Source organism: Helicoverpa armigera, chromosome 24 (assembly GCF_030705265.1).
Source record: "Helicoverpa armigera isolate CAAS_96S chromosome 24, ASM3070526v1, whole genome shotgun sequence".
NCBI classification, from domain to species: domain Eukaryota; kingdom Metazoa; phylum Arthropoda; class Insecta; order Lepidoptera; family Noctuidae; genus Helicoverpa; species Helicoverpa armigera.
In genome coordinates, this window is record NC_087143.1 from 299,958 (window position 1) to 559,648 (window position 259,691).

The 259,691-nt window shown below is 36.2% G+C and overlaps 4 protein-coding genes, 1 long non-coding RNA gene and 1 other non-coding gene across 11 annotated transcripts; 2 read left to right on the plus strand and 4 right to left on the minus strand.

The window, feature by feature from the left end:
- Window positions 1–8,435: 8,435 nt before the first annotated feature.
- On the minus strand, window positions 8,436–171,959 carry LOC110380682 (uncharacterized). Of its 2 annotated transcripts, none has more exons than XM_064041068.1 (36): window positions 171,742–171,959; window positions 157,220–157,448; window positions 155,834–155,971; window positions 147,302–147,481; window positions 141,435–141,605; window positions 140,892–140,998; window positions 138,107–138,231; window positions 129,263–129,354; window positions 115,103–115,197; window positions 114,719–114,842; window positions 113,746–113,958; window positions 113,407–113,577; window positions 112,977–113,126; window positions 112,383–112,515; window positions 111,809–111,951; window positions 111,213–111,387; window positions 109,983–110,074; window positions 104,616–106,156; window positions 94,265–94,409; window positions 93,792–93,905; window positions 93,273–93,398; window positions 92,621–92,734; window positions 91,633–91,803; window positions 91,072–91,162; window positions 50,917–51,119; window positions 44,415–44,509; window positions 41,502–41,577; window positions 15,667–15,720; window positions 15,196–15,297; window positions 14,912–14,983; window positions 14,591–14,702; window positions 13,965–14,069; window positions 13,412–13,536; window positions 12,979–13,140; window positions 12,499–12,636; window positions 8,436–12,014 (listed from the first exon to the last, which is right to left on the minus strand). In XM_064041068.1, the coding sequence occupies exons 2-36, from the start codon at window positions 157,220–157,222 to the stop codon at window positions 11,844–11,846; spliced, it is 5,829 nt and encodes a 1,942-aa protein (XP_063897138.1). In that variant the 5' UTR covers window positions 157,223–157,448; window positions 171,742–171,959; the 3' UTR covers window positions 8,436–11,843. The 2 variants fall into 2 exon arrangements, with proteins under 2 accessions (XP_063897138.1, XP_063897137.1); XM_064041067.1 differs by having other exon boundaries at window positions 114,719–114,857.
- On the plus strand, window positions 138,771–140,394 carry LOC135118615 (uncharacterized). Its single transcript, XR_010277683.1, has 2 exons — window positions 138,771–139,199; window positions 139,284–140,394. It is a non-coding gene; the product is annotated as an uncharacterized LOC135118615 (long non-coding RNA).
- Window positions 171,960–173,158: 1,199 nt separating the features above from the next.
- LOC135116604 (homer protein homolog 2-like) lies at window positions 173,159–219,144 on the minus strand. 5 transcript variants are annotated; one of them, XM_064041073.1, is made up of 12 exons: window positions 219,017–219,144; window positions 212,064–212,220; window positions 209,429–209,560; window positions 208,772–208,966; window positions 208,327–208,392; window positions 206,912–207,054; window positions 206,291–206,437; window positions 181,167–181,327; window positions 180,457–180,572; window positions 179,088–179,204; window positions 178,619–178,715; window positions 173,159–178,263 (listed from the first exon to the last, which is right to left on the minus strand). In XM_064041073.1, exons 1-11 carry the CDS (start codon window positions 219,040–219,042, stop codon window positions 178,674–178,676), a joined length of 1,302 nt encoding a protein of 433 aa, XP_063897143.1. In that variant the 5' UTR covers window positions 219,043–219,144; the 3' UTR covers window positions 173,159–178,263; window positions 178,619–178,673. The 5 variants fall into 5 exon arrangements, with proteins under 5 accessions (XP_063897143.1, XP_063897141.1, XP_063897142.1 ...); XM_064041071.1 differs by having other exon boundaries at window positions 181,161–181,327; XM_064041072.1 differs by lacking the exon at window positions 219,017–219,144 and adding an exon at window positions 213,687–213,827 and having other exon boundaries at window positions 181,161–181,327.
- Window positions 192,426–205,885, plus strand: LOC126056562 (uncharacterized). Its single transcript, XM_064041076.1, has 4 exons — window positions 192,426–192,585; window positions 202,448–202,603; window positions 202,776–202,872; window positions 204,742–205,885. The coding sequence occupies exons 1-4, from the start codon at window positions 192,487–192,489 to the stop codon at window positions 204,978–204,980; spliced, it is 591 nt and encodes a 196-aa protein (XP_063897146.1). The 5' UTR covers window positions 192,426–192,486; the 3' UTR covers window positions 204,981–205,885.
- Window positions 219,145–232,209: 13,065 nt separating the features above from the next.
- Window positions 232,210–234,682, minus strand: LOC135118671 (la-related protein 6-like). Its single transcript, XM_064041269.1, is given in 2 exon segments — window positions 232,210–234,403; window positions 234,406–234,682. Coding segments are annotated over 2 exon segments (1,203 nt in total). The 5' UTR covers window positions 234,530–234,682; the 3' UTR covers window positions 232,210–233,324.
- A 6,503-nt stretch (window positions 234,683–241,185) lies between these two features.
- Window positions 241,186–241,258, minus strand: Trnam-cau (transfer RNA methionine (anticodon CAU)). Its single transcript has one exon. It is a non-coding gene; the product is annotated as a tRNA-Met (tRNA).
- Between the last annotated feature and the right edge of the window lie 18,433 nt (window positions 241,259–259,691).

The following is a 259,691-nucleotide window of genomic DNA, read 5'->3' on the forward strand; positions in this document are numbered from 1 at the left end:
TCTGTGTATGTTCGAATTTCAAATTGAGTCTTAATTTTGAGTCAACCCGCAAACATCACTACCACAAAAATAATTTTGTTACAAAAATGTCAAAGTGTAACTTATGTTTTGTATTGAATATAAAGAAAGCTATAAGCTGAAAAAACTATCAACATTTACTGGAGATCCTTGGAGTGTGAAAATAAAGGACATAAGTAGGGTTAAGGCTGCAACAGTGGCTATAGCGGGAACAGTGGCGCAGGCGCCATTAGAGCGAAAGTAGCACAGATATTTATACATCTCTCTCACTCCTCGGAAGCTCTCGGGATACGAACAAGTATAAACTAGTCAAGTTGCGGCTGCCGCGACCGTATGGCGTGATGTGAGACATTTTACGTTTTTACCGGAGAAAATTTGCAATTTAAGGTAAGATATACTTTGTTTTTACGCCCTACAGTTTTGTTGTATTAATAAAACAATGTTTCTGATCAAAACTATGTATAAATGAGATTGCTTTGACGCGTAATCCATCTCTCAACAAGCAATAACGTGGCATGTGGTGCGTCATCAATTAAAAATGGCGGCCAAGTACTAGGTGGATCAGACCGCTCGAGGACACAGTGAATCACGAGCCACTGTGTACTATATTGAAATCCATTTCAGATATGAAATATAAAAAATATTTATTTATTAGCGAAAAATTACAGATTACAGAAAAATTACAGATAAGTAGGCACAAAAAAATAAATAAAAATAATATGCAGTGTTCGTTACAATGCACACGGGTACAATATTATTGTTGTATTTTGCAAAATCTGTACAGGTATATTAACCCTGCCTCTTAAACTAGGGTGACCTGTATCTTAAGAGACAGTGTTCGGCTACGGGATAAACTTAAACTTAAAAAAGATTTACACACTACAACAAAAAATTGGGCAAGGGAAGTGCGTATGTGTGTGTGTGCGTATGTGCGTATGGCGCTTACATCTTTTGTTATTACTAACCAAAATGTATTAATACGAGGTTATAAGTTTGTCCGTTGAGCATGTATTATATTTTTTTCAGAATGCCACGTCCTGTAAAGCCCCGTAAAATCGGGAATCATACTGCTGAAGACATGAAAGAAGCTCGAAAAAATATAAAAAATGGAATGAGTGTGAGGAAATCTTCCCAAATTACGGGCAAGCTAATGCTATAAATAATAAATTATAATTTTATTTATAATTTAGCATTCTTTTGGTGAAATTACCTACCTAAATTATTAAGACTAAGAAAATTTTAAGTTATTTTAAGTTTATATTTTTCCAGAAGAAGGGAATTTATGTTTGATAGCAGTTGATTAATGTTAAGGTTTTAAAGACTGATGATTAAAATGTACATGGTACTAAGTTCCTATTGAGTAATTAAATTAAACTTAATAATAAACTTAAAATTGCATTTTATTTTAGATTTATATGTCGGAGACTGTCAATAGTACGGACACTAAACGTCACGCAAGCGCGCCCTCTAGCGGCGTTTCCGGTGAAACAACATTTTGGCGCGCTTGGCAGAGTCGTGGTGGTCGGCGTGGCGTCCGCGGAGCTCAGTCTTAGCTCAGTCTTGGTCGAAGCTTCGTCGAGTCTTCGTGGAGTTGTCGCGTTACTGCCTTTCGTTACGTGTAGTGTACCTGGTGTTATTGCCTAGCGTTGTAGTACCTAAACTTATTGTAAGTCTTGTGATTTTTGAATTGTAATGGTTCTTCTATGGTATGGTATGGCATGGCATGGTATTATGGTCTATGGTATGGTTCTTGTAGTATTTGTATGTTTTGTAATGGTTGGTATGTGTTGCTGGGGAGTTTGTTCCGCCACTTCTCCCCACTTAGAACACGTAGGAAGTGGCGAGGGGCGGGCGTTTTGGGGGCTGTCTTTTGTTCTGACTAATTTTAATAAACGTTTGAGTTTTTAGTTTGTTTGACTTTTGAGTTTCTTTGAGTTATCTCTTTGCTTGATTACCCTAACTGATGTCGGACGATAGTGCCATCCTGATGATGCCTCCGACATCAGAAGTGAGATGCAATCCAAATGCCCACATGCGTTTCGAATTCGCCATGCGAAGATAAATTTCTACCCACTAACAAAAAAAAAAGGAGGAATGTAACGTCGATAATTTGAAATGGAGTTTGTGGTGGAAGATTTATTAAGAATTTCAGCGAAGGTGCAAGTATGGTAACCACGGTTATGGTAATGGTATCGTTTTCCATTTTTACATGTCAAGCTGAATGTTGATGAGCTATTGTCGTGTAATTGAAGGTATGCTATAAAATTAACCGTATTTGTCTTTTTTTCATGTTTCAACGATGACGGTGGTTATTGTGCAATCTGGCGACAAAATTACTGCGGAGCATCCCAGCTGCCTGCCAGGAGCCTGACGTGTCATCGTGAGTTCGGAGTGTTGGTGCTCGCGCATCTACGTGGCTTCACGTCCGCGAAAGCCGCTGTACTGCGCGCCATAGCGATGTGCGCATCGTCACGCACGTTGATTGGAAACCCGGTGAGACCGATCCATTTTTGGTTTATTTTTGTGGTAATTTGTCATATGACATTTATAAACTTGAGAGGTAGTCTCAGTCTCGCTGATTAGTGTTGGTTATGAACTGCCTGGGTTTAAGGAGCATTCATTGCCACAAGCTTCCTTATAAAGCTGCTGTTAGGTTTGTTTTGATCCGAATGTGTCCAGGACCTGACATAATGTTGACGTGACCTTCATGAATTTCGTGGTTGGGAAAATCGTCAATCAGTGAAATTAGATTTATGCCATGATAGTAATATTGTCATAGTTGTTATGAAAATGTTGTGATAAAATTAACCGATTTCCGATTTCTTTTGCATGTGATAATCCCGCGAGCCATATTGCCTCTTGTAAGAGGCAGTGATCAGTTTTACTTAGAAATTCCTAATTTTGATTCTGAATTATTGTAATGAAACAATGTTTTGTTGTTTGTGAGAGTTTAGTACTCGGTTGCTCAGGGTAAAGCTTTTGAGAACTAGTTGTCACCTAAATTGTTTGTTAAAGACCTAATTGAGGCCATTTGAAGTTTTTCAATTTCCTTGAGAGAAGTAAGAGAGTAACGCCGGCTCCACACGTTGGCCCCAACGCTCTATGTTATGGTATGGTATGGTACGGTACGGTACGGTACGGTGTGGTGTGGTGTGGTGTGGTGTGGTGTGGTATGGTATGGTATGGTGTGGTTCTTGTGGTATGGTGTGGTGTGGTATGGTATGGTGTGGTGTGGTATGGTATGGTATGGTGTGGTTCTTGTGGTATGGTGTGGTGTGGTATGGTATGGTGTGGTGTGGTGTGGTATGGTATGGTATGGTGTGGTTCTTGTGGTATGGTATGGTATGGTGTGGTTCTTGTGGTATGGTATGGTGTGGTTCTTGTGGTATGGTATGGTATGGTTCTTGTGGTATGGTGTGGTTCTTGTGGTATGGTATGGTGTGGTGTGGTTCTTGTGGTATGGTATGGTGTGGTATGGTATGGTATGGTTCTTGTGGTATGGTATGGTATGGTGTGGTTCTTGTGGTATGGTATGGTGTGGTTCTTGTGGTATGGTATGGTATGGTGTGGTTCTTGTGGTATGGTATGGTGTGGTATGGTATGGTGTGGTATGGTATTGTATGGTTCTTGTGGTATGGTATGGTATGGTGTGGTTCTTGTGGTATGGTATGGTGTGGTTCTTGTGGTATGGTATGGTGTGGTTCTTGTGGTATGGTATGGTATGGTGTGGTTCTTGTGGTATGGTATGGTGTGGTGTGGTTCTTGTGGTATGGTATGGTGTGGTATGGTTCTTGTGGTATGGTATGGTGTGGTGTGGTTCTTGTGGTATGGTATGGTGTGGTGTGGTTCTTGTGGTATGATATGGTGTGGTATGGTTCTTGTGGTGTGGTGTGGTGTGGTTCTTGTGGTGTGGTGTGGTGTGGTGTGGTGTGGTGTGGTGTGGTTCTTGTGGTATGGTGTGGTTCTTGTGGTATGGTATGGTATGGTTCTTGTGGTATGGTATGGTATGGTGTGGTTCTTGTGGTATGGTATGGTATGGTGTGGTTCTTGTGGTATGGTATGGTGTGGTTCTTGTGGTATGGTATGGTATAGTATGGTTCTTGTGGTATGGTATGGTTCTTGTGGTATGGTATGGTGTGGTGTGGTTCTTGTGGTATGGTATGGTATGGTGTGGTGTGGTGTGGTTCTTGTGGTATGGTATGGTGTGGTATGGTATGGTTCTTGTGGTATGGTATGGTGTGGTATGGTGTGGTGTGGTTCTTGTGGTATGGTGTGGTTCTTGTGGTATGGTATGGTATGGTGTGGTTCTTGTGGTATGGTATGGTGTGGTTCTTGTGGTATGGTATGGTTCTTGTGGTATGGTGTGGTGTGGTGTGGTTCTTGTGGTATGGTTCTTGTGGTATGGTATGGTGTGGTATGGTATGGTTCTTGTGGTATGGTATGGTGTGGTATGGTGTGGTGTGGTTCTTGTGGTATGGTGTGGTTCTTGTGGTATGGTATGGTATGGTGTGGTTCTTGTGGTATGGTATGGTGTGGTTCTTGTGGTATGGTATGGTATGGTATGGTGTGGTTCTTGTGGTATGGTATGGTGTGGTGTGGTTCTTGTGGTATGGTATGGTATGGTGTGGTTCTTGTGGTATGGTATGGTGTGGTGTGGTTCTTGTGGTGTGGTGTGGTTCTTGTGGTGTGGTGTGGTGTGGTGTGGTGTGGTGTGGTGTGGTGTGGTGTGGTGTGGTGTGGTGTGGTGTGGTATGGTTCTTGTGGTATGGTGTGGTGTGGTATGGTATGGTATGGTGTGGTTCTTGTGGTATGGTATGGTATGGTTCTTGTGGTATGGTATGGTATGGTGTGGTTCTTGTGGTATGGTATGGTATGGTGTGGTTCTTGTGGTATGGTGTGGTATGGTATGGTATGGTATGGTATGGTGTGGTTCTTGTGGTATGGTATGGTATGGTGTGGTTCTTGTGGTATGGTATGGTATGGTATGGTTCTTGTGGTATGGTGTGGTATGGTATGGTATGGTTCTTGTGGTATGGTATGGTGTGGTTCTTGTGGTATGGTATGGTATGGTTCTTGTGGTATGGTGTGGTATGGTATGGTATGGTATGGTATGGTTCTCGTGGTATGGTATGGTGTGGTATGGTATGGTATGGTATAGTTCTTGTGGTATGGTATGGTATAGTTCTTGTGGTATGGTATGGTATGGTGTGGTTCTTGTGGTATGGTATGGTATGGTATGGTTCTTGTGGTATGGTGTGGTGTGGTTCTTGTGGTATGGTGTGGTATGGTATGGTTCTTGTGGTATGGTATGGTATGGTGTGGTTCTTGTGGTATGGTATGGTGTGGTATGGTTCTTGTGGTATGGTGTGGTTCTTGTGGTATGGTGTGGTATGGTATGGTTCTTGTGGTATGGTATGGTGTGGTTCTTGTGGTATGGTATGGTATGGTATGGTTCTTGTGGTATGGTGTGGTATGGTATGGTATGGTATGGTGTGGTTCTTGTGGTATGGTATGGTGTGGTTCTTGTGGTATGGTGTGGTGTAGTTCTTGTGGTATGGTATGGTATGGTATGGTTCTTGTGGTATGGTATGGTATGGTTCTTGTGGTATGGTATGGTATGGTGTGGTTCTTGTGGTATGGTATGGTATGGTGTGGTTCTTGTGGTATGGTGTGGTATGGTATGGTTCTTGTGGTATGGTATGGTATGGTGTGGTTCTTGTGGTATGGTATGGTGTGGTATGGTTCTTGTGGTATGGTGTGGTTCTTGTGGTATGGTATGGTATGGTATGGTGTGGTTCTTGTGGTATGGTATGGTGTGGTTCTTGTGGTATGGTGTGGTGTGGTTCTTGTGGTATGGTATGGTATGGTATGGTTCTTGTGGTATGGTATGGTATGGTGTGGTTCTTGTGGTATGGTATGGTGTGGTATGGTGTGGTATGGTTCTTGTGGTATGGTATGGTTCTTGTGGTATGGTGTGGTGTGGTGTGGTTCTTGTGGTATGGTTCTTGTGGTATGGTATGGTGTGGTATGGTGTGGTGTGGTTCTTGTGGTATGGTGTGGTTCTTGTGGTATGGTATGGTATGGTGTGGTTCTTGTGGTATGGTATGGTATGGTGTGGTTCTTGTGGTATGGTATGGTATGGTGTGGTTCTTGTGGTATGGTGTGGTTCTTGTGGTATGGTATGGTGTGGTGTGGTTCTTGTGGTATGGTATGGTGTGGTGTGGTTCTTGTGGTGTGGTATGGTATGGTATGGTTCTTGTGGTATGGTGTGGTATGGTATGGTATAGTTCTTGTGGTATGGTATGGTGTGGTTCTTGTGGTATGGTATGGTATAGTATGGTTCTTGTGGTATGGTGTGGTATGGTTCTTGTGGTATGGTGTGGTTCTTGTGGTATGGTATGGTATGGTGTGGTTCTTGTGGTATGGTATGGTGTGGTTCTTGTGGTATGGTATGGTGTGGTTCTTGTGGTATGGTATGGTATGGTGTGGTTCTTGTGGTATGGTATGGTGTGGTATGGTTCTTGTGGTATGGTGTGGTTCTTGTGGTATGGTATGGTATGGTATGGTTCTTGTGGTATGGTGTGGTTCTTGTGGTATGGTATGGTATGGTATGGTATGGTATGGTATGGTATGGTATGGTATGGTATGGTATGGTATGGTATGGTATGGTATGGTATGGTATGGTATGGTATGGTATGGTATGGTATGGTATGGTATGGTATGGTATGGTATGGTATGGTATGGTATGGTATGGTATGGTATGGTATGGTATGGTATGGTATGGTATGGTATGGTATGGTATGGTATGGTATGGTATGGTATGGTATGGTATGGTATGGTATGGTATGGTATGGTATGGTATGGTATGGTATGGTATGGTATGGTATGGTATGGTATGGTATGGTATGGTATGGTATGGTATGGTATGGTATGGTATGGTATGGTATGGTATGGTATGGTATGGTATGGTATGGTATGGTATGGTATGGTATGGTATGGTATGGTATGGTATGGTATGGTATGGTATGGTATGGTATGGTATGGTATGGTATGGTATGGTATGGTATGGTATGGTATGGTATGGTATGGTATGGTATGGTATGGTATGGTATGGTATGGTATGGTATGGTATGGTATGGTATGGTATGGTATGGTATGGTATGGTATGGTATGGTATGGTATGGTATGGTATGGTATGGTATGGTATGGTATGGTATGGTATGGTATGGTATGGTATGGTATGGTATGGTATGGTATGGTATGGTATGGTATGGTATGGTATGGTATGGTATGGTATGGTATGGTATGGTATGGTATGGTATGGTATGGTATGGTATGGTATGGTATGGTATGGTATGGTATGGTATGGTATGGTATGGTATGGTATGGTATGGTATGGTATGGTATGGTATGGTATGGTATGGTATGGTATGGTATGGTATGGTATGGTATGGTATGGTATGGTATGGTATGGTATGGTATGGTATGGTATGGTATGGTATGGTATGGTATGGTATGGTATGGTATGGTATGGTATGGTATGGTATGGTATGGTATGGTATGGTATGGTATGGTATGGTATGGTATGGTATGGTATGGTATGGTATGGTATGGTATGGTATGGTATGGTATGGTATGGTATGGTATGGTATGGTATGGTATGGTATGGTATGGTATGGTATGGTATGGTATGGTATGGTATGGTATGGTATGGTATGGTATGGTATGGTATGGTATGGTATGGTATGGTATGGTATGGTATGGTATGGTATGGTATGGTATGGTATGGTATGGTATGGTATGGTATGGTATGGTATGGTATGGTATGGTATGGTATGGTATGGTATGGTATGGTATGGTATGGTATGGTATGGTATGGTATGGTATGGTATGGTATGTGTTGCTGGGGAGTTTGTTCCGCCACTTCTTCTCCCCACCTAGAACACATAGGAAGTGGCGAAGGGCGGGCGTTTTGGGGGCTGTCTTTTGTTCTGACTAATTTGAATAAACGTTTGAGTTTTGAGTTTCTTTGAGTTATCCCTTTGCTTGATTACCCTAACTGATGTCGGACGATAGTGCCATCCTGAGGACGCCTCCGACATATATTTAAAGATCCACTGTGTACCTACCCGCCCGACCCCCGGTACACAGTGGCTCAGTGTCTCCTTTTTCATTTATCGGTTGGACAAAATACAAGAAAAAATTTAAAATAGATGAAATACACTACGTACGAGTCCTATTTGTGACTTCCTAACACTACTACAAATAAAGAGAGAGCTGTCTAAAAAAAATTGAGCCACTGTTGCCGCCTTCACCCTAATTATTATTACTTCTCTTTTACAAGCGTTTAGTTCTTAGGCTCCACTCATAGATGGCGTTGTCACAAACTTAAGGGCAGGAGCAAAATAAAACAAATGTTTAAAAAAGCGCACGTTTTATTACAGACCGCTATCTCATACAGTTTCCGTTTATATTATATATTAGGTAAACCTCAACAATAAAATTTTATTAAAATCTTAAGTCCCTACACTAGAACGCGTCTAGTAAAACTGAAACTATTCTAATATACACCTAAACTTCATTACAATAGAGTTTAAATTACTTTATCAAGGCGAATCTTAGACGACAAGGAAAAAGGGTACATAACTAAATAAGTACTGAAAGAGTTACATTTTATATTCTAAAGTTATATCATTTACAATAACTGTAAGGAGTTTATAATTATTTATAATAATGAAGATCACAAATTTCTACTTATTCTAACTATTTAAATAGTTTTATAAATAGCACACCGCCAATCCAGGGTTTGTCCAAAAATGTTCCAATTCCACACTCAATTTGTTTTCTCAAATCTGTAAACTAAGTTTATTTCCAAAAGAAATAATACTTTTTTTATAACGGTAGTTACAAGCAAGCCTATTTAAAAAAGCCCTGTAGATAAACGTAAGATGAAATTGGAACTCTAATGGGGTACCCATGATTTTGGACTTAAATTGGAGATTTCATTTTATTCGCATGGAAAATGTACCTACTTAGGTAAATAGGTTCACAAATAATTATTTTTGGAATTGAAGAATCTTAAAGAGAATAAACAGTTTATTTATTGAATAGCTCACTAAGTAGGTTTGTAGGTTAATAAAAAAACAATACATGTCATTAAAAAAATACTCTTGTTCCTAATTTTTGTTGATAAAAAAACGGTTAAGGTATTTTATTTGTGGCACAGGTTATACAACATTTGAGGATATTAAAAATATAATGCTATTTATACAAGGTTTAGCTACAAGTGAGGCCGTGCTACGAATCTAATGTTTCTAGTACAAAATGACCAACTAAAGCTTTTCAAAATACATTGATGTTTGTTCAATGTCCTTCAAGAATATTGGTCATGTATGTACTAAAACAAGAATGAAAACCTACAATTTTAAGCCTAACAGTACATTTTTCTAAATATAAGGTAATTATGAAAAGGGATAAGATTCTTTATACACTTTACAATGTTTTAGAATTATGCTACGCAATCCATTCATTTATTTAAATGCATTATTTCAAAATTTTATTTATAATTTTATTAAAAAACTTGCAAGTTTGCTTTTTAATATTTAGCTATCAGCAAGATTAAGATAAATAGATTTTTTACATAATTATTTACGAATAAAACTCTTTGAACACCGTCCTATATCTTTATGTTTATCTACACCATCATTAAAAAAACCTTTCGTTAATGTGTTTACAAAAAAAAAACAGAAACAAGTATCTCATACAGAATGTGTTTTTTCACACCCATAATTTAAGCTTTTCTGTCTTTTATTGATCGTTAAATCCCACTTAATTGACAGTTTCCATGATAAAAATTAAACAAAATCTACAAAAATAATATTAAAAATAAAACTGTCCTTCTTGATGTGTAGACACCCTTGCATTTTTTTACATAATGTTTGTGGTCACAATTTTATAAAGTTTCGCTTAGTTTTCGCTGTTGTCTAGGACAAGGGATATTTTCTTTTTGCTAAATTATTAATATTGTTATTATTTCCTATTAGGGACTAGCGCTAGCGACGTTAGTATTGAAGCCTATACTAAAAGGCAACTTACACATACATTATATCTACGTAAATACGACTAGATTTAAATGTACTCTTATTTAGCTTTATTTCAGTATTGGTAGGTGTGTTCTGAAATTATTGCGGTTTACTGGCACAATTTAATTTGGGTAGTAAATGAAAAAAAAAATGGTAAATAATAAATGAAAACGTTATGGCCAAAAATAAATATTTTGTACTTGATAATGCAGAAGTGCAAAAATAATCAATTTTTATTTTACATAAATAAAAAACATAGAACGATTTTATACAAAAAAAAACTTGAAATTTCAAAATAAATACATAGGCTAAAGTTGAAGTGAAATCCGTGTAATATTAATTAACTCTTGTAAATTAAGGTGTACTTTAAGATTGCAAATCTAAAATACTGAGGTGTTCTCTAAGCTAAAATGTGGCTAAAAACCAAGGGTTATATCGGCCTTAAACCAAAGCTAAATCTCAAATCATCTTACAACTAAATTCTAAACTTGGCAAATAATTTTGATCTAATTTAACTCTAAAGCTATTTTTTACAATTTATTTTTAGCTAAATTAACGTAAAAAATGAATGAACAAAATATTTTACACGAATCAGAAATAAATTATTTGAAAAACAAAATGGCGTTTGAAATAAGCTATTTTCAAAATTGAGGTTTAACTTAACGGTTCAGAGTTGAAAGTGACATAACAGTTTAGTAACAAAACAATAGTTTCTTTTTTAAAATTTTCAAAAAGTTTTTGATATTAGTTAAACAAGGAATCGAATGAGTGTAAGTTATTGTCTAATCACGTTGACACCCGATGTCAACTACTGAGTAACTAGGTAAGTATTAATATATTTGGCCTAGAGTTTAATCTAAATTATTTTACGATATATTTGCAGATCAAAAAAATATTCAAGATAATATACGAAATTTAGTAATGAACCAATTTTTTTGGTCTTTTGAATGTCGAGAAAACAGATTTTTTATCTCTTTGCAATATTATTTCCATCTGCAAGCTATCGTATCTATAGTAATCCTAGTTTTGGTGTCACAGTTTACTTTAAACTATTGTTTATAGGTACTTCACATTGTTATATTCGAGTACTGGTTAAATAATTGTATTATTCTTAAACTATTCATTTAATTCGAGTAATCTCATTCTCCAAACACATTGCAACAAAGAAATAAACATAAATGTTTGATCTGCATCTTAAATTATGTTTTACAAAATATATTCAGCGGTTAATTTATCATTCACCAATAACTAAAGAAAACAAGTGCCTAATTACCTTCAGGTAAAACCTTTTACCAATGGTGTTAGATACCTTATCTTCAGCTTTGATTTTCTAATTGATCTTTATAATTCCTCCTAATTCATATTTACAACACCAACCAACATTATCACTTTTACTCATCTTTCGTTCAATACCAAAAGAGTGAATACGATACTCTGACAGTCGCCATAACCTTGCTTAGACGCAAAGAGGGTAATGCACATTTCTGCATACGTTTTAACATCTTCAACAAACTATAGTCTGACCGTTTTTTGGTACAGTTGACAAATACTGTCAGTCAGTACAAAAAAACTGACATCTGTCAACTGCTCAAACGTCAACTGTCAAAATTTCAAAATGGCGAAGTCAAGCTATCGCAATTCCTCTGATCCTCATCCAAAACAGTGACACCAAAACGTTTAACATAAGGCTAGGAAACACCATTTGCGAAATTGCAAATTTCCGCATATCGTCCACGTAGGGTCTTACCTCAGGGTCTTGAACCTTCGGACCTTGATGGTGGCCTTATTGGCGCAGAGCTTGAGTGCGGTGGCGGCTGCGATCAGGTCTGCTGAGGAAACGTCTTTGCCATCCACGGCGAGGAGGAAATCTCCGCGTTGGATCCGACCGTCTAACTCTGCTGGTGTGCCTGGCAGCTGGGAATGTGATAGAACTTTTTAGAAAGAGTTTTTACAAGAGAAGGGAGAGGTAATATTGTAATTTACTACGGTTGTTATTTTAATATTATAACTGAATTAAATTTTGGTCTAATAGGTTGATTTTAAGAAGACTTCCAAGAAACTGGCGATTTTGAAAAAAAATATTTTAAAAAAATCCCCAATGGTGTTACGTCTAAATGATAATAAACACAGACTGCATAGCTTTCTTCTAGTGAAAATAGAATGATATAGATTAAGGCAATTATTACACAGCAAAGTGAAAAATTCCAGACGATGACATTTGCTTCACTGCGGTGCCACCTGTGAATTACCTATGTATTTCTACAACCTATCCGTTGTTTTGCGATAAGGGATTTTTGATACAATTTTTGGAGTTAATATCGAAATTCACCGAACAGATAACTCATGACAAACCCCTCGTATGCAGCAAAGAAGTCACAATGTACGCTGTGCAACTCACCAGGTTCCCTATATAGACCCCTGGTGCCTGTACCGGAGCTACACACGCGAGTCCGAGCGGGCGCCCCGCCTTGCGCGCGAGGTCGATCTCCACCTCCTCCCAACGGATCGGCTCTGGTCGGTGCACTGTTAGCTTTAACTGGAATGGTACGATATGAGTCAAAATCTTTGTTATTTCTAAGTGGTGGATTGTGAGATTGTAATAATATTTTCTTATAAACTCCCTTAAATACTCTCTTACATACGCGTCATTTACTCCCTTATAAACTTCTTTATCTCCTCCCTTCATGTATTCCGTAATGTACCTACTTCACCTAGATGCTCGCCCTATGTATTTCTTTATCTCCTCTCTCTTTGTATTGCGCTTTGTTCTCATATACATATGATATGAACTCACTTACATCCTTTATTATGTACCTGCTTCTCTCAAACACTCCCCAAAAATCACACCATCAACTCACTAATCCCCATCACTACTTACCTTAGCAGTCTTCTGCTTAATGGTAAGACAGAGTCTCTCGTGCGCCATCTCCTTGGTGAGGTGCACGCCGTTACACTCGAGGATGTGGTCGCCGGGCTTCAGACGACCGTCCTTCGCTATCGCACCGTCCTTGTAGATGTCCAGGATTATTGCTGATGCACCCTGCGAGAGGAATATTTAAAATCAAATCATGTCATAGTCAACAAAAGGTTCAAGAACAAATATGTGATAAATTGAAAGCTAAATAAACTTTTCAACCCGGCTAATCAAGTTTTATTGCCACCAGTTGGTCGCCAGAGTTTACATGTCAGTTCACCGGTTGGTTATTACGACTGAACTCTTAGTCTCTCCTCCAGTACAATATTTTTATTTTGGAATTCTAGTTTTTTCTGCAGTTGAGTAAAAAGAAGAAGTATAATGTGTCTATACTCACATTAATAAGCGTATCACTGCCTCCTAGCAGCTGTAACCCTAACACTTGGTTATTGGAGTTGATCTCTATGACGGTGTCCACGTTTGGCAGTATTGGTGCCGTCGCAGGGTCTGCGGGTGGTTCCACTGGAATCACAGAAAGGTGATAATGAATATGTTAGATCTTTTAATACATTCGTAAAAGATACTTAACTTACACTTGTAAAACATTTTCGTCCAAAAGACATTTGATCGATCTATGATCTAAAAGACGACTTTATCAAAGGTAATGGCAACAATGAGATTTTTGCAGTTTCGTAAACATTAAAGAAAAGACAGCGTAACCAAACACATAAGGTTAAATAATAAGCCACTGCTCAACGTATTGAAATAGTGTCGCTTTATTGGCTTATTATCTGGTATCAAGCAAAAATGTTTTAGTTTTTGAAAATTATTATTTTTGTCTTTAGACACCTTTTGATTTTGATCAATGATGCTGACCAGAAACTATCGTTAATCATTAGACCAGCTTGCTATACCAAAAGCAGCCTTATTCTCTAAGCAACAAGGTATACCTTTAACCGGCGAGGGTGCAGGTCGTGGTGTCTGCGGGCGGCTGGCAGCGAGAGCGTCCGCGTTCCTGCTGGCGGGACGAGATGTACCGCCTACTGAACCACTGCCTGGAAGGGACAAACGACTTTATGTTAATGAGTGTCAGGTGTATAATTGAAGAACTTTTTGGTGGTCTGTTAAGGCATATAGAGAACATAAAGAATTCTACATCACATTTAATTTTCTATCATTGGGTAAGATTTGCATTCTCTACAATGAGACTATTCTTGCATATAGCAGTATTTTTAAACAATTGTAAATAGCACATGAGCTCGCTTTTAATGTGACCCCTTAGCTGTCTCCCTGCCTCAAATTAATGAGAAAAACTGAATGTCTTTTACAGGAACTAAAAAAAAGAGTCAACGAATCTGGTAATAAAGTTAAAGATGTCAGACAGACAACATTCCCACTGAACAACTACAACAGCAAAGGATTGTCAGACTTTAATTGACTTTGTTGACTTTTGACTAGGGCCGTTGTTGTTGTTCGAAAAATCTCGCAGCCTAAGTATGAGTCACCGTTCCCTTAAAACATATTTTCACAGTAGACGACGACCCCAACATAAAGCAAAGCTTAGGCAGTTACTTACCAGCTCCAGGAGTGGCGGGCGCGCCAGGCGACTCGTCTCCGGGCTCCTTGAGGTTGGGCGTGCACACCGTCAGCACCACCACGCCTTCTGTCTGCTTTAACTTCGCTGCAGCCTGGAATAACAAGGTATATTGGTTAGCAAAGTAATTCATCTCAAGTCTTCTGAAAGACTTGCCAAGAAGAAGAAGTACAGTTACGTTACAATCTTTTTATCGTCTCAATGCTAAGCAGGCCTCCTCTCACATGGAGAAGGATTGAGCGTTAATCAGTAGAAGAATAATTTGAACTAAGTATATTTTATTTATCATGGTGTTATACTTACAGCATCGTAACTGCAGTTCAGTAAGGAATCTCTGTTTACTGCTAACAGCATGTCACCAATCTGTAGTCCTCCCTGAAAATAGAATACCAACAACGTTAAGCAACTATACGGATAAAATATTCCACAGAAAAGCAGCTTTTTCAGGCCCTTGAAATAACGGAGTTCTAAAAGAAATACAAAGGCTGAATAATGGCCAAGTAAAATGTAAAGCAATGCTTAGTGTAATCAGTCTTTAAGGTTCTAGTTAAAGATGGTGGTAGTTAGATCAGAAGATAATTTCATACCTGTTCTGCGGCGCTGCCTTCCTGCAGGTCTGACACGAAGATGCCTCGACCTGCCTCCGTGTGGCGACCCTCGATGATCATGATGCCCAGACCAGATGGACCCTGGAACATTACGTCAGTTTGTTAGTCAAAAGGCACATTCAATTGACGAGTCCCGTCTTCGATTGAAAATCGATGACAGTGGTGACTGGTCGTTACATTAAACTGAGAAAACATAGATAACTTTCGCATGATGATGTCCTCCTAGCCGATTATCGGCTACGGCGGCTGTTCTGCGCAGGACATATTATAGTGCACAAACATTTGCTTGTACACAGGTGCACTCACTATTTCTTCACTCTCATAGCCCGATGGGACGGCAACCCGACACCACCAGAGAGAGATCAGACTTTAACATATTATGTAACTGTGTTTTTCAGTTTTGATGTTAGTGTATTTTTTCATGAACTGTAGTGATGTTGAGAACCTTACCTTCTTGATGGTGATATCTCGTACTCCTTTGTAGCCAGCGAACCGGTCTTCCGACTGAAACAAACATAATAAACGTTAATAAGAAACACACCAACAGCAGACTTAGTAATAAACACTTGTTTTAGCAGAACAATTAAAACTTCGAAGTAATAACTTATAACAAAGTAGATTACTGTTTCAGTTTTGCCACTGATTGCAAAACTGTTATCATGTAACCACGTTTGTCAACACAGACAAACACAGTTTCCGAATAGGTTCGTCCGTTTAAGAGCAACGCTGCCACAGACAGACATGCAGACTTAGGTACATAAGCTGTCACTTATAACACCACACTTTTTTCGGCGTTGATTAAAAATGACTTTGTTAATGTTTTACAAATGACGATTAAAATTCTTTTTCATCCCACCATCTCGGAAAGAGTAGTTTTACCCTTTGATATCTGAGCGCAAAAGCCGTTTTTATCCTCTAGAGCGGCAAAGTGATTTGAATTTAGAACATCGTGTGCAATACTCCATTTGTGACAATCTTGATAAGACTATTCATACAAATACATATTAAACAAATAAAATACTGCCTAAAATAATTATTCAATTAATCAAGTAATTTTTTATTATTGTTTTTACATAGATTTTTAACCTCGTTTCATTTTTAAACTGAGTTTTCAAATAAATGAACTTTAATAGGTACATCTTTTTAATTTGACACTCATATGTGCGCGCCATTTTGTTTTAGTAAGTTCCTCGATGAGGTGGGATGAAAAGTTACGTGTTGCACTCGAGTGCAAAGATTTTTCACCTTGTGCTCTTTTGATTCCCTCGCTATCGCTCAGGATTCTAATTATTGAAACATTTTAGAATCCTTCGCTTGCTCGGTCATCAAAATTGAGCCCGCGGTTAAAAATCAACTTTGCACTCTTGTATAACAAATAACTATTTGTTACCACACTAACAATCGTCAACTTTATTATCATTGTTCGTGCGACGGAACGCCGCCGTCGGGCGAGCCAATGTTGAGACCAGAAGTTATGCATAGACAACGCACACGCCGTGATTCGTTTGGACAAGAAAATTTTCGGCAGAAATGTCAAGATGGCCGCGGCCAATTTGCTCTCTCCTCGGCACGTCTCAATTAAAATATTATAAATGTGTAAGTACGCTTAATATCGCAGTGATTTCCAAAAAAGTTCAAGTCATAACGCCGTCGCAACATAATAAGTGGACCTTCTTCGTCGGATCGTACGCGAAAGAACAATATTTACGAAAAGTGTTGTATGGACGCACGTGGTGTGGTGGCTTGGCGTAACGTGTGCTGCGAAGTGAGACGTGCCAACTTATCCTATTCCTTTTGCATTTAATCCCTATCCCTTTTCCAATCTGATTTTCGGTTCTTCTTCCATTGTGTTTATAAAATTTTCGCATGTCAAGCTTGCACGGTGTGGGGTGATGCGCATACGCTTCAGCTCGCCCGCATAAGGAACGCCTGTTAGCTAAGTAACCGCTGGATACCGTGAGTACCGAATACATTTATTTATCAAGCTAAAATGGAATCATCAGATAAAATGGATAAAATGCTAAAAGATTTAAAAAAGAAGCGTGCATCGACAAGATGTCGGCTTACTAATTTCAAAAAATATGTGTCTTCGTTTCAAAACGTGAACTTGTCATTTCAACAGCAAGAAGAGCTAAAATTACGCGTCACATGTGCTCAAAATATCTTGTTAGATTTTAATGAAGTTCAAGGTAAGATAGAAGATATCTGTTCTGAGTCAGAAATTGACATGCAGCTCGAATCGCGCGAAGAGTTTGAGCAAGAATACTACAAGGTTCTTGCCCTTGTCAAAAGCATGGCAGGCTCTGATGAGGGATCTCTGCAAGATTTGCCGAGTAACAGTACTGCTAAAATAAAGTTACCAACCATCACAATTCCTAACTTTGATGGAGCTTATGAGCAGTGGCTAGAGTTCAGGGACACATTTTTGTCACTAGTTCACAACTGTCGCAGTATAACACAAATTCAAAAGTTTCACTACCTGAAATCCGCACTTAAAGGAAGCGCTAAAGCTGTAATAGAATCATTGGAGTTCTCCGCTGACAATTATAACATTGCATGGGAATTGTTAATCAATAGGTTTGATAATACTAGGCAATTGGTTCACAATCATGTAAAGTCCATGTTCACAATTCAAGCGTTAACAAAAGAATCTCCGATGTTATTAAGAAAACTAATTGACAATATTTTGAAAAATCTCCGTGCATTAAAACTATTAGGTGAACCAACTGAGCACTGGGATACATTAATTATATATATTGTAGTTTCCAAATTAGACCCCATCACGGAGCGTGACTGGGAGGAACATAGAATTAATTTAAACACTGGTAATAATTCAAAGTCAATAATTAAATTGGAAGATTTATTACAGTTTCTTAGGAATAAAGCTGAAATATTAGAGACTCTCATAGTATCACATAGCAAAATAAATACAACCAGTGGATTTGAAAATAAAAAACAAACAAATAATATTTCCACATCTAAAGTTCATTGTAATGTAGTTACTAATAAATCTAACAATAAATCACAATCTAAGTCTACAAAGTTCTATAAAAATTGTTTAATGTGTAATGAAAAACACCCTTTGTATTCTTGTCAAAGTTTTCTTGATTTAAGTGCGGAAGATAGATTAAAAATAATTAAAGACAAGAATTTGTGTATAAACTGTATGCGTTCCGGCCATTCTGTAGGTACTTGTGTCTTTGGTCCGTGTAGAAAGTGTGATAAAAAACACAATTCATTAATTTGTGAGGTTGCCAACTGTAAGGATAAAAGGTCAATGACATCTAGTGAGCAATCAGCTGTTAGCAATTCAGAACTTGACACTAGTAATATAACACATAGTAACTCGTTACAAGTACACAATATTCAGGCGGGCTGTAACAACGTGACTAAAGTTGTCTTATTATCAACTGCCATTGTTGATGTACGTGGCCAATCGGGTGAATACCATAAAGCGCGCGTTATACTGGATAGCGGAAGTGAACGTTCATTTGTTTCGCAATTTTTCATAAAGAAATTAAAACCTAAAATTATACAGTCCACTCAAAATATACATGGTGTCGGAAACTTAATAACACAGTGTTCGCAATCCTGTACTATTGAGTTTCGGTCACGAAATGGAAGTTTCACTTCGCGTGTTCAGTGTTTAATTCTCCCGCAAATATCATCAAAGTTACCTACAACAACTTTGAATATAAATCATTTCAGTATACCGGACAATATCACTTTAGCTGATCCAAAGTTTTACGATAGTCAACAGATAGATATGTTGATAGGTGCGGATTTGTTTTGGGAGGTTATTTGTGAAGGTAAAATGCGACTTACAAAAGGCCCTTACCTTCAAAATACAAAGTTAGGTTGGGTCGTGTCTGGTTCAATTCAATGTTTAAATAATACACCTATTAAAAATGTTTCATGTAATTTTACACAGTCATCAATATCTGATGATGATTGTTCATTAGATCAATCTTTACGTAAATTTTGGGAAATAGAGGAGGTGACCGTGAATAATAATAATAATATCGGCACCGACGAGGAACTCGCATGCGAAGAACATTTTACCAAAACAACAAAGCGACTTGCTGACGGGCGCTTCTGTGTGCGAGTGCCATTCAAGCGTTCGCCTGATTGCTTGGGCGACACTCGTACTCAGGCCGAAAACCGGTTTTACTCGTTAGAAAAGAAATTACTACGTAATGCCAAGTATAAACAAATGTATAGTGATTTCATACACGAATACATTGACTTGGGTCACATGAGTCTTGTTCAAACGTATAGTACACCGCATTATTTTTTACCTCACCACGGAGTGTTTCGTGAAAACGCTACTACTACTAAATTGCGTGTCGTTTTTGATGCAGGAATGGTATCGAGTTCAGGTATTTCTTTAAATCAAATACAGATGGTTGGTTCCGCCATTCAAGGTGATTTAATTTCAATTTTACTTAAATTTCGCGAAAATAAATACGTGGCCTGTGCAGACGTCGAAAAAATGTACCGCCAGGTCTTAATAGATAATAATCAACGTGATTTGCAGCTTATCGTGTGGCGCGACGATCCGTCAGAACCGTTAAAATATATAAATTAAATACCGTAACTTATGGCACCGCGTCGGCACCATTTCTTAGTTGTCGATGTTTAAAACAATTAGCCGAAGACTGCGAGCTTCCGTATGTTGCAGAGACGATTAAAATAACTTTTACGTAGATGACTTAATTTGCGGAGCGAACAATATCCATGATTTAAACGCAATTTGCGAGGGCACTAGTCACGTGTTACAGTCTGCATGTTTTATTTTACGTAAATGGGTTTTTAACTTTGACCGCGCGAACCCTAATGATGTGCAGAATGTTACTAAGCGACTCGCAACTGGCGATAACACTCAGAACAAAACTTTAGGTATTGGTTGGAATAATGCGTCAGACGAATTGAACTACTATTCGCAAATAAAATCAGACTCAATTATTATTAGTAAACGCATTATTTTATCGCACGCAGCCCAGATTTTTGATCCGTTAGGGTTAATAAGCCCGTTCATAACAATAGCCAAGACATTGTTACAAAAATGTTGGTTATTAAAACTAGATTGGGACGAATCTGTTCCTAGTGACGTAGCTTATGTCTGGAACCGGTTTACTAGCAACTTATCTTCGCTTGGCAATCTACGTATACCGCGATATGTTATGTGTTGTGACCCAATACATACTGAACTACATATATTTACTGACGCCTCGCAGGTAGCGTATGGTGCCTGTGTTTACGTCCGCACTATTAATAGTGAATCTGTCGTTACGGTGCGCTTGTTATGCGCTAAGGGTAAGGTCGCACCTACGAAACCCACAACTATACCTAGGTTGGAGTTGTGTGGCGCGTTATTAGGAGCGCGATTATATTCCAAAGTCATTGGCTCTCTACGTTCTACAGTCAATAATGTCGTTTTCTGGACTGATTCCACCGTTGTTCTAGGATGGTTGGGTATGCCTCCTAATTTACTAAAAACATACGTCCAGAATAGAACGGCAGAGATCCATGACCTAACCAAGGAGCACCCATGGAGACATGTATCTGGCAAGGATAATCCTGCGGACTTAGTGTCGCGAGGAGTATACTTAGATACACTTAGTTCTTCATCATTATGGTGGGACGGCCCACAATTTTTACACAATATAGACTTTGAAATAAAAAATACATCAAGTAATAATAACGTAAATTGCGACTCAGAGTTGCCCGAGTTAAAGTCTAATGTTCTTTGTCACATAGTTAATCAGTCAATTGATGACAGTTTATTTCCATTTTCCAAGTTTTCTCAATATTTAAGATTGAAGCGTTCTGCTGCTTATTTATTTCGATTTATTTATAATACGCGCAATAGAAATAATAGGCGAACGGGCTTATTAACCGTCACGGAGCTCGAATATGCAGAACTTGCTTTGGCTAAATTGAGTCAACAAGAATCTTTTCCCGATGTTTGCGAGTCGCTTAGTAACAAAAGGGTTATAAAGAAAAATGCGCAATTGCTTAAGTTAAATTTATTTCTTGACAAAAACAATTTGATAAGAGTAGGTGGACGAATACAAAATTCTGAAAATTTTAATTTTAACAAAAAACATCCAATTTTATTATCTGCGAAACATTGGTTTACCGTGCTCCTCTTTCGGCATGAACATCTCCGTACCATGCATGCTGCGCCTCAGCTATTGTTATTTACAATAAGGGAATCTTGGTGGCCGATTGCCGGTCGCAATCTCGCAAAATGTGTAGTGCACAAATGCGTGAAGTGTGCACGTTTACGCGCGACCACGGTTACTCCGATCATGGGTAATTTGCCTCAAGAACGTCTCGACCCTGGTTATCCATTTATACGGTGCGGCGTGGATTATGCGGGACCGGTGTTCACGTTGAACCGTAAGGGTAGAGGAGCAAGGGTTCAAAAATCCTACATTTGTTTATTTATATGCTTCGTTACGCGTGCTGTCCATCTGGAACTTGTAAGCGATCTCTCATCCGATGGTTACATGTTGGCTCTCAAGCGGTTTATCTCGCGGCGTGGTAAGCCGATTGAGATCTTTTCTGACAATGGCAAGAACTTTGTAGGTTTAATGAACGAATTTTCAAAATTCTTAAATGATTGTTCTGATGACATTAAAGAATACGCAACTTCGCAGACTATTAAATTTAAAATGATTCCATTTTATGCTAGCCACTTTGGAGGCTTATGGGAAGCTGGCGTTAAGAGTTGTAAGCATCACCTCCGTCGTGTAGTTGGCAATGCACATCTCACGTTTGAAGAGTACACTACGGTTTTAACGCAAATTGAAGCTATTTTAAACTCACGTCCTTTAACTCCCATGTCCACCGATCCTCTTGACCTTCTCCCCCTTACTCCTGCTCATTTTTTGGTTGGCCGTCCACTGACTGCGCCTGTGCCTGCCGACGTCCACGATGTTCCTGAACACCGACTCACCCGATATCAGAGGGTTGAGCAAATACGGCAGCACTTTTGGAGGCGTTGGTCCAAAGAATATGTGTCAGAGCTGCAGACCAGGAGCAAGTGGCAGGAACATAAAAATGACCTAAAAGAGAACACGCTTGTCCTTCTTAAGGATGACAATCTGCCACCGTTGAAGTGGAGCTTAGGAAGAATACTGAAAACCTACCCTGGGAAGGACGGTATATCTCGTGTTGCCGATATACGCAAACAAGACGGCGTAGTAAGGCGGGCATTTTCCAAGATCTGCCCGCTTCCTCTAACCGACAATTAATACTACAAATCAAGCCAAGGAGAGAGGCGTCATTCAACTTTGAAACCTGACGCTTTCAAGGCCGGGAGTATGTTACCACACTAACAATCGTCAACTTTATTATCATTGTTCGTGCGACGGAACGCCGCCGTCGGGCGAGCCAATGTTGAGACCAGAAGTTATGCATAGACAACGCACACGCCGTGATTCGTTTGGACAAGAAAATTTTCGGCAGAAATGTCAAGATGGCCGCGGCCAATTTGCTCTCTCCTCGGCACGTCTCAATTAAAATATTATAAATGTGTAAGTACGCTTAATATCGCAGTGATTTCCAAAAAAGTTCAAGTCATAACGCCGTCGCAACACTATTACATGTCGTCCTCGGGTAAAATCTCCACAATTATAAATCAGTTCAGTAGTTTCACTCTAGTAGTAAACAAACACACAGACAAAGGTATTCGCATTACACCAGTAAGCATGGAACGTGCCACTGTTTACACAGTTGTCCAACTTGTATTACTATTTACATTATATACTTGGACTATGTATACATAAGGTAAAGTAAGTGTACAATATGTAAGCCTGTATATAAGTGTTTGTTGTGGCTATCGGTGAATTGGTACAAAAATGTGTCTTGGATCTCGTGGATACTCATTCGATGCTTAAGTTCTAAATAAATACATTGAGTTACAGTAAAATAAATCACCTATTTCTACAAAAACTTTTCTGTACCTACATAATGCCTATTAAGAGTGAGTTGCACCATTGACTATCTAAAAATCAAATCATAATCAGCCGTATATTTGACGCCCATTGATTAAATCGGACAACTGAAAATTGTTCAGTTATCGTTACAGTTAAATGATGCAACTAACCGTAAGTCAGCGATTATATTTAGGTTCCTAAAAGTATTTTTAAAAGTATAATATCGACTCAGTCAATCTCTAGTTCAAGGAAGCTAAAACTGCTATGTAAGTACACAAAACTAGGTATATAAAATAGTATTTCCATGAAATTTTCCTTCACGAGTTCACAAGCATTAGTTACGGAAGAATGCTATTTGTTTACGTTAATCACAATTAGTTCTAACAGTAGAATTGTTAACTGCTCAGCCTTTTCCTAACAATGTTAAGGTAGCCTTTTGACTAAAAATAACTGTCTATATTTATCATCTATACATTGTAAAGCTGAAGAGTTTGTTTGTTTACTTAAACGCGCTAATCTCACGAACTACCGGTCCGATTGGAATAAAAATTCAGTGTTGTAATAATCCATTTATCGATGAAGGCTATAGGCTACTTTATACCTAGGTGGTTGAAGTAGTTTCCACAAGACGCGGGTGAAACCGAGGGCAGAAGCTAGTGAGTTATAATTTTATATGTTTCTGTTGTTTAGTCGTCCTGCTACTTTGTAAATATGAATAAAATCACAAAATATCAGATGTGAAACATATCACTAGCTAATGAGCAAATCTCGTCGGTGGAGCATAAATTACGCATAAATAATGTTTTTATTAACACGTTTACATAACGCTCTGGGTGCCATGACTCATTGCAATACAGGTACAATACAGAAAACCCACTTCGTACAAAAAATCTAATATTGACGCATAATTACCTAAAATAATTTGAGAAACATTTTTTTTGGCTGACTTCGTTAGAAAATCTTGTTTGAGAAAATAAATTCTTCATCACGATATTGGACATTGTCACCCGAATTGATAAGCAATTTAACTAATTAATTAGTGGAAGTATACAATAGCATTTTAATTGTATTGCTAAGGTCATGAACTTTACTATATAGTAAACACTAGCTTTCCGCCCGCGGCTTCGCCCGCGTGGAATTCGGTTATATTGCGGTATAAATCACAACTATAAGAAAACTTCTCATTCCCACGGAAAAATCAGAAGCGCGATGTAACGCTGGATACGATTAGTTGTTAAACCAAAACTGAATCATACACTATATTATACGTTTTCCCTTGTGATGAGTGTTAAACACTGCTTCCAGAGCGAGTACAAAAAAAAATATTTATTTCAAAACACCTTTTTTTTTTAGCGACGTAAAATCATCAAATGACCCCTCCCGCTGCGGGTTAGCAGCGGTGATGGAGTGTCAGACTCTTACTGACTATAAACTTAAATTATAAATTTAAAAAAACCCCCGACCCAAAAAAAAGTACGCAATAATTATGACAAAATGTTAAAAATGCTAAATCCTATAAAAAGCAAAAAATAACTTTTAACACTACGTAAACTAAATTTTGTCGTGTCGGGGGACCGCTCTAATTCATTACTTTAGATACGTGTTTTTTTTTTTTTAATGAATGTTGTAATAAGAGGTAGGTATCATTTTTATTTATGTAAGTATTTATGAAGGTAAAAAGCGGTCCCCCGACACGTCAAAATTTAGTTTACGTAGTGTTAAAAGTTATTTTTTGCTTTTTATAGGATTTAGCATTTTTAACATTTTGTCATAATTATTGCGTACTTTTTTTTGGGTCGGGGGTTTTTTTAAATTTATAATTTAAGTTTATTTCATGCTTTTTAAAGGAGCTCCTTAATTTTTCCTTCTTTCATTTAATTTATTTTATCTTAAGATGGGGTTGCTATATGCGATCTCGGCCAAAGGAAGCTGTTTAACAATCCCCATGACAAACTGGCTCTGGGAGAATGGCACAGATTGAGAAACAATAAAGATTAACCTTTGGACATTCTAGATTTTCAGCAAAAATATAAATCGGTTTATCCGTTTCATCCGGCATTCCAGGGTTTCATCCGCCACATCCCATTTCCAGCATCAGGTTCTCGTCAATCAGAAACATGAAGAGAACTCGTCAAGACAAATTCAACGAGCCCAAACTCGATGGGTTTACTAAAAGGCAGTTCAGGGTTACGTCTCCTACCTTCGTGCCCTAACAGCAGACCAGCTCAGTGGTACCAAAAGACATTAGTGTTTCAAATTTCAGATCCCACATATACTTGCAAGTAAACTGAGCGTGTAACATTCCTATCACATCTAGCAAACGAGCTGATGACCTTGAAGACCTGAACCGATTTCCACCAAACATAGCTAAGAACACTCCCGACTGACATACCTTTTAAACAAAAAAAACCGCATTACAATCGGATCGTCTGTTTGGGAGCTACGATGCCACATACACACACACACACACACACACACACACACACACAGACACGTCAAACTTATAACACCCCGTCGTTTTTGCGTCGGGGGTTAAAAATCGTAGTGTTCCGTCCTAGGCGTTTTATATACCAGGGCCGCGGTATCTCATTCGAACAACCCGCAGCCCCGGCTGGCCCTGGCCCTACTGGGCCCCACTGATTTCAAAACACCTTAAGACTAATTCACGGCGAACCTTAACACCGCGATACAGAAAAGCACAACGCCATCTATCGAGCTATCGGGAAGCTCGCGATTGAACAATGAGCTACAGGTTAAAGCGCGAGATATCATTGCACTTCTTACGTATCTTAAAAAAAACAACGTCACCACGTTTTAAAAAGCTATCATTCCACTTCATTTTAAAAACACATCGTTACCACGTTTTAAAAACACCCAGCGCCATCTACAATCCATCCATCAAGCAAACAATATTTTTGTTTTCCCTCGGGAATATCTATTTTTTTTGGGATAAAAAGTACCCTATTATTTAATCCGGACTTCTAACTTTACGTCTGCAAAATTTCAAAGCAATCGGTTCAGTAGTTACGGCGTGAAAGCGGAACAAACAAACAAACAAACAAACAAACAAACAAACAAACAAACAAACTCACTTTCCGATTTATAATATTAGTAAGGATTTACCAGTAGTACAAGACTACATAATATTACAGATATTCTAAAACAGACTGGCAATAAAAATATCATCACCTCGGAAATGCATTTCAGACTCAGATGCAATCAATAACATAACAAACCACGTTAAGAACGAATTGATTTAATATTTTATGTATCATTCGGTTGTACTAAATCGATATGCAGTGATAGATTGATTGATAACTCTGAATCAATACGCAATGACAGACAAATTAGCTTCTGAGCGATTATTGGGTCAAAATTCTTTTTAGGGTTTTTGAGGAGTTTCTTATAATACTTTTTTATAGGTGTTTCAGAGTTCAACTTGAAGGCTTGGTCATCCCTTTTTGATTTTAATTATTAGCCCATTATTTATTATTTGCTGTTTGACTGTTGGGTAAAGACCGAGATGAGACTGGTATATCCGATATGGACAATAAGTCAGGACATACTTATGCAGAAAAAACATTCCATAATCTATCTGATTTCGATTTATTAACTACGCAAATAAATTCGAAATTGGAAAAAATCTATCTGATTTATGCAATGAAAACTTCTTTCATTAGATGAAAACTTCGGTACTAATATTGAAGTAAGCCTTCTGCAATATACCTGTGCAGTGACTCTCTGAGTTCCGGGTTATATTCCCGGCTCGGTAATGCTTTGTTTTTGTGTTCACGTCTGTGTTTGTGGTACATGTGTTCACAACCAAACAGTTATGCTTTTATGAATTGTAACATCACGATATTTGAAGGTTGAGATTTAAAATTATGTGAGCATCTTGATTTTTACTTTATCACAGAAAGATTGAAAATTTTATTAATTGTCAGAATGTATTTACAAAAGGTGTTTTTAAGTAAGTAGAGTCTCAAACATTGTACCGAATCGGTATATTAATTATTAGCCTTGTTATCATATTAATTACTATATACAGCTATGAAGTGAAACTCCCTGCTTGAGTCTGTGTTTTCTGATAACTACCTACAACCTGGAAGTCAAGAGTGGAGAGGATACTTCTGGGCCAGCTCTATTACGTCGTCGCTTACCATAAGGGCCTTGTGACATTACTTTCTTGAAAAGTCAACTCTTCTCCATGAGACCAACTTTTTGGAACCTCAAAGGCTTATTTGAAATAAATACATTTGACTTTGACTGAGATATCGTAGTAGTCAAACGCGTGCCTATATGCATTAAAATATAAGTTGTACTAGATGAAGATACATAATTATGCACTCGCTTTAGTAAATATACAGCAAGTGCACTCTATCCACTGATATCACTGATAAAGTTGCATCATTAATTAAGAGACTATTTTAAAACTACATTCGTGCGGCCAACAAGATTAATTTTATTATTGAATTTATTCAAAAAGGTGATTTTACTTTATTTTTGTTAAAACCAGTAGATCAAATGATTTATAGCTGGTTTTTAAAGTGAGAATCAAAGTAATAAAAAAGCGACTATGTTTTGCATGCATAGGTATAATAAAACAGACATTAAATATTTTTGTTTTCCTCAAAAATTAAAAATAAGTGGAAAAAATACATTCATGAATATTTTAATTTGTACCTAAATTCAAGAACTGGTTGGTGAATGACATAAGTATCTGACAGATAAATATACTTCAGTATTATCTCACTGCGGAAAAAATCACTATCGCACCAGATAGTGATATTTGTAATACCATCATATATGATATACCTACAACTTGCAAATTCCGAAAGATGTTTCACATTTTAGGAAGTATTTTTTTTTCAAACCTTGCTAGGAGGTTATAAGCCTAGTGCATAACTGCATACATTTGAAAAATACATTATATATTTTTTTCAATATGTATTGGTGTAATTAATCCTACCACGATTTTTGACCTCGAAACATCTAACCAAGTGGGGTATAGAAAAAAGGAAAAAAAATCTGGTCTTCATCAACCACCTCTAAGGGATTGTTCACACCAAACGTATTGTCCGCCGCTGACTGTGAGTATACTCACTGTCTGCCCCAGTGTGAACGTCGACTCAATTTGCAGTACACGTACTCACCAAGCCGACAATAGGCTATAGCGTATGATGCGCTACATGTGTGAACAAAAGAATAGGTAGGCTCTTGTAGGTTCACACTAGATGCGTACGCTGAGCGGCTGACTATTCTACACATAAAAGGGCTCAGTATTTGAAGTTGCTCGTAGTATTTTATAAACGATAAAACTAGCGTAATTTATTTTTTTCAAATCAGACGTTTTACTGATATTTCAATTAAATGATGCGCATTCAGATAGTTGCCATTTGCGAAGCTCTAGAGGAAGACGAAAATAATAAAAAGAAGAGATTGTGGGTACATCCCTTAAATTTGAAGAGATGTTTTCTTGGTCAATTTCATACTTTATATTTCGAATATAGACTTTATCCAAATAAGTTCAAGAAATATTTTCGTATGACAGTAAAACATTCGATGAGTTACTCTCTTTAATACGTTTAAGTTTATATAAAAGGGACACTAATTATCGACGTGCTGAACCGAGGCGCGGCGGTGCGTACGCGGCGGAGCGGCGCTATTCGGCAACTGCGTCCGCGTAGCCAATCCGCGTCCGCCGTGCATAGTCGCGTAGTAAAATAATCGGCCACTGAGAGTCAGCTACAACAGACGACGTAACAGCGTATAGTCGGTTCGGTGTGAACGAAAATTTCAATATATATGGAAAAGCAATAAACTGCGTAACGCGCGCTCACAGTCAGCGGCCGACAATACGTTTGGTCTGAACGATGCCTCAAGAACCGCTCTGATAGAAATTACATAAGTCTAAATATGTAGTAGGAAAACAGATAGAAAAATATTATGCAAATTATTATTCAAAACTAAAAACAGCTGACATAATCACTCTAACAGGTTATTTGACTTTTGCAAACATAAAATAACAATAAAAAACTTTAGTATTAACTTGAAATATAATACCTAAGAACTGGTCATCTGCCTAGACTTTTTTGTTCTGTGTTGCAATCAGCTTCCAGTCTAGCTGGTTGCAGTTTAATAGTTGTTTTACATGGATCTGTCCATCTAATCAATAAAAAGAGTAGTAGAAGCTAAAGCTAGCATACGGATAAAAATAGGATAAAAAGGCAAATGATATGACCATCTCTTGTTTCTAAACCATCCCTGACTCACAATGATCAGCAAAATTGGTTTAGACGTTTTGAGTTTTTTAGGAAATATTTTTTTAGAAAATACAATCGTGTTATTTCTACGTATTTATTATTCAAACTCAAACTCATTTTTTTTATTTCAAATAGGCCTATGAAAGCTCTTTCGAAACGTCAAAGTTAGGTGCACGGTTCCAAAGAGTTGGTCTCATGGAGAAGAACCGGCAAGAAACTCCATGGACGGACACTCTTTTTAAAAGAAAATAAAATTTACATATTTCATACAGTTTTCTATCTAGTCCTGAGAATGTTATACAATCCAAATTGAGCTAAAGCTATTGATTAGTAGGTTGGTATGTAGATAGGTATAGGCAATTTACCTCTGTTTCGAAAAAAGGTTACTTAGTTATTTCCTTTTGTAGGACAAAACTTAACTCTTGCGGTCATGGACCCTTAATTTATCATCCTGTCTGTGAAAACATATAATTAACATAATTTTTTTGTAAACCTTACAAGGAGAGTAACCGAACAATGACCTGGAAATACCAAATTAAGATGTTTTTGGAAAAAAAAAATACCAATTTAACAATATTTCCTTTAGCTAGGAGCTAGTATACCTAATACTTAATAGCATAAACCAACTTCAATATTATTCCTAACACATTTTCCAATCATTTTTTTCTGACAAATATTATACTCAAAATCGGTTCAGCCAAATGAGATATTTGCCCACAAACATACATACATAAAGGTCAAACTGAGAACCTAATTTTTTTGAAGTCGTTTTAAAAGTGCATGCTTAGTGCACGTGAAGTACATAACGGTACATAACATCTATATACACGAGATGCGTAAGTATATATGTATGTATGTACGTCACGCCGAGTAAATAGGGGTAAACTTTACTTAGTGATACTCTGATAATAGAAGCCTTTTATCTGGTGAATAAATATGCATAATACAGAGATAGGAATGTTTAGCAATATTGTTAACTAAAGAGCTTGTTTGTTTAGTATTAGAATTGTCTGTTGCTGAGAGTGGGCAGTTTATTGAAACATTTCTTTCAAAAAACAAAACATTTAATATATCCGGCATTTTTTTCGGTTTTTTTAACTCTGAAAGGTGGAGTGGCACTATCAATTATTTAATATTTTGAGTCTATTCCTAGTCCAATTTTCCAAGCACTTTTGCTGACAAAGAGCTACTTAAGTTTACTTTAAAATTAACAATCAATTTAAACATTAAATATTGACTGCCTTTATTATCATCTCATTATACTCAGCATGACACATCCACCTTTTGCCAGTAGTCTTTTGGTGATGAAGTCCCGCTGGCTAAATTCTTGTCATTTAGGTATGATGTATATTTTATCGAGGTCAATTTTAGCTATTCGATATTCTGTTTACATAATTTGGCGAATACCTACTCTATTACACTATATTGTAAATTATTATATAAAACGGTTTTCCTCAAAAACCAACGCTATTAAGGAAAACCAATCATCATTTAGTATTTTAATGTTTTAATATTCTATATCAAAACCTAAATGTCATCTAAATATCGTGTTACATAAAACAAGTTTGTCAAAACCATGGACAAAAAAAATTACTAGCGGAGGTGCCATAACAGAAAATCGCCTAAGAAAGTAGCGCGCCAAAGTGCGGGGGACGGGGAACATTACTGTCTTCGCCCTTATATTAATTCTTTGGACCCAAACACTTTTTTGTAATACCAAAAATCGTTGATAGATCTCTTGAAAAACCCAAACGCCTCGTTAGTTCACTCGTAACTGGTCTTTTTTGTCATGCCCACTGTACGAATATACGATCTAGATTAAGGCGATAGACATTACGGCATCTCCGCTTATCTTTCTTTAATCCGTGCTCAAAACTCACCTTCCTCTTCTTGAAGGATAGTGTTCGCCGCCATATTGTCCTGAGAAACGTCGAAGGTATACATTGTTCCGACAGGGGGCGCCTGGAGCGCACCTCAGTCATTACAGTCATCACTTTGTTACACCATCACCTTTTGTCAGACGGTATTGTCACACTTTCGACTTTGACAGTGTCAAACTTTCAACTTTGACAAAGTCACACTTTCGACTTTAACGGTGTCACACTTTCAACTTTGACAATGTCTCACTTTGGACTTTGGTAATGTCACACTTTGGACTTTGACAATGTCACACGTTCAACTTTGACAATGTCACACTTTGAATTTGTCAGTATTACACTTTTGGACTTTGGCGTGACTTCGGTAATGTCACTCTATTAATTTGGGGTCACACTTTTTGATATTGGTCAATCCTTTTGACTTTCACAAAGTCTTAAATAATAATAATTCACTATTTGTTGTAGAATATTGTCACTAAAATAAGACGAAGATTGTTTTTAATTAAGAATGATTGTGCTCGTATATAATGTTATGTTAAGTAGCCTTGAGGTTTTCAGTTTTATTGTGTACCTAGATCAATAAGGAAATATTTTTGGGTTTCTACAGACCTTCCCAATTAATTAAAGTTATTAAATAAAAAACAACATAATATTTTTGCTAAATGCTTTTGCTACCTACTTATTATTGTCTGCCGTCGTAATTAAGAAAGGCACAACTAACATTTTACAAATGTTGAGAAAATCGAGTTTAAAATATTTTTTGAATTTTGTAAAAAAAAACGCGTTTAAAATGTGTTTTTCGAAATTGTGAAAATGTAAAATAAATGTGTTTTTTTGGTATGTACACAACGATAGCAATATTATATTTTATTTTAAATGGATATATTTAATAATTAGCATAATTCTTTTTAACTTAACATAAAAAATAACAAGAAAGGAGCAATATTATGTTGAAAAGGCACATATAACCAAAATGCCTTTTCAATGTTAAATTTTTAGTAAAAATTTAAAATTTTACGATGAAAAGGTAATTTTTTAAAATGAATATATAGGTACAGAAAATATTAGAATTAATTCATAACGCCGATGTCCCTTTTTTATATAACATAAATTTATTAGCGTAGGGGTAAATAGAAAGAGCATAACTGCCAGTTGTGACTTTTCTTTCTACATTAATTGCCAAAATGTTCGTTCCATTAAAATATATCGATAGTAAAAAGGTAAAATAAAAGTCACATCATACAATATGCCTTTTTATTGTAATAATATTGTAATAAAACTTAAAAGGTGATGTAGTTGTGCCCTTTAAGCTTATGCTATCTCTGTTTATTTTGCAGCTAAAAATCCACAAAAAATCAGGCAGATAGGCCTTTTTTTCCTGATTCCGAATATATATATAACTCATTTTGACAAAAAATGTTAGTTGTGCCCTTTTTCGGTAGCACGGCAGTGTTAAGGTACATATGTTTTTTGTAGTTATTTGTTAGCAAACAAGTCCGGGAGACGACGAGTTGTATTACAATTTACTGAACAAAGTCTGAAGCTGTGAGTTAGCGAGGCCAAATATTGTTTGAACAGCAATATTTTTCTCACGTGATTTGTAGAACTGCTGTGATATAGTAGCAAAATACTATAAATAGAATTATCTATTCCATATTTATACTAATATTATAAAGCTAGAGATTTTTTTGTAAACTTTTTTGAACGCGCTAACCTCATGAAGTACTGGTTCAATTTGAAAAATAATTTCAGTGTTAAAATTATCCCATTATCGAGAAACGCTATGAGCTACTTTTTATGCGGAAGCGTAGATTCTACGGGATACGAGTGAAACCGCTGGTATAAGCTAATACATACCAATATAAACGCAAAATAATTATTTAAAATTCCTAAGCTATATTATTTTCCTTCTCGTCTCAATTCATCCTAAGGTTGTTTAGTAAAATAAGTGTTTTAGTTAATTTTAACGTTAAAAAATTTAATATAGATGTAGGTACCAAATAAATTATATCTATCTATATTCGGGCATTAAAAGCTAAAAGCACTGAACAAAACACATTTATCTCAGGCCACAAAGGATGCGATTAGGTCGCCCACGCGGCTGATAAGGCACGCGATAGAGGACACACGAACGGACATAATCCACTGAGCTAATTATATTCAGCGTTAAGTGTAGGTGTTATTGTTTTGTGTTATTTAGTGGTTTTTTTAGACTGATTTTTAACTGTGGTTTTGCCTGAATCGAACCAAATCTCAAAAACCGTTTTAGGATTTCATGTCCAAAGGGAAAACCGGGACCATGCTACTAAGAATTTGCTATCCGTCCATGTCTAATGTCCTTCTACTTATACGACATCTGATGAGCCGTAATAATTAGACATTTGAAACTTTAACTGATGATTGTTGTCGCTGTATATTTTAGGCGGTTCTAAGAAACGTGATTTTTTGTCCATTTTGTTAATCGTACATCACTTTGTGCGCGAGTCCGTTTCGCACTTGACTTTTTTATTTTTCACTTTTTTCGCCTTTTACGTCAACCAATGGGCGAAGTGACCTAGATATTTCCTATGTAATCAGATGGCAACATTGCATAGCACCTGTTGCTAAGCGGTTATCGTGTTTAGTAAACACAAACAAACAGATATCAAAGCCATTTGTATGTTTGGTCTGAGACACGAAAATTCCCATCATTTTTGTTAGGTACTAATTGTTTTAGCAATAGCAGACAAAGTAATCTCTGCCGTAGGTAACATATACTTTGATGTATTTAACATAACCTAACATTTTCATTAAACATGGTATATGAAACAATTAGCATACATACCTATCTTTGAAAAAAATATGCGTTTTTATTTAAATGCAAGTGAACATCCCGGTCGAATCTTTATAGAATAAGACCATCGCCAGTAGTGTATTCTACATAGTTAGACCAAAATCTTACTCAAATGAAAAAAAAACAACGTTAAAGGCATTACTTACATTATTATTACACAGACATTATCAATAACCGATTGATACCAAAATAACCCAGGACTTTCCCACTCAAGTCCTTTTACACCATCCAGTCCTGATACAGTGTGTATTCAGGTTTTTACCATGGCTTGTTATTTAGAGGTATATCAATTAGTTTGTTACGTAGGTGATAGTATCTGAAACTACTGGACTGATTCCCAATAAAATTCACTGATAGAAAACTACATTGAGTTCGAGTACGATAAGTTACTTTTATATGCATTTACGTGTGATTTTGTGAGCACTTTTATAGGTATTTGCTCTACCTTTATAGAAATTCATAGTCTAGAGTTTGTTTGTTTGTTACACTTACTCGTGAAAATGACTGAACCAATTGTCATTGAATTTGGCGTGGTAATTGTTTGTATTCTAGAAACGCAAATTTGTCTATTTTTTAATCTTATAAAAATTTAAAGTCAAGCTATTAAAGATTGTACTGTTGTCTGACGTCATTTACAAGTTTTTTAAGCAAGTTAAGGTAATAATAAATCTTGTTTTTATCTGTGAAGATGAGCAACAACGGTTTACCGTAACCAAGTCTGGTAACGGTTTAACTGAAAACGAAACTAGGCTTTGGTAACTGTTGTCTATTTGGAGTACCGTACCCAAGTATTCAAAAGGTAAAATGGTACTATATTACTAAGATATCCCTATTTGTCTATCTGTCTCTCTGTCTGTCTATCCGTCTGTAGATCTATCTACATGCTTTATAGCATGGTATCATATGAACCGTGAGATTTAAGTTTTTTGCTCAATATTGATAAAGTCAGTTGAGTTTTTTATTATTTACACTAGAGTGATTTATGGTGCGGTTAAAGTATAAAAAAATATACAACAAATGTATATGGGCGACCCGGGGCAGGTCACACTAAATAGAGGTTTTTTCTCAATATTATAGGTACCTACATTCATGTAGTTTTATATTTTATTTTCTTTTTTGATACATAACCGATACCTGAGTTAATACCACTTTGGTTTAATAAACTTTAGATAGTTTACAGTCCCACGGTGGAAATCGATATGTTTGTAATCGATACGAATCGAATGATATTATTACAAATATTATGTAACTGCTGTATCGATTGGGAAGTATGAACATAGGCTGTATGGAAATTCATTGATTTTGATATTCTAATGTTAAATAAAGTATTTTCGCAAAGGACAATGGGCACTTTGTATGGGATTTGGTACCCGCTCCAACAGTAACGTATGATATATCATTAGAAAGGTATTTACGTGAAGAATAATAAAAACTATGGGGCTTGCCTCAATTAGCTGTCCGATCCGAGTAATGATAAAAATTGAATCGACATAGCAACAAGTATGTCATCCATATATGCAAATTCATTAAGAGGCATATGTTGTCAGTGTAACAATTTTAAACTCAGTTAATAGACATCTTACATTGTTTGAGATACACTCTGTTATAATCTGAAGGTTGTAATAGTCTATGGAGTCATACTACGGAAACACAATCGTCATCTGATTTGACAAAAGTTCAAAACATTTCTATTAATCTTTTTTTAAGAAGAAATTCATCATTATCTCAGTACCTCTTGAGGAGCAAGATTGAGTCGTAGTATGTACTATGTAAACATCGTCTCCTGACTTTTCAACTTTTTGATTGTAGATACTGAAAGACTTTCATCAAATACATAAGCTAGTTCTGCGTGAACTGCAAAGGTTTGCTAGGTCTTTTTTTAAAGCAGTCAGCAGACAAACATTCTAAGAAGGCCAAATTCCTGTTTTTTTGTTACTATACCAGTTTTTATTCAATACAGTTGGATTTCAGAACTACATCTACATCGATGATTTTTGAACATTACACAGTCTATTAGTCGATGTCACGCGAAATGGACAAGGATTTGGGACTAGTCGTCATAGTAAACATTTTTTGCCTTGCCAAGACCTACGCAATGGTACTAGAATCAACACTGTTGGACAGGGTACCAAAACGCCCGTCGTCCTTTATCCTGAAACTAAAATTCTCTTTCCTGCCTATAAATTCACGTAAATAGGAAGGAGTTGCATCATTTGATAAGGTCTACTATTATGTAATTATAAAATGACAAGTTATTTTCAGTTGCTTTTTGTTATTCCAATAAAATTGGCAAGGCACCCCGAAGGAATATATTTTTCAAAGGTAGATATAACTGATTGGTAACGGCACACTTCTGTTATAAAAAGAGGGAAGAGTATGGGGGAGGCCTTTACCCAGCCGTGTCACTACATAGGCTAAGTAAGTAAACTTGAACAGCCTTACCATAAAAACTTTAAACACTTGTCTTAAAAAAAGTGTGGCTTTAAAACGGACCTTATTTCAAAGTCATAATTTGTAAGACAAGTGTTCAACAGACGTTTAAAAGTGTTTGTGGTACGACGGAAAGTCTCCAATATCAAATCATCTTTATGTGACAAATGAAACCACCTCAAATCAAACAAACATTAAATATATAACAGACTAACCTTTGAAATTATTAAACAAAGAAGGAATTAGGAAAACCCGTTCCTCGCTTTATTATTAATAACATTATTAATATTAAAGTAAACGTCTACAGATGTGACAGAAAATCACCATAGTTACAAAATAACTAATCATATGGCGATGTGATTCACGGCTAAGAATAGCTTGACCTCAGTGATGGTGTTGTTTCAGGTTATCCCCATTATTCAGGTGTTTTTGCTCAGAGGTGATGAATATATTAATGGATATCTCGTATAATAGATAGATATGAATCATTGTAAGTGAGGAACTTTTCATATGCTTTTAGAGAGGAGTGAAGATAGAAAAAAATTGGCTTTTAGACGAAAGGGAGTTTATTTAAAGTCATTTTATATATTGTGTAGCTATCCAGCATCCGGGATTTAACATTAAAATAATCTTGCAAAACCGAACCAGCAGTTCCGGAGATTAAAGCGTTCCAACAAACAAACTGTTCAAGTTTCAGAATATACTCGTGAGTATAGATTCAGTTTTAGATTTATAACTTATTAAGTTCTAAAGATCTTAAAAAACTAGACTGACAGGTCTATTAGTGGATTAACTGAACAACTTTTTGATGCATAGGTACGTATTATATCAAAAGGCATTCATTATGGTCATGCTTAATTTGCGGTGTCGATGTGAATTTACGACTTATTTTGGACAACGTCATTATTTAAGCATTAAGTTTAATACAGTCAGATAAAAAATATAATACCTACTTCCACTATTACATTGTAAACTTTAATCATTTTGATTGTTACTAATGTATCAAGAAGTATGTCTATTGAGAAAAATTGTTAAGAAACTTTAAGGAATAGAACCTCCCAAAGATGATGTCTATTTTGCGTATGCGAATGCAATAAATTCTTACATAAGAATATAAGAATCTAATACTATAAGTCAAAAGCTGAAGAGTATGTTTGTTCATGAACGAGCAAATCTCAGGAACTACTGGGCCGATTTGACATATTATTTCATTGTTATATAACCTATTTATCGAGATAGGCTATAGACTACTCTTTACCTCGGTACACAGACTAGTTCCCACGGGACGCGGGTGAGGCCACTAACAGAAGCTAGAATGCTATAAACAACTACATACCTACTTAGTCAGGTTTTTTATGTTACCTGTACGAGAAATCTTACTGTTCATTAATTTGCATTTTACAACCGTGTCTCCTTTTCTGGTTTTTAGGTTCACAAACTGGATTCTTGAACACTTCCTAAAAATATACGAATCGAGGCGATTTATAAGATCGAGATGGATCGATTTGTGCTTTTGCTAATTGTTTTTGTGTGGTTTTGTCAGCATTTTGAGGGAATTCTTTTATGAATCTGGTTAATAAGAAGCCTGGATGATCCAATGTCCTATTAAGTCTTTAAGTTTTATCTCAATCGGCTCAGAGTTTTAATGGTTAATGTGTGACAAACAACATTAAAATATTAGTTTAAATATTAGTCCTGATTTGTTAATATGATCAAAGTCTAACAGGAGTTTAAGTCTTAAATAATGGGTAGTGTAGGTGTATCTGTTCACCTGTATTTCTCTTAAACGTAATGGGCCACTTTGGATCTACTTATCACTAAAACAGTTCTTTCAAATCACCTATATGAAGCCAAAAGCCAAGATTTTTTTACTAATTAGTGCTACATCGTGACTTTGCTCATGTACCTACATAAACCTTAACTACATACACACATTACTTTGTAATATTTAATGAGTTTGATAAAACCGGCGCGAGCGCATACTCCATGGTGTAAAGAAGAAAAACAAGCCTACATAATACATATATTTTCTTGGTATTTTATTATTCTAAGTTATCTATCAAGTTAGAGTATATATTAACTGTAAATACATAAATATAGAAGATAAACTGATATAAGTAAATAAGTTTCAGTAACATATTTCTCTACAAAAATACCATAATTGAAAATGGCGCAGTTTAAAGTTAGACTTATCATCCAGGATAATACTGAAAATAAATCTAAAATAAACCTATCTACCTAGTATTTATTTATATATTGATTACATACGAGCACAATCCTCCGGTTTGCAAATTACCTGTTATTATTTATATTTAACTAGTTTTTATATCACTGGTTGTTTTAATTAGCATATCACAACACTATCACTAAGTTATATCACTATAAGTTATAACTAAGTATAGTTCACTAAGTTATTGAGTTAAGTACGCCACGCGATACTTCGCTCCGAAATCGTACTAAATACTAACACTGTTTTCAATATGACACTGCTAAAATGCCAGATAATACGTTTCGTATACACCCACTGAAAAATACCGTAACTCCACTAAACAATTCATTCGAATATCAATCATATTTCTAAGACTATAAAGTTCAAATTGCTTCCGCTACAGAATTGTACTTGCGTCATTCTCGAATCGCAACAAAAGATAAACACTGAAAAATATAACAGGCAATCGATAATAAATTTTATACGCAATATATTAGAGTTTAAATTTGTCCGTGAGAGGCACTTAGGAAAACGCGTCGAAAATCTCCGGGGCATGTATGTAGCGAGTGTGAGAGAGACGGAACATACCCAACAAGGTCAGACTCATAACACATATTATAATATAAAGTTTGAGAATTGTTTCTCATATATTAAAGACTGGTTTAATAAAATATGTAAATGTTGTTCATAAATAATTGGGAATTTTTCAATTGCAAATGTGGTTTGGAACGAAAGAGGTATGTTTTAATGAGTTTGTTGTTATTATTGAAGTGCATAGGTTTGAGATAACACGTGCTAGTTACACGTGGCCTGGCTCTCGGAGGAGAAAACTGAGAATTATGATAGCATCGGCTGTTTGTTTACCACTCTATATTGTGCCGAGACTATCGGCTTACTGGCCGTGGGCGCCGAGTCAAGCAAAATAGTCAGAATTTCCAGTGAAGTACCATACATAACAATCAAAGGCTGCAAGATATCTCGATGATTAATTAAATCTTGCCCCTGCCATTACACTTCTTGTCAATGATCTGGCAAGTGCATAAAATCGATCATGTTTTCAAACGTATGACTTCTTTTATATAGGCAAATTTCAGTTGGGAGTTTAACGTCTGTGACAGATCAATTACATAACAATATACATATAATGTAACTTTCTGAGCATTCCATAGGCTACCCCAAAAAATTGTTATAACGAACATTATATATTATGTACCCAAATACTTAGGTCTTTACATAAGGTAAAGAATATATTCGAAATAGAAAAGACTAAGACGCATCTGTTGACAAAATAATAAAACCCTATTATCTCATCATCAACAGCATTATATGGAAAATAATAGCAAGTTTAGTTGGCGCCCACTCTTTAAGGATTTTATGAGTTTTCACCATTTGAGGGGCAAAGATTCATAAAATACTTATGGAGCTCTAACCTAGACTACTAAGAATGAAGACAAAGATGGCCTCACCATAACAGGATATAGTCTTTCATGGCAAAATTCGGACATAATAAGCTGTTGAAAAATCACTCTAAACATGATTTCGATAAAAACTGTATAGTATGTGGGTATAAATCAATTTACATAAAGTTAGTAGATCCCTTCCATTTGTTCGTTATTCGATCTAAAATCCGCAAATCCTATATAAATTGACTAGGTAAGTATTTCATTTTTAAGTAAAACGTACTGCATGCAAATTTAGGCAAATTGAATATGTGTTAGTTTTTTCTCAAATAAAGCAATTCGATCATTCCTAATGACTTATATCAAAGTGGTCGTTTAGGTACCAGATCGTTAAATCTGATATAAAAGCTAGAATTTTAGTAATATTCTAAAAACCTGTCTTACTAGATTAAAGTTTATATGAGCTAATACCTTATTCTAATCTTAATTGTTTATGTGTGAGTCCTTTACATTGTTACAATAAATAAATATGAGTATGTTCAATATATTGACAAAGAGAGGAAAACCATTTGTGCTTATTAACATTGCAATCTAATGTTTGCAGCATCCCATTATTTGTTAGTTTATAAATAACTTCACATTTGTAGTAATAATATTATTTTTGGCTTCATGTATATAAACTTATTTTTCTTTAAACTCAACTTTTAATCTTTCTATATTGTTGAGAAAGGGTTAGGCAGGAGTCTTAATAACTTTGGTAGACTTGGTTCAGATATTTTATCTCACGGAAGCGTTACCCGCCATACTTGAGTGTTCGTAATTTTGTACATAGACAATACAGATTGTATTGGGTGCACTCTACCTTTTGCACACAAAGATAAAATACAATGTTCATGTATAAATTTACACACAGGAGCAGCTAACCAGCTTTCGTGAAAAAAACATTGAAAAATAGTAGTCATAGCACAGATTACTTAATAGTTACTAAATATAGTAACATTAATCGTCTGAATCTTGAATAATTTTACAACTTTCTGCATTTTATTGCAATAATTGACGTCAATATTGATGTCAATATTGATCTATAAAGATAAGATAAAGATAATTTACTGTATAAATTAGCAAACTAAAATTGAAAGGATCTACAGACCTACAGACAGACATGTGTTGTTGGGAAGTTTGTTGCGCCACTTCTTCTTCCACTTCCCAGCAAAAACATATAGGAAGTGGTGAAGAGTGAGCGTGCTTGACGTTCAAAAAGTGTTGTGTTGCAGTCCAAGTTTGAATTAATTATTTTTGAATTGGAAATATTATAAAGCGAACTTACCTCTTCTTCTAGGGCGACTGGGAACTGCGCAGGAGTGAGCGGTTTCACTGCTACATCTTCTAACGCTGATTTTCGCCTGAAATTCAAATATTAATTGTAAGAAAATTACATTAATACTAATTATATAATATTACATTACATTATATTATATATAGTCTGTGTGTAAATCAGAATAACGAATAAGTAAAGTAGCCTACTGTTAAGCTAGGTGAACGAAATAATTCCCCGAAGAAGCGGATGAAAACCGCTGACGGAAAAGGTATTAAATAAACTGGAAAGGTTGTCAAAAATATATATTCAAAGGGAACTTTATTTGAGCAAAACACAAGTCCCAAATATTAATTTTCGATCGATTCGACCGACAGTCAGTATTCAACAGTCACGCATAAGTAATGACAGCCAGTAAATTATAGTAACCGATTTAAAGCATAACTCCATTATTATGAGAGTTATTACTTTTGACTGACTTGTTACAAATCGTTTTTGCTTCTGAATACGTGAGGTCAATGAACTTGCCAGTGTGATTGCACCTAACATTATACCGATATAATAATTTCAAGTAAGTTTTTGCAGCAAAAAGAGAGTATATTCAGTAGCTATCATTATTTGCGTTGCACCTAGTTTTTTTTAAGTAATTTTTATGTTGTACACAATAGTTTACATTCTAAGACTGTGCCATAACAGGGTCCATAATATTATAACTTTCTTTAAGCCTCTTCAACATTATATAATGCAAATAAAATGTAGTCAAGGAATAATATGAATAAGACAAGAAAGACATAGGCTAGATACTTTTTACTCAAGTGCAGGGTGTTATTCTCTCAGAAAACTAATAGAACCTTGGAAAACAGTTAGTGACATATTGAGTCCACCATTGTTTTTTAAACTTTATTCCATGTAAATTCAAAGTATTGGTCCAAAAATAAATCACCTTAACTATACCAGTTAACTTTCTTTACTTCTATTTATTTAATTAGACAGCCATAAGTTTGATGGAAGCCTACAGTCATAAAACCAGGCACATATGCCCCGTACAGCTAAGGGATGAAGATAAATAGAGCTATCAAGTGGCAACACTCGGGGTAGTAGCCCCTATTGGGCGCGCTAATGAATACCAATCGCTTTGTTGACATGTGATGTAGAGGTGCTGGATATGACAAATAAGGGACGATATTATTTTACTTTACCTATTCATCAAAAATAGAACTAAATTATTTGTTTGGATTTGAAATAAGTAAATGATAAAAACATAGTACCTATATTATCATATCAATTCGTTTAGCGCAATACTCTCAAATGATCTCAATCTATAGCCACCATAAATTGTGTATTTTTAATTATATTCTTCATAGTGGTATTTGTCTCAGACATGGCACATTACATCAATTTGTGAATATTTAAAGCCCAGTCTCACTTTCAATACACACTGTCTATATTGTAAAGTTAAATCAACATTAACAGCAATAATAATTTGACAGCAAGCTGCACCAAATATTGTAAAAGTACGCTCTACGCTGTTCGCAAGTCACATCCAGTCTACAACATCGTATTTGTCAGTTTAATGTGGCCCACACTACTATACTATGGTGGTTTGTATGTCTGTATGTAACATCGTCTTATATCTCCTGATAATGTATTGACTGCTGTATATGTCGTCTTATTGAGTATATGCCTTGTTGGTCTAGGTGCCGCGACTGCGGCTGCTGAACACGAGGTCTCGGGTTCGATTCCCGAGTCGGGCCGAAATCGCTTTGTGGGTTTTAGAAGACTTTCACAAAGCAGCCCGGAGCCTGGAAGCTGGTGATTGATACACCCGTGCATCGGAGAGCACGTAAATGTCGGTCCTGCGCCTGATCTCTCTCCGGTGGTGTCGGATTACCGTCCCATCGGGCTATGAGAGTGAAGGAATAGTGAGTGCACCTGTGTCTGCGCAAATGCTCGTGCACTATAATATGTCTTGCGTAGTTGGCTAATCTCCTTACATGAGAACAGCCGCCGTAGCCGATACTCGGCTAGGAGGACATCATCATCATCATCATCATCATCTTATTGAGTAAAGATTTGAAATTATAGAACCTATTTTCAAAAAAAATTTATATGTATTTCCAATATATTTATATAAAAATACATATCTGTATGTATCAGTTGTGTTACACAAGTTACACATGTTAATAAATAGCTCACCGTGAGGATAACCGACCATGTGTAAAAGATGTCCAGATTTCATTATTAGTTTGAATGTTTGTAAATGCAAATAAAAACTATTACTAAGACGAAACGAGCTAAAACTTGTTTCGTAATTGATATTTGTAGAAAGTCGGTTTTGATTTTCCTTATTTTGAGTTTGACCTATTCCAAAAAATACGACGATGATGAGATAATAATTATTTTTGTTTCATAAATGAAACAGTGCACTCATAAGTGTATCTAATCATTAGTTATATATGTATGTCCATTACGTCGAATTACTAATACGTATTATGATAATATATGAATCATAAAAACAAATACCTACTAATTCTCATTCGTTCAAATTATTCAAAATCTATTAAAAAAGAGGTTATAATGTCAATCATTTTTTTGGACTGGTATCATTTACATAATAAACTATGTATTGCCACAAAGCAAAAGAAAATATAAAAATTGACTGGGAAGAAGTCTACAAGGATTGTTCTTATGATGGTTAACAATATAAATCCATTCAATTTTCAACTATAATCCTACCACTTAAAGCACTTACCCTTTTAAACCGGCTGGATGCCTTACCTCACCATTCCATTTTAGACTCTAATCCTACCACATAAAGACTAGAACTCTTCAACACAAGCTGGATGCCTTACCTCATCAATCAATTTTAGACTGTTATCCTAACACTTAAAGTCTAGAACCCTTTAACACGAGCTGGATGCTTACCTCAGCAATATGATCTTGAAGACAGGTCCCACCAGCCCCTTGATGATGGCAGACGCGTTGAGGTGACACCTTCCGTGGAGTACTATGCCGTTCACCTGGAAGAAGTTGGTGATCAGTCATGGTAAACTATTTCAGCTAAAACTTAATGGTAAGAGAAAGATCTCTACTTGTAACAGGTATTAGAAGACGATGAAGATTAGTGACATGATTAGGTAGGTATGTATCAATATTATACAACAATGGATAAAAATGTGGTTGCCGAGGTTTTGAAATTGCTGGAAAGAGTTACTGTGGGCCTTTTTAGATACTGGGATCTAGAAGAAACATGGCGGGCTTAAGACAGTAAGAGACTAACTATCCTACACCCATACCGGGAGGAGTCATAGGATTGTTTCCCACAAAAAAAAATTGGAAAGGCATGAAACGCCGTAATTGCAGGTTGACAACAACTTTCTATCTTGTTCGAAACCAGCAAGTCACTAACAACGAGTGGAAATTTTATAATGCCCTACGATAATTAAAAATAATGTTTGACATGAACAAATGTATTTTGTACACATTGGGACCCCTGAACTCTGAAATTTCCTGGTCCCTGATCATCACGTGATCAGATACATGATACTAATTTGTATATCGCGTGATAAATTAATATAAGTAATCTTTATGTAAACCTCGTACATTTGAATAGTCATACATTTACTAACTTTGTTTACATTGCAAATTTTATTTGAGTAGGCATTAAATAAATACGTTTACTTTGAATATTTATATTACATGCTAATTACTGTTTGACATCCGGTTATAGGTGAATAAGTAGTTTGTTTATCAAATGTTTAATCAATGATTCATTCAAGTCTTTAACATCGTTTACACACTGACGGGTTTTGATTATCAATTTTTTCATTGCACTACTCGTACGAACACAGAGATGTCACTCGGAAAAACCGAAAAATACGCTGGTGGAAAAACACTGTCAGGATATAAATGCTTCATAAGGCCACCGTCGCAGCTAGTAGCAATGACATACTATGTAGGACTAGTCTTTATTAACATTATCCCCATAAGTGGCACCAAAGTATATTCATAATAGCTTCGAATGGCAACCACCGCGGCAGTTCTCCACGTAGATTAGCCAACTGCATGGAATATACATATCTATCAGGTGCTTACATTGCACAAGAATTCGGCCGATGGGACGGCAATCCAATACGACCGATGCACGGGTGCTTCAATCACCCACTTCATACTTCAGGCTACTTCTCTACTTAATGGAAGTTTCTTAAAACCCACACAGCCATTTTGGCAAGACCTGGGAATTGAACCCAAGAACCCGCGCACAACTGTCGAGCAACACTACTACTAGACCAACGAGGTGACAAAATAACGGAATAAACAAGGCCCCTACTTGAAAATTCGTAGCAATACGAATACGATGTGAAACGTAACATTTGCTATTACAAAGTGTAAGGCGCTCCCGTCAGCTATCGTATAACTGTTCAGCCAGTTGTTTATCTAATTATACTCCGGTAGTTTTGCCTTTTACCTAGTTTCGGAAATTGTGTTATTCATTTAGTTTTGAGTTATGTGTTATGGTGTAACTTGAGTAGGGGGTAAATAGATAACAACAATTTGAGATATGGGCTGTAATGTGATGTGTTTTTTTTTGCTTTTTCTCTTAAAGAAGCAATCTTTAAGGAAGATTTACTATCTCAGACTGACACTGAACTCAGTCTACTATAAGACACAAGAACAGGGCCTTTTTGCACAATTACGAGTACGTATAATTCTCGGCCAACTTAGTGTCGACTAATCAACTTCCAAGCCCAAAGGTACACGCATGTGGCCATAATTCTTGCACGTTTACTACGACTTCTAATACCTGAAAATGGTTCCCACTCAGCTACTCATGCGATTTTCCTAGCCGCCATTAGGATAGCATGAATTATACCTATGTGCACGCATTACTACATACTCATATTATGTAAAGCTAATATTTACCGAATCCACATTCAAGTCCAGTAAAAATCTATTCATAAAATAATTTCCAATTTTCCGTGCGAAGGTTTTCAAAGAATAGTTTATGAAGGTATGCGCGATAACCCTTTGGATAACACTTGTGTGTCGTGAGGTCCTTTCAACTATGATATTGTAGTAACGAAGTGACCCTTAGTAGGTACCTTCATATTTTACATGTTCTAACGATTTTAGGTAGCTTGTATTGGATGTGTAGGTAAGAAAGCGTGTGATAAGGTAGAATAGGAGCTTGAAATCACTACTGTTTTACCCATTCATTATTTTGGTCTTACATTATCCAATTACTACTCTCAATCTGGACTCTAGACTACTATGTTCATGCAAATTATCACCTATTTCATTTGTAATCAATTTGACCCAAAACTATTACCCCTCATTAAACCAAGCTAAACTCAAAGAAGTGAAGGAACCCGCATGAGGCAACAGTACAAATTAGTTCGAACGACGCTAATGTTTAAATCGCAACACGTTGCTTCGAATAGTTCGCCTCTTCTTGCGGTGCGGACTGTGGGTATGGTGACGAGCGAAGCGGACGCGGAAGCGGGATTAGGAGATTAGGTTGTGAATACCTGAAACTGTTAACTCTTTAGGTACCTACTAGTCCCATTATAATACCAGACTATGTTCTTTATTTACTGGTCACTGTATCATGATACAATAATTTCGATTTTTACGAATTTGATGTCTCTGTATAAAGTTATTACTAACTTTTGCTAGCGTGAGAACTATTTTGCGCACCTGGATAAGAAGTAGCCTATGGGCTTCCTCGATAAATGGGCTATCTAATACCGAATAAAAAACAATCAGTCCTAAAACTCCTGAGATCAATGCATTGAAGCCACGGAGGACAAAATTTTGTCCTCAGTGATTGAAGCAAAACAACTGACCAACTTTGTGATATTAACATTGAATCTCCGAGAAAATTTACTACAACTTTATCCGCTCTGCTACCATCTCCGCTCATCTCACACCACTATGTTCCCGCTGGCTGTCTGCCAGTACCGCACACGGAACAACCGGAGCCGCTAATTTATGTAAATACATCAACATGCGTGTACTCCATCATGATACATCTTATACCTAATCGTTCACGCTGATTCAGCTATGGACTTACTCTTTTAGAATATTCTTAGATATAGTAACCAGTGTAATTAGTACAAAGGTTGTAGAAAAATAAAGCTACAAAGTGTCTAAAGAAAAAGTTTCAATGTAACTTTGATTTCATACATGCTTCAGTTTAGAACACGTGCTTTTTTGTAGATGACTGAACTACTTACTTTGTAATTATATGTTGGACTTTAGGTTACTCGCATGTCTTTACAGAATCCAAAATAACAACGTTTGGAAAAACCGTATTTCAGAATCTTTAAGTTTTCCATAACCTTTGATGAAGTTGCTAAATTGCTATTTAAGGAGTACGAATCCGTAGAAAAGGATGATCACCTCACAGACCATCTGATCAACACAAGTGTTTGTTATAATATGATATCAATAACTAAACCTTCTCCGTGTGAGAGGAGGCCTGTGCCCAGCAGTGGGACGATAAATAGGCTGTAACTAACTAACTAACTAATAACTAATATAGCACCAAGTCCTAGGCTATCAAAACGTACCACATTTTAGCTATCGAATTCACCGATCAAGAAAATTTGAAGTCTTTCCATATTCCCTGCAATATATCGTCAAGATAAATGGTTGAAACAAGATGTTGGCCGCGCTCCAACACAATATGTAAAACATTGCGACAAGCGTATGACACGATCATTTGTTTTCTCCGTATTTTGACTACAACGTGAGTTATTATACCTACACTTTGTCAAAGAGGAACTTTGGTGTTTTAGTCTAAATTGGGAAAGTTGCCACGGTGCCTCTGAGAGAGGTAATCGACAGACACGCTTTAGGGTCCCTTAATCAAAAGCCAAAACAAGACCCTATAACGAAAAAGAAACAAACAACAAATACTGAAGACTAGAATAAAATGAATGTTTTGAGGATCTGAACAACAAACATGATATTTTTGGCGGTTTAGATGGTACGGCAAGGTCCGAATCCGGCTTTTACATAGCTAAAGAGAGGATGACACAAGCTGGTACTTAAGCCATAAAAAGCTGTTTTTATAAGCTACATAATACCTAGGTACGAAGGCCACCGAAACACTGGAAGCCTTCACAAAGTCTTTTAGGTTATATATTTACTAAGGATTATCTTTCAGCAACCAAAACAACGTAAATTCGTGATATTATTATAGGTGTTATCCTAGCCTAGTCCTCTCATTTATTCTAACATGAATATCGCTGGTGTTTCACAAAGTTAAACTCGCGAAGTAAGGAAATATGAGCGGAGATGCCATAATGCAGGTAGGTCAGGCGCCTTCTTCTAGGTCAAATTTGTGCTATGAGCATGACCAAAACGATCAGTTACGAATGAACTACAACGATTTATGGTATTGCAAAAAATTACCGGGTCTAAAGAAGGCGTACAAGGGCAAAAACAGTAACGTTTCTCGTCACTCGTACACCCGTATTTTGGCGGGCTTGTTTCTTAGGCGATTTTCCGATATGGCACCTCCGCTAGTCATTTTGTTCTCCATGGTTAAACCTCAGCAAATTGTACAAATTCTATTGATCTGGTTCAGTTACGTGCCTTGAATGTGTGAAACTTTGAATATATCAAATTACAGGTCGTATGGATTTTGGTTTAGACCGTCACTTTAATTTTCGTTGTAGCCAGGGATTTAGGAGGTCGATATAAATCACGTATTTGGCCAGTACCTACTTATTTACAAGTGTATAAGATACCCTTATATAACTTAAGAATGACCAGGGTAGCACGAAAAACAGTAATTTTAACCAGCATATTACCAGTAAACGCTAACCATCCAAAGAAATACCTCAGCAAAGAATATTTGATTTTTTGTAACAAAACACAAAGATCTACACGAAAACATTTTCAGTAATATAATCCCGGATTCTTCAACACAAAGTATGCAAAATACACCTAAAAATAATATCCATGAAAATGGAGCTTTGTTTAACCCCCGAAAGATTCCTAGGACGGGTAGTTAAGACCTCGGTAACACAGTTAGGAACGAAACAAAATAAACACAACGACCCGGTGATTCACTGCAGAGAATAATAAATAACAACTCTGTGTATACAACTAGCTTTCTCACCCGGCTTCACTCGTGTTTTGAGGGAACTACTGCAGCTTGAGAGAAATATGATTATCTTCCTTACAATAGAAATATTATTTTCTATTTGATTGATACTAAGTTTTTTTTTACCTAATTTAGTATAGATGGAACAGTACCTCCTATAGTCTTAAAAACAGGTGTTGGGTTGCCCGGGTAACTTGAGGAGGTCAGATAGGTGGCTCCTAGTAAAACACTGGTACACGGCTACATCCGGTTAGACTGGAAGACGACCCAAACATAGGGTGAGAAAAGGCTCGGGGAGATGATAATGATACAACAGTACAATAACTGGACAGAAAACGCAACTTTTTAAATATCTACAATATTAGAGATTAGTGTGTGAAAGTTAACACTCACACTGCAAAAGGGTGAGAATAACTGAGATTGGTAAAGACACAAGAATAGTACATGTGACATGAGTATAACCGCAGGCAACATCTAAACCATATTTTACTATATATGTACATCAAGCGAATACAAGGTATATTATAGAACAGTCTTCATCCAGATCGTAGCTATAACACAATGTTCCCGCGGCAGCCATTTTATATGTCTCACAATGTTTGCTCTGTATTTTCTCAGCTCAAATCGCTGTCATTTATTCATCGGGTAACTGAGGGCAATATTTTTTATCTACCTTCAGTTTTCTGCCTCCAGTTTTTTCTTTAAGTTGAGGTCTTATAAAAGAAGATAAGCTGATGTCAAAATGGGTCGATAAATCTTCGAAATTTGAGGTCCAATATTATGCTGAAGCTGACTTTGTTTAAACGGGAGTTGGGTCACGTTAAGGGGCATTTTCATTATTGTACAAGGTATTTCTCTAAGTTCCAAATTCAGGACATTAGCCCTGTTTTTGTAAGGAACATGCCCAAACTTTCCATCATAAGACATCTAAATATTGTCGAGTATAGGTACAAGGTGCACCCGAAACTGACGGTAGAAGGCTGTTCTTTCAAAAATAACACCTATTATTTTTACTTCGGCATATACCACTTCACTCCTATTGCTCTTCAAAACATAGAAAAGTATTTGACTGCATGAAGCATCCTACTTCCTCAAAATGCGACAATGTTTACACACAAAAAATGAAAAAAACTTGATCGAAAAAATTGCACCAACTTCAACAATATACGTACCTAATACATTCTCCAAAGGCTGACAAATAGTATTCTGAAAACCGCACCAAACGTAAGACAGTCACACCCAAACAAACATAGAAGTCAAAATGAGAATCATACTTTTTAAAGTCAATTAAAAACCATCTTAAAATCTTACCTCCAAAATCTCATCCCCAACTTTGACCGGCGGGCTGGCCTTAGCCGCGGCCCCAGCCGGGTGCAGCCCACAGACGAACACGGCCATCCTGCTCCTGTCCCGATGACCAGCCAGGCTGAGGCCCAGCCCCCCTCGGGGGGACCGCTCCAGTCGGACTGACACCACCGTGTCTCCGAGACCTGCATACTTCTTGCGGATTTTATCTGGAAAAAAGGGGGTCGTTGTTAGAGGAGAGATGAAGAAAATGCCATGTTTTCAAGGTCGATACATCACCTCTTGGTGATACATGATGGTTAGCAATCTACGATTTCAGACGATATTTTAGCAAATATGAGGTTTTCATTTATCTGAACAATATTTTTTAGGATTGTCAAGATTTTTTATTTGCTATAGAATGTAAATGTTCCCTATCAACCTATACAGCAAGGAATCAATAATTCGAGATACATTTCTCATCATACATACGTTACATCTTATCTCAGTTATACATTTGGAACAGATAGTTTCAAAAATCAAAATTAAACATAGTATTATATTATTACACAAAAAAAAGTATTACAAAGTATTCGTCACATGATAACTACCGCTTTTATTCAGACTTACCCACGAGACCAATATCAAGCAGAAGGCTATTTCATTAGGAAAAGGCTAGTCAAATAATGACGTCAATTCTTCTAGCCCAAACAGTACTAAGCTAAAGCAGTAAACGTTATAATTTCCCAGTAGACCAGACACGAGGAATCTGAGATAGGCATAAAGTGGCTCGACAAACGAATCTTAAGGCGAAGGTGAACTCATGTTTAACGTTCAATTTTGTTTTAAATATGTTCTTGAAAAAAATACGTAATAAAGAGGCGAGGCGAGATAAGCGCATAGTATAGAGGTAAAACTTTGGGTTAAATAAAATAATGTGTCGATTAAAAAAAACATGACACTAAAAAGCATGTATAGTTAAATGTTTTGTCTACATACCTTTATCATTAAACTATGTGAACCCTATATTCAACTAATAGATAGGCCATATAGTAAGAAAACTTTTTAATGTTTCCTTATTTTTTTTTGTATCAAAAATAAACAAAATACGATTGTTTTTCAGGAAGTTCGAAAGCAGTATAAACAAAGCCTTAACCGGTAACACAATAAGTATGAGACAACGCTGAACATCGACAGAAATCGTGTTACTGGCCCCGGGCTATGATAACTCAACAAATACAAGAATGCTGTAATTCGGTTACCGTTCGGCTTTTGTTATGGGAATCGAATCTATGATGTTTTGTTCATAACTATTTATTTCGCCATATCTGTATGGAGAGTAAATTCTTCTTAAATCTTCGTAAATCTCTTGATACGAAAAAAAATATTACGTAAAAGAGAAAAGCCTCGATTTTTTAACATCTTTTGAATAAAACTGTTTCATAAAAAAAAACGAGAAAAAGCAGCTTCTGTAAATAAAGAAAACCAAATGCAGTTTTGCTTTAGCTACTTTATTTTACATGAATATGTTAGTTCCAATTTTTATTTCATTATTTAAACATTTATGAACACTTTAAACTCATATTATTGTGTAGGTAGCATCCCCTTAATTTAACTTTAAAGTATTCACAAAAAAAAAACATTTTAAACAGAACCCTAATAAAACTCAAGTCAAGGCATATCTCCAACATTTTTCTCAGACCAAACGTTCAGCTCAATTGAAGTCGTTGGCATGTCAAATAGCGCTAGCATTTCATTGTCGGGAAGTCGGCGACGGTGTAAGTCGGCGTCTTTAAACCCGCTGTCACTTATACAGCGAGGGACAATTGGCAGGGTAAGGACATCGATGTCTTTGTTCTGAAGTCTGAAGATTAGGAGTGTTTTTTCAAAAGGTTTGTTAGACTTTTGATGGTTGAGCTCATAATCTGACAGAAAAAGTTAGTCAGGCGTTGTCAAAAATTCGTGCATTTTGTGTATCATTTTATTAAGTGTAAATAAGTCTGTTGTGTATTCAGAAACGTGATGAAGAAATAGATATTTTGCCAAAGTTATTTATTGATATTTATATCCCCTATTTTGGTATTAAAATACAAATTACCGCTATGACATTGGCTGAAATTGTAAACAAGAAAGAGTCAGGTTTAAGAACATAATATTATTTGGAAGAATCTCTTCATTTTACTTTAAATATTTTATATTACAAATGATTCCTTACATTTTTTATTAATAAACAATACGGAACTTTCCTTCACCTCATCATAGTTCACCAAAACCAAGTGAGACCTCTAGCAAAAAATGTCACCCTTGACACAATATTCTAGCTGTCTCCCCTCGTACGATATATCAAGGATATCGGCCGTTATCGACGCATAAACTCAATTTGTTAGGGAGGGGGGGGGGCGAGGGTCGCGGTAATGGATGGAGAGCATCAAGACTTACAAAGGTTAAAGAGTATTTGCTGGGGTAGGTCGTAGTGTTGGTAGATTTTGTCATAAGAAGGTGAATTTAAAAGTGAGGTTTATTAACTTATTTTTGAAGAACAATATAGTATGTTGTATGCGTTGATACTTGGTCAGGTGACATTTTAAAGAGATGGAAGAACAATTTAGTTAAGCAATTATGAAGAATCGTAAGTACTTTCGGACATAATGATGCTACAAATACTACAGCAAGAAATTTTTAGACTCTCACAGCAGCCAGTTTTTTTTTCAGTTTAATTGAAATAGCCATTGATCATTACCCTCAAAACAACTGAAAATGGTGAAAAATTATTCATGGAAAATAACAACATTGGTTCGGGAGTAAAAATCGGACTACCAGGTTCTACTAGAGTGCCCAGGTTGCTTACGCTAATGACGTCCTAACCGATTTTCGGCCACAGCGGTCATTCTCATTTGAGATGAGATCAGCCTGCTGTACAGGACATTTATAGTGCAAAAGCATTTGCGCAGTCACAGGTGCACTCACTATTCCTTCACTCTCATAGCCCGATTGGACGGAAATCTGAGACGTCGGTTCTTCCACTATTACTTTCCTAAGAGAATATACCTGATAGATATAATTGACATTCAATAGCAGCTATATGATACGAGCGTACCTCGAGTGCGGAGTGAAGGGCTGTTATCACTGCAAACGCTATTACATTGCGGCCACTAGATGTAGGGCGACCTTACATCACAGGGGGAAGGGAGAAGTCAAGCTTTGTGGTGTATTTGAAATGGACCTGAATGGAAATTAACTTTGGAAGATGAAAATAAGGAGAATGTTTGGGTATAGTAATTAAACTAGTAGAAAGAAACATTCTAACTTTTTTAATTTTGATATTTTAGTTTGAATACTCGTAATATTCATTATATTATAATGGGGTCCTTTTTAAACGAATATGAATATGAAATGTTAAAGCAACTTCATATTTTTTTTTACAAAAATCAGTTTGATTTGCCTGAATAACCATTTCACATCTCCGTATCAAGGATTAAATAATCTAGTCGAACAATATACTTTATGCATTGCTTTAGTTACACTTTTGCCATAACTCTACAATATGAACAGAAAACTTAAGGCTGGGGCACACTTGACCCGGCCATCGTCGACTAACAAAGCAGTGACATTGAACACATTCACAGTGTGAACCCGCCTTTCTTATAACATAATGCAATACTTGTGAACTACATTATAATAGTAGGAGATAGTCTTGGTGACAATTATGGACGGCTACGAAATCGTGAGACTGACTACGGCGTAGCAATAACGCTACGAGTCCTTAAAGCTAACATTCGTAGCGAATCAGGTACTACGTAATTTGATTATAGGCGTAGAAAAGGATTTTTAAGCTTCACATTTTCCAAAAACGTTGACGTAAACTAAGCGATTGGACAAAGAAAAAGGCATATGGTTAATACTGCGTTTAGGACCCGATTAGGTATAAATATGTGGGCAAAGTTAAGTTTTAAAACAGACAGTTTTCACAAACTAGACAATACTAAAAGTACAATCAGTTTTCTCAAACCAGATACTAAAGTTCCGTCTGGTTTTAGAAGATATTTCGACACTGGCACCTATTAATCGATCAAAAGTGTAAAAACGATCTCCATTTTTGTCAACAATACGAGAAAAGAAATATATTCAAATCTCAGAATGCATCCATCACACATTTAAACGCTGCACTTCTTACATCGCTTCTAGGTCAAGTGGTTCCAAAGATCGCGATACAACATGAACCCAGACGAACATACCACAGCTATAGCCAGTTGTGCTAGAAGAGGCAATTTCCCTCTTCTGGTAAATGTCAGATGGTAACCTTTTGAAAGAGGTTCTTGTAACTGATAGAATGGTGAAGTGGGTTGACTTTTACTGGACTTTGGTCATTCTAGTGTTTGCGTGATGAGATCCATCTTAGTAGCTAGTTCTATGATAGTGTGTATTACAACCCATTGTATGTCGGAGCGCGAGACACAATTGATTTTCTATGGTTTTACCTGATAAGTTTTGATGGTTATAAATAATTAAACTACATCTATGCAGCTACATCTTTTGCTTAAACGGTAGGTACAGTCAACTTAAGGTCAGTGGTAACAGTTTTATAGGAAAATCGTACTTATTACTATTGGGTTAAGGTGCATGACAGTTACCACTGATGTGCGGTCTACCGTACTTAATATTTTGTGATAAACAATCAAATTCTGCTTTATTCTCCACTTTACAAAAAGTTACCTAAAGGCATAATAAAGAAAAAAAACAAAAGAAGCTATAGACTCCTTTAAACTCAACTCAACGACGCTGCATAATAAAAAACAAAAGAAGATTAGCATAAAAATGCCAGCACAGCTTATAACAGTGTCAGTGTAGACAACCTATTAGTTAAATAAATAGTTTAGTTAAACCGCAATCACAGTGACGTGACGCTAGCCGGGGCCTGCAATAATTGCTTTTTAATGAATGTCTTACAACCACAGACATGTTCGTTAAGATTTTAAACAAGTCCATTAAAATGTCTTGAGGGTGACTTCAAGCTTATACACATCATGTTTGATAAAGAAACTGGTGTTGATAATGTACAGACTCTCATAATTAAAACTCAAAACTAACCCATAAAAAAATCTAGACTGTAATTTTTATTTTATTGTGTGGAAACAAAACACCAAAATTAGAAAAAGAAAGAAAGAAAATACTTTTATTCACTCACGCGTGTTCACTGCCTTACAAAAAATAAATAAAAATTACAGTCGTTAGAAATAAGAAAATGACGAATTACAATTAAAATACAGTTAAATGGGAAATATGTGTCACACCCCACGTGAAACGGCAGAAAGAAGGTCTAATAGTTAGTTGATATTCACAACACATACATACGTATCATTGATGCAAACAATTTTAATAACAAAGCTACATCTGAAACACTTTTGATTAGAATATTACAAACCCTTTCGATCATACTCTTAGCTAAAATGTTCATCAGAAATAAGTGGCCCTTCACAATGGCTACAGACTACGCTCCATTACTATTCAAACAATGGCCGCCTACATTTTACATTTCCAAATCATTATTTAGCTGTCTTGCTAAAGGAATCTGTAATACAGGTCTGTTTCCATCAAATGTTTCGAATTTTAAATACATATTTAAATCTGTTTCTACTTCATTATGTATCTGTCGCCGAAAAATAGCAAGACTCGTAAGTTGATCAATTTTCTAGGTAGTTGATCAACTCTCGGAAAATAATTGACGGCAGTCGAAATGTACTATTTAACGCATTGAATTCTAGCCGTAATTTAATAAAAAGAAAATTAATCAATTTACGTGCCTTGTTATTTTCCGGTGACATATCTAAACCTATATATTTTAGGCTGTATATTTTACAACAAAAGAATTCGATACAGTCACGTTTTAATGTTCTCAAACCTCTAAGGTCGTTAATTCAGTATAAAAGAAACTGTTTCTTTGGTAAAAAAACAAGATTTGCATCTCTTTATCTATTTTAGTGGTATACTAAAGCTTTTGAAAGCCGAGGAAGTAAGAGGCGATAACTTTAACGGCCAGTTAAATGTAACTGAGATGTTCTTCGCAGCTTGTGACTGGAACATAATTATATCTATATAATTATAGTCAATTAAGAAGCATTTGAAGTCATTGAAGATATTTCGGACGTTAATATGATTAGCTGGTTCAAGGATAAATTAAAGAAAGATGAGTGTCGGAATTCAGAATTTGATTTAGCGGACTTGGTAACACGATGGAACGCCTTAGAAACAGGATTTGTCTTAAGGTTTAAGGATGGACAAATTGGTCATACTATCTAGAAAGTTTCCATACTCAAAAATCTACACATGAATAGGTATTACTATCCAAGTTATCGATGAAAACAAACAGTTGCCAGTTCAAAACAGAATAGTTACAGCGAATGACTCAACTACACCGGAGATTTCATTCAGCATGTTTACATCCACATCAATGATAGCTGATTTATTTCCATTGGCGTGTGCTGTGAGGAATCAAAGATCAACTTGATGAACAAATTGTAGCAATGGGAGTAAGTCAGTGTTCAGGATAATATATAAATAATGCCTATTATTGGGGAGACTCATTGCGGTTACGTGGTTATTGTTTTTTTCTTTTATTACTGCCTAAAATTTGATTTCAATAGTACTGTTATTGAGACATGCTTTCATGATAATACACTGATACATAACTAAGTAACACCCAGCTTTTTGACTAGTGTTTTGTGTAATTTTCAAATCTTTTGCTCTAAATCTTAAACAAGATCTAACTAACTAGTCAGAAATAATAACAACAATCTTAAAACTATAGATACAGATCTGAAATTGTCGTCGGCAATAATTGTACCTGCTGATTTATTTGACGTACCCAATAACTATTGGAAACACCGCACCTATGTAAAACATGTCAGCAATCCAAAATCTTTTTTCTTGCCCTCACTTGGCAACAAGGTGCAAACTGACAAAGTTCACCTAGTTCCCAGCATTATTCAAACAGAACATTGTTGAGGTAATCTTCCAATAGAGCTGGTAAATATTTATCGGCCGCCCTGAAACTGGGAGCAGACGAAACGCTAAGATTACCGGCTCCCAGTGTTTTACCTTGGGCGGTAGATTTAGGGCTCGATGTAAATCCTTTACCTTTTCAAACCGATTCAGCGTTTGCTGGTTCAAATAAGATAGTGACGATGTGAAAATTCGAAATTCTTTCTGTCATATAAGCATTTTCGAAAGTATATATTGAAATTCAAAAACAGCTTGAATAGTGGTAAAATTGCGAAAAACGCTTTTGTTGCCCGTGCAATATCTTCCGTTAAAACGAGCTGCTTACCTACCCACACAGTAAAACTTTTTATTACATTTGCGCATAATTTGCACAGTTGGCAAGTGTGTTTTTAGGATCCCTCGGGTATAATGTAGTCCGGCCTTTTTTTACCGATGGCATCTAATGCTTTTGTCATTCGTTCGTTTTCTGCAGAATTTTCGGAGACCGATTTGCATAACGGTTATCATCAAATTAGGATAGACATGTATCATGAGTATGATTTGGTGAAGATTTGATGTATTAATAGGAAAAAATACAAAAATAATTTGGGTGAAATAAAAGTACACGTTGAAACGACAAACAGCCACTTTAAAACTTTGTAAAGGTGTAAATAACACAATACTAATTATGTGTATGTGGATGACCTATTGATTCAAGATGTTTTTCGAACGAAATTCCTGATAATACTTTTAATTCTATTACCGCTTTAAATTACTTTTCCCAATTATCCAAACGACAGTAGGTCTTTCAAATGACCACATTTAAATTGGCAATTGTTCAAAACAGCGTCGGTAAGTCTACGAGTCCCCTGGGGAGTCCGAACTAACGGATCGGTTTGACCCATTTCCAGGCGTCCGATATTCTTGATAGACCCTTCACGTTGTGTCGATAGCTTGATAAAGTGGATATTTATTTGAATCGGTGCTGTTTTGAAAAAAAAAATGTTTTGTTTGGATTGGTAATGTTATAGTTGTATTGGATAATGCCAAAAATAACTGTTTGCAATATTTAGTCATGTTGTAGATTAAATGATTATTTGCGTAACATTTTGAGATAACGTGTCAATAAGAACCGTTAGAGTTTTCATGGTTATATCGTGAATTGAATGAGTTTTCTGCCTTATTTCAAATACACTAAACTAGCTTTTCAAAGGGTTTCTAAACAACGAATTTACATATAAAACCTCATTCTTCAAAAGCAGATCTATGAATAGGTAAATAGCAATCCCAAAGATGATGTATGTTTATGAAAATTCAGGTACAATCGCTGTCAGAGAGCCAAAACGTTGTTATAAGTCTAGAAAGTGCGGTCCCGACGCTTATCGATATTGCATTACGACATGTAAAATGGTACATGCGATGCCAAAAGTGATTTTGATATTTTAGCGAGATTTTAAAAATATTCTGGTAAAGTGACATCTCATATGATGTTTAGTAAGGTGAAAAAGAATTCGTTGAGTTTTACAGATGAAAAACACCTATTTTCTGTTAGAATATGAAAGTAGATTTTTAAATATGATTATGCATTGGTACCTACCGGTTACGAAAATAAGTTCTTATTATTTATTTCGTCACACCGAAAATGCATGGGAGTAAGTGTAGCATCTTCATAATAACTTTAGAAATAAGTAGGTATTAGATTTCCTTTACAGTTACTGTAAGGAAAAGAGGATGGCAATGAACGTTATGTATGCGATCAAATCAAATTGCATATTAACATTATTTTATTCCTCTATAATAAGGTTAACCCATGTAACATCTGATTTAAGCACACCACGACATTGACAAACGACTACTAGCCTATTTAGCCACAAATACTGAATATTCAAGCAGCGATTACTCATTTGAGATCTATCTGGCTAAAAGACAGATATCTTAGTGTATTGTTGCCAAACGCAGACCCGACCGTTAAAGATGATATCAAAGCAATATACTTCTGGCAATGAGCCAGGGAGACGAGGAATGGCTTTTGTGTTTCAAACAGAAGACCTATTATATGATGCTTGTTGAAAAAACAAGGGTATGCAAATGGTGGATGATGGAGCAGGATTTGGGGTAGATGGTAAAGAAACTTGGAACATGGGATATTTATGAGTGAAATGTAACTTGAAGTATTTGTTATATATAAGTTTGTATTATCCTAAACTGCGTCTACTAATTAGCCCAAATCAATAGATTTCTTAACTGCAGACAGTTTGCACTTTCGTTGACGATTTTAAGATCATCTTTCAAATATGACACTGTTATTAATCTGAGAAATTGTCTTTTTGTAAGAAGCTGTATTTAAAATGGTTCGTTTATTGGAAAAGAAAAAACTTTTCTTACTATACCCAAGTGGTAAGCTTATTATAAAATACTAACTTGCAAATAGCATAAAAGCGAACAATATCATAACTCCGCTGTCTTGAAATAATGCTAGTTTTGCGAGAGCCCTCCACAAACAAAAGTTGAACAGTTGCTAGAGCAGCTGGCAACACTAATTCTGTTTAATTTAATAAACGCGACAACAAAAGATGAAAGTACACTTGAACATTCACGCTAGGGCCCAGGGTTGCCAGCTTAATAGCCGAACTTTGGAAACTAATAGCAATTCACACCTGACTGCTATAAATTTTTGATATTTTCTATGTTGTCACATTCTTTGTTTGTACCCTTATCAAAATAACATCTGGATCCCTTTATTTTTAGGGTACGCAGAAAAACAATGTATTTCAGATTTGTTTGTTGTGTAGAGATTTTAACTAGTTTTGAGTTTATATTTAAGCTTGTTGAAAGTTACGTTAGAAGGCTTGCTAATTTTCAGTAAAAGGCTTAGGAATCGAGCCTCTTAATAACACGGAACAAGAAAGGTATATGTATATGTTATGTATATGTATAATAGAAAAAAAAAAACTAACGGCCTTCCCCAATATTCTGTCTATATGTTGTTTAGCTTTCTAGAGATAAGAATTGGATATCACTTGTAATGGGGCTAATGAAAAATCAATCATATCACATAGCGAGAATATTGGGTAAGTAACCTCAAAAGTCTCTTTTTGAAGGCTGTTTAACTTTCACATCGCACGTTTCTTCTCTTCTCGAACTCAAATAAATGTGCATTAACCCATTACTCTCTACACTCGGTCTTTGCGGCAACCCTGTTAGCCAGGTATCAGTTACGGTCGGCTCAGGCTACCTTCATTATAAAGTTTTAATGGTTTTATCAAACGTTACGGCCGGGGGCGTGGCCAAGTGGCCGCTGAACAATATTTATGTCCGTTTGTACTTAGTGGGCTTTTGAGGGTTAAGGAGAATTAGAGGGGCTGGTTTTTGTACTTTGGTAGTTTTTAAGTAATGTATGAGTGTTGTAATGGTGGTTTAGTGATGTCTTAATGTGAAGAAATTGAAAGATTTTCTGGTGTCTTTTAGTTCTTCATTTCTTCAAATTTATAAGTTTGCCGCTACGAATTTGCCTACAAGTTACTGCAGGAAAGTTAAAAAATTCGAACAGCTCTCGTCAGAAAAAGAAAATACTGTCGATGTGTTTCACATTTAATCAGTTTTGTCGCTATTAGTAGCCGACATTACAGCGACAAAGTTATTTGAAGACAGCATTAGATATCTCTTCATCATAAGAAAAGCAACTGTCAAAAACACAGTGTTTTTTTTTGTAAAATATGTTCACAAATGCAGTCGCAGGCAAAATGTAAATTTTTGTTCATCCCGCCTTCAATGCTAATGAATGAATAAAACCTTGTAAAACAATTAAATGCGGTTTTAATACGTGGTTCCAAAACCGACTTCAAACACATATTTCTTTCGTTCAAAAAACGTTTGTTTTTCATTCATTCCGTTTGTTATTTTTCCGGGATCGATCGGCAACTGTATTTTTAGTCAAAAACATTTTTATATCAAAAGCTTTTCAGACGAAAACAATACTTATGTCGAAAACACTCGGAAAAACAATAGATTTGTTATAATGAAACAAATTATAGGGAAATAATTGCGCCCTTTCAACTTTTTTAACTCTCCATTTATTTTTGTAAATGGCAAAAGTCAACAAACAAATGATTTTGGCACGTGGATGGTCGTTGATAAGGTAAGTCTATATACATAATTTACCTATTAAAGTAAATAATTTTGAAGTAATTATAAGGGTTTTTTTCTTTTATATAATAAATCCGAAAATAATTATCCAGATGTAGCTGAGAGCTAGTTTTTTACATGGAGCGACTGTCTATCTGACCTCCTCAACCCAGTTAACTGGGCAACCCGAAAACCCTTGGTAAGACCTATATTTTCAACCTTCTGAAATTAGGAATAACTCCGTATAACATAGGTATATAGATTGTCACCCGTTTACAAACCGGCCGTGATAAGCGTTGCTTAACACATTGTATGTAGGAACGCAGATATACGCGAGACCCAATTGATTTTCTATTGTTTTATATTTAGCGACATACAAGACGTTAACTTCTATAGGTCCCGGCTATCATTGAACATCCTTGGCAGTCGTTACGGGCAGATAGGGTTGCCCGGGTAACTGGGTTGAGAAGGTCAGATAGGGCAGTCGCTCCTTGTGGCACACTGGTACTCAGCCGCATCCGGTTAGACTGGAAGCCGACCCCAACATAGTTGGGAAAAAGGCTCGGAGGACGACAAGAGGTTAACCTTATAACCGACCATGTGGCTAATATTGAGCCACGAGCTCCTTAGCCACGAGCCCTTTAGCCACGAGGTAAAGTAATGGATCCTGTGATTAAAGTTAAGAAGGATATTATCAATCTTTCCTGGTATGATGTTTGACGTTTTATCTTTGTCGCGTCATCTCACAAATTGCTTCTTAACCGACGGATACAAGATGGCAAGGAGTTTGTAATGATCCGCTCTATCATGCTTGAAAGTTACGTAGCATGCCTAAATATGGTATGGCATAAAAAACGTGAAAATTGAAAAAAATACTGATATTTATGTTAATGGAAATAAATCTAAAGCCTTGATATTGTTTAAAAGGGGTATCTTTCAAATCATCATCAATCAGCAGAGGAGGGTAAGTATGTATTTGTTTAAAAGTGTACCTACAAAACAAAATAATTGATACGATATTTAAAACGACATAATTAATTACTACCTACACTCTACAACAAACAAAAAAATAAGGCAATAAAAACAATCGCATTGTCATGTAAAAGTGTAATTAAAAACAGACTACTGAATAACACTTTTGTCATCACGTGTACTGAACGCTCCACTGGGCTCTCTTTTCATAGAGAATTGCATTCAACGCGACTGTACCTCGATGTATCAACTCGTTATGAAATATGTTATTAAATTGCAGTTTAATTTAGTTTCTTCTGGGGAATATAAAATTCTTGTGGAATAACAATATGTAGCTGTTTTTCCACAAGAATTTTATTCCAAAGAAAACTATGTACTGTAATACTAAGTATCTAAGGGTAAATAATATATAGCCATCATTAAAAAAAAGGGTAAATATATCGCTTACTAATATTCAAATAACTGTCAATATTGCAAAGAATGATATCTACTGTCTAAAAACTAATATTATAAAGAGGAAAAAATCTTATGTTTGTTTGTACCCTAAATGCTCCGAAACTACTGAACCCATATGAACGATTCCATCACTTTAGGAAACTACACACTTGGTCACATCACATCGACTAGGCTATATTTTATCCGGGTACACGAAGAATTTTACTAGGGACAAGGGCGAAACCGTAGGGATCAGCTAGTCTTTTATATATACTATCATTTATCTCGCCAATTAAAGATCGATTTAATCCACAGACATGATCGGACAGTTTAAATGAATGAGTATCGTTACTTGTCATGGAATCGTTCGGTTAGTGCCAAGTAGCTGTCAACGCGGCGCTCGGTTAATTATAACTGTCCACTTACTGGACTGAATGGCGGGGTTAAGTGTACCGCGATTAAATAGTAAATAGTTTAATTTATTAATTAGTGGCGTTGATTTTTCACTGATATAATATATACCATACTACACAGTTGGTATAATCAGAGAAGTTCAATAGAGAAATGAAATGAAAAGAAAATATTTATTCGCCGAGATACGGTTAACACAATAAGGACAGAGGTATCTTTCAATACAATTTACAGTGCAAGCCTTATTGAGAGTTTAAACTATCCTGAAACCCATTTTAATAGACACAAATATCGTAATCAATCCAGCAATTATCAAGTTCCAAATATATATATGTGTAAAACACTGGCTTTTGTCACCGGTTTCATCCGCATTCCCTGGGAATTTCTGCGCACACGCAGATAAGAAGAAGGCTATAAGAATCCCCGAAAAATAGGCTATTCAACACTGTAAAATGTCTTCAAGTCGAATTAGCGCAATCAGTCGAATTAACGCATTTTAGGTACACTATCAAGCAAACATTGCTACACCTAAAGTTTATGAAAATAATTGTTCAGTTCCTCAATCAACGAGGGTCTCATAAATCATAGAAGTGTTCCCCGCAACGCGATGTCCATCGATCAATTGTGCCAATACATTTCATTCACACATTTAACCTGCTGAACTATTCGATCACAACTTTATTGCTCTTTGATTTCCCACTTATTTATCAGTCTAGCAAGAGCAGAACGGCTCTATTTAACAAAAGCTTATTTGGCATGGCATCAAAAATATACAACAAAATACCTATTAACATTCTAGACAGTAAGGAACTTCCAGTATTTAAAAATAAATTACGAAATTTTTAATTGATAAAGCATACTACTGTTACAGCCTTTATATCGTCCCACTGCTGGGCACAGGCCTCCTCTCACAGGGAGAAAGATTGAGCATTAATCACCACGCTGGCTCAATGCGGGTTGGTGATTTCAGACTATATATAATAGTCCAGGTTTCCTCGAGATGTTTTCCTTCACCTTTTTATCAGCCATTGGTGTCTAAGTTATAGATACTTAGACAGTACATACAAACTTAGAAAAGTTGCATTGGTACTTGCCTGACCTGGAATCGAACTCACACCCTATATACCCTATATATACTCGAGAGGCTGGTTCTTTACCCACTGGGCCACCACGAGTTATAAGCATACTACACGCTAATAAGCATACTACACGATCCAAGATTTCTTAAATTGTTGACCAAATATTAATTCCAACTGGCAATACCTACCCATGTAATTATTGTATGCCTATTAGGCAGGACATAGTGATACTCGCATATACCCATTGTTAAGATCTGTTACTTACATAAGGCCACAATAAAGATACTTTGACTTTGAGAAATGATCGAAAATCAATATCGAGCAACCTCAGGTAGCTCCATCTTGAAAAGCAAGCACTCCAGCAAATTGCTCATAAAGCACTCACTTTGAGCACGTAACTTATTGGTCCTTTTACCCGAATGCTTCTGGTCCTCACCGAAGTGCCTTATTGCCATCGTTTAGTCAGAAGAATACAAAGGTCGTTGAACTTCTGTAACTAATATCTGTGACGTCACTGCTGAGAATTTCGGGAACTTTTATTAACTCCTGTTCTGTTATGCGCCCCTGGTACTAGGTTATAAGCGTCTGGTATGTCCGAATTAGGTTTGTAGGCTACAGAAGTTATGAATGCAAAGTATTCGTCTTGGTATAAAGGCAACGTTATTTTCTTTATTTTATAAGGTTAACAAGATGTTATTTATTTTATGAAGAATCACAATTTTGTTGACGAAACAGAAGATAGAAATGGACTAATACTTGTACAACGTATAATGCAAAAATGTGACATAAATTGCCTACATCAACAGATAGGACAAGTTTCCGACTGCCAAACAAATGACACATTGCTTCCTGACAGAAAAACAAGTTAGAGAAAACCGTATTAAAATCAATCAAAGAAAAACAACAAAGAACAGCCGATAACAAGGCAATTGTTTTGTTTCTTTTTCACGCAAATCGAATACAACTCCCATTCAGGAGTTTATAATTGGATTGAGAAGAACTTAAGTTATCTGAGAGTCAATTGTTTTTTGTTAAGGAATACTTGCATATAAAACTTTCGATAGCAAGTAGATGTATTTTCTAAGTGTATATTGGACACCAGCGGCTGTGAAAAGGTGAAGGAAAGCATCTTGAAAAAGACTGAAGTCTGAAATCGCCAATCCACCTTGAGTATGCGTGGTGATTAACGTTCTTCCTTGTGAGAGGAGGCCTGTGCCTTGCCGTGGGACGTGGGATAAAAAAGCTGATGATGATGAGACATTCAAAGTTGAAGCTGGTTGGAAGCTAGCTCTGGTGAAAGCTAGTCTAAAAATATATGAAGATAAAACTACCCTCCAGGCAAACATACATATCACACAGCATAACGATAGTATTGAGATCATTTATCTTACGAAGCTGAACACATATTCTACTGTTTGTGCAATCTGCCTTATGAAAGGAATCATGACTTGAATAGATAATTGCTTATACTTTGCATATTATTGTAATGCCCTTATCTTGAAAATGAGAATTCTTTAAAAATGGAATTGGAGTATTTTCTTTATCTATGTCTTCCATTTTACTTCGTGCGGTAAGAGTTGTTATGATTCCATTGTTTGTATCATCTAGTTTTTATTCTATTAGCAAGCTATATGTATCTATAAGTGGAATAAAATCTTCACTACTGTATTTTCAAGGTCTTATATTTTCTATTTCTGTTTTGTTTTCACCACTCATTTCTATCCTTATCCCATGAAATTCACGGTTTCTGCAAAACATTTTTTGCTATATTCCTTTTTTGTCATCTCTCACAAGATCAATTTATCTTTCTTTATCCTCACTCCTCTAAAATTTTCTTGATACTTAGATACCATATTTTTTATCGTCACCTTCATTTTACTAAGGTACTTTTTAACAAAATTAAAGTAGCTTCTGAAAATTTTATACGCATGAAAGCGATATAATATTCTCAAGGTTACAAACACTGCTAGATAAATGGATATCGATCCAAAATATAAATATACTAGCTTTTGCCCGCAACTTCGTTCGCGTGGAATAGTGACTACCAGCAGATTTTTGATTTGACCAATAGATGGCGCTATATGTCCGGAATAATTTTATATTTATTTTTTTTGTAATAAAAACTATCCTATGTCCTTTCTCAAGTTTCAAACTATGTCTGTACCAAATTTCACACAAATCGGTTCAGTAGTTTAGGCGTGAAGAAAAGACAGACAGACAGACAGAGTTACTTTCGCATTTATAATATTAGTTTGGATTTATAGTCATCTTAAAATAGTGCGTGACTGTACAAAATAAAGTTGAATAAAGGAATCAGCCGTGTAATTTTGGCAAGGAAGAAAAAGATTAATTACATAAGAAATAGGCCTGTTGTCTTGTTAGATGCTTGTGGACAAAGAGTAACGACGCTCGAAATTGGTCCTTCTATCCAAATTACACTAGGTATTGTTGCCAATTTTTCTTTTGGCTGTTTAACAAGCCTGCTATTTAAGAGACGAGTAGGAATTCGAGTTTTTACTACACGTTTGACTTAACTGAGGAGAAAAATAGATTCAGCCAAATGCGAGATAATTCACAAACATACATGCAGGTCAGACTGAGAACCTCCTTATTTGGAGACGGTTAAAAATGATAACCAAAAGAGCTGATCACTGATCAGCGACCCGACTACATTTTTTTACACAAAACTATGTTCCTAAAATTATCGCTTTCAAGTGCTAGCATAGACTTCCGACGGCATGTATGGTGGAAAAACCATGACAAGCCATAATACCAATGTATATTAATTTCAAAGAAGTGATACAGCAAAATTGGTTGTACATGAACAAAAATAGCCCGAATGCATAATACAGTCTATTGCAAAACAATCTTTTCACTCAAGTTTCGCGAAGTATCTGTGGAAGCTATTTATAGCTTACAATCGGGAACACCTGGCCTGCGCGAATTAAATAAGTAAACAGACTGATCACAACGGTTGTTGCTTACCTACTGGATTAAAAGGATGGTACGGTAGTCTCTAAGGTGGCTAATTGGTTGAAGTGTACCTAAGAGTTTTTAGGGTCCTTATTGAATTGATGGATATACATACTTATTGAAAGTTATTTGTCGCAGTATAACATCATGATTGATGATTAAAGATATTAATTAGGTCTAAAATGATAGTTGCTTTCTTCTCTATGTATGAATATACGTATATTTTAAATAGTTTGAAAATAAACAACTCTATTTGTGTTTCCAGTGTTTAGTATTACAAGCAGTAGCATTGTTTTTTTTATAAATTCTTAAATAAATACAAGTAAGTAAATGTATGTTTTCAAGTTTCACAACTGATTGTCCTTACAGTACTGAGTATGAAAAAGTTATTATCAACCAATAAGAAATGCTTGTGTTTTCCTATTTATTTATCAATGTTACTAAGCTCAAGTAAGTTTGCTCAAAGTATGAGGTTAATAAAATTAAAAACCGAAAAACCAGCACAATGTTCAACAAATACAGTCCACGTGACAAAAAAACTTCAATAGCAATAAAAAGCAGGAAAACCCTTTCAACACAACCCTCTCATTTCGACACTTAACCCTTCTTCGATACACGTGACACACAAGTTGGTAACTTTCGACCCTACAACGTGACCAATTCAAAAAAACCTAGTAAGTGCGTTTTGTGTCATAAAATAGGGGTCCGAGTATTTTTTTACCTTATAAAGGAACCCTACTCTTGTTTTGTTTCATTAAATATATAGTAAAAGAAAAAATTGCGGAAAAAAATCAGGAGCTTAAAAACTTATTTTCCGCCCAAATATTGAAACTGTTAATTGAATCAAACTTGAAAACGTATTCAAATACTTAACAATTAACAAAATTAAATATTCAAAAATCTAAAAAATACTTAAATGTTATTGACATCACATAACAAAACACAAACGCCTAAGGCCCAAGTTCACTGACAAGTTTTTCTCAAAACAGTTGTTTTGAGACCTAACCTTGAAAATTGAACACGTAGAAGTTCATAGTAAACCATCGTTTAAAAAAACTGTTTTCAAATTAACGAGACAATAAATAGCATTATTATAGCGTTTAACTAATAGGACACAATTAGTTCTCGTTCAATATTCTAACAGTTCTGGCGCGATCGATGAACTATTTATAGGACATTCCGCTCTTGAGTAAATACTACTACACTAGGCGGGTTTGTTTGCTTAGATTTCATGGTTATTACTCGTTTTGGACGTTTGCAAAAAGTCCACTTTTCAAGCAAATTAATTTGCTGAAAACAATACTTTGCCTAATGTGTACCTAATCTGCCGAGTCCGAGTGCTTCCAGTCTAGCTGTATGCAGCTGAGTACCAGTATATTACAAGGAGCGACTACCTATTTGATCTCCTCAACTCAGTTACCGGGGCAACCCAATAGCCCTAAGTAAGACTGGTGTCAGACTTACTGGCTTCTAACTACCCGTAACGACTGCCAAAAGTGTTCAAATGCCAGCCAGGACCTACAGTTTACCGTGCCTTCCGACACACGGAAGAGCTCATTTTGACAAGACGCCTTTGCCTAATGTAATTAAATTATTTTATCAACATGAATACTAGATAAGTCTATTCCTACCCTATGGTGTTCTTTCACATCTTCGAATAAATAATAAATTAAAGAAAGGGTGCTAGTATATCGTGAAAGAAAATATCGATTAAATAATGGGAACGGCTATTCAATTCAATTATTTATTCAAACCGACTGAAAAGTCTTTCTGAATGCCAGTAAGACATTTACCACTATTTCAGTGAGTAACTAACTACGCTATGTATAACTTTATCAATCTACTATTGCTATGTAATCATGTCTTTGTGAACATAAATATTAACTTCTTAAAAAGAGTCTATGGAGTTTCTTGCCGGCTCTTCTCCATGAGACCAACTTTTTGGAACCGTGCAACTAGCGTGACTTTTCATAAGAGCGTGCAAAGGCCTATTCGAAATAAAATCAATTTGACTCTACTACTATATGAAGAGTATATGTTACCACTTCTAGTTGAAAAGCATCCATTACCAAGTAAGTAAAGTGTAAGAAAATGTTCTGTAACTAGTTGAAGAAACAAATAATTACTTTCCACGTTACTCGTATGACGATTACATATGGCTAATTAAAAGTTTGCAATGAGCACGCAAAGGCTGCGACTTTACTTAGGAATTTCTAATTAAAATCAACTTTGTTTTAACATCTTTGGCATTGAAATGAACATGTTGTGAAGTACTCAGTTTCAATTGACTAAATTAATGTCAGATATTAAATGTAATAATTGACTTGATGTAATAGACCATGCTGGACCTAAGGACCAACTTACTCCACATTAAAAACAGGGTGAAAACACGATAGGTATTATGTATCTGCGGAATGTTAATGTTTTGGATTGCCTTTTGCCATTTTTACCTAATCAAAAATATTTTCACGATCATATTATTTGTCTGTCTAAAATACCAATAGAAGTGGTAGGTACAGATGTTCCATCTCACGAAAGTGGGTGAGCCAATACTTATGTGCACATTATAGGCGTAAGCTCAGGAGCGCTCAGTAGTGGCTGACTCACCGAAACATACATACACAATGTGCCCACCCTCTTTCGTGAGATAAAACATCATATGTATCACATAAATTAGTCCTTTACACACACATCTACCCATCACCTTCTTTCTTCTAAATCGTGTCTTCAAAATGGAAACCTTATTTCTAAAGACCCCTACAATGAGTAGCTAAATAATAATTAAACCATTACCAAGTTCCAATTCAGCCTCAGCATCTTCAGAGATGGTCTCCATGACCCGGTCAGCGCATGGCTCGAGTTCCCTCGGGACCGTGCAGCGCGCGCGGGCTGCACGCCGCGCGCACTCCGAGCAGCTGCCCAGCAACAACGTGGCTGTTGCTCTGTTGCTGCCCACGTGTTGCTAACTGCGCTAGCTATTGCTGGTGCACATCACTTGGAGTAGTTGCCAGCAACAACGTGGTTGTTGCTCTGTTGCTGCGCTCGCTGTTGCTCACTGCGCTAGCTGTTGCTCACTGCGCTAGCTGTTGCTGACTGCGCTAGCTGTTGCTGGTGCACATCACTCGGAGTAGCTGCCCAGCAACAACGTGGCTGTTGCTCTGTTGCTGCGCTCACTGTTGCTCACTGCGTTCACTGTTGCTGACTGCGCTAGCTGTTGCTAGCGCACATCACTAGGTTTGTTGTTGCACTGGTTTGAGGCACTTTGTTGCTGTGTTTTTTGTTGGTTTTATTCTTGATTCGTTTTTGGTTTGTTACAAATGTCTTCGAGGCACAGTTTAGTTTACTTTTTTGTTGCAGTTTTTTTTGTCTGTGTTGTTGTTGAAAAAAAAAGTAGATTTTAAACTAAGCTTGGTCTAAAATCTCTAAATGAAATTATACTAAAGTAACAAGACAGCTGAAAATAAAGACAGTTTATCCTTCCCTATAATTGCTTGATATAATAGACCCATGGTCAATTATTTTATGAAGTTCTAGTGTACCTCGCAGTACGCTCATAATTTGACGAATATCATTAGATTCAGTTACATCTGAGACAAAAACAAAAACGCTGAATATTTTTATACATTGAAGTTCTGTTATGCAGCCCAGTCATGGCTTTCCACTGATATCAATAGGTACTCTCCTACATCTGACTTCATAGCTAATAATATGTCTATACTACAGGTACGTAGGTAGCTCTGCCTAACACAAAAATAACAGCCATGATATTACACCAAAAATAACTTCAGTACCCGTGACTGACGCAGCAATTATCTGCAGTAACGTCACAATCACATGACAATGGAATAACATACAGTTACTATGAGCGGCCCTGAGATCTAACACTAATTGTATGACCGACGCGGTTAGTGGCTCTTCAAGGAGAATATGTACTACGGTTATAATAAGGTCAGTTACTACCGTGATATTTATCTGCCTAGGCTATTCCTAAAGGGTCAACAATAGCGGCAGTCGTTCGTATCGTTATTATGGTTCTTAACTAAATTCCGCTAACGGCTTCACCCACGTCTCATGGGAACTACTCCGCACACCCAGTTAAGAAACTTATGGCGTTCGTCAATAAAATGGGCTACCTAATACTGAAAGATTTTTTTAATACGGTTCAATAAGTACCTAGTTCCCAAAATTAGGCAGGTGAAATGAGAGAAAATCTATACCTAGTAGGTAAATAAGATATCAAGAACATTATAAGATCTAGAACGATGCATCTGATGTTGGAGGAATGAGAATCATGTTGGTAGAAAGGTGTTGAGAATGAACGTGAATCTGAATGAAAATGTACTTTATCTAAGCCTAGTTTACCTACAAACTTAAATAACAGAATATTATAATTAATGTTGTCTTTGTACTTAAACAAGGATATCTCTGCCAAGGTTATGAAAAGGGATTAATGAAGGGAACAGGAACCGGCTTATTAATTACTCATTTGTATTCCATTTACATCGAGAACCTATCTGGTACTGAGTATGAATTTTGCATGACCCGGTCAATTTGATCGCTGAATAAAAAAAAATTCCTTTTCACGTTCTGCTTTCTAATAATCTTAATTAAATTAATCGGAATTTAAAAATGCATTTTCGACTTAGCTGTGAATGGAATGCAATTAACCGCATTGGACTGCAGAATACCTAAAAATCAACACTTTTTAGGTTCCCTACAGACGTGACTCACTAAAGTAATTAAAAATACGCGAATAACGACGTAATTAACACATCACAATGACAGCCCATAAACAAATAATAAAAGACAGCTCACGCCAGAGTACAGAACTGAAAAAACTGTTGATTCAACTCCTCGTAAAAACAACTAACATCAAAATTATTGGGTTAATTGAAAAAAGGAAATATTAAAAATTAACGGGTCATCAAAATAGTTGTAAAATTCTTGCGGTTTTTAATTTTAGGTGCGTGAGCTCATTTTCGACTGCGAATTCATAAACAGTGTCTGTCAAAAGCAGGTACAAATGTTTTTACACGTGTTATTTACCCAACTGTGCAAAAGATAGGTAGAGACACTAATTTGTTTATACAATATGAAAATATCACCGATCATCGGAGACCGCGTAAATGTCGGTCCTGCGCCCGATCTCTCTCCGTCCATATCGGATTGCCGTCCCATCGGGCTATGAGAGTGAAGGAATAGTGAGTGCACTTGTATCTGCGCAAATGTTCGTGCTCTATAATATGTCCTGCGCAGCTAGCCGATCTCCTTAAATAAGAACAGCCACGAAACAATCGGCCTGGACACCACTATTAGTACTTTTATACAAAGCTCCATTATTTTATAAAAGTCTACGTCTAAATACCATAGTGTTACAATTGAAACGTCAATAATAATTTGGTACTACACAACGTACGGTGCTACGTGCCAATTTTAGCGGGTTGCATCGCGTACACTCTAAGTGCATAGCCTATTTACGTTGGGCTGCAGCAATGTTACACGTACTACTAACTAATACAGCTGATCTAAATTTAGATTTAGTTCTTTTGTTCTTGGTACCTAGAATGTTCAGTGTAATTTGTTAGTTTTCAACTGGGAAATGCTTTCAGCAATGTTTCTAAACAGTTGACAGTCTGTAAAGGCGAAAGGACCAAAAATAGTGTTTGGTCATTTCATCCGAAATCTATGATTTATTCATTCAAAAAATAGGTTCATTTAAGCTACAATTCGTCATATGTTGTTATATTTTTACTAGAATTTTCCTACAACATTGCCCCTTAAATCCTTACAAAATGCAATGTGGTTTTCCACAATTTTCTACACGATACAACTTCTGAAGATTCCATAAATAATCTCCTCTTTATGAAATTAGTAAAAACGTATCGGTGAACGTGTTTTACCATCCCTATTTATAAGACGGTTGCAATCGCTCAATAGCACTATTGTGCTATATATTGGGAATATTTTCCCGAGTTAAAATCACGTGGGATTCATTCTACACAAATACATTATGATCCAAGCCTATAGTATTATCATACTAATATTATAAACGTAAAAGTTTGTATGTATGTACGGATGGGTGATCGTTCCTCCTTCACGCAAATAAATTCGAATGGATTTTGATAAAACTTGAATAACATATGTGTAAGCTATATTTTATCAGAGCTATTTTTTATCGGGAAGTAGTTCTCTTTGGAAGCGAATTGACAAAAGCTAGTATAAAATACGATTTTATTGTACGACGTTATAAATGTAAAACCAAGCTCTTGACCGCATGCAGCTATTCTGACGTTCTGACATTGTGACCGACTCGACTTTTAATAGTTCTTCGAATGGTTACTACTGCTTAAAGGTCACGGTATATAGCTTAGTATCTGAGGGCACGGCAGTGCCCCAGCCAAGACTCGAGCAAAGCGGGCACGGCCGTACCATCTTTTCTCGAAGCGTTTCGCGGCTATTTCAGCCCCCTGTAACTTCCATGTGGACAAAGCTATGAGTTTAGGTTTTCGATGACCAAGAGTAAGTATTAGAACAAGCTCAGTCTCAAAATTACAAGACATTTGAATAAATAGTTTACGAGTTATGAGCGATCAAAGTTACACCATTTTGTCACTGACTCACTCACTGACCGATCATCAAAAGTCTAAGGTACTTCTAGCAAACTTAGAACCTTCAAATTTGGCACCAAGATAGGTTACTAGCTACATATAAAGGGAAAATTATAAAAACGTTAAAACTTAATAAAAAAATAGGAAACAAATTTATATTTGCGGTTTTTCAATAACATTGTGAATGAATTTTGACTGCATTGATAACTTTGTTATTTATTTATGTACAAAATGTTACTATTTGTTTTATTGGTACGTAGTGTGGTATATTGTTATTATGTATTAAATGTACATACATATGAATAAAAAAGCTAGCTTAAAATGAAATGAACAATGATAAAATCTTTCATATTAATGCAGTGCGATACATACTGCATGCTCGCTCGATAGATGGCGTTGTCCTGGTCTAAATCGCGCTATGGTTTCGTTACATAGCTTAGTATAAGTAGTACTTTAAAAAAAAATCAAATAATTACATGTGATAGCGCCATCTACCTCTGAAATAAATCTCTTTTGTTCTAAAAGATATTTGATTCTAAAATTCGTCAATTTCGAAAATTATTAGTTTATTTAAAAAAAATGTTGTTTACGTGCTAACTAGGTGTACGTACATATTTAGTTTGTTATATATTTAGTTAGTTGCATGTAAGTAAATTTAATTTGTTATATACTATAGAAGAAAGAGATACTCAGAGAAGAAAGAGACCTACAAAAAATAAATTAGATCCCATCAAAAACATTAAATGTAAAAAAAGCCAATCCTCTACGCAGTTCCTCCACCGTAAAAAGTTTTGAGATCGCATAGAAGCCAAGTCCTGTTCAACTTTAATTGTAATAATAAATCAACATTTTGTGACTATATCAATTAAATAGTTTTGTTCATATTACAATAATATTGTCTTGGCCATGAGCACAAGTTAAAAGTCGCTCCTTGTAATAATGTGTAAATACCATTGAATTGATAAATTCTATATGGACATGATTTTACGATTGGAATGATTATGCACTGAAGAACTTAGACAAGGACTTAAAAGACTTAGAATTTGAGATCACCATGGACTAAACATCCGCCATAGTACATGTGCAGTTCAGTGATGGATGATACTGACTGTCATTTAGTAACGATTGAATAAACTAAATGTATTTAATTCTGTGATATTAAACTCCATGTTTGACTTTCACCTCTCCAAGATATGCCGTATTATATTTGTAGTTTATTGTGCTCATGGCCAAGTCAATATTATTGTAATGTGAACAAAACTATTTAATTGATATAGTCACAAAATGTTGATTTATTATTACAATTAAAGTTGAACAGGACTTGGCTTCTATGCGATCTCAAAACTTTTTACGGTGGAGGAACTGCGTAGAGGATTGGCTTTTTTTACATTTAATGTTTTTGATGGGATCTTTCTTTTATATCGATACTAATCTTATAGAAAACAGATTTAGTAAACCTAGTTAAAGCGATAAATACGATGGTTATTTCGTTCTATTATTACCAAATTTTTTTGGACTATTTTTCTCAATATGCTGGCATTGTTTTATTAGAACAAAGATCTACAATGTCATACCATGAATAAATTGCATTTATGTTTTGACAAGTGCTCAGGCTAATCACATTCGGAGATAAATTATCTATAATACGAGATATTATAAAGTTGAAGAGTTTGCTCCAACGCCCAAATCTCAGACATTACTGGACCGATATTTAAAAAATATTTCAGTTTTACAAAACTCATTTATCGAGAAAGGATATATTGGTTTGATATAAGGGACACGAATGAAATTGTAGACCTGAAACTAGTTTCAAATGAAAGGGTTAATTGCATCAAGTTTCAATTATACTCGTCAGTTCACTTATGTAATTACTATTTCACAAATATTTTCCAAATAATACTCAAGAACCAAAACTAATAACCCTACTCCAAAGACTGTAGCTCACGCGAAAAAGATTGTTCCAATGAATAGCTTGTACGTGATGTTTTGTAAGGACGGCTTTATTGCAGTATTTAATGCTGACATTAAACTGAAACTATCTTGTAGCGATAAATTAAATGGCTCACATACAAAAGATATTATGTTCCTAGCCTTGTGGATGTGAAGACTTCTTGGACAGTTAAATGCATTTGAGGAAGACGGTTAAGGTTCAAAATCACAAGCCAATTTTTTCATTTCATTCTGTGTGTGTATATGCAGGTTCATACAAATAAAGAGTTTCTTTTAAACCCACTTCAAAAAGGTTAAGTGCTCAGGTAACGTGTATGTATGCTAGTGCGCGATTATCTCACGCTTGGCTTAAACGATTTTGATGCAGTTTTCAGGATAGTACTTGAGACTTATGAAGTTTTAAGTATAGGTAATACGGTTTTTTAGCTGTATGAGTGTCAAGCTTTTTACAAATAAAAATAAATCTTTTGATTTTCAATTGTTTTTGTAGTATTTTCCTATGTTTAGAATGATCGTATCTACAGGCTGTTCTAATTTTATCATAGCTTTGTTTTGCTAAAATTATTGCTAACTATCCATAGCACGCCAGAAATACGGACAAACATATAAATACGTTCCATCTGTACTGTGATATTATTATAGTACATAATATAAATATTTTCAAGCAATGAGGCAGAATATGCGTAGGTCGGTAATACGCTGAGTTCAAAATTAATATCATATTTATGTCAGACCTTGGCATTTAAAACTTGGTGCTAAGTTAACAAATCTTACTCAACTTCTTGCATTAATTGTTAGACGAAATGCGAATTCTCACAGATTGAGAGAAGACTGAGAAAATGATTGCCAACATTACTGGTCATAATTTTTGGTCCTTTGAGTAATTTTTTTTTGTACTTTTAGCTTTTTTTGTACTAATCCTATGGTGATTTTGTTTCTTTATTTGTATCCCGAATTAATTTGAAAAATTATTTCACTGTTGGAAAGCTACTTTCAAGGTTCCCGGGTGGCACATGGTATATTTTATTTGAGAAGTAATTGCCATGGAACGCGGGCGAAACCGCTTGAAACATTTAGTGTTACAAATAAAATAGTAACGAAAATATGTATTTTTGGGTAAAAAAATACAATTTTAAGCCTTCAGTTTGCATGGAAACAAATCAGGATTTACCACACGTCCCATTTTATTTACATTTCAACTCACGTAAAAAAGAGAAAAAATCACTAATCGTGTGACGTAAAAAAGCTGTCAAAATAATAGCTCCATATTTTTATTGTGAGAAACTGAAGCTTTATTTTGCCTTTATCTAATTCTTATCTCTTTCAAACCATTTCGCAAAATAATTTTACATGTATGGTATGTATGTTTGTCAGCGAATATGTTCTTCTTAATGACCTATATTCATTTTCAAATTTTTCCTAGTTTCAAAATGGCCATTTTTGTGATTATATTTGGAGTTTTTCTTTCCTTTATATTTGTGAATCGTAGCAAGAATGAGTTCGAGAAGAGTAGTTTTACAAGAGCAGTTTGAAATGGCACTACAGATGAATTGAAGCTGAGCTAGCTACTTACGAAAATCTTGTAAATATGAAGGAACTTTGTGAAGGCTTAAAAGGTGGATATTTTTCCTATTTAACCGCTGTAGGTACATACAAGAAATACAATTCCATACAAGAACTAGATGATTAGACTAGATATTTTCTAGAAAACAAGGTTGTAGATTACTATAGGTTTCATTAAGACTTCCAGAAGTTCTTCTTACATTCACATCAAAGAAAAGTTTTATTTCACAGGAAATTAACCTTGTCTACTTTATTTCATCTTCTGAAAGAAAAAAAAACTGTCACAAAGCCGCATCGCTTCTATTGGCCTATTTTTGTATAATAAGATTAACGCTTAACCTTCTCTTCAAAAGCAAGGATGTGTCAACTATCAAAGCATTTTAATCGCCGTGCTTTTCTTAATAAATCTAACTCATAGTTTCTGGGAACCAATTCATACATCATCACATCGAAGCTAGTAGCCCAATCTATAATACGAATATAAAAAGAGAAAAAAATCTGTTGGTTTGTTTCTACCCTTAAAGCTCCGAAACTACCGAATCGATATGAAAAATTATTTCACTATTGGAAAGCTACACTATTCCCAAATAACATAGGCTATATTTTATCCCGGTACGAGCAGTATTTCCCACGAAAACGGCTTAAATTGCTATGTAATAAGATAGTCGCATAAACTCTGCTTCAAAGAAAGGATGTGTCAACTATCAAAGTATTTTAATGACAAGCTTTTCTTAATAAATCTAATTCAGTATTTCTAGGAAGCTATTCATTCATCATCACTTCGAAGCGAGTCTATATAAAATAGATTGAAGCTATCTACCGCAATAGATTCTCATAAACGATTAGTGGTATTATATTAATTGGGGTCAATTGACACTCTGGTCGAATGAAACACCGCGCCATTTTAGAGTACCCGCAAACTAGAAACTTTTAGTTGGCCGACAATTTGTTCATGCTCATAAATTAGTATAGAAATAATGGTGGTACGCACATAAAAACTATCAGGTATTTAGCAGGCAACGCGGAGTAAGAAAAATGAGCAGAGATGCCATAATGCAGGTAGGTCAGGCGCCTTCTTCTAGATCAAATTCGTACGGTGGGCATGACCAAACGATCAGTTACGAGTGAACTAAAGAGGCGTTCGGGTTTGATGAAACATTTGTCAACGATTTTTCTTATAACAACACTATTTTGGGCCTAAAGACGGCGTACAAGGGCGAAAACAGTAATATTTTTCGTCCCACCACGGACCCGCATTTTGGCGCGCTACTTTCTTAGGAGAATTTCCGTTATGGCACCTCCGCTAGTCATTTTGTTCGATCGTGTCAACTGTCGGGCGACTATTTAGTCTGCAATGTGGGTCGCATCATAGACACCCTGTAGAATTATGTGTATTTGCATTAAATAGGGTAGCTGGCTACTAATTAATTAATTTCTGGTTTAAAACAGCTGGGCGACGATTGTTAAATGTATAATAGGTACTTTGGGTAATAAGCCTTGTTATTTGGGTTTTATAATAAGCCTCGTTATTTAATGGCTGAAATGAACCTAATTTGAAGGTATTAATTTGGTGACAGTTATAACATTATAAAGTTAATTATCGTTAAAGTTGTAAGTATGTTGAGTATCGCCAACTGAAAATAGGCACATTCTTATCATTTCCTTTATTTTTTTTATCCATATGCGGAAAGTAAGCGAAGTTAGTAAAATATAAAAATAAGAAAAATATCTTATTTAAAGAAACGTAAGAAATATAACAGCGTAGGTATATTATATTTTGTGTGAATATTATTTTTTCTTCATTGACTAATTAAAAAAAAATCCAAAACCAGAGAGAGAGAGAAAGTTAATTAAATAACATTGAAAGTTAAGATAGAAATACCACTACATCACAGCGAGATAGTTTTCTCGATTCACAATACACAAGAGAATAAATCGAATGACCGATTCGATACCACTCGAGATACCTACGTTTTTATATCGATACCAATCTTATACAGTGATTTGTGTACATATGTTTTGTGCTTACTCAAACAAAAGGAATGAGATAACAGGAGCATTGTATTGTGGACTCTATTTGAATAGTAGTAGAGTTTCTATTTTATTGAAACTTGTTTTATTTAGGAAGAGTATAGTTTGGATTTTCTTTTGAAACTAGCTTCTACCATCGGTTTCAGCATAGTAACTATTTTAACTTGGATAAAAAAAATGCTTATAGCTCTTTTCTATAAAACGGCTTTCTTACACTACACATTAGTCTAGTCGTTTCTGAAATTAGCGCGTTAAAAGCTCTTCATAAGTAATATCAGTATGAACTGAATTTTTGAGATTAGCACGTTGAAACAAACAAAATTTTTATAATATCAGTAAGGTTTGAATTTAAGAAAATCAAAACACACTAGAAAATGGTCCTTATCACCCATTTGGTCTTTCAGTCTAATTAAACCCAAGAAAGTATAAAACCACGAGGTAAATGTACTGGCTAGTCTACATACCAATTCTTTTAATAAATGATGCCTCCCCAAGGGAATCCCATACCACTTACTCCAATAGGATCAATATCATATCGAACAGTTATGTATGCAAACATTATCGGTTAACTTATAACGTTAACTAAATAAGCCACTTTATAATAACTTAACTCTAAAGTTAAATTAGGTACTTGAAGTGAAAATTAGTTCTCTCATTTTGAGAAGTACGAAACTGTGTTTTAATTACGGTAGCAACAGTTTTTAGAAGTTTTGTGAGTGAGACTCAAAGGACGAATTTTTGTGGTGGCTTAGTGGTTAAAGCTCCTGTCTTTTGTGTATGAGTTTGCGGGTTCAATTCCAGGTCAGGCTGGTACTAATGCAACTTTTCTAAGGTTTTATGTGCTTTCTAAGTACCTATATCTTGGACACCAATGACTGGCGTAATGGGAATGAAAACATCTCGAGGAAACCTGGTCTATGACGACTGAAATCGCCAACACGCCTTGAGCAAGCGAGTTCAATACCTAACAGGGAGACGATAAAAAGGCTGATAATGATGCTGACCATTTTGAAAACAAAAACTGATTTATTCTTACTTTATTTCCATCAATGGTTTCCTAATTACGATGAAACTATAACTACAGCCATTGTCCGACAGACACTTTGTCTACTACGTTTTGACTGATAACACTGTCAAAATACTGACCGGTGAACAGTTTAGTTAGAGCAATCTGTGGTCATTGTGCACCTGTCTACTCTGGTACAAGTATTGATAGGTTAGTGGATATACAACAATGAATCAGGTTTTCAAATAAGCTTCTGCCAACTGTTTCACCTACGACCACAAATAGTCTTTACGTTATTTTTAGATTATTTTCATAAATATTTGTCTTATCTTTTAATGAAAAGGCTTATATAATACACCACTAGCTTATATAATAATCCACTGGTAATACTTTAAGAAGTTTAACCTCCAAGTGGGCAGAAAAGACGATGCTTGATAAAATGAAAAGGCAATACTAATATAATAAACAGAAAATGGTAGGTTAATCAGGAAAAAAACTCTCATCTTAAGTAACATTTAGTCTTTATACTGTCCTGTTCTTGCACAATCACGATACAGCCTCCTCATCTTAACGAAGTCTCATTCATTTAAATCACATCTTAATGAAATCTCTTAATAGAAAATAGAATCTTAGTTAAACAGATTTAGGAGTTACGAACAAAAATGACGAACGAAGATTTTCGATCATACTAAAATGTTACAAAAGAAGTCTTCCTTGTAAGTTTGTAAGTAAGATAAAACCGACTTCCAAACACACCAAAAAACAAAAAAAAAACAATTTTAGGTAGGATTAATGCTCAATCCTTCTCCATGTGAGAGGAGGCCTGTGCGCAGCATTGGGACGATAATAAAAATAAAAAAAAAGCTGTAACATTTTAGGTGCATTCGATGCAAAAAAAACATCCCCAAGAATTGAGAATCTCCTCCTTTTTGGTTGAAAAGTATGATAAAGAGGAAAAGTAATACCTTCCTTTTGGCACAATGGCATAAATATGTATCTCGATAATTGAGTCATGTTACACTATTATAATCACTTCATGAATGAGAACAAGCTTCCGACAACGATTTCACCTAAATCCCGTGGGAACTACACGAATTAAAAGTAGCCTGTCTTCCTTGATAAATAGACTACCACTCAAATATTTTTTCAAATCGATCCAGTAGTTCTTACCTCTAGATTAGTGTGTTTAGACAACAAAACAAAACCTTCAGCTTTAAAAAAAGAATACTTAGATAACCTATTTTGGAAAGGCTTAAAACACAACCAACCAAATGACCAATGAATGTCCTCACAATTGTCCACTACGTACATTGTACAATTGGACACAAATCATCACTGTCGCATCATTTAAATTCTATTCAAGGCAAATTCAGGTATTTTCGACGGGCGTGAAATTAGCTCGCTATTTAGTATTCCTAGCAGCTTGTATGAAAATTAGGTTTCTATACGTTTTCAGGTTATTTAATGGCTGACAGGTAACTTAATAGCAAAGTGGTCACCGCTCATTATGAATATAGTTTTGAAACTGGTTGTTCAACCCGTGTCTAGGGGGAGCTAATTCCCGCAACTGGATAAAAAATTGCTCATGTCTTTTTCAGGGTATAGGTTATTTGTGTAAATCATTTTAGTGGATTCAGTAGTTTTGATATGAAAGCCGAACCAACAAACAAAATATTTCAGTTTTAAATATTACATGTACCGAAGAAGGCTACAGGAATCTTTTATCCAGGTGCGCGAAATATTTCCTATGGAACGCGGATGAATCCGTTGGCATTAGTTAGTTATTATTTTTTGTAGTATGGATTAAATGATACCCCTATTTTGTGAATGAGTACCTAATGTATGGGAAAGCTATTGGGAAATGTAATAACTATTACTCAATTTATGACCAATATAGTTTGATTATATAATTCTTTGTAACAAACAAAATAAGGACAATTCACCAATAAACTGTATTGAGTTTAGGTAAATACTTTTTACTAAACGTTAGTTTCTTATCAGCAAGTTTTAGGGAAGGAAAACTGCTTTCAAATTACTTATTGATAGTAATTTTATTTTATAACCGTTTGAATTATGACTTATTTTGCTATTTACTGTACCGTTAACTAAACATCCTATATTTTTTCTTATTTTATATTATTTTACACTTATTTACATATTATTTAAAAACTTTTTTTTAACACAGACACTTTTTAACCAAACGCATACACTATCAGAACAAACAAACTCGCGAAACACAAACTCAAAAACAAAATACGGCGTGAAAAGGAAAAACGCGGGAAAATCGTCACACTCGACGTCTGACCTCGAGCATAGCTGGCGCGCCACTGAAGGAAAACCAAACACGTGGTTCCTTATAAAAAATACCACAAACAACTTTAAACTTTATCTCCTTATCATAAAGTACAATTTGCAAAACACCATTCTCAAATTCAGCTGGAGAAAATAGAAGCGTGAATAAAAACATGCATTCGACATGAAACCATATTTTAATATCAATAGAGCGTTTTATGACTTGGCAAGTGCCCTTCAAGCAGTTTTCAAATATGGAAAAGTTGTCAACTCGTGAAAATTCGTCACCGGTCGGAAGTTTTCGCTCGTTAGCAAAAGCTGTTCGAAATGCGGTTAGTATTCTAAACGTAGAATACTAAACAATCGTATTACGACGGATTAAAGTTGAGATTACAGTGGCATGATAAGGAATGCGGGTTTGGCAACTGTAAATGTAAGTTGGTAATTTTATGCTAGAACATTATTTAGGTAATGATCTGAGAAAATATTCATGAACGGTAGCTTTTCAGTGCTTTTCAGTGAAGAATTTATGTTTATTATTGAATTCGCTGCAGAATAATGGAGGATTGGAGTGGTCATGATTCAGATACTTCGAGGGGCCCTTTTTAGTCAGAGTATCAATAAGTTTCTTTTTCAAAAGTAATAGACTGAAAATCCATCAAGAAATATAGTCAATTTTCGATTGAATTACTATCGGGGTTTTCCCACACATTTCAGGATACAAATATAAACGTCTAAAACTTTTTTCAAAAATACGGCAAAATCAATTTATCTGCCGTATTACCCAAATTGAAGTCTAAATATGTAAATACAAACAGTTACATACAATTTGAATTGGCATAGTTTCCGTTTGATTCATACTGCTACAGTAATATATTACCGTTCAGTTGGCAAAGTTTAATAGTTACGGTTGAATTTAATTCACCGCCTGTCGGTTATCGTGTAAACATAAACTAGTGTTAGAAACTGTTTCATATGTTATTGGTATTCATTACAATATAGTTATATTGAAGTAATGGTTACAGAGATTAATCTGCTGTTTATTTTAGGTGCAATATAATGAGATAAAGGTCATTTTTCATGGTAGCATGATGGATACTAGTATATGAGCTTGTGGTATTTTTTTTTGTAAGTGATGGCAAAAATCATGAAATGACCCCTCCCGCTGTGGGTTAGCAGCGGTGAGGGAGTGTCAGACTCTTACTGACTAAAAACCGTCGTGTTCCGTCGTAGGCCTTTTATGTACCAGGGCCGCGGTATCTCTTTCGAACAAAACCCGCAGTCAAAAGGAGCTTGTGGCTATGGCCGTGTCCTGCGTAGGCTATTTAACGCGAAGGCGATGCGATGCTGTGCGATCCGATGGTTTGATGCGCCGACTATGTCCTACGTGTACCTACGCAAATTGACGCAAATAGACTTTTGCATCTAAGCCATAATTTCCGTGCAGTTTTGCATTAATAGAATTTTTTACAACCTTAAATAAATAAGTAAATAACATGTTTATATGTTCTTCAGTGTTCATTCTTTGGAACAACGAATCTTACGCTGAAATATTCAGCAGTAGAGCATATGAAATAACCCGGTACACAAATTTGCGCAAATTCCACTTGAACGCATTCGTGTGCTCGCTCACTGTACCGTGGTGTAGGACACACGGATAGGAAGAATGGCTAACTTGAGATGTTAAAATACTATGCTACGTCAGTATTCTAAAAATAACTATTTACTATGCATTTTTCACTCAATTTTCACAGTAAAAAGTTGTTTTAATAAAAATGCACGTTTAAATTGTCGGTATATTTGGACCTCAATGTAAATAAAGGCATTATAATATAAGGGCTAATGATAAATGGGTATTGTAAAAAGACGAATCAAAGGACCTTAAAGATCACTTTAACACATGCGAAAAGACAAAAAATATTCACATTAGTTTAATTAACCTATACTTTATAGAAGACCGTTTGCTCATTTTTTTTATTTATGTAGTGTTATTGGATTATGTAGCCAAAATAAAATTCCATTCACTAGTTTAACCTTCGCCCTAATTTCCCAACAAGCTCACCAACCAAAACATCCGTATATCACAGCACAGAAATAGAAAGCATTCCTGCACACACATAGTTACATTTTTACGACACAATAAAACAAAATATATCTTCATATCGTAAGATACATCATAAGAACAGTCGTCCGACGTATGCTCTGACGAGTTCATCTCATGTAAGTCATTAAATTTTGTTTATTTTCAAAGCTCAGTTCCGGTACAAAATAATTTGTGATGCTAGTAATATTGTAAATGCGAAAGTTTGTATGTATGGATGATTGAATAGATGTGTGAATGTTTTTTAGTCTTTCTATTTAGTTAATTAATTTAATTACTCATTTATTTGCAGACCGAGGTCCATAGACTTAGTAAATACATTAAAACTTATTAAACTATTGTTATTAGGTACACATACAGAAACAAAAAACAGCTACACATAAATATTATTAAATACACACTCATCCAACTCCGACCTGTGTGTGCAGTCTCACCCATTGGCCTAACATTGGACAGTCCCACCGATCACTCAATAAAAGAGCTTTGGCTGACTTTCGTGCATAAACTACTGGATGGATATTGATTGAAACTTACAGAATAATACATAGACTATCGGGGACCGGGAATTAAGTAGCTATCTTTAATTAGGAAGCGAGTGAGCCCGCTGGTTAAAGCATTAATGTAGAGTGTATGACGTAATAACGATGACATCATCATTATCTGCGATGTGTTGGCTCGTGAAAGAAAACATATTATTTTTATATCGAAGGGATGGATTGATGAATGTGCGGATGGGGATGGTGGCAGTTTTTCTTAGATGTTTATTTTGGTATTATATTTCGTGTTTGTGTGAGAAATCACTGTATACGTATATGAAGTTTTCTTCAGATTCCATTTGCTGCAGAAAAGCACTCTGTAACCGACTATTTTTCATATAGAGCGTATTAGTTTCCACAGAACCAGAATAAGACATACTTAAATCGCTAATAAAAGAGAAAAGCTAAGATAATACAAAGCTTTGTATACTTTTTCTGAACTTTTACTTCATAAAGTTTTTGTCTAATAAACGAACACTAATTGGTAAATTCGGGTAAATACTAATAAAGCTATGTTGCGTGTTCGCTTCAAATACACGAACATACATATAAAAACAAATATTTCGAGTAAACAAAGTTGGGGCTAATCCTTCCGACTTTCGATTCTGATGTAACTTTCATATTGGCATTTAACGGAATCGATTGCTGTGTTTTTGTGCGTAGACATGTAGTAATATAAACAGAAGTCTCATATCCATGTGTTCAAAAAAGTGTAAGTAAGAATTTTCCTTTCAATTCATACTTAAAAGTTACTTCTTAATTTCGTAGTAAACATTCTTCATAGACTCATTATATGGGCTATACCTATAACATAGAGATTAGCATGTTTAAGCAAGCCAAATCTTCAGCTTTGGAAAAAATATTTCAATGTTAGATAGACCATTTATCGAGAAAGACAGACTACTATTCATTGAGATAGGCGAAATACATATTAACCTCGGGACGCGGGTCAAACTGCTGGTGAAAGCTAGTTAATAAAATTAGTATAGAGATTACTCAGAGTGGTCCTTCTGTCTACAAACAATATAATGTGTAAGCATCTATTTTTGACTCTCGAAGGTCGCTCTGAATAAACAATACCGCCAGGTGTACACCATACGGAACGTACATATGTATGTACATAATTGTTTTTACATATTTTCTATAGAATAACCAGTAATTTCGCCAGTCTCCGAACAATAGGATCCGGTTGGTTTTCGATTAAAATCTAAAATACTCATGTTTTGTGGGCAGAGATTACGCATATTGGTTTTGTTTCTAGAAAGAGTAAAATTACCTTTATATGTGGGTGTAATGGAATAGTGATATGATCAGAAATACGAACATGTATACAATTAGAGTTATTTTAGCTGGAAGTAAAGACTTTGCCAATTTTTATAAATAACATGTAGATTGGTAATCAAATTGACTTCTGCTGATAATAGAGGGAATAAAAGTAGCATCCCAGATCTTTCCTGACTCGGGAGTGGAACCTAGGACCTTTTTACCTTGTAATCACTAGCTTGTCAATCCAGTTCAATAAACTCTTAGGAGCCCAGTAACTAAAATATTCAGTCATAGTTATTCTGAAAACTGTTTTATTCGAAACCATGAAAAATACTTGTCGATTCTTGTATAACAGTATTGATTATAAGCACAAAACATCAGATAACATTATCAGTGCTAAGACCGATAAAGCCGGTACAATGTATGGATTAATTTGTATCCGTGAGACTTACCTACGTAAAACATGATATACCTTCCCTACATTTAGATGCTTTTACAAGAATCTGTATGGAGTTTCTTGCCGGTTCTTCTCCATGAGACCTACTCTTCAAAACCGTGCAACTAGCTTGACGTATCGAAAGAGCTTTTATAGGCCTATTTTAAATAAATTTGAATTCGAATATTTTAGTCAGGTATGCAATCAGTAGGTTATCTGAAATTTCAGAGTCGTGAATTTAAGTGTACCTACAAATAGCGTGCAATGGCATTCTCGAGTATATTATATACTACATAGTACTAAGGTCGGGTAGTGCAAGCAAAAACAAAAAAACGTTCTGTGAAAAAATAAACACATATATTATTTACAAAACTCATAGGATATTAACAAACATTAAAGCAAGCAGTGAAAAGATACATTATTTAAATTAATGGAAATAAACTCAAAACTACTGAACTACGTGTTACAAAGTTAATTGTGAACTAAAGTATTGACAGTTCAATTGTTAGACTAACTCTGTTTGCTGTTCGTTTTTAAAATGTTGAGTATTTTTCACATTGTATAGTCTCATTGTGGGAATATTTTTAACATTGCTATCGGAATTAAACATGCTGTATTGCTGTATTTTAAAATATGTAAGTTGTGTGGATGAAACAATGTGAAAAATTGTGAAAACATAAGTTTAAAAATCGTTAAATAATTACAAGCAAGATGGCTTAAGGTTTGTGCATGCATTCACTGTTTTCTAGGGAAAGGATCAAAATTGGTCCTTAGAGTCGAAGTACGGCTATCGTTTAAAGGGTTAAAATCTTTTGCGGTGTAATTTGCTTATACTATAGACTTCTTATTATAACCCTATGAAAGAAAATGTGTACCAGACAAATTACTGTTTTTACTTGAATGACCGCAAAAATAAAAGTTGCTAAAATATTACCTGCCTATTTTAGTTATAACTTTTCCTTTATACACGACAGATCGTAAAATTGTCCCTATAACAATAGGGACGGTTTTTTGTCTGAAACTAAGTCAACTTTTCTCGTTTACATTTTTGGGGTTCGATTTAAACTTTCTGAACAACATTTTTTTGGGAAAATATTCGAAGTAGAATTTGGATTTGATTTGAATACTACAATGTGGTAAAAAGCTTTTCAAATAAGTACCTAAGACATTTTGAACTAAAATATTTAATAATAAAAAATAGGATTAAAAACAAAATGTAATTAGAAAAACCGGCCAAGTGCGAGTCGGACTCGTGCACGAAGGGTTCCGTAAATTACAGTTAAATCAACCTATCTCAAAAACTATAAGAGATACTTTGATCAAACCAAAAATCGTTGAAAGAGTTAATTAGCATGCATCACCTCTATTTTTTTTAGAATTTTATACCCCGTAGTTATAAAAATAGAGGGGGGGGGACATACTTTTTACGACTTTGAGAGCTGATATCTCAAAAACCGTTCACTTTAAGAAAAATGTTTTTTAGAAAACTTTATATCATTTTAAAAGACCTTTCCATTGATACCCCACACGGGTATGTACATCGAAAAAAAAAATTTCATCCCTCAGTTACATGTATGGGGGGCCCCACCCCCAATTCTTTTTTTTACTATTTAGTGTCATATTTTTGTAGCGGTTCATACAACACATATTCCCATCAAATTTCATCACTGTAGTACTTATAGTTTCCGAGTAAATCGGCTGTGACAGACGGACAGACGGACAGACGGACAGACGGACATGACGAAACTATAAGGGTTCCGTTTTTGCCATTTTGGCTACGGAACCCTAAAAAGTGTTAGAAAATTTATAAATCTGAGAAATTGAGTTGTTTTTAATTGTTTAGATGCTACAACTAAATGAAAGCAAATTATAACTTAGCCGCAATAATATTACAGGTAGACATTAAACATGATTTTACCACCTAAAAACAAAAAGTCCCAAGCTTCAAGCATTCGGTAACTACAGCTACAAAAACTCAGTAACAGGACTTACGCCAATATTTCCTGATAAACTTGGCGAGCAATAAATACTTGGCTTTCGGAGGCTTTACTAGAATACTCGCTGAAAACTTGGCTTTTACGTGAACACTGGTCTTTTTGTACGAACTAAATGATGGTTTATTTCTTAAGTTACTATTAAATAAGTTAACGTCGAGAGTAGTCATGATTATTTACGAAATAATGCACGAAAATGGTCAGTTTACTGTCAAAGACAAACTTGTTTTTTGAAAGGGGCTAATTAAATTAGCACTTTTTCACGAAATATTTAGGCATCACTTTTTCCCATGTAGATTGACACGATAGTTTTTACATGTTCATAGATCCACCATTTCGTATTAGGTATGTGTTCACGAAATACATTGAGTAGTATAAAGTTTATGTTGCTTAATACAAAAAAAGCATATTGGTTATTAACTGGACAATAGCCATTGGTGATCACAAAACATCGCCGATAGGAAATCAATTATAAATTATTAACTTCACAAAAACCATGCCTGACACTCAAAATCCAAACCGCCCGGTAAAATAATAACGTAACTCAACATAAGTATTACCTTTACAACCCAACACATGTTTACGACGCGAACAAAACAATTATATACGGCTAACAGAAATAGTTCATCTCATCACGCTAATTTCAGCAACCACAGGTAGGATATATTTAACCGTCGGGTTAAGTTAACCTTGAACTACGGATGTGAGGACCGCAGCTTCCGTCTCTGTTACCGTTACTGTTTACGTGGCTTGGTTAATTGGGTTTCCTGGTTAGTGGTTAACGTAGTGGTTATTTATGGATGTACCTAAATTTTAAGATTGTTTTGCTGTACAAGAAAATAAAATAATTTATATCTATATAATAATTTTAGGCACTTTGTAGGAGTTTTCTATTGGCATTCACTTGTGTATAAATCCGTCTAGAAGTTAGGATTACCTTAAAACACACCTTCAGAATAATCACAATTGCACTATATAAAAAAATCCAGTTAAATAAACACGAAATCGTGCGTCAAAAATACTCTCAATTTTAGCAATCCTTTTGGAGCTTTACGCAATTATTTAATCGATAAATCTTTTGAAAGTAACAATCTTAGACAAATGCCACATTCACACACTATCAATAAATCCGGAAAATTCTTACACTTACGCGAATATTAGACCATTGAATAAAAATCACGGTCATGGGCCATGGATGCGGTAATAAGGAACCCGAAACGTCGGGATTAAAGAATATTAATTTAACCGCTATAAAATCCGTAAAAGTAGTTTAATTTAAATCCGTATAATAAAGAAACTTTAGTTGCAAAAAAACCTAAAATCTGCAATTTTCATCTGTTATGCTCAATAAGGCACGCATAGAAGTACACATGGACGATATAGAAGGAGAAGTTAACTAGCGTGAACAATGTATCTTTCCACTCACTTGTGGTGTAGCCGAAGTCGTCTTCTTCTTCTGGGTCCGCCTCCTTCTCTTCTTTGCTGCGCTTTACTGCTCCCGCGGAGGCGCGGTCGATCTGGGTAGAAGAATTTTGAATATCATCACTGCTGTAAAACTTTATTTATGCAGAACCGATAGTTTTTTAAGAGTAATGGTAAAGTGGGCACATTACATGGAGAAGAGCAAGTAGAGTTTTAGAGTCTCATGAGAAAGTTTTGAATTCAAATGATCCCAAAATTATATAGTCTGGTAGAGGACAACTAAGGCGTTAAGTCCGCCATTGTACATTTTGTGGATAAAGTACTAAATAAATAAAGAAATATCGATAATATCCAAAAATGTTATATGAATTGGCGCCAAAGTACGCATGTCTAGGTATATCTAAGTCACCAACCAATTCCAATCAATAGATGACCTGTCTTTTTTGTGGCATATTTTACCGATTTTTTTAAACCTAGCACAAAGTAGCATAAACGATGCAGCATAATCTTTTCCTCCTTCAACATTCATATCATTACCATCATTAACTTTACTACTAAAACCCACCTCAACTCCCTTATCGGAGTAAGTCCTGCCCTGCAGTTCCCGTTCATCCTCTTCGTCACTGCTCTCGGAGTCAGAATATACTGGCTTTGGTTCACTCGAACCTTCTTCCTTGGGCTTCTCTGATTCCCCATCAGCTTCCTTCTCCACGTCAGCTTCTGATGTTATTGTTATCTATAAAATAGGAAAAAATAAACATTTCTATAAAAACTGCATCTGGTTAGACTGGAAACCGATATCATCGTAGTTAGGAAAAGGCTAGACAGGTGATGATGATGAATTAAACATTGCAAAAGGGAGTTGTTACAGTATCACGGGTGTACTGATTTAGATGAATAAATTTTGGTATTAAATTATTATAACCCTGAAGATGGTTTTAGTGACTACTTTTTGTACTGCTGGCACTAGTCATCTTTCAGAGAAATCGCTTCCTCACCTCAAACTACTTTGTAGCTACAACATCAATAATGTAAAATGTTTATTTGTTCCAACTTTTGTTTGACTGTCATGATTAATGCGGTAATCTACATTTCATCGCTTACAACGAATTTTACTTCCACTACATAATAACTGCGATGAATGTGGCCTTCAGGGACTGTTGTGGTTTTCAAGGTAAAGATAAATATTTCCTCTATGACTTACACCCTTATCCATCGATTAATAATAGCAAAAATTTAATTAGTCAATGTTAAAGTACATGGAAATACATAGTGAGATACATAGTTCGTAGTTGTTGTGCGTTCTGGTATAAAATTAATGAAATTAAACCTTCTGTTTTTAGTAACAAATTAAACACCACCATTTACTTTCTTACCAAAGGGTATTGAGTTGCTCAGGCAACTGAATTAAGAAGTTCAGATAGGCAAGCGTTTCCAGTCTCACACTGAAAACTGACCCTAGCATAGTTGGGAAAAAACCAGGAAGATGATGATGACCATTTTCAAAAACTTTCAAGAGTTTTGAAGAAGCCATTTCTTAAAGCTGGTGTTACCTTGATCTCATGCTGCGGCGTCTTGTCAGGATGAGGCGGGGCGGGGGAGCGGCGCGCGGAGGGGGTGGGTGACGCGGCCGGGCTTGAGGCTTCCACGTCTGAAGAGTCTGTGTTCTGTAATGATGGTGACTGTTGTAATATCGTTACGGGTAAGTTAGAAAGAAAGTCTGACAACACTTGCTAAGACGTATCGGGTTGCCCAGGTAACTGGGTGAGGAGGTTAGATAGGCGGTCGCTCTATATAAACCAATCACACTCCTTTGCATACGGTTACACTGAAAGCCAACTCCGATAATGTTGGGAAATGGCTAGGTTGATGTGTCATCTACTTTATTACTTCGGCTTCGCACGGGTACTAGTATTTTTTTACTATTTAATGGATATGCATATAAACCTTCCTCATCAATCACTCTATCTATTAAAAAAAAACGCATCAAAATCCGTTGTGTAGTTTTAAAGATTTAAGGATACATAGGGATACAGGGACAGAGAAAGCGACTTTGTTTTATACGAACGAGATTACGAGATTTTTTCTCAGATAACCCGCTACAACCAGATGTTGAGCTGAAAATCTTCAAAAGACTTCTCCCACTAAAGATGAAGCAGATAAGACATACTCGTAGTCAGATCTAATCTTTTTCTTTAATCTTACCCATGCTAGTAGACTCTGCACGGTGAGAGTGACGGTATCACCGGCCGCCTTGATGAGCTGGACGGCGCGCTCGTGCTGAGCTGATCGCACGCACACGCCATCCACTTCCAGGATACGGTCTCCTGTCTGTGGGAGATCAGGTGTTAGTAGAGATTGACGCAGTTGGGGAATTCCAGAAGTACAGTGGAAATTGCTGGGTCCATAATTTCACACGGTGCTTGGCACTTACTCCGGCCAAACCAAAACCTCCAAGAAGCAAGGCAATTTAATTACTGATCCAAACAATATATGTAGTAGCAATAAAAAGTCAGACCTCATATTTAATGTGATCTGTGCATACATAACCAAAACATTCATATTATTGTATTGTATAATATTGGTTTGTCATTCTTCAGCTTCTTATCTCGTGACAAGCAGGTTTAATCACCTAACAAGCACTTGTTTCAAGCCCGAATGCTTTAAAATGGGTATTCTATTCAATTTCAGAAGAAAAGGGATCCTCAATAAAATGTAACTGACCTGTAACTCTCCACAGTTACCAGCAGGACTGCCGGGCACCACGTTTTTGATGAAGATGCCAAATATGGCCTTCTCCTCACCATCGTCTCCATCGCGGTTGGAGATTATGTCAACCTAAGTATAAGATACAGCAAAGTTAACAAAGAAAAAAATATACATTTATCGTGATTTATAGAAATAAATATCAGCAGTACCCATTATAAACCAAAACAGAAAGTATTGAGCATTTGAGTTGAGCATTGTAGAACACCCCTCGGTCGTTCTTATTCACGTTCTAACGACTTCGCTGTCATTGCGGCCTTAAGTTAGCAATAACGTCAAGTTAGGTAGTGCTATTAACAATACAATCTTATCTTATAATCATTTTCAATCTTGTTTAAATAAATGTCTTTTCTTTCTTCTGCCTATTGAAGGAATCTAGACCCTACATTTATTTATATTTCTTGATTACCTTAAGACAAACTGCTACCCACCTTCCCACCAACGATGCTGACACCCAGCGGAGCGCCAGGGCTGCGCTTGAGCGTGACCTGCCGAGGCGCCCCCCAGCGCTGCGCCGCCAGCGAGTCCGCCCGCCGCTCCGATGATACCGTCACCGTCATCGTCGGCGGACCGAAGCTGTTGGGACAGAGTTAGGGTCAGTAGCTGATTTTAAGTAGGTACATAGTGAATGAGAGGTGTTTATTGTGGCAACACTGCCCTTTGAAGAGAAAGGAGGAGTTGGATAGGCCGCATGAAAGAGGACATAACTAAGAAGGGAGTGGATGTTAGTATGATGACTGGCAAAGAAAGGTAGAGGTGGAAAAATTATTGTACTGATCATAAATAACTTGGGAACAGTGAAGGAAGAAAAAGACGCCTGTTCTGAAATTGCCAATGATGATGATTAAGTAATGTGTGTCCAGCATCCAACCACAAGTTGTTTTACCAAATTAATCAAAAACTGCCAAGCAGGTTGAATATCATCTACTGCGTTTAAAAAAAAATACAGTACTACTGAACGCGAGGGAAACCACGAAAAGACTAGTATCATACATAATACCGCAGACACAAAAGCATATCGACCTCAACAGAGGATCATGTCAGTGGTTAACGTAACAGTCGACCGGTTCAATTGAATAAGTGTGATGTATTACAATTGTGTGTAGCACGCTTGGAGACGCGCGAACCGCGTGGTGTATCATGCGAAACTATATTATGTATCCCTGCCTTAGTAACAGATTGCAACCTCGATTTTAACTCATCATCGTCAACCTTTTCTTGTCAAACAGGAGTTAGGCCTCTTCATATACCGATAAGGAATGAGCGTTAATCGCCACGCTTATTTAAGGCAGTTGAGCGATTTCAGACTTTAAAATCGTGGCTTCCTAGAGATACTTCCCTTCACCTTTACTCCATCACATCAGTATAAGATGCTAATATCAGCAGTGATCAGTCTTATACTCAGTTCGCCAATTACGATGTTAAGGTGTCTATTCTTGTGTTCGATATATTTATACCCGTAACAGCACCCAATTATGAAGGTATTGAACGCTTCCTAAACGGAATATTCTACAAAGAGTAATTGTTGCAATTGGTCCTTCGAACCAAAAAAAGGACCTATTGTATAACACTCTCCTATTTGTTAAGCTAACCGTTTTTCCAGAATAGGTACCTGAATGAGACCTTTTGGAGATTGAAGTTAGTGCGTAACAAAGGACCGATACTTGCACAAAGTAAGTCTGGCTGGATTTGTAAAGAAACTTGAATTAGGTATAAGAGGACCCATTGACTGGATTGGGCCGAAAATAGGATCCTATCAAAGTTTAGGATGAATGGAATCTGATGAATGAAGACTGTTGCTGTATTGATGAAGTACTGTTCTATAAAATTTAGCACTAACTGTTTTTCGCAGTTTCACCCGTTGAAATACTACTGTCTATACCTCGATAATATAGCCTATTAAAATCACCTGGGAATAGTTAACCTTCCCAATAATTAATGAATTGTTTTAATTTAGTTAAGTTTTTTAACAAAAACTGCAAGAAAACGGAGGACCGATTGAAATGACTGATCTTGATCTAACCACGAATCATTGACAATTGGTTCGTCTTTGCCAAAATTATAAAACTCCTACTCTCTTGAGTATTGAAAATAAATGAAACGAAAACAAAACTCATCCCTGTCATAACCCATTAGCAGTAACATCAATAGTCGTCGTCACCGAAGCGACATATTAAACGTTCGCCCATTCGAACAAATTAAAACCGAATGGATTAAATGGATACCTGTCGACTGCCATGTGGACAGGTGATGGCAAAACTCGGGGGAACGATACACTATTTCAAAGAAAAACTATTAAAAGTTCTAGATTAATTGTTATTGAATTTTGAAAAGGTTATTGAATTTTGGTGGTGTAGTAATGATGGACAGGGCGTTAAAGGGTAAAAAAATATGGATAGACTGTGTGTGAGATCACTTAAATAAGCAACAGATGAATGTTAGTATCACGACTAATAGAGAGGAATGAAGGCGGAAAACATTTTGTTCCGATCACAACTAAAAATGGGAACAGCGCAGAAAGAAGAAGAAGCGGCTGTAGGTACTAAAGAGATATATTTTATTTCTGGAACCTATAGCTACAATAATATGAAACGATTATAAATATGCTTAATGTACAGACCAAGTATTATAGGTTATAATTAGAACTTAGTATCCAGTAGTTAGCTTCGATCCAATTTTTTATAAAAAAAAAACGGATGGGCTCTTTAACGTTTTCCTATTCTTACTTCTAATTGCTTAATGTAATCAAAACAAAAGCCCTTTCTTTAATTATTTCGATAAACCCCATGGTATTCAGAAACATTATGTTCCCGACAGTACGAGCTGCATATGTATCAATCACAAAGCGACGTGAGGGCGCGCCGCATCATATCGGTATTCATTTCCAGCGATACTACACTGACACTGCAGAAAACGTGCACATTATACATATTGTTGTGGTTTACTGAACTGATCAAAACAGAATTATGTGGGAAACTAGATCTACATAGTTTTTTTTTTAACTAGCTTCTGCCAGCGGTGGAACACAAGAGAACTTCTTCCTAAATGTTATTCTAATGTTTAAGCTATGTTACTGCCAAATTCATACACGAAAGGATGTATCTTTACCAGGCATGAGTCGTATTTACCATAACCAAAATCTTTCAAAACAATAAGCTACTTGTATACATATATACTTGTATATGTATATCAAAGTTAGACTAAGCTTAAAAAAAGAAACAAAAAGAGTTAAGAGAGAAAAGTTGAAAAAGAGTCTGACATCCTATCTATCAGAAGCGTGTATATACTCAGCCAAGGGCCGCTTAGATCAGATGGGCAATCGCTCCGTGTATAATATGATCAAGATCAAGTAGATACAAATCACTTCCGATATGTCAGAGGTAGACGCAAAACTTATAACTAGATTACAAAAAATGTCTTTTTTACAGCAGCAGAGATAATTCTACTTTATAATTACAATGCAATTAAGACAATTGTTTATGAAACAATAAGATTGAGCGCAGCGCGTGGGGAAGCCATTTAGCATCATTACGCAGACACGCGACTGTCATTGGAATAAATCGACGACACACGTGACGGTGGACATGTTATTCGCTACCTTCCTACGTGTGTTAGAGACGTGTTAGTATCCTTTATAAAATAGGCACTGACCAAGAGAAACATAAGAAACATTGTTGAAAATAATAACCTAATAGTCAAAATTGGGAGGTGCAAAGTCTGTGCTGAAATATCTCTTTGGTATACATACACTATCTACCGCTAGAGGCTTCAGCGTCAGCCGCGTCCCGTGGAACTAATAGACGCCCACGAATAAAAAGTAGCCTATAGTCTTCTACGATAGATACCACAATAATCTACAGCTCAAATATTTTTTCAAATTGGTCTAGTAGTTCATAAGATTAGCGCGTTCAAAGAAACATTATCTAGCTTCATAGTTCTTGTAAAGATTTCAACAATGACAGAAGCTTGCCTATTTAAATCCTATAAATGCGTATAAACCATCCCAGTACCCCTCAAAGTTAAAACTAAGGGTGCCCTGACACTACTAGATATGTACTAAGTTTAGAATATCTATAATTGGCTGCTCACAGGCATTCAACAGATAAACTAACGTAACAGTCAAGCTAGACTTCCTCAGAGTTCGCTGAAGTGGAATGAACACGATAATCACATAATTATTGAACTTAGTTAACAAGGGTTCACAACCTGAATTTAGAGATGTTAGTTGTGGTCCTTTTACCCAAGTATCAAAGTATGTTCTCGCATATAACCTTAATACAGGTTTCATCACATAACTTTGCAGTTCCGAAAAAGTAAGCGCCCCTAAATTGACTTCACATGATCTGCCTAGCCTTTTCCTGACTGTGTTGGGGTCGGCTTTCAGACTTACCGGGTGCAGCTGAGTACCAGTTTGCCACATGGAGTGACTGCCTATCTGACTTCTTCAACCTGGCCAACATAATACTCGATACCTGATAGAGGCTTCATACATGCATTTAGTTCACAAAGGATCCGTGGTCTTTTTACAAAAAAACGTTATAACCTACAAAATACCTACGATAACAACCTAGTATCTAATTAAACAGAATTCGGTTCACTCTGATGAGGCATCGCTAATGTTCTGTTCACTAGTTCTTCCGCTCGGTGGAGCATCAAATTGTGTTAGCTGCATCCGATGCACTTTTGCCGAATACTCAGATCTGTATCGATGTTGTGGGTAATAATCGAATAATCGAGAGAAAGGGTTGTGAAGAGATAATGATAGGTGACAATTACTAGATAGCTTGGACCATGTATTGAGGACAGACAGATAGAAGAGAATAGAAGAAGAAAAAATGCTGCGTTGACCCTGAATTAAATTGGGATAAGGACAGAAAGATAATAATGTATCGAAAAGAGCTGTAGGCTACTTTTTTATCCGGATGTGGAGAGCAGTTACTAGGAGACACGGGCGAAATCTTTGGCGGAAGCTAATATTATCTATTTGTGATTTAACTTTAGAAAGGCTAATTCAACCTCGCGTTGTTTCGATATTCTTGAAATAATATGTAGTTTGAAAATCAGAGCTGAAAAATACGTCTAACACCTTCAAGGTCATTTACACCGCTTTTATTCTGTTAGAAGCCTCATAAGTTATTGTTGAAAGAAGACATAATAGTCCAATAATTACTTTACATTCAGAAGCGAATACCTGTCAATTAGTAAATAATGTTTTACTGAACAAGTGATGATTTAAAACGACTAACTTATGTCTGAATTACACAGTACGTTCCAACAATATTGAATCATTAGCTAGCCTTTAGTTTTGCTCACGGCACATGTGAAATACTTCGCGCATCCGGGTAAAAAGTATCCTGTAGCCTTTCTCGATAAACTCGCTATTTTCCAATGAAAGAGTGAGTTCAAGCCAACACACAAACAAACTCTTCATCTTTATTCAAATTCATAATATTATAGTAAATAGTATAGTTATCTATGTCACATAACTTCATGCCACGAAATTATAAGGTAAGCAGAGGGAGATGACTAGTCGGAAAACATTAAAATGTTATAGCGATCGTAATATATTACGGAGGTAATAAACAGTACTTCGAAGTTATGTCATACACTGCAATTTGTTTCATGAGTAATGTTATGAGGATATTCATAGAATTTAAATAGGTATGAACGAATTGATTTACATCTTGTATCGATAGATTCTGATATCGTAGGGAAGAGCGTTGAATCGAATCGATATTTTGGTTCATTTTAATCAATGTGTCGGAAAGTTCTCCAAATAAAACACACAATTAAAGGAATATTCTAAATTAAATTAAAATGAAAGATCTACTTACCGATACAGAAACCACTAAACACCGCGAGACAACACTACATGTCAAACCACCGTTATCACTCCAGTTTCGGCCTAACTGTCGGCGAAACTACAGACTTTCGGCGAACCGATGGACTTTCGCCGAATATGTCGGCTAATGACGAATGTAACGTTTGCCGGCAGCCGCTTGACAATCCGCAATGGAGCATTGAGGTCGCTTGGACATAACTCAATTACGGGTATTAACCCTAGATTACTACTCATGTTGCGACGCACAAAGAAACTACTCATACGCTTGCGAGGCGCATCATATTTACTAATGATTTTATTAAAAACCTATTAGTATGATTGATATTTTTTTTACTGTTTATGTAATTATGTAGATTACTAAAAAAAGAAAAACACAGTTTTAGTTAATATTTGTATATTTTTATTACAAAATCTTTAATCAAATAAATCTTAGAAACAAATTTTAGGAACTTAGGCAATTTAACAGTCTTCTCATTAAAAATAAAAAAATAAAAACTTAAATTATACAATTCTCTTGAAAAATAGTAAATTATGAAGTAATCAACCAAAAAAAAATAACAATGTAACAAAAAAATATTTTAGATGCATCCGATACATACATGAACTTGATGTATAGATTTTTGGCACTTGGCGCACGTCTTTTTGGACATCCTCTTCTTTTTAGATGTACAATAAGAGCAATATCTTCTTTTTTTTTTGGCGGTGGTGGACCCTCATTTTCTTCAGAACAGTCATCGGAAGGTTTTTTTAGGATGACTTCAATTATATCCCGGATATCGCTCTTCAACGTAGATGCTTCTAGTAATTTTTGCATCCATTCAGTAGTCAACTGCGTGCTAAGTTTTTTCATAAATTGTCTTCGACTTAGGGGTTTTTCATATTTTTTTGATATGTTATGACAATATATAACATACTAGTATAACATATGAATTTACAAAAGATATATAGAATAATTAATAATGAACAAAAAACAGTAACAAAATAATTTGATTAATAGCGTAAAACTTACATACAAACTACTCATACGTCTTTGGAGCGCCAAGGGTAGTAATATCAAAAAAACTATTACACTTACCGTAACGCAACCACCGTCCTGCGACACATGCTGGCATGGACTGAGATGTCCTAGAACGTGAATGCCGTACGCGCAAAGGATAAAAAGATAAAGCAATATATCAAAAACGCGGGCGCCTCTGCGACGTAGAGTAGTAATCTAGGGTTAACAATTTTCTACTAGGGATGGGAAGTGTCGAGGAGTGATTTGTCGATGAAGACGATAGAAAAGCAAATGATGTGTTTAAAAACTATACAATATTTTGAATACAAAACATGCGTAGTTAATAATTATAATCGTTAATTGATTATTTTGTAACTATTAGTAAAATAATGATTGATGAAACTTAAATAAAATATTGTTATTACCTACTAGTGCTTACTACCTATTTTTGGTTATTTCATGAAGCTATTTTCGTCAGTAATAAAGTAGCGTCTGCTCATACTTCAATTTCATATGAAATATTGATGACTAAGAGAAATTGAGATATCGACAAAATCAACAGACTGATTAATGATCGCTTTATTTGAGCGAAAACACTGACAGACAGTTTGCTTAACAATATATGAAAAATTAACTCTTTCTTCTTTCAACGTTATTGGCCTTTGCAGTTACTTCAAAAGTTCAAAACAATGAAGACGAATTCATAAAAAGCTAAGACATCATTCATTTTAATGGCTAAACAACGTAAATCTTTTTGTTTTATGAGCTAGTATTTAAACGTATTTAAAGTAAACATTTTTACAACCAGAGTTTCTTGACCGACGGCTGACCACAGTACTAATTTTGAAAGTAATAAATTTGACAGGCAACTGACGTTTCGTTCCCGAGTGGTGCCGCCATTACATGTCTGGATATACTGGTAAAGTCTGCATGTTCACGTTGAAACTTCAATTTATCGACGTTTATTTATCTGCTCACCGGAATTTGAAACAATTTGTTTAATTGATTAACGATCGATGGAGTCATGGCCAATTTCCTTAAGCTATAAATTTTATCTTTTTTTCATGTGGGCTTTTTGTGCTGTCTTTCAATTTCTTTTGTAACGCAGAACATGATTATTTTCTCGAAGATAAATATCTCATTGATTGAATGACATTTTCATGATTTTAATTAGTTAACTTAATAAGAGTATTTTGTTTTTCCCTCAAAATGAGACGAGCATGTTTTCCAACAATTCAAACCTATAAAGTTATTGGAATTAAATCTAAAAAATAAACACTCGTCTTCGTTATCTCCTGTCGCTATCACCTTCAAATCTATCGACAATGACACACAAACTAGCCCCCTCATCCCATCACTAGTGTTTTCTTTAATCCTACATAAGCTGTCGCGGGCCTGGATTTTATTTTCATTAATTTTCTACACAAGAGTTTTATTATAGGGCGCCATTTATTTGATAGTCTCCAAGGATAGTGCGGTCACGCGAATTTGTGGCACACACGAAGAAAAAAAAGGTATGTTGTTACTTCTTTGATTCGTTATACTTTCACTTTTTTATTTATTTATTTTTTAATAATGGTCCTTCGTATTTTTTTACGTTTTCAATGTATCTTTATCTTATGGTGTAGCACTCATTTAATTCAGACTTTCTCAATTTTTTTTTTCATGATTGAATTTACAAACGATAACAGTTACCTAACTGTTCGGAATCATTGGTTTAGCGGTTCCATACGAGAAATTAAGTAGCGTTTAGATATAATGTGAAATCTTGCTATTATATTTTCCTCTAAATAATACTGGATAATTTTCTACAAAAGTGAAGTAAAAAATGTCATATTGACATCAATATGCGAATCCCAAAAGACATGGTACAAAAAATAATGTAATAAGGTATGGTTTCACGCATGTCGATAATCGGCGATATAGTTTTGTTTCTATTTGTAACACATGTGTATTATTTACACGCAACTAAGCTAATTAGTGCCAAGGAGAGGCGTCATTAGTACCCATAAACCATGTTTAACTATAGATGTTATTGACTTACTATATAATAATACTATAGAAGTATTCGATGCTCGGTAAATAATAGACATGTTTAATAGGAAGAAAGGAGAAATGAAATCGTAATTCATCATCTGCCTAGCTTTTTCCCAATAATGTTAGGGGTCGGCTTCCATTCTAACTGGATGCAGCTGAGTACCAGTGTTTTACAAGGAGCGACTGCCTATCTGACCTCCTCAACCCAGTTACCCGAGCAACACATTTGTTTGCCATACATAAGATGGTTAAGCCCACTGAAAAATATATCAACAACCAATTAATTTTCAGCCAACCAACAACTTTCCATCAAGATGATTTTCCATAAAAAACTAGGCCAATAAGTCTTCATTAACATATTGATGATAGACGTTATTATTGAATAGCTGTCCTTAGGGGATCACCTCATTACATTATTACGTTCTACCCGTGGGAGACGCGGCCACTCTGCGAAATTAGTTAAACACTCATATGTGAATTATTTCGTGTTTCTATCTAGTTAGATGTTGGAAATGGCAGTGTTTGTTTGGATGATGTTTTGGTGTTTTTAGTTTATTGGCTGCATAACCTTTTAGTAATTAGTATTTAAGGGGCAAAGAAAATAGTGTGTGACCTAACAAGTGCAGATAAAAGTACAGCTCTGCAAAAGTTGTTTCAAATAGCAGGAACTTAAAGGAATATCTTCTAACATCCTTTATCACTTAATCTTTATACATAGATTAGAATTTATTTTATAGCGCCAAACTCAGGAAATATTTGATGAAACAGAAAAAAAAAAACTGTGTTACATAGCCAATTTATCGAGGAAGAAAGACCACTGTTTGGAAGGAAAAAAGGCAACCAATATAATTCAAAGATACCTTTTTTGCATATTAAAAAGATACTGTCGATCTGGATGCGTGTGGAAAACTCTTTGAAAACCATCAATTTCCAACAACATCTAACTTCATGTGATCATCACGTGAAATCAACAATGACTTTGACAACTTGAACTTGACGATATTAGAGTTAGCATCACGTTTATAAGATCAACCTTCTCAACTTCATACAATCCAAAACCTTCACTAATCTCTTATACATACAGTTCAAATTCCACTGGCAAAAGTATTTAGTGATGAGGACGTAAGCAGTTGAGCAAATATGGATTCTGTTGCTGAAGAAATAAGGTTTGTTTTAGGTGAGCTGGTGAATGTTTAGGTCTAAACAGATAGACGTAAGCCCGTCCTTTCAGTAAGGCTTCATCGCATTAGGCACGAGTAGGCAGGAAATCTTTTGTGGTCATGTGTTTGTGTTTAATCATTACTGCTAATTGTTTTACTGATAACATTGGCTAGATTCATAATATCACTAGGCCACTAAATCAAGAATCATGACCTACTATAGCTGTAATAGAAAATAATATCGACAAAGAAGAAGGTGTATTGATGGAAAAGTTAATCTAGTAAAAAACTAAGAGCCTAGGTAATAAAACGCTGAAGAATGCGTTGTCAAAATCGGATTAGCAGTTTATGAGCTTCCATCAGATAATGACGGCTAAACTCATTAGTTGTTACCCTTCTCTTCACGTGATGTCCAGTTGACTGAGCAAGCATTTACAATAAGCAACTTACATAGTATGATAAATTAAGCCTTGAGTGAACATAATTCGGAATAGTAAATAAATAACGATAATCGTAGATGAGTGGTAGATACAACTTTGTTAAGGGACTCCAAAGATAGAAGAAAAAAATCGTTGACTTAGGTTTAGGCAATAATGGACTATCATGTTTAATAATAACCCCTAAACCGATAGCAGATATAATATTCACAGACAACTTAATTCGGAATATGTATGTAGCAGTAATTGTAGACCTATTAGAAAACCATAAAAACAAAGCAAAATGTAACATAAATAAATACTACTCACCTAGGCCTCCTCGCCGAACTAGGGAACTTGAGGATCCCCGCAGACTTCCTCCTATCTTTCACCATGGGCACCATCAATAGATCTTCTTCATCAGTCTCGGAACAGCTGTCCAAGTTCACCAGCGCCGGAGCCGAACCCCGGCGGTTAGAGTTCTTAGGCACTTCTAACATCTCCCGTATCACTTCACAATATTTACACGCATTCGCTTCAGCCATATACGCCTTAGTAATCGCGTAGGCATAGTTCTCTAAAAAGCACTTGTGACAACCAGGCACATAGTTCGTTTCTAAATCTGTTGATTCTTCACTTGGTTCTTGAGTTAGGTTGTTCTTCTTCTCCATAACTACTAGACTTGTTTCTTTGTTCCTCTTGTGTTCGTCTTTGTTTTTGTGTTCAGTTTTGTGTTTGTGCTCCCCTTTGTGCTTGTGTTCGTCTGTGTGCTTCTTTTCCTTGTGTTTATATTCTTTGTGCTTCTTCTCCTCTTCTTCTAACTTCTTCTGTCGTATCTCTTTCAAGCATTCAGCTTGATCGTTGTAGTACTCGACGCATTGTATTCTTTCCTGTTTGGACGGTTTCGTTGGACTTTTATCTTTCTTTTTCTTTTTATGAATGTTTACGTTAAGAGGTTCTATCCTCAATGATTTCATCTGTTTTATTATATGTTCGTGGACGTACGGGTACGAGACGTCGTCGTAACTCTTCGTATTGGCAGTGTTCTGTTCCTTCACTATTTTGGCACTTACATCGTTGTCTTTGTTTTTAAATGCTATTTTTTCATCGTGTTTACTAAAATCTTTGATGTCAGTATCCCCGTTCATTTTACGAGCTTGTTTTACTGTGCACTTTTGTGATGACGAGTCTTCGTCCAGACATGTTTCGTAACCGTCAATCTCGTGATCTATATACAATAGGGAACTATTCTCTTCCTGGACGGATATTCTTGTGGTTGCATCGAAGAAACTAACCGTATCTTCGTTTGGGGAGTTGAGACACTCTTTCCAACTTTCATCACTCTTAACTTTAACTAATTCTTTATCTATTTTCACATCGCTTTCTTTCCAGTACTTGTCAAAACTTATTCTTTCTAATCCAGTTGGAGTGACTGCGAAAACCATTTCGTCTGACGTTGAAATATCTTTACTCTGTTGTTTAGACAAACATCGCTCGCCATCTTCTTTCCTATCAGCTGATTTACTTCTGATATCGGGAAGTTCTCGAGGAGCAACTAAGACGTCATCTTCAGTTATTGTCATATCATCATCATGTTCATCTAAAGACTCCTCTGACTTCGAATACTTCATCTCAGTTACTCCATTGATTTTGATTTCGGACTTCGAATTTGTAATAACATCACTTTTAATTTTCTTACAATCTTCAAGGCTGAGATCTCCTAACGCTGATAGTTCATCATCCTTTATAGATGCTTCTTCAGGTTCGAGACATATTTGTACTACTTCGAGACCTTCTCCGTACTCTTGGAGACATTCGTGGAAGGAATCCATGCCGGTGTGATCATCCGACGCGAGGGAGTTAATACATTCCTGTGGAACAAGTACGAGTTATTGATAGCTGACAATAAAACGACGAAGTGTAAACTACTTAAGATTTTATGTGTGTTTGGAGTGGATGGCTTACGATCAGTAATCTGGAACGGGAGTGAACAGATGGTGGTCTTTATCGTTTGTTTTTTCATTAGCTACCGAAGTAGGAATGCTCATTAAATTAACAATGGAGAAGTTAATTTAGGAATGCCAGATTCCTACAATATATTTAGCTACTTTATGATATAGATTAATCAATGAAGTAACCACATCGGAACTGTATTTCTGAAAGTATTTAAAAAACAAATCTCAAACAGCAGTGAAATAGATAGATTTTTCAAATTTCTTTTTAATTAGTAGCTGCCTCAATCTATTCAACAGGGTATACGTGATCGTGAACGTGAGTTTAAATGAATAAAGTCGATAAATAAAAACCAGTGTGTAAGTAATTTTGAAAGCTCTACCAGAGAAAATATCTCATAAGAACCTAATCGCATTTTGAAACTCATAAACAATACCTACTCAGTTGATTGGTAATATTCCAAAATTATAACTAAACAACGCAAACTATTAAGAAATACCATAAAATACGTGAGTAAAGTTAGGTAGGAATAGAAATAAAACCCATACAAATGATGTGCAACGTATATTTAGCGACACAACGAAGCGTAGCAACAAGGACGTAAGCGACGGACAGGCGTATCTACCGACATTTATAGTAACTTAGAAACATTTGTTTTCAAGCCTAAGACAGGTGGTGTTTGAAGAGCTATTCGTTTGGAAAAAGTTGCAATTTGAAACTACAAGATTTATATAATATTGAAGAGTACGCCGTATAGTGGCTTAGGGCTGCGGGATTGTTCGAAAGAGTTACCGCGGCCCTGGTACATAAAGGGCTTAAGAAGGAACATGGTGGGGTTAAGTCGGTAAGAGTCTGACACTCCTTCACGTTGCACCCATCGCGAGAGGGGTCATTTGATGATATCTCATAGTGTGCCTTAGTAGCAATAACTCTTCATTACAATATTTTTCTTTGAACTAAAAATATTTTCACAATATGGAAGTTGCAGACAGTAACTCTAAATAGGACATTTTGATAAATACCCGCATAACATGGAATGTCCGAATTTACAACACAAGTACTAACAGTCTTTATATTTTTTAGGTAATTTTATAAATCAATAAATATATTTTTTGTAAATTATATTATTTTATTAAAATATCAGTATATTTACAAAAAACAATTGCGTTGCTTATCCTATGATATGTTATGAATTACCTGTAGACGATATTATATAATTTCAAGCGAAGCTTTAAATATTTAATTCCTTTTCAAATTGACTGTAGTTTTTTTATAATTGTTTTAGTAAATTTGTAATTACTGAAAATTAAGTACCTTATTATAAACAGGTTTGTTTCAATTAAGACTTTTCACCTGAATTCACAGTTATTTTAGAAACTTTATTTCAATGATTTTATTTGAACAAAAGGAACTAAAGATTTTGTAACTATGTATTTAAACAAGAATTTGACTAGAAACTATCACATATCAGAAATTGACGGCTAACACATATTAAATCTATATATTTTATACTATATTTCGCATCTACACAACCATGATATAAATAGACATCGATATCTAAGATCACAATTATTTTATTATAACATTAAGCTTTTAACTCTAAGTTTTGAATAAAGTAAATATTTGCATTTGAGCTGGATTTCAATAATAATTATCAGGAATTCAAATAGCTATTGACTAGACATGTAGAATTTTCACTATGTTTGTTATAGCAATAATAGACGAATTCTTTATTTGTCTTTTTAAATCTATGTGACCACAGAGAGAAACATCTTTATCCTAGAATTAATTCTTTCGCAGCATTGCCCTTATTTTAATAATTACTAGCTAATTTCGTGAAGCGAGATTTAAAGAGAAAAGGTGAAGATTTAACACTAACATTTAAAAAACCCAATAGGTATAAAGGTGCTTACTTTAAGCTTACTTAACAGGACAATTTAGTATACGATAGATTTAAAGTAAAATAAAGCGACATTGACCAACTTTCAAGCTCATAAGTATTCAAAAATGTGGACGTTTCATAAATTTTATTAAGACCAATTTCATTTACAAAATTACAAAAAGTCTTGTTTTTATGCTTTCACGTTTTTTTGGTGGACGTCTTCTTTTATTTCGCGAAGCTATTCCTAAATTATTTTTTATAATAATCAAATTCCATTTCTGTGAAGTAATTAATGTGATTCCGATTGTATCAATTAGTTGATACTTTCCGAAAAAAGAGCTTCATTGCTAACAATCTGTTCTTAACCACCTCTATGGTTCAACAAATTGAAGGAAGACATGTCAACATAAAACTTACAACTACACTGGGGCAATTAGCAGAGATAGTCTTAAACATTTCAGTGTAAAACAATAGCAAATCAACATTAGAACATTGTATTTTTTTGTAATTTTCTTCGGGTAACCACCCAATTTTGTTCACAACAGCAAATATCCTATATTCAACACAAACCACCTCATTATAAAACGTGGTTTTAAAATGTACCTGTATTAGTACTAGGTTTAGAGCTTTAACTTTATTTGAGATCAGTTTTAAACCCAGTACTAAAACCGGTACTTTCTTAGAACCACGTTTAATAATATGTAAGATTTTTCTTTATTTAAATATCAAGTTCATCACAGTTGAATTCTCCATCATCGGGACAGTTTCCTGTATGTGGGACATCGACACTAACGCTGTACCGCAGCCGGTCTCGCTGTCATTTCATCGTGATCTCCGCTTTGATCTTGGGAGGGACCCTGAAAGGCTGCGGGTCCATCATGTCCTGGGAACATTGGAGTTGGAGTTCCATGATGTCTCGGTGTAACGACATTATTAGGCGCAAGATTTTTGTGAAGTACTCCAATTTCTGAAAAAGCAGAAATTATTATGAGAATTGGCTGATCAATAACGTCATACAAATAAAATAAAATTGTTTTATATACATTCTTTTATATATTTTACGAATCTTCAGCTGTATTTACTAGCAATAAAGCATGCAAATAATATTGTACACTAAAGGGAAATATTTGTCAAAAAACTTTTCGAAATAAACCAAAATTCCTGAACTGCTAGAACGATCCTTAGAGCGGTAATATGATTCCCTTTATTGTACAAGAAGAATTTGGAAGTAAGAATAGAATTGTAATAAAAATGCATGCTACGTTAATTAAGGTAATTAATACTGCTCTAAGCATAGACAAGCTTTAGTAAGAGAAACCGTAACTTACTTTTATTTTCCCCTCAGTGTACAATATCGCGACACTTCTCGAAATATATTTCTAGGTCTTTTGTATTGTATTAAATAAAAGAAATTATTTAAAAAATCGGTAACACTATTTTATTATCTTGTTTCAATTTCCAAAATATAAAACGTCGTTTATTGAAAACCTTGTGAATGATACTTGTTCAGTGACAAAATGTTTGCATTTTGATAAACAGTCTTTACATTGGCCAACCAGACATTATTTCATGCAAAATACGAACACTAAGTAATTCACAAGGCTTTTTAACACTATTCAAAAAGACACCCTTTTAATGTCATCCTGTACACAAAAATCCATACCAAGCCATTTATAAACTCTTTGTAACCTTAGTCAATAACTGAACTGACCATTTGTCGCATTGTACTGCAACATAACACAGTTATTGCAAAAGAAATATACTCAATAACAAGTATAGTTTATTGTGTACAAGATACTTTTTTTAGTTTTTAACCTAGTTTTAATAATAAAAAATAATAATTAATATATAATAACATGTACCTGACTGCTTTGTATGCTGTGACCGTTGGCCTTCTCCCCGCCGACCACAGTACTGCAAGGTAAAGGCTTAGCTATGCCAATCGTCACTATTCCTGTAACAAACACAATGTTTAGGTAAAACTTGGGTTTTTGGTGGAGGAAATACTTGGGTTTTTGGTAAATAATATAAGTATCAGTTTCTGAGATGGAATGATTGATATTAATAACTAAAGGTCTCTGCACACAGCGGGCGCGGCGCGGCGGGACGGGACGGGACGCGACACTGAGCAGTTGTAACGTACTAGATATTACGCGTCGCGTCGCGTCGAGCGGGACGGCTCTGTGTGACGTCGTCCGTCGTTGTATAACGTGTCTTTCTATGTTTAATAACTTGATTTCTGGGAAAATCTCTACTTTTATGCGGTTACTGCGAATTCCAATCTATCTTTATCTGGATTTCGATAGAGAATTTTAAAATGAACCCACCGTTAACGCAATTTAAGTAAAGATTAGTGGGGCTACCGGACACAGGACTTTATAAGGTTAACTCAATGATACACTAACTTAAACCCAGCAAAACTTTGGAGACGACGACTTCTTTCAAAATTCACTAACACTTTATTTTTTTGCGAAAACAAACGTAACAAAATACAGTACCGACTTCACCAAAGCAGTTACATATTTGAACTGCCTACAGATTTATCTATGACATTTGTTTGTACACAACTTACTGCTATCATTATAGTATTTAACTATGGGAGGTATAACATTTGATAACGCACTGAGGAAGGTAAATATTAGTTCCCTGGCTGTTACGTTGTTCTTAAATATTTCACAGATTTTAGTCAACCATTTAATTCACATTTAACATTTATCCATAAGCACGAAGTAGTTTTCACGGGATTTTTCAAAATCTTTAGTTAAGAACTCCCTCTACTAAATTATTTGCTGTTTATACATGTGTACCCAGTAGTTCCCTCCAAATGTTGGACAGGATATAGTTCATGGAGAACAAAATGACTAGCGGAGGTGCCATAATGTAGAATCTTCCAAGAAAGTAGAGTGCCAAAAATTTTGTATTAAAAAGTCTTTGACAGATGTCTCAAAGAACCCGAAAGCCTTGGTTCACTCGTAACTGATCGTTTTGGTCATGCCTACCGTACGACTTTGAGCTAGAAGAAGGCGTGTGGTCTGCGTTACGGCATCTCCACTCATCTTTCCTTATACCATAAGCTAGTTTAAATAGCATACCTCTAGGTGCCCCCTTGATGGCAGCCACAGCATGAGCAAGCGGACTCCTCGCCACATGTGTCCCGTTGACGCTGACGAGCCTGTCCCCCGGCGCGAGCCGCCCGTCGCGCGCCGCCGCGCCGCCCGACACCACCGAACGGACTACTATCACTGAGCTGCCGGGCTCTGATGGATCCTGAAGAAGAGAAGGTGGAATTCAGGTACTGCGGGATTCAATAATCTGTTTGTGGATGTGCTTACAAGAAATAGGATATGAAGTACGAGATTTGTATCAGTAATGTTAAATAATAAGCAACTCCACAAATAGATAACTTATTGAAATCCATCATTTAAAATTGTATCTTGTCTATTCGCAATACCAATGATGTCGTCGATATACGCGCAGCCAAAACCCGCTGGTTTAAAAGTGCTTTCGAAAACTCATATTTTCTTAGAAATAAATATCTAAATTAAAAATAAATAACAATTATTGCTTCATCACATAATAAACAATGTATGTACACATTACAAATTTGCCAATATCCTATTGATGGATCCAATCAAAATAGTTTTACATACAATTTAACTCTATACCATATTCTTAACATTAAACTTACCAAATAATCCAATATAGAGAATCCCAATCCCCGATCTTCCTTCAGCAGCTGGATGTATTCGACGTGATCGCTCCACATGGCGAGCCCGCTCAGGGGCTCCAGGGATCGCGAACGAACTCGCTCTAGATCCTCACTGCAGAATTCTGGAATAGAAAAATTATCAGTGTAAATTACATGAAAGAAAAAAAAACATTTATTCACACGAATAAGACGGACAATAGATAACAAAAAGACAGGTAGGTAATAGTTAATATTATATGTATGGTCGAAGCAAATTTTCGCCCACAGCTTCTATTCTAGAAGAAGACCAGCGAATTTCGTAGAACATAAATAATTATTGTGCACATGTTGTGTGTGGGCAGACTCTACCTATTAGTTAGACCGATGGGATGGTCGTCTGTCACAAATAACACATAGAAAACAATACATAGAAGGACCCTTTGGGATTATTAAAAGTCAGTATTTCTTCTCTGAAAACTTTTTGCTGACAAAAAAGTTCTTAACTTTTTAAAGATTTCCAAAATCAACACACATTATGTAGATTTATAACGTAAAAAGAACAATATTTCCTCACCATCATGATCATGAGAAGCAGACATGACAGTGGTAGCACTGCAGAGAGACGCCACAGAACTCTCAGATTTCGCCTTGATGAGTCGCTGAGGAGGACTTAGCAAGTCTTGTAGACTACCTCCTAGGATATTACTCTGTGAACAAAAATCATCATTATTGCTACGAACTATTGCAGATACGTGGGACTGTCCCATACTGGGGTATTGAATACGCCTACAAAAAGCACAAAAACTATTTCTATGTTGTGTGTACTAACCAAATGTAAAATTTTGTCTGTTCCAAAAACATTTTATTTAAGACTTGATGAATTTAAGGTAACTGAGTAGTGAATGCCATCTATAGTGTGTCAATGTAAAGTTAGTTTTAAGAAGTGAAGCTAGGTGGCGTATGTTTAGAGAAGTTTTTAGTTATAGATAGATGGCGTTAGTTATGAAAAGATGTATGAATTTTCCAGGACGTTTTCCATTGTCCATCATGGCGAATATTGGTATCAAGGTAATGTGACACTGGAAACGGGTAGTTTCTTTTCTAGTATACAAAGTTATATCTTTGAATCGTGACTAATCGCTACTTGTTTTACTTTAATTCTCCTTACCCTAGCAAACCCAGCATCAGACAGCCTCTCACTGATCATGGGCTGTTGGTCTCTCTTCCTCACGACCACCAGTATGACGGGTGACGTCACAGCTCGCAGCCGCGTCACCACCTCGACGTGATGAGCACCTAGTACCCGCCAGCCGTTTACCTGCAATCAAGTTGTTAGGATAATAACCAATGAAACATAATTTTACATACTGTTTTGTTATTCAAATACATTACAATGCCCTTGAACTTTTTTCAGATATTATCGGACCTACAATGACCCAGTCTACGCAACAATATTAGGTAAGTCGTTCCGCTAGAGAGTTTGGTCCAAAATATTGACTGGCCCAACCATTTTCATTTAGGAGTTTTTGTGACTTAAGGCCGTAGCTCATTTAACTGCATTTTCCTTCGAAAGTATGAAAAAATTAATATTTCCTCACCTCAAGCAGCTCATCTCCAACCCTATACATCCCAAGCCTGGCGACAGGTCCATTCGGGGCTATAGCCCTGATGTAATGCCTCGCTTGCACTTCTTTACCAGCCACCACACGAACTGTGCCTTCCAGGGATATGCCTAGTCCGCTGTCCTTCTCTTTTATTATTGTGCCCACCTGAGGGAAGAGAACATTAGTGTTAATATTATTTTAAGGAGTTTGTACACAAAATACGTAACTGTATCCTTCTTGCTCTTCACTCTGGCACTTTATCATCTCTTCCTACCACTTTTTCAGACTACTTTATACCTTACAGCTATGACCTTAAGGATCCAATCAACTTACCACAATATCATACTGGTACTGATGTCCAGGCCAGTCTGCCTCTTGCCTCAGTATATCCCGCCACTTGTCCTGTATTCTTCTCGCCTCTCTCTCTGATACTTCATCATCTCTTCCTATCACAATCTCTGCTTCTTCGGAAGGTGACATGGGTGATGGGAGATGAGGCAGGATTTCTGATTCGGGTTCCGCTTCTATTACTGTTGATTCGTCATACTGAGGAGAAAGAATTTGAAAGTTGGTTTAGATACTTGGGCAGGTTTTAGTTTATATGTATGTGTAAGTTTCTCACAGTGTCATTTTACAATCACTTATAAGTAAGGATAATACATATTACACATTTAAAACAATTGGAGGTCACTAGAGCAATAACTAAAGATAGAATATCACCGCACAGTAAGAAAATCAATGAGGGTTTTCAAAAATGGCGTCCACGAGGTGGCAGCACCGAGTCGTCAGGTCCAGGTAACTGTCAAAGTGCTTATCTTTACTATGAATAGTGAACGATTTTAGTGTTTTTTTTATTTTATAATTAAAGCACTGCATTATTGTTTTACTATTGCGGTTGAGTAAATAAAAAAAAGTAAATCATATTGTGTTAACAAATTTTTCAACAAGCTTTTCCTTAGTACCAGTGACTTTTGCACCCTCTCTCTTAGCTCAATTTTTAGTTCGGAAACCTTATTCTGACCGTAGTCCATAATAAAATCAATAACACATCCAATATAACAGAATTTCAATAAACAATAAGTTCGGCACCTACAATTCCATACTATTTGACAGCTGTTTGGACCAGACGCATACGTAGCGCCACCCGGTGGCAGAAAAAAATTCAAAAACCCTCATTGCATAAGTTGCCTTTGCTGGATATAGAAACTTGAAAGAGTGTAAGAGGAAAAACATCAAAGGACCAGTGGAAAATAAATTGTATCAAATTATCAGACCATTAAAACCACAACTGCTTATCCAGACTTACCACACTAAAGCTATACTTGGCAAGCGATGTGACGGAAGGACTCGGTGGAGCTATCGGTGACCTCCGTCCATCTTGCGCTGCCAACGCTTTCTGAAGCTTCTCAAACCCCGCCCCCCGAAGATACCTACAAGAGTTATTACTGAAATTAGAAAGATTTTGAGCACAAAAACATATGTAAAGACACCAGCACTTCAAGCTGTACAATCTGTCTTTAATAATAGATTTTTAACTTTATCCCCAAGGTAAAAGGCTCAGTGTTAATTGGACAACTACAAATTGGACTAGCTTGATGTGTTGTGTCTATAATTCTGTACATCAGCAATCGTCAATATCAGTGGAAAGTCCTGTATTCTTTTGTATATTTCCAGGGTTATCACATCTTACCTCAAAGCCTTCAACCGTACTACGGGTCCCTTGGCATCCCTTAGCAATGCCACAGCGCGATGGTTCGTCACCCCGTGTAATGAAACTCCATCGACCTGCAAAATAAAAACAAAAGCTTTGAGTACAGTCATCAAATAAACAAGTGAAGATGTAGTAGATAGTACACAATTACATCATAAAAGAATTATTTCTAGAACAATCCTAAGCAAAATTTCATTTATTTACAACGCGATGAAATTTCTTGCTAGCTCTGTTCTTATGCTTATTCTCGCATGTGGTTGAAGCTTGATATCATGTAATATTATTCTTTGCGAAGTACATAAAGCTTTTATATCTAGTGTTAAAACTATCATAACCCAAAAACCTGTAAAGGAGTGTCTCTGTGTAAAAAAACTTTTATGGCTTGACCTTGAAAGAACAAAACTTTGTTTGAAATAGTTACAGGTATAGTAGATCTATAAATAGTGTATTGATGTACAAAGAGATTTAATTGACATGTAAACATAGTATTTATTTTGGAGAAGAACAAAGCCGAATCGTGCTTTGAAGCATAAAACATTTGATTTCTGTTTAATTTCTACGTAACAAGGTGGTTACCTGTTTTCATCAACCATACAAGTATTCAGATGCTAAGGATTACAATTACATAATTTATGTAAAAGCTGATTAACTCATTATACGATCCTTATAAAAGTGTCAGAACCCTATAGCCGACCGAGTCTGATAACATTGCCTAAGGCGTCATCATCAGCGTTTTTATTGTTCCACTGCAGGGCACGGGATTCTCCTCATTCAAATAAGAAATGACTTTCAATCACCTCCATTGCCCAAAGTGACAAATTCAGTGGCCTTTAAAGTCGAGTTTTTCTATAGATTTTTTCATTCATTTTAATCTGTCAATGGTGTCAAAAAGCACTTAGAAAAGTTACATTGGTACCCTGTCCCGGAATGGAATCCGCACACTTTCACTTGACAGGCTAGTGCTTTAAACCACTAGACTATTTCAGACATACAACTTCCAATTACTAGCCTCTGCTCCAATCAATACTTATGACCGTTAGATGTATACGCCTTAACTAATGACTCATTAAATTGATTACCGAAATCATTAAGCCTTCTCTAATTGCACCCGCTATTGTTCTCGCTAATTAAGAGGAGGGAACAGCTTTCGATCGCGACGTATTATTGGATCTATTGATTTACTATTGTTAAAAAGGTCAAAAGCAATTTGGATTATATTCTGAGCACAAAAGATGCTATTATTGCAAAAAATTGCCGACGTACACCAAATGCAGAATAATATGACGCAACTCTTGGCAATTTTGTTCTTTGCGAAACCATTAAAACTGAAATATTGCAGGCTTTACAAGAGGGATATATATTAAGGAAGATACTTTAACACCATGCATTGTTTTGAATAAATGATATGATTCTAAGTCAGGTACAGCTTTTTTACATTTATGAAGTCCACGCATAATTATGTAATTCATTATACGGAGCCACAAAATGTGAATGCCACTGAAATGAAAATAAGACCTTCAAAGCAAATATAATTCTGAAAGCACCTACTTTATGCCCAGGTAGATGTGATGCAGAAAAATGAAATTGCCACTACACGGAGACTGAAATTATATTCCTGAAAATGAGTAAAAGTATAAGATAGGATAATAAACTACTGATATAATATTCTGAGTAACATTTACGTCTGTACGTGATAATGAGACGGCCCTATAGTCAGTGAATAGGACTGTGCTTTGAATTTAAATAATAGTGTCAAGAGCAGCTCTTTAGACACATTCTAATAAGACTGTAGTGCAGTACAATTTTGCATCTTGATTAGATGGGGATGAGAGGAAATCTAAAGACTTAATAGTGTGCGTAGTGTTCGAGAGATCTGATATGTTCTGTTGCTTATTTTTTATTAATTTTTATCTTCTTAGTTTTGTTCAGTTGCCTAGCTTGTTTCTCTTTTACAACTATGAACAAAGTATGACCAAGGTATAAACTGCGAACTTTACTATTTTACCAGATGCCGTGGTTTCATTTATCGGAGTGCATCTTCCCATTATAATGCCAGAATTTTCTAGAAACCTAGACTCTTGCACATCCAAGATTTTAAGGATCTCAGAAAACTTGGAATACCTTATAAAGATAAAACTGAAACCTTGTGTATGTAAAAGGTTACTTGATCATAATATAAGGAAGTAACTAAATAATGTACAAAATTTAACTTAAACTGAAAACCCAAGGATGTAACTAAATAACGAAGAACATAGTGTAGTAGTTAAAGAAGAACACAAAGACATTTGTAAAACAGCACTAGAAATGTAGGATCATTAAAATGAACGAGCGTATAAAATGTCGCGTCGATTAAGTCAGCGTATTCGCTGAGGAGTAGGGAAGACGTGACGACAATGATAGCAAGTGGGTTAAGGACATGGAATATATGTATTGTACCATAGAACAAAGGAGATGGGATTTGAGGACAATGATGAACTGCATTTATATGATGCTGTTTCAATTTGCTAGTATGACACAGTCTAATAATTTTATTTTCCTTTTTAATCTTGAATTAAGAGCGCTTTCAAAATAACGGATTTTCTATTCCGTTTTTCCGCGTGGTAGGGATCATATGAAAGTTGGAAAGCGTACATGGGCGACAGCAAAAATTACAACTACCGGTTCAAGCGATAACGCCTGGAACCGCGCGGCAGATCTTTGTAGACAAACTGTTAAATAATTTTAATATTTTCAGGTATTGGGTTGATATCAAGTGAGTCTTTAAAAATTGTAACATTGCAAAGTAGTCTTATACTCTTCTGCGGTTACGTAAGACGCGGTCAGCAAAAAGACGAATGAAATTTTCGGAAAAATTCAAGCCAAGAAAACAGCATAAGATAAAGTGAAATCCGTTGTCCCACATTTGGCACCCTCACAGTATTGAGTGTCAATGTAATAAGAACAAACGTATCAACATGTTCTGGGCACGAATCCAAATCTAGAACTCCCAAAATACGAAAAATTCAATTTCTTAAAATCGTAGCCAAAATTGAAAAAATCTAGCAGATTATCCCATTTTCGCTGGAACGTATGATCGCATGCGTCAATATTAATTTCCGATATCATTCGTAAGCTGGAATTCAATATGGAAATTGTAATCTAATAATTTATGGATCCTGAATTCCAATCCTTCAGCCGGATTATTACGGAGAGTCATGATGATATACGGTACAACTAGGTTTCATAATACTGCTGAAATAAATCTTCAAACGAAATTCTGTGTTATTCTGATCCTCCTTCACTTTATGTATCGAAAATTCTGTAGCTTTAACAGACTTTGCAAGTGATTTAAAAACATGTTTTTCTTTCGTATTTTTTTAACCTTTCGAAGTCAAATTAAAGTCAACTTGACTGTGACATAGTAACTTTAAAAATATGAATTTTGCGACAGTGTTATTTTTATCAAAGGTCAAACAAGAGTTTCGGCTCCAGTAACCAAAAAGGCAGACTTTTACGTAACGAACTCCTAACTTAATGATGATTAGAAACAGAAAGATTTTCATGTAATCGGGATTGGTTTTCTTCAAGATGATCTGAAGAAAGCCAATGATGATCCTTTCATTAATATTCGAGATAAGAGATTGGCTCGTGACGTCACAGAATTGGGCCAAGGCCGCCATATTTCGGACGAATCGCAATAAAGACTCGTTTGACGACGCTCTCCTTTATGATATTCCTCCTTTAAGGGATGCGACATAAAACGTGAGGAAAATTATATCCGTAATTCTGTGTACCTTTGAAATTACCCACGATTTAGATGTCCGTAAGTTTAGTTTTTCTGCTTTGAACTTCTAAAAAAGACCGTGCTAAATAATTTCTTATACTGAATTATGTATGTAAATCTTCTTTCAAGACCTACATCTCTTTTCTAAATATTTACGAATTTTATACCTTTATAGTACCTAATTGTGATCTTGTTGTAATCATTCATTCTAATTGCAGGAAAAAATATATTTCAATGTATCTGCAAACACATTTCATGAAATCCTCCCCTCGGCGTTCAAAAATAAACTACGAACATAATACACAGGAACTCTTAACTTGAAAAATGAAAAATATAAAGGCTTGCAAACCCGGGGCACTCGAGGGCAATCGAGGGGCAAGTGCAAACTCAGCTGTATCACCCTCTCGTACATTGTGGAGTAGGCTTCGTTACCAATTCATGGATTTACTGCCCCAAATATAACGTGGATCTTGTAACAACTAGCCTACTTTCTCTTGATTACTGTAGTGTACATTATTAAGGGCATTAAAGTGTAGTAGGTCCTATTTTTCTATGACGACTTCAAGAAAAAGATTATGGGCTAATTTTTCGTAAAGTTATGTAGACTGTCATTTGTTGTGTAAACATGTTTTATTGACACTATTTACAGTCTATCATCATCTCCCGAGCCTTTTCCCAACTATGATGGGGTCGGCTTCCAGTATAACCGGATTCAGCTGAGTACCAGTACCTTTCAAGGAGACCATTTATAGTGTATCTAAAAGATAAAGTATTTTCGCTGTTACTAAAACAATGATGAGGATTGTCCCTCAATTTCGTTTCTGTTTGTTCAATAAGTCCTCAAAACGAATTTCATCCAAGCTTAACATTTGGAGTGTTTTATTCTGTTTTTATCCGTCTCTCATCTTCGCATACAATATTTATTCCACAAGGTTTAATCTTTGTTTCATCAGCACCATTTGCAATTGCGAGTCAGTGTCGAGTCGCTACTAAATATTAAAATGTTGGATATTTCAACAATAGCCTTTCAAATACACTGCTGTTGTTCTCATCTATTGTTACAGGGTGTTTAACATACCCTCTGTTTATTTTTAATTCTGGCTTTTCAATTTCAATTGTTCGTATTTTAGATTTTTTGTTGTAAAATCTTGATGCTGTAACATTTAGACTATTGTAGAGGTCCTCCAAAAAAAAGGACCCTGGCTGAAGAGTTAAAATTTTATATTGTACAATAGCAAAAAAATATGTAACGTTGACAAAAAATCCAAAATACACAACATTAAGAGTTAACGATGATAGCAACCCTCGAGCGACGGTCAACACGGGTAAAGGGTGACGCGAAGATTGTAGATATAAAGTTAGTCGTATAATCAGATTTGACATCTAGACGACTAGAGGTCGGGAGGGCGTTGATCGAGTTATAGTATTCGATACTGTTTTAGAGTTTACTAACGATGATACGATTCTGTATCGATTCGTTTCGGTTGTTTGGCTTTTGATTGCGTGATTTGTTGCTTTAGGATTCGGTAGGTGATTTATTTGTTTTTGTCATTAGGGTTTAGTGATGTTATCTATAGGAGTATAATGGAAAGATAATACTGGAACTAGTAAATAAAAAAATATCTGAAACTGTATTTTTAAAGATTTATTAAATGCCTATTAAATATAAATGAAATTAAATAAACCTGGCGATACATAAAGTCACACTGGAACCCAATGGTATTAGAACTAGAATACCTACAGCAAATATTTACTTTGACTGATGATAGAAGGCCGTCAAAAACCTACCGGTCTCATAAAAATACGGCCCATCTAAACCCATAATTAGACACTACATCTTCGCGTTTCTACAAGGATTAATATCTAACTAACCTCCCAATATATTACCTACCGCACGCACTAATACCACATTCAATCAATGTCCTACAAGTTTCCTCACGACACAACTCCTGGTAACGCCAATCAAGGCAAGACATCGCGTGCTAACGCTAGTTGTATGGGTAATCACCTCATATTTGTTTCATGTACATATGTCCGTATATGTGTTTAGAAAAGGAGAAATTAGTGTTGAAATGCCACTAGGCAATATTAATTAATGAAGACTAGATTTCGCCCACATACAAAAAGAAACTACACCTCAAAATCACAAATTACCTAATAGTTACTACTGGATAAAAAGTAGCCTAAATCTTCTCTGTCCTTATGGTAATCCCTATCTTCATTAGAAGTGTCATCTCAATCGATTGACATACAGTTGTATGTACAGTATTGTAGAACATACAGATCGAATTATACCAAAACTTTCGCAATTTATAACATAACTAACGATGTAAAGATTGTCTTCCGTTCTACTAGAAATTCCTAGCTTTAATTTGTTCTCCCAACACCGTCTCGCTCCAATCAAGGAACACATCGCGTGCTAAGCTAATGCTCTTCATAATCACTTCCTACCGCAACGGGTAAAGCACGCGTGGCAAGCGAGCATCCGTGGAGGAAATGTGTGGGGAATAATTATAGGATGGGGGAATTATATGATAAGTAATTATCCTTGTGAAGACTGGGTATTATTTCTGAAGCGGTAGTAATTCTGTCAGAAGGCAGGTTTGTGTGATCAGCAAAAACAAATATTTTGGTAAGAATGAAAGACGTAAACAATGTGACAAAGGAGACAAGAGAATAGAATCGAATAACATCCAGAACTAGGCTACTTATATCAGGATATAAATTGAAAGTCATTTCTCGTTAAGGCATGAAGATCAATAATCCTGCAAAGAATCCCAATTATCCCTATAAAGGTAACAAAGTACATGTAAAATTCGATAATTTCGCGGGAAACCAAACTTACGGAATCCAAGGAAACTTCAGACTTTCAGGAAATTATTTTATAAACGAAATGAAGTTGGCGAGTTTCTGGCGACCAACTTTTGATACAGGAAGTCCTTTAAATTGCGAAAAGTTATGCCGTTCCTAGCTTGTTATGTGATACGCCAGCTACATTACACGACAAGAAAGTTTTAAGCCTTTTCAATGTACTTCTACTTTGTGTGCAAGGATGCGTGAAGACTTAATTGGACCAGGAAACTCACTTGTAATTCTTGTTTAAGGAAAAGAACGTGAGGAAAAATCTACTAAAGTAAAAGTGAGCAACACATTCATTTGATACAAAAAAAAATAAAGTGTATGGGACTAACAGCAGTTTTCTTTGAAATGAAGATCGCCATACAAAAGGATACCTTTTGTACAAAAAAGTCTGTAAGTTTTATCAAAGCTCAAATTCAAAATCTTTCTTGCAAACTGTAGATATAGGTAAAATCTTGAGGATCTTTCAGCTAATCCACATTCTTTGCAAAACCAACTTAAAGACCCCACAAAAAAGACCATCGACTGTAACCAAGCGAATCAATCAACCCTACGCTGCAGGAACCCGCCCCCACAATACACGCTCGTGAATCAAGTATATCGATGTGAAACTTCACAGTGCATGTCGCTGCGTGACAAATTAGTCGCACTAATGGTTCCCCGTCACAGGAGCGTGACTGGTCACCAGTGGCCAGCTGCAGGGTTGAATGTGGTGGAAAAATGTCTTAATGTGTTGAGGAAATAAATGATTTTGAAGTTGATGGTGGACAGTGAATAGAGGGAAACATAAAATTAAAGTTTTGGGAGTGCTTTGGGGTTTACTTAGAGGACATAAATATCATATCCATTCTGGAAAATAAAGTAAGAAGAGGCAAATAAAAAATAGTAATGTCACGATGCCATGAGCCTAGGCATGGTAAGAAAATTTAGAACCTAGCCTCGATCTGCAATATCATAGAGAGCAACCAATAAAATTAACACATTGTAAATATAAAATTGGGATAAGGGCCGGAGAGATGATGATGCAATAAAGTCATCTGAAAACAGAGACTGAAGAGTAGCATATCCACAGACTATTCACCGAAGCAAAACAAATTATTAAATAACCAAAACTCCTTAGAACCTAGTCCACAGTTTAAACCATCAAGTATCCAATAACAATATCAACAAACGAAGTGCAATAAAACGCATCGTAACTGCAATTCTCAGTGTGGTCAGCAAATGGAATGAAAACATCAATGGCCGAGTGTCAGCCGTGACAAATCAGCCGGCTAATCGCTTCACAGCAGGGTGTGTAATGGAAATTGTTGGTTTGCGTTTCTTTGCTGAACTTGTTTAGACTTTCATTTGTATTGATATGGCTTTCAAAGCTTGTAGAATGTATTTTCTTTGTTTCATTTTATTCGGTCTCTACTTTCAGAGTTTTGGTATCATTACCATTAAAAGTATAATAAATTGTTTAGACTCTTATAATATCTAAGTCAGTAAGTAGATAAGTCGTGGTGGCCTAGTGGGTAAAGGACCAACCTCAAGTACAAGGGCGCGGGTTCGATCCCAGGTCAGGCAAGTACCAATGCAACTTTTCTAAGTTTGTATGTACTTTCTAAGTATATCTTAGACACCATTGGCTGTGTTTCGGATGGCACGTTAAACTGTAGGTCCCGGCTGTCATTGAACATCCTTGGCAGTCGTTACGGGTAGTCAGAAGCCAGTAAGTCTGACACCAGTCTAACCAAGGGGTATCGGGTTGCCCGGGTTACTGGGTTGAGGAGGTCAGATAGGCAGTCGCTTCTTGTAAAGCACTGGTACTCAGCTGAATCCGGTTAGACTGGAAGCCGACCCCAACATGATTGGGAAAAGGCTCGGAGGATGATGACTCTTATAATATCTATGCGTCTATTTAGTCTTGTAACTATAAGACGCTTAGAGTAATCATTAGCAAGCTTGTTTTAGAATTTATTGTATGTAACGTAGTCGGTATAAATATAGTCGAAAGTGCGACAGCAACGATTCCTGATTTCGATTTTTAGGTAGCGTAAAATTTTACTAATAATAGTAGTGGTAGTTAGATGAGTAAGTATATAAGTATATTTTGAAGATTGAACATTCAATCATTAATCAGCATACACCAGGTTGGCAATGCATAAATTAAAGATAGAATGTCTAACGGCATGAAAGAAGTTACTGAAAGGCAATAAAGTCAAAAATAAATAAAACTTAACCACATTTCGCGAGCGCTCGAGCGGCTTGCGGTAAGCGGTTGACTTTATTTATTTTGAACTTTATTTCAACCTTTCAATAGATTTTCTTTTAGCAATCAAAAACCGCACACGATTCGAAAAAGACCGCACACAATTTAACACCGATGACAGAATAGTGGAAGGAAATGATGCAACGAGAAATTCAGGTCACAATACTCGTGAAAAAGATAGAAAAATAGGAATAGAAGAATAACTAGAAATTGCTCACTGTTTAATGGAGCTATCCAATGTAAGCACACCGGAGTTTATTTTATTGCTAAGCTCTGATGTCATCAACATAGTTAAGCTATACGAGATAGAACTTCGTCATATCGCTCCTCCCACCGAATAATATCGTAATGTGACATAACGATGCTTTTTGTTTTATTGCATATTCGTCATGTACATACTCTTTTACACCTTGTAATTTTTTTTCACATTTTTCCTATAAGTATATTACAAACTAGAATTTTTATGATAACCATAGCATTATTATTCTGTTACAGATTTATTGTGCTTATTTACGTGAATACCATCACTAGTAGTGATTACGGGTAGCGCTGCAAATAAGATTTTCAATTTGTTACAATAACGATATTATTCGAGTAAGAACAGGAAACTCATTTTATAGCAAAATATTCTAACAATACTATTCCTGTAGACATTTTATTTTTAAATTATGGTAATGCTAGTTACTATTAAATTATATAAAAAAAAAAACTAACAATTACTTTTGCAATAGTTTACCGAGGCGATGTTTACACTCAACATACGATTACTGTATTATCTATTACCGCGAGCGACATGCAATACGCATCGCTTTCTTTTTTTCTAATGATAAAGAAAGGGATAGAATAATACTGAGTTCGCGGCACGTGCTGTCTAGTCGTCGTGTTTGTTTACTTTAAATCAGTACCGGACAATAATTTCGTGGTGAAGTGTTGCGCTCTGTTTTAATTGCAATAAATACGAGTTTACTTAAATATAAAGCGATTTTCTGTTTTAAATCAATATCTATAGAGTTAATTGTATAGATTAAGAATAAAGTGTCATCAAAATACTGCAAAAATGAAAAAGTTTGTTTTGAAAAATCCCCGAGCTAGACGAATGTTGGATTTGTTGAATTATTCTGGTCCTCATCATCAGCCTATCGCAGTCCACTGCTGGACATAGGCCTCTCCAAGTGCACGCCACTGAGATCGATTTTCGGCTTCTCGCATCCAGCTCCTGCCAGCCGTCTTGCGCAAGTCATCACTCCACCGTGCCTGAGGACGTCCTACACTACGTTTGCCGAGGCGTGGTCTCCACTCTAGAACTCGTTTACCCCAACGGTTATCGGTTCTTCGGCTAATATGGCCAGCCCACTGCCACTTCAGCTTGCTGATTCGGTGGGCTATGTCGATGACCTTGGTTCTCTGACGGATTACCTCATTTCTGATGCGATCCCTCAGAGAAATGCCGAGCATAGCCCTTTCCATAGCCCGCTGAGCGACTTTAAACTTGTGAACCAGCCGTACCGACAGTGTCCACGTTTCGGCTCCGTAAGTCATGACGGGTAGGACGCAGTGATTGAAGACTTTTGTCTTTAGGCACTGTGGGATCGACGATGTTAGGACTCGACGTAGCTTCCCAAATGCAGCCCAACCCAACTGAATTCTCCTATTCACCTCGTCCTCAAAGTTGTTTCTACCTAACTGCAATGTCTGCCCGAGGTATATCGGTTCCGGTAGAACATGTTCATTGAACAAGACCTTGGTTTTGTCCAAGTTCATCCGTAGGCCGATGCGTAGAGAAGATTCAGCCAGGTCGTTCAGCATCTGTTGTAGGTCCTGCAGCGTTTCCGCCATGATGACGATATCGTCAGCAAATTGCAAGTGAGAGATGTGTTCGCCATTGATTTTGATGCCGCGTCCTTTCCAGTTCAGCGTCTTGAACATATCCTTCATTGCATTAGTGAACAGTTTCGGGGAAATAACATCCCCTTATCTCACTCCTCGATGCAACGGTATGGGCCTTGTTTGCTGATTCTGTACTTGGACGGACATTGTAGCGGCTTCGTAGAGACATCTCATCACTTGGATGTATCGCCAATCTACTTGACAACGCTGCAGGGACTCCAGAACAGACCAGATTTTAACCGAGTCAAAGGCCTTCTCATAGTCCACAAATGCTAGACACAGGGGCTGATTATACTCTTCGGTCTATATCTATATGTCTATATGGTGCCGTATCCGCTTCGAAACCCAGCCTGCTCCGGTGGTTGGAATTCGTCGAGTCTTCGCGCAAGTCGATTCGTGATCACTCTTGAGAACAGCTTATAGACGTGGCTTAGGAGGGAAATGGGTCGATAGTTCTTCAGCTGGGTTTTGTCTCCCTTTTTGAAGAACAGGACGACAACACTCCTACTCCACGCCTCTGGAGTTCTCCCTTCAAACAGGACGGCATTAAAAAGCTTCTGGAGCTCCCCCAGTAAGGGGTTTCCTCCTGCTTTTAATAGCTCTGTTGTAATGCCATCCTCGCCAGGGGCTTTTCCATTTTTGAGCTGTCTCAGAGCGATCTCGATTTCGCCACTGCTGACTTCTGGCAGGTCTTCGGTGAAATGGCGTGTTAATGTGGCTCTAGAATCCTCATTTCCGAGATCAGGTCGAGATGCATGCGATGCGTATAACCGGCCATAGAAATTTTCCACTTCCGAAAGGACTGCCGGGACCGAAGAAACGACTTCTCCACTTGTTGTGGTTAGCTTCGTCAAGTGGCTTCTTGCAAGAGATTGTACGAACACCTTTGACCCCCGATTCAGCTCAATTGCTCTTTCAATGACAAGAGTATTGGAGCACCGGAGGTCGCGTCGTACGTGCTTGTTGATCTCTTGGTTTAGAGCCCGCTTAGCTGACGAAGTGATAGGCGGGTTTTCACGTCGTATCTTCATAAGCCCTAATGTCTCTTCCGAAAGCTTTGATTTCTTGCCCTTACGCTGCATGTTACAGAATCTCGAACCTTCCTCCCTGAGGATCCGAACCACATATTCATGGTTCTGGTTAACGTCTGTTGTGGTTTCCACGGCGGCAAATCGGTTCTCCAAATTTGACTGGAACGTTTCAGATCCTGTCATGGTTTGGAGCAGTGTTGGTCGGAGCCTGGCCTTCATCAGACGGAAACGTTCGGCCTTGAAGTTGATATTCAGAGAGCCTCGGTCTAGCATCAAAACGTCAATACGAATCCATATTTAATACTCAATATAACTACTCATTTTTTAAACCAAAGAAAGATTTATGTGTGGCACCTTTCTACAGCTTAAAGAGGCTCTATTGAAATAGGGAGCTGTTTACTAAAGTTCATAATTATGGAAGAACAACGAGGAATCAAATACATATCATTTTATTCAGATGGTTGCGCGGGCCAAAATAAAACCCGGTATGTGTTTGCATTTTATCTATATGCCATAAAAAAGGCTATATAGAAAATATTACCCACTGTTTTTTTGAAACTGGTCTCAGTCAAAACGAGGGTGACCAGTCTAAAACCAGCATACTCTGAACCAATTGCGGTCAGCAAAGCTCTGCTAGAAGATTTACTCAGCTTATACAGAACTGAAGCCCACTATCATTCGTTCCGAAGCTATAATGACAACCAGCTTCGGATTCTGATAGTGACGATGACAATGACAGAGACTAAATTATTGTACTAAGGTGTTTATGAAAGATCGGACAGATCTAATCATAGTTTGGTTTGTATTTTTTTTTTAACAAATGATTATGTTTTTTCATTTTATTAATAAACAGTTTTCTTTTATCACAAAGTCATAGTTTTATTGAGATTTATATTTCTAATAAATTGATATTACTTGATAGTTAATTGAAAAATAAAATAGTAATAAAACAATAATTTAATATATGATATGCATTATATCGGCAAAAAATCCAGGTACAATCTATTACTGTTTATGTTTGGTTGTCTTTGTTTAATGAATACCATTGTAGTATACTATTATTGTGCACGCTGTCTGCTTGTTCTTACGCGAATAATATCGTAATGTTGTTTTCCGAAATAATATTTTTCTAGCGTTTCCAGTAAAATTTATTTTCTTAAATAACTTCGTTCTAATAAAATAAACAGTAAATAAATTTGTTTAGAATGATTCTATAAATAAATAGCTTTTATTTGATATATAAATCATTCTCTTATTTTGCACAGTTTTTCCAATAATAGTAAAAAAACACTGTTTTATTTTTCCTGTAAAATTTGAATTTATTGATAACGATATTATTCGGTGGGAGGAGCGATATGATCTCGATTGTGATGGAGACTCACATGTAACTAACTTAAATTGGGACACTACGGGATTTAATACAGTTTATGTACATATTTAATAATCTCTAGCTATAGTCTAATCCTGGTGGCTCGTGGCTTAGTTATAGAGGCTAGATCGAAGTTTTAATTGGACATGGATTCCTATTCGTTGCATATTGAGACTCGTCCGTATCTCGGAAAACTGTCAAGCACAACTGTCATTTGTTGATTGACGGCGTAATGGATAGTCAGAAACCTAGGCCATAGTTAGAAGCTACATATGAATTATTGTGTTACCCTGAAACTGGATTGTGTTGGTTATATTGTTGCTACATTTATTGGTAGTCATCTGCTATCCGACTAAACTGAAAGGACTCCAACTTTATAGCGAATATTAACTTACAGATGACGGGTTTTACGATAGAACTCATCAAAGTAATGCTTCGTTACTGTATCTACGCCAGCCATATCTCCATTCTCTTTTGTTTTCCCTACAAACTTATCTATTGCATCTAGGAACACGAGTGCATCCAATTTGCGTGTGTTGACTGTTACAAATTGGCGCTATAAATGCAACAGTGTATTTTCTGCATCAATATTTTTACTTCAACACATGGCCACGCGATTTATTTGCGCTGTCCCACGGTGGGCGCCATTTGTTCTAGGAACCCATCTGTGCAAGAGGAGCTTGAAAATGTAAGTGTTGTTAAAGTAAGATGAATTTTCTAGTATGTAGTAAAGCTGTAAAATTCATCAATATTTTAGGCTAGTGTAGTTATATATTGGAGGTAGTTAAGTACAAAAAATTGCTCCCTAATATGTGTGTACGTGTGTTTGTGATAATTTTGTAGAGGCTGAAAACTTTTAGATATGTTAGTTATTTGCCGATGAGCTCTTCTCGTGAGCCGTCGCAAAAATAATCAACTTTCAATTTTGTAAATAAAGCAGTTTTCAACCAATCTGCAAATATAATTATAATGTACTCACCTCTACAATCCTGTCGTTAACTTGTATCTTGCCGCACAAGTCTGCGGAGCTGCCCTCACTGATACTCTTCACGAAGATACCACTCAATTCCTCTGTCAACAAAAATATACATTGAATTTATGCTTGAAAATTATTCTTATTACAAAAAATCCAGTTCCTGTACAAATAAAAGAAAAGCTACCTTCCATAAACAAAACTAATCGTTTCTTTTAAGGTGACGGGCATAAAATTACCAGATATAAGCAACAAAATTATGTTACTGCTGATAGTAATGTCTCGCAATGCTTAACCCTTGTTCAAGGTACACAAAAAGCAATCTGTCTTAAAAGTAAATTAATTATGTAGTATTGCTAAGAACTCAACATTCATTTAAAACAAATAATATGCTACCAGCAGAGAAACTCCACTCCACTCTAAAATCGGATTTCACCAAAACATTGATTCACTATCTATCGGAGCTGGCTTAGCGAGCTCTCTGAAAGCTAAGTTAGCCTATCTAGATAGTTAGCCGACTATCGGCAGATCTGTGAAGGACTAGATAGATTGGCCTACATCAAAGTGATCGGGTATGTAAAGCTTAATAAGTGGATATGTTATCGACTATCGGTTTAGATTATATGCATGATAATGTCGTTAATCATGCAATAGGCTTACTTTAAGTAGGTTTGGTTGAGTTTTATTGCTTGTCGATTTCAGTTTTTTACTTGTATTTCATGTTTTTTCTATGTATAACGGATGGATTAAATGTAGCCCTGGTTTTGATGCTTCGACGGTAGAAAGACTATAATTTAATGCTATATGCTGATGCCGATGATATGCTAATGGATAATGCCGGGTATCGTAAAAACTTCAACAATAATAATAGTTTGTTCAAAATAATTATAGATAGAATCACTTCCTATTGTGGAGTTATTTCCAAGCCATTGCCTGTTAATAATTTGTTGATTGAACTTCAATATGACTACGGCCACAACAACCCACGCAGTATTAATTTCAAAGCTTTTCATATCGTTGCTATAATCCCCTCTAGTTCAACGGATAATCCTTTACCTAATTGTAACGTTTTATTTTAAGTTTATGTATAAATTAGATTTGATTCTAAAGCTGTAGGTACTTTTGGTTTAGACTTAACTCCAGGATCAATTACAAGGGCTCATACATTTACTTCGTTAAAATTTACATTAGTATGATTGCCTTTCTTCACAGTGTTGAGTACATTTAATTAAAATTCTAGTCTATCGTTTAGTTCTCAAAATTCCTCAATCCTTTCATTTAATCAAGTCAAAACTTCCTTCATCATATTCAAACCAGTCATTGAAGTGGTTTAACCTAATCAAAACTTGCGGTAAGCCCTTTCATCGTGTGAACACTGGCTTGTTTGAGGGTACATTGTTTTTCGTCTAACCCTTAGTCAACTACGTCCCACCCTTCACATACCCTCGTCTTATCTCGAACCCTTCAATATATCAGCGATAAGGGTCAATTTCACCCAGCCGCTCCCATATTAGAAAACTTTGGCGACGCGTGACCTGTGCTCGGGGGTGTACAACGCTCTTATTGTTTATTACCACTTGCGTACACCCGGCAACATAAGTACTGTTATTGCTTTCTTGTGGGCTATTGTTGAGTATATTATGTTTGTGTTAGTAGTTTCTATTGCTTGGTTAATTGGAGTTGGTGGTGTTAATGTCTTTAGCTTGCTTGCAAATGTTACGACTATTTGCATTTTATGTTTGTGAGAAAATATTAAAACTAATTTTACTATTACTATCTAGCATAACCCAGTTATCTTTACTTACAAGGTTAACAAAAGTACTGAAAAAGATGCTGAAACCAGTCTATAAAACATTAACGATGGGACGAGACGTAATAAAAGCAAACTCATCCAAAAAGAGTGAAATTGATGACAGACTAACTAAGATTGACCTTTAACTGTAATCAAGTAAGTTCAAAGAAAAATCTCATCGTTCGAAATTCAAATGAAATTGATTTTCCAGATCACCGAGCTTTCGCCAAATGAACAATGATGAAAAACCTTCCACAGGTTCTAATTTGGATCTGGCTTTTGTGTTTAAGAAAAGTTTTGCAATTTTGAGCTTTGACACGATAGATTTGCAGTTGAATTTACTTTGCTATTTTTGGATCAAATTTGTATAGTCCTAGTGAAAGTATTTTATATTTACAGCTGTATCAGTAGTGTTTGCTGTATGAATATTGTCATTGCATCTTCCAGAAATCCACTCAGACAGTCTAAATATGTAACACTGATTTGCAACGGGGTTAAATATAGTGGCCCCCTCATCAGGCATAACACAGGTCTAGTTTAATCTTGATGATATTTTTTTCTATAATATTTGTGTCTTCAAACTTGTAATTACAACAGACACATAATTTAAAAGAAACAAAATCAGACCCACTCCATCATCTTTGGGACTCTTCATTCAAAAAGTTGGACCATAACTCCTACAGAATACCTTCAAAATTCCATAAAAACTCCCAAAGAAAAATTCTCCTCAAGTAACGTTTTCGCTCAACGATCATAACGTCTGCATACATCAAGGAAATGGCCCAAAAGTTTTTCTGAACCAGGATATTTCTAAAAATCCCGGCAAAGCCCGAGTCGGACGAAAAATGGGCAAAAAAATCACGTTTGTTGGATCAGAGGCCCTCTCAAGTTAGTTACAGCCTTTTTATTTTCCCACTGCTGGGCTGTGGCCTCCTCTCACACGAAGAAGGATTAAGCGATAACCCCCACGCTTGCTCTATGCGGGTTAGTGTTTTCAGACTATATTGTCCAGGCTTACTCAAGATGTTTATATTTATCTATATATATATATATATACATATATACATATAATAAATCTGTAAAAAAACTGTGTCTGTACATTGAATATATTAAAAAAATAATAATTGGGTGGGGTTTAGAAACAGTAATGGAGCACAAATCCAAAAAAAAAATTCTGTCTGTATGTCTGTATGTCTGTATGTCTGTTTGTTTGTACACGCTAATCTTCGGAACTACTGAACCGATTTCAATGATTTTTTTCTTTGTTGTGTCAGTGTTAAGCCTGGTCAACATATAGGCTATAATTTATCTTCGAAACTTGAAGACCTGATGCAGAACACCAACAGACCAACAAAACTATAAGAGATACAAAAATGGTGCCATGGCAAAAATTGTTTCATATGATGAGCATTTTCAGCGGAGATAATAAATTTGAAGATCTGGAACACCTGATGTGGAACCCCAAGAGCCCAGCTTCTCTATACCATATACAGGTATGACGTTTTAGCAAAAGTTGTTCAATTTGATAAGCACTTTCTATTGACTTATACAAATTGAAGATCTAAAGCACCTGATGTGGAACCAGGGCCCAGCTAGACTATAGCATATAGAGGTATGACGTTTTAGCAAAAGTTGTTCAATCTGATAAGCACTCTCTGTTGACGTATAAACATCGAAGATCTGGAACACCTGATGTGGAACTTCAAGAGCAATACTACACTTGAAATGTATAGAAATGAATGATATGAAATAGGTATGGTGAATCAAAAAAAGTAATTAGTCCGTCTTTTAGATAACCCTAAAATAATGGACACGTATTTTGTCATTTCTCTCTCACACAAACAAGACAATAACGAAGATATAACACGCTTGAATTTTGTGTTAAGTCACTCCTTAGTACAAATTTTACATACCTAGACGTGGCGTCACGAGCCCCCACTCTCGAATTTGTTGCATTATATATATATCATTATTATTTTGTATGTCTCTTCCAGACCTCGGGACTACAGAATTCCGAATTTTCGGGAGGCAAACGTGACGCCGAAGCCAACATGCTGAAGCCCTTTCGAGACAACTTTAATGAAATGGTGACACAAAACCGACGATTATCCCTTTATACACTATAGAAATGAACCCAAGGACAATCCCCGGTGGACGTCGTTAAAAAAAAAAGTCAATCCCCGGTTCTGTGCTATACCATTGCTAACTGTGGATGAATACTACTGGGGCTATTGTGATGGGATGCTAATGGACTAGGAATGGGAAACTACGGGAACTATGGCACCTGCCGATGACAATGTATTAGATACATGTAAAATGGCAGGTGGAGACTAGGAGGGCAACAGGGACATGAGCGGCTGAAGTGTGAGGATACCTCGGCGGATTTCAAACGCAGATTACGCGCTCCCTGTGGGTCACTTACCACGAGGCACCTATCCTCCGAGCAGGGCTACTAACCCTGCTCTAGCGATTCCACTCTGGACGGTCAAGCCAAGCCAGAGGCGTGAGACCTACCCCCGTCATGGTTCACTCCGAACGGCCAGAGATGGGGGACAGTATACTCTCCCTGGAGAATTCAGTATATATTCCTCGCGGGGTCGCTACTCCCCGTCATCAGCCTCAAATGCCCTGCGGTGCTTATATCTCATTATTATTGTCGTTATTATCTCAAGTGCCTTTGTCCCAATTATGTTAGGGTCGACTTCCAGTTCATATGCAACTGAGTACCAGTGTACAAGGAGCGACTGCCTATCTGACCTCCACAAACCGGTTAACCGCTCAACCCTACGCCCCTTGGTAAAACTGGTCAGATTTACTGGCTTCTGACTACCCATAATGACTGCCAAGAATGTTCAATGACAGCCGGAACCTACAGTTTAACATCCCCTCCAAATAACGGTCATTGGTATCCAAAATATACATACATAGAAAGTACATACGAACTTAGAAAAGTTGCATTGGCAGGTACTTGCCAGACCTGGAATCAAAGACGCACGCTCATACTTGAGAGATTGGTTCTCTACCCACTAAACCACCACAACTTCCACTAAGTCATCACGACTTTGTCGTCTCAGTAACATTTAATGTTTTTTTACGTAATAATACGTGTAATATTTTTGCCACACACAACATAAATGCGGACTAATTAGAATCACTACTTTTATCCCTATGGTCACGCCTATTGCGCTTCAGTTCTCAGCGTTTTGTTTAGTCTGCTGTGCTTTTGCCGTTGAAATACAAAAATTAAAAATATGGAACGTTTCTAATGGCTATGCGTATTCCGTTGTTTACAAGTCACCGGCCCTTAAAATTCAATATCAGACGATTCAGATCTTTGATTTTGCTAACCCCGTCGCTGGCATAAGGGACAGGATCCGCGTACGAAGTCGCGGGCAGAAGCTAGTGTTAAAATAATTATTCTTTTGTTAAGATATTTTACACATTTTAATAATTAATGTTAAGTACAGTTTAATGGTCTTTTTCAGGCGTTACAAATAATAATAATAGTTTATTCTTTATTCTAGTTTCCAGTATTTGTTGTTATAGAGGCAAGAATAAATCAGCTGTAAAAACAACAATCTTACAATCACGGTTCATGAAATATAGCCTGGCGACTGACGGAAAGACGGACAGAGAACTGACATTAATAGGGTCCCATTTTACCCTTTGGGTACGGAACCCTAAAACCTATCTAACAAAGAATAATGCATGAATTCTTATAATATTGTCAATAGTTTTGTAGGATACTGATCCATTACGCTTCAGAGCTTTTCAGATTCCTCTCGGTCAACAAAGAGAGGCTTAGATTTTGCGGTCAAGGATTTTATCAAGTTTTGCTATCTATTCAAGTGAATTCGGCTAGGTTCCGTTTTCATTTTGCTCTCTCAGCGAATTATTTTTGGGTTGATCTCAGTGGTATTTAGAAATCTTCATTCTATATTCCGCCTATAGGCGATCTAAGTCTCCAGATATAAGAAAAATGCTTTTTTTAGTTAATGTTTACATTTTTAAGTAAGATTCTTTACATTAGGACATTATTTATTACACGTACATACGTACATTATTGCTAATCATCGCGTTAAAATAAATCAAAATCTCTGAAAAATCTTTCCTTTTTTCCAACTAATCTCATCTGAAATCACAAACCAACCTCTCATACCAAAGATTTATAGTATTTAATTCCTAATCTTCCGTGTAAAAGGACCAAAGCGGCTTCCCTTTGATCGGCTTCATCAAAGCACTCCGACAGAGTGGTCTGAAAGATGTAACTGATACTTTCAGACTTATTTCCTTTCATCCATCATCTTCAGGTAGAAGCAATTAAAAAGTCGACGAAACTTCATCTTAGTTGGAGTCGTTATTTTTATGAGTTTATTAAAGTAATCGGTAAGTTTCATTCCTTGTGAATTCATTTATTTCTTGGAGTAGTTTATAACTTTAAATAACAAGCCAAGAGCGAGTCGGAAAAGCACACGAAAGGCACGAACAAAATCACGATTAATGTAGGGGAGCCCCCTTAAATATTGATGTTATTCTACAAAGTTTTCAGTATTTTTGTTGTTATAGCAGGAACAGAAATACAAAACAACATTGTAACTACCACGGTTCATGAAATACAACCTGATGACAGATGAACAGCGAATTCTTAGTAATATTTCGTCATCTCCTTTTATAAGACGTAACACTCCATGCCCTCATTGCGTGTAACCAGTAAACGCGAAATAATTCGTGCTTGCAAATAGCTAATAGAATCAGGGGTCCTTTGTACCAACATTTAATTCACGAACAGGGACTCCTCAGTACGTTTGTCTGTTTGTACATACGTCATTACCCGCTATCAGAACACCGCAAATTACTTCCACGGAAAATGTGAAACGTTTTTCCTCCATTTTGTTCAGTTTTCCTCAAAAATCTTTTTTCTAAGGAGCCACGTTGTAAGGACTGCGCACTTCAGATTTTATGCTGTTGCGGGCGTTATTTAAGTAAGAGATTTTAAGGAAAAAGTGAAAGCCCTTATTTTCGCAAGAAGGCACCTAGATCTATCTACTCATCTTTTGAAAATAAGAGTATATTTATGTTTTTTTTTTTAAGTTAAAATACATTCGTAGAGAACAGTAATCTTAGGTAGAAGAGGGAGACCAAAATATATTTTTCTTTAAAACATAGTCTTACTTATGTGTCCAACAAAATCAATTGTATTGGAATTAGAGCATCACTTACTTTCAAATTCAACAACTACAGAGCAAAAAACTTGATTAGTGACAGAAATAGTGAAACTCAGTAAACAAAGGTTCGGCCCAAATATTTCGCGACATACTCTGTCTAGCGTATCTAGGGCAGTCAGAATAACTGCCTTCTCTTCACGGGCTGTCTGCTACATTGTAGATAGATGTTCAGCTATTTCTAACTGTCTGTCTGTCTTGTCCGAGTGTTTATTAAATATGTGGGGTGGCTCCAAGTTATACGATTTACGAGAACGGTCTTTAGAAGAGAGAACTGTATTTGTAAAGCCTCAGAGGTCAGAAGAGAAAATAGTTTTATTGTCAACTAGCCGTTTTCCCACGGTTTTCAATGGGAACTACTGGGATAAACTATGATCTACCTCTATGTTACTTGCCGATAATGTAGCTTTTAATGCTGAAGGAATTTTTAACATTGGTCCAGTAGTTTTTGAGTTTATCCATTACAAACAAAAATACTTTTCCTGTTTATAATATTAGTGTAGAGAAAATGGCACCTGACACGAGCCATGTTTTATTTTGAAGTTTTAATCACTACTCAAGTCTAAACTTATATAATTTCAGAGTAAGATATTTAATTATGATTGCTACTTTCAATTACTGGCATGACTCATAAAATTCCCTCTTTAGGGACTTCTACATTCCCTAAGTATTCTAAACCAATTTGCAAAGGTGTGATGTTATCTGTTTGTAGAATTTAATCTAATTTAAGTAATAGCAGCAAATAAATACGTTGACTCTCGATAGGTGGTCGTTTGTTCAGTAAGTTACTGTCTCAAGCTAATCTACGTTCGACACGCTATGGGTCTGCTGTGTGGTATGTAGTAGTTAGTTTATTGCGTGAAGAATGCATAGTTAACGCTTACCGAACTAAGATGCTTTTAAGCATTAAAAAAAAAACATTAATCTTCTGTTGATAAGCGTCACATTTTAGAATAACTGGACTATAGTATAACACTGATGTTTAGTTCAAACTAATCATATCACATTTGAAAATATTGATGATGAGTAAACGTATAATTCGGATGATGATTGAAACTATTTTTAGATTCAAACCCGCTATTTCATAATTGATCAAGCTTGTATGTTTAACCTTTATGTCAATATGTATTGCGTACTTTTTATTTACGTTATTCCATGTTTTCCCTACTGATGTTGGTTTGTGTTCGTCCTTTAGGTTTATTGTATAAAGAATATTCTATCTCTATCAATATAATAATACAAAAAACAAAACCAATCATTCCTACCATAATATTCTCATATCCCCCACACCACAAGACAGCTTAAGCTGGCCAATATTGTTGACTCTTAACATCACATCACATGATGGATAGACATCCTCACATGGAAGTTAACGAGGCACGGATCAGCGTGTAAATGGATGCCCATGACCGTCACATTTGAGGACAGGACTTGATTGATCTGTAATCTATGCTGTAGTTGATATGAGGGGCTATGAGACCTTGGGTGTGACAGTGACTTGAGATATTGATGGTAAGTAAATGTTTAGGTAAATACATATAAAGGGGGATATATTTTTTTACTTGGATCATCAAAAAGTTAGTAACAGATATGAGTAAGCGCTTTTGACGTAACTGTCAATTTTTACACAAGCAAATAAAAAAGCGAATATTTTTTTGGATAGCTATCTTGCCACGTCTTGTGTCCGAATGCACGAAATCTTTCAACGCTCTTTTGTAAAAGACATTCATTGCAAAAATTATTTTTCTCAGTCACTGGGGAGCACATCAGCGAAGCTTTTGTAAGTCGCTGTGGCCAAAACCGCCAACGATCAAGAATATATGCCATACCACGTACCTTGTTCACAAACATATCCAGCAACAGTGATGCCGAGTCCTAGTGCAGAGTCCTTGTTCAGTTCCACATCATAGCTGAGTGTCTCCGGTTCTCCTGTACCTCTGACTGCCATGTCTAGAGGTAACCTGGTTGTGATGAAGATAATGTTAAGTAACGAAAAGGTACAGTTCAGTATGAAGTTAGCCACTTGAGCCATCCATCCTCCGAGCCTTTTTCCCAAACTATGTTGGGGTCGGCTTCCAGTCTAACCGGATGTAGCTGAGTACCAGTGCTTTTACATGGAGCGACTGCCCTGCCTGACCTCCTCAACCCAGTTACCCGGGCAACCCAATACCCCTTGGTTAGACTGGTGTCAGACTTACTGGCTTCTGACTACCCGTAACGACTGCCAAGGATGTTCAATGACAGCCGGGACCTACAGTTTAACGTGCCATCCGAAACACAGTCATTGGTGTCTAAGATATACTTAGAAAGTACTTACAAACTTAGAAAAGTTGCATTGGTACTTGCCTGACCTGGAATCGAACCCGCGCCCTCATACTCGAGAGGTTGGTTCTTTGCCCACTAGGCCACCACGACTTTTTAGCCACTTGAGCCGGCTTCGGGTAATTTATACATAAAGTGGACCTAACACTACTACGTGCTAAGCTTCAATACATGAGATATATGTATTAGGGTGGAGCGATTTTATTTTTTTTGAATTTTTGCTTCGGCATACCTGTATAAAGTTGCTATTTTAGGTCATTACTAAATACGAGAAAGCTCAGTTTGTTTACGTCAAGTTTAGAGGTGCCCCCATCATCGTAAAGTTTTGAAAATTTGCGCAAATTCCATAAAATCGCAAACATTGTATAAACTCGGAATTATATTCTTAGCGATGCTTTATTAGTGTAAACTAAACAAGATTCAACTGGAAACGTGTTTGTTCTGATCGGTAGGTAACGGGGTGCGGGGAAGGGGTATTTTTTATTTCACTCCCTCACATCAAAGAAATGGCATTAGCCAACTACGCGCGTACACGAGCTCACTTGTTTGTCGTGCACTTAGGTACTTGACACATCGAATCTGACGGCTGGGAACAAATACATATATTGTAAGTAATATTTTTCACATTCAAAACTTGCAGTTTCGGTTATAACCGTAGTACTATTAAAAGTATTCTTTGTCTTAATTACAGAAATATGTTGCAAGTTAAAACACGACAAATGTCAAGCTGTCCTGCCTCTGGTTTGCCAGAAAAGTTACCTGTTTCCCAGTTACCAACTTACAACGACATTATGAAATATTATTTATTTATCAAAAGTGAATTGAAGCCTGATATAGCAACAAAAGAGCCAACAGTTCATGAAATATCTGAAAGGCTGGCTCAAGAAGTTTTATAAATATGGCAAAAATCGTCGCTGCCAACTGTAAGTTTCAAAAGAATCCTACAATTGATTCGCGTTTATCATGACAAATACAGATGCTTAATGAAACCATATCGAGGCCGTCAAACGGACATTAAATACCAAGAAAAAAATAATAAATTCATATCAGACTCTCATAGTTTCTTTGATATTTGTAGCTGCAAATGCAAAGTTATATCGGATTGTAACTGTCCTAAAGAATGTCGCATTCCCAAGGAGGAAGTTGTTTTTTTATTGGATCAAAGAACGACCAGAAAAATGATGATAGGCGGTGTCGATGTGGCTACAGCGGCAAAAATAAGAAAAAACAAGAAAGAAAAGAAAAAGCTTTATATCGCAGTAGAGAGGTAAACTATTTTGATAAACCTTGTTGTTCTCGTTCATTGACTGATGATTTTGTAACAGAAAGCAGCAGCTCATGCGATAGTTTGCTTGTGCCATCTACTAGTCCTCAGTATAAAAACCCAGAACAGGTAAAACATAAAGCTTCGCCACCTAATAAAAAAAAACGATTGAATTTAACCTCATTAGCTCTTGCATGCGATCGTACTGGAGTTTCGGATAGAGCCGCTGCTATTATAGCTTCTTCTGTCTTGAAAGATGTTGGCATTATTGAAACCTTGAAAAATGTGGTCAAGAACGGTCTCAGCATATGTCAGATTATTGATTTTCCATGTCACACTCAAGCAGTAGAGCGCTGCATCAAGTTGGTGACAGAAGCATCAAATGCAGTTTGTGGAGATAATAAAAGAGACGGTTTCATTAGAGCGACACTGCTTTCGCGTAAACGAATGCCTACTTTTAATACGAAAAAACAGTTTGATATGTAAGTTTGCTTTTTTAATGTTTAATTTTTGCAATTAATAGAAAAATTGGATTTTTTTATATTTTTTATTTTCATCTCCTCTGGGGCACCTCAAAATATTGCGACTGGTAAGTCAAATTTTGTACACTTGTTTTGAATATTATAAGACAACTTTTCATCCCTATTCCGTTGAGAAAAAACGATTTTTTTTTTGCTCCATACATTTTCGCTCCACCCTAATATGTATCTCTAACTTAACTTTAACGGTAAATATAGACACTGTTTAAAATAACCTGTGGTATCCACTAGAAGAGGCCTTTACATATGTATATGGTATAATTTTAACTTTCCTAGAATTCGTAACGAATTTACAACTGTCGTTTATAAATTATTTATATTGTTAAGTTCTTATATAGCTTTAAGTCTGTCATAGTGTATTAAATAATAAAAATGACGATAGAGAAAACTAAATTCAACACACCAATTCAACATCAACGCATACTGGTGCAAGTCCCCACCAGAATCCCCACATGCCCGAATCCTGTTGACTTCTATCAAAAGAACAAATCTTTACCTGACAGGTGGTGGTTGAGGCTGCGGCGGCGGCGGCACGAAGGCGGGCGGGCGAGGAGACGGCGCGAGCGCACCGCGAGGTACCACCGCCACTATCGACGCCACCGGCTGTAGGGAGATGGTGTTTAGTACGGTTTGTGAGGAATGGAATTGGGAGTTTTTGGAAGGAATACCTTTTTCACTAAAACGATAGGTATTCAAAACAGTCGCCAAATAGCAGCAGGTCAGGTATGGTGCGACCAATCCATAGGTAAGTATACATCTTGAAACCAATCATTTCCCGAGCCTTTTCCCAACTATGCTGGGATCGGCTTCCTGTCTAACCGGGTGCAGCTGAGTACTAGTGTTTTAAGGAGCTACTGCCTATCTAATTTCCTCAACCCAGCTACCGACTGGTTGTCACCACTTTCTGACTTGTGATTTGGGGTATTAGTTTAGGTATAAACCTATGGGCCAATATTGCCCAAAAAAGGTTCAGAATAATTTGTTTTCGATGAAAATAGCAATGAGAAGTTTTCTCTGTTATTGCAAGTGTTACTCTTACCCTATGATGCAGCCTTTCTTCAATGATGGTAGGTGGCGGCGACGGTGGTGATGTGTCCTCACATAGTGCTCCGAATCCATCATGACCAGCTTCTGATAACCGACGCTCCAACTCTATGGGGTCTGCTAGGAGACGTGATGGTACTACTGGTGCTGGAGTTGCTCCTAGAGGCTGTAGGAGAATAGTCAAGTTAGTGGAGAAGTAATCATTTGTTTTATTTGTGTCCATTAAGAATATAATAATATTCCCAGAATGGACACAAATAAACTACTCCTACTCTTATTTTTAGGAAATCCTGATCATAAAGAATGAAACAATAGCTTCAATCCGACTAGGATCTTTATACCAGATTGTAGGTATAATGTTACTGGTTTCACCGTGATATCATTACAAATACTCAATTACTTAGCTACTATACACTTCAATTAGATCACTACTGGGTAGCAGAACACTTAGCTCCCATATAGGAACACTTAGGTACTCAACAGAACTTGTTTACTGTATATGTATTCCAAGCATAGCCTGTAAAAAATGTGACTGTATCCTAATCTCAAAAACCAATCAGCTTAATCACAAACTTCTTTAAACAACTACCTTCTTAAACACCTTCAGTCATCTCATCGTAATTCAAAAACAGAACATCCCTCTTTGCATAGCTGACGCAATTACGTCACATCCCTCGGAAGTGGCGTCTCCGGGAACGAGACGGATGTCGCGCTAATAGCTCGCTCTCGTCAATTACGAGCGTCTCAGAACTACCTGTCTTTGTATAACACTCAAATTCTCTCACAGTACTTTCACACTGGTAAATTTTCCGCTCGGCTTTTGAGTGACACCACTCGAGGTAGCAAAACAAAAACCGAGCGTCAGATTTTTTCGCTCGGAGTACGTCGCGCTTATACACTCAGTATTGCTACGCGGGGAAAACCGAGCGGAAAATCCGCCAGTGTGAAAGCGCTGTTAATGACGTCGAAATTTTGACGTCACTTGACGTTGAAGTACTTTTGGGCTATTGTTGAGGTGACTGAATAAAGGTTGTCGGTTTTTCGTGAATAGATTTTGGGATGGGTTGAAATTGCTGTTTTATTTGGTAGAAGGAAAGGTTGTTCATAAAATAAGAGGAATAACTAAAGAAAAATGTCGAAGCAACATGTTTTTAAAGAAAGGACAGCAAAAAATATCAAGATCTTTAGAAGCAACACAAAGAGAAAATAAAACACGATTTCCCAAAACCAACGGAAATATATACTTAGAAAACATCCTGAAAAAAAATCCTGTCAAACAGATTGGCCGTACCAAAAGTAGCTCCTATTAGATCAATACGTATTTGTTAACAGTATGAAATAACAAAAGCTGGCGAGTGTCAGATCAAAAAGATACATTCAATCGTGTCAAAGGAAACTCGTGTTTTATTCAAAACAAGGTATTTAACTTGGAAAACACCTGTCTGCTCTGAAATTATTTCCCGACAGATGTTTCGAAGTATAAATGACAAAGTCTCCGTGGAATATGAAAGTAAGGTATTGATGTCAGGAAATCGAAAAACTCTTGTTTTTAATTAATTTATATAACATTAAATTAATGTAACGGTAAATAAAAAATCGGAAGACGCTAGATGCAGGTCGCATCCAACAGGTATCTGTGGAGATCTAAGGGGGAGGCCTATGTTCAGCAGTGGACGTCCTATGGCTGAGATGATGATGATGATGATGATAAAATAAAAATAAAAGTATTATTAATGTATATAGAACGGCCAAAACTCTAATTTCAACAAACGTGATCTTTGTCTAAATTTTTTTTAATTTCTTTCCTTCTCTTTTTATCCAAGTCGTTATAGAGGCTACAGAAATGCATCATTTGTGAAAACAACTCTCTTACCGTAATGGGTCATGAGATACAGCCTGGTGACAGATGGACAGTGAAGTTAATAAGGTCCAGTTTTCCCGTAAAACTAATTAGAATAAAACCGGCCAAGTGCGAGTCGGACTCGCGCACCGAGGGTTCCGTACAAATCCTGTATAGATAAAAAGTGAGTCTAGATAGGTTTGACTACCATTGTGGGATCGATAGCAAAGATCAGATGGGAACTCCTTTACAATTTATAACGTAACCTTGTGTTGGAGCTTATTTTATTTTAGGTGATGAGAATTCACTACTAACTTGGGTTAAAGCAGCCATGGCAGGAATGGGATCTTTTATTTTTGAGGGATTAATCACCTAACGAACCCCAGTTTCAGGTTTTTTCGAAACCGCCTGACGACTTGTAGCTATCGAATTGTAACAACGACTTCTAGAGAGTAGGATTCGGGGCTGCTAGCTTTACGTCTCTAGAGCCTTGACAAAAGCGTAATTCTGTCCTTTTCTTTGTTTTATAAAGTCGGCTTTATTTTATTTTGTAGCATTTTACAAACAAATCTAACTTCAAACATATAAAAAAGCAACAAGAAAACAAAAGCAAGAAAGAAATTAAAAAGATGTTAGGTGCATCGGTCTAGAAGTCTGTGTCTAGAGGATGCATCTACCTATATTTATTTAACCACCGAGGTCTAGACCGAGGCATATAAACAGTTTTCTTGTTGTTTTTAGAAGTTGTTTTTTTTTTGTAAAAAGTTTTTATTTTTAACTTTTGTGAAAAGTTCTCGTCAATACGAATAATATAAGCCCAAACACGACGTAACTAAAACATACCGTTAAGGAGTTCTTTCTCACTTCTCCATCATCAGGTAAGCTCTAAACCTTCACTGTTTGATAGTATCACCAGACATACATCTGAGAATCAAGTTTTAATCCTATGCATGCCTACAATTTCTGATAGTTGCCTTTCTGATAGTCGATTTCTCAGGATTTCCATCATCAGATCCTGACCTGATGACAATGGAAATAAACGGCGAGTATACTCTTTCACTACAAATAAATTATTTCTCAAATCCGTCAAACTTGGTCGTTTAAATTCTAGTCGAGGAAAATATTTGATGTTTACACCTGATTTTCTCTAGATTCCCATCGTTCATATTGATGCGACTAATGCCATAGTAAATCAGAGCCTTTATCATTATACTGTGCTATATTTCGTTCGTATCCGCCGTGGGTATGGTTTCCATACTAAGGTGCCCAATGACCTTTGAATGATTTAAAATTTTTCACAGTTTAGAGGCGATTTAGAGGATATTTAAGAAGTGCTTGATATGAATTTCACTTTTTATTCAAAACTTTAATATCTCTACGCGTTCATGTGAAAAAGGGTAGGTAGTAAGTTTCTAATTATTATTAAAAAAATGTTAATGTTAAAAAATATTATTTTTGCTTACTTCATGTAAGCAAAAATAATATACCACAAAAACTTTTAAACGTCTGTTGAACACTTGTCTTAAAAAAGTCAGATCATAACTTTGAAATAAGGTCCGTTTTCCAGGCACACTTATCAAATATTATTTTTGCTTACTTCATGTAAGCAAAAATAATATTTTAATATTTTATATAACTTCAAATTTATCATTTTCGCAATTTTTCCTTTATCTGTACTATATAACGTTGCTTCGTGCCGAATTTCAGGATTCTGAGTTCACGGCAAGTACCTTGTAGGTTTTGATTCCTTAGCGTGTGACGGAAATTCGCCTAAGGTGTCGGTAAAACTGCTGTATCTTTTGATCGCGTTAACTTAGAAGTTTGATTTTTTCATTGCTTAAAGGGACAATAGACCTAGGTATTTGGTATAAATTTCAATTTGGTACCTTTATTCGTTCGTGAGAAATAAGGTAGTAAGTTTCATTTTATTAAAATATTTTTATTATATTATATAACAAAAAAAATGTGGTTTTCGCAATTTTTCCTATATTTGCATTATATGACAATGCTTCATGCCAAATTTCAAGATTCTGAGTTTACGGGAAGTACCCTGTAGGTTTTGATTCCTTTGCGAGTGTCGAAAATTTGTTGAAAATATCGACATAATCGGTTGTATCTTTTGATTGGCTTGGCTTAGAAGTTTGATATTTTCACAGCTTAAAGGGACAATAGACCCAAGTATTTCATGTGAATTTCAGCTTGATACGTCCACGCGTTCTTATGATAAAGGGTCTTGACAGACAGACAGACAGACGGACAACAAAGTGATCCTATAAGGGTTCCGTTTTTTCCTTTCGAGGTACGGAATCTTAATTTTCTTTCTCTTATATAACTCCTATTTACATCATTCTCAGATATAATTATTACTTATGTATATTTATTACCGGAACTGAGCCACTAATCTCTCCGCCATCATTCATATTTATATCATTTGCGAATCTGAGTAAAATGTAACATTTAGGCAATAAAGACGTATTGACGCAAAGCCCAGCTGTTTCCAGTCTCTGTTGTTTATTTGAATAACATTCAGAAACACATCTATCACGGAATAATCATTCTGTCTTAATATTAATGTTTTATGAGAAATGGCGGACGCCCACAACGTTTCGTTTCGGAGTTGAAAGAGATAAAAGAATAAATATACATTTAACTGTTGGGTTTCATCTGGTTTGGATATTTTGCGATTGTTTTTTTTTTTTGTTATTTTGCACGTCTCAAAATATTTGAATAGGAATAAACTTACATGTAAACTTAAATAATAAAATGAAAGGTTTAAGGGATAGGCGTCACATGGCTTTCCGTTCTTTGGCTTGACACTGATCTTCATAACAATGGTTAGTTACCTTTGACTGGAGACTTATATCGAATTACTAAACGACTGTTACTGCTGTCATTTTCAAAATTGTGACAGAGACAGAGAGAATTTTGAGCAGTCCATAAAATTGAGTGGCGTTTCGGTATCCATCCGTAACTTAGGTAAGTCATTAATCTTTTTGTAAATCCACACGTTAACCAGCTTTTCATAAAACATGATGCAGTTTCAAAACTCCACAACACATGCACTACATTCAAAAACCTTGCATTTCTTTCATCAAAAACTAAGTCTAAACCTCTTAGAAGTCAAAGCTCACACCTGGTCCTATTTAAACCGTCACTTACCGTCGACCCAGTTACTTTAATTGGAGGCAGCAGTTTCTTAGCTTTTGTGCAAGGTGCACCAATTAGTACGATGTAGCCTTGTGTTCAACGTGAATTATTTACAAATCTTGGGTAAAATAGGTCTAGTGTCTGTAATGGAAGTCAATTAGTGGGTTTTGAGCTAGATCTTAATGTTAAGTGGGTATAAAGTGAGTTATAATATTGTTCGTGTCGTAAATCAATGTCTGCTTTTACTTTTTACACATGTTGCTGCAGTATTGCATAATATACAGGAGAAGTGCATTTAGGTTCTAATAAAGTAGTACATAATATGCAGCAAAAACATAGAGGGGAAATCATTAGGTACTTTCGCTAACCAGCATTTATGTAATTTACCGTTTGCCCGAAATTCTTTGCCTTCATTAATGTAAGGATTCATCTCTCTATATGTATGCATGCCTGTCTTGTGGAAAATAAAATACATTACGTTGATGTGCTGGTCTGAGACATCATCGCACAGAGAAGGAATGAAGATTGTCGTATCTGACGACAATTGTCATTAAATTGAAGTCAGGGCAGGAGGATGTCGATGCTGATCGTACTTGTCTTTTTTTATAAGTCTTTGGAAAGCTTCTCTGGAAAGTATACTTCCCCTCTACACCTAAATCCCCTGACCTGCCTAGTCTGTCTAGTATCCTGCATGGGCACGCCACTAGACGCTTCGTGCCACGCGCCACGGACACAAATTACATTGCGTTAAGGACGGAGAACGATGTTGATCATACTTGCCCCATTATTATTATTACATTATTATTATTATACGATCTCCAAGAAGACTACAACTACGAGCCCAAAAGACATTACTATAGCTTCCTTACTCTCACCTGCATAGTCTGTCTCGTATCAGGCATGGGCACGCCGCTGGACGCTGCGGGGCGCGCGACGAGCAGACGCACGCACGCGCCGCACTGCCGCAGAACTGCTGCAGCTTGTCGCGCGCACATCCCCACCACTGATACCGCGCCGATGCGTAGGAGCATGTCGCCGCTGCGGAGACGACCATCCTGGGAGGAGAAATGGGAGTTTGAGAAAATTTTGAAAATAATATGAGGGAGGCGAATTAACTGAATAAGTCGTGTTTGCTGATAACTGCAATTTCAGAGTCATCAAGTCAAGAGTGAGTAGTTCAGTTCTAGACCTAGGAATGAAGCTTGTTGCATCTGCGATATGTCATCGCTTATCATCAGATGGGATAGTGAGCTTTTGCCCACTTTCATAGGTGAACGCGAAATAACACTTTCAGGAAATAAATAGGTGTCATAGATGTCTGCTGACACTTTTACAAAAAAGACGGGAAGGCACATTAGCACAAACTCCCTACAATAGCAAAAATAAAATTTACAAGTACTCCAAAAATAAAAACAAATCTCTAAACCGCAAAAATATAAACAAACCCTTGCCGATTGTTAAACACAAAGGCAGCACGGTTGTAGACCATTGAGTACGAGGGGCGGTCCCTACACAAATTTATGCGGTCACAGCTGAAGTATTCCATTCACAATAGACCCAAAGCCTGATGTCCGACAAATAACATCCCCTAGCAGAATAACGTATTATTTACAGTCAACAGAACCCATTACGTACAAAGGTCATTTATGTCAACATACATGGGGTGTGATTATGAAGGAAATAGAATTTTGACAGTAGCATTATTATGGTGTCATAAGAGCATTTTGAAAACGATATGAAAAACATTGCAACATTTAATGCTTTGCATTCAATTAAAAGACTTATTTCTCTATTTGAATGTGTTTATCCACGTAGTTATTAGTTTGAGTATATAATTAAAGTTTAACATAAAATTGAACTAAGGAGCGAAGAGAAAAAACTGTCAAGCAATGCGACCACAAAACAGCAGGGCATAGCTATATCATAAAAGCCACATGTGTGCGCTTAACCGATAAATTAATTACAAGTTAATTGTTTTCCAATAATTATCATTTCGAGTTCACACACAACATACAACAAGGTATTGTGGATGCTGAAGTAATTAATTCAGATCGATTAGAACCCTTACATCTAATTAACGACAGAGCTTGAATATTGTGTGTGCTGAAATAACTAATTATTATGTTTAACAATATCTTCTAAATTTTGATTGTTTCCAGAATAAGACGCGACTATATCGTAGATTTTTGTATATTCCCTAAGCTTTGCTTTTATGAATGTCAATTTCCATTAAGTACTTTAGTTATTCCGCATATGCAGGGGTACTCGTGGTCCTTGAGACCAATCAATTGAGCTACCCACGATCGCATCTTAGATAAATGATCCATCAAGCTGTTTACCTCGTTCCCAACTGCAGCCAAAGACAATTACCTACTACCTATCCTTTCTTGAGAAATATTTTCTGTATCCATATCCATACCAAGTTTGATATCAGTGGGTGGGCTTTTCCCAAGATTTGCCATGTTTTTTTCGATTGCTAATAAAATTACCTGCAAACCATCAAATACCTGCACAATTACCAGTAACCCTTGTAAAGTTACGTCTTACGCGTTTAGAATAATCGCTTTACTTGGCAAGTTTGGATCAACACCAAGTCTTGTACATACAGAATACAGGTCACGAGTGCAAACTGTTGTAGTGGCAAGTTACCTGATGAATATTCGGGAACCTCTTATGTGTAGATGCTATCCTGGTACCTGTACATGTATCTAGAATAGTGGTTTTGTCAAGAGGAAAGCATTGCATATTTATTAGTAGTGATAATTATATCAATCTTCATCTGTATGCTCAATTTTATATTCGTGGTTGGTATTCCATATATTTTTCTTCCCTTTTCTTCTATCTAACATCATCTCAAATTACGTTCTTTCTAGTCGCAATATTCATTCATTCAGCAGCAAAATTCTTCCAACATGATCAAAAACGTTTCCACTGCAGATGATTTTACTCAAAACTCCAATCTCACAGCTACATATATATTTACAACAAGCCTTTTATTACGGAATATATTGTTTAGACAATGACTAAAATATATAGGCAATTACTAAATCAATGTGTAGATCGCTACATCCGCATCTTCGACTAACATATTTAAAATCGTTTACTGCAACTTAATTACAACCCAAATTAAAAGGTAAACCAACCCAATCCCATCCATCAGACAAAGTAATAAGCCAGCACCAACAAGGGTACCTAATCAACTGAAACCATTCCAGATTTTTCATTAACGTAGACAAAGCACACGAGCTCACTACGACTATTTGTTTCACTCTCATTTCGTTTCTTCTGCACAAATACAAACGAATACACGACTGGCTTCAAACCCTTTATTTGACTGGCTTTAAACCTGATGAGAATCTCATGTCTCTCAAACCAAAAATGCTGTTGAATGAATTGCTGTGATCAACCTTGGAGAGAACCATTTATATGTATTACAATTGTTCTGTGAATTTATTAATTGGAATAAAGTTTACGTTAGATCCACTTTCACATATTATGTCATTATCTTCTTAAAAGTTATTCTTTAGATCGACGGAGCTTGTTTTCCTTTCCATACTTCTATATTTGACATCATCTCACATGTCACTAGTACTTTCTATATTACATCTTACTGTTTCACTGCCTAAAATAGTTTTGAATCAAAACCACGTGAGACCATCAACCGAGTTACCGACTTACAGATTGACCAATCCAGCTGATATAAAAACCGAATGATGATCTTTACTTAAGTCTTATCAATACTTCAAAAGAAGTCCAACCTAATCATTCTCCAACCGTATCTCGGACAGATCGGTATAAATTCCCAGTATCAATCCTGAAGCATTTGACCCAGTTCGCGTATCTTTAACGACACTTTCACACATTAAATTGGAGACGAAATGTATTCCCTCTTCCGAGCCGTTTGAAAGCCATCCATCGGATTTACACTTACATTAAAACGATTTCAAAAAGTACTTTTAAAAAGAGACAGAGTGACAGGCTTCTTAGGAAACTTAGCATGAAAGAAAGAGATAACTGGTGTTTGTAAACACCCGTTAAGCAGAACATTAAGTGCTCTTAGCTTTGGCTTTTACAGACGGTAATAAAATTACTTTTTAACCGTCCTCAGGAAGGTCTCGATTCATCAATATTTTTTGATGTTTCATTTTATTAGCCGTGAAAGCTCGAGGTCGACCGTCTTTAACCTAAAAATAAATAGGAGAAATAACTTTTAAAATTGTATAAACTTTATGATGGGCGAGACTTATCTTTGGGATACTAGAAATACCAATATCATAAATACATACATGAAGACAACTATACAAAAAAAAATATTTTTATACACGGAGTACTATTACTACTACTACTATAAATGATAGTAGCGAAAGAAAACAGAAAAAGCAATAACAGTTTTTTTCAACCAGCGATTTCACTCGCGTCCTCTGAGAACCAAAAAGTACTACTCTGCCGTCGTACGAGAGAAGGGCACATTTATCATTTTGGTCAAACTGAGATAATTGGGATTAAAGTTTTTACTATATTCTGCTTCATAGTGTGGAAACCTAATTGTTTAAAAGAAAAAAAATACTGATGATATATGCATGAAGGTTAGTACTATTATATTTTTTACTTTTTAGTTTTTATAAATAATTAATTATGAAATAAATTCAAATTATTCTTTTCAACTTAAAAAAAAAATATTTAAAAAATACCACTTACTACAGAGAAAAGGCATAGTTAACCAAATGTGACTTTTCTTTTTAATATTTCAAGCAAATTGGTCATTGAATCTGACAGAAAGGGCACATTTGTCTAATTGCGCCTTTTTAATGTAAACTGACTTAATATTTTACATATAAAAAAAAAAATAATCATGTGAAGAAAGTTTAATAAACTATGAAACATATTTATTGTAAAATAATAAATGGAATCCCCTGCGAAAATTAGCCTCGGCAATATCATTCAAATAAGCTCGAGGGTTGGAATTTTTCAATTTGAATGTTGAGGAGCAGTCTGCAAAATCAAAAAAATCTTGAATTATCATCTTCTTTACTATTGTGCGAGAGCCAGTATCAGATACAGCTTTGCAGAAATCCTCAAAGTCGTATACAGGTTTTTTTGTTTTAAGAGATCGTTCCACTCTGTGGTGGAATTCATCAGCAGCTATGAATGTATGACCAACTTCTAAAATCACTCAAAAATGTAGCCAATAAATACTAATACATTATTATATTTATATTAATGTGTCACAAAAGAAGATTAATATAATAAAAACACGTAAATGTAACAAAAACTTAATCTTACCATCGCAGCACAGACAAGCGTGCCACCTTCAGGTTCCCAATTCACGGTGGGGGGGGGGGGTTCCCATTGACGTCGAGAGGGCGATGAAGTACCTAGGACTCGTCCTCGACGGTCGGTGGAACTTCGTCGAGCACTTTCGACGTTTGGGCCCTAAACTGGAGATCGCAGGTGCTGCCTTCAAGCGGCTCCTGCCCAATCTGGGAGGCCCAAACGCACCCTGCCATAAACTCTACGCGGGGGTCATGCGGTCCATGGCCCTTTACGGGGCCCCGGTATGGGCACGTTCGGTACGGCCGCGGGCCGTACACTACCTGAACGTGCCGTAAAGGGTGATAGCCATTAGGCTAATCCGGGAGTACCGCACGATCTCCCGCGAAGCAGCTGGCCTACTCGCCGGACAGCCGCCGTGGGATCTGGAGACGAGAGTCTTCTTGCGCCTGTACGACTGGCGAGAGGAGGCACAGCGCCGGGGGGAAACCCCGTTTCCGCGGCCAGTTGTCGAGCAGCGGGCGGAGCTCCGGCACGATCTCATGATGGCCTGGAGGGAACGACTGTCGCAACCCAGTGCAGGGCACGCCACCATAGGGGCGGTAAGTCCCCTCTTTGAGGAGTGGCTCGGCAAGAGTCACTCTCATCCCGGCCGCCGCGCTGGACCAGGTAGACACCACGGGCGCCGGGTGTCGCAAGACGACTCCCGGCCACCGTAGGCGTGGGTCTGTGGGCGGTGAGTTCGGGTGGCTCATCGCTCATGTATATTTTTAGAAAAAAAAAGCACACACAAGCGTGGACTGTCGAGACACGTCGGGCACAACTGGCGCGTTTCAATCAAATCCTGCCCTCCTTTCCTCACCCCTAATCGTAAATAATTTAAAGAAAAGGCACAACTGGTTATTTGTGCCTTTTATACGTAAATTAATTCAGCCATGCATGGATCATTAATTAAGTAGACAGGGCACATCAGGTATTTGAGCCTTTTCTTTATGTTATGCTGTAAGTGTGCCTTTTCAAAGTAGTTTTTAGTAATAATCTGCATGAAGTAATAGTCACATCTACGTATTTATGCCTTTTCAATATAATGGTAAATAAATGTGCCTTTTCATTGTATAAAACATGAATATTAGTCTCATTTGTGCCTTTTGAACCTACTGTATCTCCGAATTTATTGAAGATAAAATTCTATAAAAAATTGAGTAGATGCGCCTTTTTTTTCTGATTCCAAATATGTATATAACTCAATTTTGACAAAAATGTTAGTTGTGCCCTTTTTTCTTACGACGGCAGTACTGGTAAGTAGAATTTTTCAAATCCAGTCCAGGAATTCCTGAGCTAAGCGCGTTCAAACAAGCGTTACCTCTTCAGATCTATAATATTACTATCGTTAAGTTCCAAGACTAGACAGTTACCTCCTTCCCGCATACATGCAGAACCGAAGTTCCGCACAATTAGGAGCTACATTCAGACATGTTGTGCTGAACATCGTGCAACTAGTTCGTGGTCAATTAACTGAACGTATTCAAGAGATGGGGGAACTTGGAGTGGAGAAGTTGGACTGTCTTGTGACTATTTGGTAACTGCTTTATCATGTATTTGGTGAAATAATTATATCTAACGAACTTAGATATAATTTCTTCTTATCAAATTAGCTGCAGGTTAGGTAACTGTATCTCAACTGTATTTCAATAACTTGTCTATCTGTCGATTTGCTGTCTAGAAATTGAATTTTGAAATCCGCTTCATATAAGTAATCTCAGATTCTTATTAATTAACAACATGAAATCGATAATCACCTAACTAGCTCTAGTCTCAGGTTTTTGCAAATCCACCAGACTGCCTTCGACTTGGAATTGTAACAACGACTGTGATAAACACAGAACGTACATACTTAACTTCCAATCGCTACATAATACACTAGCTTTTCCCGCACCTAGATAAAAAGTAGCTTATGTGCTTTCACAAACTCTAGCCTATTTGTTAATAGTTTCAGTAGAATCAGTAGTTTTGACGTGAAAACTACACGCTGAGTTACTTTCATATCTATAATATTAGTCAGGGTAGCCTGAATTTGAGCGACCATCGAACAAATATGCAAACTGCTGTCAGCAAGCCGACGTCACAGCACGGAACTGAATCAATAAAACTGTCAGGACAATTGACATGCTAACTGGAATAGGAAAAGTTCACTAACTCCATTATTGTAGCGTAGGTATTGTGTAGTGAGCTACGGACTAGTCTTTATTGGCAGTGTATGCGTGGCTGCGTGCTAGCTATTTATATTTTTGCTATTTTGTATGATGTTATTTTAGAAAAAAAATTACACATATACACTTTTCCACCCTAGTTTAACTCTCATAATACAAGTTAGTAGCGATATCTTTTATAACATTTTTACTTTCTGTGTTACTAAGGATGGTTCATAGAACTAAATTGGTTAAGTTTAGGAGTTGTGAATTAATAACATTTCTTTTAGATGCATTATTCGTCTGTGTGTGCAAATGTTTGACATCAACAACTGCTTGGAACTGTAAAAGTTGCTCAGTAAATAACTCTTTTCATTCTTTCTGTTTATCCCAAATTCCGAACTTTGCACAAACTGAACCATATTTCGAAAAACTTACTCTAGCCTTCGTATAGCCAACAAACCATAAGATAGACGGCTTTAGTTGCCCTGAACCAGAGCCTGGCAATAAGCCAGAAAACAGTAAAACGAAGCATAATAAAACACGTAAGAATCCTTTAGAAGCGAATTTTTAAACCCCTAATATTCCTGCTTTGACGAATAAAAATTCCGCCGTCGGGAATGAAAATGAAATAACCTAATATGAAACTCAAACAGGGTTTTCATCAAGTGTTTGCCGTCAAATTGAATATTTTCAGCAACTTGCATATTACAATGCGATGCTGGCTGCAGAAACGTGATTACCATTTTAATCTGAAATACTGAAGGCGTGAAACTTTTGTCTGTGGTATGCGATCTGTGGGATGGTTGAAATTTTTGTAGTTAATATGATATTTTGCAATACCTAAATTAACTCTACAGTGTTCGTTGTTTGATGGATGATGATAAAAGATGGTTATGAAAAAATGCATGAAGCGTGGACGATTGCACATTTCAGGTGCGAGTTTTTACAAACAGCAGTTTCCTGGTAAATTTTTTTATTGAGTTTCGTATTATACTTGTTTCTCTTACAATTCATAAAAGATACATTAGTGAAAGAAGCAAGAAAACGTGTGGTTTCATTATAATCTAGAGGTCACAAAGGAAAAGTCTCCAAAACGATTTGAATAATTTTGCATAACTTTAATTTTCTAGCATAATCAAACAGTGCAAAGGGGAAAAATTCTTGTAGGATAACTGATGAGATTTCTGGTATTTTTCAGTTAAAATTCATAGAAATTTCCACTCAAAATTGCCAAAAACAAAGCTCATTTTTTCCAAAAATGCAAGGCAGTCTTTTTAAATGCAAGCAACGTTCGGTGACGCAATTACCATATTAATTTGGAAAATTCTACGGAGCGCAAAATGTTGAAGCCCTGCTTTACGAAAAACAGAGAAAATGTCGAAGAAACTCGTGTGGAAACTCGTGTGGAAATAACTTGCAAGAATGTAGAACAAAACGTGGTACATTTTGTTTTAGTTGTTAAAATGAAAAGCTGGTGTTATGCTTTATTGTTTAGTTTTCATAGAGATTTTCAAGAAAATTTTGTGTTAAGTGTTGTTTAGTAAACGTACGATACTGTAGATATTAGTTTAAAGCTTTATTGCATTTTAACACCTATATACATAAGCTACCTTATCTAGTATATAAGCTACCTTACCTTACAGTCTAGCATTTAGACTAAGATAGCTTATAGTAGGTGTTATAAAATACTGCGATAGCATCAACATTAGGTAAAATTCCATGCGTGAAGCATAGGTAAATAATACATGTTTCCTAGAAGGCGCTTTCAGAAACTTGTGTAGTTTCATAAACTATTGGCCTGTTTTGAAAAATTCTTTCACACTTTGATATCACGTTTATCAAGAACTCTATAATGCTTATAGTCCAATTTTACCCACGGGAGCGGAGCGAGTGAACCTGCTGTTGAAAGTAATTTATTAAGTCTGATGATGATGGACTACGTACTCTGTCAGCCACGCCGCCCGGCAGCACGCTCTTGACGACGACCCCGGAGGAGCGGCCGCCCACGATGCCGAACGCCAGCCCCGACCCATCGTTCACCAGCTCCACCACCTCCACTTGAGCCCATTCGCCAAACACCTGCTGCAGAGGAAAGGAAGGTTAGACCACGGAGTTAGAAAAGATGCCATGGGTTAGACATACATACACAGAGAGACTTTGATGCTACTGTCTCTAATGGGAAGCGAAAAGTGGAGGAAAGTCTAAAACTCCTTCAGAGTGTGGTGAAAACTCTTGTTAATATTGGGTATGTTAAGAAACTTTCCCTAAAGAGCAGGGTGTGGAAATCCTGTGATGTTAGTGAATGCGTGGTACATTTATTTCGCTAGTTTTATTTCTTAACTGGATGTGGATGCTGACTCCGGTCAAATATTTTAAATGTGAAAGAATCTCTCCATAAATGGGATGAAACCAAAACCTTTTGATATAACAAGAAAAAGAAAACATCTTAACTTTTTCCATAGACAGATTGGAGGCCCTTTTTGCAGATATATATTTCACGATATAATGAAACTCCTTGTCATAGCCCGTCTTCCTAAAATAATAATAGATAATAGTCTTCTATCTGCAATACATTATACGCTAGACATTCTTTCAGAAAAGCAGTTGGTTCATGTTATATTATGAATGGAAACACGCGAGCTACAAGATTATTTGGCGGTAGAAATGGAAGGATCCTCGAGGGAAATAATACTCGCTTGGTTGCTTCAGCTGAAAGAGTTTTGTTCTAAGAAGATTAAATATTTTACTGTGAAACTGTATCGATATTGCATAGTGCAGTACGTTCCTGTGAGATAGTAATCCACGAAAAGATGTAGACGTTGTTTCACACGGCGAGAAAGGTATATGTCTAAATCTAAGGTAATTTGAAAGAGGTTTTACGTGATGACAGATGCCAAATCTGATGCCAAATACAGACTTCTGTTTTTATTATTTCTGTTTTTTTGTATTTTAGAAATTAAACTTTTTTTAACAAACGTCTGTTTAACTATTTTGTAACACATAACACCATTAGCATTTATCAAAATAAGTATTTTATCTGGAAAGCTTGTCGGCCCAGAAGTTTGATCCTCCCAAAGCCCACATTACCGCTTACTATACAAGACTAGCTATTACTTAATCTTTTCCACTTAGCCGACATTTACGTGCTCAATAGATGCCTCCATTAGCTACTTATAACTTTGACAACATCCAGCATCTTCGGCCGGCCACTTGAACATTTTTTCCGAAGAAAATTGGGTCAAGGTATTAAAGAAACTTCCTCATGTAGATATGACGTCATGAACTCTGTTGGAGATGATTAGCTATAGTTATAGTTAATTAAGTGTTTACCATGATGCGCTTAATTCGCCTCTTGCTGCGAGGCTGGCGCGGGCAACTTTCTGATCAGCTGACCTTCTCCGCCATCTTGGTGTCTCATTGACAGCTGTCACGGAAACAGCCGAAGGTGACCGAGCGCGATTCGGGAACGGAGAATCGTACTGTTGCGTTGCACATTATTTTAGTTCACTTTACACTAGTTTTTTGGACTTTTGCAGTGTTGTTTCGTTGTAGTGGGACGCTGTAACAAACAAAAAGTTATAATTAGATGTTACATATTCAGGACAAAATTAAGTGAAGTAAACTCTGGACTGCGGGGCTTGCCTAATAATGCTTACGGAAAAATGATGGTATGCTTCTTTCGTTGCCGAGTTCCATAAAAAAGACGACTTTTGATGGATATTTGAAACATAAGATAAGTACCTATATTCCAAAAACTGTTACCCTCAAAAATAACAATATACACCTATTTGAACCTAAACCAAAACATAAACAAAAGAAATACCTATTACACTAAAAATAGGACACCAAACAAAACTGGCCTAAAACATTTTATTTTCGCAGCAAACGAAGGTAAGTCAACAAAACATTCCGGCGCACGTGGAGTTACCAAACAGTTTGTAAATCGGGACAGAAATACGTGCCCCGTATTGCGTGCACGCAAATGTTATGATTACAATAACTGAGCAAACTCAGCTTAGATTTTAAGAAGGAATTTCTGGGAAATGTTATGGTTTGGGATAGTGGGTTTGGCAACGATTTTTGGTAGTTAGTCGCTGTTTTAGATGGACGATTGTATTTTGCGGTAGACTACATAGAATTACCTTAGAAAAGCCACACAGGTTATATAAAAACTTAGGCCCAAACTTCACACCATCTTCGTTTTTCTGAAAACAGTTTTACCTAAAAAAGCTGTTTACGTTGACAATCGTAAATGAAAATACATACATAAACAGTTATTTTAAGAAAACTAACGTGTATGTTGTCAATCATCTTCGACTTAAGGCCTATTATTATACCGTCGATGAAATTGGGTCTTAATGGACCTTAGTTGACCTTGATGTTTTCCAGACAAAAACCGTTCTGAAGATTAGAACATCAGTTTTCTACGACCAAAACCTTAACATACTTAACACGAAAAATAAACCAAAACCTCAATAACCAGACAGGCATGACGTAACTGATAGAAAGCTCTCAACTACGGCATCATGAGAAGCCAGCACAAAGCCTGAAAGGTCACCAGCGGCCGCCGGCGCCAAGCTGACCCATTTCCCGGCTTGAGGTGACACGTATTGCTTCCGATGATATTATGTGGTGCTGGGGAGATGAGGTTTATATGTAGGTAATGTTGTAGCAACCTTTTTGGTAGTTGCAAGTGATATTACGTGGTAATTTAAGGACACTATCATATCCCATAAAACATACAATATACGTTTATTCATATTAGGCTGATAAATCAGCACTTTTCGAACGTCAAAAACAAAAGACAGCCCCCTTTCACCACTTCCTATGTGTTTTGCTGGGAAGAAGTGCCGCAACAAACTCCCCAGCAACACATGTCTGTCTATTATGTTGGAAAAGATACACAAATACTCGTTTAACTTGTATTTACAATGGGTTGTTTAATCGCTCTTGCGATAGATATAGGTACGCACATAGATTAAGTAGATATAAATGTTTTATGATAACAATTGGTTAATTTTATCTTTCAGTTAAGTATGTTAAAAGCCCATATTGAAAGAGTGGTATTGTACTTGTGACAGACCAAACATGAAAGGAACAATCAAGAATTTTACAGTCAATTTCCCTTACCACACCATCTTTACAAAATCTCTTACCGAAATCCACAGTAACACAATTTCTCTCTTCTGTCATAAATCCTTCATTCCCTCAGGCAATCTCTATCTCCCAGAATTCAAGACAAATTACCCAACATTTGCAAACAAGCATCAATTTCCCACATTATTAGTATTCACATATAATCCTCAAGCCGTTTGTCAAAAGTAACGTGAAATGGAGTGTCCTATCGGTCACGTTACATCGTCAGATAGACTGCAGTCTCGTACGTGACAGGTCAGCGCTAATCTTTGGAAATACTTTGTAAACTGTTACCGAGTTCCTGTTGAAAAGTTTACTTTGTATTTTTAAGGGTCAAAGGAAGTGTTAAACCGGCCGAATGTGGGTCGGATTTGGACAAGTCAGGTTTGTTTTAGGTCTTCTTCTTTCTCCTGCCCTGTTTTAGGTAAAGCAAGGTATATAAGTGAAAATTGCTTATTTTCGATTGCTTATTTTGACGGACCAACGGACAGCGAAATCTTAATACTAGGGTCTCATTTTACCCTTAAAATCTAGTTTCAGCATCTTAGTACCCTTTAATGCAGCTAAACTAATCTGGGTGCCAATTAAAGATTGTTGAGACAGTTAAACCTATATAAGTAGATAAATACATAGTATAAGTTTGAATGCGCCTTAACCCGTGGAAACTGCGAATATTTTTGGAATAATTCAAAGTTTCGTGTGCCAAGTTTCAGCTACATCCATTCCCATATTTTTTTGTGAAAAACTTAAAACAACCTTGCAGGTTTCACATACTTTTCTAAGGTTAAGTAGTCAATGCAAGAGTGAGAGATAAAGACTTATGAGCACTTAAGAGGGTACTAAATACTTTTACAACTTGGTTTGTTTTCCTAAGCTGGACTTAATGATGGAGTAATTAGGCTGCGAGGTCTCGCTGGCTTATTTCCAAGTTCCTTCTTCTTGGCATAAGAAGTAAGAAGCTGTAACGTTGTACGTTATATTTTGAATATTTAAAAATACTAGACTTGCTATATCTCGGCCGCGCGCCGCGAGCCGTGAGCCGTTGACGGGTGACGGAAACCGGTTCGGCGAACTATCCCTCCTATGAGGCGACGCGAGCAGAGCCGGCGGTCAATCGCGAGACGGTCACTAGCACGACGCCGCGAGCCGATACAGTCTACTACTACTACTGGTCTATGTACATTTTTAACTCGCGATTGCATTGCATATAATTTAATCTGGAATAAACTATTGTGCTTTTAAAATTATATTTAGAGTCAGTGTATACCCCAGATCGGGGTTCAAGTACCTGACTACCTCCAGTGCACCTACCGTAGTGCACCTACCCTAAGTGCACCTACCTACGCGCTTGTCTACCTACGTGCCTGGGTCTACCTACGTGCCTGTGTCTACCTACGTGCCTGTGCCTACCTACGTGCCGCGCCTATCTACGTGTCCTGCATCTACCTGCGCGTCCGGCATCTACTAGCGCGCTGCACACCTACCCCGCCTGACCGCTGCCGAGCTGCCTGACTATACAGGGTAGTAGTGTTCTATAGCGGGCCAGAACTTAACGCGTGCTCGATTATTCTAAACCCACTCCCGGCTCTGCCGATCTTTTTGTAGAATATACTTATATACTAATTTACTAAATTCCTTTTTATTTTTCTACCTACTAGGGTACCTACCACTAAACCTAAACGTTACAAAGCTCATTGTTCAAGCTGATTGCTTAGTTCATGATATTGGTAGCTATTTGTGAAGTAGTAGGGACTTTAATTATAATTCGATCTTTTTTGGAAAAAGAGGGGTATCATTTAAGTGGAAGTAAAGGTTTTGCCGCACATTTACAAAAATACTTTTGTATAACATTGAATGAAAGGCTCATTCAATGGTTTGTGATTGGTATATCAATGATTTGAATTCAACGGTAATTTGATATAAAGAGCCTTAGATTCAAACCTACCTGTTAACAATTGAAACCAACTATGAAATATAATTCGCAAAAGGCTAGGCTTTCCCAATTAATCACTTTCACTATATTTACAAATATTTGGCGCGCTACTAATAGAAGCTGAAGGTAAATCAATATTGATAGATGAACACTATTAAAAGCAACAAACAATTAACTTGTATATTTACGTATCAATTACCAGAATTAGTCTAGCGAGCAATATCGTTAATGTTATCAATCGATTTCAATTAGTCGATTCGATTCTATTCGATTATTGCACCCTGAAGCGGGTAAAACTTCATTACAGCTAATTAGGAGAAAACGTCGTAATTCTACATTGTACTAATTGGTTTTTTGTTCAGCAAGGACAAGTCGATATATTGGATAAAGTGGGGACATCCCTGCCGGGGCTGCGGGATTGTTCGAAAGAGTTACCGCGGCCATGGTACATAAAGGTCTTCAGAAGGAACATACCTTATGGGCTTTAATCAGAATGAATCACCGGTCAAGTGCAAGTCGGACACGCGCATGAAGGGTTCCATATCAATATTTATAAAACGGACAAAAAAATCACGTTTGTTGTATGGGAACCCCCCAAAATTACATCACGGTTCATGAGATGCAGCCTGGTGACACAATAGGGTCAAAACAATAGGGTCCCGTTTTACCCTTTGGGTACGGAACCCTAAAAAAAGTGGGAATGTTATCACCATGGGGACATTAAAACATGAGGGGACAAATGTTTTATCAGTATGAAAAGCGATTGGGTTTATCTTTCAGATAATTATAATGTAAAAAGGGGTAAAAATGTAATGGTATCTAATTTGCATTTAGACTAGGTAATCAATAGTCTGCAATTTCACTGATAGTGAGATAGAAAAGTAAAACTTTACAAAGCACAATAAATAGGAGTATTATTAATAGGTAGAAAGCAACTCATATTAGATGTTATTATATTACCTACAGCAAGCTGGAGTTTCCTTAACATTTATCATTAATTTACCATCGTTACTTTACCAGCATAAAAGAACAGTATTTATTACATAAAAAACTAAAAGCTGAAGAATTTTATTACTATGAAGCGGTTATAAGGATCATTATAAATTAATAAGGCTAGATTTTCTAAAGAGATTTTATTTGCGTCAGTATAAAAATAGAATGCAGAAAAAAGCTAAGCCCCGGCTGCAGTGTTCTTTTTAATGGAAATCTAGACACGCTGACAGGTCAAAGTTTTTCTATTGTAATAGAAAATCTTATTTCGTATCTATTATATTACATGATATAGGTACATACATAAAAGTACTACAAATATTTCAATCGTGAGTTCAGAGACTGACGAAATAAATGCGTGAAATGTTGTGCTTTTAGCAAATAAAAATACGTTACTTACTGAAGCGGTATTAACCATTGACTTAACAAACAACACCCTTTTCAATTTCTAATCCGTTATTAAGATAACCAGGAAAGTATATCAGGCTATTATTGAACATCTTTGGCAGTCGTTACGGGTAGTCAGAAGCCAGAAAGTTTCAAGGAGTGCCCGTGGGTGGTGAGTTGGCCGGGTAACTGGATTGAGGAGGTCAGATAGGCAGTCGCTCCTTGCACTCAGCTGCATTCAGTTAGACTGGAAGCCGACCCCAACAAAGCTGGGAAAAGGCTAGGTAGATAACGAAGAAAATAATCCATTCTCACACAACAAGTATGCGTCTTCAACCCAAATCTTTAAAATGCAAACAAAAATTCCCATCTCGAGCACCGAGACGTGAAAATTTTCATATGTAGGTACAGTCACAAGGAAAATTCAGTTTCAGAAATCTGTTTTCCCTGAAGTTACTTGAAACCTTTTGCGACGATACTCGAGAACGTTACTCGAGCGATTGGGCCACGAGAACTCAACGACTTTTTATAGCGGTTGCCAATCCACTCGGAAAAGTTTTTTGTTAATATCGAACTTTGTCAATGTAAGCAGAAATGCTACTGAACGAAAGGAAAATTGTAGGAAAGTAAATAATGGGACTTACCTTAATTATAAAGGAAAATTCCCAAAATTATACTTGATTAATGATGACAATAAAATAGATCACCAAAAAGCAATTAATATTACTTTTTCACGTGTCTTTCTATCTATAATTTTTATGTACTTTCTTGACGACACAAAATATAACAATGATAAAGTATTTCCATAATAAAATGTACGTTGTTTCTCAATAATACAGTCTTATCAAGATTTACATAAACAATATAATAGTGTACTGTAACTAAATGATGTGGTTATCAAATCAATTGGCTAATTAGAACGCTGCATTCATTTGGTAATTACCGAAGCAATTTCCTGACTGTATTGTGTAAACTAACGCAAAGCCTGATTGCCTAAATATCACTGCTTGTGATGTAATGAATGTCTTACTAATTATTACGATTATTTTATCACGTTTTATAGTTAATCATATTTGTCTAATTGTTTGTCAAGGAGTGGTAATAATTCATGTTTGTTGCTTTAATAATAAAAATAATTTATATTAATTTTCCGTACTTACAGAAACGTCTCAATCATAAAATTTCAGTCCAAACGGTTACCTATGGGCAACCAATGCTATGTAGGTATAAATTGTTGCAGGCTCAATGCAAAAAAAATGTTTTTGGGGGCCTGTGGTCATTACCTGTCTAGTAGTAGGTATAATATAAATATAGCTCATTGTACCTATATGGCATGTATGTTCATACTTAAGTACCCACATAAACCTACTTACCTACTAATGTGTATGTATGCATGTTACTTAGGTTGGTACATAGATATCTATAGGCATGTACTGTTTATCGAACAATGCTTTAGCCAATTTGTGTTCATGTTTACTTTGGTGTTTCCATGCATTGTGTTAGAATAATTAAATGTATGTATGTAGGTACGTATGTATAGCAGCCCGAGGCTAAGTAACAGTACGGGCAGACCACAGGTTAAGCAGCGCTTGGCGTTATCCAACCGTGAATGAGGGATCTACATATGTCATAACGAGTTCCTCTGAGCTTTGAAAGTCTTAAAAAGACATAAAATACCTGTAGCTGAAATTATTGCCTCCTAGGGAAAACAAGAATGATCTACAAATGCACCAAAAGTTATTCCCAGTTCATATTATTTTTCAGCCATTACAGCGTCTACAACAATTATTTCTCTTCAAAAAAACATACCCCCAGCGCCACTTAAAACAACAAAAAATAAAAAAGCAGCCACCAAAATAAAATTAAGACGAGACAGCCTATTTCAGTGAGCGCACGACCCCGAAATAAACTCGCCTCGGGCTGAAAAACCTTTATTTTAATAACTCTGTATTTACATGTAAATTCCCCGACATTTCCCGCGGGAAGCCAGAAGGGTGAAACATTTGTCCCCGAAGCAACTGCCTACTGTAACGGAGATATTTTAATAAGTAATTTTACAGAATACACAATTTTATGATACGAGAATTAAGTATTTTGTCTGTTGTATTAAAAATTATAAATTCTAGTCCCTTGTTATAGAAAGGTTCTTATTATAAAGAATAAAAATTGTAATGCAAATAGGTCCTACTATACTCGTATAAATGTTATCAGTCTATATAATTATGAGACTGGCATAGGCTATGTGTAAAAGTTTCTTTAAGAAATAAACAAAAAACAGTCATCAGCCTAGCCTTTTCCCAACTATAAGAACCTGTATTTTTTACATGTAGGTAAGGACTGCCTATCTAACTTCCTCAACCCAGCTACTCGAACAACTCGTTACTTCATACTGTAACTCCCTTATTTTGACACCAAATAAAGCACAACTTTCACCTGCATTTTAAAACAGAACTCTTGAGTTGTTAAACTGAGACAATTAGTAGGTAATCGCAAGAAGCTAGATAATTACTGAAAGCCCTTCTCGGCTTTCACAAGGCCCTAGAGACTGAAACTTGATACTGAATAAATTACATTCAAATTGGAGAAAAAAGGCACTTTTCAGTTAGTCACAAAGAAAATATTGTTCAGAGGGTCTGTTAAGTGATTATTGTTTCGCTCGGTTGAACTGAAAATTGCTTACTGACTAATTTGAAATGAACAATTATGTTTTTTAAAAATAAAGGAAGATTTGAATTGGCTCGTAGTTACCTTTGCAACCCAAATGCGAAACTACCTCTTTATGTGTATGTCGGTCTATCGTGCATTTACGCCAAAACTACTGAACTAGCCCACAGATTGTCCAGAAAGCCTGAGAAAAGACAGGCTACTTATTATCTGGGCGCAGGCAGAAGTTTCCACAGGACGCGAGTGAAATCATCAGGAAACAGTCAATAAATAATTTCATCATTATGCAAAATATAGGCTTTAGTTTTAAAAGCAAGGACATAATGATTGCTTATCAAATAGAAAACATATACCTTCATGTCATAATTTCCGAGAGAAATGACAGTCCAATCATACTGCATTATAAAGCTCATTAATAGCACTGGATCGCACACAATATTTTTCATTCATTCTGAACGTAGCAATCAGCGATATCAAATAGACCAAGACATCGACTATTCAATTTATTATTTCTTTTCGAACGCAAAGGAATTTAATTTGCAAATATAAAATACTGAAAGCAAATAGAATTCGTTCGTGGAATAGAGTACTATGGTTAACTTTACTACTATTATGAATGCTCAAGGTTGTATGTATGGATGTTTGTTCCTCTATCATACTAAACTACTGTATGGATTTTGATGAAACTTGTTAGTATTTTCTTTTTCTAGCCTAAACTGTGCCACTGGTGAACAAATGCCTCCCCATCTCGTCTCCACATCTCGTCTCCTTCGAGTGTTCCTACCAATCACAGGTATATGCTATGATAGTAATATAGCATACCTATATAATATCAGAATATCATATGCCTACTTAGACTATTTTTATCGATGTGTAGACAATAATTCAATAGCAATCATTTATTGCATTCCACAATGTTTTTCTTAGGTGGTAAATTATAAATTATGAGATCATCATGATGGACCCTGTCGGGCACACCAAAGTAAAACTAGAAATAAAAGTATTCCTTCAGGACACGCGTGAAACCGAGGGCAGAAGCTAGTATGTACACAATGCTGAGTCATACAATCAATCAGCAGCTAGTTCTATTTATTTGGAGACGATAGTTTTTGCCGCAGCATGAGTCTTCAATATTGGAGCCAAGGAGTGTCATAAGAAACGCTCAGTCAAGGACGATTTGGATTGGAGCTAGTTTGATATGAGTAGTATAGTAAATGATGTATGTTTCCTGAAATGTGTGTGTCACTTGTGGGAAGAAGGCAGGTAGAAGAGAATGTAAGAAGACAACAATGTTGCGTTAAATAAGAGCAGGGGTGGAAGCGTTCGAAAAGTTCCCGATTTCGAGTTCCTTAGTTTGACTACTTAGTATCCGCACTGTGATGCACAATAAAAAAAACAACCAACCAGTAGATTATTGGTACAAACTACGCCAACCATAGACTATGTAGCTAGTCTTTGACGCCAGCAAACATCAACTTCGTGATTTATGCAGATATAGTAATCAGGAACGAGCAACATCAAGTAAAACCTTTGTCCAATCACGGAGTGTGACTCCCATACCATTTTTTCCCAGATTGACCGACCGTTGACCACTCCATTCTTATTCCTATTTCTTTGGGCGTCGAGTTGACTGGCTTCCAAACTACCAGAGTTTGTCAATAAAATTATACGAGCCGTTATCTTCTGGTCAGCTTTCCGTTTTTTTCTGATTCTCTTGTGAAAAACTTTATCTACTAGTAGTTTTAGTGGTGAAAGGATCAAATACATCTTGATCATAGATAACTTTTTCATTTTGCTTTTTAATGAATAAAGTAGCATACTCAACATATTTGGCACTCGGTATCGATTTTTTTGCTTCGATCTATTCCGGAATGTTGATTATGTGCCGACAAGCTCTTTGGAGATTAATCTTGCTATTTCCAATCTGACGAATTGCATTCCTGATTGAAAAATATCATTACGAACATACATAGTTATGGATATTATAGGGCTTCAAATATGAAGCAATCCTTGCGAATGGAAATAAGATATAGGTATGACGCGCTTCAGTAAAAAGTTACCGAACCGATAAAAATCGTTAATGTAGTGCATAAGAAAGGACACAGTTTACTTTTTTACCAGTCGGAGAAGTAGTAGTAGGAACTAGGGGAACAGCTAGTGATAGGTAATATATAAACATTAAAACTATCACTATCAAATACAAATATCGTTAATGACGCAAACTAATGTTTGTTCACCGATATAATATCCATCGAGCTTTCGATTGCAGCTGAATTTCAATAGATTGATGAGCATTAACTCCCTCGTGAAAAGCGAATAGCGATGAAGTCAGAGCGTTGCACAATTTATGAACACATGACATTGATGTAGTACATCTTTCAGTAATGCGATGCGCAAATAGCTGATGCATTTATGGAAAGGTTTTGCGAGCAATTTTGTAAGTAAATATGCTCTGACTTTATTTCAGAACTCGATTCTGCCTGCGAATTCGTGCACATCCAGAGGCAACTACGCGGCATCCCGATAAATAAAGCCTGTCTACGTTTTCGTTCTATAATTTTCCTAATCATTCCAGCCGTTTTGAAGTGAGAACATAACAAAGAAACAGTTTCGCATTTATAAGGATTTTTTCTTCGTCACATGAGCTATGGTTGATGCTGCAAGAAAGTTACGTTGGTCAGCAACTTGGTAATTTAATCTCAACACAAACTAGCAAACTGTGCACGAGAATAAAGCACAAGTGCACAAACATGGCGTCAATCTGTCACAGCAGAGAAGTGATCAGAAACTTGTACTCATCACGAAGTTTTGAGGAGTGCTCTCTGCGAAGTTCTAAGCTACAGAGGAGTGAGAACTTATGGCCAGTTCCGTTCTGTATGCATGCGGCCTCTTTATTGAAACAGTAGAGTAATGAGTCTCATACGATCTGCCTAGGCGTAATGATTGAATGATTACGTTGATGTCCAATGATAAATATATAGAGTAATCTCGAAAGAGAAATGAAAATGTAAAGACACTGCGCAAACTATTGTAGAAGATAGCCGTGATATGGGAAAAGTTATCAAGCTGTGAGAGTGAGTTTTCTTGAACACTCTAATATCAGGAAAAAAACCTTGGTGTTTAATATATGACCCACTCATAGAGGAAGGCTCTAGGCTACTTTTAACCATATATTATTTAACTGAACGAGGGTGAAACCCTTGGCAAAAACTAGTCAGTAATAAAAACAATTATGGAAACAACCACAAACGAACGATGCAGTAATTCCAACTCTGCTGTCTCAGTTATAGCGTGTTCCCAAGTGTTGGACGACTGCCATTTCCAACCATAAACGCATTAGCATTTTATTTATCTCGGCTTCCTGAAGCCAGGGTCGAGGAAACCGATATAGATTCCAAGTTATCCGCGTAATATCGCGCGGAAGTAATGAAAAGTTTCAAAGGCTTAGCCGAGGGTCCGATCCACGCGAACGAACGAATTTGTCGAAATGAGTTTTCGAGCTTTCATTGTAAAATATATCGGCAAGTTTCTGGGGTTTTGTATTGGAATATCTACAGCTGTGTACGTTGAATTGTGTCTCTGTAGGTAGACAAGGCTCTTTTGTTCATTTCACAGAATTTGCTAACTTTTTTAATTACGTACCTCAGAGTTTGTAAACCGAAATTCTTTGTCACGCTCGGATGACTTTAACAAGATATAAATCATGAATGCTTCATCTGATTTCCGACAATAGCGACCCCTTTAATGTCTTATAGCTACGTCTTAATACCGAAGATATAAGTATATGTACAGTTTATATAATGCGTATAAACCGTACATATTTATATATATCCTTGTTACTAATAGGTAAACCACTTACTGCAACCCTTCTTAATCTACAAAACCCCTTGGCAACGGAAGGCATCCCATTTCCTTGTCCCTTTGAGTATTTGTCCAATTAACCTATCCCTTTATTCCCTGAGAGTTGACAAAAAGCGAATTCTCTAAACCAAACATCTGCTAACCATGGGAAATCTCCTAATAGATAGAACCCTGTTTACACAGAATCATAATTCTTCAGATAATCCTACAAAGACATTCATTACCGCTCGGGAGGTAAAATGACTTATTCGAGGGAGGGAAAACAAGGGCTTTATTCCTGTCTCTCTCTCGTCACTTAAATTCTAATTAATTAGAGTGACCGGCACCATTTCCTACAGTTCCTTTTAATCTTCATTAGGTAGTTCACAAAGTATTATTTTACGAGCTCTTCACAATGCGCGAGTTTGCAGGATTTTGTTGAAAGCACTGAAGGTAGCGTTTTGTACTGGAAATGTTTAATTGTTTAAAGCTCCAGAAAGTCTGTAAATACATTGTAGTTGTAATGCGTTAGGTTCACGCGGAAAATGGAGTAGGTAAATATTTGCATCCCATTGATAGGTTTGTAAAGCTGATTACTTAGAATGTCATTGATTGAGTTTGTGCTTGCAGCATTAGAATTTTGTATTATTTTGAAAATTTATTTAAAAGACGAAAATACACAAATACCTATACGTGCCTTTTAAACATGCATTTATCTTGATTTTATAATTTAAAAATCTATAACTGAACTGCCTTTCTTTTCAGCATTCCATTAAATCGAACTTTTCTTTACAAGAAAACTTTGTTCGTGAATTCCATTTCGTAATGCCGTAGAAACAAATCTTAGTAAGAGCGTGGCTAGCTAGCTCGTCCTGCCTTCAGCAAAAGCAATAAACGGCGAGTGCAGCCAACTATGGCTTTATCTCTGCGTCGGCCATTGCAAGCCTGACAAATAGTCTACTTGATAAAAACTTCCTTCTACGGATATTTATGGTTATTTTTGTGTGATCCATTAATTTAAGGCGAGCATAAGACCTCTGATAATAAGATATTTGGTTTGATTCCGAGATTCGAATTGTACTCTACCAACCGCAAAGGCCTACCATAGAAAGACATGTACTACCCTTTATCACCCTTTGGATGAAAAGCCACTGCAGTCAGAACCTAATTAGGCAAGGTAAGTAGGTACTAGTCAGATCAAAGTCAAAGTCATTTATATAGTTCCTGATTTAAGTGCCTGAATCTCACTACAACTTAATTATTACAAACCGTTTTACATCGATCCACACAGGGTTGCTCATAAATACTATCATGACTTTTCCTTATTCCTTCGGTATAAACAAAACAGTGTTTTTTACTTAAATAGACTTCATGACTTTATGTACAAAAATAACACACCTATTGCAGGTACCTAACTACCTACGCAGCGACAATGAGATGTCTAGCTATAGTAAGTTCGTATCTGTAGTACATTCAATCATTGTTAGATTAACCCGTTGCCACAAACCGCACCGCGGTTTCCGCATCGGCCGGCCATTTGAGGAAAAAGACGGAAAATAAACAACAGCCTGCTTTTTTGTGAAAATTAGAATGAACCATGGTTTGACGACTGAATTTGGCAAACGTGACTTGACAGTTCCGAAATGTCAAATAACAAACTTCGCTTTAATTACAATAAAGTGTAAATTATTTTAATTACTTTCTTTGTGTGCTGGGATTTCCTGTTATTAACTTTTTTGTAGTACAATAAAGAAAAATATATCTGTCTATCTATTATTTTCTGGGGATACATTAGCGGAATTTTAACGCATAAATGTAGAAGTACATTTTCAGCAACAGCCTTATCCAAATTCACAATTCGAAGAAAATTGAGTTCAGTTCAATTACACCTGGCTATAAATCCTCAGATAATACTTCTAATGCATCATTAATCAATAATAATACAATTTGCATTCAAGCCGATTCGTCTAGGTTTGGCGCGGTCATAAATATATCCACTGTCATAGATAGGCAGGAGACTTAAGTGGCTGAATTTTACGAGCTGGTTTGAAGTGATCAGTCATTAGGATTTTCCTTACGTATGTAGGTAAGCAAGATTAACTAGCTGCTGTCTATCTTTCCTCTGAAACTTCTTTAACTGTGGATTTCAATAACCGAAATTAGATAAAATTTAGTAGGTATGAAGATAACATCAAATCCATTCTCCAATCGGAAAACTTTGGACAGATTGGTCATTGAAATCAGCAGTAAATAGAGTAACAGTATGCACCAAACCTACCCATAGTTACAAAAACCTACTCTATTTACCAAGCTGCTTTTCCGAAATTCATTTAAAATTCTTCATGAGAGTAACGTGAGCACGTAGATACTTTACATTCTCGCTGAAGAAACAAAATGAGTTATAACATCTCACCGGAGTGAATAATCCATTATGTATGAACGTGTTCGCCTAATTTTTCTACTCCGACCCGAATGTATGAGCAAAAATAAAGTCTACACATTGTCGACAATAGGTAAGGACTGTAAAGTATGGGAAAGATACGCCGTCTTTTGTTTTAGAGCTGTGTTTTACTGCAATGAATTTTGTAGTAGATTGGATATAATTTGTGTTATTTTTGTTCGAATCTTATAGAGGGTAAACCTTATAATACAGAAATAAAATACACAATAAAAGCATATTACTAAGTATATACGACCAGAAAAAATACGTAGGCAATATTTCAAAATAGGAACGGCGACATTGTGTTAACAACATGAATCAAATTATTATTTCAAAGTTAAGGCTTACGTTATATTGAAATAGGGATTAGCAGACAGCTAAATATGGGACTAAAGCCTGAAAAATCATTGTGGACAATTTATATTCCCGAATATATCGATTTGTAATAAGTGAAAAACTCACCGAAAACAATGTGGCGGCGATCCTTCTTCCGTCAAACACCGTCTGAGATCAACCAAGTCGGTGATCACACGCAAAATTTACAGGAATCACTGTCAAATTTCTGTTAGATTCACAAGATTTTATTCATTATATTATTTTGTGTGTGTGGAGCGCGAACCGCGTGCGTGTCGCGTGAGGCTCGGCACGGGACTGGCGAAATGGCGGGAATTGTGACATGCGCCCTGGGAAATCGATGGCGAATATCATGCGTTATCTGTGGTCCCACGCCATGTTTCGAAAAATTCTGTACGTTCAGCTGTTTTTCCGAATTTTTTTGTCACGTTTTCGTTGTTTGCATAGCGGGATTAGGATTTGTTCGGCGACGCGAAACAGATGGAATAAAACGATGATAAAAAATGCAAGCCGGCGCGCCGGCTTGCATTTTAAAAATTGAGCTGAATAAAACGCCGCGGCGTTTTATTCAGCTCAATTTTTCACACTCCGATTTAACATTCGATTTTTAATGGCTTTGCTGAAAAGGGTTTTTCGCGATATTTTTGTAGGGAATTTGGTACCTATGTCGATGTGAAATAACATTATTAATGTTCATAAATAAAACATTATCATTAGATATCTATTATTTGGAGAAATGTATTTTTTATAAAATAAATAAAAAATCTTTATGTTTACGGGTTATGTATTTTAATTTTTTAATTTTTAAGTGGTGAAAATGATAGAGAGAAAATACTACCGGCGTAACATTGTTTTCGGATTCCGTGTTCAATCAAAAAATATATGCAGTCCAGGAAAATGTAGCGCAGTTTTTTTTACCTAAATGCGGTTTTTTATTCGCGGGTACGACTAGTTTTCCTCGCATAAATGATTCAAGTTGTAGACTACTACTACTGATATCTAATAAACAACGAGTAAATAATTTAGAAACTTAATTGAAATGAATTAATTAGATCTACTTGCCCACGTGCACCTATAGATATAGCCATTTTCATCTGTCATCCTTACCTATTAGGAAATTCAAGTTCTTGTGTAGAGAACGGCTAGTCATCGAAGTATTTGATGCTGTCAGATAGATGGCGTGACTATCTGCAAAAGGCTTCAAAAATGTTTTGTTGTTTGCCTAACATCCTTTTTACATTAGCGAATTTTCCGAGCGGACCGAGTGCCATCGCCATACGCGCGACAGAAAACAATTGACAACTGCCAATTCCCCGTAAGTATGAATCGAGCAGTGATACCTAGTAGGTACCGGTACCTACCTAGGTACCAGTGATAGCCACACTGATATCTAGGTAGTATATTAATTGCAATTTAAATTAAATAATTGCAGGGAATAAGTCCGTCTAAGTTTAAAATCTCTCTTCAAGCACTCTTGATTTATGAAATTTTTAGCTCAAGGACCACAAAAATAAAACTAACCAAATTGAAATCCATATTGTATTTATTTATTGTTTAATATGCATACTCAGCTCACAGCGACTACGCTTCTAATGGAAGATATAACGTAGTACACATACCAAGTCTGCGCTGCATTTGATAACAAAAACACCAGCCGATAAAACATTTTAAACCTTAACTCTGTTATATAAAGTTCAATATACATTACCAAAAAAGATGAAAGAATTTTGACGTTTTAATTTGTGTTTCATAATAATGGCATTAAAGTTGATATTCGCGTACTTCATTTAGAGATTATTGCAACACCCGTGTACCTATATTCTACGTGCTAGCTACTTTGTTTGGGTTTTAAAAACGTTTATGAGATCAACCCATATTAATGGGGTAAACTAGCAGCGCTCTCTGGTGACGATCGAAGACAATATAATGTAGTACCAATAATGAATTTATTATATTTGGTAAATAAATTAAACAGATAAATACATTCCAGACGACTCTGAGAATATAAAAAATGCAATTATTACGAATGATAACGCACGACTACAAAGATTATTATTTCTGCAGGACTTTTCGTGATTTTTAGTCAAAAAATGGATTATTCCAACAAATGCAACGCAGACTATAACAATTTATATTGAATAAATTACAATTAAAACTATAATTAATGCGATTACAATACAACAATATCAAGTGGCCGATACTTGCGACTCGAGACAAAACTCTTTTAATTCACCTTTTTGAACGACAAACAAGATGGCGGTTTTAAAAGTAGAAACATGTTTGTATATGTCGATCATTAGGCATTAAAGACTATTACACTTCCTGGCAAAAACAATTGGCACACCACGTGGTACTCGGTGGGTACACTTCGGGCCGAAATTAAAGACCACTAGAAAAACAAAAAAAATGTCATCTCCCAGCCCAGATACATTTAAAAATGATAATCTCATCTATTGTAACGACTATGATATAGTACATATAACTATCTATACTATAAATGTTATTTATATGTAGTCACACTTAACATCTTCGGTTTACAAATTAAAAGGGAATAACACTTAAACATTATCTAATTTTATATTACATTTCTTATAATCCAACAGATCATTCGGTACTACTAAATTTTTATCTATTTGATAAACAGATTTTTTTTTTACATGTACAAATAAATACTGTGTCTATAAACATTATTTCCTACTATAGCTATGTATTTATTTAACTATGAAATAATAAATTGTTCATGTAGTGTACAAGAGAACGTAAGGTAAGAATGGAGTAGAGAGTATAATATATTGTTCGATATACCTACCGATAGGGGAACAAATTGTAAAGATCTACGGAAAGTGTATGTCGAGAGTAAAAATCGAATAACAACGATCACTATTTAAAAATCCACGCAACAGTAAATGAAATTTACCCTGTTTAGAAGACATTGTATATCTTAAAAATTGTGTCCTCAGCCTTTTTAATGATATAATTTTGTTTTCAATTTTTTTTTCAAGGTTTTTGACAGATAATGTTCTTCTGTAATTGTTGTAATAACATAAAATTATTACTTCTTTACTATAAATAAAAACTATGAACACAAGGATACGTATTAAAATAAAAATTTTTATAAGAAAATAAAGATTTTAAGATAAAATATTATGATACAATATTAACAAAGATATTCTAAAATAACGATTTAACTTGACAAAATCACAGAAAATATTATCTGCCAAAGTGTAATCACTAATTTGCTAAGGGATCTATGAATTACAGGGTTTTCAAATAAATGTCAAACTTAAGCAAATATAAATAAAGTCGAAATTAAGTTCTACGTCAACGTTTGGGAGTTAGACGGATACTGGTGACAATTTTTTATCTATTATTTCTTCATACATAGTATGAATCCCGCAAAATTATTTTGTATGCGACATTTCATTACCAAGCTCTGACTTTGGACGCCTTCAACAAGATTTTTTAATACTTTTATATTTATTCAAACTCTAAATGACCGCGAATATCGGTATTTTCCAGTAATACTTATCGAATAACAAATTACAAAATAATTTTGCGCGATCCACGAAACACCTTATCGCCTAAGGATGAATATATTTAATATATTAATTAAAAATCATCGAGATTGGAATTTTACGTTACAATATAATAATAATAATTATCGTTTAATATTATTTTAGTGATAGAATACACCTACACAGTAGGAAAGTTAAACGGAAATGTTTCGTAAGTCTAATGTATCGTAGGAATATTTATATTGAACTTATGTTCTGACTAAAAACCATGAAACTTGCAGAAGAATATTTATAACTTTGCCAACATTTTAAAGTACCAAAACTGTTTACTTTGTATTTGTCTGGTCAAAAATTAATATATTTGTAGCTTTTAGTACACAATCTCCAGTCAGAACATTTTCAAAATACCAACCTTAACATATTATAACAATATTGGAAAATGTATTCGAGACGAAAGAAATGCACATTACACGAAATGAAATGGCTCACAGATCGAAACAAGAGTGTCGTTGGGTAAGTAAACATTACATATCTGTAAAATACATACTCTTACATACTAAGCAATATTTATTTAAATTTAACGCATTCAAAAAACTTTTAAATCGAAGCTTTATTATTCATTGTTTTTAAAATCCCTTTAACGATGCCCAATCACGTAGCTCAATACGCTTGAAGTGTAAGGGGATCGAAAGGGACTGAGAGGCAATATGTTAGCCGACTGTTTTATATATTTCGATATTATATTAATTAGGGAGTATTTCAATATACACACATACACTAGGACATGGCACTGCCTGTCGACTATATCATAATATATCAGGCGAATATCGAAACCAAGAGTTACATATTCTCATTATATACTTTTAATTCGGTATTTCACCGTGCAACCAGTTTTTCTTACACAATAATATAATATTAAAAATCTACTTTTAAAATATACATTAATTTTAATAATAAAATTAGTTATTTTTGGCATTGAATCGTGGGGTCACACGATTTTCGAACGTATTTACATTTAGATAAGGGTGGGTCGACATCACTGACTCGAATTGACTCAAAACTATCAATAATCATTTATGATGGACATAAACGTGGTTGATACTTGTCAAATATTTATATCTAAGAGATGATTGTGATTTTAAACATACAGTATGTAACAAATGGAGTGTCATACTAACATTTCCTTTGAAACGAGACTTTCTCACGTTTTCTAACAATGAGTACCGGTATTTTTTATTTCATTTATAATTATAGATAGGCAGATATTGATTAATGGAATAAATCACATATAAATGCGGAATATTCACTACGGTAATACCCAATAGTCAAAACATTGAATACTGAAGCACCGTCAACATTTTCAGTTTGAAGTTCGATATTTAATATGAATACTCGGCAGTGGTATTGTGGGAAAATAGTATCGAAAATTAAATTGAATTACAAAGCTGTACAACTTTTTTATATAAAATGATTGTAAAATGCATATCCAACATAAGAAATATGAAAAATTCCATAAACGCGATATTTCAACGTTGTGAATTATAATTGAATGAAATCCAAGGAACTTTACAAAGTACACTTGTGACGTCACGGATATATTAACTTTAAAAGCGCTCGTTCATCTTCAAAACCGTGAAACAACTTCATTAATGAGTAATATGTATGACGTCATATAATTTCATACATCGTTAGCCTTAACTTGAAACGCTCGTTTGAAACAAACCACTTTATTTAGTTACCTAAACTTTAGCGAACAGAGTTCGTTAAGAATTTACTTGTTAGAACAAAATTATGTATTCTTGATACTTTCTTGATTTGTGTTACATGACAATGTGAATTACACCGAAAATACCGATTTATTTTGCCAAAAACTTCAATTCGGATTACAGTGCATACAGCTCTAATATCGATGTAATCGTTTCGATACAATACTCTTAAAAGACACTATCGATATCAATGAAATTTATAATATGGGAATGAGGCACCATTGCCGTATGAATACAATGAAATATTTAACGAAATGAGTTAATACCACAGTTAGTGAGATCGGGTGTTACATGACTTAGAAAAAGAACAGTTTATTTAAAGGCCGCGTGTCGAGAAAACACTTAACATATGGTGGTGTATGAAACCAAATTCTACTGATGTTTTAACTGCTGAAATTAACTGTTCTTTCTCTTGAATTTTATACAATGATTCAATAACCTTTTATTTAATGGGTTTGATACACATATTAATAACTTGTCCACTTGTTTTCCTAATCAAACTGTGATAACACCGTAATGACAAGATTTTTTTGTAAATTAATACTGTATTGTTTATAATACTTTCAGTTGAAACCAATGCTAGTGATGTGCCCTAACAATAAATAAGTTATCGATGAACTAACGTCGAAGGAAAAGTGTCGGTTGTTCGCACCATAAGTATTAAAATTGCAATTTGATTGCATTTCAAGTAGAACAATTTAAATTCACGATAAGAAAGAAGTAGTTGGTAAAAAGTGTTTGAGGAATTAATGTTATTAGTCAATTTTATAGCAACTACTTCATGGTTAAAAATATTTTATCAGAAATTTATAAAGACTTCCAGTTAATTTTGTTACACGTCTTCTTCGAACAAGATTTACAAATTATGAAAATAATTAACCAACTGAAATTTTACAATATCTGAAACCCAACCAAATAAGCTGATTTTAGTAACATTACAAAAATCTGTGATGATATCAATATGTGGTAGAATAAATAACTTTATGTAACCGATTGATCAAACATTATAGACTGGAAATGATCCTAATTAGAACTTAATTTTAATACTTGGAATTCCTACTCTAAATCATTTCTGCACTGTCAAAAACTAAGCAAATCATCAATCGACACAAAAATATCAACAACTCAACATCAAATACGACCATCACTACCACACATTGACATCATACTACAAATACTACAGAAACTACAGAAAAATAACAACCGACACTAGCAACGTTGAAGAAATTAAAAAAACTCGTGCACCTTGCGAAATACCGAGAGCACTCTTCATTTCTTGGCCTTCACCGTCACGTACGCGTCCGGCGCCGCCCGCAGCAGCAGCGGCAGCCGCCGCGACCGGGAACCCGCTAGTGTCAGAAACAACTCAATATTAATTAAAATCGAAATTACATTTCTGGTCAGATAAATTTTCCGCTGTGAAGTTGGTTACTAGTGACTGCAACGGTTAAAATCACTACATAGTATAAAACCAAAGTCACTTTCTCTGTCCCTATATCCATATGTATGCTTCAATCTTTATAACTACGCAACGAATTTTGATGCATGTTTTTTTAATAGATAGAGAGATTGAAGAAGGTGCAAGCGAAGCCGGGGCGGGTCGCAGCAAAGTTATTTAGAGAGAGATAGTGACTCTTAATTTGATAGCATTTGTAGTTTCTGTCATATTCCTATCACTTGTCGTATTCGTAGTGTTTGTCATACCTGTAGTATTGTTGTTGTTAGCGGCGCCGCCAGTGGAGCAGGCGGGGGCCGCGTCTCATGTCTGTAGGGCTGAGTTGATCTCGCGGTGGATCGTGCTCTGTGGAAGAAAGTTGTGAAGCAATTAGTATACACTTTGATTGTACATGTAAAGAGTATTTTACCTCTAGTTGTTGTAAGATATTTCACCTCTTTATTATATTCCTGACAGCGAACCCTTTCAGTTGATACCCATACCATTGGTGGATTTTAAACAGCCAGTCCACCATCTTGGGGAGGCCGCCATATTGGATTTGTAATGACGTTTCTTAGCTAGTCACGTATTGTCATCAGAACTCAGAACGCGTGCAAAATTTCATACTAATCGACGATCGGGAAGTGATGCAAATTAAGTTTCCGAGATTTTCTTACATACATGGTTACAAGTGAAGCTAATATAGCATGTTAATAATATAAATAAATTAGTACAAACCAGCTCATCTAGCTGCCTCGCCAGTTGATCGTTCAATGCTTGTATAACTTGCCGCTGTCCATCTTGCGCAGCCAAAGCTAGCTCCAACTGGCTTTGAGCCAGTTTCGCTTCTGCATCCTGAGAAATAAGATTCAACATCGATTGGCAAAATTATATTGACGGTAAGTTTTGCTAGTAGTAGGAAATTGAAAATGAAAAAAATATAAGGCAGGAAATTGAGTAAATATGAATGAATATACTTATTCGTTCTGTACAGCCATTTTGAAACACGAGAAACACACGAGCAATGAAATATTGAAAAGCTTTAGCATACTTTTATTTACAGAGAAGTGCGTCATATTAGAAACGTGCTTTTTGAAATAAATACATGCAGTGCAAAAAAAACTTATGGTGAACGCACATCATGCATTATTAATTTATTAGCTAGTCATATTCTATAGTTCTGGAATTCCAAAGGAATGGAGTGAAGTTAGTGCAAATTCGGACATTTGACAGATTCGATATGTGCAGATGTGAGAGATTTCTTTAGGATTCATGTAAAGGTTTTTAATGTGAGATGTGTTTTCACCATTAACCGAGCAAAGATTTTTTTTTTTCAAACATTTAGAAGTAGGGTTCTAGTAGCATTAAACAGGATATTAAAGATTAGCACATAGGAGAAGAAAGAAAACAGAAGAGTAAGAAAAGTAAATAGATTTTATTCGTTTGTTAGTATAAAATTTGGTAGGTTACATAATTAGTAGAAAAATATATAACACTTAAACTTTAACATAAACAGTATTTACAAACATGCAACTTAAAAATATGATTCCTAAAATAATTAAAAAACAAAATATATGTCGAGATGATTGCTGTACAAATATTTTTCGCAGTTTTCTTGATAATTTATGTACAATTTTTATTTTGAAAAATCATTGCGACATACTACGGAAGACTAGCATGTAAAAAAGACTTTGTGCTTCAGTTACATTAATTAATTCTAGCCGAATAGATGATAACGAATTTTGAATGAAAGTGGGTAAATTTTGCTCTTTTTACTTTTCGAAGAAAAATATTTAACCTAATCTAGCAAAACTCCATTATTATACGAATTTTAGAGGCCAGTGTTATGAGATTATGACGTCACATTTGACTTCATAATCGTGGTCTCTTCATCTTTGAACACACGATACAGAGAGTCTTTGAGATATTTCAACATATTTTTCTTATTTTTAACTTTCCTTTGATTCTGTATTTTCCCATCAATTTCTTTTTTTTTTTAATACAAACAGTCTTCTTCCCCGTTCACCCAAAATTCGTCACCACCTCCTCTAACTACATAGTACTAAACAGCAGATCCTGTATAATATAAACTGTATGCTTCACCCACCTGCTCGCTTTTCTTGGACTTGGTGATCTGCGCCAACTCTTCGTTCTTCTGCGCTAACTCTGCTTCGAGCTGCGCAACGCGCTGCCGAAGTTGTTCCACTTCGTTCGCTTCTGCGCCTGAAATGGGAGAATGGGGATTGAGTGATTTGCTTGGCAAAATAATAAGCTTTCTGTTTCCAATGAAAACATCACTTTTTACTCTCCAGGAGATGGCATTAAAGTCGCGATAATATGTAGTAGATCAACTAAAACCATTAACTAATACTTGCTCAAAAACCTCCCTTGATGTAATTATGTCATGTCTTTTACTTTCTACCATCTACTTAATTTTTACCCATGGCAAACATATCTGATATTCTATAAAATAATCTCCACAAGAATTGTCTTACAGTCTACCCCTTAAGACTAATTTATATGTAACATCTTATTGCTTGTACCTAGATTTTTAGCAAATAAATATCTTGATTCTTAAGCTGTCTACCTCTCCAAAGACCCAAAGTTTTAGATCTGCCACTGTTTTCCACAGGTCTTTACAGATTATTCCTGCCTCCGGGACAGTCTTACATCTACCCCTTTGCTCTCCAAAGACCTACTTTCCTAGATCTGCTACATGCCTGGTATAGTCTAATATCTACCCTTATCACCTCCAAAGACCTATACTTCTAGATCTGCCACATGCTAGTACAGTCTTACATCTACCCCTACCTTTACCAGCGTAGTGTCTGGCGCGCGCCACCTCCTCCCTGTACTGGTGCAGCTGCCGCTTCCACTCGTCCACGTTAGCGGTGCTCTCCTGTAGGGCGGCGGTTAGGCGGAGGTTGTTGCTCTTCAGGGTTGCCAGTTCCACTTCCCATTTTTTGGCGTTCGCTGAGCTGTTGGGAAGAAATTGGGAATTAGTGATTTCTTTTTATCTAAGAATTTTTAGTTATGTATGGCTAAATATAGTTGTGCTTGGATTGAAAAAAAAACGGGGGATCATTTTAACTGTCAATACAAGGATGATAATGAAAATTCATTTTTATAGGTTAATGTAAAGGCTCTGCAAGCTGCAATGCAAGCTTTGGATAAAGTCTAATTTAAGTTTAAGTTTTTTTAAGTTTATAAATTTCTTAGATTACATTGAAGAATAAAACTGTGTCATACAAAAATTATGATCATAAAATACTACGTAAACACTATCTAGATATCACTAACGCTTTTTTTCCCTATTCTTTTGACTACATATCCAGATATTAATGTCGGACATTTCGTACAAGAATCGCGAGAAAGATCAGTAATTCAATAATGTAGTAAATAGTAATAAACTCGCGTTACAACCGAAAAAGATACGAGTAACCATTCTTTCCGTGAGATAGGTCGTTTATCTTTGTTGTAGACGCTCAAATGTTTTTCTCGTTAGTACACCGAATTCTCGCTGATATATCGCGTGTTGGACCAAATCTTAACATGATCTTATCGTACTTCTTAAATGGATTGTAATAATAGGTGACTAGTCCCTTGAGGTGATAAGAACTTTATGGAAAATATGAGTTCAATTAATCTATCTCTCATAAGCTTCAGAAAACGGTTTTATAAGTATTATATTTTTGCGATAATTTGACAAGTATGTGTGTTTTAGCACGCCTGGGAACAAACAATAAATCCCTTTTACAGCTTAAGTGCTTTAATTTAATAAATCTGGCTTATATCCCACGCATACTCGGATTTAGAATAATGGAATAATAATTATATTAGTCAATCAACAAAACAGATTTTGCATGAATAATAAATAGAATCAGGTTTATTCAAAAATGAATAGATATTGACGATGTCAATTGAATGCTGTCAGTTGGAAGATTAATTAATGGATATCGGACATCCGTAATGTGCTGTATTCATTACTAACGGATGTCAGTTATCACTAAACGGCCGGTTGGCGACGGACTTATCGCCGACTGATATATTGACCTAGGTTGCTTCAGTTTCCGGGACGGAGACAAATTGGTTTTCGCTGAATTGTGTCCTCAAATGTCTATACGAGTAATGAGTATGTTAGGTAGGTAGGTACTTTATTAACGTGTTCCATTGGCAATCAATGGCAGCTCAATGTCTGGAAAGACTACCCTGCAGAAGACTGGGTGGCCTGGATAGCAATGGAGGCTAGTCACCATAGTCACGTCCCCATGAAGACGACCAAGAAGAAGAAGTCAGTATGTATATGTATAAGACTGAGCAATAGTTTGAGCCCCTAGCAGATGGCATATATTCAAATTCAAATTCTCCTCCTCCGACTCCTGGCAACTTTCTAGGCTTTTTAAAGAAACCTTTAATTTTCTTAATAAGGATTACAGTAAATAATGCCACAATGGATAGGCAATTCATTTAGCGATCCTTTTGGGCAGAACGTTCGGACATAAAATATGGAGGTTAGTTGAGAATCGCACTATCATGTAACTTTCAGTATATTATCGCATGCCATTGCCTCATCGGCAAGGGAAAGCATACGTGTGTACCATTATCTGTTTAGTGTCAGGTATATGATACAGCAGAATTTGGTGTCTAATGAAGTCCTGGTAGCCCAGTGGTTAAATCTCCAGCCTCTGAAGAACAGGTGTGCGAGTTTGATTTCAAGTCAGGCAAGACAGGCATGTAGCTTTACTGAGTAACAGGTTCTTTCTAAGAATATCTTGGACACCAATGACTGAGCAAAGATGAAGGAACATAACTTGAGGAGACCTGGAGGAAATTGTAGCTAAACTAGTAACTAACTTTTACCCTTTCATGTCATTATAATCAGAACTATTAATTGCTTATCGAATTCTGTTCTGTCTTAGGTATTGTGTATTTAGCTAAAAGGTGTTCAAAATCGAACTAAAGCAATTAGGTCAGCCAAGTGCTACAAAAAAAGTAAAAAAAATTGGTGTACAACAGTTTCCTCCTTTATTCCTATCGAGTTATTTTTTAGTTTCCTTCTAGTGTATTTTGGCACAAAACCAAACTTACATTATAAAGTTTCTGAAAGCTTTATTTGCTTGACAAACTCCGGCACCGGACCGGGTCGGTGTGCACTATGAAGATAAACTGCAGAACTTAAAATAAACAGTATAATTCTAGAGAACTATTGTTGCTTTTTTTTCGGAGAAAAATTGTACTAAAACATAATTTGCATACATACATAAAACCATCTCATTTTTATCAATCTTATTTATTAAACGACTATCATTAAAATCGTAAGATATCTCAGAAAAAAAATAGCAGTGTGGACAGAAATATGTAAATTATCCTATAGTGACGTAGCCCTAGTATCGATATTTTCGCACGCGGCGTCAATCTCGCACCACTTTCGATCATAAACCACAGTTAGTTGCGCAATAGTGCGGTGACGCGGTATCGATTATGCATGTCCATCTCGACTAAATGTCTCGCGTCGTTACATCACTAGTTTACGCGGTAAAAAATGCATAACGCGTTATATTTCATTAGTTTGCACATTATGTGTGGTTATATGATGAATTATGTTTACTGGTCCATTTATTTCAATGTAGATTTTGAACAATGACTTTTTGTTTTGTAACCACTTATGCAGATTTCATGCTGCAAGACATAACAAATTCGTATTTCAGTTACAGACAATCCGTCATCAGTCTGTAGAAGTCTACTGTTGGACATACGTTCCACAACTGTCTTCAGATTGAGACACAACCTTTCCCTACAGGATTCTGAAGTTGCCCGCGACCTTAGCGCACATGACAATTATCTTAAATAAATAAAAGTACCAAGGCTGTTACAACACCATCTTAGAAAACTCTGGATGAGAGCAACAATAACAGTGGAATGGCAGGACTAGATTTCGGAAATTCTAGAAGAGGCCTATCAAACACAGCGAAACTCTTTGGGATGAGTGGAGCGATCCGTGATAATTACTAAGTCTAAACATATCTTTAATTACAGCTACAGTTGTAAAACTTTATAGAGCACGCACTAACATAAAAATAATCGGCCGTTTTCAGAGCAAATCTATTACAATCAATAGTTGCATTAGACAATAAATTCCATAGGTGTTCCTGCAGCGGCGTGCAACATTGCATCATGTGTGCACTCGATGCACATAACTGTATTATAATATAATTGAGCCTATTTATTTATTGCTTAACGTGCAAGCGTAGCGTGGAGATTCGTCAGTGGGGAGGGGAACCGCAGAAGCTCTACTTTGATTTTCTCACGGATTTTCTTGCGCGTGAGAATTTTTGAGACAGAAATAAATGTTCATAGGAAAGTGGCCCTAAAATTGATCAGTCAGGCGGAAAAAATCACAAATCCTGGTGGTATTGTAGTAGACAGATCTTTAAAAGACCCGTTTGCAGATATGCGAGCAAGACGAACCACTTAACCCTACATCTCTTTGCACCTTTGGGCCAAGTAAGGAGGTTTCCCTTTGAAACGCGAAAATCTCGCTAATATTTAAATTCTCCTGTGTCCCTGTCTCATACACGACCAGTCTGCTAGAACAAATTTCCCACTCATAGTTTTAACGAGCGTGAAGATCTTACGATTCCGAAGCATCGGACTGCATCGGTACGAATCGGTAAGAATCGTGCGTGTTATGTAAAAACGCTTGTGATCGATTACTATGTGGGCCAGTGAGAGTAGCCAGTGGATAAACATATGGTATTATGGTGGGGTTGCTTGGTATAGTATGAAATTACACGCTGAAAGTAGCTAATTTACTATGACACAAGTCTTGGATGCTTTCTATGTTAAAGATGGTGCGATTGCTTCGAAGTCGATAAAATGTTCCAGAATGTGCAGTCACAGGCACTTCTTTAATGCTCCAAGAATTCGATGAAATAAATTGAAACGCGGGAAACCATTCCTCAATTAGATTGTCGCAGTGTAGCCTGCAGACTTTCTTAATAAATAAGCGTGTTAAAATCGGGACAAAAAACCACAAAAGAACAGTAGGTATACATTCTTATTAACAGGATATTAAATAACACTATTATAGCTCACCTATAATATTCAATAGATCTAAAAATCTAAGCAAGAACTTTAAAAGCTAAACAACAGCAGAAAATTAATAGTATATCACCCAGATTAAAACCTAGTAAAAATCACTACGTATGTAGCCAAGCCAGCAGTTTTGCCGGGAAGAAAAAACTGCTTGTAGTGCAAACTTGGCCAGATTAATTACAAGGGGCTTGGTTGCGATGCTAAATTAATCATTTGTCCTGGGACTGGAACGAGGCCAAGTTTTAATGGTGAAGCTACATGGGACTCGCTTTTACTTCAGTTGGTGCTTTCTTTTAATCCATTAATGTGAGTCAAGAAGTTCTCGCGTTATTGTTCTTTGCAAAAGCGTAAAGGAACACACTCGTATCTTGTGCCCAGACTCTGTATGAGAACGAGGCTTGAATATTGCAAAGCGTTTCATAATTGCATATTTGGTCTCCTAAGACTAAATATTATAATACCATAGCGTCTCTTTCCACTTAAATATATTGTCAAAAGAAGCCACTTAAATATATAGTCCTAGGGGACCCACTGCCAGTGACCGAACAAGACTCAAAGTTGCTGTTCAGAACGTGATCACATGATCACCAAAACAAAAGCTAATTCACACAAAAATATTATTTAACCATGTAGAGTGCTTATATGCTAATTAAACCAAGCAGCTGAAGATGGTATATCCAAACGAAGTAACGACCTAGCCGAGGCTGTCGGCAAACGGATTTATATTCAATTAGTGCTCGGTAATTAGCCGAAGAGAACGTTTAACCCAATCTTGTTTTCATAATTATTCGTCGAGATTTCGTTCTACTTGATCTGCGCCCTGAAAGGTTTAGAACGTGAGGTTTCAGCAAGCAACGATTGTGTAATATATTGTGTGCACATTTGTTACAGTAAGATATTGTCTCGGATCTATCACTTTAACTAACTAAAGGGAAGGTAAAGAACCATATGAAACCAGATTAAAATCAGAGACCAGTTTCTAGTGCTCTTCAAGAAAGATCTAGACAAAAACGATCACACATCTAACTGCCTGTTCAGGTCAGCTTATACTTTTGTGTACTTCGATCCTTGTAAACATTCTCAGGTCTTGTTTACTATTTGGTCGAGAGAAAATAAATAAACAAGAAGACAAAGTCACAACAAGACCGTCAAATCATATTGACATGGCATCAGATTACATAACATACAGGCTTCGGAAAATTTACAAGCCTAATAACTATTTACTGGGTGTAGTAAAATTCGTTATCAACAATACAATCGTCTATAAAAGTTACATCGAAAAACGTATCACAAAGCGGAACAACGAAAGCAAAACTCTTCGGTCCAATTGACGGACAGTGAATTATATACAGTTGGAATATGTTTAAAGAACAAATCGGACCGATGTGTAGGAATAGATAGGCGATGTAATTAGCTAAAATGTGTAGAACGCACCGAGTAATAATGTACGCAATATAAAACAGGGAAGTGTTTGAAATGAGGTTGAATTGTACGGACCGTGAGTTGGAACGCGCACGCAAAGCTGAGGTACAATTATATCCCCTAATAATTTTCAGATCTGGTCGCTAACGTTATTATTAGGTATCTAATGAAAAACGTTATACTGCAAATCAAGGTGCTATTTGAGTACTAATCCAATCAGAAACTGGTCGGTTCTATTGGGCATGCCTAATTTTCTGTCAGCTTGAAACAAAAAATTACATCTACAAAAGATTGAGATCGCTAGACTGTAGTAAATGCCGAATAAGGCAAAGTAAATCGACGTTTAAGAAAATGACTTTTCTATTTATCTTTCAAACAACATGGGAGAATTCTAGCTTGACAGATGTATATCATCTGTCGTAGTTGTACCAACCGTAGCAACTTTAGCACCGTATGTTCCCCCACAAGTTGGTCGATAGTGGACGCACTGAAATCGCTCGGTCAACGTTTCCGGCACGCTAATAAAATGAAGTTATTATCATCAATCTTGTTCCTCTTTACGGAATTAGCCGAGGATGAAATATGATCTTCTGCACTTCCGACGTAAAGAGGGAATTAACTGAATTAAACAATTAGCGGATAATGAAATAAATTCTTTGCAAATATGCTAATTGCTATATCATGTTACGTTTTCTTTTTTCTCGCGTAAAAGGACCGACACTGGCCGCGGTTCTTTTACGAAACAATGGCAGGGTATTCCATATAGTGAGTATATTGTGAGCACAAAAGTAGACATTCATAGAAATAAATTCGTTAAGAATAAAAAATAAACATACCATTATGCTCTTCCCGAGCCCAAAAATACCCAGAGAACAAAACAACGGAATATCCTTTTACATTTACTTAAAACACTAATTAACAAAACCAAAACTATCAGAAAACTTAATAACCCACCACACAATACAGTTAAGATAATCACATTCGCTAAAAGGACAACAAGCTATTATTTACACAAACACACACACGCACACATACGCAGACAAATATTTCATTATGACAGCCAGTACAAAGGGTGGACACATTAATGTGCCTGGGAGTAACGCTCGGATTTCGTAAATACCACTGAATAATAACTATGTTATACTTATGTTAGTAACAGGCAGGTCTAAATAACCCTAACATACTTACTATTACTGTTACAGCCTTTTTATCGTCCCACTGCTGGGCACAGGCCTCCTCTCACACGGAGAAGGACTAAGCATTAATCACCACGCTTGCTCAATGCGGGTTGGTGATTTCAGACTTAGTCCAGGTTTCTTCAAGATGTTTTAATTCACCTTTTTATAAGCCATTGGTGTCTAAGATATACTTAGAAAGTACATACAAACTTAGAAAAGTTGCATTGGTACTTGCCTGACCTGGAATCGAACCCACACCCTCATACTCGAGCGGTTGGTTCATACTTATGTAGGACAAATAAGCAGGATTGATGGAGTTATTCTCATAATTATGCTCAAATGAGATTATAAAGAGGTTTGATAACAAATCGATGAAAAAAATATTGATATCGCTTTTAACGACGTGCTCAATTTACCATCCATAAATTTTCCAATGTAATATAATGATAACGTTATGGAATTGGGGCAAGCTTAAAAGGTGCTTATAGCAAATTTTGTTTTATTCATAATATTGAAGAAACCTGAAATATGACACGATATGCAGGAGCAGAATAAAAATCGAGTGTTGAAATGATTTGATGCGTTGAAAAAACTGAAATTGATCAGCTTCCCAATGAATCGTTCCCATAAAAGCAATGCAATAAAAATGCAAGTCTTCACAGAAAAAAATGCAATGAATCCTACAATACATAAAAGTTCAGCAACCCGTAAATAACCCATGAAACTAGTTGCATTTCAATTTGGAATTTTTCAATCATACGCCAGTTATCTGTCATCTGATTGGCTGATACGGCAAGCTCGACATACATGTTATGTGTCCCTGCTTCATTCGTGCTGAAACAAATATTTGTGAGGCCACAGATATTGATCCAGAAAATATCAATGGATGGCTTGCATGTGCCGACGACGACAAACATCCGGAAACGATGTATGGGGAATGAAATATGTATGAACAGAATGGTTTTTAAAAGCTTGTATCAGGGAAAATAGATGAAAACGCTGTTGTGGACACAGCAAGACCGGACGGTATTGAAATGTTAGGGGATTTCAAACAATCGCTCGTATTCGACTGCTCCCGAATTCCGTCCCTGTCAAATAAAACATGCCTAAAGAATATTAAGGGGATTTCTTAATAAACACATGGCACAAGATACCAATCCTAACATTAGACGTATAGTAGTCAAAATCGATACCGCCACAACTTTAACATCCCTTGGTTTTCAAAAATCCGACCTACGACTTGACCGTCTGCTTATTTCCCATGGAAAGTAAGATCCTCTTCCTGAGATATCCGTTACCTAAGTATAGCAATACATCATTATCACGTATTGTGTTCTGTCGGATAAACAACGCGTGTAACACGAGCCTGATTACTGGCACTCACGCTGTGAGCTGTGACATGACGGGCATCCAATGTCAATACCTTGGTGATCTTTTGAAAATACAGCCAAGTAAAGCTAATATTATGTAAGCTCGATGACGTACAAGAAAAGAATATTCATGAGGATAATTCCCTTGATTTTTAGAAAGCTGATAAGTTTAATATAAATTTTCGATGTCATCGCAAAAATTATGCCGATTGAAGACATTTATAAAGAGATAACCATTAAGTTGGCATCGAAGACCAAGAGCTGCTTGGTTCAAACGTTGAAAGGTGAATATTGATGAGAGAAACTTGCTTAAAAATAGTTAATAAGCAGAAAGAGGAATTGGTAGTAAACCCTCAATTGTAAGTCTTTCCGCCCCAACAATGGGAATCCCATACCCAGCAGGAAATTCCACACATCGTGTTGAAGACAGCAACACATACGGCACTCATCAAGCAATTAAACAAACAGTACTAATTGCACACTTGCTAATGATAGTCGCGATAATTACGATATTACAGATACAGTGACACACGCGATCGATACCAACGCAATCAGTTAGTATTGACTGAAGGAGCTCGTCGTTAAGAATAGTCGCGATGGATTAATCGATATATTTGTAGTTAGAGAATTGTCTTTTCATGCAGCTAAGTTGTGAACTTACTTCAGTCATGATACCTTCAATAATGTCATGGTTAAGTTGGTTGAGATTAAATTCGTTTTGTAGTCACATTTTGGACAACTATTCATCCACTTCACTATCTGCTGAAATGTCCTATGATACTTGAGGTTTGATATAATCAAGCATGCTTCTTAGCCAATCAAATCCAAATCGAATATGTAAGATGTAAGACGATTTTAATTCAACTTTCATGATGCTACAGCTCTAAAGTCTAAGCTGATTGTTAGACTTTGTATATGAAGGTATACCTGACATATTAAAACTAAGCGTGGGAGATCTGTTTACTACATAACACATACCACTAAAAGCCATGTAACCCGAGGAACATGATAGAGGTGTTCTTCTAACAAATCGCTCCTGAATGACAGTACCGAAAGAACAACAAGTCACGTTGTTATTACATAAATAGGAGGCTGTACACCGTGTATAAAATATAATACGAGAGTAATGAGACCGTAATCGAAAGTATGTGGGTTAAGAGGGTTTGATACTGCAATATCTGTTTCCGTGGTACGTAGGCTTTGTGATTTTGTAGGAGTACGGAAATGAAACATTTTTTTAATCATTTGATATTTGCAATATTGCCATAGTGTACATGGGCTTAAACAAGTTAAGTTTGATGATAGCGGTGATGCAATTCTAAAGCAAACTTACATGGTTGTAAAGAAATTCAGACAAGATGAATAAGATTATAATTCAAACCCATTATGACGTCAAAGAAAGTCGATATGTAGAAATCTGCATATTTACGAGATTTCTGTTTTGAGTTTAATGACGAATGACTAAATAAAATAGCTACTCCAATTAAAACTGATAATACTACAAAGCTAAATAAAGCGCGAGACACTAATTTCATTCTCATGCAGATTTCAAAAACATTTACATACATTTGTGAATGTAAATGTTAAAATAATAATAACTTAGTAGTGGCGGAGATAATTCTAAAATAAATATGTAAATTATACATTTGTATAAATGTCCGGACTTTGCGAGGAACGCTCGGTTTGGCAAAGCTAACAGAGGAAACTAAATTCGAAAATGTGCTTGCAGGAACATTGTATGACAAAATGGACTAGAATTTAGTAAAATAAAGAATTTTAAAAACTATAATTTCCTCACTTAGGAGCATAGTTATGATAAATAAATATAGGTACAGAGATAAAGTGGAATATACAATTAACAAGAAAACATTGAAACTCTGTAAGCAGACTTTAAATTCAGCTGGTTTAATTTCGGAGAAAAACGATTAGTTCATTAGGAATACTCATAATGCCGAAAATATAAAAGGCTTTTATAATAATAATCCTAGTTCATGTGGTGGACCAGACATCAAAAACACATCCACATAAAGTCTGGTAAGGTTAACGTAGAAATAAACAGCATTTATGAAATGGTAATTAATTCAGCTTAGCAGAAAGCCAGAGAATTACCAGAACATTGCGGGACAAAAGCCAGTCGTATTTATAATAAACCTCAAGAGCTTTATAAGCCTGGATATTAGGACTGAGCCAGTTATGAAGGAAATGCATTTCAATTATGCTATTTACTTGAAAGGCAATTTAGCGGAATTAATGCAATTTTGATAAAACATTTTATTTTATAATCAGCACATTAAAAGTTTCCCCTAACGGATCTGCTTCTTATTTCATAGAACCCACCAAAGGGAAAAAATAAATTTGCAGTGTGACCAAAAGGGACTATAAACCAATGAGGCAGTGACTAAAGATTGAATATTGCCCCTACAGCAAGTTTTTTGGGACAACAACAGCCTATTTCTAAGTAATAAAATAACATTAAGCGTCCGTGAGTTCGCCTACAGTTAGCTAATGACATTATCATTCAATTAACGCGGCCTACTCGACGCAAACCTGATAATTACACATTAAGAGAGTTCCCAATTCTCTCCGCTAGAATAAAAGTCAAACTTGATACTTTTTCGCACACGATTCCAATCAAGAGCTTTTAATCTAGAACTTTTTAGAAAAACCAATTACAGCCTTGTTTGAGAACTAGAACAAAGTCAAACGGAGGTATTTTTTAATTGAAACTTTAAAATTTACTTCATTAGAATCCACTATTTGAGTTTTTCTAATCAATACTATTTTCTTGCCAATCAATACCTCTTTCGCGATCCGGCCTGATTTTAAACATATGCTTGACGGTAACCAATTCCCTCCGTTAATGCTAAACTCCACAAGTCCCTTCATAAAAGATGAAAAACCCAAAAAACCATCCTGAAACCTTGCAATCATTACGCAAAAATTTTGTATACCCTTCCCGAACCACCGAAAGGATCCACCACTCCACTAGGACACACAACTGCAGCCTATATCATCCATAATCATCCTACCCACTGACCAACCGTCCCCTCCTACCATCCTCGTCATTCGGGGATGGTCATCAACGCCAGCTATAAGTTGCTGACCAGAGCCGACCGAGCACAGTATACGACACACCGAGTCACGAAATCACGTAAAATGGATTGCAAACTTGTGAGTAACGTTCCAATTGGTGGTGGTGTTCTAATTTTGAATTTTCGAAGTGTTCTGTGGTGCGTTTTTGTTTTTTGCAAGATGGCGGATTTTGACGGTTTGGTTTTTTGAAGTGTGTAATTTGAATAATTTGCGAACATGATTATTAATATAAAAATTAATTACTTTTGGCGTAACTTAATAAGATTTATGATACAAGTATAAGATGACCTTTATGGAAGAAGCGTGGGAGTTTATATAAGTCGTAGAAAGTTAATATCATAAAATTAAATACCTAGGCACTTACACAGAATTTATAAATTAAATCGTCCTCTTTTAATTATTAACTTTATGTATCTCTATGAACGTTTACGACTTAATGAAATGTATGTCTAACAAGACACGCCTTAACTATGCGCTACATATTTTCAATTTCCCATAATCAGAACTTTATATATTAATTAACATAAAATCATCTAAGTACACCCGGAAAATCTTCTCCATATATTTCATACTAGCTGGTGCCCGCGACTTCGTCTGCACAGGTTTAGTATTTCGAACAATATGTTTACAAATTGTAGCCTATGTGTTATTCTGACGTATAAGCTATGTTATTGTAAAGTTTCTTTCATTAAAATCCATTCAGTAGTTTTTGCGTGAAAGAGTAACAAACATCCATACATACAAACTTTCGCGTTTATAATATTAGTAGGATCAGTCCTAAGCTGAGATTGTTTACAATTTTAATCTCCTCAACAACGAAAATTCTAATCCAAAGTAGACTTATCTCAACATATCATCATAACATCTAATACAATATTATGCATAACATCAAACGGAGTGACTACCGCAAAAATTTAATAGCGTATCTTTACAATAGCCGTATCAAAGCTAAACATACTATACCATATTATTATATATGATACACTACTACTGAAGAGACGTGACGCAAGAATTTCACCCATTTCCGCAACGTAAGCAAAAACAATAATTATAAGTGATTTACTTGCAAAATAATAACGGACGGTTATATCACTATTGGTAACGGTCCAGTTGAGGATTTGCCTATTTACTTACGTGAGAAAATTGTATGTTTTCACGCGAAAACTAATCATACTTCACACGCTCACAGCTGTTGATATAATTATTTGGTCTAGTTTTCAATCATATTAACGAAGTCTTAATTGATGTTAGCTCTGGTCTTTTCCGTTGTTTAATTTTCATCAAGGAACATAATTGGCGTTTGATAGATTTGGTATAAAATAACACTGCTGATAGCTAGAGTAATTATAATAATAGAATCAGTATGCTCTCTTTATGAAACTTTAAAATTTTGAAGTAGCGAAAACTTACTACTAGGAATAGCTTAGTGTAGTAAATTAGCCTTCAGTGGAAAATCTCAAACCTACTACCATAAATGCAATAGTTTAAGCAGATGTGAACTTTTGTGCTGAAGTGAATAAGATAAAACAGCAAATAACTGAATCAAGACATCAACAAATGAAATCAAGAAAATAAGTTTTAAGATTGTCATTAGAACTGTCTATTTCTATGAGAATTCCTTCCATTAGCTTGTCAGATATTTACGACTATGAAACCTCGGTTTATATCGCAAACATTTGTGGAATTAATCCGTACCAGCTTGTAATATATTGTGACTGAAAGTTTGACGCGTTTTCTGCATCTCAACTCGGGGAACTACCAAACTTTCTGGGAATATGGTTATAAACATATCGTCTGTCAATGTTGCGAGAATACAACTTACATACGTACTTTTTGAGTTTAACGTAATTCTACGAGTTTCTACGAGCTTCACCCATCCCACATTTTGTTTGCGGTTCACCAATATTATACCATTTAACATGTAGAAAACCTGGTTTAGCTAACTTTGGTTTTGCAATGCTCGTGCCTTCTCTAAACAAGGGCTCAGAAATATATGGGTCATTGACCATTATAACAAGACAGACCTTTCTTCTTCAATAGCACACTCTTGTAGTTTTCTTCCTTGGTCTTCTGCTACCTTGTCCAAACTTTATCGAACATCTACCACTAACAATAAGTCCGTATTCAAATTATCTAGACTTTCCTACTAACCAGTAGTATGTGTTCCACTTACATCGATTTCACACGTAGTTCCGTCACCTGAAATTGCATTACTAACACCCGTTCTTCCTGAACGCTTTCCGTCATATTTGCATTAATTAAGTCAACGGTAATTTGCGTAAAACTTCATACACCTAGGTAATAAATGTCTATTCAATGTGTCTTGTTTCCTAACACAAAGCTTGGGCATCACTGTATTTTGTAAGCTACACATAACCATCTTCATCATAGCTATACGCAATTTTTGTTAAGCAAATGGTAAAATGAAAACTCTTCCATTGGATTCCTCTTAGAAAGTTAACTACCTAATTTAACCTGCTGAAACGACTACATCAACAAAAAGCATATAAAAACACAAGTTGAATCTAAAAACGTTCCAAATATTCTACGCAAATCCCACGTTAAAATAAAACTTCAACTGGTTATAATGATGAGAAACATTGCAAAAACAAAAATACGATAATAAATGCAGACGTAAATCAACTCATCACTCACAATACTCTAGTAGGCAAGATCAAGATCAGCGCAAAAAGTAAAAGGATGCAGAGACACATAATGTGAGAGAAAATATCGCGTGTGCTAGCGATTCGCACGCGAGCGTATGCCGTCATAGTCTCCGTTATATTAGTGTTATTCCGCTTTACTGAGACAAATGGAAACTGGTAAAACGACGAAACAACACCCTTAGATTCGTTGTAACACGATTGTTCTAAAATTTATGGCACAGAATTTGCAACAGTCTAAGTTATGTAATTTCTCACTAAAGAAGAAATTGAACCAATTTACGTGTGAATATTAACGTTCGAAAATGTCATATGGGACAGAGGGCAAATGGGCGTTTTTGCAGTTTAAAAACTGAACTGTTTATTTCGGAACAGTTCTAATTTTCTGAAAGAATTAATTTGTATGCAAATTCCACAAGCATTCCCCAATTCCGTTCCGATATTGGTTTGTAATACTGAATCGGGTCATCTCACTGATTACATTCAAGGAAATATGTCTGAGAAACAAACAAACAGGAGTTCCCTAAGAATCCATGTTGTCGAATTAAGTAATGTGCCCCAATTGATCTTTCTAAGAAAACTGTACCAAGCAGTAACACATTGATCATGTTGACATGTCTAAATCTACGGAAGGCTATTTTATACAATATCGAATATTTATCAATGGCACGGGCTACAATATAGCACATTACCGGTAGGAAGCCGCCCATCCGCAAATAGCGTGGCTTCGGTAATTGTGACAGAAGCACAAAAAACATAACATGGCCGCGTTATGTACCAAGAAGGAACAGTTTACTGTGTCAAGCAACCGACTTCCAACGAATTTATTGGATATCCGTATAAGGGAATTACCGTTGCGGATATGGGGAAGAGAAAAAAGTTTACCGCGATAGCAGGGTCGTTTCCGTTCCGTTTTAACTGCTAATTTAAACATAATTTGTCATAAAGTTGAAGAGAATCTTATCGTATCATAAGACAATTTTAAAAAAGTAGACCGAATGTTTGCAAGTCCTTGACGATCAATGCGAGCTGCGAAATACATTGCTTTATTTGTATGTCGCATCAAAAATGTCTGATTGAATTTAACACCAAGCTTGTTGATACCTATCTAAGCTATTACCATCAACAAGGCCTTGATAAATCTCATTGGCAAAGGGCACTGGATGTAACGGCCTACAAGCCGACCTGAGTTGACCGGATTACCTCTGATGCGTCCATTACGTAGCTTCATACTGGCGCAATATGACATTACCGGTGAAGATCAATGCTGCAGTGTGTACTAGAAAAAATTATATTATGCGGATGATATAAAAGTCGTAAAAAGCTGTCTTTTGTTTCAGTCTTGGAAGTTTTGAATTTATTACCTCTCGTTATTCGTATCTTTAACACAAATAACATTATCCGTCTTCTCGCTCAACTTATCATGCTACGCAGAATTAAATCTCGTTTAGATTTTTTTACGCAAAATTTTTCATACCACTCTTGGGACTCCCGAAATTGTGGAGAGCATTATCGTCTATCTTTTGTGGGACGGTTTACGAGTATTGCTGATCGTATTATTCCTGTAGCTCACTGTTTGATTTTGGTCTGACAATCACATTGAAAGATGACTTCAGACTCATTAATGATGATAATAGGGGAGATATTTTTTACATTAGATTTAAGGGGCACACCTTTATTGGTAATGTCTCAATTTCCTCAGGTATAACGCAAGGGGAGAAAATTGGATGACCAAGAAATTATAGTAAGAACCTATCTACATGCAGAGGACACATAGGCCTTTCCTAACGTGAGCCATCCCGTCCGGTCCTCAGCTTAACGCATTTAGTGAACTCAGCAAAGCTTACAAGCGTAACCCTTCGTTACACGAGTAAGCCTAACCGTCAATTGGAAGGGTTAGACTATTCTTAGCCACGAAGTCGCAGCCACCCGTGTGAACTGACCGTGATAGCCACGAGCGAAGCGAAAGTGCGATATCCAAGCATAATTACTCGAGATGACTTGCGAATATATAACGTACACTTTCAATGACATATTGTGTAACAAAGTCGTGTTTGATCATGTTATTTAATTTACGTTACGTCTTTGTTCGTAAGCTTTCTCGGAAGCAAATGTGTGTAATTTCGGACGGTTTAAAGTTTAACAAAGTTGTGTGTGCACAATGAATCAGCAAGTCGGTTTTTGTTTGTACTGGATTGTGTGCGGTAAGAGTCGTAACATAGTGGCATTTAGAACACCTCTTCATACAATTAAGAGCACTGAAATCGGGTCAATTACAATTTTATATTTAATACTTTTTTCATGAGATAACAACACTCGAATATTCACATGGAATATTTTTACTTTGTTGATACATTTCATGAATTCAAATCTAGTTTTAAAATCTATATATTTTCTAGGCTTGAAGCTATTACATTCAGCTTCAATTTAATGCTCCCGAGCGTACAATCAATTCCACAAATAGCTATTTTCTAAAGCCCATTAAATCATATTAAAGCTAAGCCAGTCACGTCGCGACATAAGCCTAACTTAAATTGCTTTAAATATTTTAATCAGCAGCTGCTGAATGGTTTGACAAGGCAATTTATTTATGCTGAGTCTGGGATATGTCTTCACTTAGAATTAAACCACGTACTTTAGGGTTAATGTACTCAATCAAAATCACGTTTGTATCAACATGAGACTTTCAGATCGAAGCTATTAAAGAATCATAGCCACAAAATATTTTTGGGGTCCCGTATAACATTTATTTAAATCCAATTGTAACAGGTTCATCCATTAAACACCTACGACAATAATTTAATGGCCAGTTTTACCTCTCTCTCTCTCTCTCTCTTTCTCTGATAGCCTATCCGGATCTAACTATGTAACTTTTGGTTTCAGCGGTCCCGGATGGCAATATCTGGCAGAAATTATAAGCAGCCTTTATGTTGCCAATATCATTATTAACTATCAAACAGCTAACAGACACTATCACCAACCGAGCCTAAAACTAAACATCTCACACACAATTTCCTATGAAAATAACTCAGTCCCTCAAGCATACATTCGCTATACAACTTCGTATGTACGCACATAATCTGCTTCAACACTCCGGTCTCAATGTCCTCACAGGATTATTGGCTCGTATCGCGATACCAAACGGAGCCCGTGAAATGTATTCCGGGAACAATATTATCATATCCAGCCTCTTCGATATTGACGATATATTGCATTATCAGATACTGTTACAAGAGTTTTATTGGTTTTAAAATTGAGTTTAACAGTTCTGGGTTATGAAATATTGATTGGTTTATTTGTATAGGTTTTTCTACTACATTCACGGCAACATTTTTGATTGACTTTCATTGGAATTCTAGATAAATTAACGATGAGTTTCAATCAACTATAATGATAACCGAGCCATTTTCAGTTTTCAAATCGCCGATTTGATCAACGGGCGGCAATTTCAAGCCTGCTTTTGATTTGGTTGCCGTAATAGGTAAATGGTCACCATTAATTTATCAATTAGGTTCTATAGAAACAACAACTTCAATAGCTGCAATCACAAAACGTAAACGCGAGCAACAACTAAACGTTTAAAACAAGAGCACCGATAACTGCTACAAACCCGTTACCAACTTACATCAGCTAATAAACGCTTAATAACAACTAAACTAAGTAAACTTAGTTAGACAACGACTTACTCAGACAAGTAATACTAGGGAAATGGGCCGACATTTTAATATCACCAGTGCCATTTAAAACGTCACTGTAAGGTTGGTATTGATTAAAATGTTCCTCAGATATAATTCTATGAAGGAACATTGCATTAAGTTAAATGGTATTTCAAAGTGGTCTTTGAGAAAAATGAGGAGATTATTGCTGTGTAAGCTTTTATAGGAAGCTCTGTAAGTTGATTTTAAATTCCTAACTTTTAAGGCTTGGAGTGACCTTTTTCATGCTGTTTTGGAGACGGTTTTCTGGCTAGCTGGATAGTATTGAATCTCATGATAAATGACTAACGATTCCTTCTGCAATTTAACTAAAAAAAATTAAGAAAAGCTTTTGGGTTTTTTTATTTATGTACCTACTAAATAAGTACTTAATTCGAGCCCGACTTTAATGAATTCAGTGCTTACAAAATCAGGTTACTGAAACATATTCGTTTGTATTTATGCTCGGCTTACCCTTTGTCGGTTTTGTATTAAGCGACGGGAAACCTACCCACATTTTATTCCGACAGGACTGTACGGACAGAGATAAAGTCACAAAACCTACGCCCTGTTTTCATTATGAAAATCTGTTGAAGCGTTTGCGGGTGATGGATTAACCAATACCTACGTGAATCGTTGGACTTTTCGCATTGACACGTTTGCTTGCACTCTAGGGAGCAATTATTTTGACCCAGTTGAGAAAAGTAATATGTAATTCGAATAAAGGAATTATATGGTTTCCAATTTATGTTAACTATTGCATTTTAGGACATACTTAAATTATTTTTATGTTTCTGATTATATTCGTATTTGCCAGGGGTTTTTTTGACTAACACGGATTCCTTGCTCCCAAGTGGACTTTAGAGGGAAAATGGCATCACTAAAAATGCAAAAGATTTAGGAATGTCAGAAGAATATCTGTTGATATGAATCTCTAGAGTACTCTAAATTGGTTAGCTAAATGTAATAACCTATTTCTGAGCGCATTGGATGAAACTACAAAGTTTATTGTTGAAGCGCTGACACATTTCCCTCGCTTATGCATCGAGTTAACGTAGATTATCGTATACCTGATTATACTGAGAAATACATATAAACAGTACAAATTACAACATAGGAAGTTAATATATATATCGTCAAGTGTAGGTACACCATAAGCAAAAAGTTGCTTTTCTAACAGTGATTAAAAATTTATAACATGTAAAACTTTCGACGTTTGTGGTTTTGGGAATTTTGATGTGTGCTCTTGTAAAGAAAACCAAGGAATTTATTAGCATTAATTTATTTTAGCCATTTACATTACATTTAGAGCCGGAAATTAATTTAGGGTTTTTCCTTAGACTTGATTTGTGGCCAGAAGCAGTTTTTTTTTTTTAATTAGGGTTTTTCTGTAAATAGACCTGATTTGTGGCAAGATGCAGATTTTTTTATGGGAATAAAGAGTGTACCCGCGGCCAAAAGCTAGTTCTTTCATAATCCTAACGGATCGTTCAAGTGAAAGGAGTGGCAGGCTAGTGATAAGCTCGACTAGTTGACCTTTGTTTCTGCCCAGACAGACACACGTAATTCGTTACTATAGACAATGTACTAAAGACTTAGATCGATACTTACATAACTGATAATGTAAGAACAAAGACTGAAGTCGTGAATATTTAAAACTGAATGTTTTTTAAAGTATAAGCTGTCCTGAAATATAATGCATGTTCAGGGATCTAAAGGTCATCTAAAGATCATGTAAAGGGATTTCTAGAATTTCAAAAAGTGATCTGTTACTGTTACAGCCTTGTTATTGTCCCACTGCTGGGCACAGGCCTCCTCTCACACGGAGAAGAGTTATCCCCGATAGTGTAATTTTTTATCAATCTAGTGTATAAATTTCAATAATTTTCTCATTTTGCTATGTATTTACTACAGGAGAAAAAACTCATCTCGTATAGAAAAAGCCTAAGGTTTTTCCAAGACAGTTGTGACGAGTTCTATTCCTTATTTCCAGTCCATATTATCTTCTGCCATTAATAACTGGGTGTCAAAGATACACTCAATATGATTAGGTACTGGCAAGGAAACGTGTTTACCTAATTATCGTAAAGCGATATCAGAGTAATACGTTTCGCTTCGGGACAACGTTCCCGAAGATTATTGAGTTATTATTTTAGCTTACGATGTTGTCACGGATTTTTGGGGGATCATGTTACCGAGAGGTTTCGATTGATTTTGGTATATTTAGAACTTTCAACAAAACCAAGAGGTGTAAATAACACCCTTAAGTAAGACTGGTTGTGCAACTTTCTATCTGTACAACATCATTTCAATATCTAGAAATTACTACCGAGAATTACAGCTTAATGAACTTTCTGTGGAACGTATGAATTTAGCTATAGTTCATGCGTACTGAAGATTACCATAAACAGACTGACCACAGCAAACAAAACTTAACCAATAGTGCCCATAAGAATTTTAGGTAGCCAAAAACTACACATGAATTCTAGCAGCACAAAATGTTATAACAACGAAACCCATATAAAACGCTTCCAGAGACACGTGATATAAATAACGGCTGTAAACTGCAAACCCTCTCGTATTGTGAAGATTTTCACGGCGCTTCCAATTTATTCCCACATCCATGTGTTTGTTCCGTCGTTACTTTCTTGTCTCACCTCGTACATATGTACTGTTTATATCTAGTCGTGTATCTGATATACTTTGTAGATGCGAACAAATTGGATTTCACTTGGAAACTGTGCTTACGATATGATTAAATGTAGGTCTTTTGTATTTAAATTACAGTTAATTTTGCCTAGGTCTCATCTGTCTAGCATAAATTCTCTCAGTTTTAAATAGGACACAGAAAACTGGTGAAAATGTATGTTAACTAAACAGGCTTCAGGCGAAAAGCTCGGGAACGGGCAAAAATCAAATAAAACAGTTTTTCCCGGAACCCATTTTTAGTTTAACAACATCAGTCAACTAAATAGTTTAGGTCCTGTCGGGGTGTATGTGAACGTGATGCAAACATAGACCGATAAAATGGCATCTGTACATTTTCACTATAAATACGTTTGGTTAAAAAGCATCGATATTTATGTAAGTTAGAAGAATCCATTTCACATGCTACAGGACCGTGCAAGGAATATTAGCTTTTGTAAATTGATACTTACAATTTATGCAATGCGGGGTAGGGGCCCCGAACTACAGCTAATCCAAAATCTTTAATCCTACTATCCTACTAATATTATAAATGTGAAAGTTTGTGAGAATGTATGTTTGTTATTCTTTCACGCAAAAACGCCTGGACCGATTTGGTTGAAATTTGGTATGTAGATAGGTGATACCCTGGATTAACACATAGGCTACTTTTTATCAACACACCACGCGGGCGAAGCCGCTGGCGGAAGCTAGTGTATCTATATAGCCTATGTTTTCTACCGCGTGCGACAGACGCATAATGAATACGAGCTGTTCCCCGCGAACTTCTTCGTACACCCGGATAAAAAGTAGCCTTCGTTCTTTCTCGGGCTGTCAACTCACTGTGAGGTACATTCGATTAATTGTTTAAAACTAATCAAAGTCCTATCTTTTCAGAGTGCCTTAACCCTTCTCCTGGTGGCAGCATCAGCAGTGGCGCAGTATGGTGAGGAATACGGAGGCTTCGACGGCTACCACAAGGCGCCGGTGCAGCTCCATCATCAGCAACACTTGGATGATCACCATGGAGAGGAGTATGAGTTGGATTACCATGTGAGTGGCTGGTTTTTGGTCCAACAATATTGCTTTAAAGACGGATATGTACTTAGGACTTTTTACACTGATAATGTGTTGGTCAATTGAGAAAAAGAAGACTACTTTTAAAGTTGCAGAAGACCTCATCACAATTAACTCCACCCTAAAACTCTCAATGTATGGATTCCAGGCGCACCCCAAATACTCGTTCGACTATTCAGTGAAGGACCCCCACACGGGCGACAACAAGGAGCACTGGGAGACCAGAGACGGCGACAAGGTCAAAGGTAAGCTAGGAGATTTTAATTCTTATATCAGCTTGCGTGCACCCGGATAGAAGTAGCATATAGCCTACCTCGATAAATGGGTTAGATGTAAGATTCAAAGAATTTCTTAAGTTAGATCGGTAGATATTGAGATCAGCGTGTTCAAGGAAACAGTTCAGATTTTTTCAGTAAGCTCGTATTTTGGCCACTCAGGCTATACATGTCATAAGGTTACCTATCCACTGTTAATTATATCGTACTAGCTTTCCGCCCGCGGCATCGCCCGCGTGGAATTCGGTTATATTGCGGTATAATAAGTGTATGAGTGTTAGACACTGCTTCCAGAGCGAGTACAAAAAAAAAAATTATTTCAAAACACCTTTTTTTTTTAGCGACGTAAAATCATCAAATGACCCCTCCCGCTGTGGGTTAGCAGCGGTGAGGGAGAGTCAGACTCTTACTGACTAAAATCGTCGTGTTCCGTCCTAGGCCTTTTATATACCAGGGCCGCGGTATCTCTTTCGAACAACCCGCAGCCCCGGCTGGCCCTGGCCCTATTGGCCCCACTGATTTCAAAACACCTTAAAGGTAGAATTCCGTGGATAGCGGCTACGACAGCCGCGCGCGGCTTACGACAGTCGTCTGCCGCGCGCGACAATAGTCAACCTATGAAAATGTATGGCACGCGGCAACAGTTTAGACGATTAAACAAATTGTACATCATCCCTCGGGAATTCCTCATTTTCGGGGATTCATTATCGTATCATTTAGCTTCTAAATTTACATGTTTATATTCGTTTGCAATATATTACCTTGTTTTAAACGACACACAGCGCCATCTACAATCCATCCATCAAGCAAACAATATTTTTGTTTTCCCTCGGGAATATCTATTTTTTTCGGGATAAAAAGTACCCTATTATTTAATCCGGACTTCTAACTTTACGTCTGCAAAATTTCAAAGCAATCGGTTCAGTAGTTACGGCGTGAAAGCGGAACAAACAAACAAACAAACAAACTCACTTTCCGATTTATAATATTAGTAAGGATGAAAATTATTTAATACCTTAGGTAAGTACCTAATGTGCGAAGTAATACAAGAAAACTTTTGAAAAGCTTTTGATAACTTAATTGTTACTTCATAGATAAATTTAAATGCAGGTATAAGCAATGTATTGCACACTAAACAATCCTAACGGTGCTCTGACTAACATCACTTAGTGAATCACAACTTGATATTCGAGGCAAGAACCTCGTGCTCATGTCACTAATTGAGCATTGTTTTATTAAAGGGACCGATACCAATGGCTCACGTACCGAGCCAAAGGATTTACATTGTCTAAACATGTTATACGAATAAGTTTAATGGCTGCTATTATTTAAAGAGTTTCTCACATCTAATTTAAAAAGTTCTAGATCTTTATTGAGTATTTTCATCAAAATCAAGTGCAAATGCTGAATTTTGCCCGAAATGATTTAGAATAGTGGTAGCCCTTTCGATAATCTGGCATCCCTAGCAGACATTGGCCCCGTTCTGTCAATTGCTGCCAAAATGCTGACAAAAGTTTGAAGCGAGCTAGGAATTAGAAGCACGCCTGTGTTCTAGATTTGTACCCTATCTATCTATGACACCAAATCCTCGTCTATGTAATGTGACCATCGTCATTTAAGTTCTGCTTCCCTTAAATTCTTTAGACAGTTGCATCGCATAACTATTCAATTCTGACTTTAGCCATTGAGAAACTTTGCTTGTATAAAGATAGGTACTAGATGTATAGGTATGTTGGCACATAAGTGAGTCGTCAAATGCCTGACTTCAGAACTGCAAACTTATGTGGCGCAAACAAAATCTTCAAAATCTTATCAACTAATTTGTCCTCCCATTCCCAGGTACCTACACGCTGGTCGAAACCGACGGCACAAAGCGCGTAGTAGAATACGAAGCCGACGACAAGAACGGTTTCAACGCCGTAGTCCACAAGATCGGTACGCCCAAACACCACGAGGAGTATGAAGCGAAACCAGCGCTTGAATACGAGGCTAAACCAGCGCTGCAGCCGCTGCATTATCAACACGACTATGGACATTTCGACGAAGGATTTGTACCTATTGCTGGATTCGGACATTAAGTATTTGTTTAAGCAGGTAAATTGTGTAGTACGAATGTATGTTTTTTAACTAGAGTCAATATTGGTTAAAGGGCTTTCTGAGGATGAGTTCCGTATGTAGGAGACATTCGCCTTGTATAAATGAAAGGTCGATATAAAACATCGCTTTAAGATTCATTTCGCAAACATCATTTATCATCTCTTTCATTAAACATACCAAAAAGATATTCATTTTATTAATCCTTCAAAGAATATACATTCGTACAACATTAAAGATTTACCTGTAACTAATTAGGACATGTTACATTTTTCTTTTCAAAGCTAATATGGTTAACTTGAGCACCCTAATTACGGATCTAATGCAACAACGAACGGACGACGATTGTGACAAAATCAGCTTTGCGTCAACGAACATAAGGTTTACAATGCTTTAACATAGCCCTAGAATACGATAAGTATTATTAATTAAAATGTTCCAACAAAATGGATTTTGTAACACATTGCTCAATTAGTATAGAGATGAGTTCAGTATGTCTTGTTGGGAAATGCAATGAATGACAGTTTTCTTTTTAATAATTGGATTGCAAAAATATGCCCGCTGTCAATTGATTATGTCATAGATATGTATTTTTTTTAATTCGTTTTTAATGTTGATCGTGAATGTAAGAAAAAATTCATGTCTTTTGGACATGTCAATTAAAGCGGGCTAGTATGAAGTGTGATATATTCGTGCGCATACTCATTAAGAAAAATATGAATATTTATGAGTGTAATAATGAGTGGCAAACGAATGGTATTATTTTATTTATTAGTGGCGCGAAAAGGAGTTGCGTTTCGTTTTAGTTAAGGCCTGACTGTATTGTTCTGTTTTGTAGTTTTAAGTGTTGTACAAAACTCTTGCGATTGAATAAAACTGTTTATTGTTATGTGGTAGTTTTTGTTAAATAAATATTTATTACACAAATCATCCTGTCTTAAACAGAAGATCCATAAATTTTTCAGGATTAAAAAAAAAACTTATGCCAGCTGCAGCTAGTAAAACACAAGAAATGACCAGATCAGTTTACCCGCTGCTAAAAAAGCGCATAGTAAAGAAAACTAAAAATAAATAAAACACTTTCAAAAAAACTTTGCCTATAAGCCTGGAAAGTTGTCGCCGAAAGCGCTAGAAAACCAAAAAAATATAACTTACCTCAAAATAAGGTGAGCCAAGCGAGCTACGTTCTACGATGCAGAATTCCACGCAAAATCGCTGCTAAAGAAAAACAAACAAGTCGGGCAACTGTCGGTCAACTATCGGCCAACTATCGCGCTACAGTTGCGCCACTGACCTTTGTGCGAGAGCGAGCTTCAACCTGTCATTCTCATAGCGCAGCTGCTGTTCGATGGATTCGGGTGGTGGCGGGTCAATGGCCGCCCCTGATGACGCCAGAGGTCCGCGGGGCGCTCGCCCCACTGTCGCGTAGCCACTTTCCATTCTAAACAGGGCCTATCATCACTGACTGCCTTCGAAGACTAAGTAAATAGTCAACAAAATCCCGGGCTTGTAAATAAAATAACTACCTGGGCGTCACGAACTTGAAGTTACTCCTGAGTATCTTGGACACTTACCGTCGTACCACAAAAACTTTTAAACGTCCATTGAACACTTGTCTAAAAAGGTTCAGATTATGACGTTGAAATAAGGTCCGTTTTGCAGCCACACTTTTGTTAGACAAGTGTTCAACAGTAAGTTTTTGTAGTAAGACTGTTAGCTTCCAGTGCCACTTACTACCCCGCTTGCCATCGTAGTTACTCTACGAAAGTCCACAAGATAGGAAGACTAAATAAAGAAGCTCTTGCCAATGTACCATAGTCGTAGTCTATTTTATTCTACCCAACACCCAACAAAAATACACCAATATTAACAAAAAAAAGTCGCGCGATAGTCGCGCAACAGTCTCGCCACTAACCTCTGTGCGAGCGCGAGCTTGAGGCGATCGTTCTCGTAGCGCAACTGTTGCTCCGAGTCGGCGGGCGGCGGGTCGATGACCGCGGGCGCGCCGGCCGACGCGAGAGGTCCGCGCGGCGCCCGACCCACTGTGGCGTACCCACCCTGTGTATACGAGAAAAATGTAGTAAGATAATTTTTGAAAAAAAAAAGGCATTTATTCAAAGTAAGCTGAAAATCAATTTTGGAGGTCAAATAGCTCGACTACGAATAGGACAGCTCAGAAATAGCCCGACCTTCGTCACTTTCTATGTGTACTACCGCTGGGAAGAAGAAGTGGTGGAACAAACTCCCCATGAAAAATAATATCTCAATGTTCTTCATGATAGTCAAATGTCATCATCATCCTCCGAGCCTTTTCCCAATCATGTTGGGGTCGGCCTCCAGTCTAACCGGATTCAGCTGAGTACCAGTGCTTTACAAGAAGCGACTGCCTATCTGACCTCCTCAACCCACTTACCCGGGCAACCCGATACCCCTTGGTTAGACTGGTGTCAGACTTACTGGCTTCTGACTACCCGTAACGACTGCCAAGGATGTTCAATGACAACCGGGACCTACAGTTTAACGTGCCATCCGAAACACAGTCAATGGTGTCTAAGATATACTTAGAAAGTACATACAAACTTAGAAAAGTTGCATTGGTACTTGCCTGACCTGGGATCGAACCCGTGCCCTCATACTTGAGGTTGGTCCTTTACCCACTAGGCCACCACGTCTTGATAGTCAAATGTACTGATCTAATATTATTGCTAATGTGCAAAGTTTTATATGAATGACTTGAGAGCGGAAAACTCATTTGACGAGCGCAGTAATGGAATCGACATTTTCAATTTTTTAAATAATTTCTGGAAAACTGGCTCTATGGATAATTAATAGATAAACAACAAGCTAGCATGATTGCTTAGAAATAATCTAATTTAGATTTCGCATCTGAATTGTGCGAAAATTCATATCAAACACCTTGAATAAAGGTTAACCCTGGCGTCTAGTATTACTACTCCATAGCATAGCAGTGCCAAAGGACATAACATTGTCAATTTAAACCAATTGCAATTTCCTGAGTTAATGTCATCATGACTCAGTAGACGGTTTTCATAATATAGTGATGTGCATTGCATAGGTACGGGATGATATCGATATTTTTCTCTTTTTCGTATCTTAAAAAGCCACAACACTAAATGATATCGACAATGGATATTTAAGTATGTAGTGAATTAACAACCTGTCATTTTATTTAATATGTAATACACATAAAGTAATTAATCGTTATCGATATTTCATACAAGTCAGTTATTGATAGTATCAAAATAATTCACATTTTCTTTTCTGTTGAATGTTGAAGCAATGATTAAATAACGTTTAAACTGTATTTACCTGAAGAGTGGATGATACTGAATGCGCTCTCTGGTGTACTGCCATATCCTCAGGCTCGGGTTTGGGCTGCAACAAATACATAGTAGTGAGATTACAGAATACGACGTAATTATGTATGTCGAACCAATTCAGGAGAAATTAAGTATGGAAATATAAAAGATAATAGCTGTTTTCACGTGGTTGCTCCCGGCCCCGACGGAATTGTTTGCCATACCCAGATAAAACATAGCTTATGTTATCAGGGAAAATGTAGCTTCCTAGCAGTAAAATTATTCTTCAAATGGGTTCAGTAGTTTTGTATAGCGTTTTATAATATTAGTACAATTAGCACTATCTTTATGCGAGCAAGTTCTCAAGAAATTTGGTAAAAACCTAGCGCCCGACATCCAAACTGTTTTTGGCATCAAACAAAACCTCAATAAACTCCAGTTACACTATAACTTACCAAAGCCTGTGCCGGCGACACGGCTGGAGGCGGTTCATCAGCCCCAGTAGCCCTGCCCGCCAGCAACGGGCTAGCAGTAGCACTGGCTACCGGAGTAGCAGCGCCACTGTTGCCATTCGTCACTGATTTGCCACCAGTAGCCCCGCATTGCTGTGCTTGGATCGCCTCTTTCACTTCTTGGAATTTTTCTATGAACTGTAAGAGATTGGGGGGTGTAAATCGTGCTTCTAAGTCGTGGTGGTCCCGGTAGAAAAAGCTGGTGCCTCAGGCACGGTGTGTGTATTCGATTTCAGTTTAGGGTATATGTTAGACATCAATGATTGAGGACAGGTGAAGGAAAACATCATGAGGTCATACAAAACCTGGACATAGAAGGTCACGAAGAAAGCGTGATGATTAATGATATTATTCTTTCTCTATAAGATGACAGGATAAAATAGCTATTATTTTAAATAGCCTCAGATATAACGTTATGTAACAAAGCTGTCACAATTGTTCTAACACTTCAATACGATAATCGTCAGTATAGGAGCTTATTTAACCACATCATGCTCAACACAAACTTTTCTTCGTTCTACCTCTCTCTGTATTCATACTTATCATACTCTATACAACATTGGAAATGAAATCACTGTTAATATTTAAAACAAGACATACCTTGCCAAGCTCGGGCTCGGAAGCGAACCCGAGACCGTAGACGGTGTTGGCTCTCACGTCGCTCCACTGGCCGAACTTCTGCGACGTTTTAGTGAACGTCATGTTCGCTGTTATCGTGCTGTTTATCACCGCCTAGGAAAATAATGAGATTTTGATCCTTGGCTCTCAAAACAATAGTTATGTGTCTGGTTCAATATTTTATCTTCCTCCCTCCTATATCAGGGAAATAGGCTTAAAACGAAGCATAGAAGGTAACAATTCCATAAGCTCAGTAAGGACGGTTCAGCTGTAATTACTTAACACATGGTAATACAATATAGTTTAACGACTTGGTGTTGTTAAAATTCGTCATAAATTGTAAGTATGGCTTTCGTTGCGTGACATACAAGAGGAAAATACTAAAATAAATTCATGAAACCTAAGAAATACCCCAATGCATTTATCATTTGCTGCCTTCCGAAATATTCCAAAATACATCTGGTTTAAAGAGAAATGGAAAACTAAACCCGAAAGCAAACTTTAAAATCATATTCAAACTTGTATTGAATTTATTACTTTCACACACACGTGAGATATTTCTGATAGCAACAGCATAGATATTCTCAGGTTTAGTGTTCCAGAAACTTCGAATTTATTCATCTAAGGAACTTCGATTACAAAACTTGGTACTTATGGGCGTTTTAAACTCGTAAGTACTAACTGTCGCGAACTCCTGAATTGGTAATATGTTAACTTTAAAGATAATGTGTTCGGTAGACGCTTCACTCTCTTTACCGATTACCTAATTTATTTTATAATGAATTTATATATCAAGGAAAGGTAATAGATATCAGGATCGTTTCAAAGCAGAATAGCGAAAGCAGGTACCTGTTTACGCCATACGAAATGGCGTTAATGGCTTCTTAAAATTCGAAAAACAACTTAAAATGCTTCTATTTCAGATTTTCTTCTATTCTAATCACAAACAGAAATAAAGTCCGTAACATTCATAAGCTAAATTGCAATATTATATGAACAGCGGTTTTGAGACATCATATCGATGCGAATCTAAAGCTATATTGCTAATGCATTCGACATAATCCCTTACCGCTATCCAGTTAACTAATTGCTTATCCATGACCTAAGGGCAAAAACGGGACAAAGGCATACCGTGTTCCCTTGCATTGTCAATTAAACTTGACAAATAAACCACTAGGTATCCGGAGCAAAACCTGTCCAATTAAGCCTTTGTTGATTCAGACTGGCAGAAAGCCGACGTTGCAGAGAACAATTTAATTTTCTGTCCATATACGAAAGCTTGCTCTGACCAACATGATAGTATGGCCAATAAAAGTGGCTTTATGTCATGTCGTGGTGGCCTAGTGGGTTAAGCACCAACCTCTCATTTATATGAGTGTTTACAACTTTTCTAAGTTTTTATGTACTTTCTAAATATATCTTAGACGCCAATGGCTGATAAAAAGGTGAAGGAAAACATCTTGAGGAAACCTGGACTATAAAGTTTGAAATCCCTAACCCGCATTGAGCAAGCGTGGTGATTAACTCTCCTTGTGAGAGGAGACCTGTGCCTAGCAGTGGGGCGATAAAATGGCTGTAACTATAGAAAAACTCGCTCTGACCAACATGATAGTATGGTCAATAAAAGTGGCTATTATGGTTAATAAAAGTGGCTATATGTCATGTCGCAAATCGCAGCCAACGATTCGCAATTAGTAAACACACGCGGAAATCGAGAGCGGGACTAATTGGTCGTTTATATAAAATCGATATTGAAACCGCTGATACGTTAGATTTTAATACCATTTGCAGCTAGTTGTATGATTTGTAAGCACCAGGGATTTGTGTCATGTTAAACGGGTCAGCTAATCGAATTTAATCGTTGTCCATTTTACGAGGATAGAATATTTTAGGGACACCTTTTGAAGCAAAAATATAGATTGAATCGTAACCTTCGTACAACCGTTACAAACAAAATTGTATAGCGAAAGTATAATCAAATCCTTCAACTGAAATATTTATCCATATTCAGAGATTGTTCCGGAAATTACATTTAGGGACGAGATAGGGAGCAGCAAGCGTAGTTGTAAACTGTTGTTCACGTCGGTTACATGAGTTCTCTCAGAATGCGGGTACTCCTAAACCGAGCAATATTTACTTTGGCATGTCCCAGACCCCAGACTAGTGAGGGCCAATTACTATGCAAACTTAATGGACCGAAACTTGTCACGTTCCAACGCCCAGGAAATTATTGCTCGGTGAGATTTTAAATAGAACCAAGAGGGTAAAGGGCTTTCTTTTAGGCAGATTGATAGAAGTTACTTTGAAAATATTCCTGTAAATGTCGTATAATTGTCACGTTACAACAATAAGGCTGAGATGGAAAATATTCCTAAGGAAAACACGCGCACGTGCTACGTCACTTTAATTATGAGTATCTCGGCTTAGCACTCCTTACACAATTTACCATTACCATTTACAGCGTATAACAGTATGAAACATTAATTAAAAATATGAACATTTCATATTTTTGGCACACGCATAACAATATGACTTGGCCTAGTGCTTTTCGTTATTTCCTTCATACAATATTTTTTCTATTACTAATTTTCTGTTAGGCAGTTCTTCAGACACATACCTTCGTCCCCTCAACGCTGATGATGCGGTAGAGGTTCCTCGAAGAATCGTAGAAGAAGGAGACGGAGACGGCAGCGGAACTGGCTGACATCCATGACCTCTTGGTCTTCGGGTCTATGTGGAACACGTGGGCTTTGCACGTGAATATCGGCTGTTCACTGCAAACAAAAACAGTACTTTAGAACAGACGAAAACATTAGGATAATCGTGGGTGATTTTGGAATGGAAACCTTGTTCAAAATAAGTTTTTAGAGCCCTTTGTAACCTATCAACGAAATGGTGGTTGAGCTACACTTTTCCAGCCACACATATTAAACCGTCATGTTCAACCCATATTTGCAGAGGACGTATTTTCAACTCAACTAGTCTTTTCTAAAGAAACAAAAGACTCAACTAAGCCCTTCCCGACAGTTCTTCCCAATAAGTCCTTCACAGATTAATTTTTAAAAGCTTTTCTTAGACACCTGAATAAAAATAACATCTCACTGTTGCTAATCGGCTCAGTTGCTAAGCGTGTTGTTCCTAACGCTAATTATCTTGTGCTCAATTTTAGCAAAAATAATATTATTTTAGGTCGCCCCGCCCTCTGCTAAATGAACAATCTCTCTTCACTACAGTTTGTTTAAAATTATAAATAGCCCACTTCAGTGGAGAATATAATAAATATTGGTGTATTTATAGTATAAACATCGGCTGCGTGTTCCCTCAGGCTCAGTGAGAATACTTGAGGAGTCAATATCAACAATCAGGATCGTTTTGGCGAACCATTTGCTTTCCGCGTATCTTAAAAATACTTTGGGAGATATACCATCCGTGACTTCAAGTGATGAAAGCCAGTGTTTTATTAAAAACGTCGAAGTAAAATAGGTTCTTTGTTCTTTTCACATAAGGCAGTTTTTACTCCAGCAAATGTCTATGAAAACCATCTTGAATCATCTTGACATTTAGAATAATTCCTTCCCAAAACCTTTGTCATTCATCGTCTAGTCTAGATTGACAGATGAACTAACGAAACCATCTCAAGGTTTAACATGCAATAAAGTCAAGACCTATCGAAATAATTTGAGCAACAATGCAGAAAGAAGCAAGAGTCTAAATAAGTTAATTTTGGTAGTCGCCAAACGTGTTGAGTGCAAATTAGGGTCAATGTCACATCACTTTGGTACAGGTGTTGAGGTCGAAAATTCTTACGAGTCAGTGCTCTACAGATAATGTGTTTTGCATATGAATACCGTCTGTCTGGGATAAACGGACGACGAGAACGAATTTCTTGTCAGACATACAAATCGCTACTTGTTAAGGAAAGACGGTGTTGGTCCTTTTTGAGGTTATTTTTTAAACTGTTTTAAGATTGATGATGAGTGTTTAAATTTTAGCACTTTCACAACTAGCTTATCCTATATTGGTATTAAGTAACGATTTAATACAGACCCGTGGAAATAACTAAGCCATCCAAAATTAGATTTGAATGAATGATAATAATGTTGACATAAAACATAATTCACTTCACATCAACGCGGACTAATAATTCCTAACAATACAATACATACAATAAAAAGGTCGCAATAAAACTCGATCCTATTCCTGATACGACATACAAAGAGAATATTAAGGCCAAACTTACATTTCTATATCAAAATCCATTGTAACCACTACAACCAAACAACAAAGTTAAACTACTAACAAATCGTACTAACACTTCAGGAATGCTACAACGACTCCAAAAGTGGGAAAAGGCAAACAATTTTTAATTATAACTTTTGGTACATAAGGTTCATAATACCGTAGCATTGTGTGGATTGATAAATCGATATCCGTACAAAGATATGACACAAATGACGGATTGATAAGATAGACCGCAGGAGTGTTCGGTTAGGGACAGTTTGACGTCTTTATGTGCCTAATCACATAAGTTCGAGGTAATCGCGAAAGTTTCGAGGGACATTTTTTGTTAGAACCTATAAAGATGGCCATATATCTTCCAATTGAGTCCCGTAAGTGCTATTTGAGCATCCTTTCTGAAGACTGGACAGAAATCAAAAGGTAGGATTGAACACAGATTCCAAATTGTGTCACAAGCAATGCTTTTGACGTTTAACGATCACTTTTTATTACAATTGTACACTGGATCAAGCTTTTTATGTTCCAAAAAGGTGTGTCTACTATATTGATTACCACTTCTGAAATACGTAACGTCGACGACTGAAAAAGTTACATTATTTATGTTCAAATATTCCGTGAAAACAGAAGATACCCGAGCTTTTGAGAACCCAAAATGGCAAATATCAGCAAACTTAAACAACGCGGAAATTCAAAGGCAACAAAACTTTGAGAAATGTAATTCTGAACTCCTGTAACCTTTGTAACATCGTTAATACCTTCCAAAGGTCGCGTTATCCATAAAACATTCGTCTGAATATTGTTCCTGGGACTATGTGACAGATTGTGAAACCGAGTTCGCAAGGGGACCACTAAACTGAGAATGATGACCCTCCACTTTAATGTTCGTTCGAATACGATCTGCGCTAGACTGCGATTCTGAATATAATCTCGAGGTATTAAGAAACTTTCTGTTTAAACGACTATGTCTAGAACTTTTGAAGAGAATCATTTGTCTATATTGCTGAGATATCGCGCGAAATACCTTAAAATGCTCTTTTAAGTCCCATTCAAAGTTACAAAGAGTTTTTCAATACGTGTTATTTATTCTTCGAAGCGTTTTTTCTGGAAGATTCGATTACTTGGTTATATTATTCCACAGTCGTACGGATCACTGTTTATCATGCTCTTGAAGGGATTTCAAACGAAAGAGAAACGTTTTTATGTTTCAGCGAGCCAAGTTTCGAGTTTTTATCCGATCCCTGTGAAATGGGGGCGCAGGACTTGAGATTTTTAACAAAAGGCATTTTGTATTAGATTAATTTTAATTGCTTGTTGAATTATAAAGGTTGTATCTACAGAATAAGTGGATCCCACCGTATTACGACGTAAATGAAACTCGAATTATATTATTTAAGCAAAGATAAGCAAGCTCGCTGCAGGTGCTACGTACAACTAAATCAATAGCAATTGGAAGCAGTTTAATTAACAAACAGTGAAAGTACTTCCAATCTAATTACACCTTTTTGCTGAGTTTTACGGTCCAGGCGTCTAGTCTAATCGATTGCAGACTGAATACCAATATGCTACATGGATCGAGTGCCTGTCTGACCTCCACAATAAGTAGCTGAGTAACTCGAAAATCCTTTTTGAAACTGATTATCAGATTTTCAGAAAACTACTTGGAAATCATAACAATAATTTAATTGGTTCTACAGCATCAATTCCGCGTATCAATTTGAAACAAACAAAAGTTATAGTGTAACAGAATTCTGTGAAAAGCGTTGATTCAATTCGCAGTGGCCTGTGCCTGCAAAGCTTTATAGATTCCTGAAAGTAAAATCAATACGTTGGAGCTGGAAATCAGTACCAACCTGCTTTGTTTTAATAGCAACGTTATGATATATGGCGTTGCTATACTTTCTTATGTAGGCGTCTTGATATTACTCACTTTCGTGTGTTTTTGTAAGGCATATTGATACTAACAAGCCTTTTTGGGTCTCTAGGCTTGGTTTAAAGTCCGAGTGGTTTTTGTAGATTTCTAGTCAGATTGTTATGGCGGCAGTGAATATCTGGCTCTTATGCTATGCCACCAATTTTTAAAGACATTAGGTCTAAAAAGCCTAAGAATTATTTTATTTAATTACGAACGCTATTATGAATGCGAGAACAGGTCCTTCTATACCTACGTTTTCGCGGTGAAACGGTTGAATCGATTGAGACGAATAATTTGTATAGGTGGTCGCTGGTTTTTATCCAAAACAAGATTCTACGGGAAGCTAATTAATTATTTTCTTAGTCTCAGGTAATTCTCTCTGTCAGTATACTACGGTGTCATGCCTAAACGCTGAAACCGCGGGATAGTTTATTTGAAAACATTCATATGCAACAGAATAAGACAAAAGAAATCATTTCATTGTGATGGGAGACAAAATAAAACTATCTCATCATATTATATGACCTTCCGGTATAATTATAATACGTTTAGTAAATAAACCGGATAACCTTGGATCTCCGGATGAACCTGACCACATGATATATTATGTAAAACATAAAAAATGTGGATCAGATTCCCACAGAGTATGTATGAGTCATAGATAAGAGAACAATTAAAAAGATAGGGAATGTAGGTATGTATGCGTAGTCAGGTAATTAACATAGTTTGCATACAACCGATTAGGTATGTGGGCTTATGAAGTAATATCAGAAGTCTCAGTTTACATAGAACGCGGTTTTAACTAGGCATTTTGATCCCTTAGTTATGCTTCGTAACACATATTTTAAGCCCATGAAGATAAGCTTTCAAGTCGTGGTTTTTAACAATATCTAAACTTACTAAAGCATATTTGTATATTTGTTCTATCATAGTATAATTATTCATAACGTACGAGCTCGTTTCCCGCGATTCCATTCGTACTTCCCGTGGGAACTACTCTGCGCACCCGGATAAAAAGTAGCCTATAGCCTTCCTAGATAAATGAGCTGTCAAACATGAAAGTATAAACTATGGTCCATTTGATTAATGTTAGCCTTCTGAACCCATTACTTTACAATACGTTCGAGTAACAAAGGTCAATCCAATAAACATGAGATAACAGTGTTTGATTACAAAGTGTTTGTTTACATCGCAAATACATACCGTAACTACATACTAAGTACATATGTACTACGTATATGTATATACGCCGTCGCAGAGTCTCCGACTTGGTATAAACCTAACCGCTGGCTTCCCTTGAAATTAGGGCGCCCCATCTGCCTCTGAATACGTGAATACTGAATATACACTGTTATATACTATCATTTAGGTCTGTAACTTGGCTAAGATTGTTTTGTGAAAACTTTGTAGCTGTGTTTATTTGTTAGTTAATGCACATTGTTTTGAGGTAGATTTTTGAGACATATCATGAATATGTTCACTATACTTTTAAAACGAAATATTGTAAAAAGGTGACCTGACCAGACTGAAAGGAGAGAAAAGCTAGACTATCTTTGGGTCTATATTTTATCAAGTATCCACTAGGGTTCAGGTTAATCCTGGAAGTCTAGTTGGTACTCAGGAGACACTATGTTTAGGGAACATTTCACTCACTATTCCTGTTTGGAGTCCATAAAAAAAACAATAATTTTACTTTCAACCTGAATTGAATAATGCAATCATAATTGCAATTCTATGAATAAGGTAAAACAAAACAAGTACCAATCTTGCTACTTAATAACAGTACCTATAAAATAAACTAACAAGCTTATGAAAATAACTACAAAACTATGTATTAGTGCTCTGACAGAACCTGGTTACTTAACATCCATGTCCAGTAAACATTAATTTAACAAGCTTTTTATTGCACTCGGTACAAAATTAAACCTCTCTTGATTGCAAGTTGTGAATAGTTTTATTTATTCTCTGGAGAATTTCATGCTTATTGCATTTGTGTGAGAAAACGGCTTTGATGTTTTAGTATCTACATATCTGTGTAATAGTATTTATCTGTTACGAATTGAAAATCAATACTAGACAATACTTCTATAACATTGCAACATTAAATCCTCAATTAAGGATTCAAATCATCTAAATAATTTAACACTGATTTCAAACTTCAACTCGCAAAATATACATGCAAACTTGGCTGCAAAACAGCACTTTGAACATCAAAATTTACAAAAGACAGCTACCAAAACGCCCACCTATCACCACTTCCTATGTGTTTTTGCTGGAAAGAAGTGGTACAACATACTCCCCAGCAACACATGTCTATCTGTAAGTTAGATGAATCTTCAAACAAACCAGTTTTGCAATAAAACGGTTCATCCCAATTGATAAGTGATCTTATCATCTGATAATTTATTACAAGGCATGTCGTATAAATGTTGTAACCACTTCAAAATGAGTGACAAGCATTTGTATGATCGTAAACGTGAAATAAGACATTTCGTGCAATGTGTGTGAAATTCACACGGCGTAAACAATACTTTGTAGTGTACAAATTGGTTACAACATCAATGTATGTACACATGTTTACTGAATGTAGTACAATGTATTCAAAGACATTGGTTGTATTTTAGTACAGTTTCTTTTTTTAATAAGCTTTTGATGGTTCTTTATCAAATCATCTTGTTCTGTTTGTAGATAAGGTTTTATGGAAGGAGTATGTGATGTTATCAGAGATATCTTTGAGTTATCTTTTTTAAGATGAAGATAAGATGTGTCTTAATGGGCAAATAAGATTCCCAATATTTTTGGTGTTTGTAATATTTTGTTCTCAGATAAATGGGACATTTTACAATATATAAAAGATTTTGAATAAGAAATGTTAACTGTTTTGTTTTCTTCACACCAGTTACATGGTTACCAAAACAAAACTAATTTATTTATTTATTCGCACGTAAATCAAGAATTTTACGATCTTGCCGATGGATTCACGAGCGTGAGTACCAGGCAAGCATGCAGCCTAAAGAGATCGTTCAACTATGAAATATGTTCGATATATAAATAGGCTAAGACCGCACGACCTTAACGTCGAGGTAAAAGCACTCTGTCGTATGCAATCGATGTGCAATTGCCCGTTAAAGCGTAAATGGAGTACGACAAGGCGATAATTCATTTTACTCGCAATCGTTTTCCTCACCCACGAATATCTAAGAACGGCTATTTATTTGTTTACCGCCAAAAATGGAATCCGAAGGTAAGCGGTGGTCCTTCGAAGGAAAACTTAAAATATCCCTTCGCATTGGCAAAATGCATCCCCTCCCTAAAAATAATAAGGTGTCCGTGAAACTGAATTTTCTCAAATTCACGAACATGGTTGCAGCGCAAATGTATTGAAATAAATGCTTTAAAATATATGGAACAACACTTACCCCATTGTTTCTTTTCCTGCTGTCATTTAAACACAATAATTTTAGAAAATATTTTACTTCATAATTTTCAATTTTTCACTCGCGAACTGTCACAAGCGGCGATCTGCCATAAACTAAAGACTAAAGTCGGTGTTACCACTATGTCGAAGCGTGAACTCAAAATCAAAATATTGTCTACGCCCTAGTTAATTACACTTTCTCAGTTTTGTTTGATATTTCATGGTAATCATAAAAAATCTCTTATTTTTATAAACATTATAATATTGAGTAGATAGAAGGTTTACATTACCTAATTTAAATGAAGTGTGTCACTACTACATCCATCTACTGGAAAAACTGTAACTTGAATCAGTTAATTTATGATATTCACCGCAAGAGGGCGATTTTTAGTATTGCTACTCACCGGTAGATGACAATGCTAAAATTCAAAATTGAATTTGGAATTTATTCATAAATTCAAATGGAATTCTATTACGCTCTGTTTTTATTTTGTGTGATGTGATAGCGAAAGTAAGAGACAGTTACCTAGTTTTTGGATTAATTAAATTAATTGTGGATAAAATTATTTCGAATTACTGAAGAATATCTTTAAACGAGGAAATATTCTTTGAAGAAATATTAATACGTGGACATTAGGCAGCCAAAGAGCAGCAGTAATAGGGGATGTCTTTCATTTGCCTGTTCTAAATGTGGATAAAAGAGGTAAGTACCTAATTCACTACCTTTATTGAAAGTAACGGCTCTTGTAGGTTCTTCATTATTTTCGTAAAATCCAAAACGTGAGTGTGTAGATACTTAAATATTTCGTAAACATGTAAATAGATGCAATCCGTTGTTTGTATGAGTCACGCCGCACAAGACGCTGGATAGCACAACACTTTCTTCGTAATGTAGTCAGACTTCGCGATACAAACTTATCATGCAAAATACTTTACAATTTACATAATCCGGACGCAATCATATTTATTACTCAAGCGGGTTATACGGAAAATCTTACGGATCTTAAATGTGTTTTACGGATGTTCACAATTTTTTTTGCAATGAGGAAAGTTTTATCCGTGGCATGGATGTTTCGAGATCACATCACGTGTTCACAATAGGTACTAAGCCCAGCTTAATTCTATGTTATGCTGCAAGTGACAGTATTTAACTTAGCCATTAGTTAATTATGTATTTTATGTAGGTAGGCCCCTATTTTATGTTATTGGTAATTAAGTAATTAAAGTCCTATGAACACCACAACCATCAGCAACTGAAGTTATCGTCGTGGGTTGGTTTACCTATGTGTATCCTATGTTGGTTTATCTATACTTAAAACTATTACTAGCTTCTGGCGGCGATGTCGTACGCGGATCCTATTCATTTTGCCAGCGATAATTTCAGCAACGGAGTTGAAAAATTCTATCGGTGTTAGATAGCCCATTTATCGAGACAAGCTATTAGTCTAGTGTCTCAGTGCGTTCGTTATTTAATTTAGAATCCTCGCTTCGTTTTCTCGGTCATCAATACTAAGCACACTGTTAAATAACAACTTTACACTCTTGTATAACAAATAATCCTAGCACATAATAATAGTATAGAAATGCACTAATCACAGTTTATGCAAATATTACATAGAGAGGCCAGTCTTCCGGTTACGAGAAATTATTTGACTGTTCTAATATAATAACATTGTTGTGGTCGATAGCAACCGGCTTCAATTAGAGTACCTGCACACTACAAACTTTAAGTCGGCCGACAGATTGTTGCTGCTCATTAATCAATCATCGTCCTCCGAGCCTTTTCCCAACTATGTTAGGGTCGGCTTCCAGTCTAACCGGATTCAGCTGAGTACCGGTGCTTTACAAGGAGCGACTGCCCTATCTGACCCCCTTAACCCAGTTACCCGGGCAAGCCGATACCCCTTGGTCAGACTGGCGTTAGACTTTTTGGCTTCTGACTACCTGTAACGACTGCCTGAAATTGGTTAGAATCAAGATTTACTTAAAAAGAAATTGCCAGTTTAACTGTCGACCGACTGTTTAGTCTGTAGTGTGTAGGTGTTCTAACTGTCTTTCAGTACTTTTACTTTGTTTTATTTCTATTGGTTTGCGTAAATGTTATTCTAGAGAAAATCTATCTTTAGTTGTTACTACAGTCTATTACTGAAGAATGGGATTAAAGCTTTTCCTTGTAGGAACTTTTATTTTATTTGCACAAGAAAAAACAGTTGGTAAAGTTAACTGCTAAACTTTGTATCATCCATTCTTGTAATGTTCTTTTATTTTCAGCTACAGGTTTTTGGGTTAGTATAGAGTGGTTATTGGCAATAACTTTTCCGATTTGAGATGTCCTCCTTTCTGGGCTGTCGGTAAAAGATAATTAATGTTTTTTTTTTTTTAATTTTTCAGGACATGAAATTAACCACGAAAACATGCTGATAAATACCAACTACGTAACCCAATTCACCGCAATCCAGTTCAATCATCTCCTATCAGTCCCTTTGTTCGCCACCAGAGTGAAAGTAAGTACAAGTTATGTAAAAAATTGTTCCAATCGTTACTACATGTTATCCGTTAAGGCCAAGATGGCTGTTCTCTTATTTTTTTATTTTATTTATGCAAATGGAGAGAGGCACAAGTAATTATTAGTTAGGTTTCATGTGCTCTGAAATTATGGCAATGATAGTGCGCTTGTCACTATCTAAAGCTTCTAAAAAGTGTGGTTAATATAATATTCGGTTTTCTGCGAACGTAGATCAAATGAATAGATACGTGTAAAAACATAAAGAAAATAAACTCAACTGCAAGTTTTGAAGGAGATATTCTTCCATGTAATTTTGCATTTTTTAACCAGGTATAAGTACCTACATTTAGTCGTTAGTTAAACCTATTACAGTGAAAGCAAATAGAATATGATAGATTAAGCCTCATATAATTTGTATCTACCTGTATTGATCTTGATTAATCACCCTATTTGCACTCAGAGAGAGTTGACATAAAAGATAAATTATTTTCAGAACCAACTGAATATTTCAGACTTTTGTGGTCCAGGTTTCCTCAACACGTTTTCCTTCACTACATTGAGCAAGCATGGTGATTAACGCTCAATCCTTCTCCGTGTGAGATGAGGCCTGTGCCCAGCAGTGGGACTATAAAAAGGCTGTAACAAGCTGAATATTTAAAAACACAAACACTTCTCCTTAACAAGTAAAAGATCGAAATAAATAATGCGACCGAATTCGTAGTCAGAAAAAACACCGCAACGTCAGTGGTTCCGCTTAAACCGAGCATTGAACTGTGACGTAACAGCAACGTGTAATTAACACTAGAAAACAAACCACTACTTTATTCGTAATGAATAACAAACCAAATTAATGTTTTGGTTTAACAAAAAGGTGTAATGAGTATGCCAATCTGTTAAGAGAAAATACTGTTTCTATTGTTTATAAAAAACACTGAATTGAGTGCTAGATTTAAACTACTAACTTTCTTCAAGATACCCACTGGGTTAAACCCAGGTTTTAGAATAAAGTGGTTGCAGTTCTATTCATGGGTTGGGAGAAGAAATGTAAAAAACTTAAGATTGGAATGAAAACAGAGAAAGGGGACGACCATAAAAATCGATGAACAACGATCTATGTCATTGATGAACATTGATTGATAAAAGATTAAATAAATCAGCAAACAGTAGTAGGAAATCGTGGGAAAACCGATATCGATAGTTTTCTTTTTAAAACCATCACAGCTCGAGCTTTAACTGCGTTCCGAGTGCAAACCTATGTTTTTAAATTGCTTTAAGTGACACCAAACTATCTTGTGAAAGAAACCCTAATAGACAGTTTTCTCTAAACCAATTTGAACTTAAAACCATTTCGATCTATTAAACTTTGCTATAGTTTCTACCGTAGTTATCATCAGCATGTCTTTTAATCGCTTCATTCAAGGTCTTATTACATTGATCTTTGACGCACAACCATAGACGAGAAAGGTTATTCACCAGAATATTGCTAATTTAATCATCATTAAATGTGAGGTTCACAATACTAATGTCAGTTTTGACGTAACCAACCACGTAGGCATACCTAGTTTTGATATGAGAACGTAAACAACATCCCTACATGATCAAAACCATACACATCGTCGCTCGCGCATGTCATACTAATTTCACTTCCTTTCCGTTATCCTGCGCCTGACCTCCGCAGGCTTTTCCTATTGCCAACATATGCTTACCTTGGGGCTCCGTAGAGGCTTGTGATACAATGTTATCCTCTTATCGAGTGCATAGGTGTTGGTGATGAGTATGGGAAATATTGACATTGAGGAAGTAGGTATTTGTATGACCATTTATGTCTTGTGGACCTTATTTACTCTATAGAACCAATATCGGAGGTATACAAGCAAAATACATAGGTTCCTTGCACAAATAACGAAAAATGGCCAACTGACGAAAATTCTTAGTATCATAAAACAAGGCGATTCAATTAACACCTTTCCAAAGATATTCAATAAAATTCAGCTTCATTTATGAATCAATATTCATCGTATTGATACACAGACGTAATTTATATAATTGAAACAAACAAAAATGAAAGGTTTCGTAATGTATGAAAAGAATTCACTTTCTCTTAGAACTAAACTACCAACAGACGTATAACATCTATAAGATATTTTGGCAGTTATTAAAGTAATTCAAGACTCCATTAGAAATTGGGGACAGTGACCATTTTGTGGCTAGGCTCGTGTATTTCGCTTACTTCCATTGTATTATGTCCTATGGTATTTTACTGTGGGGGGCTGCGGCTGACGTAAACTCAATCTTCGTTCTCCAGAAAAGGGCAGTTCGTGCAATTTATGGCCTCGGCCCTCGCGAGTCATTAAGAGAATTATTTAAAGAAATTGATATACTTACACTACCTTCTCTTTATATACTAGAAAATATCATGTTCGTACGCAAAAACTTAAATCAATTTATTGTTAAAAGTGATATACATTCCATTAATACAAGAAACAAGCACAAGCTAGTAGTTCCGAGATTCAGATTAACGAAATCAAATAAATCGTTTTTAGGGAATTGTGTCCGTTTTTACAACAAGCTGCCTAAGTGTGTAACCGATCTCACGGATATAAAATTTAAGAACACTTTAAAAACCACCCTAATTAAAAAAGCTTATTATAAAATTCAAGATTTTGTTGACGATAAAGATATTATATGGCGATAACTCATCTCTCCATGTGTGGCTTCCCTGGCAATTAAACGACTTTTTCTTCTCCCTTTGCATTGTATAGATTTACAGATAAACTTTCTTGCATTGTATAATTCTGTGAGCATACTATTGTTATGTAATAGACTGTTTGTACTGTGACTATATTACTTTTTAAAAAGAGTGTCTATGGAGTTTCTTGCCGGCTCTTCTCCATGAGACCAACTTTTTGGAACCGTGCAACTAATGTGACGTTTCATAGGTGCCTGCAAAGGCCTATGTGAAATAAAAAGATTTTGATTTTGATTTTGATTTTGTTTAGTCAGACATTTCAACACTGTCCGCTGAAAACAAAGGGGATTTACTTGTGAGTCATTGATCTGCGAAGTCCTACAGACACTGTTACGCCATTTCTATTGTTTATAAAGGTTTCTTCTCACACAGCGAATATGACACTCTTGTTAAGTCCAAACGCTGCTTGAAGTTCTGTCATAACAGCATTCTGGCATTGCTATCTTCATTTGTCAATTTCTTCGTGGCTTTTAAGGGTCGAAAGCCAGACCTCGAAAAGCTCGTGACTAAATAACTCCGTGGATACGGCACGTGTAACTTAAATTTCTGAATCTTGATTATCATAGTCAGAAGACCTCAGAAGCTAGAAAGTATGACAACCAGTTTACTAAACAGGGTATAGGGTTATACTTACAGGTATCTAAGTTGAGGGGGTCAAATAGGTAGTAGCCCACGAAAACACTAACCAGATGATAATGAGTTCTGGCCAGCCCTACACCTATTACATAATGAAGTACCTTACAATTTAATCATTAATCATCATAATCAATTAGTGCTACTTAAAATATCGGATCAACTTCCTTCAACGAATAAAACACATTAATTACATAACAAAACTCCTTAATCATAACATCTGTTTAATTAATGGAAACTTCCAGATTATCAAAACACATTTAATTACATACATCCTAACCTCGAAGATACAAAAAAAATATTAAAAAAAACTTTATTGTAGTATTTGACTGACAGAAAATGTCAGCCATTTTGGATTCTTCATTAGCAATATTAACAGATGTATAAAAATCTGCCTGTAAGAATATGTGGGGTCAAGGTGTATGGTTCAGGGTTAACCCGAGGTTAAAACTGAGGAAATCGGTTAGTGAAAGAGTTTAATCGGTACGGTACAAAATGTGGCGTGTAATCGTTGTGTCAAATCTATGGCTTTGTTGTCGATTCATGTTGTTTGTGACCGTAAATCGGGGTTATGGTATTGACTGTGCTTTTTAGAATGGTTATTGCTTTTTGTTGTTTTGGTTTGGAAATCCTGATCAATTTTCTACTTCAGAACATGTTATCCTTTTTACCTACGGGATATAGTGTAGGAAAAGCTCACTCACTTATCCTATTCGAAAGCCCAATCTACAAATCCCCTGCTTCTAACTTCTCTGGGTGTGAAGTGTTGATGATTTTGTCATCTATATCATTAATCACTTCAATAGCACGTTTTATTAACTGTTCTCGAAGTAAGATTTGATTGATCATCTAAGCTGTTTAATTCGAGTCAACGTTCTCACAGATTATCCTGAATACATGAAAATTAGCGCATTCAGTAACAATATCTTGTTACTTAGTAGCGGTAATTAATATTATTTACATAATAAACAATTTGTATCGGTCTCCCACGAACTGATCGGAATTTATTTAACATGATAGGTATTATTGAAATGTCGCCCTGGGAACAGTATTCAGTTATTATCGTGAGATAAGAATGATTTTATTAGAAATTGACATGCACTTAGATACCAAAAGGTACTTACTGTTGAATTTATAGTTAAACTTCAAATAAAACTTTATATTAAAACCTAGGTTACGCTTGACTGATATTGTGTTAAATCCAGAAGATGGCAAACAGCGTTTTCTTAAATTATTATAAGTAAATTGTCTGAAATTACTAACACATCGAAATCAAAATAATAACCAACTTTTGATAAACAAAACAAAAAGTAGCTTCTTGACAAAAATGCGCTAATGGTGATAATATCTAAATAGGCTTTAAAAAGAACGAATTAAATTACATAATAAGACATAATCGTAACAAGACAAAGCATTTATAGAACTGCACTTTCGTTACACTTCTATGGCCCGTTGCTATGGCAACGTAACAGATTTTCGTCACCAAACCATCGATTAAGAGAAGCAATTTCATACAGCAGGCCAAGTACCAAACAATAAAGTCAATTTTATCTCCACATAGTCCATTAAAGAACTACAATGCGCTATATTAACAATGATTTTAATGTAAATGCATTGTAACGTTATGTAATGTCTCGTAAAATTTGCTCAGAGTTTTTATGTAATCGCATCCATTGTATGTGGTAGGGTTGACTCAAAATTAAAGTGTCTTGATGTAAAAGATTTTGTTAAGCGTCTTTAGTGTTAAAAGAAAGAGAAAATGAAAGTATTGATGGTGCAGTGTTTGAGAAAGTCATGGCAATTACAACGGTGTGCTTTGCATAATAAGGATGCGAGTCGAGTTATAAACTTATCGAGGTTTTCATCATTTACTCAGTAGCTGTTTTAGCCTGGCCTACCTAGCGGAAGACTGGTCTCATTTGATCCCAGTGATCATTGCATATGATCCTACTTTGTTGCTGCAAATTTTTATAGTTTCGTGCTTTCAGTATTTCATTTACTTTTTTAAAATTCTTCTTCAAATGTTTTTTTTATGAATAAATCGTAGTGGTTCATCGGACTGGTTTAGAAAATGGATCTTATGAATGTTTCAATGTAACTTTTCCAAGAGTGAGATAGTTTGATTTATCACTATCAAAATGATTGTATAACATGAGAAATTTTATGCTTTTTAAATACCTACTAGTTTAAGTGTGAACTTTTGATTTCAAATTGGAGACTAGTTGTAAATTGTTGAGTCTACAGTTTCGTAGACCGGTTCTACAATGTTTACCAACAAGACATCGTATGAGGAAGGTGAATCATCACATCTGCTAATTGATTACTGTTAGCTATATTTGTGAATGATCTCGTGTTTTATAAACGTGATTCAATTGTTGCTTTGATGGATTTTAATAAATAATGTATTTATGCGGTGTCATATGGTTCGCACTATTTTCTGATTTAGTTTACTTATTCGATTTATCCGAGTCTGTCCATTTTTTTGCCTTTACAGTCACTTCAGTAGGTAGCTATATATCTTTGATAAATAATTTGAAACTAGTTTTTCCTCACATTACAAAGAAAATTCTACGTAATTTTTATTTCAAGTGGTCTTCCATATATGACACAAAATAAGAGAAAACTGAACGTAGAGCTGGTAACTTTACAAAGTATTTTAAAGAAATTTTCAAAAGAAATGGGTTCCAAATTCGACAATAAATATTTTAAGCGAAAATAAATATTTCATGCAAGTATACTGTACTGTAAATAGGACAATTTCTCTTCGTGTAGTTAATAGGTAAAATTCTGACATGATTGTAAGACCCACGAAGACGTCAATGAATATTTTGACAACATCACATTGACAGCCCTAGTGATTACAGTTAGGTATTCGCACCAAAGTACGATAATTCTGTTTACAATTCGTAACATAATAAATACTGACCTTGCCAACGTTTTCATCCGTATGTTGTTTGTTACATTATTGTGTTAACTAATGTACAGTTTTGTGGAAATCAGTTTTTTCTGTTTTTACATTGCTTTCCGGGTTCAAACAGTAAACTAATCGAGATTCCACCCTTATTCGTACCTCTTAACTACTTCCCATAGCCAAATAAAAAGTAACCTGTGTCCATTGTCAGGCTCTAGACAACCTGTGGTCCAAAAATCCTTTATATATAGCAATTTAGTAGTATCGGTCTGAAAGTGCAATAAACAAACAGAGTTGCTTGCCTGATTACTGCGGGATTGTTCGAAAGAGTTACCGCGGCCCTGGTACATAAAAGGCCTACGACGGAACACGACGGTCATTTGATGATTTTTGACGTCGTTAAAAAAAAACCTGCTTTCATGTTTACAAGTTAGTAAGGATTTCATGTCATGCTGATACAATGAGATTTTCCCAATTTTTGCACCTCTTAGATATTTGATAGGTAAACTACTATATCTAGTGTTTACCATACCTGTCTTTTCTAGAGTAAATGAGCATTGCATGAGAAGATTAGCTCAGTTAGGTACACGATGACAGTTATTATGTCAAAGCTAGTGGTTTAAGAAAGAAACACCACGCCGACCGCATTTTTAGACACGGTTCCGTAGGTCCAAAGATTATCCATTACATACAAACTCATAACAAAAGCATGACAAAGTTACAATATCACTTAATTTTTCCAGAGTATTTCCCATACTCTAAAGAAACTAATCCTCTAGACATATGGATGAAAACCCGTGTCCGTACTATTTATGTAAACCGATTAGGATTCGTATTTTTTAAGGTGTAGTTACAGAATACTGATTAAAAAGATTAACAATATTAATATGGATGGTTAGCATAAGTTAAGGGATAGAGTCTGGTACAGTTCTGCCGAAAAGTGCCTACATGACGAGTTTGAAGTCAAATTATTTGAAACGTAGTGTAAAGACAGAAGACAGACAAATCCTTGGACATCCAACACCTACGCATTACCTTAAGCCTAACTAATTAAGAACAAAAACTAAAGGCTTAATAAATGCAAGAAGATTAAAGTCAATGCCATCTCTTACACTGCCTATGCCACAATTGTATGTAAGATTTATAGTTGCAACTGTTTGGCCATTGAGGTGACACCCACACATTGAAATTAGGCTGTGTGTACGAATTGTTCTAACTGTGTCACTGTGTGGGTGAAGGAAATCTATTGCTGGAATAGATGAATCGGGTTCCGTAGTATTTATTAAGACGGGTCCAGCAGAAAATTGCAGCAATACATATATGATAGCAGATGATTGTCTTAAAATATTTGTATGGTGTTTACAAGCATAGGTACATAAACAACTGTACTTACATACTATTTACTAATCTACTTCACAAAACTCTTAATTATAATTTGATATCTTTCCACCTCCTTCCACATCGCATCTTTTAAATAATGGACTTTCTCTTTACTCCATATTAGGGAAAAATAAGTTCCATAGTTTTCACAACGTTACTTTTCCCATACGGAACTCTAATTCGATCCACATAACTCCGATAACGCATCGGTCCGTAACGATTATCTAACAACTAATAACCGTTATAAAATAACAGCTATTTTAACTAGTTACAAAAAAATCTAGTTTTGCTTCGAGTAGGAAATATAATTAAAGGTACTTGATAGTTATTATCACGATGGTTATCATTAACGGTATTAATTGAGGAAGCTTGGCGATGTCCGCTTTTTATATAACTTTGTCATGTTGTGGTTTATTTATTAAGTCATAAAAAACTGTAACCTATTAACCAAATAACCTGATTAATGAACCTCCGGTATCATTTGAATACTTTACAACTGTGTATTATCTACTTCAGAGTTCTTATTTTATGTTATAGTAATGTTAAAAGTAGATGAATTACTTAACAGCTATTGAAAATATGGGGTTGCAAGCAGCTGTATTTTACATGGAGGGAATGCCTTTCATTCATGCGTGTCAGAAACACTGCCAAAGATGTTCAAATGACAGGCGGGACCCGCCATCAAACGTGCCTTCCAAAACACATGACAAATTGGTCAAGTGGCCTCTTAGCAAAGATTTGATCTCCAAGTCAATCAAATATTTTATTAACACTCACTGCATTTGTGTAACTATTGAATCACCAAGAATAAGCTTACGTACTAGATCTTTCTCAGAAATAAGTGTTAGGTAAAGTTCCAGCTTAGTGATCAATAAAATTGATAAGTAACTCGTTATCAACCTGCTGATCCACATTAATCCATTGTTAATTTAACTACAAACTAGTTTCAAAGTTCTTTTTTATCTAACCAAAGTCGTTTGGCGAATTTCTTACGAATTCGAGCAAAAAAGCTGCAATCATTGCATCATCAGATTTGTACGATTAACTGAATAAGCTGAAGACAGGTTTTTCAGAAACTGAAAATATTGACCGTTTGATGCATCTTAATGAAATTAGTGAAATGCTTCAGAAAACACTTCTGTACAACAACTATGCCTGTTATAACTAGATCTTTTACAATCATAATTAGCTAAGTAAGCTACATAAGTAGTCAGAAAGTCTTACTACAGATCTTAGCATAGATCCATAATGCTTCTGGGTAATTAAAGCTGTATGTATAGTATAGATGGACAGTCACTCAACTTCATGTCATTCTTAGATATTCAGCTATGTAATTTACATCCACAAACCCATATAAAAAGTCGCGTATATGGCAGTTGTAATATCTAACTAGCACCTGTAAAAAAGTTTTTATTCCAATTTTATTTTATCTGCTGTTTTATGATTGTTGATATATTGGTATACTTTTTTTTAACCTAACACCTAGTTATTTTCAAGTAAGAGAACTCTCACATTCGATCACTCAGTATGATCTACATACTGAACGCGATCGCTTTACGTAACAAACGTTATGCACACTGAAACGTTTAGACCAAACGCAGGCGCATGTTTTAAACATTTACTGTGATTGGAATATGTAGGTGCCTGTATTTCTTTCAGTTTAAGTGATAAAACGACTATTAATAGGACAAATGCCATGTTTTCCTTTAATGGATGTCTTAACTTTTACTGCAATTGTAAGTATCTGCATTTCCCACAGTTTTCGATATAAAACGATTATTAATTTCTATTAATAGTCCAGTTCCAATGCCATGTGATTATGAAGTATGTTTTCCTTTTAAGTATTAAATTCCTGCTGCGGAAGAAGTGGAAAGGATTGTACATACCTAATAGGTATTATATAGGATGTGAGTTATTAAGTATTATGCTATATGAGCAATATAAGTAGAGATAAGTATAAGTAGTTGACTGAAAGACGGTGAGTTTAAACGCAATAATTTCCTTCTTTCAAAAATCTGTGCTTTCAAAAACAACATCCTAACACACTGTAAAACATTTATACGAGTGATGCCGCGAACTGCAGGTAGTTAAGACATAAACAGCTACTCAATAAGGTTTCCCTTCCACCGATGAGTCATAATATCTACTTATAAACTGAAATAACTACTGACCATCCGTTGTAAAGGTCAGGATACTAAAGAAAACTGCGATTTTACAGTTAAACTAGGTAATATTTTTGTATTAAAAATTAATTACTTGAATGTATTTTAATGTACAAAATAGTAATATTAATAAAGGCTTTTAATTACGCAGGAAAATCTAAATAATTAATGTAACTAAAAATATCAATGTGAAAATTATACCATCTCAAGTGTCTCATTCTTTTAAGGTCACAAAAGTAATTTAAACTTTTACGGTTTATTTAAATTATGTCAGTCTTGGAAAAGTATACTAGGTAATTAGTACGGGCTAGCACATTAAAATGATTGGCCTTATTTATTTTACGTCAGACACCTTTTACAGGTTTTTCCGTAAAGAATAAAACCTATTTATATCCCATAGAGATAGGCTGATGATCTTGAAACCGGCATTAATATATTTTATCAAAGAAGCCTCAATGTCAAAGTCATGCAAACGCCGGCCCTTGAAACAAAAGGAAGTATTTACGTATTCCTTACAAACTCGTTAATAAGCATAATGTGACACAAACATTCAATTATAATCCTCGCTAATAAACATCAACAGGAAGTTAACAGACTTACTAATAAATCAATAACACTCAAACGTAATCATTCCGACAATTATTTACTCAAATATCAAAGTATTTGTAAGTAATAGCCGCCATTATCTCGGCTATCGCTTTAATTTGCATCACATTTGAACGTTATTAACGCCAACCGATCGGTTCAGATATTCTCGTCAACTTCACCTGTTGGGTAACCACGGTAACCAGCTGTCAGCGTGAGAATCAATCAGTCAAGGTAAGCAGATCATGAACCAACTTTCCACAAACGAAGGTCAATAAAACACAACAGGTTTCTCCAAAAATCTTATAATTATATCTTTAAAATAAATCATCTCAACTTTACAACATACAGAGATTGTGTGACTTCAACATAAACGGACAACGCACCAAATCTAACTAATACGTAACGTAGTGTAATTACAACTATTTTGTTTTAGATTCAGCACGAAGTTCTGTCAAAAAGTCACAACGCCATGCGTCACTTAACATAAAAAGCGAAATAGTTGTGCCGACACAAGCATGTAACACTCCTCTGCTCAATACAAAAATAAATTAAAAAAACGCACAAGAAAGTAGTGGGTTGCGCAACCCGGTATCTACATAATCATCACAATGTACTTACATCGACAGGACTTAATTAAAACGACAGTTAACATGAAATGGCGACTGACTTAAGTTAAAAATATGACTTAATTGTAAAAAAATGTAAAAAACATGTTAGCCATGCGCGTCGCGGCTATTTTGCTAATCGGAGTAAGAGAGGCTGTTACTTTTACAGGAAGCGGTTGTCGAATGTGTGCAATTACCTTACGTAATACATTCTACAAGTGTACGCGCTCTGTTACTCCGAGCTGAGGCGACGCCGCACCGCGCGCGCGCAGACATCGCGCCGCAGCTGATCTCCAGCGGTTAATGCACTTTGCAAGGTGTTTGCACGAGCTATGTTTGCTCGCTTGGCTGCGGTGCAACGTTGCCCTTATAAACATCTGTCTGATCTTAACATGTATCGCTCTCAGAGTCTACAATCGCCTGAATGTCGATTTTGCGTGTTCATTTTGTGCCCACAACTCTGACATAACTCGAAATGAAAACTCGACCGCGACGCGCGCGCATTCGCAATAAATTACGCGATTCATAAATACAATGTACTAATAAATTATATGTTTAAGTGATTTACGAAACTAGACACAGCGTTCCGTGGCTTACGACTAAATGAGCATGATCACATCGTTCGAGAAGGTAACTCAGTTTGTTCTGCGAGGAAAACGACCGCGGAACACACGCGACGCTTCCTCGTGCGAAATAGATTAAAAAACCAGCGGCCAGAACGTGAAAGGCGGTTATCCAACGTGATTAGAAAGGTGTCACGGTTGGCGCGCGCTTTCTAGCGCGAGTACAGCGCCAGGTCCGAGATGCGGCGCTGGCGAGCGGCAGCGTGGAACCCGCGCGTGCCGTCCGGCACCAGCGGCGCCCGCGGCTCCCAGCGCGGGGCGCTGGACACCCGCCGGCCCCCGCACTCGCCCGACACCGAGCAGCCCGACAGCCGCCGCGCCAGCCAGCCCTCGCTGCCCGCGCTGCCCGTGCTGGCGGCCGACGTGCGCCGCGAGCTGCAGTACAGCGACACGCCCGAGTCCGAGCTGTGGCTGCACGTGGACGGCCGCCGCGGCACCCACGTCTGGATCTCCGGCGAGCGCGGCGCGAAGAACCCGCTCGAGTTCCTCCGGTAGAACGGCGTGCCGTATCTGTAGTCGTACTCAGCCTCGGAGCCGCTGCAGCACGACGAGTACTCGCACTCGTGCCGCCTCGGAGGCGCGCGTCTGATGCCCGCCTTCCTCTTAGGCTCTCTAGGAACACCGTTTAACTCATACACTCGCATGCCGTCATCTTCAGGGGTCTGTAGACGCAAAGCTTCTCTCGCAGATTCGGATTCAGTAAACTCAACTAACGCACACACACAATTAACCAAACTGGGGTTCTTGTTGAGGAACTGGCGCACGTCCGCCGGCACCGGGTTGCCGGGGCGCAGCACCCTCACCAGGGCGATCTCACCGCAGCCGGCGAACAGACGCGACACGTTCTCCACCGAGGGACGATCTATGGGCATCCTGACTGCCACCACGGTCCTGGACGGCGTCGTCTCGTCGTACGCCGGGAGAGGGTCAATCCTTCGCAATTTTGTTCCTAATTCATTGATTTCTAACTTTGTAGACCGCTTGAGTGCTTCGGCGACCACCCGCCAGTCCTTCGTCAAGTGCTTGACACGTTTGAAGCTGGATATGAGCTTGAGGGACACATACCCTTCCTTGTTTCTTCGCACATGTTTGAGTAAGAAGGCATCCTTAGTGATATTGGCGTCGGAAAAATAGAACTCAACTTGTGAGACGATCCTATGAGCTAGTTCATCATCGGGTGGCGTGTAGGGCGGCTCTTGGGCCTCGGCGGCGACCTCGCAGCCGGAGTCCTTCCGCCGGAGCCGGTGTCGGAGGCGCTGTCGGAGAGGTCGGCGTGGTCGTCGGTGGACGGGCGGCGGTCGGAGGTGATGCCCTCGTCCGGCTCGGGCAGGCCGTGGCTGGGAGGGGTCCCCTCCATGTCGTCGTACTGGCACACAGACACACTATTGCATTACAGGAGACGGTGCTCGCTCGGAGGCGCGGAGTGGACTGCGGGCGCGCGGCGCGCACTACACTCTTTTATAATGTCGGGGGGATGTGCCGGTAAGAGGCGAGCCATTCGGAAACGATACGAGATGACATTGCCAGACTACGCGACGCTGTACGCTGCACATACGTGCTTAATCAGGGATATTATGGAAAGAGGTTAGGTTCTGTATCTATTAATGTTAGGACGAAATACACGCGAGTTTATCACTGGGAGCGGCGCACGCAAGCACGCTAGGCGCGTTACCGCATAAAGTTTGGCATTCTAATTTTGCAGATAATTGGGCACAATTATATCTGATGCGTTTACACGAGTTGTAATATATTCGGTAATTATATGCCTTCTTTGTGGAAATCGCGGTACATTGTGATCGATATGATGCGAAACGAAGGCCTCGCTACTGCGTATTGTCTGATAACGTAACGATCTGGTTAAACGATCGTGTATTGTTTTTAGTTCTACTTACAATGTTTCTCTTTCAACACTTTCTGTAATAAGTGTAATAATTAAACGCAGATTATAACAACATTGTTGTTGATAGATATAAAAGTATATTTTTACTAGTTAATTTATTCGTTTTGTATTTCATCGTTTGTAAATTAAATAACCGTTCTATAATAACGTTTTCAGACAGAAAGTGTGTATCGGACATCGTAACAATTACCGTTGCTAGCTGGAATGCAGCACATTTAATAAACTGCTCAAATAAATATACTTGTTGCTTGTTTCCCTTAATAAATCGAGTTTTAAAAATAATTTCCTGAGGACTGTTTTCACTAGTCCTTCCTAATTTATTATCTACAAATAAAACCAACATATTTTTAATAGCATTTTTATTTCTTACATAAAATCATAATGATAATAGTCAATTATTAATAGTTCTTTACATCGCTGAAACAAATCAAATTAAAACGATTTTAATTACCTTAAATAAATGGAAATAAAACTTCAACATATTAATTTAGCTGCATAAAAAAATAACTTCCCAGCAACAAAAGCTGCAATATAAGAGATAACAACCAGTAGCATAATAACAAATGTAATCAAATGTTTACAATAGCAACGAATGGCCTTGTCCGGGAATCGAACATCAATTAACTGTACATTGACATGCATTCACGGTACTATTGTGTCGGTTTCCTAACAGTGATAACATAATTATATAGCAAGTCGTTTTCCCTGGTAAGATGAAGGTAAGTGTAAATATTACTGTATCTACACTAATAATTATTGTTAAGCTGAAGATCAGGTCCGATTTGAAAAATTCTTTCAGTGTTAGATAGCCCATTTATCGACGGAGCCTGCTTTTAATTTAATAAACGTTTTTGACTTTGACTTTGACTATAGGCTAGTTTTCTCGGACCTCCGATTGACACACACATCATCTGCCTGCTGAGGACCGTAGCTCCCGTCTCCATCTTTCAGGATGGTTTATGCAGGTAAGGACTTTTCAATATTTTTTTGGAAAACAAATCTATCACCAGTCTTTGCTACCACCTGAACCATTTAAATTTGCTGGTGTCCCGGGAATCGAGATCCCTAAACGTCACGAACAACCATTATGTTTACTTAAACCAGTAAAACAGCTCAGCTTATTGAACTCCAAACAAAAACGTTAAAATTCCGTGTTTTTACACACTGATCTCAAAAACTACTCGACCGTTTGTGATAGCTCTTACGCTACAACGACGTAAGTGTCGGTTACGTGAACCAAGTTATTGTTTTATTTAAATACCTGAATAGCTTATTGAAGTTTTTTACAGTCTGATCGGGAAGTGAAAGAATTGTCGTTTTATTTTGTGTTACGTTGAATGCAATTTGAAAGAATCGCGCGTCATAGATTTAACCGCATTACAAAAAGAAGAATTGAATTAATAACATTGGACGTAAGATATAGCGCTACAGGAAGACAAAAATTATATGTTTCGATGTTGTATCAATGAGAGGAATAAATCTGAACGAATTTGTGTAATTTAACAATCATCTTTGGCTAGTGATATTTTATAACCCATCATCCCATACCTTCATCAGAATCCCGTGTCATGAACTGTTGAATGTCTTCCCTTATTCATTAATTTACCTAATAATTCTTATCATCTTTATCATCATTCACCTTATCTTCATACACATAATCATCATCATTATCAACCTTATTATTATCAGCCTTTCATCGTCCCACTGCTGGTCGGAAGCCTCCTTCCTCTCACAAAGAGAAGGATTGATCACCACCCTTGTTCAATACAGGTTACACATATTATAGTTGAGCCAAAACACGTAACCGAACATCATACCACCCACAAAAGCTGAACTCCTAGTAACACATCCACGTCACCCACAATATAGAATTTCATTTGTTCAACACAATAACAGGATTAGGCGGTCACTCCACATTGTGTAATTATCTAATTAAATTAAAGTGAGGATTATGAGGACTTGCTGATGGAGGCAGATTGCGTAACTCGATGGTGTAATGTCAACAGTCAGGGTTTGTGTTTGACGATGTAAGTCACTCGAGGGGTGGTGTAATGGGCAAGGAGAGACGAAAGGGTGACTGAAAGAATACGGTTGGGTTTTAGCCAGTTACATTTTGACCGTCTCGTTTGCTAAAACCACTGTGGGAATCGTTTGATAAAGCTGTGCTGCAAACATAAACGTATTATTTCAAAATCGTTTAGACAAATCCTTGCACAGCAGCTGGGATAAATTCTTTAGATGGTAAGGGCACCATTCTGGGCCTGTAAACTGACCCAACATCTGGACAAAGGTACCTTTTCATATAGAGAAGCCAAAGTTAGCCTGGTTTTCCTGATATCAACTACTAGCTGTTACGAACTGAAACTGCAATGTATATACTCTTCGCTTTCTGAAAAATAATGCAAAAAAAATACATTTTGTTGATTTATAGCTAATTTTGTTAACGTTACAGTTCAACAAACTTGTGATTCTGTTGTTGAACGTTTTACTCAACCATGACACCTAGCTATTCACACTTAGTAAGACTACATATTATCATCAATATCTACATCATCACTTCTCACTAAATACATACTTACCTGAAGGGCTTGGGTAAACGAACTGTAACCTATTAAGCTGTTAGGTCAAGCTGGATTTAAACGCGAGTATTGCGAGTAATCTCTGAATCCGCTGAACCGCTTTTGAAAATTCTTTTAGCAATAGAAAGCTAAATGTACGGGAATTCAGCAGGGAAGATTGTACTTTATATATCTCTCTCTTAAATACTTAAAACCTTGATTTTCAAATCCTCTTTTCCCAAAAACCCTGACACAATTGAGTGTCCAAACGAACTGGGTTGCATAATACGGCTTCTCACCTCATATTGATTTATTACCGATCTCCAATATTAGTGGGTTCCGTAATATTAACTAGTAATAACTCATTGTCTGTCCGGGAGTTTATAGCGTCAAATTAAACGTTGTCATCATTCAAGGACTGTTTTTGATCATTCTTTTGATTTATAGTAATTAATTAATATTTTATTGTTGTAGGTGTTTTTTTTTGTTGATTGTTATCAGATTCTAAAGATTAATATTTTTCTTACTGTGATTTGACTATAGTGCATAGATCGGTTTTAATTGATGTTGCACCATTTTACACATAGGTATTTTATTTTATGTTCGGTTTATTGCTACTATCGTGCTTAACTACGTGAGGTCCTTAGGAAGATGTGATGCAACGAACCTTTCACAGCTGAATCAATGCACCGGAGGCAATGTATTAATACCTCACCCAAAATGTGATGCTAGTGTTATATCTTTAGGTAGGACTCATATTATATTTTAGGGTAAGTCAGGTTACCAGTCGCTCTATGTAAAACTCTAGTCTCAATTACATCTCGTTAGACTTTAAGTCGACTCCTACATAATTGGGAAAAGGCTTCGCAAATGTGTAGACATGTTGAGCCATATTCCATAATTTGCAAAACACTTATGGAAGAACCAAGTATAAATTCCCCCATTTACCCTTAAAAACTATATAGTTACTGGACTATATAGTCTGGAATCACCAACCCGCATTGAGCAAGCGTGGTGATTAACGCTTGATCCTTCTTCGTGTGAGAGGAGGCCTGTGCCCAGCAGTGGGACGATAAAAAGGCTGTAACACGTACCCTTAAAAAAATTCGCACCATCACACCAGAGCATCTTCCTAAAATACGTCAAATCTCCGTACACAACAATGTTTAGCATTCCGTCGGCGTGCTAAGGTCATGTGCCAAGATCTCGGCCGCGACCTCGTCTGTTCACCACGTTATATCAGCAGTTTGTTGAGACTTTGTGAGTAGAAAGTTCGAGGAAATTATCTGTGGGTGGGATTGGAGTTAGGTTTGGGTAGTTGTTGAGGCTTGGGATGAGGTAGCGTTCTATTAAAGAAGTCCTGGAAGAAGTCCTTTGTTGTATCTGCATAGATTTTTTTTCTGTAGGTGTATCTGCGTCTTCTACCTGACCCGTTCATACAATATGTTTTCTGCTTCCAGTCTTCTCTGTAAGTATAGAAACCTTCACTGCCTTCTTAATCATGTCTTCTTTCAGACAATCCATCCATCTCTTCATTTATTTATTTATTTATACTTTATGTACAAAATAGGTACATTGGCGGACTTAATGCCTCAAGGCATTCTCTACCAGTCAACCATCGGGTTAAAGGGAGAAAATAAATAGGTAGTACAAAAAAAAAAAAAGAATGTCATGAATAGATATGAATAAAAACATATTACAATACATAAATACTTAATACATAATAATATATATATATATACATAAAAATAAAATATCAAATCGATAAGAGTGACGACGACTCAATTAGACTCTTCATCATCCAATCATATCTAAGCCTAACTTATGTCACGCAAGAACCTCTCAAAAAGCATTGCTAGGTACAGTCAACGTCAGGTCAGTGGTAACAGTTTTATAGGAAAATCGTACTTATTACTATTGAGTTAAGGTGCATGACAGTTACCACTGATGTGCGGTCTACCGTACTTAAAAACAGGAGTAATAAATAAGTAGGGTTAAATCTGTCTCAATCACCACAAAGTGGTTGAACGGTTTAACAATGAAAGTGAAACTGACAAAATGGTAGACAAATCTATACAAAGTGTAATGTACTCTGGGACCAGTTTCACCCACCTTCGTAAGAAAATCTAGTGCCCGCGACATTGGCTACGTTTGTACCTACATAAACATACTCAGCAGATAGTGAAAGGGTTTATATTTCCTTGCCTACAAACTCTGCTCATTGTAATACTGCTAACGCACCCGCTGAGCGTAAAAATTAACGATTGCTTTGCATGTCTTCCTTCCACCTATGGAACAACTTGCATCATGTCATTATTCGGCGTAGACAGTATTAGAAGTATTTTTACAAACTACGGATACAGGTCGGCAGATACTTAATTTTTTTTACACATAAGATTGGATGTAGGTACAAAACCAGTCAGTACCAAACCAATAGATTTAGACATTTCTTTAGACATTTTAAATAAACAATCAAAACTCCTAGTTGCGAAACAGACGACAATCCCTACAAACAAAACAGACCCTGGCAGTTCGCCAGCTTATGAAGAAGTCAACTAGCTAGCATTAATGAAGTCATGAGACAAAAGAGATGCATATGTCTCAAGGAGATGCGAATTTGTTGTAGGACAATTTAATAAAATTAGATACGCCATTTTTTATAAATATAATTTTAGTAAGCAGTATGAATTTGTTTCATGGTACCTAGTAAATCAATTCTTGAATGGCTAATACTACGGCCCTTATCTCAATATAGCGGTGTTACATCCCCGTGCCTGAGAGGGCAAGTAAAGCCTGCATCTTGAAATGCTACTCAGTAGCAGTTGATATTACATTTTCACTTCAGTGGCCGTCTGATTCCGAGTGGAAAACAGAAAGCTATAAGGCTAATAGCAAATTTTAATCTGGCGATTTTTTTTGAGTATGTGTTTTTTTCCCTTCTTCATAAACAAACGGCTGAACGAACTTTAATGAAATTTGAAAATAATACAGAAAAACATGTAAGCTCTAATTTTCCGAGTCCTAGTCCAGGAAGCTAGTCAATCTGCTCGCGGAAGTTACCAAGTAAATAAAAATAGATTACCCTCTTTAACATTAAACCTAGCTAGGCACCATAATAAGTAATAACATGCATTATAGAACGACTGACACATGACAAACGATGGTAGTTCATTGACAGGCCCGGACCTTGCGGACGCTTCCTATTGCAATCGCGATGGCAACATTTTTCCTTCTGTGTCGCGGAAGCACTTGATATGTATGATAATTGCCAACTAAGGTAGGTAATGGCGATTTGTTTACTTGGTTGTGGAGTAATAAGACTGAGGATATGTCTTTTGTTGCATTCTGAACAAGAAAATATAGTGTGATAATTAGTGCTTATCATTGAAATCTTCTGGGTTACGACTGCACTTGTTATCACGGGCCGCCATTTTTGTCGATCTAGGTTGGGATTAAAACGATGATATCTTAATAAAAAAATCCATTTGCAATCAACGTAGAACAGTTCTTGTAAAATTTTGTGACAGTAGCGTTTAAAATATTTCCAAAAAGATATGCCCCGGGTGAGGATCGAACTCACGACCTTAAGATTATGAGACTTACGCGCTGCCTACTGCGCTACCGAGGCTGTTGACGTGGCAGTTCAAATTGACCTTCATATACACGCATGACAGACCAATAGCAAAAAAAAATAGTTTTTCTTATAGCAACAGTTTTATTTATACTATAGAGGTTAGTTATCGACTTATTATTAACTCTTTATGATAATGAGGTGCAAGAGAATAGGTGTTGAGATGAGACGATGCATTTATAAATAGCTCGTATTTATAAACAAAACCTTGACTGTAAGTAGCATGCAGTTATATCTAGACTTTAGCTGAATAGTGTTATAATTAGCGTTTTAATTGGCGTTTCGATTGCAGTTTATTTTTTCTTTCTTTTTTCAACGTCATTATCTCTTTTGCCATATGTTTGCAACATCATCATATATTTTAGGTAAATAGGTATTGTAGATAATATATACTTGGCAGTAATTAGTTCACTATTATTATCCAGTTGTTTAATCAAAAAGATTTGGCTTCATAAACCAAGACTTTTTAAGAAACACTTATATACCATTTTTACAACAATTAAAAACGATTAATCACAGCTTCACAAGACAGCTGTTACATAATGAGTGATGATCCTCTATCGATAAGTATCGATACCTATCGAGTTCCCTTGACATTAGTTCAACAAGTGAATTCGTGACCCGAGCCTATGGCCCAGACATTTGCCTGTTTTTAATGCAAGGTAGTGTACATTGTGTACCTTTGTTTGTATTTTAGTTTTAATGTGGTGTTGTTATAGCAAAAAAAAAAACGCAAAGACTGATAATTAAAATATTCGTGTGGGTAGGATACAAATGTGGAGTAATCACGAAAATTGTCAGTTGGTACGGATGTGGATAGCTGTAGTTGTAAGATATTTAGGTGTAAAATTTAAAGGTTTACATCGTGTTAATATTGTAAAGAGCTAAAGTGTGTTGATGAATAAAAGAAAAAAAATATGCTCCAATATCAAAAGTTTTATTAGGTAAGTGGATACGAAAACCATCTAAAAATAAGTGCTCACATTCATTTGTAAAAGTTAAACCCATCAGTAAACAAACATTTCGAAATGTTAATTGTGCACCTTTCTTTAAATTATGCGGTTCCTTAAAGAACGGACAAGACGAGACGGCCGGATTACGTTTTACCTCTTCACGAAAGTTCTGGTGTAAGTTGATTTTTTTAAATAATTTACGTTACATATAGTTAGTCTTTTTTCCACTTTAGATAAAAATGTAGCCGAATTCCCACTGTTTTCACCCTCGTTCCGTGGGTACTACTGCCCGTAGCGGGATAACATACCTATAGTATAGCACATAAATTATACACTAGATATAGCCTATGTAACTCGGAAAAGGTGTAGTTTTAGTTTTCCAGCAGTAAATTCGGAATTATTTCAAATCGGTTCTGTAGTTTCAAACAAACAATAAAAAAACCCCTCTTTATCATGTTAGTATGATAAACATTATTACAGAGCCAGCTAAAATCTTATAAGTCTTCGAACCGACACATATACCAATTCACGAATACGTAACATTATTAAGCACTAACTCAATTATCCTTTACGTTGACAAACACAATACTTATTACGTAAAACGTAACTGATATTTTTCGCGTTATTTACATGTTAAAGTTAACGTTGTTAGCGTAACTACGGTTATGTGGGAGTTCAATTGTAATCCTTGCTCGGGTTACCGGTAATCGGATGATCGCGTAACTGAGGCATGGTGTGACTACAATCAATAGTTGTTTGCTGTAGTTCAGGATAGTGTGAATGGTTAAAAATATTTTCCAAAATGTTTCGGGATTGTTTTATTCACAAACTAGCTTTCACCCGCGATTTTTGCATCGTAAATCAACTAATTCCCGCACATGAATAAAAAGTAGTCCATATGCTATTCTAAAACCTAAGCTATGTTAAGTTTCAACAAAACTCATTCTATTTTACTTACAAATCTGTACTGGATAAAAAAACTATAAAAAATCGTAACAGAAATACTTTACCAGGATTATACAATATTATTACTAGGTCAACAAAACAATCAGTAGAGCAAACCCATGATTTCAAACACTACAATTTATGTGATGAAAATTTATCTCAGCTATTAAAATAATGAGACAGCCAAGTGACATAGTATTAACTAAGTAACTATTGTTTTTCCGGACACAATAAGCAACTACTTAGCTTGAAGAAGGTTCGAAATAAAGTACTGTAAAATTGCTATCGCGTTTCTGTTATTTTTATAGTCTATGTATGTTTCCTCATTTCTAATTACCAGCCGTGTGGAAATTTTTGGTCGATTTGCGGTTTTATGCAGCTATATTATTTGGGCTAAAATACATTGATAATTATATTCTGGAGTCATCTGTGATTGCAGCTAAGCATATTTACTAGTTTCACATTGGTACACACACACACACACACACTGATTTCTGAAGCTCTTTAGATAAAAAGAACAAGCCAGTCTAATTTTAATCATCCTTCGCGTCACGCATTCGGGTAAATAAAAACATACGTTTTGCCTTATTTATTTTAGACACATTTTCCCTTCTCATTTACCTACAAAAGGATAATTATCTACCGTCCTTCCTTAACACCTAGGTATTGGCAAAAAGACACACCGGAACGTTTTCCGTAAACACTCATACATAATACATGAGATATAATTACAGGCTTACAGGTACAGTCGGCAATAAAAGTCCTAAATACAATCTGAATTACAAAACATCTACTTGAACACTAAAATAATCTTAAAAACAAGAGCTTAGTTCGGTGACTTTAGTACATATTTCACTAATGTCCAGGTTAGATACTTATATATTTACTACAGAATACAAAGAAGAAAAAAGATGGCAAGATTCCATCAAAATTATCCGCAGATTTGTTTGCAAGAAAGTGCGTATGGCCGAAATTCATACTACTTACGAAATGTCCTCGCGCAATTTAGGTAGACCAAGATGAAAAATTATTTGTGTGCATATTTGTATCTACATATTTTGTTCAAATATTGTGTAAGTTAATGCATATCATATACTTTTGTTACCGACCATACTCAGGTAGACTGAACCGCGACCTAGACCCACAGCCGGGGGCGACATACAGGACGATTTCATTTAGTCTGATTGATTCCGCCTGTTGTACGCTTCCCGCGGTTCCATTTGTCTGCTGAGGGGAATTCAGACACCTGGGTAGAAAACATCCTGTATATTTAACTACGTTTTTTTGTATTACATTTTGTTTTCAATATTTTTATTTCATCTAAATTAAGTAAGTGATTTTAAAATGAAAACATTAAACACACATTATCATGTTTAGCGTTATGCCTTTTAAAGCAGAAATAAAAGTATCTCACTAGATATTACCCCGCGGTTTCAACCGCATCTTTTCGCAGTTTTTGAGTGTAAAATGAAAACAAATCTTTCCTCTTCATAAGGTAGGAAAAGGCTGTAAAATTAAAATATATGTACTTTCAATCACATATCATTAAATCATGATTGTAAAACCTAATCATAATTACCAATCTACAAATTGTTATCATTTTATCAATCTATCAATCGAGATGTGCCAATCATTCACAAAGCATATACTTACGATGTAAGCACTTATAATTTAATGACACTAATTATTTAATATGCATGCACATTATACATAGTTTATCGATTAAATGAATTATTGCGCGCTTGCGTCAAAATCAATGTCTAATTTTAATTAAATGCTATAATAAGTTTTTTTTATGTTAATTATTATTTGCCTGACTTAATTGATTTCATTAATGGTTTCATTCATTTACTTCGCTGCAAAGAAAATGTGACATGAAGATAGGGAAATTATTGCAACGACAATACGTTAGCCATTTAATTTTGTTATAACTGTCTGACTGGAAAACGCTACTGAAGTTTTGGGTTTCTGTCTGGCTCTGATTCTCCCCTATGTCTATGACTATCTTTATATCTACGAAAATTCTAATCAGTTCAATATTTTGATGTGAAACCTACAATAAAGACAGACAGAAACTTTCGCATTTATTTTGGACCTAAGGATCAATCGCCCCTTTTACACTAAAATATAGGTCAAGTCGTATTACTTTATCCGGTTACTACTTACAATTTCTGCCTAAAGCAATAAGGATACATAATATTAATATGTATTATATAATGTAATAAAACAATATAACACATCAATAAACAAGATGTCGAAATCAAACGGATATGGCATACAAATCAAGAGTACAGTACGCCCATGATATTCTGAACTGGACTAATAAATACATCGAAACCGAGGCCAACAATACTCAAACATATTCATTCCTTATTGACAAATTAAATTATTTTATTAACAAATTAATTGACTTACCAACATCCTGTAAACACTATCTTTAAATTGACCCTAAAGACGCAACTAGTGAACTCCTTTCATTCAAATATCAACCCTACATCTTAAAAATAAGGTTGAATTCAGCAAAATTATTGAAAAGTAAGTACGAATATGACTTGAATAATCTCACAGAGTAAGGAAAGTTGAGCGGAGATGCCATAATGCAGGTAGGTCATGCGTCTTCTTCAAGCTCAAAATCGTACGTTGGGCATGACCAAACAAAACTATCAGTTACGAGAGACCTTCGGGTACTTTGAGACATCTGTCAAAGATTTTTGGTATCACAAAAAATATTCGGGTTCAAAGAAGGCGTATAAGAAGGAAGACAGTAACGTTCCTCGTCCCCCATACACTCACATTTTGGCGCGCTAGTTTCTTACCCGATTTTCCGTTATGGCACCTCCGGTAGTCATTTCATTCTCCATGGATATTCTTCACATTGCGATGGTCACAGGCCACAGCGGAAGGAAATAAGGACACAAATGATAGTATCGTTGTTTTTGAAGCATGGTGTGGGTATTGCCCGGGTAATGTTAGCATAAACTGTCGCATTGAAATCTGATGTCATGGGTAATGTGAGGAATACTATTACGGATAATTGGTTAATGGTAAACTGATTAAAGAGGGTATTAGTGCAAGATATATGGTTTGTTTAGGCTTTAGATGTGGTAAGTCGCCTACGCTACTTATAGCTTAGTACGGAACGGCCCTCAAATCCATGGTTCGCTAGTTCAAGTTCAGCTAAAATCACAAAGGTTATTACCATTTTATCGTGACTATACTTTATGAAACAAGAACGAAGAAGTTACCAAAAGTCCTGTTAAACAAGCATTCTTAAAAGTTATCTGTCATCACTTTTGCACAGCTTTATATCAATAAGACAATTTTCATTATCAACGGCCACTGTGATCTTGTATATATATAGGAACAGAGATAGATACATGTTCCACATCTCTTGATCTTCTACTTCACTTATCCAACTACTCCTTGTGTCACTCAGAACTCTCTACTGAGCCTATGTTGACATTGTTGTAGAAAAATGGCTCAAATCATCAACGATAGAAGGATATCAAAAAGTACAGCTACTTATGTCATAAAATTAGGGGAATTTTCTCTCAAAAAGAATCCCCAATTCATTTGCCTACCGGAGTTTGTTTGCCTAACTTAATCATCTTTTAGTTCTTCAGCTCCCATTTCTAAGTAAAACCGCGGGTATTTCCGAGTTCCCTTGCACCTGTGCTGCAGGCATTAGGTCACGGAGTCACGGTCAGACGTGACTTCTTTGATGTTCGCTTAATGGACTTAACTTAATAGTTATTTAGATGATCGTGAGAGCACAATTTAGATGGACTGAGAAAAGTTCTGAGGAATTTTCAAAGGCGCCCAGTATTTCAGCAATTTTCGACAGCACCCATGGTTGCTGAAAACTTCTGAAATCCCTGATTTCACATACAATCGCACTTTATTCTTAGGTACATCTTAATGTTTGACAGTAACTTTTACATTACCATCGATAAAAGCTCATCCCAAAAGCTTTGCTGTTCTTTTGCTTAAAAAAAAAGACGAACGAAACTAACTTTTCCAAGTCTTTAGACTTATTGTTTACAATCATATTTTACTACCACTACTATCCATCACAAAACAAAACAACCTATGTAGGTATACAAAATATATGCCTCATCTTCCATCTATCATTGCTTAAAGCCTAGATCACATCACATATCTTCATACAGGATCTGGAAGTGCGAGGGGGTGCGGAGTGCGGGGCGACCTGTCGTGTCACTCACGATACTTTCAATGCCAAAATATAATAGGGTCAAGATCTCGTGTGTGTACTTATGTCGGTAATGTAAAGGATTTGGTCGTGGTGTAAGGGGTGAGAGGTAGCGGGTTGAAATTAATTAATATCACCATGTCATTTCCAGGTCAGAGTCAGACAGGAAGATTTTAATTTCTGACACTACTTAATTAGGGCTTGTTATGTAAATATTAAACCTGCCGTTTACTCGAAGAGCACAAGGCTGCTGGATAGCGGCTTATATATGTCTCAATGTAGTAAAAAGCTAACCAGGAAACTAGCCCCGTAGCTATTATTATTTAAGGAAGATAGAATACTGCAGTTGTATTAAGAGCACACGAGCGACAATTATCACTGCGGAGTTGAAGCCGTTGCCGAAAACGCTTTGTATTGTTAATATTAGTTTAGATTTTTTTAAATCTGTCTATAAGCTCTAAAGACACTTCCCGCTGTCGCTTATGCCTCAAACCGCACAAATTATTGAAAGTCTTAAAGTTTTCGCAGCAACCGCCGTAGGTGATCAAGTGCAATGTGACATAGGCCAGCTAACTTGCCGGACCACTGAGCTTTACATACCTACTTACATCGTCCGGCTAAAAGTCACCTGTAGTACCAACGAAGGATTTCCACAATCCGACAAATGGTGACATTTTAATGTGCATTGCGATTGACATTTATTGAATTGAGGTGTGTTAATTAGTCATTTATTAATTGGCTTTTAAGACCTGAGATATACTGTATCGATTGTCCATATAATAAACTATAAATTATTATGACGATCTTTTCCTCAGATTCCTTAGAACACAATTTGGGCATTTACATTTTATTGTCCTACTGTCTCTTCTCATACAGTGAAGAAATGAGCGTTCGCTCAAGGCAGATTGACGATTTTACACTTTAAAGTCTAGATTTCTTTTACCTTTCTCAAGCATTAACCAAGAAATCTTAGAGTAAGCTACTTCCGTACCTTGACCTGGAATCGAACCCGTAAACGAGCAATTAGAAACAATACGACTTCAACGGCGAAAATCATACATCATCTCATCGGTTTAGGCTTCTCGTAAATGAAACATTCTGGCAAGACATACAGCAGGGATTTATGTACAGTCAACTTCAGGTCAGTGGTAACAGTTTTATAGGAAAATCGTACTTATTGCTATTGAGTTAAGGTGCATGACAGTTACCACTGATGTGCAGTCTACTGTACCTACACATAATACTTATTATTGCTAGTGATTTTCCAAGTTTACATAAATCATAGTAAATACTATTATACCGAAACAAAACATCTAGTTTGGTAAACATGCGGCAAACACAAGGTCCCGCCAATATTTGTTTACATAGTTTTTGCTTGAACTTTTTGTCCTAAGTATTATTAAATAATAGGAAACTTAAGCGTTTGAACCGGTATTTTATTGTGTATCAGCTGTTTTCAAATAAACATGATAATTATAGCTTTATTCTTATTAAAAACGCGTAATTATGAAACCTTGAGATCGTTTGGATGGTTGGCAAACCATAACAAATGTCATCATCATTTTTTGGTTTTAAGGAAATCACTAACGAAATAAAAAAACGGTTATAAGAAGCTTCTTATTTACTACTACATATACTTATTTATACATAGTTATAAGTATTAAAATCCTTTTGCATAAAAGAATTAAAAAAAACTATGGCCAATAATAGGCTGAAATAAATGTTTGCTTCGAGAAAATTTGTGAGTATGTTTTTCTATCTTTCCACTATAAAGTTATAGGGTACTATCAGATCCACAAGTAGCTTATTTCACATGGTAATCAAAAATCCAGACCAGCTATATCTAGAGGTACAGTGATAAATTTAGTTATAAAGTGAGGTAATCCAATTCAAGCAGCTTCCAATTTATCGTGCTAAAGTTACTGCAATTTAATACCCTCAACTGTAGCCCACGAAAAACTAATAATTAAAACAATCACATAACAATTTTTAATCTAGCAAATATGGTTGCGGAAAAACCTGTTATTTTTTTCTCGAAATCGATTGACATACATAGTGCGTGGTCGTTTGACCTCCACTTCAGAACAACTTGTCATGTGTAAATTCATTTCTCTGTATGTGAACTGACCTCTGATTTATTAATGCGGGAATCAAGGAAAAAACAACGCATATGACTCAGTTAAAAAATACTACAGTTTGCACGCAACTTTGTTTTAGTTTGTATCGATTTATCATCTGACTAGCCCTTTCCCAACTATGTTGGCTGGGGACGCTGGGGTCGATCTCTCTAGTCGGATGCAGCTGATCACCAGTGTGCAACATGGAGCGATTGCCAATCTGACTTCCTTAACGCAGTTACCTGGTTTCTGGTTCCTGAATACCCGTAACAACTGTCATTTATTTGACTCATTTTGATTTTAAAGTGTAGTTAGTATCTCAAACTTCTCGGTAACCTACGCAGTCACAGAACCAAAAGAACAGAATTTATAAAAAATCATTATGGGCCTGGCCGTGAAAATTCATTATTCAAACGGTATTCAAATAAGATGTAAATATAAAACAAAATATGAATTATATTAATTAAAATCATAATCCACACACTTTCAGTTATTTAAACACATTTGCAAACTTTCTTTCCCAGTTGATAACTTTCTTTGCGTGTTTTTACTTCAGATATTCGAAGATATAGACAGTCAATAATCTCTTTAAAGAAAACCTTTAAATATCCAACGTCACTAATTCCGGAAATTATCCTGCTATCTGCATACTTCTATAAGCTATCTATCTATCTGCTGTTTTGGAATAAGAGATTGAAAGATATAGGTAATTTTTAAGGAACTAATTTCCAAATTCTGTCTCTAATGAATGACCAATCAACAGATATATTATACAAATCCATCGCTAACCAACAATAGTTTAGCGATGCGCTCACGCGTACAGAATTATAAATAACTTCGCAATTATAGCCCGCTGACCTGACCTGCCTCAACGATATTAATATATTGTTGCTATTTATATATTTCGTTACATTTCCGTATAATAAATATGGTGATATAATTCCTTATGCGACCGTGACCGAGAGCTGCTGATCCGCAAAGTTTTATTGTAATAAATAAAGATTTAAATTAAATACTAAATCGTCATCATCTGCCGTTTATCATTGCTCGATGAACCTCTCATCTTGATTACCGATTAAGCCCATGTTTTGTCAAATGTTTTAGTTGGAAATAACCCTAAAAATGTCGGTCTCCACCTTTGGAGGAATTTCTTTAAATTAGGGATGCCCAGGAAACAGATTCTTGCAAATATCGAAGCACGCACCGACTGCTGATAGAGAGCACTGTGAGACTCTGAATATTAACAGTACTTACTTACATTTAAAGGTAAAGGTACACTGGTCGAGTGCTCTTTTTCCTCAAGGTTCACTACAGTCGCCAAGAAAAGAGCCCCATAAGAACATAAGCCATTTAGGCCTTTACAAGCACTTAAGAACATCAAAACCATAAAAAAGTTTGATTCTAGTTGCCCATTCCAAAAGTAGGTTCCTATGGAGAAGAACGTACAAGAAACTCCATGGTTACTCTTTTTAAAAATAGTATGGTAAGCCCTTTTAACACCTAACAAAATGAAACAAGAAGCGTGTTAGAACCAGGAAATGCAACGCGGAAACAAGCATAGTATTACGAACAAGGCCTTTTGGGATGAATGCAGTGGCAGTTGCATACGACGACGATGGTAATTGTTCACATCAATATTCTTATGCAGTACATATTATTAACTAAGTGTTAGGAGTTAAGATTGAAGAGTTAGGAATGAATGGAATAGGCTAATTGGAAGATATTTAAATTATTTCAAAGGGGACAAGAAGGGCGAAGAACAACGATTCTGATGTATTCAAATATAAGGTAGTTGGAGTCAAGAAATGGAGAAAAGTACAGCTACAGATCTATCTACCGTTGCCATCTATAATAGCTTTTGGTCTTTTCCGAGGCATGGGACCCCACTCATTCTTCCCGAAGAAACTTTAATGCAGTTTTCAACGAATCCAAAAAAGAAGATGACAAAGGAACCTTGAATACCAAAATAAGTCTGTAACTTCATTATTATATTCCGAATTCAGGATTGCTTTGCCGATTCAGGAGTTGACACGACTTACTAATTATTCTTGACACAAAACAAACAAACTACACACAAGATTACTCATACCACTTCTACAAGTAGTTTATATTCCTTCCCTACTAACGCCCTTGATAGTCCCTGACATACACACAAACATACATACAGATAAACAAACACAAACATCTGTAGCTATTAATACTGCGACCCTGTGCACACGCAGGAAGTGGCGATAACAACAACATTGCGAAAGTCAAGAGGAAGTAAACCTAGCATTAAGTGTAATAAGGATAAAATGCACTTATTTGTAGTATTGATTACTTTAAGGATCAGTCCTTTGTTGATCTTCGAGAGTGTGGTGGTAATTGTTTTTGTCATCATAGAAAGGTTACTTAGATAATAATTATTGTAAGACTATCGTATAAATAAATACATTTTACGGTTATTACTATTTCCGTTATTAAACATAGCTATAATTAGAATCATCTTCTAGACATGCTGCAGTTGTTTAACCTCTTCTGATATAGAAAATTAGCATTAATCTAGGAAAATATTTGAGGTCAAATGCAATCATTAACTAATAATTTTCTCTTTATTTTAGTGGCAGGGAACTAATAATATAAGATGGTCAGACGATTTGACAAAGGTCGCAGGCAGGTGCTGGAAGCAGGACGCTTCCCACAAGTCCTTCAGGAAATCGGTGGGAAATCCTACGTCCTATAGTAGGCGTCCTATAGCTGAGATGATGATATGGTGAAGTTTAAAGAATTCACAGCATTACTAGACAGCAAGCTTCCAATACTAAATTGAAAACGTAGTCTCCCTTAAATCCGAGTTCCCACAGTATGTAATGTACTAGCTTCAGCAGAAGCAAAGATAGCACCGAAAGCTTTATACGATGTTTTTTTAGGCGCCTTCTGAATTCTCCTTAGGCTCTAACATATAATGAAAAGCTAGCCTATTTTACATGAACATTATCACCACTTCTATCAATATTGACAGACCCGTGCGGAAGGAAAGGAAGCTGCCTTGACCTCTCGATAGCATTGCCATTGCCAACAAAACAAGATAATTAGCCGTCACCAACGGCTTACGATAACAAACATAATGTAATTGTTGTAATCTTAGATCAAACGTAATTACAAGTGCCTCGTGATCTGATGTAAGACAATTTAGTTTTGTTGTATGTTCGAGATCAATTTGGCCGTGCTACTGCGCTGCTGGTTTGCGCACGAGTCATGGTATCTCGTGTTCAGAAACTATAGCAAGCACGACCTCTTATTCTTTTGCCTTAATGCATTATCGATCGTGGAAGCTGAAATATTCGAAATCATTGTCCAGATTAAATACCATGAAACAAACCTGAGTGCTGTGCATCTATTTTTGCAGATAAGCAGCTCTGACTTTTTCAGTCGTTAAAGCGTGAATGAGTAACAAAATTTTACCCACAAACCCACAAACTTTATTTTCATTTATAATATTAGTAAGACAAGTATCTATCCTTAAGTACTAACTACTATGTACATGAACCAATCGATAACTTTCTTTACTCAAACCTCAAATATGAACTTTTATATTTTTGAGTATCAGCTAGGCCGCCGAAAAATCTAGAAAGCTTCTCAAAAACAGATCATGTGACTCCGGCAGTAGTGGAAGTGCGTGCGAGATAAGGGCGTCATTGACACAGTATGTGCGCCCGCGCACCGCGACCTCTCTCACTACCGGTGAAAGATAACTTGTAGCGATAGCACATAAGCAGGCAGTGACAATTCTAACCCTACTTTACTTGCATAGTCAAAAGTTTAATATTTCATATACCTGTTACAGGTGCTTAAGAAACATCAAGTTAGTTGCACGGTTCCAAAGAGTGGGTCTTATGGAGAAGAACCGTCATGAAACTCCATAGACACTATTAAAAAAAAAGTTTTTACAATATTTTATGGGTTGATTCTGATAAAATTATACAAAGCATATGTGTATCTGCCTAGCATCTTCCCAACTATATTGAGATCGGCTGCCAGTCTAACCAGATGCAGCTAATTTAAGTACCAGTGTTTTCCATGGAGCGACTGCCTATCTGAACTCGTCAACCCAGTTACACCCGGGTAACACATTATCCCTTGTTAAGACTGGTAGAATTTCATTCTTAATAACTACGTATATTTAACGAAAGAAGCGTAAAATTAAAAAAAAAAACCTTATAAACATTTTTGCGGACGCTACCTCCCGCATAAAACCAACCTTCCTCAATGTCGTTCTAGTGACAATAGCGACATTGCACCTTTCACGATTACAACTACAATTATATGCACTTTATAGACACCTTATAACAACTACATAAGGTTCAATACCCTTGTGTCAACTGCAAATGAAAATACAAAGCATTTTCCGAGACTTCACTACGATTTTAGTTCTAATTGCTTTTATTTTAAAGTTCAGTTTTATTTGAATTGATTTAGCAGTGCGTATTTTAAAGTTTATAGCCATTCATAAATTACGGTGTCATTGTATTACCTCTACAATAATTTTCAGCAACACGTAATCTGTTAGGGCACTCACACTTTGTAGTAACGTGAAAAATTGCTTTTTCCTGACACTTACCTACTTCCTAATTTCTCAAAAATCTTCCTGATATCTCAGGTTACTTAATAATTACCTATCATTAAGTATTTGTTGCTAGGAAGTTTAAAACACATAGTAAGAGCTGATTTTAGCTCTGTCTGTCTGTCGGGCTTTTACTTAAAAACCGTGCTGAACATAATTATTCAATATCCAAAAACGACTTATTGCAAAAAAAACTATCATATTTTTTTCGCAAAACAATGTTCAAATCCAGCCCTACCCTATCTCGGATCAGTGTATTAAGAGCAGGTATTATCTATACAAATCTGTTGATACAATCACAGTATACCAACGTATATCATACAAAGTCAGTTAGGCTGTGATATTATCCTGTGACAACGGTATTTGTGTGCTAAGAGCAATTAAGATAGGTACAAAGATATTGTTAACTAAAGACACGAGTTAAAGTTGTTTGTTTTCAAAGTTATTTTGGCTTAATTGAGATTGATTGATTACGACGTATCGATTTTTTCTTAGAGCAATTTTAAATTCAAAGTTATTTATTAAAACTGTTTTTTCAACCAATTTTAATCTTTATTATTCTCCATCCGACGAAATCTTACCAAAGACATATTCTGTCGGCTTTTGACACCATCCTTCCACCGTTTCTTCGAATAAAATAGTTAACAATTTATGACTAAACTAATAACAGAAATTACAAAATGCAAAATGCCTGCATCACGCAGTCTCGAACCCAACCCAATCCTTCATTGCACAACATGACATACACACAGACATACATATTTATACATAAACATACATACATACAAATATGTCCACATGTCAATAAGATTGTACCAAGGAGTGAGGAAAGATGAGCGGAGGTGACATAATGCAGGTAGGTCAGGCGCCTTCTTCTAGCTCAAATTTTTACGGTGGACATGACCAAAACGATCAATTACGAGATGCGTTCGGGTTCTTTGAGACATCTTTCAACGATTTTTTTAATTTTTTCGCGCATAAAGACGGGACTAGTAACGTTCCTCGTTTCCCGCACACCTGCATTTTGGCGCGGTCCTTTCTTAGGATATTTTTTCGCAATGGCACCTCCGCTAGTCATTTTGTTCTCCGTGGCTGTACGCACGACACGACTGGTAAGACTAGTGCCTGGCCGTGACTCCGATCGAGTTTTTAAAGGCTTAATCTATATTATGCTTACCTATGACATTGATAAATGTCTTACGAATGACGACATTGCAAAAGTGTATGTTGTAAGATTAGTAGGACTTAGGATATGTGCTAGACTAGGAAAAATAAATAAGACGATAATTATTTTACTAGAAATCCTTTCAAAAAGTGGCTGAGTTGATTTTGCCTTACGGTATGCAAATTGAACCTTACATAAATCACTGTGTCCACCTGTGAATCTAAAAATCAAACTTTTGGACTTCTTGTCAAACATTGACTAGTTTTACAATTGATTCAAAGGCATTATACAATATTATTAGTCTTAATAATCGTTCTGGAGCCCTTAGTTGTACTAGGGGTGCGGTAACTCTTTCGAACAATCCCGCAGCCTGTTTCATGATAATCAGCCCTAAGATCTGATAGTAGGTATAATATGTCACGTAGTTGAGATACGAATAAGATGAGTGTTCATAATAAGACGTGATGAACAAACCTTCATACAGTAGGGTCACGATTAGATGACGAGAGCTTTTTTCAAGGGCAGCTATTATCAGATACGCACTTTAAGTTCATTTGAATCGTCTATTTGTCACTGCATATTATAAAACGTTCGCACTCAAAAACTACTAAACGGATTTTCGTATGGTTTCACCCGTAAAGTGATACTTCAGGAAAGCATGAGTAAAAAAATTGTATTATGGGTATATTTTAATTTTTTAACTAAGCCTGAAGTGGGTCTGCCTGTTGATTATTATATCTAAAAACCGGAATTACAATCGTGTTCTACATTTCTAAACCTTTTATAACATCATCGTAGTGAACAATTTCATACCCGGTAACTGGGTTGTGAAGGTCAAATAGGCTTCCAAAATAAATGCTTAATTCATTAGTACACTAATTTATACTACAACAATGATTTATCTAATTACACCACCAGGATGTAACAAAACTTTAAAAAATCTTTAAGAATTTCCCAAAAAACTTTGATATAAGTGGTAATTACAAGAGAATATAATTAACTGAACCATAAGACAGACATGTGACTAATTCGAGACTACTAAATAAACACGTCTGTGAGCACACTATTGTATGCTAATCACTGGATGTAGGGTTGTGCTGAGAAACTGCTAATTCGATAAAACTATCGATAAACTGCTTGTAATGAAAGCGAGCTATGATAGAGAAATGTACCTTTAATGAATTAACATGTGTTATCAAACTTGCTAAGGTCACATTCAGGTTGCGAGGTTTTCCGAAACTCTTACTAAGGTATTAGGTATGAGTTAAAGTAAATGACAGAAGCTACTTCTGTCTACTTTCAGGAATTGCCTTAATGTCAGGAATTAGAAAGTCATTTCACCTGAATGTCATGTGCACTAATGACTTTCCAATTTATGAAAGACATAAGTAATTTATGCGAAGCACGAAAGTATGACGGAAAATGTCTATGTAAAAATGTATGTCTCATAAGAACAATAAACCTAGCTTCGGTAACATGATTATTATATTTTTCTATTAATACGTTTTGCTATTGGCTATTTTAAGACTTGTGTTTGTTTGCATAGAAAAAAAGCTGTAACAAAGATTTAATATTGTATCGACAAGCACAGCCCTAATGTGGTCTAAATACATTAAGCGTAGCACACACGTGTGATATGAGGGCACAACACTAGTAGTTACGTAACTCATAACATTATAATGTCGAACAACTCTATGCTAGACTGAGATTCTCAATTTTTTATATCAAAGTTAATCATCTACGAGTTTACCGAATTATTAAATTTTAAACAACTAGGGGTTTCCCCCGATTGAGAACCTTGTGTCAGTTGTCGCAGAAACAATTAATATAAGATCAAAACCTTGAGAATGCTCTGCAGAAGAAATAGTGGGGTTCGGATCCTTGAAAAGACTCAGTTTTATAGCGACATGGAAAATGTATCTAATAGAAAACGTAGATATGCGCAGTTTAACTTCAGCTGGCTCTTTCAGGTAGTCTGATTCGTGAGTAGGCTGGAAGAAGGCTTTTCTGACTGCAACAATTTGACAACGACTGCTATCTGAGTAACAGACGGGAATGATACAACGGGGAACTACAAATGCTCTCATAGGCACGAATTTGGTACCTATACAAGTACCTAACCCGTAAATTCTACCAAACTTTCAGAACCACAGTCTTATACGATGATAATATTAAAGTTCTCCAGACTACCTAGAACTGGTCTGACTATTACTACATATTAGCCTGGGTTGTGAAATAATCTGTCACTCATACATTCATATCATTTGCAGTTCTCAGAAAGAACTATATTTTGTACTTTTAATTGCATTACTTTTCTTCTTATGTACTCCTTTATATACTCGCTTGAGTACTGTCTCACGCACTTATTTATGCATTAGCCCTAGTACTCCCGGAATATCTCTTAAAAAAAATCCGATTCTTTTCCCGAAGACCAGATTTAGAATTTTCAGCCATATCGGATGGATTTGCCTACATCCTTTTTTAATGTGATCTAAATCCGGCCCAGACTTACTGACCGTAACCTTAAAAAAATACCTGGATAAATACTTCCAACTGCAAGTTAGGAGTGCTAAAAATAAAATTATAAAATCACGAATTAAATAAACACTAGCGCTATTAAAACCGCAATAACATTAATTAACACAGCGGTTAAAGAGAAAGTCACTTTTACAAACATACCTAAGTTTAATTTCTAAATGTTGACCAAGTATTAAAGTTTCATTCATATGCCACAATAAATTCTCTTTTTTTTCTCAAAATAATAACATTTCCAAAATTTTCAAATTACGAACTATATTTTTTAGTTCATGAAAACATCTAAGTACATATACTAATTAATACAAAACTGAAGAATTTGTTTGTTTGCTTGAACACGCCAATCTCAAGTAGGTACTACGAAATAAAACTTTCTAATTACATCTTTCACACTACTTAGATCTCTACAGTTTTGAAGATATTTTAGTGTTTTTCTTTTATTATCCATTTATTTCGGGCATCACAAAATTACCTACATATTATTAAACACACTATCCTAGCAAATAAGGCATCTTTGGTCCATAAACCAATTCTCACCAAAACTCGCTCAGTATACATTTGAAAGCCAGTCCACGAAAGGTCATTAAATGCACACACTACCTTATCTATTCATCTAACAATTACAACATACATTGTCAGTTTTCTTAATGCAGCCTGTCATCGCTTCAATACAAATGGCTCATTGTATTTGCAACAGTTTTGCGAAACATTCAATTAGTGTCCACTGATGTTGCCTCATCATAGTGTCAATGCACTTGACCTTCAGTTGAAACTGTAAGTTGTTTTCAGGCTGTTTAGATTCTATTTCTATTTATAGTTTTAGAAGTATTTTCGGATAATGGCGAGTTGGGCAGTTGAAAATAAATTAGGAAGATTACTGATCTGCAATTTCTCTAGAATCTCGTTTGGTTTTACAAAATGTTTAATGGAAAAATATTAATAATGTTGTTCAGATATTAGAACTGTTACGTTTAGTAAAATACTCGTAGGTACTTATTTGTAAGGATATGGATCCAAAAAAAGATTACCGAACTTTGAGATACCTAAAATACCTACATTAGCATGGGACTTTCAGCTTGACTGAAAGCAGTTCCTAACTAAAGTAATAATTCACTTAAAATCTCAAATCAATTTAATTGCTAGTAAACAAAATTAAAGCCACGATAACAATCTCCACATTACAGCCTGGTAGAGCCTCAAGTAACAATTCATTAATAATGTAATAAATTAACGCTCTCGGGAAACAACACATCTGACTGACAGCATCCGTATCAACTAACTTTATGTTGATCGCAATAAGTATCGAATACTTTTAACAAATTAACTCAGTACGAAATTACACTGTACTTAACTTACTATATTCATTATTGACAGTGAAACATAGGTATGTAATCTTTCTATTCAGTCGCTCCATGTAAAACACTGGTACTCAGCTGCATCTGGTTAGACTGGAAGCCGACCCCAAAGTTGGGAAAAGGCTAGGCTAATGATGTAATCTTTTCTTTATATTACTAAATTATAATACTAATTAAAAGTTTTCGAAGTTCTCAAAAGTTACGCATACGCAGGTAGGTATGACATATGACAGATTCTGGTCGGGGGATAGTTCGCGCGAGTCACCCTGGTACATAAAGGGCTCCAAAAGGTGGGTTTTAGTCAGTTATTAATTCTCCCTGCTACTATATCCACAGAATAAACAACATCCGAAGTTATAACTTCCTTCTTTTTGTATATCAGTTACTATTATTTAACAAATCCATTACATTACAAACGCATGTCAGAGGTACCCCACGAGGTCAGATCTTGGCAAAATAAGCCAGCTGTCAATATAAACTGTTAAGGCACCGCTCGCACTTGGCAGGTTGTATAAAAATCAGTTGGCGGCCTTGACCGCGATGCAGT

What these genes read in the sequence shown, in the direction of transcription:
- LOC135116604 (XM_064041071.1), bottom strand. Translation starts at nt 219,042, where the DNA reads ATGACAGCAGGAAAAGAAACAATGGG. An exon ending in AGTCCAAGAAAAGCGAGCAG is followed by an intron (nt 179,205 to 180,456) that starts GTGGGTGAAGCA and finishes CTTATTTCTCAG; the next exon opens with GATGCAGAAGCGAAACTGGC. An exon ending in CGAGGCAGCTAGATGAGCTG is followed by an intron (nt 178,716 to 179,087) that starts GTTTGTACTAAT and finishes TTTCTTCCACAG; the next exon opens with AGCACGATCCACCGCGAGAT.
- LOC110380682 (XM_064041067.1), bottom strand. An exon ending in TTCAAGATCATATTGCTGAG is followed by an intron (nt 41,578 to 44,414) that starts GTAAGCATCCAG and finishes TTTGAATTTCAG; the next exon opens with GCGAAAATCAGCGTTAGAAG. An exon ending in TGAACTGCAGTTACGATGCT is followed by an intron (nt 14,703 to 14,911) that starts GTAAGTATAACA and finishes TTGTTATTCCAG; the next exon opens with GCTGCAGCGAAGTTAAAGCA.
- LOC126056562 (XM_064041076.1), top strand. Translation starts at nt 192,487, where the DNA reads ATGGTCATCAACGCCAGCTATAAGTTGCTGACCAGAGCCGACCGAGCA. An exon ending in AGTATGAGTTGGATTACCAT is followed by an intron (nt 202,604 to 202,775) that starts GTGAGTGGCTGG and finishes TATGGATTCCAG; the next exon opens with GCGCACCCCAAATACTCGTT. An exon ending in AGACGGCGACAAGGTCAAAG is followed by an intron (nt 202,873 to 204,741) that starts GTAAGCTAGGAG and finishes TCCCATTCCCAG; the next exon opens with GTACCTACACGCTGGTCGAA.